Genomic DNA, 288358 nt, shown 5'->3' with positions numbered 1-288358 from the left:
GCTGATTTGCTTTTCAAAAATGTTTTTAAAAATATATCATATTTAAAAGGAATATTTAAGATTAATCACTTTTGTGGAAATGTTGATCTTTTTTTCCCCAAGATTCTTTGACGAAGAGTAAAAACCAAAAAGAACTGTATTTATTTGAACTAAAACTATTTTGTAACATTAGTGTCTAAATGTCTTTACTGTGACTTTGGATCTATTTAATTCCCCTTTGCTGAATGGTGTTTTAAAAGCTTATTGACCCCAAAGTTTTGAATGGTAGTGTATTACAATTGTCAAATGGATAGATTTTAAATTACAACATTTCTTGTCATGACTTTTAATTACTCTTTTCTAGTTCATTTTAAATGAATGTGCAGTGTAAAACTATATAAGCCGTGTTATTATATTATATTATATATACTAATGCATACCTGAAATATTTTTATTTAATATAAAATAATTAAACAAATAAGAATTATAAAAATATAATATATAATATCGCAAACTCAAAAAAAAAAAAAAAAATGTTCTAAAAGGGGGTTGATGCCACAGAAAATAAGAACCTTCCTCAAACAACCTTCCATTGAACAGTTCATCTTATTGTGAAGAACATTTTTACTAGCTTAAAGAAGTGTTTTCCACTTTAAAGAATCTTTTGTGGATTGGAAATTTCCATTGATGTTAAAGGATCTTAATGGAACCATAAATGCCAACAAAGAACCTTTTTAAAGTTCCAAATGCTAAAGTGCTGTTATTTATAATGTTCCACCCAACCAAGAATATTTAATTGTGTTTAGTAGCCTACTGAAATGTAACTCCAACTTTTGAAACAACCAGAGAACCTAAAACACACATTTTCATCATCTACTAACAAATGTGTTGGGCTTCTAACATCAGTTTTTTAGCAGTGTGTGAGAGCCAGAGCTCCAGAGGACTTTCCAACCCATGTGTTCCTCTGTAGCTCCTCCAGTCCATTAACACAGCTTCAGAGGAATTCCTCACTTCATCTGACAGAATACATGCGGAATGTACACAGGGGTCAAAGGGCACCGGGCTGGAGGAGCCCATACAGGGGCACACAGACCTTATTCAAACAAGCCCCGAGGGTCGGGGGGAGGAGTGCTGGACGTTACTTTAAAGATAACCTATAATTAAAGCATCCACCTACATCCGCCCTTCATCAGTCCTGCTCAGTAACTCTACACCCGTTTTATGAAGTGCTCCACTTACATGTACTTCTGAACCATTAGAAGCAAACAAATAAAGCTTGAGCTCTTATTATGGGACAACTGACCTTCCTTTCCTTTAATGTAACACTTGCCTGTTTATAAGTGAATAAGTGTGTGTCAATAACATCTGCTCTTTCCATTCAACACACTCCACATCAAGTTAATTTCGTACTGTGGCTCAGCCATTTTTTTTCTTCCCATAGATTGCATGTGACAATCCACAGCGTCCCAGTGGGATCCTGCACAGTCATCCATCCAGACGGCAGGGCCTTTGGGTGATCTGGCCAATGTGTGAACAGGGCTGGACCCTAGAAATACCACAGCCGCAGTGTCTCTCTACCGACCTCAACGACCCCCAATAACCCCCCTCACCACAACCCTGATGCCCAAAATCCAGCAGATTAACCCTACAATTTCTCATAGTTTTGATGTATGAATTTCTAAGGCTTCTAGATGATCAGCATTAGCAAAACTTTGCTGATAAACCTGTTTTACACAATCTACATGCATTCTGCTGTCTGATCGATATTTGTTTTTTAGCAACAAAAATAAAATTATAAAGTAAATGTATAACTTTTAATATTATTAGTAGTATTTGGAGATGAACATTTACTGGACTGAAGCAGCTCAGGTGGATTATGATTAGGCTGATAACGTGGTACATCATCTGTAAATCAATCAGGCTTTTGAGGAATGAGGTTTGTTCATATCTCAATCATCATTGTATTGCATTGAATGTTTTGCCCCCACAATAAAAAAAAATAATAAATCTTTGATTAAAATAAATACATAAAAACGAATTTAATCTTAATAAGACATAATATTTGGAGATACAGTGTAAACTGATATTAATATGCATTATATGTCTAATTCTGTTATACCTTTTAAAAAATTTTTTTTAAATGACATTGCAAGCTATCAGAACTTTATCATGCTTTAGTCATAACCAAACAAATGCGCCAAATTGGCAGCGTCATTATCGGGATGCCATGCAGTCATCTTTAGATAATAAACTTTTTGCAGTTCGATTCTTCTAAAAAAAAAAAAAAAAAAGTCAATCATATTAAAAGCCCAGTTATATTTGTGTTGAACCAAAGTCTGTATTTAGAGACAAGTTCTTCCCAGAAGTCTTCCCAGAGCAGTACTAGCAGAGTGTTGAGAGGCTGTGTTCGCAGTCTCAACACGTGCACGAGCGGCCATTTCCACGCGCCTCTGCCACGGGAAGTGACGTCACAACCTCAAATGAAGAGTTCATTATGGAGTTCATTACCTAGAAGGATATTCTAGAAGGAATTTATTCCATATTAATGCACGAATTATACGGTTTATAATCTTAACACAAACGTATTGGTTATATAGTTTCCATATTTACTTTTGGTTTAAGCGTTATAGTATTATTTTATTATACTTATTCTAATCATATCAATCCTATTAAATAAAAATGAATGTTCATAGAGTCATAAAGTAGAGGCAGGCACGCAGTTGTAGTGTGAGTGAGCTGCAGTGAGGTTACAGCGACACCTTCTGGTCACAAAGTGAACGACATAAGAGATTTATCAGAAGTGTGGTGACTTCCACTAGAAGAGCAGTAACGTCTAAAACATAATATTCAACTCATTAGTCACCCTTAAAAAACTATGTAATTAGCTAGAACAAACACCTTTAACGTATCGACCAGCTTGTATTCAACCAGAAACCGGGTTACAAGATTTCCCAACGGGATTCAACCACACAATAAACAACAGTCTTAATGCACATGAATAAAATAAGAAACAAATCGTTAATTTCAAAATTAATATCGGAAACATGGAACCCGCAAATATAAGCAACTATTGATGATAATAACAATCATTAATAATAATAATGATAGTAGCATAAACATGAGTAACAATAATATATAACACACTGCAACAATAATAATCTGTCTTAAATCTTTTGAGGTATAATCAACTTCGTCCATGCCACATTAAACGGTCTTAAAAAAAAATGTAATTTCATATAACTTACAGAAACAAGTTAAACTTGCTCAACTGCTTCTGTGTAAATGCAGAAATGCTTACTGATCATATCATTTTTTACAGTGTAGCATACAGCACCAATAATAATAAAGGAAATGAGACCACTGGAGCGTACAGTTAGAGTCATGTTTATTTACAGCAGAATCCTGACAGAGAACAAAGGGGAGGTTAAGAGAGCTGAAATGTTTTCAGTACAGCTCATTTGGATCCACATTTCACTACACTTTAATTTATTTATTTCAAATCTTTTCTTTTTTTTTTTTTATCATTTTTTATACAGAATCCTTTTGGCTGTTAATGTTGATAGCCCTCTGTAGGCAGGGAGGACGATGGAGGAGAAAAAAAACATTGAAGAACAAAACGAAAATCCACAGCATTAGGGGGAAAGTGGAGAAAAAAATACAAATAATGAAAAAAACAAAACAAAGCACTCTTTCATAAAAAAACAAACAAAAAAACAAAATCAGCATTTGAGCTTACTTTCAATGCAGTCATCATGATCGTCATTTATATTGTTCTTTTTTTGTTATGTCTGTAAGGGTGGCAGAGGGACAGTGAGGTGGTTTTGGGGTAAAACGATGTCCATGATGCTCAGGTTAACCGTGTCCCACTGCCAAGCGAACGTTCATACTGAATATTCAGACAACGCGAGGTCCAGGCCGGCCGCGGGGGTCACAGCGGTCCGGCCTCGTTGCCTACTCTCCGTTTTATAACCTCTCTTGTGCGACCCTTCGTCCTCGACCCCGTGTCAGCGTCTCAGTTTCAGAGTGTCGCACTAGCGCAGTGCCCTGCAAACGCAGCTTTGAAGAACGACACGCTGTACAATTGACATGCAAGGCCAGACGACTAACAGATTAAAAAACAGGTAACAACAGGTAAAAAAAAAGAAAAGAAAAAAGAAAAAGCAAACCTCAACAGATTGAGGCAGCAAAATGCATTATTTTCTACACACACACACACACACACACACACACACACTCAATTCCAGTTTCATCATTTCAGAGCCAACTGGGTTGAAGGAATGACTTTAAGAAAAAAAAATGCTAATGCTTGAAATACTAGCGGAAAATTCATATTTTTGTTTAAATAACTGAACTTAGTACAATCCTTACCCACTTCCCTGTTAACACGACAGAGCTCATCTTCAGCAGTCCGTCCAGAGCCTGTGGAGGCAACGCCACACATTCACACAACCTTGTCTTCATTGGCCGAGCTGAACGGCCCATTGAGAGTTTTACGGAAGGGGCAAAAGAGTGACCTATGCAGACCAATTCATGAGGGCAAAAGGAAAGAGATTAAAAACACTTCCCCATCTGTGCGTTTTGAGATCGGAAAGTAACGAAATGAAAACCGGTTCCTATTTAAATGCATCTTCGCTCTTGTTCGCACACGATCTCACGCACACTTGCACCTCGACATGATAACCCCTAATACATGTGTACACATATATACATAGAGCTGAACGCCCCACAATTTATAATGCATCATCTCTGTATATGCCAAGAATAAAATCTTTCTAAATAAAATACATGTTTCTGCGAAGGAAGGGTTGTTAGAAAGGGAAACAGGCGAGCGGGAGGAAGGGAGGGAGGGATGTGGGTTGGGTTTTATCAGAAAGAGGAAGAGAGAAGGAGGGAAGGAAGAAAGGGGGAAGACCACGCTGTCCTCTACTGTGTGCTGGTCCCTTATAGGGTCATCCCAAGCTGTGGCAGAATCCACGTTCCTCATCCACAGTTCGTTTAGAGCAGGAAATAATAAAGAAATCTCAGTCTGTAAATCCATAAGGGTGCCAAACGGTACAAATGGAAACACACTTGGAGCTCAAAGGGGCTCCGGTTCACGTCCAGACAGCGAGCGATCCGGTAACATGTGGCTGAGTCCGGTGGAACAGGAAAGGGAAGATGGGATAGAAGGAAGAGAGAGATAGAGAGGGAAAGGTGGCGTGATAAAAGTGGAATGGAGTTGGGAAAGAAAAGAGGTAGAGGAAGAAACACATGTATGATTGGAGATGTGAGGAGCGCATGAATCCATCTGGCAGTGAAGTCTGCGTACAGCCGTTCATCCACTGGCTAGATGACAACGGGAATGAGGGACGATGAGAAGACGAGTGCGGTTCCTCTCTTCTGACCTCTCTCTCTCTCTCTCTCTCCGGTGGGTGGGTGGGTGTGTTGGCGGGTGCTTGTGCTGGTCAGAGCAGCATCATACCTCCAGGAAGCGGGAGCTGCTGGCCTTGGTGTGGAAGGGCTCGGACCACATGCGCCGTAGGTCGCCCTGTGGAGCACCAGACACAGACACTATAACCACCAACTCATACCAAGAGCAAAAGATGCTCAATCAGTTTTTCATTTAAAAAAAAAAAAAAAAATTGTACTTAGTTTTTTTTTCTAATTACTTTGTCACAGCGGTTTATTCATTTGCATACTTTAAGTGTTATTTACATGTTATGTGCATAAAAATAAATTATGGACCTATTTAAAATTGCAATAGGTCAATATACACACATATATATATATATAAAACTTAAACTTAAAGGTACAGCCACTAGAGGGCGCATTATCAAAACCATAACAATCGCGTGGTTTGATGACGCTGAGGAGGAGCGTGGAATGATGGGATTTGTTGTCTTCTACCCAACCGCTGACGGCCATCATTAAGAACGGAAAGATAAATCATGGATCAACGATTTGCTTGAGTAGACTACATACACAGTCAATGCAAAGACGCGATCAGACTATGAATCAGACACGTCCTTGCGTGGGTCTAGAGACGCGATGCCCCGCGTTTGGCGTGTATGCACCATAATACTAATCTTGTTGATCACTATAATAGCATATGTTTTCTGTAGAGATACGGTTTTTGGATATTTTCCTGCAAATATCTTACAAATTGTACCTTTAATATAGGCTACTACAATTATTATTATTTTTTTTTTTAAGGTCAGTACCCGTATTTTTCTGACTATAAGTCACACCGAAGTAAAAGTACCAAAATACTTCATGACAAGATAAAAAAAAACAAGTCACACTGGACTATAAGTTGCATTTATTTAGAACCAAGAACAAAGAGAAAACATTACGTCTACAGCCGCCAGAGGGCGCTCTGTTTTCAGTGTAGCTACAGGAGCATTGAGCAGCATAGAGCGCCCTCTCGCGGCTGTAGACGGTAATGTTTTCTCTTGGTTCATTTCTCTTGGTTCACGTCAAATTAATTTAGATAAATAAGTAGCAGGACCAGCCAAACTATGAAAAAAAAAGTGACTTAAATTCCAGAAAATACGTGAATTATTTTTGATGACCTCATGATTCACACAAATAACAATTATCATTCAAGTACAAATAGAATAAAAATCTACCAACATTAATAATAAGTTTAATCAGATATTTTAGTTCATCTCCCTTGTAAATATCTAGTATATACTAAGTTAATGTATATTATTATAAGTGAATAAAAACAAATTCCCATTTACTTTATCTGCTCTTACTATATCAGCTCTGAAGGTTTTTGATATGATAAATAAAGTGCATAGTTTAATTATATTGTCTGTGTGAATAGACTAATGCATGTGATAAAACATAATGACCCAGTGCCCATCATTCCTGCACTCATTTGACACATTAGCCGTGCATTAAAGTTGACATATATCAGAGCTCACAAATATGAGAGACAGTCACAGATTATTACAGTAAATGTCAGTGTGTCTGCAGCCGCATTACAGGAAGTTACAGATAAAGGTGACATTTCACTCGGCACACTTTCATCTGTCACATCAGAGGTTTGACAGCTAGTCTTATCGTACAGTTTAGAGACGAGCGGATAAGAGAGGGTTTAGTCACTTTTTTACTGGGTTTGAAATGGTGTTAATTTCGTTGAGAATTTTCTTTGGTCATAATTTTCATCACTGCCAATGAGTCTATAATAAAAGAAAAACTCGATCTGACAATAATCTTTTGACATTTTCGCCCATGAATAAAAGCCGGACGTAAATGTTAGGGAGGTGCGATATGGGAAGAGATCCAGTCATGATGATTTGTTGGGAGGTTAGAGACACACATTTAAACCTACTGATCTATACTGCATCCATGCATTTGGTTTTAAAGGGACAGTAGCTGCGGTTGTCTGTTCCGCTAATATTAATCAAACAAACAAAAGAGAAAACCACTTCCTGCTCTTGACTGAATCACTTTAGTAACCCTTATAAGGATTCATCTAATATGTCTGCTTGAAAGAATGAAGAATGTTGTAAGCTATTTGTTATAATTATAACCACTGGGTATTTCCATGTTCTTGTTTCTTTATAATACGTGGTTTTATTTTTTTTTTAAGACATGGTATGTGACACAGCAGTTAAATCGGTGTCTATATTGCACGTTTAAACCTTAATATAATTCGTATTAATAGGTTAATAGATGTTACATTCAGGAAAATAAAATGAGTTTGGACACTTTAGAGAGATGCTTAACAAATGCATTACACTGTAACTAAACCCATTAGATATTAGTCGACTAAACCTACTGTAATTAAAACAATTCAGATGACTAAAACATGACTTAATCTAAAGGGCATTTTCATCAAAAGACTATGAGTAAAACTAAATAAAAATTAGCAGTAAACATCAACACCGGTTTGAACAACCATGGATATCGCTGTTTAGAGTTGTAAATGATTCAGCACAAACCTGTGTGGCTATGCATGCATCATTTATGATTACATCTGTTCAATCCATGAAGGTCACACCCATCAACATGCGTGATCGCACATGCACGCACGCACGCATTTAGTAAACCATTTGTGCTTCGAGACACATGTCCAAAATGATTTAATAAACTATTTGACTTTGCATGATTATAAATATTTGGCCAGTGTCATGAAGTAAACCTGCAAGGGTGCATTTAGCTACTGTAACAGCATTTCAACATCAACAAACGTTTAAAACCATTCCACAACTGATCGTCTCGATGGAAAAGAGAGGCTTGTTGCCATTACGCCGGCACTACACCGAACTGATCAGATTATGTCACATCACATGCAGAACAAAACATCTGCCACAGTGAAAAGAGACTGGAGTACAACTGATGCTTCCATTAAAGAAATGCTACGTACCCGCAGAGATGCACAGGTGTGTGTGCTAGCACATAAATAATGTAGCGCCACGGTACGGATCCGACACACACCTCGCTCAGATAACCGAGAAATGACCTGATGCACACTTCTGCTTCGTTTCTGAGCAAGTGAGGAAATGGCTAATTCTACGAAATTAAGCTGACACCGTTTTGACGTTCCTAGAAATGAGGCACTAGCATCCCTGTGGAGAGTCTGCTGTTGGTGCAAACAAACACACCTTCAGGTAGGCCATGGTGAGCAGAGGCAGCAGGGTGAAGGGCACCAGGTACAGGAGGGCAGGCTGGGCCGCGCGGTGGATACGAGACGCCACGGTTGCAGTCAACAGACCTGAGACGAGAGGAGAGAGAACCATCACACAGCGCAGGAGCAGAGTGTTCAGTCTGTAGCACCAGTCAATAACAGTGGAACAAGTGCAGGCAGATTACTGAATGAACCAGTCTTTTTGGTGAATCAAACACATACAAGGACTGACAGAACGATGGACAGACGGACCTACAAATAGACAACAATATGATAGATGGACAGATGGAACAACAGACAGCTCAAGAGATGGATAAAAGAAAGAAGAGGTGGACAGACAGAATGATAGATAGACTAAAGTCTAAAGTATACTTCAGTTTTTGTACGTGCAAGCTAGCGTGGGTTGTGACATTGTTTACAATAGTGATTGTTTAAGCGATTTGACTATCTAGAATACTGCAAAAAACAAAAACACACCCAGAGAGCGCATGAGTATACTCACTACATGATGTACGTTAGACTACCGCACGTGCACGTTTAGAGTTCAGCTTTCACTCTGTGTGGTTTAGTCTTTTAAAACACATTTAGATTTCCCTCAAATTTCAAGGGAGCAAAAATGAGCCCATATGACTTTTACATAATCTGATAGGGTTAATATCACGTGAAGAGTACAGTTTTTCTTCATATATCAGCATGATCGCAAATGTGATAGATTTGATAAAACAGTCTAATAAACAAGTTAATATTAATTGCAAAAAATAAATAAAAAAAAAGGGTTTCAAAACAAGCCAAAGCAGAAAAATGTTGCGTCTCTAAGCAGCACACTGCATTAAACAGTCTGTGCAAATGCATCTAAATGCCACTTCAGATTTAGGTTCTGTGTCACCTCTGCATTGCAAACAGAATTTTTGTTGATTTCATAACCTTAGTGTCCTACTATTTGAATTTATTGATTACATAAAAAAAAACTTGGCCTCATAAAGGGAAACACTGTTTCATCTGTCGTTCAGTCTACACTGTAACACTGTAGACTGAACGACAGATGAAATGACAAACAGACCAACTGATCCGGTTTGCGATACGCACCAACAAAGTAACCGATGAGGGTGCAGTGGAAGTAGGAAACCCGCTGCATGCGGCCGGACATGTTGACAGAACCGGGTACTTCTCCGTTGGCCTGTTTCTTATAGTTGTCGTATCGGAGCACGAAGCACAGCAGCAGGCCCGGCATCACGATATCACCGATGCCCAGCATTGAGAAGTGGCTGCCGCTGGAGCTCGGGAACACCAGCTTTCCTGGCAGAGAGAGGCGGGGGACGTCCCGTCCCATGCCGGGTCCCAGGTGCAGCTTGCGTGAGAGCACGTCGAGGGGGTTGTCGGCGGGCTGCGTGGCCACCTTCACCATCACGTTGCTGTTGAAGATGTAGGCGGAGAAGAAGACCTACAGGAGACGAGGGAGATGAGTCAGAGGACAGAGCAGCTTGCCCTGCTGTTTTAAGACGCTGAGAGAGAGCGATGTCAGGCTTGTGTAAGCGTGTTTGGAGTGATTCGAGACACTGACGAAAAGGTCTCGACAGTCAGCACTGGGGTGGGATAGGGAACACATTTCAGAGTGTGTGGTTTAAATCTGGACTTGCCACCGCAGGGTCACAGGTTTGCATTCAAATGGCACTTAACTCTAGATTGCTCCAGGTGCATTTGTCTATATAATAAAGCATCTGTTAAACGAGTGCTCACAAGAGAATAGGGAAACAGCCTTTACAAGAATACTTCTGAAACAATTTAATGAGCTGCAATTACACGCTTTATGGCACCAGCAGGGTGGAGAGGTACCTCAGATACACGCCGATCTACATCGGGCATGATCGCTTTAATTATTCACATGTGAGAGTGACTAAAAAACATGGAAGAATGCGAAAATAAAAAGCAGGATGTTTTCCCAAACAAGTCGAGGAAGAACTTGTTGCTAAGCAAAGATTTCAATTCCTAGAAAGCACCACTTTGAAAACAATTTAGACCATGATTTAGGGCTGCACCATTATTCGAAATCAAACCACAATATGGCTTGAAGGATTGAAATTTTAAACTTGTAATGCAAAATTATCATATATATATCTTTTTTTACAGTAAAACATTGCAAATAGCAATTTTTTACAATGAAAATATTAATATTTTACTACTATTCTTACTACTACTACTACTAATAATAATTGTATTGTTTCATTGGAATCCAGTTAGTTCCAAATAAATAAATAAAAAAAATGGTAAAAAGCTTGTGTAACGTGTAATATTTACCGGCTCTCCCAGAAAAACAAAAAAATCTTTTAGGAATAATAATAATAATTGTATTTAAAATTAGCCATAAAAAAAATAAATAAATAAATAAATAAATAAATAAATAAATATATATATATATATATATATATATATATATATATATATATATATATATATATATATATATAAATGTATATATATTTTTTTTTACTTTTTTTTTTTTTTTTAATGAAATTCTACTAAAAAGAGAATATGTAAGCCCAAATTATGTTTACGAAACTAATAAGCATTTAAAGTCACCATGAAACTGAAGTAGAGACAGATCTTTTCTTCTGTATTGTGACACACATCAGAGTGAAAAAGGTCATTAAATAAGAAAAAGCAAGCATGCATTCAATTAAAAGAAAAAGGCAGGGTTTATACAAACTATATAAAGTACGTCATCAGAGACAAGCCTGGCGTTTTCTCAGTAGATTGAGTAATGATATTTGAAATAGAAATTACGAGCTCAAAACCTAAGCTCAAAAAAAGAAAGAAAAGAAATGCACGGTAAGATCAATACCATGCATTTAGAATATAGCTAGATCTGTCGGGCAAACTTTCAGTAAAAGCCTTCAGATCAATGGGTTTTTAAGGCATTCAAACTTGTGTAAACCACTTGTAGTGTATTTAGTGTCTGGTTACTGTGACATTAAATCACGCATGACGTGATACAAGGACTTCCTATCCATCCCTAGGAACCAGTTTGACTTGCTGCATTAATTGCTTACCCAGAACACATCATAGATGAGGAGGCCTGACAGCAGCAGGCACGACACCTTGAGACTGGGCAGCCGCACGAATGCAATCATGGCCACACAGAGCCCCATGGCAAGAGCTGCAGGAGACAAAAACATATGATTGACACCACAACACTCCATTCAAGGCATTACGAGTGGATGTGTTTACATCCTCTTCTACACGCAAACAGTAACAGCATGCTGACGCACCGTCCATGAGCAGCCAGTGGCCCGTCAGCACCCAGATGAGAACCAGCATGACAGAGAGAGAAAATGACAGCAGCTCCGCCAACGTGAAGCGGCCACAGCAGCCGAACGAGATCCTGGAGACAAGAGACACGCTAGCAAACACACACCACTCTACTTCACACCCCAGCATCTGATCTCTCACACTGCTGTCCATTAATACACAAGAGGAACGGTTCACCCAAAACAAACAGAACAGATTCTAGATTACACTGTGAGATCGAGGGAAGCCACGAAGCAAATCCCTGTGAACAAACAGGACTTCAAAAGCAAATTTCATCTTTTAATCAACGAACATCTTTTAAGTGCAAATTAACAGGGTTGAGCGATAAAGCGAAGTAAATATAATTTTATATACACTAGTGTCCACATATCTGAAACCACAAAGATTTCTTTTATATCTGGAAATAAAAAGTTTCATATCTAAAATTTGGATGTAAATGTATGATTCAGAAACAAACAAACAAATATTTCAGATTTGCGCGGTTCCCATGTCACTATTCAAACTAAAAAACTAATTTTACACATTGATTGTGCAGTATTTTATTATTATTTTAAGAAATGTATTTTATCATTATTATTTTAACAAAATAGAGTACATTAAGTTAGTTGGGAATGGGAAAACATCCACACAATGAGAAAATGAAAAGAAAATTAATAAAAGTCTCAATGTTTTCTCAAAACGACAAACAAATAAAAATCTCATTATTTATCTCCATAAATCTATTAATAAAAAGTTTGCATCAGCTGTTTATCATTAGAAATCATATACACATGCTACTGAGGGTGTCAATGAACTTTTCCTGAGTGAATGTCAGATGAGATTTATATCTGAATAATTTGAATCCCAATGAGACACGGGCTGTTGACATGAACGGAGGTAACTGCAGTGAAGCCGAGTTAGCAAACACTTCATACTTGTTCTGTGGGGAGCAGGGTTTGGTCAGATACTGGCACATCGGCAGCAAGAGGAATGCAAACGCGATGGTGGCTAGAACTGTGGAGACAGGATAAAACGAACACAAAGAATTACGTAAACATCACTTGTGCACATGACACGGTGCAGAATATGAACTAGGTCAGTGTGTGAGAACAGGGTGTTTTACCTGCAGTGCATATGGTGAACACCACCTGAACCGAGTCGAAGAAGAAAAACATGACGAGCAGAGACACGGAGGCTCCGATGGGCAAAAACAGCGCCTGTGTGGAGTCTATGGTCTGAATACCTGTGCAAACGCATGAGACGATTCAGCTTCTCTTCAGAAGAGCACACTAACACACGGTCAGCATTACACATAAGGCACTTCACCTGTTTCTATTGTGAAATATGAAGAGGAAGCAATTACAGCTGTTTTTAATAGTTTAGTTGAGCACTCACTGTTGTTAGAGTTGGTATTGTTGAAGGAGCCGGTGTTGGTGGGGTTTCCATCTTTATCCTTCTCCTGGTTCTCACAGTCCATGTTTAATGACCTGTGTGGACAGACACCGTTTACCCACAAACCTCTATTACTCTGCCCCCGGGAGTGAACCAACAGTAGAGCTGCAGGAGTTTTCTGCTCAGTATCATTTTTGACAAGTCACAGAAAGCATGTTTACATTTGAAGCGAATAAAACATTGTGATGGATAAAATAGTCTTTTTTTTAATATATGTTGTACTATTCTAGCTACAACTATCTTTCAAAGCCCATGAACAGGAGTTCAAATTTGGAAATGCAAATGCTTCACTAGCCAAACAATAGACTACAAAATTCATAAAAAATATGATATTACAAATTACACTTCTCTACTTCAAAAGATAAAACTAAATGAAAACTGTTTTTTGTTTTAATCTTATGCTCACCAAAATACAGTATATATATATATATATATATATATATATATATATATATATATATATATATATATATATATATATATATATATATTAGTGCTGTCAAAATTAGCGCGTTAACGCATTCGATTAATTTAAAATATTTAACGCGTTAAAAAAAAATAACGCAATTAACGCGGTTGCAGTTTTTTTTATTTCCAGTTGTGGCCTATGTGTGTTCAACGTGCAAAGAAATATGGATAAGACCAAGGAAGGACTTTTAGACGGAAAGTTTCAGTATAAAACTCTGCCGGATTACTCTTCAGTCTGCCACAAGAAACATTTTCATTTAGTCTGCCACAAGAAACAGCAACATTAAAATAACGAAATAATTGTGTAGCGGAGTATTTTTTGTACACAGTGCCGCGAACTGTCAATCACTCCTGTGCGCGTGCATCACTGTCCTCCTCAGCTGCAGCAACTTGCGCTCTCTCTCTTCATCAAGCTATAAAACAAAAAGGGGACAAAAAGATCATATTATCTTTGTGCATAGGCTATAGATTAATTAGATAAATGAATATCTAAATTTGTGCCTTGCCGTCTACGGTATTTTTTTAGAACTTAGAAAAAAGATGCTGCAGCCAATGAACAGCCAGCGGGGGCTGCAGGACGACTCGACCTCCACAGACAGTTTTTAATGTTTATCAGACAATAAATACTCAAGATTTTGCTTTAGTATAACTCACAACGAGTTTCACACACCTTCTCCGGCCACGTTGAGTTGTTGACACTAACAGTGGGAAAAGCGACACATGCGCTATTCACTTGTATAACTTAAGGGTGAATGGGTAATGTAGTTTCTGCTCTCGGTGGGATGAATTAGGAAGCTTGCATTGTGAAGGGCACTCTGAAAATCGGCAGTGCAGGTAAAAGATTAAAACCTCTATTAAAACAGATGTCCAAATGAGCGTACCGGTACGCTACAAGCACGTTCTGGGCGCTATATTTGGAAGTGGCGGTACTGAGTGCATACCAGCCCACTTAAAGCACTGGCAATGACTCTACTTTGGAATTTTTTTGCAGTCCACTTAGAATTCAACATGGAAATCATTTTTGTTTTTTTATTGCCATTGATTGTTTTGAAATTCAAATGGTACTTACATTTCTGTGTTTTTATTTCTGTAATAAATATGGCTTTCAAGCCAACAGTTAATTTGGAGGATATTGATGGTTTATTGCAGGTATGTTGTTTACATGAGAAAATCTGTGTTACAAGTTAAACAAAAATTCCAATAAACAATCATATTTTGAATTTAAATAGTTTCTTTGTCTTGAGTTTACATTAATTATTAACATTTTACATTTACATATCCAAAAAGTTTCAGTCTTTTAATTGCGATTAATCGCGATTAATCGCGATTAATTTTTAAAAATTGTGCGATTAATTAGTTAATTTTTTTTAATCGATTGACAGCACTAATATATATATATAATGTATTGCATCTTCAGTCACATGATCCTTCAGAAATCATTCTGCTGATCAAAAATCACTTATTAGGGGTAGATGATCCTTACAGACCAGAGCCCATGGTTCGGCACACATAAGGTTCACGGATTAACTCTTAAATTTAACCATCATAGAGTTCAAGTTTATCGTTTGCATGTGTTTTTTGTTTTGTTTTGCCAATTTACCTGTTCAATTTTAAACCATTCAAGCAAAAGAGAACATGCACGCTGTTTTCTTCAGCTGCCGCACACATCCGAATTAAGCACACACACACACACACACACACACACACACACACCCCAAAGCGCACACAGACACACAGAGAGTGAGAGGTGCTATTCACACAGATTGATTCCTCTTTCACTCTCTTTGAATGGAAACAAATACATCAAGTTATATTAAAATGCCCGTTTTGGCAAGTATTCTGGTAAACACAGTTGGTTATGTCTTAAGTGAACCGAAACAGCTGAGAAAGAAAGCGGATGTGTGTCAGTGTATTTGGTCTTAAAGAGACAGCAGCCTTTAAATACCTGCTTCTGTTTGCTATATTTAACCTGTGCAGTTAGTGAGCACTATTGTGTCATTTTACAATTCTTACATTTGTGCACCTGAATACTAGTGTTACTGACTTTCTTAGTAACCGTGTTGTATTCATCCATGCATGTAATTTGTGTACTTGTTCTTGTTTTATTACTGACTTTATTAGTTCAGCTAGTAGTTTTAACTGTGGTACAGAAGCATTAAAAATTAAGCTTTCAGTGATAAATGAAAAACAATTTTTTTTTTGCTGATCCGAAAAATGATCCGATCCATGATTCAAAATCCATAATATGATCCGATCCGAGAGTTTTGTGATCCGTTTCACCACTGCTTATTATCAATGTTGAAAACAGTAGTGCTGTTTTATATTTGTGTGTAAACAGTGAAGTTTTTATCAGGATTCTTGGATGAACAAAGTTAAAAAGGACAGGATTTATTGGAAAATGAAATATTGTCTACCATTATAAATGTCTTTACAGTTAGATTTGATCAATTGAATGCATCCTTGCAGTATTAATTTCTTGAAAAAAAAAAAAACATTATATATATCTATTTTACTGACTCCAAACTTTTGAATGGTAGTGTAAAGTACTTCCTTACAGAGAAGAGAATGTGTCCATTTAAATATATATTTTCATTAAAGATTTTATTTTCAATTTTCATGAATAATATGTAAATTATACAACTAACATCACTCCATGACTGCTATAAATTCATAATCTTGGAAACTAAACATAACTGGTTAGTTTACAATTACTAGCCATTCTTAAGGCCCCAGCCAGCTAGATTACTTGAGATACTTAGTGAAATTATGACGATCAATTCAACAATGCTCAGAACAATAACAATAGCACATGATTTCATGCACGTGATCAACAAACACAAGCTTGTGTGACAGCACTGGTTCCAGATCTGCGGCTAAAGAGAGGAGCGCTCACCTGAAGCTGCCATAAACGATGAGGAGGATGGAGATGAGGAAGGTTGACACCTGGCTGGAGTCCACAAGGGAGTACGCCCTGAAAAGACAAAAGGATGTTTCAATTTATTGTCTCCCACAACAAAATAACAAGCCAGATGTGTCATACAACAGACAAAAAGATCGTCTCCCTGTACGACCTTTCCTGGTTCACACACTTGTGAACTCAAGTTGCCAGTTTTTAAAGTGTGCAGGTGAAACATGAATCAAAGCTCGGTCTGGTCCAGCTGTTAAGGAGACGTTCATGACAAATGTCTGACTTTACTGTATTCTTGCCCTCCCTTAGTGTCTTCTGCCTTTTGTAAATAACAAGCTTTTAGAGAAAGAGGTCAGGCTGCATGCCGAGGACACTCTTAAAATATGATTACAGCAAGCGAGCTGGGTAAATAATGTGTGACTGCAAACAAAAGCGCACTTGATTGTGTGCATGTATTAAGTATGAATGAATAAGGAGAACGAGGACGAGAAAAAGTAGGACGGAGTGCTGACCTTATCCTCAAATGATACGCTTCACTACGGACAACAAATGGTTTGAAGAAAACTCATTAGCAGTCACAAAGAGGCCTAAGCACAGCTCTATACATAATGATCCTGAGACACTGGATGTGCACATGTATACAGGGCTCCAGACTAACATCTGACCTCTAGCACTGAAACAAGTAATACTTATTAATAAAACTAACTAATATTATTTTTTTGCCTTGTCTATTTCATGCCTTGTCTCTTGGAATCGAACATTTGACAGTAGTTGAGTTGACAGAAGCAGTAACTTGAGCTGGGATGTGCATGTAAATGTACTTTTATTAAACAAAAACAGTAACATCTGTTAAAAATGGTAAAAAACTTAAAAAGTTAAATGTAAATATTCTGACTGGCTGAGTTGGTAGTCTGTAAACATTATAGTTTTATAAACCGTAAGTTTATGTTAGGAAAAAACATTTAACACATTAAATTCACAAAAGTGATTTTATAACCATGGAAAACCTCTTAAATGCAAGTAAAAAGTGTTTGTTTCAAACTAATTTTGAGGAATTAAAATGTCAAAATATGGGTGAAATAAATTTCCTATGTCATTATGTAACATATGTATTTACATAAAAACAAAACAACATATATATTCTGACCTGCACTCAATAAAATGCATAAAAGAATAAGGGATCACACTAAATTTTATTCTATTTCTAATGAATAAAAACACACCTAATGTATGGTGAAAACCCCCCAAAATTTCAAGCTCTATTAAACGTTTAGCTAATGTTTTAATGCTTTAACCTCTTTACGGCTTTGACCTGTAAACACATATGCATGAAATCTGCTATAGCTTAATAACAAAAAACACTATTTCTATTCCATTACTCTTTTAATAAATGTCTACATTAAAAATATACTAAAATTCGATATGGTTATCCCCAGATTGCTGAGCTGCCTTTGTGTTTCACTTGCGGCCCATTTACCTTTGAAATGTTTCTCATATGCAACAGATACGGCAGCAGTCATCAGGTACCTCTAAAATAGTCACACTGTCAAGAAAAGTGGCAGTCTAGAGCCGTGCATGTATCCAGACTGCAGAAGGGCTGAAAAGCGAGGTGACGATGACGAGGGGTGTTTGTGTACACCACTCAAAGAGAGCGTGAGGAATGTGTGCAGGCCCTGTGAGGGGCGTCTGACCCCTAAAACCCTATAAAACCGCTCTACTGAGCTCTGACTGCCACAATGTTTCAGAATCACAAGTGCCCACTGGGAAAGAAAACCCACACATGCGGTTATTTAGCAATTTCCATTAAAATTACTTTATTATCTTGAATTCCTGAGCTTTGATAGACTGTTTACATAATTAGTGGTGTTTGCTAAGGCAAGCGAAGAATTGCTTGAAAGAAAGGATCAGACCAGAATCTCAGAGACTTGGGGGTGGCTCTTTTGACTTTGGCCACAACCTAACAACCACCCAGAAACTCCCTAGCAACGTACAGGACCTGCATGACGTCACTCAGAGTTTCTCCTGAAACATGTTTTTATGTTGTATTATTTCAACAAACCTAACTGAGCAGAGACTTTCAAGTAGGGCTGGGCGATTATTTTATTTTATCATGATAAAATATCATATGAGCCGATATCCATACATTTGATATCTTTATTTATTACAAGTTTAAAGGCAGATTTTTGCTTCTAAGGGTAAGTTGTGGAAACCAGACCAATGTTTGTGGTTTTAAACCAAACTTAGACCATGACAAACACTTCACGCTTTTCAATGCTTTACACTTTTCCAGTCATTTTTCATAAACAAAAATAAATGTCTTAGTTTCTTATGTTCTAATGAGTGAAACGGTTTAAAAGCATGAATCAGGTTTGTGTTTTCTCCGTCTCTTAGAAATGCACATTTGACAGTAGCTTGAGTTGATCGTAGTAGTAGAGTTTCTGTTCATCATCACAAACACATCTGTAAAAATGGTAACAGTCTCATTTTTATATGGTGAAATGTATTATGTCTGTTCGAGTTTTATTCAAATTAACCACTGGTCTTCCATAGCAGCAAACATTTTGATTATGATAACCACAGTTAATACCACACATACAGCACCTCGACGAGTGCGCATTTTCACACATTGCCAATTTTCAAAACTGTTGGAGTTTAATGTTATATTAATGACGTCTGAAAGAAAACAATTGTATTACTAGTTTTACATTTATACTACACACACACATATCACACACACACACACACACACACACACACACAAACACAAACACACAAACACACAAAAAGAACTAATTAAAAAAGTGGGTCATTATTGTTGATTATTGCCCATGATATTCCAGTAATGATACTAATGCTGATTAAAAGAAGGCAAGTGTAATTTCTGCCCCCTTATCTTAAATCTGAGGTGTATTTTTGTTAATTTTGGGGTTAATTTTGCCCTCATTAAATTTCCAACCCTGTTATACATACACATGTGTCACAATTTAACATGATGCTGTGCATTTAAATATTTTGGGTTTTTATATTATTTTAAATAATAGTTTTTTTTTTTTTTTTTACCACAAGTCAAAATTTGTATAGTAAATTAATTATGCAGAAAGATTTAGAAATTTTGAGTTATGCCAGAATACTCAATACAAATGACACAACACTCTATTAAGCATAAAAGACATCTCTTAGTGACTGAGAAACACTGGTTTCGTTTTGCTTCAGACAAGCATTCATTTAAATGAATGAACAACATATAACAACTGAAGTCAACCCTCTACAGGGTGTATGTATGTATGTATGTATGTATGCATGCATGCATTTACTTATTTAAATTTATTTTCAGATATATATAAAAAACCTGTGCCATTTTTGCCAACTTTTTTATATATATAAATTTTGAAGAAACAACAAAAAAAAGAGTATTGTTTACATGAGGTACACCAACTGTCTCCTCGCCTTCACACTAGAGTTTACAGTAGAAGCATAAACTCACGCCCCCTGCTCTGCACATACTGTATGTCTCTCTTATGGCTTCAGAAGTTGGACCTATTCGAACTTAAGTGACCTGAGAAGTGGACATCACAGGATATTCTGCCATGATTACAGGTCGAGACAAACAAATATGTTCCATTCAAAGTGCACTGAAGTGTGCAAGAAGTGAATTTAAATTTTATTTATTTACCGAGGTACATGGTGTCACACTTGCCCGTGCGTGAAGACGTTGCGCAGCACAAATCAGTAAATGAATGTTCAGAAGTGAAGTAAATGAAAACAATGGGAACACAGTTCATGCACAGAGCTCACTTCTAATGAGCTGATTATCTGAATCAGGTGTGTTAACAAAGAGAGACATGCAAAATATGCAGAGCTGGGGGAGGCCCGAGTGCTTGCAGATGTCCCTAAAGGGTGTGTCCCGGTAGATTAGGTAACGCTTGATGTGATTTACATGATTACGTGTCTGAATCCCCTCAGGCTTGATTCTTGCACAGCGACATACAAGTGACTCTTGCTTGTACACAAAACAGTAGGTATGCACAACCTTTGGACAATCATGTAAACCACATATATTCAGAGTTTGACTGCTGACAGACATTTCAATGGTGATTTCAGGACACTGCTGTTCTGTTCGGTTAATCTAACAGCTGATCGTTTCAATAGACAGTCCCTGCAAATATACAAGAGAGTGCTGGGAGGCAGAACACAGGCTTGTTGATGCATTTTTTGTAAAAGCTGACTTAATTATACAGTCACTACAGGCCAAAAATGCAAAAGAGATGGAGGTTATATAGTCAGTGAAACCACAAAATACAGTACAACCAAAATGCTATGATTTAAATTATTATTATGATGATTATTATTATATAGTATTGAACAGTTTAAATGTTTATTGTTGTTGTAGTTATTATATACAGTGGCACAAAAATGTGTAAACTTTTTAAATAGGATGATTAGGGTTAATTGTACTTATTTTGTCTGGGAAACAATTATCTTCTGTAGCTTCTGAAAGGCAATATTAAACTAGGGATGCATCGATCCGATACTCTGGATCAGTATCGGCTCCGATACTGGCATTTTTTTGTTCGGATAAAGTATCGGTCAGACAAGACCGATCCAGATCCAATTTTGTGCTTATACTATTAGGTGTTGTTGTTGAGTCCCACAGAAGGCACAAAAACATTATAAAGCACCAAAATGTTTTTGTGGAAATATTTCAAGTGTTCTCAAGCGGTTACAATGTTCAATGTGAGGTGCAGATTAATACTGAAGTCATTAACTTCAGTTCACAAACTCTTCTTTCCACTGCGGCTCTCAGTCATCCTAAATTCAGAAATCAAACTGTGTGTCGTGTTCGGTTACAGTCAAAACGATAAAAATCTCTAAGAGCGCACAGTAACTGAGGTTTAAAACTGTTCAAAGAAAAGGCTCATTAATCAATATCAATATCTCTTCCCTTTGTCCAAGTGATGTTCGGTTCACAAACAAATAGTTCGATTTAATCCGTTTCACTAAGACAAACTGAATCATTTGAACCGGTTCGTATCTCCAGTAAGCAACCCACAAATTACTTAAGTTATTTACTTTTTTTAACATGGCTAACACTCCCTCTGAATCTAAATAAACCAATATCCTGGAGTAATTCATGTACTCAAACAGTACACTGACTGAACTGCTGTGAAGAGAGAACTGAACTGAACAACGGTGTTGTACTAACTTTTCTATGTGGACCCGGAGGACTGTGCAGCTGCGACTCGGTGTTGTTTCAAGCTCATCATTCTCAGCACAGGATATGCAAAAGCGTCTGTGCCGCTCTATATTGGTGCCTTTAGTATTGTAATACTTTTCTATGCGATCAAAGATTATTAAAAGTCTCTCTTGTTCTGTCCTATCTATTACATGTTGCTGCCTTTATTACTGTGCTATACATTTAAAATAAACGTCTTTTACATTTCTATATAAATGTATATACTTGTTGTTTCATGAATGTATTTTACAACAATATAAAGGGCAATGTGTAACATTTGACCAGATTTTAGACTTTTTTTTCTTTTTTTCACTTATTTGTGAATAAAATATTTCAATAGATTTTATAAAATTATTGTGCATCATTGTTCTACAATCTTGAGTATCTTTTGCTTCTGAATTATACACTAACCTAGTTTATGATTAAAACAAAGGAGTGATGATCAGGTCAACACAGAGAAGTATAGAAATTCTATATTGATTTAAAAAACAACTGTGCTGGTATTTCCACCCTTTGTAATAGTTGTGACGGCGTCCATCAGATGTCCTCAGTGTGAAAAGACGGATCTCAAAATCATACAGTCATTGTTGTACAGGACTCGAAAATGCAAAAGAAGCTGGAAATCCAAACAATGTGCAGGACCTGGAGGATCCTTCTGAAGAACAGAGAGCAGCTTAACTGTTCAGGAACAATTTGTGACTCATAAACCAATTTCTACAACTGTGGTTCTCAAAATATTTTTATTCCAAGGCCCCCCGCCTCTCTGAATCAACACTGCAACCTTTTCCATTCACGAAAACCTTTCTAGTATTCTAGTGTTATTACTTCTCAATTCCATGTAATTATTTTTAAACAACAATTAGCAAACATACTTTTCTCTAGGTTCATTTCTTCCGTTAAGTCTTTGGAGGCGAGATGTCCATGGTTAAAAAAATGAACGCAGTGGCGAGCTGCTTTATAGTAGCAAATTAAGTTGCGCTTCTGATGAAATGAGACACTTAGTAGACTGTTTTTAAGCAATATACTGAATAAAGTGCCATGTAAATACACATGATGTGATTTCACGAGAGTACTAATTTGCAAAGCTCATTCAAACATACCCATGTTGCTATGATCAGACATACATGCTGCTACTGTAGCTGACATAGAGGGAGACCGTCGACAGACCAGGATCTCGTCTTCACGACAACATTATCTATACTTCCCGTTGAGCATAAATATAAAGCCTAGGCAAAATAGACTATGTTTGACAGGTGCAATATGCCAGTGTGTCACAGGCCTAAGGTTTTCAAAAGGCATCACACGAGTGTGAACATCACTACAACTAGGAAAAAACGATTGTAATTCAAATGCAGCTCCCGTCTGCATTTAAACAGACTCTTAATTTGCTCTTAATTCCAATCTGAGCAGGTCTAAAAACTGAAACGGTTGATGCTGGAAAAGTGTTATATATTTTTTAATATGAGCAGGCCTACAAACTGGGATTAGTAATGCTGCACTGTAATCATAGTTATTTCTTTATATTTTTCATTATATTTTATTATATGGTATTGGTTTGAGACAGAGTATTTTATTTAGTGGAGAACTTTGCAGTAGTATTTTATTTCTTATTCGTTTTTTTATTTTATATATATTTTATTAAAAAGTATTTTTTTTAAAAGTGTAAACAAATTGTAAAAAAAAAAAAGTGTATAGTAATAAACAACCTGCAGTTTAATGTTTGCATTTCTTTCCCTTACTGTACCGAAAATGAAACGAACCGTGACTTTAAAACCGAGGTATGTACCGAACCGTGATTTTTGCATACCGTTACACCCCTAATATATATATATATTAGAGCTGCAACTAATGATTATTATTTCTGTCGACTAATCTAACGATTATTTTTATTACAATAAATAATTAATCTAATGTTCTTTTTTTAATTAGCTAATGAATCCTTTGGATAACTTTACAAAAAAAATATAAGTACAACTTCTAATATAATATTTCAACCTTTATTCATTTTCAACCAATAAAATAATAAAGAGGCAAAGAAAATGATTTTACTATGGTAAATATGAGTTTATGATAGCGTTTATAATTAAACCACAGTAGCCATAAATTTTAAGTTGTCTGAGACATCATGAAATGTTCTTTAGCATCACAAACCATAAAATGTTGTCAGGGTTCTGCTATGGTTTAGCTTGGTTTCCAGAGATCTGGAGCTGATTCGGGGGTAGCTCGGTGGTTTGTGACTCACGGCACGCTGTCTTTTAAGGGGCCGTTCACATATCACGTCATTTCCAATGCAGGTGCACGATAAGCGCACTCATAACGGAAGCGGCGCGGTCGCGACGCACTCTTTTTTCCAGGCGCGTCCACACAGCATCAAGTTAAAAACATCTCAACTTTTCAGAATGCCGCAAGCACAAGAATATCAGACCTGAACCAGAAAGTTGGTCACCAGATCACACGGTAACCAGTTAAACCGTGACACCGGAGAGCGCCAAGATGTTTTCCTCTGAGGTGCTCGCGCATCGCAGTTGTGCTGCCGTGGTACACCATATTAGTTTTGCAAAGGGAACAAAGGGCCATTTTATTTGTCCTCTTTTTAAAGTATTCCCATACTTTTGGTAACAGTGGTCTCTGTTTTTGTGAAAGAGTGCAACTTTCTCCATTCCCAGTATGCCATTACGCGAGATGTAAACAAACAGTGTGACGCGTCGACGCCTTTCACGCACGTCGACGTATTTTTGTAGTCGACGTAATCGATGACGTCGACGCGTTGTTGCAGCACTAATATATATATAATATATAACAAATTCTTGCTGTTTTCTCAATTTTTGTGGTTTATTTTGTTACTAAGAGCAAAGCGTGCAGCACATATTAACAGTCAAATAAACATAGCTTCTCAGAAACATGCTTCTTCAGTGAGCATCCTTTATAAAACACTCGCTGTACATTGATTATGTCAACAACATGAATATACTGAACTGCGTTCAAGCAGAAATAAGATGTTTTCGAGATCAGTGTGCCAAGAGTTTGTTTGCGCATCAATAATAACAGAAACACGAGCCTAATCACGCACATTTTGTCAGTAAAGCCAGTTCTCTGATTAGTGGTAAATCGCCATCACCTGCTTTCAGATGGAGCAGCATTTAATAGACAGAGCCGTAGTTCACCGAAAAGCTACGCAATATTGCGTTCATTATTGAAGGCGATTCATCTGCGATAATGAACACATTATTGTGTAGCTTGTCAGTGATTTATGGCTCTGTCTATTAAATGGCGCTCCATCTGAAAGCAGGTGATGGTAATTTAACGGTAATCACAGAACCAGATTCACTGATAAATCGCCCAGCCCTATCTTGAAATAATATAATGCACTCTTTGACTGTACTCTACAATAAAGAACACTACTTAGGGCACGCAAGAAATCAGAGACCAAGGCATTTCCCACTATAATTAAAGTATTTCTTTTAAAAGATATTTGCTGCATATTCAACATCAGGCTCCATTTCATCAGATTGTCAGATTTATCTTAGGTTTAAGTTAATTTCAAGTTTATTTTATTTGTATAGCACATTTACAACAGCCACTAGGCTGACCAAAGTACTTTACAGAAGAGAAAATTATAAAAACATACACTTAGCACGTGTGTGAGTGAATTAAGACTGGCAGGAGTGTGGGACGAGCAGGCACTTCCCCCTCTTGATCTCACAACCTCATTTATCTTTCACAGCCACATCGGACCACCAATACCTTAAGATTTACACTCATTTGAATACAATATGTATTAGTTTGGTTACAAACAACACTGAAGGCTAGCACACATATCAAGACAGAGTTTCCCTTGGGGCACCTTTAGCAAATTCATGAAAATGGTGTCATTCATGCTGAAAAAAACGGTCAGCAAAACCGCCAGTAGGACCAATAATCCAATAGGCCATAACAAAAGTGTGGTGGTAAAAACCGCTCTGGCATGCTGCACAACAAAATCCTGTACTGGGCACTCCACACAGCACTGTATATAGGTTTTTGCATTGATTTTGCTTGCTCTTAAATGTGATTCAGTGGTATGGTACTTCCTGAATAGCAAAATCCTATTTTTGCTGAGTGTGGGCCGAATGCATTGCAATATGATAATTTATAACACGGCTGTGTGCTGTAATAAGTACATAAAACCTGACTTTCCAGTCAACAGTTCAATTTATGTGTTATTAGAAATGGACAGCTCAATAAAATACTGATTAGTAAGACCTGAAATGACAGGTTGTTCATCACAATTTTCTTAAATCATAAAACTGTATAAGCTAATGCTTTTTAAAGTCATGTAAGCTCCTGATTCATTCCTTGTCACATTTCAATGGCTTTTTGTGTGTTTTACAGTACACTAACAGCAACTGTAGTCACCCTGGAGGTATGTAGGGTTAAGTGCTTTGCTTGAGGCATTAACCACTCAGCTGTCAGTCCATATATTTCACCATTAGTCTACCACAAGTTAGTCACCTTATGACTTTTGTCAGTTTGTCAGATAAACATTTGAAGAAAGTTTCACAGTGCTTCTCTCTGAACCTTCACACTGCATTAAATGCATGGCTACTGTCATACTACTATTGAAAATTATCTATATAACACATGCTTCAATACTTCATAATTCATGCTTCATACTTCAATAATGTATTTTAAAGTGAGAAAAAAAGCTATTCAGCACAATTAAAAGGTTTCATCCATTGTAATGTGGGTTTTTTATACCAGAATGGAGCCAGAAGCTGAAAATATTGATATCACATATTGCCACCACATAATTTTTGAGGAAGCTTTCTGACCAAACATGCAGACAGAAGTTCAAGTTCACCTGAGAGCTCAAACTGTCCCACTGTTAAAAAATGTATCATTATTTTGTATTATTGCATAACTTATTACATAATCACTTTCTGTTCAAAAGTTTGGGCTAAGTAAGATAATTATTATTTTTTTATTAATGATTTTATTCAGCAAGGAGGAACTAAACTGAATAAAAGTGACCGTAAAGACTAGGGCTGTGACGGTGGCTGATTTTTACCACCGCGGTAGTCATGGACCAACAACTGCCGGTGGCGCGGTGTTGATAAAAAAAAAAAAAACTATAATAATATTATATATAAATGAATGTCAAAAGTTGCTCGTTAACGAAGGCGATATGAATGACTCAGAATGACTGAACAGGAGATGTTTCAGACGCGCGCTCCACTCACTTTATTATCAGGTGCAAGTTAAGCGAGCGCGGACAGTCCTGTGCTCAGAGGCGCCGGTGCGCGCTTCCTTTTTGCGTATCCTTTTATATCAAAATGCGAAATTAAACTATGTGCAAGCAGTGTCGTGGTCAGTTAATTAATGGAATTACCAAAAAAAGGTGATTAAAGCTGACTTAAACTATGCATGCATGTAATATATTTTATATATATTATATACAGGATATTTATAATTATGTATGCACATGTCTATGAAACCAGCCCAGCACTGCCTCACTCATCTAGCACATCCTATTTAACTCGTCAGTTCGTGTTTATTTGAGCACTTCTGTCAGTGAACGCCGCCTGCAAAACACTAAAAAAAATATAAAAAAAATAATGCAGTTAAACAAGAAAGTAGCCTAAATAAGAAAGTTAAATACACCCCGTCTAACGGACGCAATCGACGCAGCGCGAGAAAATACTCTTTATAATCAGTGATGCTATACTGGATGTAGCACAACACAACATGATAAATCCCCGTCCGGTCTGTGAGGTACTGACACAGAGTCCAAATGTCCTGTATAGACGCTAGACAGACTAAACCGGTTGCGTCGCGGTGGTGTTGCGTCCAGTTTACTTTTCCGTCACCAAGCAAGCTCAGTAACTCCTCATCTGCACGCGCTCTCTTTGAAATAGGAATCCGTTGGCATATTTCTTGTTACCATCTTTTATGTATTGCCGTCTCGTTTGTAATTGGCCAGTTAGGAGAAAGCATCACCAAACCTGACCAGCCAGCATTTGCGATCACGAGAACTTGTGCAAACGCTGATGGGTGACATGAAGGCAGATGACTCCAGATCGGTGATGTGGTATTTGCTTTTCCAACAAGATCCATCGCCCAACACTAAATTAATTTGCTGAATGCATACACTGTATTTTCCTGCGCTCAAATCTGCCAATCTAAAGGAAACACTGTGTTTGAGGTAATTTGTTAATTACCATAGGCTTAGAATTTGCAACTATTACAGTTATTACACTTATATATAAAACTTAGTATCATGCTTGCTATAGAGTTAAACCGATACTGATTCTTATCAAAAACCTCCGACATTCTTCTTTAAAAATCCTAATTTTGTACTTCTAATTCATGTCGGTTGTTTTGTTTTGATCTCTCCGCTGCGTTTCTACGTTTTTCATTTCTGAGCAGCACATGCACAAAGCTGACCTCAAACACCATTCCCCCAGAACATGGTTCATTTACAGTGAGCGCAAGCTAGATTCAAGTGATTTATTATGTTTTGAATGTGGATATTTTGAATGTGGAAACAAAAATGCATTAATTCGCTTCAGGAGGCCTTTGTTCACTCCCCTGAGCCATGAGAGACACTTTTTTTAATGGATGTGCTTTTTATTCAACTTCTCATGGAACGATGCAGTGCAACACCAACAGCTTGAAAGATCAAAGTCACTTTAAAATAACTCCAACTGAATTTGTCTGAAAGAAGAAAGTCATACACACTTAGGAAGACTTCAGGGCGAGTAATTTATGGCTTCATTTTCATTTTTGGCTGAACTAACCCTTTAACATTTTATGTAGCGGAAAAAAATTATATATAGCGCATTTCCCTTATAATAATAATGGCAACAAGATTTGATAGTTTAGATACGAAACAAAGCCTCAGCTTTCAAAATCTGGCAATTTTATTACACAATTCAACAAGTTCTGTTATGAAGGTCTTTGTGTTTTGACATTACTGAAAGTCTCATGTAATTGCTTAATAAGCATTTAAACCACAGAAAGATGTCAAAACAGCGGATTTAAAAAAGTCACGTAATGTTGCATTTACCAAGGAAAACCCATTCAATGACCATAGCTTGATATATATATATATATATATATATATATATATATATAAAAAGTAATTCTAGAGAGGAGCACTTGACAAATATATGCAGTATATTACTAAACCTGTTCCTCAATATTTAGCATAAAGCATGTTTAAATAATGTGTTGACTTATGTGCAGTTTGTTTATATAAATCAAATTGAATTGAGACTGTATTTTAATCGAATTGTGATACCTGTGTCAATATCCAACCCTTACTATCAATACTTAAAACACAACCCACTTCGTCACACTCTTTGCTTACGATAAAGACAATAAGGCATTACAAAAAATGTTGAATGAATGTCTTTATGTCTTAGCATTTAACGACAATTTGACTTCCTAAAATTGCTGTTCCTTGTTGTGCTGTGGTGGGTAAATTTGTCAGGCACTTTGGCGGGTGATTAAGAAACCTGATTCATAAAAGCAAAAATGCACATTTGAATTGACACAATTATGTCTTCAAGCCAGACAAAAACAGTCATCAACGTGCACGCCAAGAACATCGGTTCAAGTCTGTGGTTTTTAATGTCTTAATATAACAGCCTTAACATATTTAACAGCCACTGTGGTTGGAGGGCAAAAAAAAAAAAAAAAAAAAAAGATTTGTTCATAACACTGGTTAACATTTAGCCAGTTCTACAACTAGACAAAGTGCAAGAGCAAAAAACTCTGCTTATTCCACAGTTTACTACCGCATTTGCGATTTCCTTTCAAATAAGCACTAAAACATTGTCTACTGCAATGCTGTCACACTTGTGTTCTTTGGAGGTAAACTAGACAGAAGAACTCACGGTTTGGTTATGCAGAAATAACGATTAAAAGGACTAACATATTTTAAAGATCAACCAAATTTCGTGCCCTTTTACATATGCTGAGCTCATGCGTTTTGAATATTATTGACTGAAGTTATACGTATTTATAAGAAAGACGACAACAGCCTATTAAGTACAAAAGAGCTTGCTTAGTTGACATCGTTCGTTAAATGGATTCTTGTCAGACATTTACTAGTTCACATATGGCACATGAGGTCAACAATTAAATACAGATAACTCAGTCTGCTCTGATGATGAGAACACTAGCTACATGGCATGAGGTCACTGCGTTAATATTGGTTGTTGTGTACATGCTTGTCATATATTTGTGTACATTACAGCAGAAGGTGTACAAGTCAGTGTTACAGTTCACTGATGTAGTTGAGTGTACAGTCATGCCATATCACTTCAACTACTTCATTCAAGAGCTGCTAAATACACAAGTGCAGCCAAATCATGAACTTGAGCTCAACAATACCAGTTTCTTCAGAAAAAAACAAAACAATAAAATAAAATAAAAATTGATTCAATACTGTCCGAGATATTAGATATGCAGATGGTTACGGACACGCCAGTCCTACCAACTTCATGGAAAGTCATTTTCATTGTTTTTAGCCTAGGATAACTAGATATATTCTTCAGTTATGAATACAAATAGAACTACAAACAGAAATATCTTCTATCAGTTACAGATAAACAGACTCCACTATTTACCTTATGAACACAATGATCAACTTCCGAACACTGCTTCTGAACTTTACTGAAATATATCGTACATAATTGTAAAATATATAATAGGGCTGCATGATTAATCGAATGTGATCAGGGCTCTAGACTAACATTTGAGAGCAGCGGCACCAGCGTTGTGTGGGGGTATTAAAATAAAGATCATTTAATCATAAAATTACTATTGTTTTGCATTAGTAAGTGCAGTTACTAATAATATTTCATATTCATTTTCTTGTTTACTTTTCTTTTGTTTATACAGATTTCACAGTAAAGCACCAAGTTTGAGTTAAGATGCATACAAAAATTTACGTTTATTAACAACAGTAACAGGTGCAAAATCAACTTTCTATATACAGAAAATGTATATATTCCACTCTTATTAGATGTACCATTATTCTTCTGGCATATGGAACTGACCAAATTCAGCAAATTAAAGACAAGTTTGTGACTTTTTTTCCTTCATACACACAAACAAAAAGTGTAAAATTCTATATTAAAAAAAATCATTTCTTCATGATTTGATATTTTATTAAAGTGATTTTATAATTTCACAATATTGAGAAAAAGTAAAAAAGCCAAATAAGTGCTCCTCTGCTGCTGTCTACAAGTTATAATTGTGATTTGATGTATTTTTAAAATTGTACATAAGTGCTTGCTTTCCACAAAGTATATATTTGTTAATCTCATTAAAAATTTAATTCAAACTGCTTTAAAGTGATGGAAGTAATGCATTCGACTATTTCTACCACAACACCATGGTTACAGTTAGTGTTACCGCTTCTGGTTTCCTGATGTATGTAAGCGCCGTTTATAACAGATTTCTCTGCAGAATTTGAATGCTTCTCTGTAAATCTTGCAGCAACCTTATCATTGTGCATCAAATCCAAATGTTTCTGAACTGGATCTCGCAGCACTGACGTATCTGTGTCCTAACAGAGTCGCGAAATCAGTTTGGCTCCCCAGGAAATCTGTTCTGAGCTCAGACAAAGTTTGTTTGCATCTTGGACCGAGCAGCCCTAATATATAATAATATTATATAAACATATGTGACAAACCATATGTGTGTGTGTGTGTATATATATATACACACACACACAGACACAGTCAACTAAGATTCTCTAAATGTTAAACTGTGTCAGAACAAACATCTCGATAGTGTCAGATAACACTTAAGCAAAACATGGTCAGGTCAAAGTGTCAGAATATTTTTTTTGTATATATATTCATGTTAAATAGTGATAAATATATAAAATAAATAATTGATACTGCATAATTGTAATATTGTGAAAATATATATGTTCATGCTAATATATAATATCTGATTATAATTTATTTATATTTAAATTAAATTTGAACAAATATATGAATGTATTAAATATTAAATTACATCTACAGTATAATTTAATATACACAATTTATTTATTTTTTGGTTTAATTATTTTGTTTTTAAATATTACAGACATTATACACAAGATAAATCATAATAAATTCATTATATTTAGATAACCTCTCAATATAGGCCCAAAACTTGAGGGTCAGCATCAACTTAGTGGGCAAAAACACTTCTCACATCTCTAGACTTATCACTAAAAGCCCCACACAGTTGATGATTGAGGCATATGCTGTCATTCATATAAACCTAGAGTTAAAATATGGAAATCACAGCTCACCATGAGTTGAACATCATGTTTACACACCACAGCCTGCGTCTCAAACCCTAGTGAGCTGCCAACCTAGAGAGCGTTCCATCATCACATCCGCATCATTTTTGGAATCATATGACGCCAGAACCGGTTGTCTATGTAGTCAGCTCCCTGGGCTTTTGAAACACAGCCCGTGTCTTGCATATACACAGCTCTCTTCCTTAAAGACTGGATTAGAGCAGCTAATGAGCTAAAGCATCGCAAGCACGACCCAATCTAAGATTACCTGCTACTAAAACACTGTTTCTGACGAGAAACGACGAAGTAATGATAAAAATCAATTAAAATATATTGATTTAATAATGTTTCAGAATGCACTGGTAGTGTTAGCACGTTGGCGCACGGCATTTCCCTTTGTGTCACTACTGAATCAACCGTATTTCAAACAAACACACATTCACACGACGGGAAATATGCGTTATTAACAGCAGAAGGGTTGTTAATTAATTATTTGTGGGGTAAAATTGATTAAACGAGCGGCTGGTTTGACGGCAGGTTGGGATTAAAACACCAAACCCGCATTTAAGAGAGCTAATGGGCTACATTAGACCCAAAATACGCCTCAAACATTCACCGGAGAGCAATGCTGCCGTGTAAACATCGAAACTGAGGTAAAAGCACACCTTTTAGTCGCTGACACTGGCAATATGTGCGTTAAAGCGCACTGAGTGTCGGTGTTTTGTGTCTGAATGGTAATATTTTCTGCTGGCACTCACCAGGAGTAGCTCTGCTCCGCCATGTCAGTCAGTCAGTCAGGCAGCAGCTGAGGACTCGGGTTCGGCTCAAACGACGAGATTATCTCCTCCACACGCTCAAGGTTTCGCCTTATTCACTGAGTCCCTCCGATAACAACATGGCGATGTGTTTTCCTTCGGCAGCTCGCAGCAGAAATGACAATGATTGTGGCCGTGCTGCTAACCGCGGCTAAGAAACCAAAGCAGTCCGGGGGGGAAAAACCCGAAACGTTTCGCTGTCTTCAGCTGGCTGGCTGCCTTCACAACAGGCCCCGCTTTCAAAGTCCCTCAGATGAGCTCCAAACCCATCTCGGGTGTGCATGCAGAGAGAGATGTGTGTTTAGGTTTGCCCCGCTAGCTGTAATGGAAGCGCACGGATAGCTTTGTTTTCTGTTGCGATCACACGGGAGCGCGCGACTGTCGCCCCAGCCAGAGGAGTGCGCGTTCACGCCGTTGCCCACACATGTATGACTGAAGGGACAGGCTCTGCCATCAGGTGACATGCGGTATTGCAGTATTGACATGCTTCTCATACACTGAACAAATTTATAAACGCTTTTGTTTTTGCCCCCATTTTTCATGAGCTTTATTCAAAGATCTACGACTTTTTCTATGTACACACAAGGCCTATTTCTCTCAAATATTGTTCACAAATCTGTCTAAATCTGTGTTAGTGAGCACTTCTCCTTTGCCGAGATAATCCATCCACCTCACAGGTGTGGTATATCAAGATGCTGATTAAACAGCGTGATTATTGCACAGGTGTGCCTTATGCTGGCCACAATAAAAGGCCGCTCTAAAATGTGCAGTTTTATCACACTGCACAAATGCCACAGATGTCACAAGTTTTGAGGGAAAGTCAAGAGTTAGGAAGGATGGGAGTTGATACAATTTCAATAAAAGTATTACTAGGAAATGGGACAAGACAATCAAGAATTCATGAATTATTATTTAAATATCTAAATAAAACAGGAATAGTAAATAGAATTTAATTTTTTAATTTTTAATTTTTTTTATTTTTTTATTATTATTATTTTTTTCCTTCCAAAGCCAAGTACACTCCACACTCCAGATCAGTAGGTGGCGGAAATGCACCATTTATGTTGGTCTGCCAAACCGCCATTAAACACTAGAAGAAGAAGAAGAAGAAGAAGAAGAAGAAGTTTTGAGGGAGCATGCAGTTGGCATCCTGACTGCAGGAATTTCCACCAGAGTTTTTGCCTGTGAATTAAATGTTAATTTCTCTAACATAAACCGTCTCCAAAGACATTTCAGAGAATTTGGCAGTGCATCTAACCAGCCTCACAACCGCAGACCACGTGTAACCACACCAGTCCAGGACCTCCACGTCCAGCATCTTCACCTCCAAGATCGTCTGAGACCAGCCATCCGGACAGCTACAGCAACAATCGGTTTGCATAACCAAATAATTTCTGCACAAACAATTTCTGTCAGGTACCGTCTCAGGGAAGCTCATCTGCATGCTCGTCTTCCTCATTGGGGTCTCGACTTGACTGCAGTTTGTCATCGTAACAGACCTGAGTGGGCAAATGCTCAAATTTGATGGTGTCTGGCACTCTGGAGAGGTGTTCTCTTCATGGACGAATCCCGGTTTTCACTGTACAGGGGAGATAGCAGACAGTGTGTATGGCGTCGTGTGGGTGAGTGGTTTGCTGATGTCAGCATTGTGGATCGAGTGGCTCATGGTGACGGTGGGGTTATGGTATGGGCAGGTGTATATTATGGACAACGAACACAGGTGCATTTTATTGATGGCATTTTGAATGCACAGAGATACCGTGATTAGATCCTGAGGCCCATTGCTGAGCCATTGATCCACGACCATCACCTCATGTTGCAGCATGATAATGCATGGCCCCATGTGGCAAGGATCTGTACACAGTTCCTGGAAGCTGAAAACATCACAGTTCTTGCATGGCCAGCATATTCACCAGACATGTCACTGTCATGGTTGTTAAACCATGGTCTCGGGTTTTGCAATATGTGGGTGGAGTGAGTGTGTGTTCCCTACATATTGCCTTGTCTTTCATCTTGTGTTTGTCAGATCATTGTTTGTCATTCCCAGTGTTACTTCATGTTTCTCTTGTTCCTGTTTATGTTCTTCTCGTCTTTGGATTGACCTGCCTTCGGAACCCCGTCCACTCCTCTTCACCCCCGGATCTCACCACTCACCTTCACGGTTCTTCCCCCGCAGTTCCTGTGTCACGCTCTCCTGCTGCCAACTCACCATCACGCCATGGATCACCCGTGAGCTATGTCTTTTTTCCTGGAATACTCCCAGACCTTCAAGATTCACCTTACGTCCTGTCTTCGTGTTCATTGTTTGTTTTTGTTATTCAATAAATATTATGACTCGCACTTGCTTCTTCACCTCTTTGATATCATTACAGTCATCCATTGAGCATGTTTGGGATGCTCTGGATTGGCGTATACGACAGCATGTTCCAGTTTCTACCAATTTTCTACACCTGATACTGACTGGTTTTCTGACCTCCCTAGCTTGTCAGTGAACTACGGCTCTGTCTATTAAATGCCACTCCAATTATGAGCAGGTGATGGTGATTTTAGCGGTGATCACGGAAGCAGGTTTACTGATTAGATGCGCATGATCATATCGTTAGATATATCGCCCAGCCCTACATTTCACCCTGGAGCCCAAGACCGGTTTCCCACTGAAGCCAAGCAGGGCTGAGCCTGGTCAGCTGGATGGGAGACCTCCTGTGAAAACTAGGTTGCTGCTGGAAGAGGTGCTAGTGAGGCCAGCAAGGGGTGCTCACCCTGTGGTCTGTGTGGGTCCTAGCGCCCCAGTGTAGTGATGGGGACACTATACTGTCAACAAGCACCGTCCTTCCGATGAGACGTTAAATCGAGGTCCTGACTCTCAGTGGTCTTTAAAAATCCCAGGATGTCTTTAGAAAAGAGGTGTGACCTCGACATCCTGACTAAATTCGCCTATTGGCCTCCGACTATCATGGCCTCAACAATCCCTATATCTGCTGATTGGCTTCATCATGTAGTCGCCTCTCCACCTATTTTTTTTTTTCCAGGGGAAACTGGGGCTTGTTGTCACATTTTTCTTTTTTTTTTCTTCAGTGAACATCCCTCAAGGCAGGTTTGTTTTTGGAAGTCTATTTCTATAAAGACAGTCTTGACTACAACATTATTGCATATTTACACCATTATTGGATACGATATAAAAGAGACAGTTCACTCAACATGTTGTCATCAATGGGGGGCACGTTGTCACAATGGAAAAAACCATTGAACAGCCTACACCCACACCACGTACAGTGAGCATAGAAAATAATCACCCCCTTTAAATGAATCAAATTTGGTTGCTTTGCAGCCTGATATGAAGACGGATATAGTTTTTGTTTTATCCAGCTGTGCCCACTATTCTTTGCCGAACTGCTCAAGTTCAGTTCAATTTGATGGTGATTGTTAGAGGACTGCAGTCTTCAAGTCTTTCCACAGATTTAAAGTGGGGTTCCATTTTTCCTTTTATCCTGACAAATACTACAGTCCCTACTGCAGAGAAACACTCCATAACAGGAAATTACCACCTCCATGCTTTACTGAAGGAATGCTGTTTTTTGGATGCTGAGCTGTATTTGATTTCTGCCAGACATAATATTTAGTGGTGAGACCAAACAACAAAATTTTAGTCTCATCTGCTTCAGAATCTTCAAGGTGTGCTTTGATAGATAATAGTTTGATAAATTCGCGACCCCCCTCCTCCACCTCAGACAGTCTGATCACCTTTCTTTAGCCCCTTTCACACTGCCATTCCGGCAAATACAGGGGTAAAATGTTCCTGTAATTGTTCCCTGGTCGCTAGATTTGGCACTTTCACACTGCCAGTGATGACCCGGTATATGTGCGTGCTTTCACACACAACCCTTGAAGATCCCGTAACGACACGTGACATCAGCGCGTGACGTGTAATGTACGAGTCGACAACGCTTGGCACGTTATACTTTAACTGAAGCAAGCAAACGATCTCTGCGTCAGCGCGGAAAGTGAGGAACTAACTGATCTCTGCTTCGTTACAGTTTGCACATATGTTTTCGTCGCGAATGTTGGTCTTCCTTCAAAACAGCCGGTAAAAGAGTCGCGCGATAACGCGCGTCATCACTTCGATACGGAATTAGATCTGGCTTTTGTTCACACAGCGCTCGTTCCGGATCGATTACCGCAATGTTACTAGGTCCCCGACCCGGGTTCAATTCGGTAATCAATTCCGGGACGTGGTTGCATTCACACAGAAGGCGACCAGGCAATGTTACGGGAATATTGCGGGTCCGACGTGCAGTGTGAAAGGGGCTTTTGTTTTTCACCCCTAAGTATTCACCCCTCATCAACCGTGTGAAGCCATCATTGAGAACCATCAAAGTGTGGCCAACTGGAACAGACTCTTTACTGCTAAGACCTAAGACAGGTTACAATACACGGACTGGAGTATGTTTGCTTCTCAGGCTGCCTGTGGCTCTCACACGGAAATCTTTTGAGAGTGAGGAGTCACGTGCCGATTTGGGTTGATTTGGGCAGGGTCTGAGCCGGTCGGCCTTGATGGTATGACACTATATCGGTTGCCAGGGGCAATGCCTTCAGAACTTCACAGAGGCGCGATTAAACATTTCAGAGCTCTTTAATTTTTGCACATTTATTATGTCGGCAGAACAGAGACTGATCAACGAATACGAGAAAGAAATGAAGAAAGTAAAGCAGTGCAAAAAGAAAGAAAAGGAGAAAGAAAGAGGACCTTACAGGAACAAGCTCACACCAAGCACAAAAACAGCGGTATTTGGGGAAGCTCTCAGGCATCCAAAATATCGACCCATTCGAGCTCCCTGCAGCGGAATGGCACAGAGACCTGGACCATACCTCCATGCACACATATGGACATTGTGAATTATATTGTTTACGATGTAAGTCACCTTGCATTCACACTGTTAATGGCTTTAACCTAACCAGGACATTTACATCTTGCAAGCACACATTTAACTACCCTAAGCTAACCCAGAACTGGTTTGTCCACTTTGCTGCCCCCAACACAAAAACCTGGTACAGTCTGTGTCATTGGGCTAAAATCAAATTATAACTAAACATACATCGCTTTAGCCTACATCAAAACATGCTGGAAACGTTTGTGTACATTGAACATCTTGTTACAATCTAGTGTTTACAGAACAGTCGCAGTTATTTAAGTTACTTTGTCATTCTGGTCAAGAAGTGTCTGCTAAATGCAATGTTTAAAGAGCCACACAGATGGGAAATCAAAAATTACCTGTATTACAGGTTATGATGTAGCTGTCCATCAGTGTAAACAATGTGCAAAGTAATTAAACCAAAAAGTACACGATTTATAAAGTTATTGGCTTATAAAGTAAGGAGTCGACTCTGAATCGCTGAAACGAGTCGTTATAGATTTCAAATCTAAATCTCTATGTGCGTCACTAGGAACACTTTGCATAATAATCTCCGCCTACCGTCTTGAGAGAAACGGAACTCTGACCTGCCCCCCCCCCCCACACAGACGCTCTGTTTGGTGTGAGAGCATCATGTCGAGGAGACAGTGTGTTTTTAATTGTAAAGGCAAGTTTGTTTTATTTTCACTGCCAACGAATGAAGATCAGAGGAACCAATGGCTAAAATTCATTTTTACCACAATACCAGAGCAGTACAACAAATCCTTGTTGTGTTCACAACATTTCACTGATGACTGCTTTTCTAATCTCGGTGAGTACAGCGGGATTTTCAAAGCATTTGGCCATAAAAGAGGGTTCATTACCAACTTTATTTAGACCAACAAGCATCTCCGAATCACAACGCGAAGTATGATTATGAAGTTATGTGTCTGTTTTCTCCCGAGCGTCTTATCAGTATGTGTGCTGTCTGCAGCCTGTCTGCGCTGATCGTCATTTACAAACACGTCATTAAAATGAAGTGTAACTCTGTGAATACTCAACGAAGATACATGAGAAAGATATCTATAGAAAGCTTGACATGTCTACTTTAAAACTAATCAAGTGCTGCCGAAAACACATATTCTGTGATAAAGTAATCCATATGAAAACAACGCAATGTCTGTTTTTCACGTCTCCCTTCACTATATCTAATGTGACCACGCCCCCGCGTTGAACGCGCTATTCAGATTCAAATTGAAGCGCGCGGCTTGAATACACCCACACAGAAGAAAAAGCAGCGAGACTGTTCAAGTTTTTTATTTTACTGTTTGCTTCACGATGAGAGGAATAAGACATAATTCACCCCAAAAAGATGCTAACGCATTGTTTACCGTGAAGTTGTGTGCGGAACAACCAAACAAACCTATGTCAGTTGACCAATCAGAACACAGTATGCTACCGAAAGGTGGGGTTTAAGGAAACTGAATCTTTTGAACAGCTTCGCGCGAACCGTTTGGGGATCTCTGAGAATTTAGGTAATTTTAAAATGATATTTTGACAAAATGACAATGTTTTTTAACCTTGGATGGATTTAAACCTAATGTACAGGACTTATAAACAGTGATAGGAAGCTTAGAATTTTCATCTTACTGGCTCTTTAATTACAACATGCTAAAACGCATGTGAATAAACTAACCTTGGCTAGTACAACACTGTTTTCACCACCTGGAGGCTTGTAGATGGACCCAGCCACAGCAGAAAGCCTTGTAACTTTCCAAAGACTTGTGGCTTTTAAACTCCTGCATTGTGTAGTAACTTACGCCAAAAACAAGATAATTAATTCACAATGTCCATATATGTGCGTGGAGGTAATGTTCCAGGTCTCTGTGCCATTGAGCTGCAGGGAGCCCGTTGTTTTGTGCTTGGTGTAACCTAAAAAAAACTTGTATTCCATTGTTCCTATGTTTTCCATATGTATCGTGTGAGGTACTGGAGCAGTTTTAACGCAGCAGTAACTTCCAGGCATGGTAAAACAGTGCAGAATTGCGGGAACCTCCTCTACTGCCGAGTTAGCAACACATGTAAACAATCATGTTATACCGCCGGGATCCTGCCAACATGGCGGAGAGGGTGATATCGTGGGGAGGGACTCTGTACTATGACGACAACTCCTGACTCTCAGTACCTTCTCTGTACTGGATTACATCAACACCACCATTGACAGTGTTACAACAGAAAAACAAATCACATCGTACCCTAATCAGAAGCCATGGATGAACAAGGAGGGGCGACTCCTGCTGAAAGCCCGCAACACTGGTTTCAGATCAGATGATTCTCAGGCCTACAGAAAATCCAAGGTTAACCTGAGGAGGGGCATCAAAATGGCCAAGTACTGCTACAAGCTAAAGGTAGAGGAACACTTTTTCCAACTCTGATCACTGACGCATGTGGCAGGGCATCCAGGTCATCAGTGAATACAGGCAAAGCAAATCTACTTCCAACGGTCACAGACGTCTCCTTCCTTAATGAGCTAAATGACTCTTTTGCTCACTTCAACAGCGACAGTAAGGAGACAGCCACCAAGATCACACACTCAGCAGACCACCAACCTCTCAAACTCAACTCCACAGATGTCCACATTGCTCTGAGCCGGATCAACGCACGCAAGGCTGCTGGCCCAGATGGCATTCCTGGATGTTTGCTTAGGGCATGTGCAGAGCAGCTTGCAGGGGCCTTTACAGACATTTTAAACCTGCCCCTTACCCAAGCAACTGTGCCAACATTCTTTAAGTCCACATCCATTGTGCCAATTCCGAAACACTCCTCCCCGATGGGCCTAAATGACTACCGCCCCATAGCACTCAAAACCATTGTTATGAAGTGCTTCGAGCGACTGATCCTAGCACAGCTCAAGGACTGCCTCCCACCCACACTGGACCCACATCAATTTGCTTACGGTAGCAATAGGAGCACAGAGGATGCAGTATGCTCAGTGCTGCACTCTGTACTCACACACCTGGACAATCACAACACATATGTATGAATGTTGTTTGTTGACTTCCGCACAGCATTTAACACTGTCATTCCCTCCAAGCCGACCACAAAACTTGAAGACCTGGACATTAACACCTCCCTCTGCAACTGGATTATGGACTTTATGATCAACAGCCCTCAGCATGTTAGGTCAGGCCACACCAGCTCCACCACCATCATACTTAACACCGGTGTACCACAGGGCTGTGTGCTGAGCCCATTCCTCTACTCCCTTTATGCCCACAACTACAAGCCTGTGCATGGTTCCAACTCCATCATTCTATCTATTAATTTTTCTGAAAATTCTCCATCAAGTTTGCAGATGACACCATGGTGATTGGCCTCATCAGAGACAACGATGAGACGGCCTACAGGGAGGAGGTACAGCACCTGTCTGCATGGTGCGCTGACAACAACCTGCTCCTTAACACCAGTAAGACAAAGGAGCTCCTTTTGAACTTCAGGAAGAAGGTAGGAAGCATGCATTACCCCATCCACATTAATGGGATGGTTGTTTAAAATGTCTCCAGCTTTAAGTTCCTGGGAACCACCATCTCAGAGGACCTGTCCTGGACCACAAACACCTCTAGTCTGGTCATGAAGGCTCACCAGCGCTTCTTCTTCCTCAAGACACTGAAGAAGAACCAGCTGTCTTCAGCCATCCTGGTGAACTTTTACCGGTGATTTCTTTTACTGGCGATCAAAAGCATCCTGACCAGTTGTATCACAGTCTTGAATGGCACTGCAGAGGATGATGAAAACTACCCAACGCATCCCAGAGACACCACTTCCTGCTATTGAGGACATCCAGAGAAAACGCTGTCTGGAGTCGAGCTCACAGCACTCTTAGGGACTCCTCTCACCCTGATTATAGACTGTTTAACCTATGTTTATAGTACACCTATCTGTATATCATGCTAATGGTATTTCAAAATCTTTAAATTATGTCCATAGCCTTATGTACATTTGTAACATATTGTAGACACTGTATATCTTTATATCCTGTACTTACTGCTTATTGCACTTCTGGTTAGATGCTAACTGCATTTCATTGCCTTGTACCTTACATGCGCAATGACAATAAAGTTGAATCTAATCTAATCTAATAAACTATAAGCTTTTAATAGCTAATGTTAAATGCAATTTTTGTTATATTTTTAATAGGAAGGTAAATAGCAACCTTAACATTTGTATTGATCTTACAAGAGATGCCACAGATCATTAAGCCGTTTTTTATTTTTATTTTTAGATTAGACATACTTTATTTACCAGTGTACAGGACAGTGTTTTCCACTATGCTGCTAGACTATAGCTAGTACCACATAACAATATTTTGTTTTGTTCCAAATAATTTCTGACATTCATTTGGTTGCAGAATCTCTATTTGAAATATCATGCTTATATATTCATACCTTTTTATACTAAACAGACATTTTGGTTATTTGTTCTGTTGGTCAATAGTAACATGATCACCATTGTAATATATCAGGAACACAATTTCAATCGAATAGCATTATTACCACGGGTCACTGGAAGTTTTTATCTTGAGTTGTTCTAGGTTTAGTTACAGACCACTATTTGTCCCTATGGCAGAGGATATACTAAACAGATGGTACACCAATTACGGCTCTTCTTCCCTGAAAACATTTTGTGCATTGGGTAAATTAGCAGTGAATCAGTCAATAAGTCAATAAGAGGATACAATGACAATCTCCTGCTAATTCCAAAGCCAGAACTACAGGAAAGGGCATACCATTGTTTTTTTTTCCTCTGTCCAGAAGCTCAAGTGAGTGTAAAAGAGCTCAACGGCAGGGTCTTTGTTTGTGAGGTATAAAGAGGAGTTAAATAAATCCCCCTGCGGGGTTTCAGTCTGCGATTACAAAAATCTGCAAGGAGCCGTTGTTCCCAGAGATTATTCCCAACCTGTCTTTGTAACCACAACAGCTGCTAAGAGAGAAGCTGCCCAGAGTCAGTGGACTATTGATTCTTAGTTTTTTTTTCATCTGTAGTCCTGGAAGTATGGCCGTGAACTCCCCCTTCACTTTTTATTTTACCAAGGACTGAAAAACTTAATTTAATACGTTCAGCATATATATATATATATATATATATATATATATATATATATATATATATATATATATATATATATATATATATAAAATGTAATTGTAATTCATGTGTAAGTCTATGGAGTGTAAGTCTATGGAGATTTCTCCAGCCATTCTATCACCCCCTGCTAAAAATCAAACTTCAAACCCTAAGTATTACAGTAAAAATAGTAATAGTCTTGCAAGAGCTATAAAAAGACATTTTAAACCTCTTGTCTCAGATGTTTTTGTTTGGGAAGCATTTTTACAGCCCCTTGAATGTTTGACTGAGTGCAGCAACACAATGTATGACATGACTGTGAAAGTTGAATATTCTTTATTCTTTATTTATCTTAGCTTTTGACATCTTTTGAGACATTTAGTTTAAATTGTTGCATAACCATCAAGTCTACTTCCTCCTCATAGTATTATTTCTAACCACTAGATGGCATGACAGTGAAAGAGAAAACCAAGCTTCACTAACAGTCAGCCAGTGAATGATTAAGAAATGTGACTGAATACAATCTTCATCATTGTCCTAAATATATATACAACTTATCCAGTGCATCATGATTTCAGATGGTTGTGATGTATTGACCCTACAGTAACTACAATCATTTAAAAAAGAATACAAATGTGTGATTTGTGAATATTCCCTTAAGAAACAAAAATATATTGCAGTATATTGGAAAATATCATGTAATATATTAGGCATATATTCTTATATATGGGGTTTAATATTTATTTTTTCCCAATACATTGCAATATATTGAAAGCGGCAATCATTTGTATATTTTGCAATATATTATTTAATATATGTATCATCAATATATTATTAAATGTATTCAAATATACAATATATTAGAAAATATATTTCTATTTCATATATTTTCCTTTCGTAAGGGTTATACAAAATACCAAGCATTACTACTAATATTTCACTGTAAAAAAGAATAATTCACAGTACATCTTGTTAATTTTCAGGTAAACTGTCTAGCTTTTTTGAGCGAAAAATTGCCAAAAAGTGCATCTCATTACAAGGTTCAAAAGAGAGATTCATTTGTGAATCAGGCATCACTCAAATCAGATTTGATGAGGTCTTTTGGGCCTTAAGTTACGTATTTATGATATTAAATTCTAAATATTACATCAATATTATTTTTTATTAATTTTGTTTTCTGCTATGTTTTAGTTAAGTTATGATAATAAAATAATGCATATATTTAGCAACTCAATTTATTGGTTGTTGCACTCAAAAGACAGATGAAGGTGAGTGGGGTTTAAAGGAATAGTTTACCCAATCTGAAAATGTACCCCCCCCCAGTCCATCAATTAAAGGGATACTCCACCCCAAAATGAACCCCCGTGTCGTTCCAAACCCGTAAAAGCTTTGTTCTTCTTCGGAACACAATTTAAGATATTTTCAATGAAAGCCAGGATGCTTGTGACTGTCCCATAGACTGTCAAATAAATAACAGTGTCATGGTCCTGAAAAGTATGAAAAGCATCGTCACTAAGGATGTGTTTTCTTTCTGCTGCACTTTCTGATGTGGGGAGAGACAGAGGCGAGGAATTGTTGAATTCGTTATTTTTAATAAGTTATTTATTCTTTTAATAAGAATAAGTCGTTATTTTTGTTTTCTTCTCATACAAAAAGCATTCTTGTCGCTTCATAACGTTGTGGTTGAACCACTGATGACAGATGGACTATTCTGACGACATATTTAATTTTTTTCTTGACCTTGACAGTTTATTTATTTGACAGTCTATGGGACAGTCACAAGCCTCCCTGTTTTCATCCAAAATATCTTAAATTGTGTTCTGTTATGGGTTTGAAACGGTAAGTGAGTAATGGCAAAATGTTCATTTTGGGGTGGAGTAACCCTTTAATCCCTAGGATAGCAATGTCCACCAAAGGATGTAGAGCTTTTTCACATTTGGTTCCCAAACTCTGGAATAGCCTTCCTGATAATGTTCGGGGTTCAGACACACTCTTTCTGTTTAAATCTAGATTAAAAACACATCTCTTTCACCAAGCATTCGAATAATGCATCTCTTAAATTGTGTTTAGTTGCATCTGATCAAATGCGCATTCTTATTCTTTATCTTGGGTTGAACTAATTAATTTTACTTTGTTGGAACAGCAGCTACTTTAATTATGTCTCTATTTGTTTCTATGTTTTCTAGGATTTACACAAGCTCCAGTGTGGATCCAGGACACCTGAGAAGAGATGATGCTGACCATCAGAAGACCCCAGATGATGCTAACCCTGAAACAACATACAGAACTAACATGTCTTGTATTAATATTTCTGAAAATTCCTGTCGTATTCACATAAACTGACAGTCAACACTGATAAGCTACTTCTCAATATTGCAGAAGCTTCATTTTACTGTAAAGTTGCTTTACAATGATTTGTATTGTAAAAGGCGCTATACAAATGAACTTGAATTGAACTGAATGAATGTCTTTTTTAATGTGGATAACCGCATGTTTGATGTTTTTATCAGCTGTTTGGACTCATTTTTGGGTGAACTATTCCTTTAAGTGGATATAATAACTAGAGAAGTCCTGCATTTATCAACACAAAAAAATTCTGTCGTTTAAAAAAAAAAAACATGCACAGAATAACTGTTCACAATAAGCTCTATAATATGCATTTACAATTTATATATGTTGAATTTTTGTTTGATGCTAGTTTTAAATATCTTTTTTTCTATTGTTTTCTATTGCAAAAATGCTGTGGATACATTGGTACAACTGTGTTGTACAGACAGAGTGAAAGTGAGTTGGTGTTTAAGAAAAAAAGGAGGTTAATGTGTTAACTATGTGGCCTGCTTTCTAGGTCATAAAAGAGAGTGCACGTTTTCATATCATGACTTAAATCATCAATTTCTTTATAAACCGTTAACAATACAATAATGAACCTCATCTGAATCAACAGGCATGACTGGACATCCCATTAGTACATTTGCACCATTTGCTTTCAATTTGGTTTAAGCTTTAAATGAGAAAAAAAAGGAAGAAAAGAAAAAACGTGCTGATGGGAACTGATCACTATTAATTGCTGAAAAAGCAGAATGAGATGGAGGAGATAAGAGGCGGTTGACTATCAGATGAGGTACTTCCTGTGCACAGCTGGGGCACACCTCTGTGCTCATGCACTCTAACAGATTAAAAAAACCTGATTACGGTTCTCATGCACCTGCAAAACTTAGTCGGGTTTATTAAAACACACACACACAAAAAACACAATAAATACATTTATCAAAAAAGCTTGTTACTTCTTTTAAAACACCTGTTTTTAACTCACGAGATAATATGTCTAGCTTTGCTAACTTCACTTCCCTTGAGTATAAAGGTTCTGTCCATGTCAAAAGGGCACGCTGGTTACCCGTCAGGGTGTGAGATATCGCTGTGCAGGCGGTGGAAAGTCTGCATCCCCTGGGTGATCGAAGCTACTCAACACCAGACCCGCAGGTTTTGAGACCAGTGCAAAACAAACACAGCACCTGGCTGCTCCAACAGATGAATATTAAAGGGATGTTCTGGGTTCAATAGAAAGTTAAACTAAATCAGCACTTGTGTTATAATCTTGATTACCACAAAAATGATTTTGATTAAAAATAATAACCCTTGTTACCACCTAAAATGGAAGTTGTTGAAGGAGTGAAAACAACTGAATTTGTTGCTGCCGTAAAGCAATCTGCCCTAGTGATATTTCATTAGTAAATTATTATTTTTTACCCCACACTTAGGTCATGTTAGCATTTGTGTTGTTTGCATCTTTGCGACTATTAAAACAGTGAATATTTAAGTTTACAGTTTGGTTGCATCCAGTTCCTTTAGCAAGTGCCTCCTGCAGCGGTTCATTGAGCTTCCTTTAAAATTTAATTAATAAAATGTATATTAAATAAATAATACTTTTTTAAAGTTTCACTTAAAATTTACATTGCCTGTAACAGCCCAACATGCGCTAAGTGTCACAGTTGAGGGTGCTTTCTCGCCCCTCTTGGCAATCAGTGCTGACTCAAACCCACCTGTTTCTTATTTCCCCCTCTCCCTTATAGGTTTCTGCTTTTCTGTCCTTCATTGTGAGTAAATTTGGTTGGTCTTTGCCAGTGCTCTGTGTATGAGTGGAAGCATCATTTTCTTACCCTCTGTTCACCTTTGCTTCAAGAATTTGTCACTAGCAAGGCTCTTGATCTGCACTCATCAAGTGATTTTTATGGGGTCTTTAAACATAACAGTATCCCATAAATTTGTCCGTATAATAATCAGAAATCCAATGGCAAATGACCCAAACGAAGCAGTTGTTATGCATCATAAGGCCTTTAGGATGACGGTGTCTGGGCGTTGATGAGCTCCTGCGCCAGGGCTCCAGGGTTCTGTGGGATCCGGGTGAGCTGACACTGAATCCACCGTTGATATAAGAGCCTGATCAAAGCCGCCCTGTTTCGCCTGACCGATTTTCACAGGATTACGGATTAGGTAGACAGGAAACAGCGAGAGAGGCATGGAGACTGGCAGAAAGAGAGAGGGGGAAGCTGGAGAATGAGAGAGACAGACAAACAGAGGCCTAGAGACCACTACAATCATGCGGAATCACAAACTGAATGCATAAAAGAAAAATTTTAAAATGGTGTTTGTGAAAGAACAGAGTTGCAAATAACAGGGTTGCAAATTTGGTCTAAATGAAGTTATTACTCAGTAGTTGTTGTCTAGTTCCAGACCAAACATATCTGTTAAACCTATCTGAATTTTTTTTCCCTCTATAATGCCGTTTTTGTAGAATATTTTTCGATTGGCGGTCTTTGCCTGCTATGATCTGATAAGACACACATGAGCCTGAGGTCACGTCTTGCATCTGTGATATCTGTTTCCCCAGAAACCTTTGCAGTTAGGCCCTGTATCCGTCATGCACACAGCACAACCACAGGTTCATTAAGGTTGTGCAGCTGTAAAGTGCTGAAAGCTTGTAACTATTAAACAAGGTGCAAGCAACTGAACACATGGGTCTTGAATAGCTCTAATTAAATAAACTGCTGAACCAATCAGAACTGAACCTTTAGTAATAACCGTGCTAAGACAGCTATTGTGAATTGCATCCCAGCGTGCATGAGCAGATTAGACATGCAGTTTCTATTTATATGTGACTGAAGGAAAGACAGTATATGAAAATATATGATAATGTGGCCCATATGCATAATTAAGCATTGTGAGGTCAGATGAAATGCTTTATTCAAGACACTTACATTATACATAAATTCACAATACATGCGATGCTGTTGCAAAGCATTGTTCAAGTGCCAGACTTTATGGACTGCATGGACAGACAGCATATCCATCACTCCTCTCACAGGAGAGCTGTTTATAGAAATCGACCATCAATTCTCACCCAGAATGTATGGAAGCATGCCCAACATGTATTTGGCGTACTACAAAACATTACAGCTCCCTATTCTTACCCCATAGGTCACTTAAAATCCATTCTTACTAGGGTAATTTAAGAGGCCCTTTGGCACTGTCATTATGGTGGCACAAATATAATTTGTTGATCATGAGATGTTCATGTGCATGCAAAATATCTGACCAGTCCCCACCAAAACCTTATTTACAACATATCCAAAATGTTTCAGTAACTAGGGTTTTAATATCTTGTAACAAGTATGTCTTTATGTGTTTATGCTGCACCTGATAGACTTTGCGTTTTCCAATATCTTGACCTCTTAATACTGACACATTGAAAAATTTTTATATACAAAGAATACATGAAATGCTTTAGAATTTGGCCAGAATTCGGCAAGCAGAGGAGACGGAAAGGTAGGTGCCAGGATGTGACGAGTGGGGCAGGGCCGAGAGCCGTGGGAATGGAGCGAGTCAGCTGGAGTAAGTGATAATGAACGACACCTGTGCCACTCACTGGACCAGAGAGGAACGCCTGGACTTCTCTCCTCTTGCATTGTCGTCACTCCTACTTTTACCCTTACGGAGCTCCTCCGGGGGACTCGAGACCGGTGAGTGGTGCAGGTGTCATGCATTATCACTTACTCCACCTGCCTCGCTCCATTCCCACGGCTCTCGACCGCGCCCCATTCGCCACACAGGAGAACTTCAAAAAAGATGTTTATTTGTACACATTTTTATGCAAATTCATCTCAATTATATATATTTTTTTACATCCTGTGAAACGTAACAGGGAAGCAGCACAATCTAATAGGATCTGGATTCATGTTCATTACTTATCCACTGATGCTCACACATGACCTAAGACCACAGCCATAGTCACCTACAAAAAAGACCTTAAAATAGCACCTTGTAGGTAGAGAACATATGAGAATAGTTGCACGTGCACTTAGCTGTCACTTGTCAGATTGTACAATACACTGTGAGAAAAAGTAAGATCTTCTGTGAAAAACCAAACATGTTTTCACTGGTGTTCAAAGATTCATCTCGAAGGAAGTTAATCAGTTGTCACTTACGATGTCACACTAAGCCTTCTGATTCCTCCTTTCAGCAAAAGAAATCTTTAGACTACTGAAACTTCCCCAAATTGTACAATGCTTAAGCGGAAATGAACTACAGAAGTCAAGGATTGGTTGCACCTTGCTGTTCCCTGCACCTCCCTGAATGTCTAATGCAACAAAAAATGCACAATTTAATGTCTGTGAATTGTTGTTTGGGATGCAAAGCACAAACGTACTGGATGTGGTCCTCGGCTGCCTGGGGTGAGGCAGAACCTTGTAGCCTCAACAGGGGGCGGGAGGTGAGGGGAGCATGCTCCAATCACCTACGAGACACTGCTGGATATTTTATTTGTCAGCACATCTATCCGTACAAGCAGGAGACCAATAGCTGCAGAGGAAGTGTTCCCTCTGTCACAGAAACAGTTGGCACAGAAGCAACATATTACAGCATTATCCAACCCCCTCCTGATACCTTGCCATCATCTCCTCCCTCCCCTTCAACTCCCTCCTTTGCCTCTATCTCTCATTTTTTTATATATATTTTTAATCATTTTCCTGCAAGCTCTTTCAACTATCAATGAAATCACAACCAACCCTGCTGTGGACAGACTCTTGCATCTGGCTGAGTGAATCAGCAGGGCTGCAGAACATCTGCCATATCTTTCAATCACACAGATAAGCCTCCTTATTCTCTATTCATACCCATCATTCTTTGCGATACGGCTTGTATCATTCTTGGCACCCTATTCTGCTTTCTCTTTTTTCCTCAGGATTTAAGCCTATACTAGCTGTTCTCCCTTCTCTTCTTTTCTATCCTCACTGACTCCTCCCTCCGTTGCTCTCATACTCCCTCACTCACTCACGAACACAAGCACACATACATGCGCACACACGCACACACCCTCCTCCCCCATCGCTGCAGTGTCTCTTAACTGCCTTGGAGCTAACAAGAGGGGAAATAGCACACCGACAATTATAAGAGGAGGAGAGAGCACGACACAACGAAAGAGTGCCAGTGAATGAGTGTGTGAGATGAGAGTCTGGCGGATCGGAGGATGTTGGTGATTCAGGACTAAAGGGACGGATCGCGTGCTCCCTCTGCCTCCCAAGCGAATGTTTTTCTGCAGTGTTGCTGGTGAATGGACGGCAAGCGGTAAACGGTAAGGGAGTCTTTTCCTTTTTTTTTCATTCTTCTTTCCACACACCCTTATTGCTGTTGTTACACCCAGGCTAGCTTCTCTGGTAGTGTCCTTGGGTTGTTTTTGGCTTGGGAAGGTGAACATGAGCGTGTTTAGCACCTCGGGTAGCAGAATGGTATTTTCCTCCATCTCGGTGAGGTGATGCTCAGGGATGATGCTAAAGCAGCCCTCCTGAGCCCTGGATTGGCTAATGAGTACATGATTGAGGACTAAACATCTTTGTTATCTTGCCCACGTATTGTACCTAGTGACGTGTCTTGTGCAATGTTAAACAGTTACCTATTATTGAATCTGAAACAGGGCAGCACACTAGGTATTGTGTGTTAATACCACGCTCTGTTGGCTGGTGAATATAGAGAGAGCTGACTAAGGTGCACACCCCATGGAGAGACAGGGCTGCTGTTTCTGCTGGGGGTGTACCGATATTCTCCTTTCGGCCATACTCCTCCTGATTTTTGACTCTGATTGCTCCACATTAACCAACGACGCATTCGCTCCCAATCGATCACGTCACTGTGTGTTCCAGAGCTGAGTTTGTGGTCCCCCTGTAGGCAGGCCCCTTTCTCTCCCTTCCCCAGTAAGTGTCATTTGAAATGTTTTTGCCCCAACTAAAATTCCTAGGATTGTTATTAGGGCAAAGAGGGTGGCTAGCCTGGTGACAGGGTTGGGCGTGCATGTGTGCGAGGGATCCTACACAGGGAGGGGTTAGGTGGTTGGAGTGGGGGTATAATGGTGGAGGGATAGTAGGGGCAGAGGGGCGGAGGTTGATGCAGTACACAGAATGAAAGGAGAGAGAAAGATAACATATATCCTGTGAGAATCCGCCAAAAGCGAAGGAATGGATTCATCGAAAGTCTCAATTGTTTCTTCTAGATGGCAAAGAAATGAAAGGGAAAGCAAATTGCCTCTTTTGAGTAAAAGACTCTGATGTCCTGCACTTATACTTTATCAAATTTCTCACCAGCGTCTCAGACTGTGCTCCGATTTGTCTAAATGCTAGTCAGAAGTTTCCATGTGAACTCAAACATTTCTTGTCACATGCATCTAATACTAAATCATTTGAGATATGCTGTCCACATTGATATTCTTTCCCTTACACTATACTCTGCCTTAACAAGTCACATTTGTGTCTTCTAAAAGGGAAACATTTCAGTGAACAGTTCCTAAAACAACTTATTTTCCTTAGCATTAAAATATTTTATCTAAAGACAATTTCTTTCCACTAAAGGTCCCAAAGGCACCTTACAGATTCCAAAAAAGAACCTTTATTTTTAAGTGTATTTGTGTTTTTCCAAAGTCATTTTAGGAGAAACATCTGAGACAAAGTCGATACTTCAAAGAAACATAGCTGAGAACTCCTGAGCTATAACAGAGTAATAGAATTTTCCTCTGGGGAGGTTTGGCCAACAGTTACGCTAGCAAACTTCCCTGCATTACAGCATAGCGGCACCAGTGTTGCTCCATCGAGTGATAAATACAGTAAAGATGCAGGAAAACACAGGTTATGCAAAGATGAGCAGACACCAGCTCCCCGCCACCCTACATAACCCACAAACAGTCCAAACTGCAGGATGATTGTACAACATCAGCTAAGTATCAGTTCATATTTGTATATCCTGTGTTATCATCTGATATGATGCCCATTATAGAAGGCTTACCCTCATTTTAATATTGCTCCTCATTTGCTTATGAGAACGCGAGGATAATCATGAACGTCAAAACACAGGCATCACTGTCAGTGATATTTAGACTCTATATATAAACGTCAACAACAAAATGATCACAAAGAAAGCTTAGACGATGATGATGGTTAAAAATGAACTTCACAGCTAGGCTTAGTTTTCCATGTAGCTCATTTGAGCCAAAATCATGCCGTAAAAAAAAAAAAATGTCTGAACCACTGAACGTCAGATTGTTATGCATTTGGGTCATGTCTTAAAAATACCTGAGCTTGCTGCTACGATAGCAAAGCATGCATGCATACAGATTTGATGTTAGTTGATATTTTACCTACGAAAGTTGTTAAATTTATTATTTGGTATGTTTCTGTCATTAAATATATTATATTAGTTTGTGGGGTCGTCCTACATGAGTCTGGTGGAGACAAAAAACAATTCTGTCCATGTTTGTAAGAGCACGCCAGAAAAAACGGGATGCATGAAAATAATGGGGAGAAAGAATTTTTAGTCTCAGTTCAACAATGATAGGAACATTCTTGAGACGGAAATGCCAAAATATACACATGCTGCTTTCAGAGTGAATGCTTGAACAATCAAAACTGGGATTTGGCACAACAGCAGGGGTCTGGCAAAACACCTCGCTGGTGACCTTACATGCACTGATAGCCAGCTGTTCATTATTGCTCAGGACAAATCACACATCTGCCAAAGAGGATACAGTTTCTAAAGGGTACCACTTACTGAAACAGTTATTAGTTTTATTCATTATTCCTGGTGTGTTGTACGTGGCTCCTGACTGTTTTTTAGTAAAACGTGTGACATTTTTAAAGGTTTGTGGATTAGTCAGTTCTTTAATAGTGTCGATGATCAATGTGTGGCACATTACAAGCATGCTTCTAAAAACTACACTAATGGCTCAAAATTACACTTCTTTTGTTTTCAAACATAACTTTGCGCTTTACTTTCAGAATTTACCCTCATGTTGTTCTCAAATATGAGTATTTATATAGTTCTTTGAAACAAAAGATTGTTCTGGTCGCTATTTTACATCTGCTTACAATGAAAGGGGACTGAATCATTCAAACTGGGTTTTAGGGTTAACTGACTCATAAGATCTGACTCAATGGAGTCATTCATGATTCAGACATCAGTACTACTTCAAAGATTTCAGATACCAAATCAAATGGACCATCATAATTGCACTTTTCTGGCGCTTTTGACTTTTTGAGGTTTCAGTCACCATTGTAACTTCAGGAAAAAAGTGACTAGTACAATATCTGAAATTGTGTTTTGTGAAAAAAACATCATAAAATGGGTTTGGAATGACATTAAGGTTCAGACTGATCATTGCATTCCCACATGACAAAAAATATTCTCTTGTTTCAGCCGGAGTTTCCCTTTGAGTGATATCATATTGAAAATTGTGCAAGATTTGCCTTCTGACAAAGATTGGCTGGAATTGAAGTATTCGGTGAAGTCAACTGAGAGGGCTTTTCTCAATGAGAGCATGGAAAATCCAACACCCTGACAAGTTTGGGGCCAGGAGGTGACCAGGCCCTTGTTTTATGGAAACACATGTGAGAGAGGCCCTTTGTTGAATTGAAACAAGTCATTAGTTATATCTTCATTTGTAAGAAGCATTTTGGAATTCCTTATGATCTAGATCACATCCAAGTCTTAAGTTGGTTTTGTTAAGGTTTAAATATGTTTTAGATTTCAAGTAAAACCAGCTCAAACTGTCTGGGAGATAAGTTGGTACTGAATGTTGCCCAAAGTGTTGCAATAAGTAGAAAAGGCTTGCAATCATGTTCCTGTGAACTAAACAAACAGGCCATTTTTAAGAAATCAATTCCTATCTAAACAATGGACAATGTCATTCCCATCTGAAGCCCAATATTCTTTATCATACATGATAAACAATGTAATAATGGAGACTGTATTAAATATTTTTACTTAAAAAAAAAAAAATGTTTTCTACACAATATTTGTTTTATTTTCCAAAGAAAATGTGAACTGTGTTTGTGGAAAACTATGTTCTGGTTTTTACTTCCTGTCACAAGTCAAAAGACGAATAGACTTGGGATTTTCACTGACGTCACTTTCCCATTCATGCCAGGTTTATGTCTGCATCACCTTTACATGTTTGCTTACATCGCACCTTTATGGGTGTTCATTTACAAAGCAAAGTGATTTGTCATAAAAGCACTGTTGTCATGTCATTCTGTTAGCAGAAGGAAATGGATCCGACTGTACATTCTGAAGTCAAGATCACATTTCTCCTGATGGATCGACTCAGTGTTGGCTTCTGTGTACAGTTTTTATCAGCAGTTTGTTTCACGTTGTTTTGCATATAACACAGAATGGTTTCATAATACTGTGTAGAGGTGACCAGAAGGAAGTATGTTCGAGAACTGAAATGAATGAAGTGACTAATTTGGCTTTTGAAAAACAATGGTCTGTTGGACTTTATCTGCAGTAGATATACAACATATTCTGCTTTATTCTTATTTATAAAAAAATGAACATACTTAGTGATCACATATTAGTGATTTATTCATTATAGTAACATATAGTTACAAAAATTACTATATTATGAAAATCAAAAGTTGTATCTGTTAATATTATTTAATTAACCTTAGATGGACAATAAACAGTTATATTTTTATTTTATACTAATAATTGTATTTTATACTAACGCTGAAAGGCTAGTAAGTACTGTAACACACATTTTGATAATTGTTAATTAATGCTGTAAACTAATGTTAACTAATGATATCTTATTGTAAAGTGCATGTATTTGAAACAGTGTGACATGCTAAAACTACTTTAATACTTTTTATTAAATAATTATTTTCCATTATTAAACATTTTCAAGACTTTAGGTTTTATGCCCTCATTAAGTGAGAAACTACACATTATTTTTATTTTTATTTTAGTGTTCAACTAGTATGTTAACTGAAAGAAACAATGTGATTAAAAATTAATCTTTTTAAATAAATAAAAATACTTGTGTTAAATACCCATATAATTTAACATATTACAATTATTTATATATAACTTATTATAATTACTATTATTATTATCAATAGATAAAGCATAATTAATTAAAAATACATTATGTAAATATTACTTGTTCCACTATATCACCAAATGGAACTGCAAAAATAATGATTATTTCAAACAGGTTTCCTGAACACTCCCCCTTATACCACTTTTTGGACAAACAGATAGTCCCGCCCCAAAACCAAACAACCATTGGTTGAGCCAGTGTTGGAACATTTGTACTGGTCAATCTTTACACTTTTTAAAGGGAAATCAACATACAAATGCCCTACTTTTAGTCGTCTCTACATATTAAACTGGAATAGGTGAAAGTATTTAAACATCAACAAAATCTACTAGAAAAATGGAAACTCATTTGCAAATGATAGGCATGTTTTTCGTGTTTTGAAACTAAAGGTGAATGAGTTGGATGAGCAATTTGTGGCATTCATTGGTCAAGCTTGGCTGCATGTGACGTCTGGCTCTATCACTCGTAAATGGCGCTTGGCAGGAAGAGGAGTCACATACTTATATCTAGGTAAGCAGGTACAGGAGAGGGACTCAGAGGTGTTTGCATCTTTTTGTGCACACACACCACCAGGGGAAGTGGTTTTAGGAGCTTTAACAGTACCTGGAATAAAAAAAACATCCCATAATACTGTAATGCATCATAATGACATATTCGATTGTAAAATCCAGCATATCAGCTGGCTCATCCGCTATTTATTTAGATGAAGTTGTACACATGCAGCCATTTAATCACATTTTCTGCATACATGAACCTCAACCAACTTCAGTAATGCCATTAAGCTGATTTTAATGTATCAGTCAGAGTTTGATGAGCTGAGAGGTATTTTCATACAGATTATACTGTTAGGGATTATACCATTTAGGAATGGATTGAGAAACTCTGATGGTAAGTGACATCACACTACCTGATAGGAAAGAGATCACAATCCACATGAAAATACTGATATATTAACCGTTTCATAATTTCATTATAAATATATATATATATATATATATATATATATATATATATATATATATATATATAAACTGTCTGGTAGAAGTTTCTGAGAGGCCTGGAAGCAGTTGGGAAGGCTAAGTACAACATGTTAATTGTTTATTGCGAGATGCCACCAACCAGTGCAAGTTAAGAGTGAAAATTCAAGGGCTCATAAATACATGCTACCAGAGCACTGCAGGCACAAACTAGATCTGACAGGTAAGAATGGACTACGCATTCAAGATAACCGTCATCACACACACACACACACGTTTGTTTTTCTGAAAAGTGGGGACATCCCATAGGCGTAATGGTTTTTATACTGTACAAACTGTATATTCTATCGCCCTACACCAACCCCACATTTGTGAATTTTTACTTTCTCAAAAAACTCATTATGTATGGTTTATAAGCGTTTTGAAAAATGGGGACATGGGTTATGTCCTTATAAGTCACCCTCTCCTTGTAATTCCTGTGTCATACCCATGTCATTATACAGAGTTGTGTCCTGATATGTCACACACACACACACACACATATACATATACATGAGCAATATCACACTTGTAGCTGTGTGATATGGCTGTATATCAGCATGGATGTGATTCGGCCGCAGGTAATCACAGCTTGCCGATACACAGCCATATCGCATGGCTACAAGTGTGATATTGCATTTATACAACAGCTTTACAGCACGAGAGTGTAAAAACAAGAAACAACAAAATATCTTCTTTTGTGCAAACTAGGCTACTTTCTTCTGCCACAGATTCAAATCTCAGTTTGACAGTTTAACAGCTGAGCTCTAGATCCGTTACTAATTTAAAAACATCACTTTACAACTCGTAACGAAGGAATGTTGTGTTGCTTTACTGAAAGCTAAATGTATTACTGTATTAAAAGCTCACTGTTTTAAGTCGAGTATATAGAGTTAGGTGGACTGAAATAGTATGGTTACCTGCATCTGATACAGCATTCATTCTTCAGTTCAATATCATTTTCACAATAAGACATTAGTTTCAATGTCTGCTGAAGAAACCCATATCTTTGTCGTACTATCGACCCCATTGGAACTCAATTGAGACGTGAAGCCCGTTTTTTAGCACTTCCGTTTCTGGAAATCTGAAAATTTTCTAGTAGCTGTGTGTGCAAACTGCCATCGTTAATCTTGCAGAGACGGCGAGCTTGAGCGGGGAGTTCTTTGGCGCGAGTGAGCAGGAGTAAGTATTCTGATTAATTATTTTTTATAGTATTTTAAAATGTAACGCCAGTACGCCGTATTAAGTTAATTGCCTACGAGCTTCTCCTCCTGTCTGTACGATAATGAGACAGAGAGTCAAGTGGTTATGACGTAATCGTTAGCCTATTTTTTACAAAAACTGTTTCTACGGGGCCATAATGTAACATAGAAGGTAATGGAGCCCTTTATACATTGTCGTGTATCTTTAGAAATAAATAATGGACAAACGGAGTCTTTAAACGCCTCAGATGTAAAGTTATTCACGGTCAAAGTAATGCCAAAATGAATGGGAGTCAATGGGAATGCTAACGCAAGTGAAGTTCTGCTACAAGATGGCGGCACGCGGCCGACTTCAACTTCCGGTCGACTTCCTTGCCGTCTGGCTACATCTTACAAAGTATTGTTGAAAGTAAAAATAACTTCCTTGTTTACAATCCTGTTTCACTCTCTTTCAATATAAAAGTCTTTACTGCGAACTCACTCATTAAACATCTCGTTGCCATCTACTGGCAGAATAATGTAACTAAAATCAACATCCTTAAACAAACATACTGTTTCCCAATTCCAAAACTGTTATTAAATATTAGTAGCATTTATATAAAATCTTATTCATTGAATAACAATATTTAATAAACGACATCAGCCATCATAAAAGCTGCTAGGCAATTCAGCCAAAAGTACAGAGGCAGCATTCTGATATACTATTTACCTAAAATATAACATGATAAGATTTTGCCTGTCAACCAAAACTATTTTCTCTGAAACAAATAATAGATTCTCAAGACCAAAGAATGCCTGTGATATTCACCCAAAACAAATGATATCTCATGTTTAACCACTATAGAGACATCAGAGCCAGTGGCAAATTCCAGAAGATCATACTCCTCTCAGCCAATCATATTCGAGGACCAGAAAGAACTGTAATAAATATATATATATATATATATATATATATATATATATATATATATATATATATATATATATATATATTTTTTTTTTTTTTATATATATATTCATTTATTTATATGTGTGTGTATGTGTATGTAATTTGAGACAAAGTTGATGCTTAAATGTATTCTAAGTTCATTACTTCTTCATTATAACTTCCCCCATACTATGAAAAAGCACCTCTGAACGATAAAATTTTTCTTCAGTCTTTTTTCTTTTTCTGAGAAACGTCCTAAAGTATTTGTGTGTGAGTCACCGAGCATAGATGAGCTAAGAGGGTCCTCTTTTCTGTTCTCATTATGCACAGAGCGTCATTGTATTCATCTGCATAGCCATTACAGCGGTCATATGACTCAGGGGGAGGTGGAGGGGTGCCACCACCCCATGAGCTCTCCTTCAGTCATATGACCTCTGTAACGGCCATGCAGACGAACACAGTGATGCTCCACAGGAAGCACAGGGCTTGAGGCTGTCCATCCTTGCTAATGTTGTCAAATAATTAGGATACCTGAAGATATTTAAACAGCTATCCTAGCATACTGCTATAGTTATGTTTTGAGCATATGGGATGGTTCCAGGTTCAATAAAAGTTAAAGACCACATGAAATTTCTTTATGTCTTATGTTTTCTTACTGGTGTGGACATATTTCCTATTAAAAAAGGATGTTGTGGTGGGACCTGTCAAACAGCTCATCTCATTGGGCTTGAGTAAAGTCTGAGTGGTGAAAGATGACTAGCCGCTTGCTAGTCGTTGCATGTGGTGTTGGGGGAGGGGCATTTAGATTCTAGAAAGTGCATGAGGAGCAATCAATATGTGTGTGTGTTTTTTTTTCTAAATGTTTTGACCTTGTAAGTTTAGAATTTTTTTATTAAGATGTCTTAAGTTGATCTTCTAGTGACATTTGCCAGACTTCTCCATTCATCTTGCCTGCTTTAATCCAGTCAAAGTGACTTCCATTACGTCACAATTTTAAATCTTAAATCTATATTTCAGTAATCTTGTGTGAAAAAAAGTGTGAATTCTATTTCAAGAATAATTTGTAAATTTTCCCAGGCCAAATCTTGTAATTGTGATCAGCTTGTTAAGTCATGACAAGCATATAATACTGTTTCTGGGTCCAAGCTGCTAAGTGTTTCAAGTGAAAATTTCAGTAGCCATTTATGAGCAGTATTCCTCCTGTATCACACCTTTAAGATTTTTTAAAAGCTACTAAAAACTCACAGCGTAGCTTATGCAACAGTCTCCAGGTTCGTAGCATCCCAGACACCTCATTTTTAACAATTCAGAAAATAATAATTACTGTCTGGCCAACTGAGATTTCAGTACAGAGAAAAAGGTTAGGATCAAGCTTTTTCTGTAATACCATGTATATAAGCCCATTACTGTTGAACCACTGATGTCCCACGGACTATTTAAAAGATGTCCTTACTGTGTTTCTGGGCCTTGAACGTGTCAGTTCCGTTGCTGTCCATGCAGGGTCCGTCAAATATATCTTAATTTGTGTTTCAAAGATCTTAAGGGTTTGGAATGACACAAGTGTGAGTAATTAATAACAGAGTTTTTGGGTGAACTAACCCTTTAACAAACAGTATGGAAATTTTCTGTGAGGGCAAAAAATGTAACACGCAGATTTTTGCAAAGGGTTCCTTAGGTCACGTCATGTTGACCACAGAAAGCTGCTTGGTTTGATAATGACTCCTGTGTGAGCAGTACTTTGACAATGTCAGTTGTCAGCAAAATTTGACTAATGTTACCGCACTTTTAGATCAGTATCACTAGCAGTCATTACTGTCAAAATATTGATGGTTCAACAGCACATGTGGTGTAATATTGTTGTTACAGAAAACAATTTATTTGCAAAAAGAGTGTATGTCCAGTTTTGTGATGATACTTGCCCTCATGGACTGTGTTTACAGTGAAAGTGAAATCACACCCCAGCTAAGTGCAGCAGCTAGTGCTAGCACAGAGATAAACCCACCCCTCACCCCCTTCAGAAATCTGCTGTTCCTCAAAACAGCTCATATCTTATCAGAGCCTGAATTTGAACATTACACACAACTAAAGCAGCACTCATAGACAGATTAGCAACACGTCGCTCTTGAGCTTGATCAGATCTCTTTTGCATTTTTGGGGGGATTATTTGACAGCAGCTGCGGTTCAAAGTTTGTGGACAAATTCAGACTGTTAGGCTAAGAACTTGAAGTCCAACCAATAGTTTGCACACCGTTTCCCCTTCTTCAATCTGGTTTCCCCTAATAGATGGTTTCCCATTAGCAACTCATTTCTCACATGAATATAGAAATATTCTCAGTACACAGAAATGCATTGTCAGGGCAAGCAGGCCATGTGACCGCAAACAACAGTTTTAATAGGGGCCAGGGCATGCCCCTACCTCTCATGGGACCATTTATGATGAAAACAGATCTGCTATACAGTCGCCCACCATCAACGCCGGCCCCAGCCAAATCAAAAGTCCTCTGTTTTGGGGCTGCTGTTGACTGAAACACTGCCACTCATTGTTTCTCCTGATGTTTGCACCGTGGTACAACAAAGACGTGTCCTTGGACAAATGTGATTGTTTGAAGCTCATCATGTGATGCCTTCACTCATTTCCAATGCATACGATCCCTTCATCCAGATGTGATGAAATGCATATGGCTGAAACACTCTGACTTAAAAGTTGGGATAGCTTTGCTTATATATAGACACATAACTAATTAAGACTACAATGAAGCTCAGTGGTTTAATGAGATCCCGTGGCTTCAGTCAGAGATAAGAGGAAAAGCTCTGACCTTGACTAATTTAGTTATTAATCATAATACAGAACAGTCTCATCCTGATAACCTGCTGCTGTGTCTCCACATTCATCCTCATAAAGCTTTGTCTCACTTCTTCACCTCAAGCTCTTTGCCAGTCCTCACAACCTCTCATAATTCAAATCTTCTAAGCGCTATTACTTACATAAAAAGGCCTCTATCTCTTTGTCTCCCTGATTCAGTACTCGGACTGGACGTGATTCAAGACTAAGCACTTGTCCCTTGGTAGGCCTAGAATCCTGTCGTAGCAAAAACGAAGGAAATTAAGCGCAAGTACATGATTGAAAGTGCATAAAGGAACATGATAATAGGTTGTACTGGTAACGCACCAGTGCTGGTCTTGAAGGCATAGTTCATTCTAAAATCATAATTCTGCTCTCATTTACTCACCTTCATGACATTCCAAACCTAAATGTTTTTTTATTGTTCATAGAGCACAAAAGGAGAAATGTAGCAGATTGTTCATGCTGCTCTTTTACATACAATAAAAGTGAATGGGGACCAAGAACTGTCACGGTCATAAAATGACAAAAAAAGCATGATAAAAGTTGTTATTGACTGGTAATCTTCTCAGATCTCATATATTCACATATTTTATTGAATCAAGATGTATTACAGCAAATTTGACATCAATAATGGGAAGTATTCGAAATGCACAGAAGGTTGGGAATTTGATTCCTTGGCTTATTCCCTCTTTTTTTTTAATCACATTCTAACAAAATTAAAACAAGGCAATGAATTGGTACAAGGCCATGATTTACTTAAAATGTTGCAACAAATGCATATTTTGTGGAAAAAACACAAAAAAAACAGGGCAAATTAATAAAACATGGCCACAAATTAATTAGTTGTGGAACCAATTTGGAAAGAGGGGAACAAATGAATAAAAATGTATTAAGTCATAGAACCGATTTAATAAAAATAAGGGAACAACTGAATAAAAAGTGGCCAGGAATTAAAATTTTAATGAAATTATTTAATAAAAGGAAGGGGAACAAATTAATAAAACATGGCCACAAATGAAAACTGTAAGTCGTGGAAACAATTGAATAAAAAACTAGTAAAAATGTATAAAACCTGGCCATGAATTACTAGTTGTGGGATCTAATTCTTTCAGCCACATTTTTTTTATTTTTATTTTATTTTTTGTCATATTACAGGGCTCTGCAGATTTGTGAACCATTTCAGAGAAAAATATTTTGAGTGACTACTGAGTTACATTTTTATCTTTTCCCCACACAAATCCTATGTTCTGAATTTAAATTATTTTATTTGTCATTTTCACTGCATGGAAAAAAAGATGCATTTAGCCTAACATCTCCTTTTGTGGTATACCAAAGAAAACCACAACATAACAGTGAGTACATGATGACAGATTGTTCATTTTTGGATGAACTATTACTTCAGCAAATGTAAACAATGCTATTTGGGCCATGCCGGATGTCTTGCATAATGCAAGCCTTTAAATGCAGCATGCTGGATATCTAGTCTGCGACCTACATCTTACTTGTTTCTGTTGTAGGCAGGTTCCTGTACACCACCAATGAGTCAAAACCCCAGAAAGACTAAGACACTGATTCTTGTCTGAGCTGGAACACAGTACGTTAGCTGTCCTGTCCATAATCTCAGCCCGTCTAGTGGCAGCTGTCAGTACCAGAGACATGACCCTGTCACAGGGGGACTCTGAACCATGTTTGACATCGTGGATGAGCATGGTTTGCCATTTGATGTTATGAGATTAAATGAAAACCTTCCCCTGTTCGTAATCTGTGTCTCAAATCTCAGAGAATATTCTCAGAAAAACCCAAAGACTTAAATCTCGCTTCCATCTGACGTTGTTTCAGGTTTTGTCATTTCAATTATGCTAAATCTTGCTACCTGGTTTATCCTTCTTTGGTCATTGATAGCTCTGTGGAAACATGTTTCAGAATCTTTCAAACCAGTGATTATTAGCATATGGGAAACTGACGAAGAAGAACTGGCTGACTAAACAAGACTGACATGATTACTTTCCAGAAAAACTGTGAGTATTTGAATGTTAAACCGTCTTGTGTGGTGGACTTGAGCAGGCAAATTTCCCTTTCTACTTTTAGTTTTTCTATAGCCTGATTCAAATTCCTGTAACTTTTGATGTTTAGAAGGTTTCTGGGTTAATGGAACAGCATTTACTTATGCAAGCAAGACTTTTTTTTTTTGTTGGTTCATAGCATATTGTTTTTTAAAGTTCGTTTTTAACAGGCCTATATCAAAATGTCAACTAAACTAAACATAGTGATTGCAACACAAATAATACAAAATGCCCACTCTTATTTTTAATATTAAAACTAATTAAAATATTATTTTCTATGAAAGATAAATAAATAAATCTTTCTAAAAAAAACCCTTCTCTTCACATTGCTAGTTAGTAAATCTTACAAATAAAATCATAAAAAAAATGTAATCAGTAAAAAAAAAAACAAGTGTGTGCAGGTATCAATGTTCAAGATGATTGGTTCCTTAAACAGCTCACCCTTGCATCATCATATCAAGACATTTTAAGTGAATTTGACTGAAAAATGACTGAAGTGGTGTTTCCTCAGTGGGTGAGTAGTGTACTTTGTGATTAGTCCATCTATTTCCATCAGTTTGTCCCATTCAGGCTGATTAGCTGGCCAGTTTCAAGCATGATAGGGGTAATTAGCCAAACACAGCAACCGTTTTTATTATCATTATTATTTTTTTTTTTTCAGGCACTTGCCTCCTCTGTCAAAATGTCTGACTGGTAAAAAGTACACCTAAGTCATTTGTATTAGAGTGGTTGTAACAATACATACTGATTTAATAACCATGACAGTGTTAATCGGTCAGTTTACAATGCTAACCACGTGATAAAATAACAGAGTTTCACAATTGCATTAATGGCCTGGAAACAATTTGATCTGCATTGTTCTTTGTTTTATTGATTTCTTTTTTATGTATTTAAAGTTTTAAATTTTTTTTCTGACAATAATGCAGTGTTGAATGTGTTGCATCAGAATACTTAGCTTTATCTGTTGCTACAACAGTGGCTGACAAGTCATGCTGGGTGTGTGTGCTGCTTCTGGGGCATTAGCGCTCTTCAGGGGTTTAGTGTTCTCCCTGTACAGAAAGTTCATATTGTGACATTCATTTGTTCATGATGAGTCGCCCCTGACGTTGAAATCTGGCCCCATTCTATGATATCCCTGTTGGAAAATCCCATTTTAGATGCTAGGTGTGTTTGGAAACATGGTATTTGAGTTCTGGCTGGTCATTAGCTGGTGCATGCTAGTCATTAGCTACAGTGCTAATATGTTCTCCCACCACTACTTACCTGTGAAAATGTTTTAGCTAGCTATTTAAATAATATCTGGTTTAATGGCACACACATTTGCAGGTAACTCTGTCACCCCCTTGAGTTTGGAGCCGGGTTGCCAAGTCTTCTGTTTTCCTGTGGAATTGGGCTACTTTTATACTGCGGGTTGTTTTTTTAGTCCACAGGTTGAAGCTATACGTCCGGTCCCCTGGAACGCAATTTTGACTGAGGTGACTGAGGTCCTGTCCACTCGAACATTGTTATTCTCAAAATGGCAGCTTTTTATACGTGGTTTGGCCATTCGTCCACATGCAAACGCTACGCCAGATTACTGAAACCGAACATTTTGAAAACTCCCGCCAGGGTGAAGATTATCAAATAATCAGATTTCAGTGTTATTCATACTCAGAGCCTACTGGAAACATTTTCAGGCTTCTGATTGGCCAACATGGTTTTACGGATGAGATTATATCGCCACCTGTTGGCTTGGCATGTTATTGACAGTGCTTCATAGCAGGCGTTTGCTTTTCATATTGACAGGGATTGTTTTTTAAAAAATATCCTTTTTAATATCCGTGTACGTGTGGACATGGCCTTAGGCGATTGGGCTAGTTTTAGATACCAATTTGGTTGGTTTGTTACGCAAACCTGGCAACCCTGGTATGGAGATTTGTTTATGCAAGAATGAACATCAACATGAGTCATTTTACTGAGGAAGAAACAGAGGGATATGTTGTTATGCAATTTATTAATTGTGAAACTGAGAAATTTCCTTTTACATTTCATCAGAATGAATGCACTTTTGCATGTAAGCACAATTCAAGTGAATGTCAACTCATATTTTACCTTAACATTTATTATTTATCATGCACATTCTACTCAATTTCTCAACTCAATTTCTACATTGAGGTAAAATCTTAAGAAGCTTCTTTTTAAAGGCAATTCCTAATATTAATTCCAATAAACTCAAATGATGTTCATGCTGTTCTGCTCAAACATCACCTGGAAATGAGTTTGCATTTTTAGCACATCCGGTTCCATCATGCTGAAGTCAATGGGGTTTTTTCTGAATGGGGTTTTTGGGTAAATACCTGAAATAAGGTCTGTGATTAACACAAAATCAAGATATTTTCATGTTTTATTCTGCAACATAAAATACACCAGTTATACCTCCTTGTGAAGCTTTTGAACATTACAGGTTATACTGAACAGGAAAGCTAATCTACCTATAGTTGCTTTCACACTCCCATTGTTTTTATAATGGCACTTTTGCAAACTATTGTAAATCAAACTTTTTACGTTTTTAAATAGAGACTGAAAAAGTTGTCAGCAGCTTAACACTAGTGACTGTGAAGTCATGTGACTGTAGTGCCAGTCTTTTATAGCCTACGTTTAGCCTTTTACTTTTGGCAATGTATATTTAGGCTTAATTGATCTAAAGAAGCAGAAATCGTGATCACGATTAAAATAAATGCAGCCCTAGATATGAGTATGTTTCTGCCCAATTTGCACTTCATTTCATCCCATCACATAAGAGAAATAATTGAAATAAAAGGAGATTATATGTGATTTATGTCTCCTTAAAAGCTTTTCTTATTCTGTCCGTGCTCATTTGTGCTCTCTGTCAAGTGGACTCCAGGCGGTCTGCGGTGGAATTCACAAGAACAATTAAATGGCTGATTTGAGTCATGCATCTTCCATCAAATCTCTGACGTCATGCAATGCAACTCTTAGAGCCGCAGCTCTCCGCTGGCCAAATTGAAACCCTGTGTGTTCAATCCAATGATGAGCAATGAAAGAAGCAAAGAATTAACAGTACAACAGGAAATTCGCCCTAACGGCACTTGAAACTGATTGCAACGGTGGTTTGAAAATTCCCCTCTGATGCACATCTCCTTTAACAATGATTGCATTGCTCTTATGACGGGGGGTTGAAACCAAGAGGATAAAATTAAGGAAAATTTTATCTGATTCTACATTGTTCGGTCAATTATTTGATTGTTCACTATTGTTAGTGTGATCAAAGACTGCGTCTGTTCTGTTTAGTGTATTGTCTCAGCTGCCCACTGACACAGTAACCCAGGACTCTTCCTGTCGCTGCTCAATAGACAAAAACACAACCGTCCCGATGCACCATTTGAAAACTAGCTTAGCGCAGAGTGGATTAATAGCTTCAGAGTTTATTTGATACTAATGTTTTAGCGTTTAGTACTTGTATATTTGACACAACACATCTCAGCAGTTGTTTGCCCTATAGGAATGCCTGTCCAGTTTGTGAATTCAGTTTGCAGTACTGTGGCTTCCTATTCTGGGATATATACAGATATATACAGATAATAATACAGAGAGATGAGATGAGATGTGATAAGATTTATGAGTCTGTTTCATTGAGCTGGGATACTGTATGGTTTCTGTATAATGGTTCTGCACTCTAATCAATTAGTGTCTGTAACTGGGGCATGAGTCACTGTTGGGGGAAATATAGCGGTGTGATTTATAGACAGCAACCCTCCCTCAAAAGTGTGCCAGAATACAGAGGAACGGAAGGACGGTGGGCAAAGGGGGGGACAGTGACTGACGTCAAGCTATTCTCAACACAGGAATGAACTCGCTGGGTCATTTACTGTATATAAGGGAAGAAAATAGTCGTAGGTTAGTGACATTTGTGTGCACATATGTATATTTGATCAAGGGAGTTGATTGCGTGCAATTTTCCAAATTATATATATATATATATATATCCATCCGTCCAGAGAAAAAAAATATATATTTTTGCATGTTGGAAAATTATGTTGAAAAATCATGTTCCCTCCTAAATTCTCATGATTTTAATGTGAAACAAAATAAAATTATTTGATAACATTGATTATGAATATTTGTATATAGTATACAGTATATACATATCGTCTTTCTTACACGTCTTTGTATATGTGTATAATACATGTGTACATTTTTTTTTATTTGTTATTACTACTACTACTACTACTACTACTAATTATTATTAATATTATGCATTTTGCATTACAGTTATTGTTATATAATGTAATGTCATATGAATATGAAAAGAAATGAAAATCATTCTACCTAGACATAAAGATTTTTGTTCATTAAAAGTAGCATGGATTAAAAATCAGTAGATTAGATCAATTTGATTATTAAACATGATTTATAATGTATGTTACAGTGTATAGTAAATGTGTATCACCATTGAAACAGGATATTCAGTAATAAAAATATATAGTTTACTCTGCATTAAAAAATGCATTAATTACTATTTGACTGTTGGTTAACATTACCAATAGGACCATACATTTGAACTGAGCAAAAACATAGATCCCAAGAGGCTCTTTGAAATCTGTGCATCATGATACAATAACCTTAGTATGCTTTCAATAAAAAATTTTTTTTAATTTTTTTTTTTTAAACACAGGTTCCCCGCTCTGTGAAATGTATGTGATATTTGTCAAACAAATATGATTGGGCCAGGAGTGTATCCCAGAGAGTTACAACTGGCAGGCAGCCTTACATAACACAAACATTCATCAATAACACAGAGATGCCATTGCATGTTATATAACTATCTGTTTATTGCATAAAGCTGGACTTGTTCTGGGGAAAGTAGAGTAGAGTAAAGTAGTCTGTAGTGGCCAGGGTCACATGGGTGACCAACTCATTAAAAATACACCCTCCGTGTTCCTCAGAATGTATTCATCTGACAGGTACAATGAATTGCATTTGTTTCAGACATTTATTTTTACTTCCAATTTATTTCAGTCTCTGCAGTGGAACGGTCGCTATCATCAAAGACCGTGTCTTAGCTAGCTGAGTTTGAGTCAACATTTGACATTTTTCACAATTCAGTGAATTCCAAATTGATATAACCAATTGCAAGGTTATAGCTCACAATTATATCTTTCAGAATGTCTAGATAGAAAAATGTCATAATTGTGAGATAAACTCAAAACTGCAAGAAAAACTCAGAATTGTGGGGAAAATGTCATGAGATCTAAACTCAGAATTTCGAGAAAAAATAAAAAACAACTCAAAATTGTGAGATGTAGGCCCAGAATTTCAAGATATAAACTGAAATATGAGAAAAATGTCAATTTCTGTGTAAAATTATAGAGGTAAAATGGGCTGGAAACTAGTTTTGTGTAAACATTCTCCTATTCTATATCATAAAACGTACAAATCAAACATTCTGCACAAGAGTGTGACATTAAGCATTCCTCCCATGTGCAGCTTTTTGGAAAATCATTATAATTACAGGTGCATTAAAATCAAGAAATATGTGGGTCGACAGCAGCTAATCTCTGGAGGCGTAAGGGAGCCGTTGGGGTCCGATTACCTCAGCGCTCATGAGAAAACATGAGTCTGGCTTTACCGTGAGACCCCTGTCGTTCTCCATGCACTCACACATTCGTTCATGGCCTTAGGACACATTTCGGATAAACCTTGCCAATGCTTTTCTGATGAACTCAACAAAGTGTTTCTTTTTGTTCTGATACTTAGTCAATCGACAGTGTTAGTTTAGACACCAAGGCATGGGTTGTGTTACGAAAGCGGAAATGGTAAAGCGAGACTTGGTCTAGCACATCCTGTATTTCTATAACCATTCCAACTGTGATCCTAGTCTCTGACAGAGGTGAAATGTTGCAGAATAATCACCTATCATAAATACACTCCAATTGCCAGATTCGCTCTAAAGTAATTATATAAATGGTATTAGCTCTAAAAGCATCACCACTTGACTGATGTAATGCTGAACTGGAAGAAATGCAGAAATGAGAGCAAGCATACTTTTTGTATATTTATGCCACTTTCCACAAACAGGGTACAAAGTAGGTGCCTTTTTCATTTTTCATAACTAATTATTGCATGAGCTGTTTTATTTTCTATTTATTTTACATTTAGCTACACATTTATTTAAAACTCACAATTAAATTTTACTGTCTGATGGACAAATAAACATTTATTTGAACTTTAGCTTCAAGTTTACTAAAACTTAACATTTTGATTTTACTGTGAGATAGAGAATTAAGAATCAAATAACTAAATATCTGAATAGTGAGGGTTTTCTAATAAAGTGCAGATATAATGTGCAAGCAATGGCTCCACCCGAACAGAAACAGATTTTTTTTTCTTTCTGCTTAAAATTTACTTTTAATTTTACCCATGTTTATTAATTTTTGTAATAATTATTTGTGATCAGACATTAATTGGTGGACCCTCTGCAGTGCCGCTGCGGACCCTTTCTTTATGGGACCCATAAATCTCTGAGTTGGGAGTATTTACTTTATAAAAAAAATTTAATAGTTAAAAAAAAAAAAAAAAAAAGTGCAGTTATTGTCTCGTTTTTTGTCTTGTCATGCTTACAAAAAAGGCCTTGGACAAAAAAAAAAAAAAAATTACAATTAAAAAGTGTGTTGTATTTAGAGTGTACACAGACACTGCTCCACTATGCTAGCACAGCAGCTAGCTGAACATGGACGAGTTTGAACAGTAAAATCCTCCATATACCTTCTTTTGTGTGCGTCGTACTTTGCTGTGTCTTTTCCCCATCAAATCCTGCCATACATTTGTGCAGTAATCTTTCTAAGAGCAGGATTGTGTCTGTGGACAGATCTTGGAGATGTATTCTCTCTCTGTGTGACCGGTCTAGGAATGTAATCTCTCCGCCGAAACTAGGCCATGGCGTGATTTCACATTTGTTAGCACACGGCCTGTCAAAAAGAGCATCCATTTATTACGTTGCCCCCCAGGCTCTTGTGTTCTAACAGATCACCTTAAGAGCTCATCTACTGCCTTTCCAAGGACATATTTCATGACAAAAAATTTTTAGGGCTCACATCATATTGAGGGATCCTTTATTCATATATTGTTTGGGATGCTTTCAATAATGAATGTCATAATGCATTCAAATGCCGTCAGACTGAAGAACAAGCTGTTATGCGAGGATATAAAAATTACTGGTAGGGTTTTTTGCTATGGTTAACTGTGAGCTATCCTGTTGCTAGGGTGTTCTGTGTGGTTTTCAGGGTATTGCTATGGTGTTGCTAGGGTGTTTTAATGGGGAGTTTCTATAGAGTTGTTTTGTGGGTGCTTTGGTGGTTCTTTGATGTTGCTATGAAGTTCCCAAAGTATTCTGAGTGGTTCTTAGGCCATTGCCATGTTGTTGCTAGGCTGCTCTATGTGGTTCTTTGGGTGTTGCTAGGGTGTTATGAGTAATTGCTACGGGGTTGTTATGCAATTGCTAAAAGGGATGTTCTGATTGGTTCTTCAGTTGTTGATGAAGTGTCCTGAGTGCTTTTTACGATGTTGCTATGTTGTTGCTAGGGTGCTCTGCGTAGTTCTTAGGGTGTTGCTATGGTGAGAACTACTAAGAACTACTGTTTTGAGTAGTTGCTATGGTGTCACTATGCAGTTGCTAAATGGGATGTGTGGTTCTTAGGGTGTTGCTATGGTGTTTTGAGTGGTTTCTATGGTGTCGCTACTCAGTTCCTAAATGGGTGTTGTTATTGGTTCTTTAGTTGTTGCATGAGTGTTCTGAGTGGTTGGTGTGGTGTTTCCATGCAATTTATGGTGTTCTGGGCTATTCTTACAGTCTTGCTATCCAGGTTGCTGGATAGTTTCTATGGGATTGTTCTGCTGTTGTTAAGGTGCTCTGAGTGGTTCTCAGGGAGTTGATATGTGATTGTGAAGGTACTCTGTGAGGTACCGTCTCTTGAGTGTTTGAGTAGTTGTTAGGCTCTTTCTGAGTGATTGTTACTATGCAGTTACTAAGGTGGTCTGAGTGGTTGCTCTGCTGTTGCTAGGGTGTTCTGGGTTGTTGCTATACCTATGCTTTATTATTCAGGCAAATATAAACGTGCTCAGTAAGATTCTCCTCACATTGTTGCTTCATCATGACAGTAGATGACTTTATGTGGTAAAAGATGGTTTGTTTTAGTTGTTTACTAGTTGCTGAAGTTGAATTACTGTCCATTATTTTGGCCCTTTCACAACAGACCGATGCATACAATCAAGCTTGCATGGCTAGATGCATTTGTGTTCACATAACTTGGATAAGAGTTTGTTGCAAATCTTTTGAAGAATTCATTTTTTTTCTTTCTGTTCTTTTTCTTTTCTTTTTTTATCTTTGCAGTGGGGCCAGTAACTACACTGACCCAACTGAGTCAGCAGAAAATGTTCTTATAGAACGTTTTTCTAAAGAGGTTTGTTGCATTTGTTACATTGGAATGAGTTGGAGAGAGGCACCTGCTTGTCTGAGCCAGTTATTTTCCACCATGACAGTAAATAAACCGTCCACCTGCTATCAGTTAGCTCAGTGGTTGTGGCTCAGGGAAAGGGAGAGTAGAATGGGTGGTACCTTTTGCTTCAGGGAAGGACATTCATCTCACATATGTTTCCATTTCACACCCTACCTGCCTCTGCTTGTGTGTGTGCAGATGTGTCTGTTTGAGAACAAATGTGTGTGTGCGTGTGTGTGTGTGTGTGTGTGTGTGTGTGTTGGATCACCTCCTTGGCAAACCTGAATCTATGGTTTGAGAGAGATGTCGGTGACTTGGGAGAACATGATGGGACAGGCTTACTATGAAGAAGGTTAGATTTTTTTTTATACAAACCATGACCTAAGGCATGTGTGTGTGTGTCTGTGTGTGCGTGTTTGAGAAAGCAGAAGTGTGAAGCAGAAGTATATTGTAGAGCTAACAGAGACTGGCTGTGCTAATGACCATGTCTGTTCATGTTTTGCCCGAGTTTACTCTGCTTATATTTTTCTGGTGGGCACAAGAAAGCAATTGGTGTGATCTTTCATGGGTTTGTGAGAAGTATACACATGTACATTTGTTTATTCTGCATGTGTAGTTCAAGTGTTTTTGTTGAAAAGATTTCTGTTGTGTGCAATAGAATACTAAATCTAAGCCAACACTAAATCAACCGATTTACTTTCATAATGCTGCCAAAAAAGGTTGGTCTTAATATGTTTTTCTCACATCACCAAGGCCAGTGTAGTCAGTAGCCTAATAGCTTTTTACAGTAGGCATTGTTTTAGGGGTTCATCTGTAGGAAATATAGCTTTTTTTATATTATAGATTTGAAAAGAAGCGTTATCTTTGGGTTTCATTTAGGAGCTCTTGATGGCAATCTTGACCTTCAGCCTACAAGCCCAGGTCAAAATGCTTCCTCAAAAGTGGGTGCCAGCAGTGTTTTATTCCCATCTGACTCCATCCTGGTAGAAAACACTCAACTTCACAATCCAATCAATTACATTAAAACTCAAGTTCTACTCTAAGTCCTAGTTTTTTTCTCATTGCATATTCTGTTTCAGAAATATGTCAAATTACAGATGTAAAACTGGGCTGTATTATGTATTATGTTGACTTTAAAGTTAAGAACTGTGAAGTGATTAATAGTTAATTTTGTGGGAGCATCGTCCAGTCCAGACGGTTTAAGATCTCTCAGACAGAAACTTTCTTAGAATTCTCAATTTTATTTTCCCTCCCGTTTCATGATTTTGAATGTCTTTTTTTTCTTTACCTGCAGGAACATGGGCCTTTAGCTGCCTCACTGGCTTATGCAAGCAAGACAGTCTAGTACACAGGCACCAAACGAGAACCAAGGTCTGACATTCCATCGGATGGAAAGTGCCTGAAGAAAATTAAAGGAGAGAGGAATTGAGAACAGATGAATCAGTCACAGAAATACAGGGAAGCACACTGGACGCCATGAGGGAGGAGAGTGAAGGAATTTTACGGTTTCGACTTTCTCTTGATGAACACTGACAAGTCCACTTAAAGCCTGCCGTGCTCAGGGGAGAGAGTCCCCTGTTATAATTCCCAAGTCCTTGGGATCTTGAAGGCAAACACACCCTTATGCCAGGGCCTGAGTGGGTCTTCCACAATGTCATGGTCGCATTGAATGCCAAAACATCAACCCTTGAAAGAAAATACTGTAGACTTGGACAATGCATGTTGTCTAACACCATTCTGAAACTGGTTTCCGGCAAAAGCTTCCTCTAGTATCAGCTCATCTGTATCACCATATCTTTTTACATTGCATACATTTACCGTCCACTCTCCCACTTCCTGGGTTTGCCAGCTCAAGTCCAGGTGCAGTTGACCATGGGGTGCCGGCAGAGTTCAGAGGAGAAGGAGGCCGCCCGGCGCTCACGTCGCATAGATCGACACCTCCGCTCAGAAAGCCAGCGGCAGCGGCGTGAAATCAAACTCCTGCTGCTCGGCACAAGCAACTCTGGCAAGAGCACCATCGTGAAGCAGATGAAGATCATCCATAGTGGAGGCTTCAACCTGGAGGCCTGCAAGGAATACAAGCCCCTCATCCTCTACAACGCCATTGACTCGCTCACCCGCATCATTCGCGCCCTTGCCACCTTGAAGATCGACTTCCACAACCCCGATCGGGCTTACGATGCAGTGCAACTCTTTGCCCTCACCGGGCCTGCCGAGAGCAAGGGTGAGATCACACCAGAGCTCCTGGGGGTGATGAAGCGCTTGTGGGGCGATCCAGGGGTCCAGGAGTGCTTCTGCCGCTCTAATGAATACCACCTAGAGGATAATACAGCCTATTATCTAAACGACCTGGACCGCATTTCTGCGCCAGAGTACATCCCAACCGTTGAGGACATTCTGCGCTCACGTGACATGACCACTGGCATTGTTGAGAATAAATTCACCTTCAAGGAGCTCACCTTCAAAATGGTGGACGTTGGCGGCCAACGTTCAGAAAGGAAGAAGTGGATCCACTGTTTTGAGGGTGTGACTGCCATTATATTCTGTGTGGAGCTCAGTGGCTATGACCTCAAGCTTTATGAAGACAACCAGACGGTAAGGAGAGTCCAATTTTGTATTCGGGGCTTTAGTGCAGACAGATAATGCAAGCAGCGACACATGAACCCAATGTTATCTGCACTAGGCTATGCACATCTCTAGAGTAAATTCTTCCCGTCTGTGGCACTGACAAACAAACTGCTTTTATCATCTTGCTTCCACATTTCCTGCAGTACACACACTTCCAGTTACATTCAAGCTGTTCAAAGACCTAAATGACCCGGCTAAATGACCAGCATAGCTTGTTGTGTTTTAAACTCTGACTAAATTAACCATCAAGAATACATTGGTCACCTTAATTCATCAGAAAAATAATGTTGGGCGACCAGCCAAGGGTAGGTGGTTTACCAGCTTAACTTTGAGCAGTGCTACGTTGCCTTAGTATGACATAACGCTTCCTAACTACCATAGTATAATGCATGGTTGAAGAAATTAACTAACTAGCCATCGCTGTTATCAAAAACTGTAATAACTTTGTTGCACATCCATAATTCCAAACATGCTAACAAGAACCGATGCTTCTTACCACAGGTTAAGAGCTGTACTGTTGTTCTAGCCACATAACTTTGCAGTGCTGATAGCCTCGTGGGCAGCATGCAGATATATTGTTTGATTTCCGCCTCGAGGTCCTTTGCCGATCCCATTCCCTTTTCTCTGCCCTGTGCTTCCCTTTCTGGTCTATACTGTCATATCCAATAAAGTCATAAAGAGTCTGAAAATATACATTTCAATGCTGTTTTTGCGAATGTTCATTGGAATTATTGTTCCAGGAAAAACTCAAAGTCTTTGAGCTATGTTTGTAATGACGGAACTTGTGACGATAATTGGCTAACGACACACTTGGGAAATGCACCCCAGACTGGGAGACCACGGTAAACTAGCTAAGACCAGCAAATTAGCTAAGGCGTTTTTTTAAAGAAGAGTGGGCAACTATTAAAATTCATGCCAGCATAAGCTGGTCTTCCAGCAGGCTTCCCATCAAATGATATTTACAGAGTAAACCCGATTATATTTTCCTTCAATGTTAATTACAGGTGTGCTTGTTTTAAGACTTGGAATTAACTTTTATAAATGTCTGTCTAACCGCATACATTCTCTCTCCATGTGGTAGAACGAATTGCTTATCAATGAGTTCATAGACTGCACACCTGTGTGTGCTATGCTAAACCTTTTCCCTCGACTCTAACAATAAGAACCTCCAAGTATTGCATTAGCCTGGAACATCAATTCATGTTGGGAAGTTAAAAATAAAAGTGTCTTGGGGGGAGGGGAGGTGCGATGTACAAGAGTGATAATTGAGTTCATAGTGTAAGGTGTCAGGGTGTCCCCGCGAGAATGATCAGATTTAGCGCTGGGGAAAATCTCTGATGTGATGGGGATCACAGAAAGTTTAGCATGTTTTCTGCTAGAAAGTTTGAAAGAAAAAAGAAGTAACAAGTCAATGAGGAAGTGAGGAAACTGAAGGAAGGAGTTAATGCTTCGCTATGGGAGTGGTTCAAAGAAAATATATTGAAGGGGGAAGGGTGAACCTCCTCCAACAGTTTTTGCGGATTTGCGGTTTTATCTGGTTGAAAACAATTGCAGCAGTCAGAGATAGGCGGAGGTCATCTTCAAATATAATTTATTAGCCTCAGTCTCACATGTCTATATGGTTTGTTGATTTTTTTCGTGATAGAAATGAAAATGGATTGTATTTTCTTTACACAAGTTCCTGGTTTTACAGTATTGAAAATGATTCATCGATTAGCTTTAGGGTTAGCATATCTTGAGTATACTGTTACAGAGATATTTTATACGGAAGTAAAATAGCTTGCTAACATCATTTAATGTTGATTTTAAAAGATACATTGAATAAATATGATCCATCAGGTTTCTTCCATTGTTCGTAAGAAATATTTTTTTGTTTTGTTTTGTCTTCCTTGACCATCCAGTTAAGGCTCGTGGAAAATCTGGGCTAGACTGGGCCTCGCAAGTTTTGTAAACATACTCTAACAGCTAGATGAGTGTGTGTTTGAGCTCCAGGGTCTGGGGTGAGCCTCTGAATTAGATTACTCAATAAGCATTTATCTCTGAACTGGCCCACATGTGTTGTCACTTGCGTGCTGCCAATCTGCTCTGGTTCTGCCAGTACGGAGAAGAATTTCTAAAATGACACATTCACTCACTCGCATTCGTCGGATAAGGCACAGGGGATCAGCACAGTCACCAAATGAATAGAAGAGAAATAGAGTGACGGTGCTCTGAGGTATGTAGTTAATAGCAGGAAATCTTGGTGACTTGTGTGTTAAATATAGACAATGTTGACTAAGAAGACAGGGACGAGCAAATGACACTAAAAGCTTTCGTGCTGCAGTAATGTGTCTAGACAACCACAACTGTACATAGGATTTTTGAACACTTATATAGGAAAACAGGACTATATTAAAATGTCTGATTAAATGAACAGCTGTTTTCGCAGCATATTAAACCATTATACAGCTACAGGCAGAAGTGCCATGTTCACTCAGAAAGATTTTTGAGCCGAGTGGATTTTGAATGGAACAAATAAATGAGTCACACAATTGCTGAATAGTCATAAAATAAGGTCAACTAGTTAATCTAGATTTTTTTTCATTGTATTTTAAGAAAACACTTTTAATTTTAGGCTTTAATTAGTATGCTAACAGTGTTTTGTGTCATAGCGGTTAGACAATTTGCATAGCAAAACCCTCTGGGTTTTTGTGTTTTGTTTTTTAAATTCATCCCCTTTAAAAGACCTCTCCTACAGCAATAAACGTTGCTCAAAGAAGGGTGTCTTTGGCTGTTTGTTGCATCCCAAGGTTTTTGAGTATCCTCTTGCATTTGATATCAATTACATTAAAAAAAATGAAATTAATACTTGATAAGAATTAATAATTAACAGTAAATACATTGATAAGGTTACAAATGATATCTGTTTCAAATACACACTGTTCCTATGAACTTCAAAAAATCCTGAAACAAAAAACTGTTTCCACAAATATATTAAGCCACACAATTATTTTTTACATTGAGACTTAAAACAAACAAACAAACAAAACAAAAAAGTAAATTAAATGGCATGTATTAACTAAAAATATATATTAATCTGGTCTCACTAAAGTCTCTCTCTCTCTCTCTCTCTCTCTCTCTCTCTCTCTCTTTCTCTCTCTCTCTCTTTTAGTTTTAACTCAACCAATGTGCTATTCTTGCTAACACAGAAAAGAAAATGTGTTGATTTTTTTTTGCACACTAATGTTTTATAGTTACACAATTTTTGTCAAGAGAGTTATTTCTGTGCTATTTTTGAACTAGTCTCATGTAGCCAGACCTTCAGATTGACGGCTGAAGGTGTTGATCAAGGCCCGCCCATGAGGCCGTTTGACAGACATGTCAAACAACCAATCACGTTTCGTTTTGGTCATCGCAACGTTTAAATGTCCCCACAATTAAAAAACTCTCGGACGTATTTTAAAGATTCTATGCCGTGAACTTTAAATATCTCGCATACTTTTCACAAGCGCTCGTCATTACAGTAAACAAAGGCTTTCTTTTTTCATGAGGGAGTTTGGCGTTGCGACATCTTTGTTTCCAGGCGGAACGTTAAAGAACACAACAAACATGTCGCGCTGAAATCCAGCAAAGGCGACTTTATTCAACCAATCCGACAACGACTTCGAAACTCCTGAAGTGTCTCCATATTTGTATACCATATGCATCAGATGTTTAACCAACGGTTCATGAGCGTGACTTCTGAGGCTGAGAGTATTTTTAAACCGACCATGTATGCAGTAAAAACACAGCAAACTCACATATTGTTTATACAGAATTTATTCAACCTGCTAAGAAGTCAAAGTTAAAAAGTAAACAATCTAAATATAGTAATTTAAACATTAAAAATTGTTGCTTAAGTTAAAAGTTCTTTGAGTAAATGATTAATCAAGTTTGTTTAAAATAAATAAATAAATAAATGAAGTATTTGGCAGATTCTTAAACACAAATCATTTTTATTTACGTTTTTTCATCAGCATACAATGATGGGATGAAGCCTCTCGTTTATCTCTTGTCACGTCAATAACTGACACAATCGCTTCAGGGGAATCCTCCATTGAAATCCACAAGAGTGGAAATAAAGACACCTTTGTTATTTATACACATAATGAGTATAGCAAGCTAATGTTGGTTAGAAAGCAAAAAAAAAAATACTTTAAGCGTCAGAGATGACGTAAATGTCTTTGAGCATTTTACAAAATTTGTGGCATCATGAGTTCTGTTCATTATCAGCGAGAGAGAAATTGGGTGAACAGCATGAATGATTAATTAAAAGAGATTCCACTCACAATAAATCTAACAAGAGAAACCATAAAGCTAAAATTAGCTGACTTGGGCGTGGCTCACACCGCCATCGTGAGGCAGTTTTCTGTGTATGTGTATAATGCTCCTCAACCGTCCACAAATGATCACAAAATACTTTTTGAAAGTTTCTAATACCAAATACGAAAATTGTTCTTACCTCTATGCATGGAAGTTTTTATCTGATGAAGCTCCCTTCCGACTGTTTGGGACATCTGGAAAATCGATTGTCCAGAGAAGAAGAGGTGAACTGAGATCTGCATCCTGAGATCATCCATGTGTGGGGTTGCTTTTCAACCGATGGAGTGGGCTCTCTCATAATTCTGTCCAAAAACACTGCCATGAATAAAGAAGGGTATTAAAATATATATATATATATATATATATATATATATATATATATATGATATGCTTATCACTGTTTTTCAGTATACCATAGAAATGTGGAAGAAATAATCTACAAATACTGAAGCAGCAAATATTGCAAAATACAAAATGTATGTCACTGCCAAAACTTATGGCCATGACTGTCCAGCTACAGGCAGAAGTGCCAACTCACTCAGAAAGAGTTTTGAGATAAGTGGATTTTTCATGGAACAAATAAATGAGTCACAATTGCTGAATATTCATAAAGTAAGGTCAACTAGTTAATCTAGATTTTTAAATGTATTTTATGAAAATAATTACCAATTTAGGCTATAATTAGCATGCTGACATTGTTGCAAAACCCTCTGGGTTTTTTTGTGTTTTGTTTTTTAAATTAATCCCCTTTAAAAGACCTCTCCTACAGCAATAAACGGTGCTCACAGAAGGGTGTCTTTGGCTGTTTGTTGCATCTCAAGGTTTTTAAATATCCTCTTGCATTTGGTACCAATTACATTTAAAAAAATGAAATTAATACTTAATAAGAATTAATAATTAACAGTAAAGACTTTTATAAGGTTACAAAAGATATCTGTTTCAAATACACACTGTTCGGTAACACTTTAGAATAGTGTTTCTTACTAAGTGCATAACTAATAAGAACCAACAGGTGATTATTCATTAACACTTAACTCACTACTGTTAACTACTAAGGAAGATGTGTTAACTAATCAGTATATAATATAATTTTATGATTGTGTTAAGTTACAGTTATTTAATCAATAACTAATATATTCTGTCATACCTCCTGAAGAATTACTATTTATTTATTAGTTAAAGTTCAAGAAAAATAGCTATGAAATAACTACTACTGCCAATTGTATGCAAATAGTCACTATAATAATCAGGCTGTGGCCCACAAATCAAGTACTTGAGTATAAGTACAGATACCCCAATAAAATATTACCTAATATTAAAATTACAAGTAGACCTATTAGTTTTCAAAATTACTTGAGTAAAAGGACAAGTACAAAGTACTACTACAGTGGCAACTTTGTTACAGCCCACTGATTATCCTATAATGGAAATTAAAAAAGCATTTTGTTTGCTTCTAAATGTTTAACTTTTGATTATAAAATGTTTGATAAATTAGTTTAAATGTGGGAAGTATACATGTTAAAATGGAATAAAATATGCTGTATTAAATGTTCTCGTCTGAAATAAAAGGCGCCACTGATATAGAAGAGCGAAAGCAGCATGCGTTCAGCTCATATTCTCCAAAATGGCGCTACAGTGATGAGGAGAGAAACAGAGGAGACAATTTGTTGTATCAAGTTGTTATTTTAGTTTTCTTCTTGTACAATAAGTATTCTCATTTTCTTTATAATGTTGTGGTTGAGCCACTGTTGACAGATGTCATCAGACTAATCTGACGATGTCTTTCATTCTTTTCTGGACCTTGACAGTTTATTTATTTGACAGTCTATGGGACAGTCACAGGCCTCCCGGGTTTCATCCAAAATATCTTAAATTGTGTTCTGAAGATGAAAAAAAGCTTTTACGAGTTTGGAACGACATGGGGGTAAGTGATTAATGACAATTTTCATTTTGGGGTGGAGTAACCCTTTAAGCCACACAATTGTTTTTCAGATTAAGACTTAAAAAAAATAATTATATATATATATATATATATATATATATATATATATATATATATATATATATATATATATATATATATATATATATATGTCATGTATTAACTAAAATCATATATTAATCTGGTCTCATTGCTCACTAAGTCTCTCTCTCTCTCTCCCCTTCTCTCTCTCTATATATATTTAATTTAATTTAATTTAATATACTCTTAAAAAGGTTGTGTTGAAAATATCACAACCAATGTTGTTTCTTAACACACCTCTGTGTCTAGTTAAGGACAACACACTTTGTGTTTCTTTTAACTCAACCAATGTGTTATTCCTGCTAACACAGAAAGTGTGTTGAATTTTTTTACACACTGCTTTAAAGTTACACAATTTTTTGTCAAGAGTGTTTTTTGTGTGTTATTTTTAATCAGACCTTGTATGTAATAAAAACACAGCAAACTCACATATTGTTTAGAGAATAAACAGAATTTATTCAACCTGCTGAAAAGTCAAATTTAAAAACTAAACAATCAAAATATAGTAATTTAAAAGTTCAGTGATTAATCAAGTTTGTACTTTTATTTATGTATTTTTTAATGTAGTATTTGGCAGAATCTTAAATACAAATCATTTTTATTTACATTTTTTCATCAGCATACAATGATGGGATGAAGCCTCTCGTTTATCTCCTGTCACGTCAATAACTGACACAATCGCTTCAGGGGAATCCTCCATTGAAATCCACAAGAGTGGAAATAAAGACACCTTTGTTATTTATACACATAATGAGTATAGCAAGCTAATGTTGGTTAGAAAGCAAAAAAGAAAAAAAAAAAAAAAGAAAAAAAACATACTCGTCAGAGATGATGTAAATGTCTTATTGTATAAATGGCATATTGAGTTCTGTTCATTTTCAGCAAGAGAGAAATTGGGTGAACAGCATGAATGATTAATTAAAAGAGATTCCACTCACAATAAATCTAACAAGAGAAACCATAAAGCTAAAACTAGCTGACTTGGGTGTGGCTCACACCGGCATTCGTGAGGCAGTTTTCTGTGTATGTGTAAAATGCCCCTCAACCGTCCACAAATGATCACAAAATACTTTTTGAAAGTTTCTAATACCAAATACGAAAATTTTTCTTACCTCTACAAAGAATCCCTTGATGATGAAGAGTCTAAGCTTGAGGAAACTTGCTCTTGAGAAGAATAATGGTGAATAAATGTGTGTGTGATAATTAACTGATAATTAACACATATCATGGTGGACACAGCTGAAAAAAAAAATACAGAATCACAATTGGAAAAAAGGATCACCCCCCTCCTAAAAATGATTTGTAAACTCAGTCAGGTGTAGCTAATCACCTTCTCAATGGCCCACAAATCCATTTGACTTTCAACTGTGGTCAGCTGTGCTCATTTGGATTAGCTCAGTATGAAAAGAGCTTTTCTGGAGCATTTCAGCCCTTGGTAGTGCAACTGAAGCAAACAATCAACTATGGGTGGCAGGGCACTGTCAGAAGATCTCAGGGATAAAGTTGTGGAGATGGATACAAAAACATTCAAAGGCTTTATCAATGCCTAGAAGCACAGTGAAGTCTATCCCTGGATCAGGACTTTGCTCCAAACTGATGAAAGAGCCGGAGGAAACTGCTCAGAGAGGCGACCAAGAGTCCTACAGCAACTCTGAAGCAGTTGCAGGAATTTATGACAAAGAGTGGCTATATATTAAGTTATATAATGATAATAATAATAATTAAAAAACAATAGATACATGATGTTTCTGGAAACACATTTGTAAGGCTTTTCAAGTTTTTCTAGAACACAGTAAACACTCGGTACCTTCTCCAGATAATGAATTATCTGTGTATCTATGCATTTCCAGCTGTCGAGAGCTTTGTAAAATACAGTTTGATTCAGGCTTAAGTGGAATGATAATTCATATAGGGTGGTTCACCAGAAATCTAGGAAACATTTCAGTTACAGCATTAAAAGCATGGCTACACTTTAGCTTGGAGACCAGTTCTAACTATTAACTATGACTTTTGACAAAATAACCCCGTAATTTGCTGTTTATGAATAGTTAGTAAGGAAGATTTTAAAGGGGGAGTGAAATGCTATTTCATGCATACTGAGTTTTTTACACTGTTAAAGAGTTGGATTCCCATGCTAAACATGGACAAAGTTTCAAAAATTAAGTTGTACGTTTGAAGGAGTATTTTTGGAACAGAAATACTCCTTCAAACGTACAACTTAATTTTTCCGGTTTGTCACAAGTTTCAGAAAGTTTTTTTCGAGTATGGCTCTGTGTGACGTTAGATGGAGCTGAATTTCCTTATATGGGTCCTGAGGGCACTTCTGCCTGAAGAGCACGCGCTCCCGTATAGCAGAGCACTGAGAGCACAACAGACATTCACTGATCAGAGCGAGAGCGTCGCGAAATGTCACAAAAGAAGTGTGTTTTTGGTTGCCAGGGCAAGACAACCCTGCACAGATTACCAAAAAAAACAGCATTAAGGGACCAGTGGATGGAGTTTATTTTTACAGAGCATCAACGGAGTTGTGCAAGTGTTTTTGTTTGTTCCCTGCATTTTGAAGATGCTTGTTTTAAAAACAAGGCCCAGTTTGACGCCGGATTTGCGTATCGTTTATTTCTTAAGGATGATGCAATCCCAACGAAAAAGGGTCACGATCGTGTTTTGGAACCGCAGGCGGTGAGTAAAACTGCTTCAAATATCTCTGTGTTGTTAACTTAGCTATCGGCGTGTAAGCACATCAGGTAAACAACATGCAATGTTGTCATCAAACTGCACTTTCCACATGTACAGCTTAAAAAAAAAAAAAGACGACAAAGTGGAACTTAGTCATTTTCCAAAACCGCTAAGCAAATATATACAGTTTCAGTACAAACCACATAGAGACGTCGTTGCTGAGGCTGCTCTTGTTAAATTTCAGCCTCTGGATCTGATTCTGGATCATAAATATACGTCTGAATCTGACTGTTAGCCATGGTTTGTTTTGGTTGTTTTTTTTCCTCAGCTTCCAAACGCTCTCAACGCAAAAGCCTACTGGCGCTCGTGATTCTTTAGCTCCGCCCACACGCCACGCCTCCAGCCGGTCGTGTTTTTCCGGGAAAAATCGGTACAGACTATCTTTCTCTTATGAATATAATAAAACTAAAGACTTTTTGGAGTTATGAAGGATGCAGTACTACTCTATAGGTACTCAAGATTAACAGGATATTGAGTGAAAACTAGCATTTCACCCCCCCTTTAAGCTTAGGAACAAGGAAGGATTAAGGGATCTAAAATATGGTCATGCAGAAAAAGGCATTAATATGTGCTATATAAGTATGAATAAACAGCCAATATATTAGTAATATGCATGCTAATAAGCAGCTAGTTCATAGTCAGAAAAGGTCCCTAAACAAAATTGTTACCAGTCCCACCAATAATGATTTTCACCATGCTACCACTTCTTTTTTTCTTTTAGCTAATTAAAGCAATTTAACAATTTGTCCTATTATCTGTAGTCCCACAGTCCCTTATTAAGAGAAAGCGTATTCCTGCACATCTGGTGCAAAAGCTTTCCAGTAATTCATCGCCTCAGCTGTAACTTTTTGGTTGCAATGCGCAGTCATCTAATTCTGTTGGGGACTTCAAGCAACAGTTGTCAGTTTCCTGGCATGGCGTGTTTTATCTTCTTTTCCCCCTTCAACATCCCTTTCCAGGTTCCTTTTTTTGACCCAACCCTCCCTAAAAAAAAAGGTTTCCATGGCAACTGTTGCCAAGCAACAGAGCAGTCAAACGCTTCTAATCCTGGGCTGTTGACAATGAGCTGTGACTGGGAGGAGGGGGTTTGGGTGGTGGGGGGGGGGGGGGGGGGGGTGTTGGAGGGTTACATGGTGCTCGGCAACTGGAGAGAGGATAGAAGTGTGAGAACGATAGCGGAAGGAACTGCATTGCACAATAGTCCGTTGAAGCAACAGAACACTGGTGCCAGTTGGCTGGGAGGAGTTGGAGAGAGACTCAAGAAATGGGTTATCATGGGAGGGATGCTTGGGCAACATGGAAGGATATATTTGGCTTTGAGGAAGTTTACTGATGGAGGACTTCTGCAGTCTCCCACTTTATGACTGACATCAGCCACTGAAGCACATTAGTTGATTTCCTTCTCTGATTTCTGACCAGACAGCACTGAAAATTAAAAGTAACGCAATCATTTATTCACACTCTTGTCGTTCCAAATCTGTATGAGTGACTTTTTTCTTCTGAACACAAAAGATGTTATGAAATAAGTCTCAGTGTTTTTTGTCCATATAATGAAAAACAAAGCATTGTCTAGTTCCCAGTGTTCTTCAAAATATCTACTAAGTAAGTTTATACTTTGTATTAAGACAAATTTTTGTAGATGTGTAGATCACAAGTGGGCAGCACTAAATACAGGTGTAAATAGGGCCTGAAATATTTGTCTGCTTTCAACCACTTTCAGAGTCGAAAACTGCTCGGTATAATTTATTACATGTAATCTGTATTACATAATCAGATTCCAAAAACTAAGTACTTGTAATTAGAATATATCACATAAAATACTTGTAATCAGACTACAGTAACTTTTTATTGAAGACATGATTACAAATTGTTCACACACTAGCAATAAATTATACATAATAAGCAATAAACTTGACATAATGTAATGTTTAATGAATGGAAAATATTTTCTTCGTCTTTTTGTCAATATGGTTCATTTAAATCAATTGGATAAACAAATTAAGTCAAAAGTAATCAAATGTGTAAACAGATTGTTACTAACTACAATTTTTGTAATGTAATTTGTAATCAGCAATGGACTACAGTTTGTAAATATTCTGCACGGCACTATCGAAAACTTGTTCGACTGGATTGCTTTGGTAGTGTCAACACTTCTGCGGTTGAATGTGTTCAAACAACCAGACATTATTCTTTAACATTACAGGATATGTTGTTGAAGTACGCTAACCAGATGGGATTAAACATATATGTAAAAAGCACAATATTCTCTTACCATTCCTGATTTTAACACAAACGCACAGCATTCAGTGTAGTTTTTCAGCTATCAGAGCAGAAATGAAAGCTCATGCTCTCTGCATTGTTTTCTGTTGTCTCCTTTCACGTTCATATGTAAATTACACAAACTTATTTCGCTAATATTAGATCGATAAATCCTAAAAAGCCCATTAACATACATGACTATATCTGCCTTTAAAGTGTTTGGGAAAGTGGTTTTAAGAGAGCAAAAGAGATGGATTAAAACACCAGGTTTAAACGTGACCTGATCGACTAAAACACATTTTAATACCAGCTTTAAATTTTGAAAAAAGATACCTGACACCCCAGCAACTGTGTAACAACAAAACCCTAGCAACTGCATATTGTAGCAACATGCTAACAACCGCATTTATATCACATTAGCAACCGCTAGCAATATCTGGGCACCCACAATACAAACAAGTACCTCTCTCATTTTGTTCTGAAAAAGAAAAAAATGTAATTCTATATTTGTATTTTGATACATCGTACTGCATTAATCTGCAGCCGTTTCCAGTAATGTTAAAGGATGACAAGTAAGCTAGACAGTCACTGACTCATTACTGATGAACATGGATGTCAGGGAATAAAAATCCATAGCAACCCGGGCAGCTTAGCCTCTCTGCATTCAGTGAAGCTTTGAAGCTAACCATATTAGCCACATTAGCTGAACTGACTCACATCAAAGCAATTGTGAACATTTACAGTTGTCAACCAGATTGTGAGAGTATTGAGACAAACTATAGCTTGAGAGTCAGCTCTGTGCTTCCTGCAACTTTTATTCATATGTTATGAAAACGTTAACAAGGGTTGCCAGGCCTGTTTTGCAAAACCAGCCCAATGGCCAATCAAAAATATCACAAAGCCTCGAAGTATACCACTCCCATACCAAAAACGCGCAATTTACAGTCACTGTCACAGTATGTGTTATACATAGTTTCATCCTGATCAATATCAGCGATATTGTATTAATCATGCAGTCTATTAAAGGGGTCATATGATAGATTTCATGTTTACCTTTGTCTTTGGAGTATTAGAAGTTGTTCGTGCATACAGAAGATCCGTAAAGTCGCAAAGATTAAAGTATCAAACCCAAAGAGATATTCTTTATGAAAATCAGCCTTGCCTTCCTAATGCCTTGTTTAAACATGCCCCCACATCTCTACGTCACTGTGTGGGAAGATTTGCATAACCACCCAAGTGCCACTCACCAATATTTCATTTCCAAACTGTTGTAAAAACAACCAAAGTAATAAAACATTGATAGGTTCTCGTTCATCTGTTTCGGATAAAACTGAATGCGTGTTTAGCTCCACTCACTGGGCATTTCCCTAAGAACAAAAAAATGCTAAACATGCCACAAGCAACGTATTATCATTTCGCAGTAATATTGTGCCAGCAACGTTTTTCTTATAAGCCCTGGTTGCAGTTTCAATAATAATTTAACGAAAAGAAGTGAAAACTAGGTGTATTTCTAAGTTCTAATACAGATAATCTTCGTATAATCTCTTATCTTCAACAAAGGTAATGTGAGGAGAGGGGAATAAAGAAAATGAGAGACAAATGTGAGACAAAGCATGGCAGTTATGAGCAGGTAAGGTGTAAATATACTTTATAGCTCTCTCTTATTGCTGCTGGGGCTATTAAAAGACTAGACAAGAGTCATTTTCTCTCAGCTTCAATGAAATGGATTTTCTAGAGCGAGACGTCTCAATCCAATAGTTCTTATTTACAGGAAACAAAGCATTAATACACTGTTGAACGTCCTTATTAATATTTAAGCGTAATGAAGGCTTGTGTCTGGAGTGCGCAGGGAGAAGCCGGGCGTCACGCTGTGCGTTGTGTCTCAGTGTGGCATCCTCTGCCTCTGGCTTCCTGCCTCCTTTTCTCTTTTTTCCCTCTCTTTCTCTCTCTCTTCTGCTTCTCTCTACCACACTTAGCTCTGGCGAAGGCTGTAGTTGGAAACACCCTGAGCTTCAACAAAGCACTTCCACCCTGTCTCCTGGGCTGCCCAATTGCTTAATGGACACTTTAAGATCTGCAGAGACGTTTGGCTGATGGTGTGACCTGATTTCAGAAAGCCCAATTCAAGGCCATTGGAAGACCTCTCTGTAGGAATATGAGTACACACTTGGGCCTCGGCGAAAATTGCAGCTGGCTAGCTGTTATGAATAAATGTTTGTGTGTGTTTATGTGAGAGTTTTTTTTTTTTTTATAATCAAATTTGTGTGTGTCATTTTTCAAAGATTACATTTGAATGTCATGGAGGTTTACTCATACTATTAGATATATCTGCCCATTTAGGTCACTTCCTGCACTTCCTGTGTGACCAAAACAACCTATAAAATTACACAACATTCTTTCTTGGTCTTAGAACGACATTCCAGTCAAAGAGAAGTCTTAAACATATTCGGTTCAATGCTAAAATTCACAGGGCCTCATGAGGGCGCAAGGAAGAACGTGAAAAATTTGAAAGAAAGAAATTAAACATTTGACGAAATGTATTTTGTAGAACTGTCAGTGTTCCCTTATGAAACAAAAATATATTGCAGTATATTGGAAAATGTATCACGATTTTACAAAAATTACTGTTAATGTTTCAACACCTCTAAAAAAAAAATTTCAATACCATTTTTTTTCAGTGTACAGTATACATTTGTATTTACACATAAAAATATGTAGTCATTATTTAGTTTTTTAGAAAGAAGTCCATAACGAGGCAGTTTAAAAACCACTTTAAACCTCAAATCTAAAAACGACCCCTCATATCTATCTGGTGGATGGGAACGTTGCTCCAGGACCAGCAGGAATAACCTTGGGGCTAAAGGAGGAGACTAACATTCTGGAAGAGCCTCAGTGACGAGGTCTATATTTTTCTTAATCACAGCGACTCTTCCTTCATCGTTTTCACATACTCCACTGATTTTATTAATGTCTCTGTGAAACCCACTCTCACTCTGGTAGATGATCTTGTGATTTGCTTAAAGCACGATGATGTTTTGTGTAACCTTTCAAACAGCGGCCCAGTCTTCATATCAGATTCCTCCCTCAGTCACAAGCTGCTCGTCCCAACCACGTGCATGAAGCCACTGCAGCTCACGCTGTGGGAGGGGAGCACACACAACACTATATACTGAATAATCGATAACTATCTAAATCGATTTTAAAATAAAGTATATATGTGATAAATTGACTTTGATGTGCCTTCTTTAATTGTGGTCTTATAGTCTAACCTATGCAGCTAAAATACATTATACAGTAAATTATGTTTAGTAAACACTGTAACCATTGAAATATTTGCAGAAAGCACATTTTCTGAGATTAAAATGCATTACTTGGATGAATGATGGTATCGTAAAAGACTCAGCTGATGTCGCCAGGGAAATTGTTCTGCGCATTTCACGGGTGTTATTTACATCCTGTCCTCGGCCTTTGTTTTATGGGCATTACGCTGGCAAACACAGCAAGGTAATTGAACATGGGCAGGTGACTAATTGAATTAGATAGGGACTCAGCAGAGCTGGAGAAATAGAGGTTAATAACCTCGCTTGGCCATATGATGCTTGCTAAAACTGACATGATCCTGTGAGCTGCTTTTGCTCGTTGTTTCTCCTGCAGGGATTTTGTTGTGTTTGGCTTTTAATCTTATTTTTGGATTTTTTTTTTTAAGTTTGGAAGGTTATTATGCGTTTTATTATTTACAGAAAAGGGACAATTATTTTCAGCGGTTCCTGTTATGGCCTGATTTAACTAAACTGATGATTGGAACCATACTTAACCAAAAAACCCTGAGTATGCAATAGTAAATGGCGAGTTTGTAGGAGTTAAAGCACATTGTCTGTCCCCAGCTGGTAGTGATTTGCTGTCCTCACACTGGGTCATCTCTATTGACATTCAGCCCATCGTCTAGATCTAGAGTGTCTCTTGGAGCTAAACATGTTACCCTGTTTGCTCTCTTCAAGGTTAAAGGCCGCTCACTGATTTTATCGGCTCCAGAGGTTTTCCACTCGAGGGAGCCTGGTCCTTTGTTAGCGCTTCAGCTAACCATTTCTTGTCTTTGGTTTCCTCACAGAGCCGTATGGCGGAGAGCCTGCGTCTGTTCGATTCCATCTGCAACAACAACTGGTTCACAAATACCTCGCTCATCCTCTTCCTCAACAAGAAGGACCTGCTGGCCGAGAAGATCAAGCGTATTCCGCTGACCGTCTGCTTCGCTGACTACAAGGGGCAGAACACCTACGAGGAGGCGGCCGTGTACGTGCAAAGGCAGTTTGAGGACCTCAACCGCAACAAGGAGACCAAGGAAATCTACTCGCACTTCACTTGCGCCACTGACACCAGCAACATCCAGTTTGTGTTTGACGCGGTGACGGACGTGATCATCCAAAACAATCTCAAGTACATCGGGCTGTGCTAGGACGAGGGGACGGGGAGAGGGGCGCCAGGCACGGCTGTCGATTGATCTGAGTGCCCTCGAAAACGCTTGTCGAAACTCAGATGAGGCCCAGAGGAAAGGGCTACATGCTGCCATCCTGCTAGATTTATCAATGTCAAAAACATAAAGGTCAAAGAGGATTTTACAAGGTTGGTATTAATGTGTTTGCACTGAACATATGTAGACAACACACACACACCATCCTAACGTTTGTTCACACACAACGGACTTCAGGATCAGCCGTCAAGCACATGTTTGACATGGAAACACTGGAAACAGATCTCACTGCTCCTCTCTTCTCTGACAGACAGCAGGAATTCCTACCCCAAAATGTGCTCATCTGTTCATGTCATTTCAAACCTGTATGACTGTCTTTCTTCTGTGGAACACAAAAGGAGATGTTTAGCAGAATGTTCATGCGTCTCTTTTGCATACAATGACAGTGAAGAAACACCATAAAAGTAACAATATTTACGTTGTGCTCTTATTATTAAGGAATACATTTTAAAGCCTCATGCACATATTCCAATTTGGTGCATCACAGTTGGTGAAGATACACTCACACACTACAGTTCAAATTATAATCAAGTTCTTTACAACACATTACAACGGGTCTACTTCTTTAAAGTGTGAACGAAAATGAAACAATGATTTAAAATGTATAATATTTTTTACTTTTTTTTTAAATGTATTAAAAAAATTTGTTTGACACAAATCACTTTAATATCAAATCACTTTAATATCACATAATATTTTTTACTTTTTTTTTTAAATGTATTAAAAATTTTAGTTTGACACAAATCACTTTTTAAAAGTGTGCTTCATTGTGTTAAGAAATATAGTCATGAAAGTGTACTCTCTTAAAAGGGATAGTTCACTTTCAGATGCTGTCCGCCATTGATTTCCATAGTATGGGGGGAAAACTATGGGAACCATCAACTGAAGGTGAACTATCCCTTTAAGTACAAATAGTTTTATTTAATTTCATTTATATTACCTGCAAGTACATAAAAAAAAGTATAATTTTAAGAATTAAAGTACACTACAAGTGCACATTCAACACAATTACAGTTACAAGGGAAGAAAAGAATGAGTCTTTGGGTCTGTCCCAATACATACACTTGCGGTCTTGACCACTTGAGATTAGGTGCACATCACAGGAAGTAACTGCACAAGAATACAGGTCGCAAAAATGCCAAAACTCAGTGGCCTCGATGCACATTAAATACACACTTTTTAAAAAACACTTCAGAGCAGTATTTGAGGCTAAGCATTTCCCATCATTCATTATGTTCAAGAAATCACAAAAGTGAGGAAAACCTCACAAAAACGTTAAAAAAGAAAAACTTTCCAGTGCAAGTTAATTAAATATAACATGTAATTTGGTAGAAAAACTGTTTTTTTTTAATCACTTAATTTTAAGGCACTACAACGTATAAACTGTGTCATCTGTTACATATGAAATAATGAACAGTTAATTTTAAATGTGCAAAGTATAAAAAATGTGTAACTAAACTCTGTAAACTAAACTTGTATTTTAACGACACTATGTTGTAATTGTGTCAAAAGTTGTGCACATGCTTGTGATCTTGACCACTTGGGTCAAATTCAGGAAATATACAAATAGACAAGAGGTCAAGTGCAAAGACTGCAAGTATGGGTACTGGGACTTTTATGTCATTTGAAGAAATGTTGAGTGTTTCCTCTAATAGTTCAAATCAACAATTGTTGTCAAATTTTTGGTCATCCACCAAAGAAAGATTGTAATTCTGATTGCTTAGAAAAGCAAGAGCACACTGTCTCTCAACAATACTATTAAGTCTAATTAAGTCATAAGTATTCTATTAAGTCCTAAAACCATATCCACAATTATTGCATTGCAATTGGTTATGATATACAAGTCAAACCTGTCATGGAAATCTTGATGTGCCATATTTGAGGATGGTTAAACACGAATGAGACTTGAGCTGCAGTGGAGACGATTATCTGTGAATCTGTGAACGACTTAAATCGAATTGTCGTCCTCACACACAATCTATTGTATGACTGTATTTTGGAATGTAGATTATATGGATTGCTTAACAGCCCTTGGTCGCCATGCATTGTCTTTGAGTGGAAAGGAGCAGCATGAACATTCTGCTAAACATCTCTTTTTACGTTCCACAGAAGAAATAACATCATACACATTTGAAGTGACACGAGGGTGACTAGATGATAAAATGCAATTTAGGTGGACTGTTCCTTTAAGCTTTGTCTTTGATTTGCCTGATTTGAGTAATGCTGCTTTCGGAGATGATATAGAGAGTTTATATGAAAATATAAATGTATATGAAAGGTTAAAAGTATCTCGAGAGAAAGAAAAACAACAACAAAAAATTACAATGTCATTTGGTTTCGCACCAGACGTGAAAACTGCCGCAGTCTGAATATGAAGTCAAATGGCTTTTTTTTACTCACATTCACACTGTACTTTATTTTTGGCTGTCTGACCCCTAGCAATCAATCTGTTTTCTTGTTTCTTTTTATTCTGTTTTCCTTTTGCCTAAAATAGGATGTAATCCAGAGTTTTTAGAGAAAACGTCCTTCTTTCCATGAGAGTGTTACACTGACGTGAACATTAAGTGTTTCATAACGTTCATTCCAGATTCAGAGAAAAATAAACAGTGCCAATATCAATGTAAATAAAAACAAGGTCCGTCTATCATGTTACGTTTTCGGTTTTAATGGACAAAGAGAGAGAGAGAGAGAAAAAAAAAATATATATATACAGTAACATTAAATCTGCATGAATTTGTTACTTTGAGTTTTTGATAAATTATAGTTTGATTTGCTTTCTTATATTTTTATTTTTACTAACATGCTCCAAAAATATATTTAAAAGTCAAACACTGTGTCCGATTGTACAGTTGTTTCCTGCAAGGTATTTATTGAAAAGAGTTTTATGTGAAGAGAGTCATTTTACGTCCAGCGCAACAACCTAAACTCTGCACGAAAACATTAAAAGAGGATTCACTCAAATTTGGTCTGAATCTGAAAAAAGAGAGATATAAAATCTATACAAGAGCAGAATCTTTCTATTCTGGTGTCATTTTGAGTGGACATTGTCTGCTGTATGTGTAAATACTATGTGAGGTCCATTTTGTGAGACAATAAAAAAATAAAATAAAATAAAAAAGGAAATCACTTTTTAAGATGCAGAGCTGATTGACAGACTAAAGAGGTCCATCCCGCTCCAATCCTCCTCCTGTTCAGTTATGATGATGTACAACAAACCCAAATAAGGGCTTAAGGATTGAGGAAAACAAATACTAAAGTATAACAGAACAATAATAGTGAATAAAAAGAATTATGCAAATGTGGTTTGTGCTGCAGGTTTGTTTCTTGTGTTGGGGTGAGTGAGGCTTCATTACCTCTTGGTCATCAACATTACCCATAATTGCTTGTGTTTGACACTTTTCCCACATATACAGGCATATTTATTCAAATATAACATTTTCTACAATGCAATCCAACAATAATGCATAAAAAGAACATTTTATATTTATTCAGATGTTTAAATAGGCATTAACAACCACAAATATCGTCACCCAAAAAAATACAAATAATTTAAGGAACTAAAGGAATAGTTCATCTGCCAAACACCACAAGATGTCACAAGATGAGTTTGTTCCTTCATTGGAACCTGTGCAGTGAATGGGTGCCACCAGAATGAGAGTTAAAAACAGATGAGAAAAATATTGCAAAAATCTCATATTTTCACAAAAGTCCTAAACTTTTTAAGCGGTTGCATCTGGCTAAAATACACTGTCTCTATCCATATTTTTGCTTTCTCCAGTGAAGAACTCATCTCATCTGAATCAGGAGAGAAGTATGCACAATTCAAGCATCCTTCACTTGCAAAAACAGCCCCAAACATTTCTAAACAAACATGTCAGTAGATTTTGATGTGAGAGGACAACAGGGGATAGACTTTTTTTGAACCGGAGGATGTGTTATTGTGGATTATGGACAGAATTTATGTTTAAAGTTAAAACACCTTACATTTGTTTCTTACAAATATATAGTTTTCCACTCCACAAGATTTTAACTGATGGACTGGAGTGCTGTGGATTATTGTGATGTTTTTATCAGCTGTTTGGACTCTCCTTTAAGGCTTTTTGCACAGTGACATTTTCATGAGACTTAAAACACCTTCCAGAATTTTCACAACTCTTATGCAAAAAAAGATCATGTAGTATTTTTACTATAACATCATAAAACAAGCCATATTACTTTATAATGACATTTAGAATAATGAGAAGCAAAAAAAAAAAAAAAGACAAAAAAAAAAATATAAATAAATCTAATGTTCTGGATAAGATACAGTGATGGGAACTGGGGCCAATATTTTATTGTAAAATTGTAATGTAAATAATGTCATAATGCAAAAGCATTAATGCCTCTTAAATAAGGCTTCACTTTCTAATTTGTTTTCTTTTGATTTGTGTTTAAAATGCATTACCCTATGAATAGTTGAATACTGTTGGTTGAACACCATTTAAGGAATTATTTGGTGGTAATGTACAGTAATAGTAATAACTGATGTGATTCATAAATCCAAACTTATTTGCCTGTTCTCTACAGTAACATCATTATTTATATATTTCTTTTTAACATGGTATAGGTGCAGTGTCTGCAGTTGAAAATATATCCTTGTATTATTTGCTTCCAGCATTGAGCGCTAATGCAAGACGTCATAAATATGGTCACTGAAACACATTCCAATATATGCATGTTTTAAAGCTTTATTAGCCACATTAAATGTTAACAGCAGTAACTTGGGACAGCTAAGGTCACTGTAGTGAGGGGCCATTGTCTCCATGATAAATCATTGCATGCATGTATTGAGTGCTGTCACTCTAATTCAATGGCACATGCCACAGGCTGATGCATTGCATGTAATCCATGAGGAAATTGTCTCTTCCTGCCTAATTGTCCCTGGATATCAGATTCTAGGAAATGTCTTCTCAGTCTGTCTTAGTCCACTCCAGCAACAGCAGAAGCTCAACGCTGCTTTCATTTATGGTGCATTGCATCACAACAATCAACATGCTAATTAAATGTGCAATTAAATGATTCTTCAACTGATTTATGTCTGCAGAGCGTTTGTAGTGAAGAGAACTGAGAGAGTGAAAGATGGACGGAAGAGAAGATGAAGGGAGAAATGAGGCTGGATGAATCTCGCATAATGGATCAGTTAGTGGCCAAACCCGGATGACCCTTTATTTGTTGTCAGTGCTTGCACAGCCTATTGTTTATCACGCCACTAATTCTAGAGTACCAGGACAAAACATCCTACAGAACTGATGAAATAACGGTTTGTGTACCAAGGAAGCATTTTGAATTAATCTGAAAATTAAAAAGGAATTTTTACATTTTTTTTTCAGCTGTGCCCACTCCACATTTTAGGCAAGATGAGTCCAAAACTAAACAAAAAGTGCAATTTCCGAAAAACAAACAAAATAAAAAATAAATTATTTCCTTAATAAAGTAAAAGAGTTTTAAGATTTATTGTAAATTCATATAAACCTCAGCCGGTTCAGTTGATCGCGACAGGACAGGTGCGAATGTTCCTTTAAAAGATATACATTTATATTTCTTATATGTCTTCAGCACATGCTTTGCTGGGAACCAAACACAAATCGTATTTCTCTCACCATTATGGGTGTTAATGAGGAATGTGGGATGTTTTTGCTCTTGTGAGACTGGAGTTTACTGAGTGGGCCTGTAAAGCTGATGGAAATTAATAAAAGGAGGGTACAGTACATGACTTGGGTGTAATCACACGTTTGGCAGGGGGAAAATTATACGTCTGTCACTAAAAAGACAGTTTTTGTCTCAAAGAGACTAAAGTATGTAGTGGTTTATGCCACAGCTGTGACCACTGTGACTAGAGACTATTGAACGAGTTTATTTGTTCTGAATAAATAAAAAACATACAGAAATAAACAGATGAATGTTACAGGAGGGCGAGCGGTGGAGGACCTTGTGACTGTCATGAGCAGCAGGGAAGGACACACCGCAGAGACAGACGAGGAAGCCACTCAGTTTAATCTCTTTCTTCAGGATGGTACACAGTGGTTTTAAGCTTTGGAGTCCTGACAACAAATTGGATTCAGAGTCCAAATCATTCACAAGGACAAATGTGATGTGTCACTCTGATATAAGATGGTCAGGTGAACCCCAGTAAGGTCACATTTTACATTTTACAAAGCTCACACTACATTATGCATGAAGAAAAGGCCTATGTTAGGACTTTTTTTTGTTTTGTGTTCTGACCTTATTGCAATGAAAGTTAAACACATTTCCCTTATTCTCATTACTGTAATACATCTGGATGTGATTTCTGTAAATCCTTTTTAATGATTTTTCCCATTACCGGGAAAGTTGCAATGATTAGATTCCCATTACTGGAATACAGTGTTTCTTCATCTAAAAAAAAAAATAATAATAATAATAATAATAAAGCATAGACATACAAATATACTTAGATAATTATTTTAAGAAAAGTATTTATATATACACACAAAAATCAGTTGGTTTAAAAATTATTCTTATTTTAAAATGTGAAAACCATCTCTGAAGCACCACACATGAGGAGCACAATCTAACATGCTTGGCATGACACAGCACTCTCGCTTCCCAAAAACCTGGAGGTGATGTGCTGCCACCCTGCGGTCATTCAGGCTGATGCACCACCGCTAGATCAAATACATACTACACTGCCTGACTGTCCCGAATTACTAAAAACAACATGCTGTCTGAATTTAAATAAAATACATATTTAGGATTTTAGGATTGAATCGTTATTGCAGTGATAAATATGTTCTGTAAAATATTTATATATTTAATGTGAAAGTAGTGTTTTAATTTTAAAAGTATTTTATTTTTTTCTTTATTTGTTTTTAATTATAATTAAAAAAAATATATTTTTATGATTTAGCCTACTTAATTAACTTTTCATCAGCTCACAAACCTCCTGTTATTCCTTCACAAACCCCAGTTTGGGAAACCCTGACAATCAATTAATGTTGTTCATTATAAAGAATCGAATATATTTTCTTTCTCTGTATTTCTATATCAACTGGGTACAAAACTCCTATTGTGTGGTGAATAAATTAGGTCAAAAGCAATCTAAAAGTAATCAAAAAGTAGTCTATTTGCATTACGTAACATGTATAATTTAATAGATTACGTTACAGTTTGCGGCATGTAATTTGTAATCATTAGAAGGTTTGTTTTTGTCGTTCTCAGTGTCTATCCTTTCAAATATCACAGCAGAGATATGACTTTAACACGTAGTACTTCACCTGGACACACAAATATTACACAGCATGCATTTAACACCTGACACACCCACAGTCACACACTCAAACTGACTTAAAAAAAAAAAAATTTAAATGTATTTTTCCAAGGTGTAATTACTCCCATAATTTTTTTTTTAATGTCAAAATACGTTTGACATAACTTCAGTGTTTCAGGATTTATGATGAAAACGTATGCAGGCCACTGATCTACGTATATATATTCTATTATTATTGATGTAAACCTGTAAGATGGTTTAGATCCTACCTGTCCGATCGCTACCATTTTGTTTACTTAAATGGGAAGTCATCTCATTTATCATCAGTAAAATATGGAGTACCACAAGGATCCGTTCTAGGTCCCCTTCTATTTTCAATATACATGTTGCCCCTTGGTAGTATTATTAGAAAATACAGAATTAGCTTCAACTGTTATGCTGATGATACTCAGCTATATATCTCAATGAGACCAGATGAAACTTCTCAATTATCTAAGCTAACAGAGTTTGTTAAAAATGTAAAAGATTGGATGACCAATAATTTTCTCCAATTAAATTCGGATAAGACAGAGATACTAATTATTGGACCAAAAAACACTACACAGAATCTTGTAGATTACAGTCTGCAACTAGATGGATGTACTGTTACTTCCTCTACAGTCAGAAATCTGGGTGTCATATTAGACAGCAATTTGCCTTTTGAAAATCATATTTCCAATGTTACAAAAACTGCATTCTTCCATCTTAGAAACATTACCAAGTTACGAAACATGTTATCTGTTTCTGATGCAGAAAAGCTAGTTCATGCATTCATGACCTCTAGACTGGACTATTGTAATGCACTTCTAGGTGGTTGTCCTGCTTCGTCAATAAACAAGCTACAGGTAGTCCAAAATGCAGCAGCTAGAGTCCTTACCAGGTCAAGAAAATATGATCATATTACCCCAATTTTACAGTCTCTGCACTGACTACCTATTAAGTTCTGTATCAGTTACAAATTATCATTGCTTACCTATAAGGCCATAAATGGTTTAGCTCCTGCATACAACAAGCCTTATACCACGCTACAATCCATCACGCTCCCTAAGGTCACAAAACGCTGGACTTTTGGTAGTTCCTAGGATAGCAAAGTCCACCAAAGGAGGTAGAGGTTTTTGACATTTGGCTCCCAAACTCTGGAATAGCCTTCCTGATAATGTTCGGGGTTCAGACACACTCTCTCTGTATCTAGATTAAAAACGCATCTCTTTCGCCAAGCATTCAAATAATGTATCTTAAACTGTGAGTGTAGTTGTATCTGATCAAATGTGCATTCATATTCTTTAGCTTGGGTTAAAATAATTAATTCTACTTTGTTGGAACAGCTGCTATGCTAATGATGTCTCTATTTTGTTTCTATGTTTTGCCACGGGATTTACTTCCTGTGGTAACTAGGATTTACACAAGCTCCAGTCTGGTTCCAGAACACCTGAGAAGAGATGATGCTGACCCTGAATCAACAAACAGAACTAACAAATATTGCTACAAGTGTGACTGAATCATATATTAATTATTAATAATATTAATAATGTTCATCATCTAGCTGACTACGACTTGTATAAATATATAATAAATTTTTCTACAAATCCTGTCATACGTGCACAAACTGACAGTCACCACTTATAAGCTATAACTAAATATTGTAGAAACATAATTTTCTGTAAAGTTGCTTTGTAACGATTTGTATTGTAAAAAGCGCTATACAAATAAACTTGAATTGAATTGAATCAGTGATGCACGCGCCCATAACAACAGCCATGAAAGGTCGCGCGGTGTATCTCTTGCACCACGTGATCGCGGGTTCTGGCACAGCACAATGTTGTGTTTCCATGCGATTCCTCTTGAGTTTATAGAGGAATTAACCTCTAATATTTTAACCTTCAGTATTTTCTCCAGTCTTCTGCATGAAGTAAATGACTATACCTATAGAAAACTAGCATGTCTAAATAAATATTATATCCAGCAAAGCCACAAGGAAGTTATTACGGCTCTGCTGTATATATTACTATGTTTAGTATACACTTATAGTATGCTATACAAAGAAGTTCAGGTTGATGTTAATGTACAGAGTAAACAGATTATCTGGTAGTGTCTTTCACAGGCCAGTTTGTATTTCAGCCCTCCTGTCAGCAGAGACAGGATCATATCATTCCCAAGGTACACTCTCTAACATCACATCATGTTAATTATTTACAGGTACTGTAATGGAATAGATCATTCTGTATTTGAAAAGGTATGATTCATATGGTAAGTAGTACTACAGGAAATTCAGCAAGCACTCTGTAAACTTTAGTGAGCACATCAGATTAGAGTATTGAGAATGTGTGACATCCATAGAGGAGCCTCAGTGCAGCTAATTCTGCTCAAATGAAAAGGCTTCCCACAGCTTCTTCCTGTACTCGTTTTCTCAGTTAGTTGGGTCATATTCAGGGCAAATGCACCCTATTTACTTTCTGGCCTTATTGTGAATGATTCCAAAATGGAAACGGAGCAGACAGTTTCAACAACTAGACAAAACTACCATTCTTATTCTCTTTATAGGCAAAAGTAACTTGTATTTGATTCTGTTTATGGTAAGAAGAGTTGATCACCTTTATTAGTTCAGTTTTATTGTCCTGTAGTGTTATAATCCAGAAGCTTGCCTACATGAAGGATGATTGGAATACAAAAGCCACGATGGTTCGCCAAGACTGGTTAGCACGTCAGCAAACAAATAACCAATTGTATTTCAGGACAGAATAAATATTTAATCTAGTAGAAAACAAAGTGTTTTTGGTTGACGTAACAAACCTTTGAATGTAGTCTCTGAGAGGGACCACCTTATCAGAACACAGATAAATAAGGGACTGACATCAAATATGATTTCAATCATTTGTATTATACTGTAGAATTAATGTCAGTATTTTGCTACATACATTTGTTTGTATTTATATATAAATAATAAATATACACAGTACACACACAAATATATTATGTGTACAAAAACTTTTATTTTGGACGCCATGAATTGCTTGACAGCACTGTAATTGAGGTGGAGGCTTGGTGGAGGGTTATTCCAGACTGCGCTAGGTGGCGCTGTGGAGCGTTATATGTCTATTATCACAAACCCGAAGAAGACTATCCCTTTTTCCGTAAACAGCAGAAATGTTGCATTATTTCTGACAGATACAAATTAAGATATGCGTTGTCGGTGTGTAAATAAATATTGACCTTCTATTTCATAAACCTGCGTCTTACATTTAGAAGACGTTTTTTTGCAGAGCGTTCTCTGGGATCAGAAGACATGAGTCACGCGACTTGTAAACACCCAGGAGGATGACAGACAGACTGTCATGAGTTTGACTGGGTCTCTTCGTCTTCAATCACTTTACGTGTCATTTAAAACCTTTGTTCCTGCATATCAAGCCGACTTGAAGGATGCAGAAATGAAGATGTTGATATTCTGCAGACTTCTTCAGCACTAGATATTTGTAAATGTGACTGTGCCTTATCAAGACGACAATGACTGTTACCATGAAGGCAAACAGGTCCTACAAACTTGTGGTGCACAAGAAGGGCTTTGGAGGGAGCGGTGAGAATGTTCTCGATGTTTACAAACTGAATTCGGTTAAGTTTATGACACTGGCTCATTTAACATCGCATCTCTTAACACTCACTCTTTCTCCACAGAGGATGAGCTGATGATGAATCCTAAAGTCTTTCCTCACGTTAAACTGGGGGATATTGTTGAGATTGCACATCCAAATGATGAGTACAGGTGAGAGGACCTTTCTTTCTTTCTTTCTTTCTTTCTTACTTTTCTTTTTAAACGCCATACCAGCTTCTGAGGCTATATTCATGGTGAGAATAAAGTGCAATCAATCAAAGGAAGACTAGAAAAGATGTTTAAAATGTATTTCTTCTAGAAATCTAAGAACCATGTTCGGATTTCCTTGATTAAAAACTTTTTCAAAAGTATCAGAGAGGAGATTTCTGCTAATACATATATATATGTATGAAGAGTTTGGCTTCAAAACGTAATGAATCCATTTTGATTAATTTGAGTTAAAAAAAAATTCTTTACCAAGAATGTGGCAAGATGATGAAATTTAATCCAGGTTTTGATTTTCAAAGATTTATTTTAAAATTATATATTTTTTCTCAAAATGCAATAAATCCACAAGTTTTTTTTTTATCAAAATGCAACAAATCCATTGAATCAATATGAAAGTTATTTTTCATTTCGAAACTGATGAAAATACACAACATAGTAAATTGCTTCACATTTGACAGCCTCTAAACCTGGTCTATACTACTCTTAAATACAGCCTCTGGACTAAAAATACGTTCCATTAGTAATCACACCCAAAATGTATTCAACAGGTCATCTTGTTAATGCTTTAAATTAATTACAGCAATAAAATTAAATGTAATCATTAACAAGAACATGAACAACAATATCACAGTAGAGCACAGAAATTCCAAAATGCCATTTTCCTTACATTCAACTTCCAAAAGTGCATTAATCTTTGCCATGTTACATTCATTTAGTTGACTAGTGCTATGTGCTGTATTCACAAAAACATAAATGGCATTAATAAAAACGCAATATCACGTTCATAATCGAATGCAATTCATCTAATGAAGGCGATATAGCATAGCTTGTCAGTGATATGGCTCTGTGTATTAAATACATCTGCATAATTTCTATCTGAAACCACATAATGGAGTTTTATCAGTACTATTAATCACAGAACTGGCTGATGAGATGGGCATGGCAATCACGTGAGATTTATCGTGGAGCCCTTGTTTGTTGATCACAAAGTATAAAGTAGATGAGGAAAACTAGGATGCCGGGTGTATTCAAAGCATCGCCATTGCTGCATAGAGTGTGTGGAATGGTGCGCTGTGATTAGTTGAGGAGAAATACCACATTCTGCAAAAAAGGGAGACTGGCGTTTGTCACGGTTTGGAAAAAAACGGAGAAAGCATGACCTAATAACTCTACGAATATCGATACAATAAAGATTTTTTAATCTGATATATTATACTATACATTATTGTATATTGCCTGGCATATTGGTAGCACTCTATTTTACATACTATGTACTTTTTTATAGCAATAATAATAACTGGGTAATAATTAGATACTATCCCTGAACCTACCCTAAACCTAACCTTAATCCATGTAGTTACCTTGTACTACCCAATACTTTATTGGATAAGTCCACTGTAAGCAAAAACAAAGTGTAACTGGTATATTTTTGTATGCACTGATAATATCTGTGTGTCTACAATGTCTTTGTCCTCAGTCCTCTGCTGCTGCAGGTCAAGAGTTTGAAAGAAGACCTGCAGAAAGGTGAGTTTTAAATTAGCGCTTCATTTTCTGTACTAGTAACTATTAATCGGCTATATCTCAGTGTTCATTTTCTCTTCTTCCGTTAACAGAAACTATCAGTGTAGATCAGACAGTGGCTCAGGCCTTCAAGCTTCGCGCCTACCAGGACGTCATCATCAATATTGTGGACCCAAAGGTATTTTATATGGAAATATTGTCCTTCTATTTTATATACACACTATATTCACAACATAGCACAGCCTCTCATACCTTGTTACCTCAATTCTCCATTGAAATTTAACAGGACGTGACTTTGGATCTGGTGGAGCTCACCTTTAAAGATCAGTATATTGGACGAGGAGACATGTGGAGACTGAAGAAGAGCTTAGTGAGTAGATTAGATTCAAATCAGCATGGGATGTTTATTTTCGATGCCTTGCGGTGATCTTTATGTGTCCGTGATGTTCTTTCAGGTGAGCACATGTGCGTATGTGACACAGAAAGTAGAGCTTGCTGGAATCAGGTAACAACATCCATTATTACAGGCCGTCTGGAATACTTGATTCTGATTGGTCAGTTTCAGTATTTTACAGCCATATTTTTTGAAAGAAATTAATACTTTTATTCAGCAAGGATGACAGTTAAGACATTAAAAATGTTTAAATGTTTAAAATATAGTAAATGCTGTTCTATCAATTTCTACAGAAATATGAAGCAGCACGACTGTTTTCAACACTTATAATAAGAAATGTTTGTTGAGCAGTAAATCAGCATATCAGAATGATTTCTGAAGATCATGTGACACTGAAGACTGGAGTAATGATGCCTGAAATTCAGCTTTGCATCACAGGAATAAATTACATTTTAAAAACAGCTTTTACTGTACTTTAAAACTTTTAACTTTTAACTGGTAACTTTTCCTTCTAAACCTGAACCCAAACTTTTCAACAGTAGTGTATGTCTAACCAAAAGAATCATTTTATTATGGTTTCAGAGCCCAGGCCAGTGAATTGTGGGTAAAAGGAGAGAAGGTCACTTGTGGCTACATTAGTGAAGATACAAGGGTGAGAATGTCTCTTTGGAAATTCAGTTTGTTTTACTATCCATCTCTTTCTATATATATTTTTATTTCCGCATGTTTTCTCCATCCAGGTGGTGTTCCGGTCCACCTCTGCAATGGTTTATATATTCATTCAGATGAGCTGTGAGATGTGGGACTTTGATATTTATGGTAATTATGATTACCATTTATGGTAATTAAGAGTGAATCTGTTATTTCAGGTGATTTAAGCTACTGACTGATCACCATTCACAGGTGATCTTTACTTTGAGAAAGCTGTTAATGGTTTCCTCTCGGATCTGTTTGCCAAATGGAAAGTGAGTGTTAAGTTTAGTAACATTATCTGCACGGTATAGCTGAATATGAACATGTTCTTTGGCATTATGGGATTGTTTTTTTGTTCAAACGTAGCCTCTTTTCTAGGAGAAGAATTGCAGCCATGAGGTTACAGTGGTGCTGTTCTCTCGTACCTTCTACTCTGCCAAATCACTGGGTAAATGTTTCAGATTTAAAACTGGCTTGGGTCGTACGATTTGAATAATAATAATTATTATTATTATGTGTGTTTCTTCATGCAGAAGAGTTCCCAGAGATCCAAAGAGTGTCAGTTCGACAAGACCATGAGGGACGCTATTATGAGGATTTCTACAGGTCCAGAAGTTCACTAAGCATTAAGAATGGCAGCTTTGTACTGGTTCAAGCAGCAGTCCTTATTTTCCTTCTCTTGCAGGGTGGTGGACCAGAATGAAAGGCGTGATGAGTGGATGTCTCTACTTATCACTATTAAAAAGCTCTTCATACAGTATCCTGTGCTGGTCCGTCTTAAAGGAGCTGGTGCGTATGCAGTTCTGTACACACACACACACACTCTTCTGTAAGATATCTATGATAAGATTGTTTTAAAAAAGAAGGCTGCATTTTTTTGAAAAAAAGTAATATTGTAAAATATTATTACAATTAAAGAGGACCTTACACAGTTTCTGCTAATCTCATGCTAATCTAGAGTATACAGTAGTGTTGCATCCTTCATATCTCTTTGATAAGCCTTTAGTTTTATCAGATTACAGCTGTACCGCTTCTCTCTGAAAAGAGTCGAGCTCCTGGAGGCGTGTCGTGGGCGGAGCTAAAGAGTCACGAGCACACGCTGGTTTTGCTTAGCGATCGTCTCGACAAAAATAAAATAGCAATAAAACTTTACTGTCTTAAATTAACTGTGGCTAACGAGTTAATGAATGAAGCACATTGATGGGCTGCTCTTGCTCTCGCTGCTGTGTGTACGCGCTCTTACATTTAGCTGCCGCTTTTATCCAAAGCGACTTACAATTGCTACACATATCAGAGGTCACACGCCTCTGGAGCAACTAGGGGTTAAGTGTCTTGCTCAGGGACACGCTGGTGTCTCACAGTGGATTCGAACCCTGGTCTCTCACACAAAAGGCATGTGTCTTATCCACTGCGCCAACACCACCACGCTCTTCATGATGTCATACAGGGCCATTCTCAACAAAAAAACTTTCCATAACTAATACAAACCCTGAAGGAGTTTAGTTTAGTTGTACACACACATATACATATATAAACTTGTTTATTTTATTTTATTTTTATGTTTTAATTATGAATGTGTATTTCATATTTAGTTTTTATATGTTCATACTTCATATTGCAGTGTTTTGAAAACAGAATATTGTTTAGAAAATGTCATTTATTATTATAATTTTTTTATTGTTTTTTTGAAAATGCCATTATTGCAAGTGTGAGAGTCTTAGATTGACATACACATTTTGTTAATGTCTCAATATTGCAGATGAATTCCTGTGCGGGAGCAATTCCACGGCTGCTCAGGGGAATTATCTGGAAGCTATCAACTTGTCTTTCAATGGTTTGTATTTGTGTATTTGGTCTATAGTCCCACAGCACTATAGTAGAGCTGTTTGTGCTGATATCAGTGTCCTGTCTTGTCTCTTTCAGTCTTTGATAAGCACTACATCAACCGTAACTTTGACCGTACGGGTCAGATGTCAGTGGTCATTACTCCAGGAGTGGGTGTGTTCGAGGTGGACCGCTTGCTCATGATCCTCACCAAACAGCGAATGATTGACAACGGTCAGTGAGCGTGCTGTACATTCACTGTTTGTATTGTGACACAGAGCGGTGGATGCTAATGGTCTTTTCCTGACAGGCATCGGTGTAGATCTGGTATGCATGGGAGAGCAGCCCCTCCACGCTGTTCCACTCTTCAAGGTTGGGAAAGACCATATTACGTTTGGCATTTGAGCATGAAATAAGATCTGAATGTTTTAATACTACTAAATGGGGTTATTGTTTTTTTTTTTATATCATTTTATTAGTTACATAACCGTACAGTGCACGGAGACTCTAGAATTGGTGATGACTACAACCTGCCACACTGGATCAACCACAGGTGAGATTTGAGGGATATTGCTACCGACTGCCCGGTGGTTGCTAGGGTGTACTAACTACCCAATACACCCTAGCAACCACCGAGCAGTTGGTAGCAAGTTAGAAGAGCCCACCCTTAACTCTCAATCTTATAGGGTTGGGTTTGTCCTTTTACATTTAAAAGGGCTATATAAATAAAATAGATCCACAATAGCGGTAGTTCACTTTAGAATAATTTCTGATATATATCCTAAATCTAGATAAGCGTTGTGTTGTGTCATCTGTTTTACTATAGAGAAATAAACTACTTTTGTATGGTAAAATATACCTCTCAGGGCAATAATAATAATAATACCATTTATTTAAACTTTATTATTTTTATTATTATTACTATGATTATTTTAACATATAATTTGATTCATACTGTGTACAAGTTATTTGTGCAGCACCTTGTTTCAATTAAAAGGTAGCTCACTCTGTGGCGTTTACTTGTAAGCAAGTTATGTTTACATTTTTGAAGTATAAAAAACATGTGTTATTCATTTCCTTCCCAATTACTGGTATGAAATTAATATTGTAATAATATTTTTGGCCATATCAGCTAGCCCTGAAAAACACACACAGAAACCAAACACATGTATAGGTTAATGTAGGTGAGCTCACTTTATCAAATCTGAATCTACAGCTTTTACACATCAAAGAGCCAGAACTCATGCAGCTGTTTTACACCACGGATCAAGCTGGCTGGAAAAAAGGTTAAAAATATTACACTTTAACAGACAGCACCTTGTGAATTTGTAACATTTTTATTATGAGAACAACTTGATGTTTGCAAAACTACTAATGAAGTTGCTCTCACTCTGATGTCTTTTCATTTTAAGGCTCATGCTGAGAAAGCTAAAAGCAACAAAGAACATTGTAAGTAGGTCACTAGGAGGTTTTTTGTTTTAGTTCAAGTTTATATAAGGGTTTGCTGTGAACTGACTTGAGCTGGATTTCTCTTTCTCAGCCCTTGGTGCACCAAAAAATGTTGAGAACAGCCTCCCTCTCCAGGTGGACTATGATGCATATGACGCTCAGGTCTTCAGGCTTCCTGGACCTTCCAGATCCCAGAGGTCCACCAACTTCAGGTACATTAAACAAATCCAAATGCTGTAAAATCTTTCGTTTTTTTGGGTGAACCATTACTTCAATTATGACTGTAGAATTAGAAATCTGCGTGTGGATGGGAAGACACTAGATCAGATTAGTGATGCACCAAAATTAACCAAAAATATTTGGTGGGCCAAAATTATTGAAGGAAATGGTGACTTTAATTATTGTGTGTTTTGATAAAATGCATTTTGACAGTATGGCAGGGTCCATTCCATATGGAAACCAGGACTGGGTTGACAATATTGATTTGAATAGATATTTATTTAGTTTTTAGTTTACATGTGAACAAAACGTCATGAAAAATGATTTGTAGCATCCCTCTGATCCAATAGTCGCAATAAGCTCTGTACTCTACTTTTGATATGAAACAAAGTCTCAATTTTCAAAATCCTGTGAATTTTATAATGAAATTCAAACAATAAATACAGTTTTAGCACTCTATTGTAGCGTGACAGGACTATGTAGCGCCTCAGTTAAAGTGACACATGAATAAACATCAGAAGGTATGTTGAATCTATGAGACTATGGCAAGTGTGAGTATAGATGAACTTATATATCTTGTTTAATTAATAGTGGGAGGAGTCACCATCAGCTGAGCGTCAGCTGATGACTGGCTGTCTCGCCGTGGTCTGCCTCCATTCAGTCGCTCAAACTACATTTAGCCTCTGATCATGTGTGTCAGGTCGAGTCGGGAGAGGGAATCAACCAGCAGGAAAAGTTGGGGCTCGACGGATGTTGGTGGAGGTGTAGTGGGCATCTCTCCCCCTCCCAGGCCTACAGGACTTGAAGAACAGAGGAGCCTGCCATCAGATGACAGTCTGAGCCATGTCTCCAACATCCTGCTCATCCCGCGTCCAGCTCAGGGCCAGTACGAGGTCAGCAGCTCCCTGGGGTACACCAGCTGCACAAGAGGTACAGAACCCATCAGAGTGCACCTGTGTGTTGATGTAGACTGAAACATCTGGTTGATGTTTGCTGCTGCTCGTCGCTCTCACTGTTGCAGAATTGCTAGAAAAGATGGTAGATTCCCAGAGGGACTCCAGTGCCCCGGGCCGCTTCACAGTGGGAAGCGCTGAGTCCACTCTGCACATACGGCCGGGCGGTTACACACCCCAGAGGGCTCTCATCAACCCGTTCGCCCCCTCACGCATGCCAATGAAACTCACCTCCAACCGCCGCCGCTGGATGCACACATTTCCTGTGGGTAAGTGATACACATGAAATGCTTGCTTCTGATCCGTCAGTCTGCATCCTGTGGTCAGATATTCAGCATATGGACAGTGCTGGGTAGTAACCGATTACATGTAATCTGAATTGTGTAATCATATTCCAAAAGATTATATTACATGTTGTGTGGATGTTCAAGGTCCTTCTGGAGAGGCAATCCAAATCCACCATCAGACGCGACAGAACATGGCAGAGCTGCAGGTTAGTGAGCAGAGAGACCCGGCTCGTACCTCTGCCGAGCTGCTAGAACTGGCCTATCACGAAGCTACGGGAAGGTCAGTCACATACACATGAGTAAGAGGTTCTTTGGAATGGGAAAATGGACCACTGTGATAAAGTTAGAGACTAATGATGGTGTAAATGTGTGTTTTAGCAAGCGGACAGTATCCCGTCATGCAGGAGAGAATGGACTGTATATCACTGGAGTTCCTGATAATGTCTCTGGAAGCCCAGCAAGTAGCAACAGCACTGGTGCCTTATTTTCTTCTATTTAACCTACTGTTATACAGTGGCCCTGAAAAAAGATATTTAGACTGTTTATGAATAACTCTTAATAGCTGATTCTTTTTAGTGAATCAGAAATATATAGTAAGTTGTAGTCTGATTCCCAAATATAATTTCCCAAATCAAGAACTAACAAGTCCCAAACAAATGACTCTTGTGACCTTGTTTTCTTGAATCAAAACCCATGCAGTGTGATTGATGTAGTCTGATTCCTGAATAAATGACTCTTATGAGTTGGTTCTTTGTAGCAAATGAAAGAAACAAAATGCCGCTGGTAGAGACTGATCCCCAAACAGATCACTTTTATGAGTCGTTTCTTTGTGGCACAATGTGACCAGTGTAGTCCAAGACCCAAACAAATGACTCTTGTGACCTGGTTCTTTGTTGTGAATCAAAAAACCTGCAGCATGACTGGTATAGTCTCATTCTGGAGTAAATGAACTTAAATGAGTTGGTTCTTTGTAGCAAATCAAAGACATACAACACAACTTGTGTAGTCTAAGTCCCAAACAAATGATGTCCTTGTCCCAAACAAATGATGTTTTTTTTTTTTTTTTTTTTTTTTTTTTTGCATCATTCAGAAAACATGCAGCGAATCAATCTGGTCCATTTACCTTTTTGAAAGGGGTCAAATTATGCTCTTTTACAAAGTCTTGGTTTGGTTTTGGGGGTGTACTAGAACAGGCTCTCATACTAGGTTGTTCGGAAAAACATTATTTTTCACATATTTTATGAAAAAAACACCTCTCCCGCCAGTCTGGCATGAACAGCTCAAATAGGTCTTGTATCAACTGAAGGCCCACCTTCTGAAATATGAAATGTGCTGTAATTGGTTAGCTGGGACAGTGTGTGTGATGACTGGTTAACTGGGCCAGTGTGTGTTATGTTTAGTTAGCTGGGTCAGTCTGTGCTATGCTTGGTTAACTGGGCCAGTCTGTGTTATGATTGGTTAGCTGGGTCAGTCTGTGCTATGATTGGTTAGCTGGGCCAGTGTGTGTGTTATGATTGGTTAGCTGGGTCAGTCTGTGCTATGATAGGTTAGCTGGGCCAGTCTGTGTTATGATTGGTTAACTGGGTCAGTCTGTGCTATGATTGGTTAGCTGGGCCAGTCTGTGTTATGATTGGTTAGCTGGGTCAGTCTGTGCTATGATTGTTTAACTGGGCCAGTCTGTATTATGTTTGGTTAGCTGGGTCACTCTGTGCTATGATTGGTTAGCTGGGCCAGTGTGTGTGTTATGATTGGTTAGCTGGGTCAGTCTGTGTTATGATTGGTTAGCTGGGCCAGTCTGTGTTATGACTGGTTAGCTGGGTCAGTCTGTGTTGTGATTGGTTAGCTGGACTACTGTGTGATGCGATTGGTTAGCTGGACCATTGTGTGTTATGATTGCTTAGCTGTGTCAGTCTGTGCTATCTGGACCAGTGTGCGTTATGATTGGTAAGCTGGGTCACTCTGTGTTATGTTTGGTTAGCTAGGTCACTCTGTGCTATGATTGGTTAGCTGGGTCAGTCTGTGTTGTGATTGGTTACCTGGGTCAGTCTGTGCTGTGATTGGTTAGCTGGGCAGTCTGTACTGGGATTGGTTACCTGGGTCAGTCTGTGCTGTGATTGGTTAGCTGGGCAGTCTGTGCTGTGATTGGTTAGCTGGGCCAGTCTGTGCTGTGATTGGTTAGCTGAGTCAGTCTGTACTACGCTTGGTTAACTGGGCCAGTCTGTGCTGTGATTGGTTAGCTGGGGCAGTGTTGTGATGACTGGTTAACTGGGCCAGTGTGTGTTATGTTTGGTTAGCTGGGTCAGTCTGTGCTATGCTTGGTTAACTGGGCCAGTCTGTGTTATGATTGGTTAGCTGGGTCAGTCTGTGCTATGATTGTTTAACTGGGCCAGTCTGTATTGTGTTTGGTTAGCTGGGTCACTCTGTGCTATGATTGGTTAGCTGGGCCAGTGTGTGTGTTATGATTGGTTAGCTGGGTCAGTCTGTGTTATGATTGGTTAGCTGGGCCAGTCTGTGTTATGATTGGTTAGCTGGGTCAGTCTGTGTTGTGATTGGTTAGCTGGACCACTGTGTGATGCGATTGGTTAGCTGGACCATTGTGTGTTATGATTGCTTAGCTGGGTCAGTCTGTGCTATGATTGGTTAGCTGGACCAGTGTGTGTTATGAATGCTTAGCTGGGTCAGTCTGTGCTATGATTGGTTAGCTGGACCAGTGTGTGTGTTATGATTGGTAAGCTGGGTCACTCTGTGCTATGATTGGTTAGCTGGGCCAGTGTGTGTTATGTTTGGTTAGCCAGGTCACTCTGTGCTATGATTGGTTAGCTGGGTCAGTCTGTGTTGTGATTGGTTAGCTGGACCACTGTGTGCTGTGATTGGTTAGCTGGGCAGTCTGTGCTGTGATTGGTTAGCTGGGCAGTCTGTGCTGGGATTGGTTACCTGGGTCAGTCTGTGCTGTGATTGGTTAGCTGGGCAGTCTGTGCTGTGATTGGTTAGCTGGGTCAGTCTGTGCTGTGATTGGTTAGCTGGGTAGTCTGTGCTATGATTGGTTACCTGGGCCAGTCTGTGCTGTGATTGGTTAGCTGGGACAGTGTTGTGATGACTGGTTAACTGGGCCAGTGTGTGTTATGTTTGGTTAGCTGGGTCAGTCTGTGCTATGCTTGGTTAACTGGGCCAGTCTGTGTTATGATTGGTTAGCTGGGTCAGTCTGTGCTATGATTGGTTAGCTGGGCCAGTGTGTGTGTTATGATTGGTTAGCTGGGTCAGTCTCAGCTATGATAGGTTAAATGGGCCAATCTGTGTTATGATTGGTTAACTGGGTCAGTCTGTGCTATGATTGGTTAGCTGGGCCAGTCTGTGTTATGATTGGTTAGCTGGGTCAGTCTGTGCTATGCTTGGTTAACTGGGCCAGTCTGTATTATGTTTGGTTAGCTGGGTCACTCTGTGCTATGATTGGTTAGCTGGGCCAGTGTGTGTGTTATGATTGGTTAGCTGGGTCAGTCTCAGCTATGATAGGTTAAATGGGCCAATCTGTGTTATGATTGGTTAACTGGGTCAGTCTGTGCTATGCTTGGTTAACTGGGCCAGTCTGTGTTATGATTGGTTAGCTGGGTCAGTCTGTGCTATGATTGGTTAGCTGGGCCAGTGTGTGTGTTATGATTGGTTAGCTGGGTCAGTCTCAGCTATGATAGGTTAAATGGGCCAATCTGTGTTATGATTGGTTAACTGGGTCAGTCTGTGCTATGATTGGTTAGCTGGGCCAGTCTGTGTTATGATTGGTTAGCTGGGTCAGTCTGTGCTATGCTTGGTTAACTGGGCCAGTCTGTATTATGTTTGGTTAGCTGGGTCACTCTGTGCTATGATTGGTTAGCTGGGCCAGTGTGTGTGTTATGATTGGTTAGCTGGGTCAGTCTCAGCTATGATAGGTTAAATGGGCCAATCTGTGTTATGATTGGTTAACTGGGTCAGTCTGTGCTATGCTTGGTTAACTGGGCCAGTCTGTGTTATGATTGGTTAGCTGGGTCAGTCTGTGCTATGATTGGTTAGCTGGGCCAGTGTGTGTGTTATGATTGGTTAGCTGGGTCAGTCTCAGCTATGATAGGTTAAATGGGCCAATCTGTGTTATGATTGGTTAACTGGGTCAGTCTGTGCTATGATTGGTTAGCTGGGCCAATCTGTGTTATGATTGGTTAGCTGGGTCAGTCTGTGCTATGCTTGGTTAACTGGGCCAGTCTGTATTATGTTTGGTTAGCTGGGTCACTCTGTGCTATGATTGGTTAGCTGGGCCAGTGTGTGTGTTATGATTGGTTAGCTGGGTCAGTCTCAGCTATGATAGGTTAAATGGGCCAATCTGTGTTATGATTGGTTAACTGGGTCAGTCTGTGCTATGCTTGGTTAACTGGGCCAGTCTGTGTTATGATTGGTTAGCTGGGTCAGTCTGTGCTATGATTGGTTAGCTGGGCCAGTGTGTGTGTTATGATTGGTTAGCTGGGTCAGTCTCAGCTATAATAGGTTAAATGGGCCAATCTGTGTTATGATTGGTTAACTGGGTCAGTCTGTGCTATGATTGGTTAGCTGGGCCAGTCTGTGTTATGATTGGTTAGCTGGGTCAGTCTGTGCTATGCTTGGTTAACTGGGCCAGTCTGTGTTATGATTGGTTAGCTGGGTCAGTCTGTGCTATGATTGGTTAGCTGGGCCAGTGTGTGTGTTATGATTGGTTAGCTGGGTCAGTCTCAGCTATGATAGGTTAAATGGGCCAATCTGTGTTATGATTGGTTAACTGGGTCAGTCTGTGCTATGATTGGTTAGCTGGGCCAGTCTGTGTTATGATTGGTTAGCTGGGTCAGTCTGTGCTATGATTGTTTAACTGGGCCAGTCTGTATTATGTTTGGTTAGCTGGGTCACTCTGTGCTATGATTGGTTAGCTGGGCCAGTGTGTGTGTTGTGATTGGTTAGCTGGGTCAGTCTGTGTTATGATTGGTTAGCTGGGCCAGTCTGTGTTATGATTGGTTAGCTGGGTCAGTCTGTGTTGTGATTGGTTAGCTGGACCACTGTGTGATGCGATTGGTTAGCTGGACCATTGTGTGTTATGATTGCTTAGCTGGGTCAGTCTGTGCTATGATTGGTTAGCTGGACCAGTGTGTGTTATGATTGGTAAGCTGGGTCACTCTGTGCTATGATTGGTTAGCTGGGCCAGTGTGTGTTATGTTTGGTTAGCTAGGTCACTCTGTGCTATGATTGGTTAGCTGGGTCAGTCTGTGTTGTGATTGGTTAGCTGGACCACTGTGTGCTGTGATTGGTTAGCTGGGACAGTGTGTGTGATGACTGGTTAACTGGGCCAGTCTGCGTTATGTTTGGTTAGCTGGGTCAGTCTGTGCTATGCTTGGTTAACTGGGCCAGTGTGTGTGTGTTATGATTGGTTAGCTGGGTCAGTCTGTGCTATGATTGGTTAGCTGGGCCAGTCTGTTTTATGATTGGTTAGCTGGGTCAGTCTGTGCTATGATTGGTAAGCTGGGCCAGTCTGTGTTATGATTGGTTAGCTGGGTCAGTCTGTGCTATGATTGTTTAACTGGGCCAGTCTGTGTTATGTTTGGTTAGCTAGGTCACTCTCTGCTATGATTGGTTAGCTGGGCCAGTGTGTGTGTTATGATTGGTTAGCTGGGTCAGTCTTTGCTATGATTGGTTAGCTGGGCCAGTCTGTGTTATGATTGGTTAGCTGGGTCACTCTGTGCTATGATTGGTTAGCTGGGTCAGTCTGTGTTGTGATTGGTTAGCTGGACCACTGTGTGCTGTGATTGGTTAGCTGGGACAGTGTGTGTGATGACTGGTTAACTGGGCCAGTCTGCGTTATGTTTGGTTAGCTGGGTCAGTCTGTGCTATGCTTGGTTAACTGGGCCAGTGTGTGTGTTATGATTGGTTAGCTGGGTCAGTCTGTGTTATGATTGGTTAGCTGGGCCAGTCTGTTTTATTATTGGTTAGCTGGGTCAGTCTGTGCTATGATTGGTAAGCTGGGCCAGTCTGTGTTATGATTGGTTAGCTGGGTCAGTCTGTGCTGTGATTGTTTAACTGGGCCAGTCTGTGTTATGTTTGGTTAGCTAGGTCACTCTCTGCTATGATTGGTTAGCTGGGCCAGTGTATGTGTTATGATTGGTTAGCTGGGTCAGTCTTTGCTATGATTGGTTAGCTGGGCCAGTCTGTGTTATGATTGGTTAGCTGGGTCAGTCTGTGTTATGATTGGTTAGCTGGACCACTGTGTGATGCGATTGGTTAGCTGGACCAGTGTGTGTTATGTTTGCTTAGCTGGGTCAGTCTGTGCTATGATTGGTTAGCTGGACCAGTGTGTGTTATGATTGGTTAGCTGGGTCACTCTGTGCTATGATTGGTTAGCTGGGCCAGTGTGTGATGCGATTGGTTAGCTGGACCAGTGTGTGTTGTGATTGACAGCACTTGGCGCCTGGTCAGAAAATGTAATGCCCCTTACCATAGGGGCATGGTAAGGGGCTGCTGCGAGTTTCAGTGTATATTGAATTTCAGTGTATCATCAAAATCAAATTAATTTGAGCGTGATTTAAACCTGGATGGTTGTAACCACTCTAAGTTCGTCTGCCTTTGGAAAGCTAGTGTGTCTCCCACATAGTGATAACACTCATTTTCTTCTCTAGTTCAGCTCAACCAGGTCTCGTCCAATTCGTCTGTATCTGTGATATCACAAATTCCAGAAAATATGCGTTGTAGTCCAAAAGTGTAGTTCGTTGTAGTTTTTAAAAAGTGATTTCTGTTAAATAAAATATCTCCTTTTGAACAGGACTTTGAGCTTTGTAACTTTGCAGATCTTTTTGATGCTCAAACAGCAACATTACAGACTAATTAAAGTTGAAAATGTGAAAAAGCATCATAGGACCCATTTTATTTCTATTATTACATTGTCTGGTCATCAAATGACTGTTCTTTATGAAACCAGACTTTGAGTTCACATTCTTGTTACTGCTCTTGCTTTTACAGGAACACCAGTGAACCGTAGTTCCTTTGAGGATTACTCTAGTCCAGATCCGAGTGAGTTCTTCCCCATCATTGAAGATACTCACTCAAAAACATTTCCAGTATCCATTCACTTTCACATAAAAATTTAAATATATACCCTCAGACATTTGTTAGAGGCAATTACTTAAATACAAACATATTTCAAAGGGAAGGGGGTTTGGGCAGGAAATCTGGAATCTATTGTTGAATGATTTAAGGTATTTAAGTCTTTCCTCATATCTTTTGATTTTAGCACTTTTGGGTTAGGAACCTCAAATTAGGTGTGTCCACAAGTGAATTACTGTCCTTTATCTTTGTTAAAGGTTGTTTGGGTATCTTGAGCCAGTGCAGTAGATCATACACTGTGTGCACAATTATTAAGCAAGTTGTATTTGAGGATTAATTTCGTTATTGTACCACTACAGTGCTCTTGGTCAATCCAAAATGTTAACAAACCCTCAAACCTGAACATTTAAGTAGTAAAAGTGAAGTTTTGGCATTCTTAAGAGAATATCTACATGTACACCATTATTAGGAAACTATTAGTGTGCAGAATTATGCAACTAAATTAAAAACAAAGATTTTCCCATCTCACTTGTTTATTTTCAAATGAACATTTCTGAAATTTCAAAAAGAAAACCTCAATGACCAATATAGCCACTCTTCTTTTCGATAACAGTCACAAGCCTTCGATTCACGGAGTCAGTTTCTTGATCTGATCTGAATCAACTTTATGTGCAGCCGCAACCACAGCCTCCCAGACACTGTTCAGATAGGTGTACTGTTTACCTTCACTGTAAAATCCCTGCTTAAGAAGGGCCCAAAAGTTCTCAATAGGGTTTAAGTCAGGAGAAGAAGGCAGCCATGTCATTAGTTTTTCATGGCCTTTACTGGCCAGCCACGCAGTGGAGTACTTTGATGTATGTGATGGAGCGTTGTCTTGCATAAATAAAGTCTTTTTGAAACAAGCAGACTTTTTCCTGTACCACTGCTTGAAGAAAGTGTCTTCTAAAAATTGGCAGTAGGTCTGGGAGTTGATTTTGAGTCAATTTTCAACCCGAAAAGGTCCAACTAACTCATCTTTAATAATACCTGCCCATATCAGCACCTCACCTCCACCTTGCTGGCGTCTGAGTCGAAGTGGAGCTCTGTGTCCGTTACTGACCCAACCACGGGCCCATCCATCTGGTCCGTCAAGAGTCACTCATCTCATCAGTCCACAAAACCTTTGAAAAATCTGTCTTCAGATATTTCTTGGCCCATTCTTGACGTTTCAACTTATGTGTCTTGTTCAGAGGTGGCCGGGTTTCAGCCTTTCTTACCTTAGCCATGTCTCTGAGAACTAAACACCTCGTACTACTTGACACTCCATGTAGTATGCAGTTGTGGAATATGGCAGCACTGGAGGATAATGGGTTCCTGGTAGTTTCATGTTTGATTCTTCTCAAATCTTTGGCGGTTAATTTGCGTCTTTTCTTCTTTACACGTTTCTTGTGACCCTGTTGACTTTTTGCTACAAAACATTTGGTGTTTCTGTGATCATGCCCCAATATCTTAGATATTTCAAGAGTGCTGCAAAGTGAAAGACTTTTTACAATTTTTGACTTTACATAGTCCGTTAAATCTCTTTTTTGGCCCATTTTTCCAGAGGAGAAGAATCTGCCTAATAATTATGCACACCTTGATATAGGGTGTTGATCTCCTTAGGCCACACCCTACCTCGTTACACAAGTACACATCACCTGATATGCATTAAATACAATAAGCATTCAAGTATATACAGCTTAGACTTGGAAATTATGGATAAAATTATGATATGGTCAAAATAATCACTTGCCTAAAAATTGTGCACACAGTGTATAAATGGAGTTGATTGGCTGTGTTTATGGTTGAAAGTTTGATGAACGAAAAAGGTGGTCCACAACCTCTGAGGGAATTCACTATTCAGTTGCGCCAGTTGAGCATTTGTTATTACCTGAATCTTGTTCACACCCCACCCGCAGTTTAACAGAATTTAATATTTGTTTATTAGGGTGTAACTAGTGTAGGCTAAGCTAGCAGGCTAATTGGCTACTGATATTCACAAATAAGAATTTAACATTTGTTCCTTTAGTATTTCTTGGGTGTAGGCTAAGCTAACACATTAATTGGCTGGTCATATTCACAAAAAAAAAAAAAAAAAAGAATTGAGTATTTGTCCTGTTAGAGTACTACTTAGAAGCTAGCACGTTAATCTGCTAGTGATATTCACAAATCAAAATTTAATATTTATTCCATTAGAGTATAAAGGGTGTAGGTTAAATTAGCACACTAACCGGCTTGTGATTTTTCAAAAATAAGAATGAAACGCTTGTTTGAATAGGGTGTAGGCTATAAGCTAGCATGCTGATTAGCTATTGATATTCACAAATAAGATGCATCTAGCATATATAGCTGACAGGAAAACAGTGGTAATAACTGAATCAGGTGCTAAAGCTTAAACTAAATATTTCCAGCAATGTGCGCAATTCATTTAGTGAATTCCACCTCAGATTTTTATGGGATTTCTGGCTTTCTCTCTGTACCATCTTTCCCCAGGGATTTCACTATTTCCAAAGTTCCCCTTTCTCTCTAATCAAGTATCAAACTTCAAGTCCCTCCCACTCATAAGCTTTGCAATCCTCAATAAAATCACCAATCGCGAGAATGTTAAATCACACTGCCGCACTCAGATTCTCACGCATGCCTTGCCTGAATGCTAAGAGTACTGGTCGTCTTTTCTGTGTTCTGTGTTGTACAGATGGCCTTTCACACGTATTACTCATCAGTGATGTCATGATGCTCACAGTGCCTTTAGTGCATGTTAATATTGCACGTAGTGTTTACTGTAATTTCAGTTCAATTACAACAATGATGGTAACACACTCCTTTTTCTTTTCCCACATTCTCTTTCTCCTTGTTCTGCGTGTTGGTATGTGTCTGTCTGCCTGAAACTGTTCACCTTCTGCTCTTCTGCCTCTTTCTCTCTCAATCTGTCTGCTAATTTTCAACCGGGCCTGACGTGTGAATGCGTATGAATGTAATCTGTTGCGTCCATGTGGTACGTTTGTCATGCGCTATGGGGTGCTGTGTGTGTGTGATGGGGGTGCCCCTGAAGTCCTGCTGCTGTCTGCCCCTCCGACAGTGCCTAGTTTTTGCTGCACGGTCGGGGTGGACTGGAAGTCCCTTACCACTCCCGCCTGTCTCCCCCTCACGACCGATTACTTTCCCGACCGCCAAACCCTGCAGAATGACTACACGGAGGGCTGCTATGACCTGCTGCCACACACGGACCTGGAGAGGTACAAAGACTTTAGGGATTGGGTGGTATAGGTCAAAAAATGTCTTTTTTATATTTGTTGTACTATGTGTATGCACTAAATACACTGCCTGGCCAAGAAAAACTCACTGTTTGGATTTAAGTAAGCAAATACTGAAGTCTTGGATCATTATTGCAATGATTAATATGTTTCTGCCATGATTGTTGGCAACAATACTTTCAACCCTAACTGATATAGTGCATAGCTTTTTATTTCTTAAACAACCATGTTGGAAGACATACTCATGTAGATATTCCAGGATCGATTTTATAGGGTGCTTTGACTCGAGATCTACAAAAGATATAGAAGGTATCTTTTTTTACATCTCAATATATACCAGATCTCGGCCAAAAATTTATGCAACTCTTGATAGAAATAAATGTTTTGGTGATGTTGCATGACATTGACAAAATGGTACAACAATGGAAGCACAATGTTATCATTATGTTATCCTAAGATATTAAGTATTTACTTATTTAAATCAATCAGTGACAATTTTGGCCAGGAAGTGTATATATCGGCTATCGGATATCGGCTGATGTAGAGTAAAACAGTTGGCTTCTAGGAGTAAAAATGTCATTAATTTTCTCCATAGGAGAATTGATTTTAACTGTAGCTTTAAACCTTTAATACGGACCTACTGTGAGCTATGAGGTTGTAAATGGTATATGCTTTTGTTAAAGCCATCAGCCCCCATTATTTCATCTTTTTAAATAATCATATTTGTTACTGTTTGTAACTGTTAATCATGATTCCACAAATAAATCTCCACCAATCCAAGAACTGAAACAAGAAAATTGTGCCAAAAGAGCACTTTAGCACCTGCATACTACCATGAAGCACTGAGAAAGAGTCTGGCTAGAAAAATGCTAAATTCTCTCAGCTATTCTCAGACTTTTATGTATATTGAAGATCTAAGTCCGAAATTAATACCCTCCATCATTTGTAGGCGTGACGATGAGTCTCCAGTGATGATGGCCCATCAGGTGTTTGAAGAGTTCATCTGTCAGCGTCTGATGCAAGGCTACCAGATCATTGTACATCCTAACAGGAAGCCACAGCCGGCTATAGCCCCACCCCTCAGCAGCAGCCCCCTTTATTCCCGAGGTACATCCCCTACTGGACGCCCCACAGCTCTGCAAACTAGTTTGGATTTTTTTTTAAAAACAGACTTCTTGTTATAAATCAGACTCCGTTGTAATGTAGGTGAGAGATTTAAAGGTGTGTTTTTCAGCGCTGGTGTCTCGACGTAAACCAGAGGAGGAGGAGAGTGTTTACTGGCTCAGTATGGGAAGAACCTTTCATAAAGTCTGCCTTAAAGATAAGATCATTACTGTCACCCGCTATCTCCCAAAGTCAGTTTATCTTTTTTAGTCATTCAGTTTCAAGGTAATGTCATTTGTTCTTCTAGAAATGCCCAAAAGTGTGTTTTGTGTGTCTTTAGGTATCCCTACGAATCCACACAGATTCAGTACAGCTACAATCTGTGCCCTCCACATGCAGACGCCCACTTCCTTCCATTTTGGGTGGAGTTCAGCCACGAGCGGCTGGAGGAGTACAAGTGGAACTACCTGGACCAGTACATCTGCTCTGCCGGCTCAGAGGACTTCAGGCAAGTGGCTTTACTAGCACCACGGCTCAAAATCTACATAGGCAGATGCCCATAAGAAACCAATCCTCTCTCTTCCGCAGTCTTATTGACTCTCTGAAGTTCTGGCGGACGCGCTTCTTGCTGCTGCCAGCGGGCGGAGCCAGGCGCGTGGCGGACGGTGAGGGTCACTGGGACGTGTATGGGGAGGGAATAGGGGCAGGACGAGATAGCCTCTCTGGCACTGGGGACTGGTCTCTTTTGGATGGATTTATCCGCTTTTTGGAAGGCCTGAACAGGATTCGTCGGCGTCACCGATCTGATCGAATTATCCGAGTGAGTGCACAGCTACAAGATAAGCACAAATTAGTCATTAAAGAGATAAAACCACCCATCATGGTAATACAATAACAATTGATCTGTTATTTACAGAAAGGAGCCACCATTAAAGGCCTGATGGTGACAGGATCCCTTTCACCCTGCAACCCAGAACCTATAGCACCCCCCGTGGGCAAAAAGTGCACCTCTGCCCTCTCTGCACTTCTGGAGCTGGATCAGACACAGAAGTGAGTTGTGCAGGCAAATTTCGGGACACCAAACAAAATAAAATGCAGCAGTGCAATGTGAAACGATTTTGTGTGCCAGAAACAATGAGATTTTGACTTTTCTCTAGTGCCGCATATGGTTTTATAAAATGCCAGAGATTCCAGGCTTTTTTCTAATGCTGGTGAGATGTCTTTGATCTGCAGGAGTTTAGAAGAGCAGCAGCTTGCTGCTCAGCATGGTGGGAAATCATGTGGTCCTCTCAGTGATGCTGCCAGCGTTGCCCTAACAACCACCTATGTTGACAGCCCCCGTAAGGTGAGAGCCTGAGGCAGACTGCCGAACGGACTGCGCTTTCGTCCAGTTCCTGGCTTCCTGCGTGTCTCTTTGTGCTTTTTGAGTGGGAAACCGAGCTTTTATATTTGTACAATGTGTATTTCTTGCCGGCTTATTGATTTATTTTTGTCAAATTTTCACTTTTGTCTGCTTGGTTTAAGGACTGATCACAGTATTTGAAACAGAATTAAAAGTTGGTATTAAAGGTGCACTAAGCGAGGTGCAAACACACCCACACCCCAACAGGACCTCGCCCCTATTTTGATAACTCCCCCTCATAGGCATACACCACCTTGCCTGATTATAATCTTTTTTAAATATTTTGTTCCTCTGAAATGTTCTTTTTCGTCTCGCTATCTATAATCGATCTGCTGATATCCGTCATGTGTTTTCACTCGGCGCTCTCTTCTCCCTATCTTTACTAGAAACGCCCCTTAGTGCTGATTGGATGCGAATGTGTTTTGGGACTAGGTCTGACGCTGTGGTCAAAAGCTTTTATAAAAAAAAATCGCTTAGTGCACATTTAAATGCAATTATTTAAAAATGCCACAATAATGTAATATTGGGGAGTTAATGTGTGATTAGTTGCATATAGTGTCATTAATGAAATTCAAAAAAATTTAAGCAAATGACGGCACTATTTTTCATTCAGATTATTTTTTTAAATCTTCCTTTTGTCTCAGTCAGTATTAAATCATGGTTATTGTTTGCAGAGGGTTTCTGTTTTCTTGCTTCTTCCTTGCCTCTTTTAATATTTGCCTCTTCCTCTTCCATCACGGCCTTGCTCTTGCTCTGTTCTCTGGGGGCCATTTTCTCTCTTTCTGGTGTTTTTCTCCTCTAACATGCTGACAGGACGCTGCCTTCATTTTGGACTTTATTCGTAGTCCACGTTCCTCCTACACCTGTCACTCTCAGGTCAGTCAATGCCCTCTCTCTGCTCTGTGAGAGCCGTCTGTATCTCTTAATGCACGTACAGTGTGTGCATACAAACCATGTGTGCATGCCTGCATACTTGTCGAACCTCTCACTGGCATTAAAATGTGAAGGTTGTTCCTATTCTGTGTTTTTGTAGTCAGAGTGGTAATGAAGAGTCATTCCTGTTTGTCTGTGTACCCTTATTCAATATAACAAAATGTGAAAGCAATATTAGATTCACTTCATTAAACATCTTAACCACTATGAGTTCTGCTGTATTGTTAGACTGCATCACTCCTGTTGGCCAGTGAAAGAATGCATGTGCACTTTTCATTCAATCTCACTGCACATCCTGAGCTCATTATTGGAGTACTGCTTATCTCACATAGCCAGATTTTTACCTAGCGGCATACAGTAACTGTTCCACATTGCAGCTAATTCTGGCCAGGAGCAGATGGGAAGAGGCCATCTGACCAACAAGTAAAGCCAGTCTTCACATTTTGCTTTTTGATATTTAGTGGCCAGTATATCTGACAATTATGATACCAAAGTAATGGACAAGTTTGCAATAAATTGACAAATCATTTAAATAATATCAAAGTGGTTTACGAAAGGAGATTATGAAGACAACATCAAAGAAATTGGTAGAAATTTTGTGTAGACAAGTACCAGATATTAACTATGTAAGATGCATTCCTGCTAGTCAGATGGCATGAATATATCTTTATATTTTGCACCCTTGTCAGTCCTGTGTAGAGCTGTTTTTAGACGTGTTTGCATGATGATTTATATCTTCAAATGTAAGAGCTCTTGTGCATGAAGGTGTAAAGGAGCACTGCATATCTAATGTTATATCTGACATATCCCCACTGGGTTCCTCAGCTGCCAGCTGAACAGGTTCCAGCCAATCACATTGAGGGTGGGTTGTCAGACAAAGGAGGAAACCAACCAGGAGAGAGAACATCAGCTACATCCCAAGCCACAGGAGACCCAACTCTAGGCACTGGAGGAGAAACTGGGTAAGAGAATGCCTTAATTTATTCCAACTTTCAGAGCATGGCTTCGTACATTTAAATCAGGAAGTTCCACTTTCATAAAGGTCCAGTGGATTAAGCCTTTCCTCATCTTCCACACTAATGGAGATTCTGGAAGCCATTAAGCATCCCACGTGAGAGTCTTTTAATCCTTAATTATTTATTAGTGTTCTGTTATGTCACCCATGTCTGATATAAATTGACTTCCTGTGCTTGCAGCACTGGAGTGCAGCTTTTGCCAGAGCAGAGGGGCCTGCCTCCCAACTGCTTTGTCAGTGCTGAGGTTGTACATTGGCTGGTCAGCACCGTGGAGAATGTTGCCACACAAGGCATTGCAGTAGAAATCATGCAGGTAAAATTGAGAACATTGCAGAAGTCACAGTGGCTTGTGTTTGTATTTTAAATCTTGAATCTCTCCATGACACTCCTATAGAAAATGCTGGATGAAGGTCTGATAATGCATGCCTCCGGTGATGCCATGCGGACGTTTGTTTATGGGTTCTACCTCTACCGGATTGTCGACAAGGAATATGAAAAGGGTAAGAACTGAATTGACTGTCAAGATTACTTGTCTAGGGGTTGCCAAGTTTCTGCAGAGTAGGTTGCTGATAACTTTTCATGCTGTATGTATCCAGCTGTATCAAGGGACATTCACACTCACAGTGATTTGCAAAGCAACTGGACTTCATTTTCAATGAGAAGTTGCAATATCTGGTGTGCACAAGACCAGCCACTTCATACAGTTGGATACTGCAGAGAATGATCACCTACTAGAAACCAGCAGCACAGTGATACTATAACCTCCAGTGATTTGAACTGATGTCAGTGTTAAGGTTGCAGATCCTGTGAGCATATCCTTGCAGATCCTGAATCCCATTGTTATCCTGACTGTGTCTTGGTGCTTCATGAAAACAGAGCTCTATTCCCTGCAGCTTCTACGACTCAGCTGCCCCCAGCGGGAGCCAGTGTATGGTCAGCTGCAGCTTTGGAGGACTTAGCCCTGTTTCAGAGGAAGTGGTTCGAGGTGGCCTTTGTTATGGAGGAACGTCGGCCTTGTGACCTACCTGCCTTCCTCCTCCCGTGGTTGCCCAGCCGGCCAGCCTCGTATGCAAGTAGGCATAGCTCCTTCAGCCGCAGCTTCGGTGGACGCAGCCAAACTGCTGCACTGCTAGGTACACACAGCCGGCTCTGACGCCAGAGCAGCCATGCTCCGGACCTTAAAGCAGTATGCCACACTCCCTCCCCCGAAAGTTCTGGAAGGCTAGTTGAGTGAATGAGTCATACAAAGTCAAATCATTTCTTTGCAAATTACTAAAACATTCCGATACCATCTATGCCATCTACTAGTCAACCTAACACCAATTGGAAACTTTCACAACTCAACTAACATATAAAGATCAACAACATCACTGAATGACTGTATGCAACACTAAATTCTTCTTAGAAAACATCAAGCTAAGGTTTTGATCCAACCACTTCCGTCAAGTGCAAGATGCAAGTCTAATCATCTGACTTTGTGTGACTCTTCTCCATTCCGGGACTGCATGCTGTTATAAAAAAGTAGTCCGTCTTTAGTTCACCCTGTTCATTCCCACAATGCCCAAATCATGTTGATTACATCATGATTCTCTTTCTAACTGATCTAGACAGTGTTTGCAATTCTGCCATAAGCCATTAATTGGTTTTGACGGTACTTACACTCTCCAAATAACATGATTACATGTATTCTACCCAGTCAGGGCACAAATTGCTTTGCAAGCTGTTCCAATCAGAGCATGGACTGATGCCCCAATACACCAATCAAAGCGCTGTGTTGGGTGGGCTATAATGATGTCTTGTACACCAGTAGTGCATGCTGTGGTGAAGTATTGGCTGTGGTCCAGTAGTGCTGTGGTATGGGTTCTTCCTGCTCTCCTCCATCTGTCATGTTGTCCCGCTAGATGTATGATGTTCCTGCATTGTTCTCAAACTTGAGAAAAGCTTTTCCTCAATGCCATTGCCTTTCTGACTTTACTGCACTCAGCTTTCAGTGTTTTCCTGCCATAGAAGCTTCATACATCATATCTGCCTTTAATACACTGCATGATGGAAAATTGCTCTAGATCTTAGAATAATTAGTTTAATTCATTCTCAATGTTCGTATCAGATGTCATTGAACACTAACTGCCATAAACTCTCTTATCGCAATTACTCTCCATTGACCCATTAAAGGTTTCCCAATTCTCATTTCATTCTTTTGGCAATTTCTACTCTTCCTCGCTCTGTTTTTGCCCCTCCTCTCTCAGCTGCCACGGTTCCAGAGCAGAAAACAGTCACCTTGGACGTTGATGTGAACAATCGCAGTGATCGGACTGAATGGTGCAGTTGCTATTACCATGGAAACTTCTCCCTCAGCGCTGCCTTTGAAATCAAGCTGCACTGGATGGCTGTTACTGCAGCCGTACTCTTTGAAATGGTAAGCGTAGGATGAGTATAGTTTAAAAAAATCCTGAATAATTGAGGACTATCCAGCAAAGTCAACCAGAAACATGTAGTTAACTACTATCAACTAAGGGTGCAAACATAACATCTAAGGTTGAGGCATAGTCCTGTAGCACTGGACTCTTCTTTTTCAGGTGCAAGGGTGGCACAGAAAGGCGGCATCTTGTGGGTTCCTGCTTGTACCTGTGTTGGAGGTTCCCTTTGCTTTGTCATCGTACCTGTATGGCGACCCACTGCGTGCTCAGTTGTTTATCCCCCTAAACATCCAGTGCCTGCTAAAGGAGGGCTGTGATAGCCTGTTTGAGGGTGAGGACAAAGTAACAGATTGAATGGTGTGATGGTTGTTGAAGTCTGAAAATCCCCAAATTTAGTGAATAGATGGCTCTGTTTGGTGTTTGCTCGTTGCTAAGCTAACACTGTGATATCCTAGATACTTAGTGAACAAATATTAGTTAAATAGTCTGTTTTGGTATCTAATGACCTTTTAATATATTTATGATCACCATTTCTCTCCTTCATGTTAGGTAAAAGTATGATATCCTCCATAACGACACTGCTTTACTTGTTTAGGGTTTGAGCCAGAGACATACTGGGACAGAATGCAGTTGTTTCAGGAGGCCATACTCTTCAGGTAAAGAGAGCATAAAATATTATATTTCTCAAACTTAGGGGTTACCGATTTGAACACACTTGAGTGCATCTAATTTATTTCTAGTATCTATTTATCTAGGTGTAATGGTCTTGTGTTTGTCCTCATAAAAATTAATTCATTTTTTCATTTAAGATTTGGCTTTGTTCAAGACAAATTCTCAGCATCAGCTTTTAACTTTCCATCAGAGAACAAACCTCAATACATCCATGTAACAGGTACAAGCTTTTATCAATGATATAAACTATACTAGCACTGCTTTTTTTTTACTTTTGTATATCTCTTTGTCTTGGTCTATTGCGATCACTCGGGAATGTTCATCCCTTTATCCAGGTACAGTTTTTCTTCAGCTGCCTTACTCAAAAAGGAAATACTCCGGTGGACAGCGGCGAAGGCGTAACTCCGCGAACTCCTCCAGTCAGAATCTGTTTGGTTCTGAGGAGCGAGTGGGCTACAATTGGGCCTACAACACCATGCTGACCAAAGCCTGGAGGACTGGCGTGCTGGGGGACGAGAAACTGGCTGACCGCCTGCTGCGAGATTTCACAGACTTTTGTGCCAACAAGGATAATCGACTGGTGACCTACTGGGAAAGCTGTGTTGAGAAAATGAACGCAAGTGCCCCTTAAGAAAAGACAGTGGAGGAAAGGCAATAGATACTGTGTCAGAGAACACGGAGACTGTCAATTGATATTTCACAGAGATACTGTAAGATGTTGAAACATTGTGTACATGTTAGGTATAGTTCCCTTCACATTAAACTAATGGGATCAGTTGCAGTTGCTTTCAAATGAGGATCTTTTTCAGCTGACTGATCCGAGATTGTATTGATTCTGATTCGGTTCTGTAAAACTAAAGGTGGGCGGAGTTTGCAAAAGTTATTTTAATATCAGGTCTTACATTTAAAAAATAATAATAATAAAAAAAAAACTTTGTCCCATCGATGTACATTTGCATGAGACTGGACCTATGGTTATATTTGGATAAAAGGTTTTGAATATCCTGAGAATTAATAGCAAAAGTGTTGAGATCGGTTATACTCTAAGACAATCAGTTTTTTGGGACATAAATTGTATTCTTCAGCAAAATAATAGATCTATTAGATACAATTTTATTTACAATATCCCCAAGGTCAGGTTGATCCTATTAAGCCCGAGTGTTATAATGCAGTAACTGCATTTCATCAGCAGTAGCACTGCAGGAACATCATCCGGAGCCATGAATAAAAACTTGACCTTTGTTCACACTTAAAAGAGTCAAGTCCAGGCATTTTGTCTGTAAAATTATTATTAAGCAGGAATTTCCATGCATCCCATCATCCTTTAATCATCAGTCTTTAGACAGACAGAAGCATGGCTTCATTTGAATGCGGAAGAGTTGCTTGTCGCGCGCACGCGCGCTGTGCCACTGCATTGAACAATGCAGCAAACCTCACTGCGCAGCTGCACGGCTGCAGGGCATGCGGCTATTTTTAGAAAATGACGTCATCCTGAAATAGTGCGAGTGCGCGCAACCCCCCTCCATCTCCCCCACCACCCTGTTCGCTAGGATTGACAGGACGCTTGCAGCAGCACCCGGAAAGACGAAAGAAACAAAAAATAGAATCGGGCGAAACTTGGAGGATATAGAGGGCTGGGAGGGGAAAGAAAGCGTTACGTAAAAAACATATACACATAGAGTAAAATAAAATCTGCACCTTCAACCTTTGGCTCGCCGTCCAACGCTCACGTGCGCGACTGCTCCAGATTCTGCTCGCGCACTGTGTGCTGACCGGAGCGCGTTCGCTCTCTCACAACCGAGAGTGCTCTGCTGAGAACCGACCGAGCCCGGTGCGAACCGACAGCCTTTGACCAGAGAGCATGGCTGATAGGGAACAACTGATCCAAAGAGCCCGTCTGTCGGAGCAGGCGGAGCGCTACGATGATATGGCCTCCGCGATGAAGCTGGTGGGTCATTATTATTAATATACACGCAATATAGATGCATTCATGTTGTTGTTGTTTTTTTCTGCTAGATTAATTATTTCAGTAATGCTCAAATAATGGTGCATTTCTAGTTTATGTAACTGAGGAATCTCTTGCCTTTGTCAATAGCAGGATCTCTTTGTTATATATAAAATATGCTGTTAAAGGGACAGTTGACCATTCATGGGAATCCTATAGTAATTTATCCAACTTCATGTCGCTACAAACCAGTATAGCTTACTTGCTTCCCTGAAACACGAAGGGAGATATTGAGCAGAATGTCAGCCAGACTCCATTCACTTTCATTGTATGGAAAACAGATGCAGTGAAAGTGAATGGATGCCGTCGGTCGCTAATAGATTGCTCAACCTATCGTTTTGTTTTCTGTAAAGAAAACCAAAAAAAAGTCACACGGGTGTAAAACGACATGCTGGTCAGGAAAATAATGAAACGATTTGTAATTCTCGAGAAGTATTTCCTTTAAACATTGGAAAACAATTAATGTGCATTTAAATAATTAGGATATATATCATAATAAGTAATCAATAGGTAAAAACGGGACGGATGTCGCGAGATAAGGTTAATAAACAGTAGGTTTCGGGTCGGTATTGTGAATAATCCTTACAGTGGATGAACACGGGCGCTATGACCCTCATCCACAACCGTTGTGCATCCCTGAATCTGAGAAAAAAGGATTAAAAAAAGCAATAGAGCTGCGTTTGAAATGATCAACGCTGTTATAGTCAAATAAAATGACAGATTCCTCATCAGCTGATGTTTAATTGTAAACATGTGGAATAAAGTACAATATGTGACCCAGCTGTGCAGCATCAGCTGTCTGCTTTGACATCGGAGCACAAAGGATGAAAGTCTGTCAGTCATCCTGGGTCAAATAGGACACCGCTGATTTCTACAGTAGTTTTTATCCTTTTTTTTTAATTAATGCAAGCAACATCACCCTAAATCACCCATTTGATTTGATTAGATTTAGTCGTTACTATGTCACTTTGACTGTTTGACATTGACATTTTCAGTGAAGTGGAAAATCTGGACATATCAAGGAATTTTAAAATGGTGGCTTTGACTAAAAATTGAGAGTAAAATCTCTTGTCTTAATAACATTCCTTATCCACTTATCATAAATGACATTATATCAATGTGACATGATATAATCATAACTGTTCAGGTTTCCCATTTCCTAAATGTGCAATATATCAGAGGTTCTATTAATATCAGTGAATATTAACCTTTATCATTATTATTATTGCATAGCCTAAATCTGCCAGTTTTGGCTGCAAATATCATCAACTTGTTTAAATTGCATTTATTGACCCATCATTGACCTGGTCTTCTGCACCATCAGGTCACAGAGCTGAACGAGCCGTTGTCCAATGAAGACCGCAACCTGCTCTCTGTGGCCTACAAGAACGTGGTTGGGGCCCGGCGGTCATCTTGGCGCGTCGTGTCCAGCATAGAGCAGAAGACGGCGGCGGATGGCAACGAGAAGAAGCTGGAGCTGGTGCGTGTCTACCGGGAGACCATCGAGAAGGAGCTGGAGTCGGTGTGCCAAGACGTTCTCACCCTGCTGGACCAGTACCTCATCAAAAACTGTGACGAAACCCAGGTGGAGAGCAAGGTCTTCTATCTGAAGATGAAGGGCGACTACTTCCGGTACCTGGCCGAGGTGGCCACAGGCGAAAAGAAGGCCTCTGCTGTCGAATCCTCCGAAGGCGCCTACAAAGAGGCTTTCGATATTAGCAAGAGCATGCCGGCCACCCATCCCATCCGCCTCGGCCTGGCACTCAACTTCTCCGTCTTCTACTACGAGATCCAAAACGCGCCCGAGCAGGCCTGCCAGCTTGCCAAGGAAGCCTTCGACGACGCCATCGGCCACCTGGACAATCTGAACGAGGACTCCTATAAGGACTCCACGCTCATCATGCAGCTCCTGCGGGACAACCTCACCCTGTGGACCAGCGACCAGCAGGACAGCGAAGCGGGAGACGCCAATAACTGAGAGATCGGCCTCTTCTAGCTGTCGTAGCACCCATCTTATTTCTCTCTGTCTGCTCCTTGTTTCACACTCTCTCTTTCTTCTGCATCCCATCTTTCCTGTCTCTTTGAGACACCTCAGTGCTCTTTTTTTGGTTCCTCAGGGCAGCTCTTCAGACCCTCACCTCTTTTTATCCCTTTTCCACCAACAGGAAGCCGTTAACCGAACAGGAACCGCTCCACCGAAGAAAAGGCAGTTCTGAGATGGAAAAATGGCGTTGATCTCTAAAACCTACTTGATTCGAACCTGGATAATGCCTCTTCTATTATTATATATAAAGCATTAAGTAGACAAATATTGTCATTTTATTCCTTATGCATCACTTGTGATGTGCTTTGTACGTCAAAATGCATTGCATAATTCATAAGCAAAAATAAACCGAAATGAATTATTTACAAATATCATACATGAAAATGGACTACTACCATGCAGTAAATTTGATCGCAAAAACACAATGATTCAAATTACTTTGCATGTGCAGATTTTTTCTTAAAAGTTCATAAAAAATGAAATGATTTTGAAATATACTCACAAATTGAATGCTAGTTACATATTAATTGTGACACGAACTGAAATTAATTTGGATGTTTAAATCTATTCTGAACATTCATAGCATATTAAATTTTATTGATATTTCTCTCGATGGCACTGATTCGAATGTTTTACGAGATGCATCATTGTTCAGCCCTCAAGCCAGTTTGGTGAAAAAGGGGTATTTATCCTCCTCTCATTTTCTGTTTTCCAGTCGATTCCTCTCTTCCTGTCCTTAACCTCTTTTTCTGTATACAGATCTCTCCTTTCTTTCCACAACAAGTTGCTGATAGCCTGCTGGTGTCCATGTGAGATTTATTTAGTGTGTACTTGTAAGGACTCGATCTTCGTAGAAACTCTGTAACACTTATTACAGGATGAGATCTTGAGTATGTGGCACAGTGTAGTGCTAATGTCACACCTTATTGTGTTCTTCTTCTTCTTCTTCTTCACTCGTCTTTGATCTGTACCTCCATCACTGCGTAGATGTGTTTGTCTGTCGTTCCCCTAAGCTCGCTAGCCTTGTGAATTGTCTATATCTGCTGATGTCACTACAGTACGGTGTCATCCAAAATGTGGGCGGCACTCTGTTGTGAGACACAGTGATCAAAGCCTTGAGTAGGATTACATATGCAAGGTTGTGTAAGAATGACATTAAAGACATTGCTTATCATGGGAACACGCAAATTGCAGTCTGTTTCTGGCACTTTATTGTGGTTGCACACATTTATTATTAAATGCAACTTTACACTATTTTATACAATTATACGCACATAACTTATAAATGTTTTTTTTAATCTGCTTTCACAACACATGCATGATGGTTTGTAATAATTTTTTGTTTTGACGAAGTGATCATTCATATATTTATATCATATACTGCTCGTTCCTCACTGAGGGTTTTGCTTTGAATTTAAGGGGTCATGCTTTTTTTCTTTTTTTTCTTTTTTCTTTATTTAACTCTCTGGGGTCTGAGCTGAGGTCATTTTGGGGCCCTTGAGATGTTTTGACATGCTCTGCCATTTGTGCTTATTTCAGCTACTTATACTATTGGCCAACACATTTTTATTTATTTTTTATTCAGCACAAACTGCTAAAATAATATGTGAGCTAGATGGATGTCCATGTTTGCAATTTTTTTAGAAAATAAATAAATTATATATATATATATATTATGAGTGGTTAGTAAGTTTTGGAAAGAAAAAATGTAGCTGAAATAAGGTCATAAACTCGTACTGAATAGTTCTGAATAAGACTTGAGTAATCTTGTCTAGTCTTGTGGTCTAGAATATTTACTTCAAAATGATGTGAAATTCATTCTGCTTACTCTTTCACAGGAAACAATATATTCATTATATTTTTTAGACATGTTTTGTGACAATGGCCATGAATATTTAGTGATTGACACCTGAGAGACAAAGGGCCCAAAAAACAAAACAGCAACTAAAAACGTCTGGGAGCATATTAATATCGGTATATGTATATATTTATATATAGTATGATTAAGTAGTCGTAGATCCACGCATGCTTTGTATTATCGTGAAAAGCACATTTTATATCAAAGAAACTAATTATTGGTTAGCACGTTAAACATCTAAAGAAATATATTTACAAAGTATATTTGCCAACGTATTAAGTATTAATAATAAATGGTCTAAACATTCTTAGACTCGTAGCATTCACTATGCACTCATATTAGTTTTATATCATATTGTTTTATATTATATAGAGCAGGAGTAGGTAAATAAGTTTGGCAGCGGGCCAATTCACCAATAGATGGCGAGCCAGAACATAATCGGATGAGAAATAAATAAAAGTATTGATGAAAAATGCAACTGCAATTGTTTGTGACAGACGATTACAGTGTGTTTTTTAACTGGTAGTGTGCTGTTCCTCTGTTAAATCCTGGAGGAGGACAGTCATTAACAAAAAGCCACATTTGTGTCCGGCAGAGTATCGCTCTAGAAGACATTGAAACTTTTGAGTTTAAAAAAGAACTTTAAAGTGCACATATGGACTTCTAGCTATCAAAAAGGTTCAAAGTTGAATTTAAAGGTTCTAAAATGATCCACTGGTTATTTGGCAGTTATTTTTAGAACCTTTGTTGAGGTAGAAGACTAGACTGAGTTCAGTTAGAACACTATCTGATTGTTACATTAGTAAATTATTAATTCACATACTCATTAATGAATTTACTCTTATTCCGTTACTATTTGTGATGTCAGATGCAGTTCAGTTTGACAAAAATGAGTTGATGTGTTTCGTCCTTATCATGACCGCCTCACATATCTCTAAATTGCACAATAATCTTTAGTGCACCACGTTGTTGTCAATTTTTAGAACACAAATTAAAAATCCCCAAAAATCTAAGTTCAGTTTTATATTCATAAATGAACAAGAAGCCATTCTGTGTTACATTGAGAGGGTTTAAAATTCTTGCCCTTAAAAATATACTTTGTTCTATGCTATCTTCATATTTTACAGCTGTACATATTTTACATTTTCCCCATACCACATTCAACCTTCAAATCTCAGAGACCACCAGTAGTTCAGCTCAGAAGAGGATAAGAGACAAAAGTGAATTATTTTAAATGAGTCTGGTTGGCAAAACACCTTTTAGACATGATCAGGTTGGCCACATGAGGAACACCATTATGTCATTCTGTAACACTCCTTCAAATGTGAAGCATATCTATTCAGTTCAATAAAATAACAACAACAACAAAAAACTACATTTTGGATTTTTATTCAACTAAAGTGGGCATGCTGTGATCAGATTTTGGCCAAAAAAATACACAACATGGGAGTGGAAGGGAATGGGAGTCATTCTTCCGGGATTGGGGTGGGATGGGATTGAGACGGGAAGTTTGAAAATCCACTTCCGTGTCACCCTCTAGTTTCCTCCACCACTGTTAAAAACAGCGCGGGCAGGTTATTCCTGACGGGATGTAATTTGGTAACACAAACGTAGTGATCATCGTGTTATATAATCTTTAAGACAGATGTTGGTATTGTTCACTGACCAGGTACTGATCCATTTATGATGGCTACTGACTAAAGGGTTGTTCACACCAAGGACGAGAACTAAAATGTAATCAACACTTACACCATTTTTATTTTTGTTTTAGTTTTAGTTTTAGTTAAAGGGGGGGGGGGGGGGGGTAAAATGCTATTTCATGCGTACTGAGTGTTTTACACTGTTAAAGAGTTGGATTCCCATGCAAAACATGGACAAAGTTTCAAAAATTAAGTTGAACGTTTGAAGGAGTATTTTTTTTTCAAAAAATACTCCTTCCGATTTGTCACAAGTTTCGGAAATTTTTTTCGAGTATGGGTCTGTGTGACATTAGATGGAGCGGAATTTCCTTATATGGGTCCTGAGGGCACGTCTGCCGGAAGAGCGCGCGCTCCAGTATAGCAGAGCACTGAGAGCACAGACATTCACTGATCAGAGCGAGAGCGTCGCGAAATGTCACAAAAGGAGTGTGTTTTTGGTTGCCAGGGCAAGACAACCCTGCACAGATTAACCTCCCCCCCCCCCCCCAAAAAAAAAACAGCATTAAGGGACCAGTGGATGGAGTTTATTTTAACAGAGCATCAACAGAGTTGTGCAAGTGTTTTTGTTTGTTCCCTGAATTTCGAAGATGCTTGTTTTACAAACAAGGCCCAGTTTGACGCCGGATTTTCATATCGTTTATTCTTAAGGATAATGCAGTCCCAACGAAAAAGGGTCACGATCCTGTGTTGGAACCGCAGGCGGTGAGTAAAACTGCTTCAAATATCTCTGTGTTGTTAACTTAGCTATCGGCGCGTAAGCACATCAAGTAAACAACATGCGATGTTGTCATCAAACTGCACTTTCCACATGTACAGCTTAAAAAAAAAGACGATATAAAGTGGAACTTAGTCATTTTCCAAAACCGCTAAGCAAATATATACAGTTTCAGTACATACCACATAGAGACGTCGTTGCTGAGGCTGCTCTTGTTAAATTTCAGCTTCTGGATCTGATTCTGGACCATAAATATACGCTGAATCTGACTGTTAGCCATGGTTTGTTTTGGATGATGGTTTTTTTTCCTCACGGTAATGTCACAGCTTCCACACGCTCTCAACGCAAAAGCTTACTGGCGCTCGTGATTCTTCAGCTCCGCCCACTCGTCACGCCTCCAGCCGGTCGTGTTTTTCCGGGAAAAAACGGTACAGACAATCATTCTCTTATAAATATAATAAAACTAAAAACTTTTTGGATTTATAAAGAATGCAGTACTACTCTATAGGTACTCAAGATTAACAGGAGATTGAGTGAAAAAGAGCATTTCACCCCCCCTTTAACTATAATAACCCTGCTTTGAACATTCTGAAACAAGTACTGTAGTAACATTAAAAAAATAATAGTAATTAAAAAAAGACGATTGTCCAACTAAAATGTTCCAGAAAAAAGTTCCATGAACAATGTTTTTGTTTTAACATTTTAAGATAATTAAAGAGTGGATAACTTTTAACAAATGTTCTAATACCGTTACCAGAGGAATGTTTGTTCATAACTTTGAGAGAAATACCAGAACATTTGAGAACATTCCCTGATAGCTGGGTTGTGACTACATTCTCATAACATTCCCACACACACACACAAATTTACAAATCTCTTCTGTGTCCACTTTAGGACCTCAGACTGCACTTGAGTTTCTTCTTGTGTTTCTCAGGATGAACAGTGTGCTTCTTGTTTTAGTCGAGCGTGTTTAAGCTTAAACAGACATGCTTTTAGTTAGACCCCAGATTAGTCCCACTGAATAAGATAAGATACGCAAACAGCCGAAGAGAAGCAGATATAGACTTGGTTAAGTTACTGCAACCTATTAGCAAGACTCCAAGTTTATCTTATCAGTTTGGTAACTGAGTGATTTAGGTAGGTCACATTAGCAAAAAAAAAAAGTGTATTCATGCCACATTGTAATGGGAAATTCTTTCTGTGATCAGAAAAAAGTATTTTGAAGAGAATTCCATGTTTAGTGAAGAAAAAAAGTAGAAATATGCTAGCTACATGCTAAAACATGTTAACAGTGTGCTAAAGCATGCTAGCAACTCGTGAAAACCATATAGAAACATATGCCTCATTATTGGCTGTTCTTTATGGTTTGCTGTATGTAAGCCGTACAAACAACAAGAAGATTTAGGCATTAGCTAGCACAAGTTACCATAGTTTGTAAACCTGTCACATGCAGGTAATCATTACTCTTCAGTGTCACATGACCCTTCAGAAATCATTCTAATGTGCTGATTTGCTGCTCAGTTATTATTAATTATTACTGATACTGATGTTATTAGTGATTCTTATTTTCAAGGTCGAAAACTTTGTTGTGGAAACCATTTTTTTTTTCATAAGAATTCGGTATTCTTTGTTGAATAGAAAGTGAAAAGGACAACATTTATTTGAAACAGAAGTCTTTTGTAACATTATACATGTCTTTTGCTGTCGCTTTTGAACAAATAAATGCTTCCTTGCTGAATAAACATGAATTTCTTTAAGAAAATCGTTTGAATGGCCATGTATCATGGTTTCCGCAAAAATATTAAGCAGCAAACAGCTTTCAACAGTCATAATAATAAATGTTTCTTGAGCAGCAAATCTGCATATCAGAATGATTTCTGAAGGATCATGTGACACTGAAGACTGGAGTAATGATGCTGAAAATTCAGCTTTGCTTCACAGGAATAAATTACATTTTAATATATGTTAAAATAGAAAACGTATGAAAATGTATGCAATACAGACGTATTTTACAACCCCAAACTTGTAAAACAGAACAGCACTGAGGAGAGGATTGATCTGGAAGAAGATGACTGGACTGAAGATCAGGATTCAGACTCATTGCAAACAGAAGGTACATCTGCACGATCCACCAAATACTCCATCAGTTAGCACTCACCATTTGTGTGTGTAGCATCACAGGGCTCAGTGAACGAACTGTGAGTGTGCAGTGTGATGCTGAGACTAGGTTACTAGGTTAGGGCCATAATTAGCTGATTAGATTGTAGTTCTAGAAAAACCAAAGCATGTTGATTCAGGCACAGGCCTTACTTGTGTAAATTATAGTACACATAATGAACTATAAAAACATACATACTTTCAAAAACAATTACAACTTTCCTCTTGTCTCTAAACCTTGTAGAGGTGCATGAGGATCCAATCTTTTGGAAGAAGGCCTACAAATATTTCTGTGGTTTTGATCAAGCCAATGCACCTTAACTGACTAAAGAACAGAGAGGTTGAAGATTTAAAGATGAAGCTCACGGACACCACTGAGAAACCTCTATGGAGAAACGTGGTTAATGTTAATGCTACTTTCCTGCTCGCCGTCTGCGTGTTCTTCCATGGTTTCTTTGGTTAAAGATCACATCAGTATCAACTAACTCTGTTAAGGATAAAAGAGCTGCATTGTGTGGACAGAAACAACAAGCTATATGTAAGTAATCTGATTGTAAGAGATTACAAAGGTTCCTCTTGAAACACTCAATGCGTCCTTATAATATCCTCAACAAAAACTTCCTTACAGTTGCCGACTGGTTTTAATTTGATAGCAGAAGAATAGACTTTGGACTTTCATTTTAAACCTAAGACCAAAACTGATAGTCAAATATTTCTTAGCTGCTACAGTATCTAATTTAAAACAAGCATTAATGTTTTTGCTGTACATTTGACAATGTTTACCACAAGTTCTTCCTTTATACCTTTGACATATTAGAGAATAATAGTTTCAACTAATAATATGAAGTTCTAGCCTGCTTTCCTGTAATATCTTCTTGTAATGCATCATGGTATATATCTTGTACTCTGTAATATATTTATTTAATCATTTATGTCTTTATTGTAATAAAAAATAATTAATTTTAGTATTTGTGTTTATTAAGATGCACACTTGTAGAAACCAGAGGCATGTTCAAAACTACCATAACGACCTCTGGAAAACAATTATAATCCCAGATTAAAATCATGTGCGCAAACCCTCTCAAAGGCAAGAGTGCAGGAGGAAGGTTAATATTTAATTTAACTGGAAGATTCTATTGATATGTCTGAAACCAAAGTCCAGGACCACTGGTTTCCTACAACAACTCAAGACACAATGAGTGATCTATTAGTGAGATTCAGGTGTGAATTTCCCAGAAAAAGATAAAGGAAGTATTTAAATGGGAGATGTTTTCATATTTTAGAAAAAATAAAATGGTAGAATGGAATTTTCACAATTTCAATAAATCTGAACATGTGGTTACAACTTAGAATTTATATATATATATATATATATATATATATATATATATCTGTCTAGTAGTGCATGGAGGTTGGTAATCGGCGTATTTCGGCTCGGCTGTCAACATGATGCACCAGGAATCATGATTTGTTTGATCATGCCACTTTCTTCCAGGCATCCATGGTCCAATCTCAATGATATTGGGCCCATTTCATGTGTTGTTGGTGATGACATGCTGTTTGCATGTGGACCTGACTGTGTGGTTGCCTACGCAGGCCTACACCCAGAAGGCTGTAATGTACTGTGTGCTGTGACACATTGCCCTGGTCACCACTGATGTAACTTCCGATGATTTGTCACAATGTGGCCCTGCAGTCAGCGATGGTTTGCCGTTTGGCCATCTGTGCACCACTCTTTTCGCCAGGTGTAAGATAGGACCCATATACTTTAAAACTGCATTTTGAAAGGTTACCACATCAGTGACAGCTTTCTGTAGACTGCCTTTTCTTCTGGAGTCCAATTTCCTGGAATGATCTATTCAATCAGTTGTTAAAATCAGTCAAGGATAGGTAATAGCCTGCAACACGATGTAAACAACAACTATGAGGGGTTAGCATGCAGCCTTTTCAAGTAATCAGATTAATAGCGTTAAATCAATTTTCCTGACAAATGAAAACTAGCATTTGTAATTATTCAAGCTGCATCCTGTTAATGATGCTAGAGGTATGGTAAATAAAGTTTCCCACACATCTCATGTAAAAATATCACAAATATTATTCCTATACACTTCCTGCATATGAAATAGGTTGTGAAGGGTGTGTGTGTGTAAAGCTGAACGGCCTCCAGAAGCACTGGACTGCATGACTATGTGACGGGCTGCAGAGGGAGCAAGATTAGCTTGAGCTGCTACACACACCGCTGCCAGAAACAGCTTGTATCAGAGGATGTTTTTATTCGATGAAACCATACACGTGTCCTTAAACTACACACTTCAGCGTGTAACTCATCAGATATGAATGAAACCTCAATGCTTGTGGCTTTTTAGCATTTACAAGTTTCTCCTTGTTGACGCTAAAAAAGAAAAGGGAAAAAAAATCCCATAGATTTAAGTCATATTTAGAGACCAAAATGTTATGGATCCAGAACACCCTAGCAATCGTTTTAGACATACATATGGCATATTAAATTCAAATTCTTGTTGTTTTTCATTGCGTTTACACGAACACACAATTTCCCTCTCAGTGCTGTGGATTACGTGTAGGACAGCACAAGGACATGTGTAAAGCTAAAACTGATGAAAATCTCAGTCTGTTATATAACACAATCCCCACGTCCCAGCATGCCCCATGCTATTCCTGCTCCACACAGATAAATAATGCACTACCGTAGACCTTCTATCCTCTTTGGAAATATTACACCTGTTTTTGCACACCATTTTTACAAGGTAATTGTCATCCTTTCAACATCATCATTTTTATTGTTTGTTTTTGTATTGCATCTCTCAACGTCACATGGTTGTTTACAATGTTTCCACCATGGGCTCAAAACGTGAGAATGATCCAGAAAGAATACAATGACAAACCACACTTGCATGTGTGCACTGTTTGAGACAGAGAGTCGGAGTAAAACAAAGAGATGGATGGAGACTGAGAGAAAGAGAGCATGCAAAGGGAGGGGTGATGAGTTGGGGGCTCTGATTGGCTGGATTTTTTTCCTGGTGAAAACGTGATCCAGCCTGCAGAGACACTGCAGCAGAGAGAGAGAGAGAGAGAGAGAGAGACTGTGAGAAGGAAGAGTTGAGATACAGAAACAGAGGCAGAACATGCATTTGTGAGTCAGAGAGTGTGTGTGCCTGTGTGTATGAGTGTTTGCTCTCAGACAGAGAGAAAGCGAGAGAGAGAGAGAGAAAGACAAATGGCCTCATTGAAAGATATTGCAGAGAAATAGCAAACAAGTGAGAATTCCAGTAAGAAGAGGACGGACAGAGTGTGTGAAGCGGATGCAGAGATCCAAGAATCCTCCTACACAACTGACTGGGTGAATGAATGAATGAATGAGTGAACAACCAGAACCAACACTGGACCTGAAGAAGACAAGAAGAACGGCACTTGGTGACGTCCTCCATCTTCTCTTCCTCTACCGTTCCATCCATCCTTCTTGGAGACAGGCAGGGAAGTCTTTCCTCCATCCTCTCACATGCAACAGGAGCATCTGCTGAGACAGCAGCAGAATCACAGGAACTTTGTGTCCCCATGTGAGAAGGACTTAAATTAATCCCACATCTGACCACTGCATTGTCCATGAGGATTGTAACCACATCATCACTCATCCAAATCCAGAGACTCGCCACTGAATACAAACTAGAGACAACTAAAAACAGGTAAGGATGACTAAAAGGATGTATTTAGGGTTTTCTGGTCATTATGCTTGTATGAGTTTACCTTTGCATGTGCATCTCATCTCAAATGTATATTAAATGTTAATGCAAAATGAGCATGCTTTTCCTTAATATAATTCCCTTAAAATTTTCCTTTACCCAATCCGACAATAAAATCAGTAACTATATAAATGTATTAAATAAATCTAGTCAATTTAATACAAGTATATAATCTATTTATAATGATAGGATTATGTTAGCAGTAATTAATTATTATCAGCAATTCAAGGTTTATATATAAAGATTGATGTTATATATATATATAATGTGTGTGTGTGTGTAATAACTGAAATACTTTTATTTTTAGATATTATATATATATCGAAAATATATATTATTATATTTACAATTATTATTTAGTTTTTATATTATTATAGTGTGTTTTGTAATATGTATATATAAAAATATTTTAATAAAATAAGTTGTATTTAATGGATATAATATACATTTATTAGCATGTGGGTCATATTTCTGCATTTCTGGGTCCCACATCCTCACGCGGGCTCGGACTTCTGTTCTTGTGTGGCTGTGCTGACCATGTTGTGGATTTGGTCAGGTTGCAATTCATGATTGCATGTGCGCACAAACAAAAATTCCATCAATGACTTACATTATCCAAGTGGGCATCTGATCACATGGACTACTACACATCGACACACATACTAACCCACATGCATGGTCAGAGAAGACAGAGAAGGACCTGTGCTTCAGACCGTGTGTGTGTGTGTGTGTGTGTTGCATGCACAGGCGCTGCAGTCAGTGTGTTGCGTATGCTCCTCTGGTTGCATAACCGCAGCTGCTGGCGCACCCCTCCCACGACACTGCACTAGAAACTGCTAACACAGATGCACACACTCCCAGAATACTAATAAGTGTCGAAAACCTGAACCAAACACCCAGGAGTCCCTGTTTGCTTCCTGTACTGTAGATTCAGCCTCCTGTCACAGTGAAGATTCCTCAATCAATACTGTCTGTCAATATCTCAAAGGAGGAAAGCAGATGAATCTGTTTCCGTGCACCTGAGGTCACGCCAACATCAGCCCGAAATCATGACTTTGTACTGGTAAATGTTACTTGTTATTGGTGTCACCTGACTGGGGTGAATGGATCCTTCAAAACCCTCTTAAAATCACATACTAGAAGATTCTTGTTTGATATCAGGATTTATACATCAGAATTATGATAGAAAGTCTATTGTCAGTCCTTTAAGAACTGGTGTTCCTATTTTACAACCGAATTTCCTCAGAATTCCAGTGTTCCAGCAGAATATTACTTTTTAGGACTAGGCGAATTCTGATAGAAATTCCATTGGCACTCCATTAGGATTTGGATGGAAGCTGAAATTGCTATAAGAGGTTCTGGTGGTATTCCTATTAAAAACTGAAATTTCTGTTTTCAAATGTATTTCTCAAGAAACTGTTTCAGACTTTCCAGTCCTATATTACATTCTCCTATTTTCATCCCATTAAGATCGCTTCTAAAATACAATAGAAATCCTAGCATTCCTTTAGAATAGAAAATAGCATTAATGACAGGAATTAGCATTCCTTTACAATGTTTTGACAAGGGCTTTTTTGGGGTCATTGATTATTTTGCATAGCTGTGTAGATAAATCCATGCTGTGGTGTTAAAATAAGTTGAATTCAATGATTAGCCAATGTTTTGTGATAATTAAGATTCATTTAATAGCTTGTTTATGCTAGTGCTAACCTTTCAAAGCTAATCGTTTGTGTGTTGGTTTCTCTCGGTTGGCCAGTTTCTAACATTGTTAACAATGATCTTTGTGACATATCCTGTGAAAAGGTGATCTGTGTCAACAGAGGCTAAGGGAACAAACCGTCTCTCTCGTGAATGAACTGTGGGTAAAATGGCTGACACCTGCTCTGAATGACAGCCACTGAATTATTAAACACTGCCTTCTCCTTGCTAACACTAGCATGACAGCAGCTCGACACACACACACACACACACAACAGCCATTTCTAACAGCCAAGATGTAAAACCTCAATCATACTTATCACACAGTGCAAGACAATGATATCCATCCATATTTTCATCTTCCAGGACCATCTGTTGATTGAATAGATCACATTGTTGGATTTGTTTCACCTGCATTTTATGTTTGTTCGGGTTTGATGATAATGAGACAGCAAGTTACTGATTAGCGCTTTTAAAAAACAGATTCAGAGAAAATCATGATGTTAATGTTTTTAAAATCATAATATTTTTATGCCTTACAGTCAAATTGAGCAGATTACAGCTGGGTGATGGTATTGTTTACATTTTGCAACAATATAAGCAATAGTTATATATTGCTATATTTGCAATAGTTCGCTTTATGTGAGTATACTGTATGTATGTGGATAATATTTAATGTATAAATAAACATATTTTTTTTTATAAAAGGTTTGAAATATTTAATTATTTTAAAGCATTTTAAAATCTAAATGAAATAGTGTTTTATTAAAACACTTCAGTTGTAGCAATAGATCTTTTCTTCTGTGTTATAATGCACACATGATTATATAGAAAAATGTAGGGTGGAGACATGTATCTATCTATCTGTCAGCTGTTGAACGAATCTCAATGTTGCATTTGTTTCACCTGCATTTTATATTTGTTCTGCATTGTACAATTTTACAATTTTCATTTTATGTTTGTGGATAATATTTCATGTATAAAAAAAAAAACATTTAAAAAAGTATCAAAATTTTGAAAAACATTTCAAAATCTTTTAAAAATATCTTTCTCTAAACATATTTCGTTTATTGAAAAATATACATGTATAAATGGGTTTGTATTCTAGATGGTATCAAGAGTTGATTTTACAGACACTGACAAACACGAATGAGAGAGAGACAGAGACAGGCAGTGGGGAGAGATGTGCTTGTGGAATGTGTTGGGTGGTACCTGTGTGTATTTTTGTTGTGTGTGTGTGTGTGTGTGTGTATCTGTGGGAGTGAGTGGGATATGAGGACAGGAATGTTCTAGATATTTTGATGACTGTGCGTCTGTTTGCTTTCTGTTTTACATCACATTCTGAACACACAAGAGATCAAGACAAAACAACAGACACTAATTAGAAGTACAAAACGCATCGATTCGCTACAGAAGGCCTTTGTTCACCCCCCTAAATGAACCTGTATACATGGCTTACTGATTTATACGTATCTTGACAATGTGATAAGGTTCTGAATGAACTCAAAAATGTTGTTGACTCAATGCATTCAGTGACTAAGCCTATCAATGTGCTTTCTTTTGAACACATATACTGTATTTATTGACTTTAGAAGAAGAAAGATATATATGGAGTAATATAATGAACATTACTGAGCAATATTAACTCCACAATAATAATATGTGTAATAGCAATGAGATTCCACTCATCTACTGTGTGACACCGCAGGAATACAAATGAAGTGATAAACACAAAGTCACAGAAGATGTTTATGTGTAAATATAATTTGATATAATGATATGTATCAAAAATAGTATAATCATATATCAAAACTATGCTGTCACAGCCACATTACTTTTTGTTTGATGCTATTGTTTTAAGTTATTCAATTACTGAATAATCAAACAAAAAATTTAACTCTCTAAATATTAATTAACTCTCTACATATATATATACTCAGTATTTCCCCCCATTCAGTTCTCCTTTTAAAGAAATAGATCACCTGAAAAAGGACAGTTTTCTGAAAATTGACTCCCCCTCAGGCCATCCAAGATGTAGATGAGTTTGGTTCTTCATGGGATAGATTTGGATAAATTTAGCATTAGGTGACTTGCTCATCAATGGATCCTCTACAGTGAATGGGTGCCGTCAGAATGAGAGTCCAAACAGCTGAAAAAACTTAAATAAATCATCACAATAATGTACAATGTCCATCACCTGTTGACCCCTCAAATTAAAATCTCCCAATCCCCTAAAATCCCCATTCATTTATAAAATGTTTTTGGACTGTTGACATGTTGCACCTGTGCATATTTCACTCTTTATTCAGACGAGACGACTTTTTCACTGTAAAGAATACTCATGTTTTAGCCAGAAGAATTGGTTTAAAGTTAAAAACACCTTAATGATGAACTTGTTCCTTACTTACTAAGCTTTTCATTGCACAAGATGTTTACTGTTGGACTGGAGTGGTGTGGACTTGTGGATTATTGTGATGTTTTTTTCAGCTGTTTGGACTCTCAATCTGACGGCACCCATTCACTGCAGAGGATCCATTGGTGAGCAAGTGAGGCAATGCTAAATTTCTCCAAATTTATTCTGATAAATCTGATGATCTTGGATGGCCTGAGGACGAGATAATTTCCAGCAAATTGTAATTTTTGGATCATAGAGATCATAGAGTTAATTTCAGTAATCTCATCCACTCTGCCTCTCTTGATCATGTTTTGTGCTGACAGGGTCTAACACACTCATGATTTCATTAAGTGCAACAGTGGCGTGCAGAGCAGCAGACAGTTGGCCTGCTTTAATATGTTATCTGCTGTCTGTCTCTCTCATGAGACTCTTACATAACCAAGGAGCTTGTCCTATCAAATATGAAATCATGTGTGCGATGAGAGGCAGAACCGTGCTTTACTCCTGATAAACAAACAAAAAATCAATAGCAGTTAATCGATTCACTGGACTAAAGTACATACTGTAAATACTGAAGAGCTCTAGACTAACGTTGCTGGGATCTTGATCGTCCAGTTGGGATTTATTTTGAGATAATGGCTGTTATTTATATATGGTTAAAGATCTCTAAACAGTAATGTCTGAAGTCACCTCACTGTTTCCAACACCCATGCACCAGCTGACTATGCTGATGTCAGAAAGCTTATTTGCACCTTTGTGTGTGTGTGAACCAGTAAGAGCGCATGGATATTTTGGGCTCTGCCTCACAGCTCGAATGACTGTGACTGACAGTTACTGGCTGAGTTTGAGTTTGGAGCCACATCCTGTGTTCACATCCTAATGAAATCATTGTAAACAACTAAACCAATGAGCGAGATGAGAAATAGAATACACAGAGGTCATGATGACTAGTTATTAGGTCTGATTGGTCACAACAACATCAAGGAGTTGGTTCAAAACAAGCGTGTTTTTGTGCGCTCGCCTGTGCATGTTCCAGAGTGTGGGTGGGTGGGTGTGAGTGGAGGTCCACGGCTGTCGGTGGGGGAGGAGGAAAGAAGGACACAGATAGCGGAGTGATGCCATAAATAGACAATCTATCTTACGGTGCATTCACATCATGTGTGAATTACCACGACTGTGCTTAATTCCTCTAGTAAATTAATAAAAATACATGATTTAGGTGTGTTGTGTAAATATATAGACCGATATACAGTATCTGCATAGCCAGCATTGTCCTTTGACCTGTAATGTAATCATAACCGTGAAAATTATTTACTTGTGTATAGTATAATTTTACCACTTAATTATTTGTGTAGGCTACTTGTCACTCAGCTTGCAACATAGAACTGCGATTATCTTTCAGTGTGTAAAATCGGACAGCTTCCCATCTCCTGTGGCATTATGGGATAGAAATGTGTTGATTGGTTGGTTGCACCCTTCAGAATCTCAGCAGAAAATACACATATTTGCACACAAGGCATGCTCAAAATATATATTTTTATGTTGCTAATCTGAAAGCCACGTGTTTGAAATGAACGAACATGGGTAGGTAAATAATGACAACATTTTGTATTCATAAAAAAGAAAAAAAAAAGAAAAATCTTAATCTCACTTATAACAACAACACTGATCCAAATGTGACATTATTATTGATGACAGAAAAATACATAATATTAATTAATCTGTTATCTTACACAATATTTGAGAACAAGCAGAGCATTTTGTCACGTTTACACAGCAATATGTTTGTCAGTTCTGTATTTGTATGAGTACACTCTTAAAAATAAAGCTGTTTCGCGATGCCATAGAAGAACCTTTTAGTTTAAATGGTTTTATAAAGAACTTCACAAAGAGTTTATTTGTAGTGGAAGGTTCTTTATTCTTTCATTTCATTTAATTAGGAAAGGTTAAAAGGTAACATTGAGATACAATTTAAACGGGCCTGACTTTTCCAGCAGGTTCCTGTTCTGCAGAACATAAAACATAAAACACAATTTATAATACAAGTTCAAAAACACTTATACAAAACATTAGCACAGGCTAAACAAATATAAACAAATAAAAACAATACAAACAGAAATAGGACAATAAATAAACGATCAGTGAGTACAAGTGTTACTGTTTAGAAGAAACAGTTTGAATGCCTTTTAGAAACATGTGATCGATGGTATTTTTCTTATGTGATGTGGATTATCATTCCAAATTTTGGTATATAATTGTAAAAAAAGGATTTCTGACCATAGTTGTTTTTATATGGAGGAACTAGTATAAGTCCCTGTGAAACTGAGGCGTACTGGTCTTATATTGTTTGACGGATGAAGTGCAGCAAGTGTTGCCGAAGTGACATTTTGAATTTGAAAAATAAAATTTAATAGTGTGACTATTTATATAGTGCTGAAAAGTCAGAGCGTTTGAACAGGTAAGTGCAATGCAATGATGGGACCATTTTGGAAGATTACAGTGGATCTTAAGAGCTCGATTATATAATCGTGCTATTGGTTCAGTAATTTCCGTAGTGGTAAGAGACCAGACTGGAAGACAATAAAACATTGTTGAAAACACAATTGCATGTAGATAAGTTTCAGAAACAGAAAAAGAAAGATATGATCTAATCTTGTTATACACAAAGTTACTGATTCAGTTTTTTTTTTGTTAAATTAGAAATATGATCGCACATGGATTCAACATTGCTGGGAGTATTGCTATAGGTCTATAATTTGAAACAAGAGTAGGATCATCAGATTAAAAAGTTTGAATAATTTGTGCTCTTTTCCAATCTTGAATCCAAAATTGAAAGCCTGATGCAATGATTAATTAAATACTGAAAAAGAGGTATAAGGCTATCAGCACGAGTCTATAAAGTATTTAAACCATAAATATCACAGGCATGACAATCTTTTAATGAGCGCAATATTCTTATTACCACATTCTGTGAGATCTCAGGAAATTGAAAACTGATCAGGTGTTAGAGAAAGAACAGGTGAGAAGGAAGAAGCTGCAAAATTGGTTGCCAGTTCTTTAACAGATGATACAAAATAATCATTTAAAGCACTTGCAATCTTTTCCGAATTTGAGATAAGAGTACCCTGTACGGAAATTTGAATATTGACATTCTTTTTCTTCTCATGTGATGACTTTAAGGGTCTGTCATAACGTCTTTGGGTTAGTAGCGGATAGAGAAATCTGTTGTTGGAAATAGACCGCCTTAGCCGTACGCATGTTCAGCAGTACATTTATTTCTAATTTGTATGAAGTTATTTCAAATTATAATAAGCTAAGAAAGAAACGGTTCTTTAAAGAACTTTTGACTGAATGGCTCTTTGTGGAACCAGAAATGGTTCTTCTATAGCATCGCAGTGAAAAACCCTTTGAAACACCTTTATTTTTTATTGTAATACGGTTAAGTTCACACACAATTTGCTCTTTATGTGTTGGTCACTATCATTGCTTTTTATATAATCTCACAGCAGGCTTTCTTTAATTTCTGAGTTTCCAATGTGCAATTACAAGTCCAAAGACTGTTTTTTACCAATGAAAATCTTTCCTCTTCGACTCTGCATGTAAGCGAGCAGAGCACTGTGATGCGACACAGCTAGATGCTCCTGTGATAATCATTTAAGTGCTGTCACGCACTTGCACTGTAAGCAGCTTTGTTAATTATAATGGAAGCATTCTATTTTATTGCATAAGATCACAAGCACCGTGTTGAGTAAAAGGACACATGTGCTCTCCCTCCTTTTTCTGCTGCATGTAGGTCAGCTTCCTCTCTCTGCTTCTCTCTCTCCTTCCCTCTCATTTTTCTCTCTCTAGTACATTCTCCTTCATCACATCTCACGCAGCATGCAGAGAACTATTACAGATATGTCAGTGTGCTCACCACTGTTAATAAAGCACACAAACGTACATACACCATTCCTAACCGCAACGTTTTTTTTTTCTTCTTTTTTCTCAGATGGTTCAGTCTCAAAACTGTCACACAATTTCATATGTCCATCTAACCAAAAATGGAACTTCTTACTTAAATGGAACTTGTCCTGGATTCTGGTCCTGGATGCTGACTGGTCAATATACTGTAGCATACACAAAACTTAATTAGTGCCTTTAATATTATGCTAAAATACTCTTCATAACCTTTGATAAGCCTAACCCACTTTTTACCTTTCAATAAATTTATGCTAAACAAAATCAAGTTATTTCCTATATTTTTTCGGTTGCACTTTATTTTACAGTACGTGTACGAACATGTACTTATACTGTACTTACAGTGTATTTATCTAAGAAAGTTCTGGTAACACAAGGTAACTACATGGGGTAGGGTTAGGTTTAGGGGTAGGTTCAGGGTTAGTACCTATTTATTACATAGTTATTGTAATTACTATAATAAGTACATAGTATGTACATGAGAAACAGGACTGTAAAATAAAGTGCTATCATTTTTTCTTATTGAATGCACGGTTTCACTTTATGAAATATGTCACATTATGGAAGTAAAATGGGTTGCAAACAGTTATTCACTACTGACTTCGTAAGCACTGGCAGCCATTTTAGAGCTGTGGACTTCTGCTGTGTTGTGTTGTGTTGTAATGCATGTATAGGTTGATAGCAGAAGGACAGATTGTACTGTGGTCAGGTCCTCAGCCTCTTCTCCCACAGTGCCCATGCCCCACAGGGCCGCAGATGGCAGCTGGCAGATAGAGCAAGAGAGTTTTTTCAGACTGGAAAAGATGCTGCAGGGTTCCAGGTTTCTGCTGTGAATCGACATGTTGCGCAGATCACAGTCTTTTGCACAAAACCAGCTCTAAAATTTTCTTCATCAGGATTTCCCCACTGCTGTGTTTTTAGCTTTAGGTGACAGGACACTTTTTAGACACTGTTCCCAAGAGTGCAAACAAATGGCCTGAAAAAGGCTGAGCTGTGTCTTTGCATTAGCATCACCTGAACTGTTTTATTCTTTTTTTCTCCTTCAGGAACAGAAACGACACTACCTATGAGTTTGCATATCTGCGCCACTTTGGGAAAAGTGCTGGAAGCAAGTAAGGTCTGGCGAGACTCCTGAGACACTCTTGGACCTGTCACGACACCAAAGAGTGGATGCACAATCTGTCAAGCTCAACTGCCGAACTCTTAAGGAATTCTGTTCTTTTAAGGACTGGGAGAACACCTTCCAGATCTTTCCAATGCCACGTGAGCACCTCCCCGAGAATCTTATCAGAACAAAGGTCAGGGAGGTGTAAGCATAGCCAATCACAAGGAGAAGCAAGAACAGGGCAAGGCCATACCACAACGGGGACCTGAAACAGGAAGAAGGTTGTGACACTGAGATGGATGTAGTTTCTGTTATATTGGTTGCATCAGTTCCTTTCTGAAACTCACTAAGCAAACTATGAGACAGTCTACGTACTTTTAGCTAACAACCGTATTAAGCTAAACAGTATTTCTTAGTAAGATACTAAGATTCTCTTCAAGGTACTCTGTATTTAGGTCGTTATTGTATTTATGTCCTAATAAATGTGCTGTAACAGTGCAAACACTGAAACAATTGCCAACATATCTTCTAATATTGAGTGCGACACACTTCGTAGTGTTCAGCCATTCATTTGTAAGTAAGTGTTCTGTTACATCAAATTAACAACTCTCAGTTGTGCAATATCAGTAAACAGGGTGTAAGTGGTTGCCTCAAGACTTTGTTAACCACTAGAACCACAAACTGCAAGTTCTCGTTACCTCCGAAGCAAGACACAGTTCTCTATTGTCCGTCAAGGCTTTTTTTATACCGTGCACTGGCTGGAAGTCTTTGCCCATCTCTACCACATAAAGACTCAGGGTGACGCAGCCTGTGAGCAACGAGGGACTTTGAGACAGCAATGGACAAACCCATCCGTCCTCATGTCCCCTGCAATGGCTGAGTGTCCTCCCCCCGTGCACTGAAGACATCCTCTGCGGGACCGTACTCTACACCCAGTTCCTCTAGCCAAGAACACCAAGCCTAAGAGTGAATGTCCTGCCTGCGGCGCCAACCTGTGACAATCCCCATGGACACTGTCAAGATCATCCAGTCGGAAAAGTTCCCTCGAGAGTGTCCGGTCCCAGTGACCCAGCCTCGCTATGCCCCACCTCCCCGTGTGGCCTGGGATGGAGGAGGCGAGGGGGAGGTGATCATCAACCAGGCATGTGGCGACCTACACATGGAGGTCAACGGCAACACCGTGGTCCCACCCAGACCCTTAGTGTCTCCTCCTGCCCCCATCCTCCGCCGTGAAGCAAGTTATCTTGCCCAGCGCAAGGCCAGCACATCTGACATCTGCTACCACCAGTTCCACTACAAGATGGACAACGTCATCATCAACCAGTACGTGCTCCGCTCTTCCTCCACCTCTTCCTCCTCATCCTCCACCTCCTCAGGCCCGGTGATGCCATGCGAACCGCTGGACTGCCCCACATGTGGACACACCTATAACTTTGCCGGCAAGCGCCCACGCATCCTGTCCTGTTTGCACTCCGTGTGTGAGGAGTGCCTGCAGATCTTGTATGAGTCCTGTCCCAAGTACAAGTTCATCTCCTGCCCCACTTGCCGCCGCGAGACCGTACTCTTTACCGACTATGGGCTAGCCGCGCTGGCCATCAACACCAGCATCCTCAGCCGGCTGCCGTCCGATCCGGCGGGGACCGTGCAGTGGGCCAGTGACGGTGACCGCAGCTGCTATCAGACGGTGCGACAGTACTGTGAGTCGGCTTGCACTTGCCACATAGCCAACCCTCTTTCCTCCTGTGGCATTATGTAGAACGGATAGGACGGATGACCTGCACAACTCTATTCCACCATCTGAAAAACCTTAAGCAACACACATTCATCTCCTCCGAAGGGTCACTGATGTATCTGTATGTTTAATAGTACAGGATGCTATGTGAACTTGAAGTGAAAAGAACACTTCTGTGCAAAGACAGAGATATGAAATATCAGAGTAAATGTATTTTTAATGTATGAACTGGTTTCCCTATAGCCCTCGATCTCTTGTTTGGATGTGTTCGTCATTGACATCTCTTTACATGGGAATGCCAAGGGAAGTCTATCTCCCCCATCCTGGGTAAAATGAAGACCAATAAAGAATTTAAAAATCAAACTGTTTGTTTGGTCTAAACTTAAACTTAATGTTAGGTGCTGTAAGTGGCCAGGCTATTTTGCTAATATCCTCTAGACTCAGTCATTGATTTAGGCCACACCCATTCCTACACCCACTTTAGACATACCAGCCCAAATATAAGTAAAAAAATATATAAATTTGAAGGTTCATAATATATATACTTTTTGTAAATGCATTGTTGACCTGATGGATATTTATTTTACATTACAGATACTTACATATATTCAACAAGACAGAGCTGAATGTAGACAATTTACCCTGTTCAAAAGTGTACATCTTCATGGTTAATCAAGCATCAATTACTGTTTGTAGCCTTTTCTGATAGTTGTGAATAAATTTATATCCTACATACTATAGAAAAAGTCAGTTATTATTTTGTACTGTGGTGTAGAGTATATTAAAATCTCTTTCTCTCTTTAAAAAAAGAAAAACATCAGATACTCCTACGGGAATTGTCAACTTTTATGAGTTTGTAATCTTGCAAGTGAAGTGGTGTATTGTATATTTTATTATATTAAACAATTGTTATAAAATCACCCTAGTATTACAAATTAACTAATTCTAGCAGCAAAGCTTTACAGACTGAGATCATGATAAATGAGAAAATACCTATAATACAATGAATGGATCTAGCGATGAAAACTAAACATTGGAAGCAATGTATTTATTATAAACAATAGTATTTACATAAACAAAGTGGACTCACAGTTCCAAACAACAAGTATCCATTAAGTACATGAAGACTTTTAGTACTACCCAGTACTTAATTTAAGTGCAGTCTTAAATACTTGAATAAAACAAGCTATATATATATATATATATATATATATATATATATATATATATATATATATATATATATATATATATATATATATATATATACATAAAAGTGCCATAATCCTCAGGTAAATGGGAGATGTGAATCACCATCACTGGGCATCAATGTTAGAGACGTGTAGTCATGCTTCTACTCCTACTGAAAAAGCTTGGCATTCTTGTTTTCTTCTTAGGCTGTAAGCTTTTAATAAAGGTACAGTACATATATTAAGATACACTTGTTAAATAAATGAACATTAATAAATGTTACAATGATACATAATCATTCAAAATGTTGGCGATGGCAAATTTACCTTTTGCTTTCTCTGTCAGACTGTTGTGTCTCCTGTCTTCTAAATGATGCAAATTTCAGCTTTTGGATCTTACTCAGCTTTTTTGGCTCATTTCCTGGTAACTGGTTGAACATACAGAGGAACAGTCATATTATAACTCATGCTAATTAGACTAATATTACTCTTAAAGGGATAGTTCATACAAAAATGAAATTCAGTCATTTACTCATCCTTATGTTGTTCCAAAACAAGACTTATTATTATGGAACTCAAAAGAAAACGTGTAGTAGAATGTTGAAAAGTGGATGAGGAGGCTCCAAAAAGTGCTATAAAAGCATCATAAAAGAACATGAACGTATGACTTTATAAGTCTTCTGATTAGTGAGAAACAGGCTGAAACAAAAGACTTTATTCACTAAAAATCTCATCAGCTGTAGTTAAAATGCACTTTCATTGTATGAAAAGCAGCTTGGACAGTCTGTCATAATAATTAACTCAACAGAATAAAAAAACATGCATATTTAGAAAAATGTGAGGGTGAGTAAATGATGAATTTTTGGCCCACTCATTATTTACTTACAGGATCTTTACCATCAGGTTCCTCAACTAAGACATCTACAATAGGTTTGTCTCGAAAAAACCTTGTTCTCCCTGTAGGGTAGACATCTATTTTTAACAGACATCCACCAAACCAATGTTTCATTTTTAGCAAAATTTTGAACTTGCACTGAGTTCATCTGTCAGAAAGACTCACTGTGCCGGCCGACGGCTGCCTGAGTGTCAGATACTGATCTTCGACGAAATCCCATGTGTTCTTTTAGGTGAGTTGATTCGCTGGATGGATCTTCATGACCCAGAATCTGTAAACTTTGGCTGGCTGGATAGCTTATTTCCTCCTCATGAAAGCTTCTAAGCTGGAAACATTTAATTAGTGAGTTAATGTGCTTGAAATATGAGGTTTCAGTTTACTGGAAACAATAAGACGTCATTTTGACACACGACACCTCTTTCGGCAAACTGACATTAACTTGGCAGCAAAACAGAACTGGAAAGTCTTGATTATAAGACCTAACAAAAGCAAGCTTTGTGTGAAGTATCAGTGTCTCTAACCTCTTTTTCAGCATGCTGACTCTTCAGGATCTCCACCTCTTTCTGCAGGCTGTAGTTTTGCTGCTGTAGCGTTGCAATGTTCTCCATCATCCTGCACACCTGCTCCAGGTACAGCAACCCTGGAGACAGCTTGTCCAGCCTGCAATGATCACTCTCCACAAGCTGCTGGGACAGAGATATCAAGACCTGTATTCATTAAGATTTCCAGTAAAACTTTTGGTATCTATTTTGGTGGGGTATAAAAAGCTGATAAATTTGTACTGTATAAAATGCAAAACATGTTCTAGATTAAGAATTCTCTGTTCTTAGCAGAACAGAACACCGGCCCGCGGCATAGGCGGTATAGGCAAATGCCAAGGGCACCACTAATCCATAGGGGCGCCAGAATGAGTTTTTTTTTTTTTTTTTTTTTTTTTACATTTTTTTTTTAAATAATAGGCTACTATTTAAAAACCATTAATTCGAAATACTACCAAATAAAGCAAAAAAAAAAAAAAAGTCTCTTCAATCTTCCCCCGCCCGTCGAGTACTTGAAGTGCGTCAGAAACAGAGCGCGCGCACGACCAGTTGTTGGTAATTTGTTGTGTAGCGTGCCCGACGCCGCATCCAATGTAGACAGCACTGCTTTTGTTAACACACAGCTCGTAGAAACGGGCTTGGCAGCTCGCGCCAGTTGTAGACACGGTGAAAGTTTCCTGATTGTGACGGAAGGCCGAATTTACATGACACATTATAAATGAGCATAGTCTGCGAAAGATACAGTGCCAAAAAGAAGAGAAGAGGATAAAGACAGAGGTAAAGAGATGTAGTGAAAGAACAATTTATTGCATAGGAGTAAGATACTATAATTTCATGGCAGTTATTTTTACCTTAAACTTAATGTTAGCAGTTGTTCTGAGTTCTGAGTCCCCAGACTGTGATTTTGTACAATCATGTCAGTAAGACGCATTTTTTATTATCACTTTTTTATTAATGTTTTACTCTACAGTTGTGCAGTTTTGGGGGGATACAGTACAGGCCAAAAGTTTGGAAACATTACTATTTTTAATGTTTTTGAAAGAAGTTTCTTCTGCTCATCAAGCCTGCATTTATTTGATCAAAAATACAGAAAAAATTTAATATTGTGATATATTATTACAATTTAAAATAATTTGTTTTCAATTTATTATAGCTACTTTAAATTATCATTTATTTCTGTGATGCAAAGCTGAATTTTCAGCATCATTACTCCATTCTTCAGTGTCACATGTGACATCCAGTCTATCACATGATCCTTTAGAAATCATTCTAATATGATGATTTATTATGAGTGTTGGAAACAGTTCTGCTGTAATGTGTGTGTGTGTGTGTGTGTGTGTGTGTGTGTATGTATGTGTGTATGTATGTGTGTGTATGTATATATATATATATATATATATATATATATTAGGGGTGTAACGATACGCGTATTCGTATTGAACCGTTCGGTACGACGCTTTCGGTTCGGTACGCGGTACGCATTATGTATACCGAACGGTTCGTTGGAGTAATTAATTATATTTGAAAAAAAAAAAAAGAGAGAGAGAGAGAAATATAATGATATGCGTTCAACAAGGTAGCCCAATAACCCAAACAACGTAACAGGCAACGCCCCTGACACTCCCGAAGAAGAAAAAAACACCATCTTATATGTTTATGTTAGGCTACTCAGCAGGCGCTCGCTCACTCAGTACGCGCTGAAGGCTCGTTGCAAAATAGCCAATGCGTTTAACAGACTAGAAATGAGAAGATCCTCCAATAACCAACATGTCTGGTGTTTGGGTGCACTTTGGATTCCCTTTAAGCTATAATGGTGATGGCAAGAGAGTGGTGGATAAAAAAACAACGGTATGTCGCATCTGCAACATGACAGGGTACACCAGCGGGAATACAAAAAAAAAAAAAAAACACCAGCGGGAATATCTGGGATATATGCGTCAGTACTATCTGGGAAAAGACGAAAAAAAGGAGAAACATGCACGCAGCAAACTATCCCTGCAGCATTTAGACACTATAGCTTACAGGGAATCCAACCCAAACACCAGACCTGTTGGTTATTTTAGGATCTTATATTTCTGGTCTGTTAAATGCATTCGACATTTTGCAACGAGCCTTCAGCGCGTGCTGAGTGAGCGAGCGCCTTAGGGGCCGTTCACATATCGTGCCTAAAAACGCATGGAAAACGCTAAGCGCGTCTTTCTCCTCCTTTCCAAAGCGCTTGGGCAGAAGCGCTCATGAGGCGTCTGTCTTTGCTAAGCAACAATGACGTGCTCTCTCCATGAGACGCGGAAATTTCAGCGAAGGATAAATGGATTTGCAGCTCTAAAAATCGCTTGCAGTAGCTCTGCTACTAAATTTATTTCAAAATTGCAATCCATATACAACTATGATCAGCTGATCCTTCATCTTGGCTGAGCTCTCAACGTTGTTACGGGAAAGGATGAAGCTGATTGGTTGGTTCTTGTCACATGACCCGCGGTGCGCTTGCGGCATTCTGAAAAGTTGAGATGTTTTTACATTTTGCTGTATCTAAAACGTATCGAACCGAACCGAACCGAACCGTGACATCAGTGTATCGTATCGAACCGAACCGTGAATTTTGTGAACCGTTACACCCCTAATATATATATATATATATATATATATGCGCTAAATCATGAACACAATGACAGGGTGAAATGGGCTGTGATGCATGGGGCGCCAGGTAAAATCTTGCCTAGGGCAGCAAATTGGTAAGGGCCGGCCCTGGTTCTTAGTACTAAATAGTTTAAATATTATAATTATGAATATCTATTGTGAGCTGCTTTTGAACTTTGCAGTTTGAACAACCGAGGTCCCTTAAAGGAAGTGAATGCACATAAAAAAATTATTTTCATTTTTAATTACTTAAATCACCAAACAGATTGACAAAAATAATGACTGACTGTTTTTAACCAGTTTTTTCTGAACACTCCCCCTTTCAGCTATTGGTTGAAGCTGTCCCGCCCCACAGCTTATATTTTGCTGCTCAGAGTCATTTTTTGATAGCAGTGTTGCATTTTTACAAGGAAATCTGGAAACTGACAAATAGCTTAATAAAATGATTTGTAATGATACAATATAAATACAATATATATATATATATATATATATATATATATATATATATATATATATATATATATATATATACAAAAATGTATTTGTCCTGAGAAACCAGTTTAACATTTCAGCTAATAGCTATATTAATACAGTTTATCCTTATCTGAATATATGTCAGTGTTTTTTATTTTTTGTATTTTTTATAATTTAATAAAAAAAATAATAATAAAATAAATAAATAAATAAGCACTTAGGCCTAAATGTGAGATTTCTGCACTTAAAAAGAAAAAAGTTATAATTTGCATCTATTTGATTTCATTTAAACATTTTAAAAATGCATTTATTCAAATCAACATAAATCTGTTTACTATGAAAACAAATAAACATGGTTATAATATGGCTAGCTGTAAAACAAGCAATAACCAGTTAGATAAATTGTGTGCGATTGAAACAAATTAGATTTATTAGATTTATATAAACCTGCTTATAGTGTATTTAAAACACACATTACAGTACATGCACTTACGGTGTACAGTATACTTAAAGTACTGGGTAGTATAAGGTAACTATATGGGTTAAGATTAGGTTTAGGGGTAGGCTCAGGGTTAGTAGTTATTACCCAGTTATTGTAATTGCTATAATAAGCCGTATGTACATGCAGAACAGGACTGTAAAGTTGCTACCACTCACTTTATTAGTATGATTACAGAAATCAGTTTCTTACCTTTTTCATTTATGTATGACTGACAAATATGCATCACAATAAGTTCATTAATGTTAAAACTGTGTAATCTAAATGGGTGGACATTTTATAAGCATTTCAAATACATCAATCTTAAATTCAAGCTTAAGTTTAAACATAAAATCTAATTGACAACAAGCCCCTTAAGTCTTCTCTATTTCAAAAATTCTAACAACTAGACTAATAACATGACATTTATCACCCAGTTTCTTTCAAAATTATAGAAAAAAAAAGTCATTTGTTATTTATTTGAAGGAAATGATAGTTTTTTAATAAAGTTTTCTTTCCCCATGTTCCCGCTGATAACGTTGAGACATGTTCGGCACAGATCTATCATCGCTGGCATTCATTCTCAGCACCCACACATTGCTGTCAGCGTCCTGGCACCATTCCAGTCATTCCTCTCTCACCTGAACCGGCCGGATCACAGTCTTAGGGCGAGTGTTCAGCATCTCACGACACAGGTCCAGACCTGAGTCCTTTAAAAGGATGTCTAGACTGTGCATCGTGTGTCTTCAAGAGAATGTTTCACATGTTTCACTGGGGTTAAATATGTAAAGAGTAACCTGCTCATTATGTACCTGACCTGGTCATAAAAGGTTATGCAGCTTAACTGCTTGTCATTTCTTAACCATGAAGATTCACATGATGCAGGTCAAAGTGCATTCAGCTGTGCCTTTGACCATGGCCATGTCATCTATTTTTTACTAGTTAAATTGCTATGCATTTTTTTAAATAATTATGTAATAAAGAAAATCATATTACCATAGATTATGATAAATAATTCATTAATTTCTATTTTAAACCGAAGTTAAAGAAAGCAACCATGATATTTAAAGCTTTTTTGAATCTTACTTGTCATTTATTTTTCACAAGACATAAAAAAGTAGAGTTGGTGATGAATACAGAAAGTCAGCTATATGCATATGACAAAAATATGCACAAATAAGTCATTTTGGCATGCGAGGAGCACGTGTGTGACATGACAAATGAGCACTATATATATGTCATGTAAGTGCATCTGAAACAATGCACAATGAGGAAACAAAGCACATGTTCACAGACGGAAGAGCATGATTACATTAATGATAAAAGAGAGTTATTTTATGCAATATAAAGAGATCATCTAACCCTAGCAGTGTTCCCTAGTATAACAAAGCAGTTTGTATGAAAAGTAAATGCAAGCAATAAAAAAATAGCTAAAATTTTGCATTTGCTATTTGCAAATGTGTAAAATGTATATACATGTTATTAGGAAAAAAAGAAGCATCAACAAAACAACTGAAATAAATAGAATTAGCAAAGTAACAGAGAAAAACAGACCAAACAAATCATACAAATAAAACTAATTCAACTAAACCCTTTACACATCTCAAGCAACATCATAAGCTAAAGAGAGGTCTTCAGCCTAGATCGAATGTGTATAAAGCTCACCTCCAGCTGGATGTCTCCTGGTTGGCCATGTTGGTCTGACTTTAGGCATTTTCTGTACAGCTCCGCTTTCTTGGAATCTGGAGGTTGTGAATGAGTTCTCCTTGGAAGTGCAAGCCGATGACGTGGCCTGGAGCAGTTTGAGTGGAAGCTGGATGGAAATGAGGCAGTGTTAGAGCGATACCGTGGCCCACCGGTCCCCCTTTCAATCTGCTGCAGGGGTCCTCTCCATGAGCCTGAATCTGTCCGTCTCAAGACTTGCTCCACCTCCAGATGTGCCGTTTTTAGAGCCACCGAGCTGAGATCAACACTTGAGGATGAGGAAGAGCACATCGAAGGAGACTGGGATGAAGGTCGAACCTCATTCTCTGTAGAGCCAAAAACTGGCTGTGATTCTTCAGATGTCAAAGCACTAAACTGGTGAGAATGACAAGGACTAGTTGTACTAACCGTCTCAAATCCGGAGTCCTCAGATTCTGATTTTACATTGGATAGTGGGACAGAGTCCCTAGAAAGGGAATCGAATCCATCCACACCAGGTCCAGGCTGTAAGTATAAATCCTGGTTGCCTTTGGTCACCCAACTCTCCAGAAGATTCCCAAAACTCCTATATAGGTTCATTGATAACGAATTTCTCTCGTCAGGTATAGTCTGTTTCTTTCAGTAGTCAATCAGAGCACATGAAACTCTTCTCAGAACCTTGACTTTCTCACAACTGACTAGAAACTTGCAGCTCGGTTTGTCACATTGAACTAAAAGCACCTTTCTAGAGCCGCCCACATTCCGACTCCCATGTTTCTCAATCACCCTCTAACAACTGCTCCACTTCCGGTGCCGTTCCTAAAATCCTGAGCTCATGTTTTGCTTGCTGGATCTGTCAAGACTTGTTGTGAGGGTGATGAAACTTTCGCAAAGCCCTGAAACAAAGTAACAGAAACTGCTGGTATGTTTCCTGAAAAAGGTGGCAAATAAGGTATTAATTCATTGAAAAAATAAAAGTTTATCCAACACGGCTGTATAACCACCAGCCCTGTGTTGTCCGATATGGTAAAATCGACCACCCCAATGTTTTTAATTATTGATTTTGCTCTGCTGCACTTTTCTACACATCACACCACTTTCTTTTTTGTTAGGATGGTCTTCCTTAGCACTCTCAATCATGTCAAAATGACTGAGATAGTCAAGTTTTAATTGTAAATGAGAGCAAGTAGAAAAACATGTTTTTTTTTTTACGATAGAAATTCTAAACAACAAATAGTATTATGCAGTAATGAAAACTGCTTGACTTTATATATATATATATATATATATATATATATATATATATATATTAGGGGTGTAACGGTTCACAAAATTCACGGTTCGGTTCGGTTCGGTTCGATACGTTTTAGATACAGCAAAATGTAAAAACATCTCAACTTTTCAGAATGCCGCAAGCGCACCGCGGGTCATGTGACAAGAACCAACCAATCAGCTTCATCCTTTCCCGTAACAACGTTGAGAGCTCAGCCAAGATGAAGGAACAGCTGATCATAGTTGTATATGGATTGCAATTTTGAAATAAATTTAGTAGCAGAGCTACTGCAAGTGATTTTTAGAGCTGCAAATCCATTTATCCTTCGCTGAAATTTCCGCGTCTCATGGAGAGAGCACGTCATTGTTGCTTAGCAAAGACAGACGCCTCATGAGCGCTTCTGCACGAGCGCTTTGGAAAGGAGGAGAAAGACGCGCTTAGCGTTTTCCATGCGTTTTTAGGCACGATATGTGAACGGCCCCTAAGGCGCTCGCTCACTCAGCACGCGCTGAAGGCTCGTTGCAAAATGTCGAATGCATTTAACAGACCAGAAATATAAGATCCTAAAATAACCAACAGGTCTGGTGTTTGGGTTGGATTCCCTGTAAGCTATAGTGTCTAAATGCTGCAGGGATAGTTTGCTGCGTGCATGTTTCTCCTTTTTTTCGTCTTTTCCCAGATAGTACTGACGCATATATCCCAGATATTCCCGCTGGTGTTTTTTTTTTTTTTTTTTGTATTCCCGCTGGTGTACCCTGTCATGTTGCAGATGCGACATACCGTTGTTTTTTATCCACCACTCTCTTGCCATCACCATTATAGCTTAAAGGGAATCCAAAGTGCACCCAAACACCAGACCTGTTGTTTATTGGAGGATCTTCTCATTTCTAGTCTGTTAAACGCATTGGCTATTTTGCAACGAGCCTTCAGCGCGTACTGAGTGAGCGAGCGCCTGCGAGTAGCCTAACATAAACATATAAGATGGTGTTTTTTTCTTCTTCGGGAGTGTCAGGGGCGTTGCCTGTTACGTTGTTTGGGTTATTGGGCTACCTTGTTGAACGCATATCATTATATTTCTCTCTCTCTTTTTTTTTTTTTTTCAAATATAATTAATTACTCCAACGAACCGTTCGGTATACATAATGCGTACCGCGTACCGAACCGAAAGCGTCGTACCGAACGGTTCAATACGAATACGCGTATCGTTACACCCCTAATATATATATATATATATATATATATATATATATATATATATATATATATATAAATGTTGCCATTTTGGGCTCAAAAATATAAATCTTTTAAGTGATTCATTATTAAATGTGATGAGGCAAAAATCGATAATGGAGCAACTTTTGACATATTAAAAAAAGGGGTTTTGGTCCACCCCATGGCTAAGAAATGGTAATACACTTGATCCAGCATAATTCGAAGGACCTTTTCAAATCCCTATGCATACATGCATGAGAGAAATGAAAAGTGATCCATTTGTAACAACTTAATGTATGTGTTGTTTACTTGGCAACTGTCAATACTGGTTGACTACAGAACCAACTCAAGCTTGAGGAAATGGTACTTCAGAGTCATTTTTTCACATATATAAGGCACAATTTAAACCTGAAACTAGGACCATAGAGTGTTATTCAGTTCAATCAATTTATGTTTATCTGCTAGTATGAGCCGTGCAGACAAAAGACATTGCTGTGCATAACTTAGCATTTCTCTCTGTGCAGGAAAAATTAATATATGAAACATCAGAGAACAAAATGCAAACCACAAATTAAACTGTTAATTAAACAATAATCATAATACACACAAAGTAAACACCCAGGAAGATAAAGTTTTTATATTTAGTTTAGTGTGTTTCAATTTATGGTATTATGACTATAAAATCTGTGTTATTAAGTTTATTATATTATTGCATTATGATATTATTTATTGCACATAATCGAATTTTGCATTTAAGTACATATAAGTTCGGTGGCAGAAACTAGATGTAATTTGAAATTACTGTGTAGTACTTTATGTAAACATTCCCGTGGAGCATGTTGAAAATTATTAATGATTAACTTGATGGAACATTTTGAGGATGAGTCTGTTTAATATCTCGTTGGTTGTCAGTGAATATGCTAGATTTTGTACTCTTGGGTCATATAAATTATTTTATGTACAGATAATAATGAACCTGTTGCATTTTTAGAGCTATAGCCTATATATATTTTTTGAAGGTATCTGGGTGCATTTCTCCTACTACCCACAAGATGCTGCACCATCACAACATTAAAATGACTGTAACATTATCTTTACCAGGTCAAACGGTACTCGCTAAATGCGGCGAACCCATGCAGGTCACCCATCCACGTCACCTCAACCAATACTGGCTTATAGAACAACTGCCAACGGTTTAATGGACTTAAAGTAGAAAATAAATGTATTTTCTCTTGGTTTATGAATGAATGGTTTATGACTTTATTGAGTCCCTCTTGAGGATGATGACACGCCATTACGCTGCGGGTTTGAAAATATGGAGCGGCTTCCACCCAAATTTAGTAAAGTGCTGGTGACACCTGACCCGCATCTCAGGGCGAGTTCTCAATTATTTCCCTGCATTATTATTAAATTATCTGTTTTTTTATTTTGTGTTTTGTGATCTGTATGTTAAAGTTTGAATTTATTATTATTATTAATGAAGACTGACTCGTGCTAAAAAGAAGACTTGGAACAGAACATGAAGATAATGAGAATGTTTTCAAATTAAGGAGATCTCTGACAAAGGAAAGATGATGGTAGAAAGCCTTTTAGAAAGGCTACAGGAATAGTTCACCTTTATGTCGGTCCAAACTCCTATGACTTCTCTTTTTGTGGAACTCAAAAGGAGATGTTTTGATGATGTTTCTGGTTGCTCCTTTCCATTAAATTTACAATGGGAACTGTTTATGAGCCTCAAAAGGGACACAATAGCGTTATAAAAGTGGTCCTTATGGCTGATTATATTCCAAAGGTACTATCAGCCAAATCTTCTAAAGACATTAAAGGAGCAAATGATATACTAGAAATGTTCCTTTCCATTAAGCTGTTAAATGATATTTTACGGATCACAAATCATTTAGACTGGTTTTGTTAATTGGATAAAGTATTTTGATTAAATGATTGGTTCACCCAAAATATTACATGAAGGAACTGTTCAGCGTTTATATGTAGTAAATATCTTTTATCCCATTCAATAAAAAAACAAAAAAACAAGTGGCCTGTCACTCAAACCTCCAGTACATCCATTACACTCAGGCAGAAAACAATGAAAAACTGGATCACTCCATCAACCTTGTAGTCATTTTGTAATATGATATGTAATATAATATAAAATGATATGTGTAAGGTTAGGGACAGGTTTTGTGATATGGTTAAGTTTAAGGATTGGGCTAGAATTATAGTTATATTATTATTATAGTTATTTTATAGTACAATTATAGATAAAACTACAGAAATTAAGATGTTATTACATGCAGTTTTTTATATAAGTACATTGTACTGTAAAAAAAAAGTGCAATGTACAAAATAAATACATTATATCAAATGATTAATTTACTGGAAATGTTATTGCATAGTAGTTAAAGACACTTAATATAAAGTGGATGCATAAATTGATGAATTTGAATTATTTGATTAAAATAGTTTGTTCCACAAATGCATTGAGCTAAGTGCTGAACATGTATCACCACAAATACTAATAAAATAGATTTAATCTGATTGATGATACATTACATATATAAATTAGACAAATACAAAAAAAAAAATGCATAAAGATTTTTGTAGTTTTTAAGTTTATTGTATTCATCACTAATCAATGCACATTTGCATCTTTGTACAAAACATGATAAAGAAGGATGTCATATCAAAGCATTTTGGTTGCCATTTCAAACATTCACTGATAAAAAAACCAAAATCAAAAAAGGAACATACAAAACACGTGAAATGGTCACACAATTAAAAGCCCATGAAAACTGCTTGTTTGAAGCACTTCTTGAATAATCCCTAGGCCTCTTTTATGTGGATGGATTAATGTTAAAATGAATGCCCTAAATAAAAATAAAAAACTTTTTTTATGTCCCCTGGTGTTAATACATGAGAGCCATATGGGTGATTTATTGTTAAGTGTTTCTGTGTACATACCTAGGTGTTGTTAATACAACATTAAGAAACCACTCAAGTTTTATACTCAGCCACTAATCACAGCTAAAACCAGCTTCACAGCTTCACTTCACAACCTCACTTACTCCTATTTGAAATATTTTAAGCCCCTGTAAGAATATCTGTCCTTTATTATTTAAATATTACCATTGCCAAAAGGTGAAACCAATCTTGACGGTAAGTAATCACAAGTGAATATACTGTACATATAAAACAGAATAAGGAACTTTAGGGACTCTGAGCCTCCTCTAAAATGGTTCGATATGTCTGAGGTGTGCTGTCAGCCACCGGCGTGTCAGTGTGGGGGAAAAGAACCGATCTGGTCTTAACTGGAATTCGCAGGAAGCGTCCAGAGGTGACAAGGTCTCCATAGCCGCGAGCATGAGAGAAGGCATAACCAGATCGGCGTGTACTGATTCGTCGTCGAGGGAATTTGCGAGGAGGTGTCGGAGGCACAGCTTTGGCCTGTCTGACCTTATGACGCACCTGTAGAGCAGAATATGCAAATATGCAGTATATTGAAAGGAAAGAATACATAAGGCTTAACCCTGTAGTCATTTTGAGTATGAATGACTCCTGCTCATGAGATTGTGACACCACTGATTGTGGATTCCAGAAATAACTTTGACATCGCGCTTCACTGTTGCCACTACATCCCACAGCTCTGACTCATTCAACACATGCGTTCTACTCAATGAAGGAGGAAGATCTCACATTGTCATCCTGGCGAGAGAGTTTAAATGCAGTTTTGGAGCAGAACTACTATAAATAATAAACATCTAGTACAAGATGCCTGCAATGCTAGTCAAACTCCATCATGCAATGTTCTTCAGGAAAAAAAAACGATGAAATCTCATGACTCTTGGGTTCATATGTTGCAGCGTTTTAGTGGAGACCAGCTCATTCAAGTCTAAGTCAAGACCAAGACCAGAGTGTCGTGTCAGAGTCAAGCATGAATCAAAAGGAGTCCAGGACATGACCAAGATCCACGAAAATATGGTATTGAATTCTGTCTGAAATACTACAACACTGATATATTGCATTTTGAATCAATTGAGGTGACAACCGAACTTGAACCCACCTTGTCGTTGATAGTGGGCTTGAGTTGGATGAAGAGGAACCGTTTAGCCACAACAGGTAGTACGCACAGTATGGTGGTCAGGAACATGGTCAGCCACATGTTCGGCTGGTTCAGGGAGTTTCTTGCAGTGCCTGAGAAAGATTGAGTCATTTGGAGCAGTTTAAAACACAAACAGCAGGATGAGTAGATGTGGTTGTGATGGACAGACACTCACCGATGAAAGGAAAAGAGGACGTGAAGATCAAGTACATGCCGTTGCTGTACATGGTGAAGGTGACGGCAAAATACATCGACAGACTGCCCCACAGGAAGAACTGATTCACTGCTGTCCAATAGTATGTGTCCAGACCCAGCTTAAATACACAGAAACATTTGTATTGTATGCGTGAGAGCATGTAATCTGCCATTTAAAATATTGGGGTCATTAATATTATTTTTATTCTGTTATTCAGCAAGGACACATTGAATAGATTAAAAGTAACAATTATAATGTTGCAAAAGATATGTATTTAAAATAAATGCTTTTTCTTTGAACTTTCAATTAATCAAAACTCTTGTTTTTTTGAGTATTTGATGTAAATGTGGTAATTCTCAATGACTTTTGTGGATTTTGTTTGTGCATGTTTTTGTGTGTGAGTGTATGCTATTGAATGAGAGTTTACCTGCACGCTAACGGCAATGAGCAGGCAGGTCTGCGCTAGCAGGGCAAAGGATTGATAATCTGCGATGTCTTTGCCGTCATCTCTGACGGTGTCACACATGGCTGCCCAAGGGACGAAGAAGAGGATGAGTGAGCTGTAGCAGCTGTGCAGCAGGATCCTCGCGAAGGCCATCTTACTGAAATACTGGTTCAGCTGACCCGGAGCGTACAGCTGGGGATACTGGAAACTCCAGCGGTCATTTACATCCTGCACATGCACACATGTTCATGAATGAACTTAGCTGAATGATGCTGAATGTTGCATGCTAATCCAGGGGTGTGGTATAGTGATATATGACATACTTGATCAAAGAGACTGAGGCCAATAACAGGTAAAGCGGTATATATCAGGTTGTAGAGCGTAATGAACCACTCATCATAAACAGTCTATGGAGAGAGCAGAAAACATGCTAAAACATTCTGAAAGTTAATGGAAATTTTATAGTCCACATTTTACCTCAATTTGTTTTGCTAATCATACAATTTTAATTGAAAAACAATTCATTTAAATTGGGATTAATTCTTGAAAAAACAATATATAAAAAATACATAAATATTGCACACAGAAAAAAATGGTGTAGAAACAAGACAAAAACAACAAATCCCATTATAAACCAGGCACTTTTTGCATCCAGTGGGGAATACAAGTTACGGCTTCTTTCTTTGTGTGAACATTTCGGCAGTGTTATGAAAATCTTCCCACATAGTGATGTAGACATGTGGGGGCATGTTAGAACTACCTGTTTTAGGAGGGCATGGCAGAGTCTTAACTTTGATTTGGGTTTGAGACTTTAGTCTTTGCAACTTTACAGATCTTCTTTATGCACCAAGAGCTTGTAACACTCCAAAGAGAAAGATTTTTTTTTTTAGCATCATATGACCATTTTAAGAAAATGTCTAAATATGTGCATTTCACTTAGACTGTACTGTATAATAATTTCATGATATCAAATATAGTACACAATTTCTGAATTGAAATAAATTTAACTCTCTAATCAAATAAAAAAAAAGAAGGGAGGGGGTGGTATAATGGTAGGTTGAGAGTACATTCATTTTTATTTTCAAAATGACCAAACGTCATCTGATTAACCCACCTGGTCCACCACTAAACTATAAAGCATGTTCATGTGATGTGATTGATTTTTTTTTAATCCATCTCACCTGTGCAGAGAAGCCGCAGAAGAAGCCGTACCAGAAGTGGACAAAGGTGAAGGTGAAGTTCTTGTAAAAAAAGTAGCGCAGAAACGTACACATGCGCAGATAGGACCAGCGGCCGTGGACCAACAGAAGGCGCTGGAGGTAACGGAACTGAGCGAAGGAGAAGTCACTGGAGAGAACCGCCTGCATGCCCTCCTGCCCACTAATGCCAACGCCGATGTGTGCAGCTATAGAGGTCATGAGGAGTAGAAAGATATATTTTTAAACAGACAACTTTTTATTTTAAAGTTCCCAGATTAACGCCAACTCTTGATTTCTTAAGAATGCATATAATAATGCTCTCTGTCCTTCTGAGAAACACTCACTTTTGATCATGCTGACGTCATTGGCTCCATCTCCAATAGCTAGAGTCACAGCTTTCTTGTGCTTCTTGACAAGTTCCACCACTTGAGCCTTCTGGAGAGGGGTGACCCTGCAACAGATGACCGTTTGGCACATACATGCGGTCCTCAACAGCTCCAACTGCATGTCCTTCTGCAGAGCAAATGCCTGAGCACAGAGTATTGGTAGATACAAGGATTAAAACCATTTTCTATGAATTAACTGTGTATTATTGAAGATGATAAATGGATCAGATTGTTAGATTTCTCTTACCAGACTGTGGCCATTAATTACCAGTCCGTACTCTCCATTGACCTTCTCGTCTTCCACCACCTGAGATTTTTTACCCAGGAATCTGCTCTTCTCAATGGGTGGCTCATCCCCTGATTCTGGTGACATCTTTTTCCTGGCATTCCTGAACATAGAGAACGGATGTATTAATTGTGATCCATTTGAAAGGATTTAGGAGAGACAGATGAAACTCACACAAGCTCCTCTCGCACTTCCTCTGCTGTGTTGCTGGCCACTATGAAGATCTCCTTCATTTCCTCTCGCAGCATATTACAAGAATAACCAATGTTCTCAGCCGTCTCTGTGGGACATCGCAATGGTATTCATGAACAGTAGTGAAAATATCAATTAGACCCGCACCAAACCAGCATAAACCAACAGGTTGGGCTCTTTTGAGAAGGCTTAGCAGCCATTAAAAGCTCGATTTGTGGCAAGTAAGTGAGTGAACTTACCCTGTTTATCTCCAGTCAACACCCAGATTTTGATGTCAGCTTTGGCGAGCTGCTCAATGGTCTGAGGCACGCCGTCCTGAAGTTTATCCTCAACTGCTGAAGCACCAAGGAGCTGAATGCACACATAAACAAACTTTGCATAAGAATAGATACTTAGAAATAAGAGAAATCCTGGTTGCACTTTATTTTACAGTACGTGCACTTACATGTACTTATAGTGTACTTACAGTGTAGTTATCTAAGAAAGTTCTGGTAATACAAGGTAACTACATGGGGTAGGGTTAGGTTTAGGGGTAGGTTTAGGGTTAGTACATAGTTATTACATAGTTATTGTAATTACTATAATAAGTACATAGTATGTACATGAGGAACAGGACTGTAGTACACCAGTTCCGGAAAAGTTGGGACATTTTTTCACTTTGTACTTTTGTCAGTTTAATAGAAGTTAAAGAGAATTAACAAATTGCAGATTCTTGATTTTACAGCATTTTACGAAAAGGCCCAACTTTTCTAGAATTAGGGTTGTACGTTGAAAGAGGAACATCTAGAGAAGCAAACACTCTTGTGGGAGCTTCAGCATTCTGTGTGATGGCGACTTTACCAGCAAATCTTTCTCGATCTCTTCATAAATTGCATCCAGTTTTGCCTCACGGTCCTCCATCGAGGTGCTGGCCTCATGGTGGCGCTCTTTCCATTCCTCAAACTTGTCTTCATCTAAGTCTTTATAAGCCAAAGCCAGAGTCCTCAGACCCTCTCCAGCATATTCCTGGGTTCGTGTTAGTCAGACATGAGTAACACGCACACTCACACAGTGTTATGGGAACACACATGTAACTCACATTAAGGTGTTCTGTGGTGACCTCCATGAGTTTGGAAGACAGTGGATGCAGCCTCTCGAAAATAATTGTGTCAGCTCCCTTACAGTACAGAGTCAGCTTGCCCTCTGGATTACGAACTGAAGAAACACACATCTACTTAACTTTGTATTGTTATATTTCTGAATGTGTCTGAAGGGTAACACATGCATGCTCTCACCAATAACAGACATCCTCTTGCGGACGTTGTTGAAGTCCAGCACCGCCAGTAGCTCATAGGTGGTGGGAGCTCCCATCTCCACCAGACTGATGGTCTCTGGGGTACGAGAACGAAACACAAAGCCGAAATTCCTTGCCGCAGTGACCAGAGCCCCCTCGTCTGGAGACTGAGCCTGGTAAAATAGCTCTCCTGTGGAGAAACAAAAACATATTGAAGAAAGACATATGGCTAATTACTGAATTTTCACTAATGCAGCATAAATAAATAAATTTTGATCAGTGGTGTAATATATTCTGAATACTTCATTCCGGTGACTGTATGCAGACTGATTTGGTTGAATCAATGTAAACTGTATAGAGTATAAAGATGTTGAGGATCCACTGTGAATAACTGTGTTGTAGAGCATGCACTCACCTTCAGTTTTTTCCTCAGGCATAACAGTGTGGCAGAGCGCCAGCAGACGGAAGAAGTTCTGGACCTCTGGAGAGCCCGACTTCACCGCATCCACCAGCTTGTGGTCATGGAAACAGAACTTTGGGTCGGCAAGAGAGTTCCAGGAGAAATCGACCTTCTCTGTCTTCTAGAAATGAGGAAGAACATAAAAACATGTTTTTAATTCATAAGGGAGACTAGAATCACACTTTGTTTCTACTTCAGTAAATATTTGTGAGAAATACTGAATATTGGGGGAAGAAAACCAACATTACTACTGTTAAAGTTCAACAAACAGAACCAATTCTAGAGAAAATATGCATCTGTGTAATACAGTTTTTGACTAACCTCAGTGACTTCAACCCTCTGCCCGGCAAAATCCACAACCTCCCCTGAGGAGCATCAAAACAGCTCAATTCAACACTTTAGTTGAAATGGTTGAATGTGAGACCACTCTTTGAGCTCTTACCGTATGATTTTCCATTGATGGAGCACCTGTTAAAGGTCATGATGTTCTGGGTTAAAGTTCCCGTCTTATCAGAGAAGATATATTTGATCTGACCCAGCTCTTCGTTGAGCGTGGTCGTCCTGGCCTGGGCTGGTGTGTCACTCTTGACGTGGTACATTTTACGGTCCCAGTCAATAAAATAGCTGTTCCCCAGACGAAGGATCTCAACACTATCGAGAGAGCAAAAACGATCGTTTTATACCATTTTCTTTTATTACAAATCATTATATTATTATGCTGAATTAATATAAGCATATTTTGAGAATGTTGGTAACCAAACCGTTTTGGAACCTAAGCTGTTACCAACACTCTTCTTCGAAAGTCATTCAGGTTTGGAATGATATGATGGTGAGTAAATAATGCCAGGATTTTTATTGTGGGGTGAACTAAGTCCAGGTGTATAAGTTCTGACCTGACATAGAGAGAGATGGGAACTACGGTGTTGAGGATGATGACGTAGGACCAGAAGGTGAGAAATGCTGAGAGAGATGCATTCGCCCCATCAGCCCTGGGGAGGAAGGTAATGAAGGAATTCCCCTCTATGTATTCCCAAATGCCATTCCCAATGGACAAGATGGTGCACATGAAGGCCAGAAAACCAAAAATCTAACAAACAAATGCGTAGGATGTGAAATTAACCATTTTGTCGCTCAAACGTTTTAATGGACATGCTGTAATGACACACATCTACTTACAAACATCACCAGGAAGTTCATGAGATGATCGATGCTGGTTCTCTTGAAGATGGATTTGCCCGAGTTCTGCATGAGCTTCGTGTCAGGACCTAACCGGATTTGGAGAATTTAAATATTTAACATTTAATTATACGTAGACTTCATACACCCATTTTTAGTTTATGGTTTTGCACCTCCAAACACCACCAGGCCAAAGCACCACTCTGTGTTTCTGAGGGTACATCCTCGGAGCAGAATCCTCTCGTTATCCAGCGCAAACATCTCTCCTCTCACCGTCAGAGTTCCTGTGAACTTATCCAGACGGTTGTTTGGAGGCTCACAGCGCACCTCACCTGAGATACACAATATTGATATAGCAGGGATGCTTTGTACAATGCACTCTTAGTAATACCCTAGCAACTTCTCTGAACACCTTAGAAACCACTTAGGAATGCCCTGGCAACCTGATACAGTGCAGATTCTTTGCAGGTCCATTATGTGCATCAGTCGCTCACCATTGAATGCTGCTAGTTTCTGGATGTCATTGCCAAGGTCTCCTGTGAGTGTCAGAGCCTGCTTCACCTTCAGGTTGGTCTCCCTGTGACAGACGAGGAAAGAGAGGCAGACGATGGCTCTGGTACACAATAACAACAGATGAACAGGTTGACGTTTACATCCACATGTTCAGCTACTAACCCGTCCAGCTCAGCCGTCTCAATATAGATGAGGTTGAGAGGTTCACTGCTGGAGAGTAACAAGAGATCAGCCTAGAGCAAAGGAACGAAAAAGAGAGAAGTTCGTTTCTAAGACATAATGACTTCCTGTTAAATAACAGTAAGAATTCAGGTCTTGATATTTTTTTTATTTAGTAGTTTTTTTTTTTTTGTTTTTTTTATAAAAAAGTCGTCCCTTTTTGCAGAATTTCCCTTCCGCCAAACATAAACTTTTACAGAACAGACTTTTGGTAAGTCTGGTGAGCAAAACTGTCATTTAACTGTAAATCTTTCAAAGCAACATTTCTAATTTTTCTTATATATATATATATATTGCAAGTTTTTTATTTAATATTTGTTATTATATTTCAGCTTTAATTAACAAAACAGTTTAATACTTTTGGTTTTAGTGAATTTCTTTTAGATTTAGGTGTTTTTTTAGGGTTGCACAGTGGAGTAGAATGTAATAATATCAATACAACAGACTCACTGTGACAAACTCATTGTTTTCCAGCTTCACAATGTCCCCCACTTGAACATTCATCCATCTTTCACTCTTCAACCTGTTTGAGATCATGACCTTTTATTTAGCAAAAAACCATTTTGGAAAATGCATCTGGTAAAAAATGCAAAATAAAAATTTGAAATGTAAAGTAGCAGCATACAGAGTCGGACACTTACTCTCCATCAATGAGCACTTCTACTTTTCTGTTGTTCACATGTTTGTCATTCTTGTGTCTGGTCTGTGTTGTAAGATGAACATGGGAACACAAGGCAACAGACAGACCATGAACAGAATGAACAGTCAAACATGTTATTGTCTGTATTGGACATAGACAGGAAGTGGACTCACGATGTCATCAGAGAGATCTTTGGCTAGAGTTATAGACAGCACCAGCAGCAGTGGGACTACAGTGGTGAACCAGCTCAGAGACGAGATCTGAGGAATCAGCTGCGAAACACAAACACAGTGAAGCCTGTTACAACTTTTATTACTCTAGAAAATTGTGCATATGATTTGTCATTTCAAAGCAACATTTAAATCGCTGTAAGAATGTGATATCGATTTAAGATACCTGTAAGAGGAGAAGAAAGACAAAGTAAGCATTGGCCAGTCTTTGAAACTGCTCGAACAGATTGAGAGGGAGGAAGGTGAACACGTTGTACTTGGAGGTCTTGATGGCATTGTTCTGTAAGGACAACATCGAGGGAAGGAAAAAAGAAAAAGAAAACTCACAATATCTCCAAAAGAAAAATTGACTTAAAAATATATCAGTATTTTCCTACTCACAGCATACTTAAATGACAGGTTGAATTCCCTGTCGTTAGCTCGCAAATGCCTCTCCTCTGAGGAAATCAAATATAAAAGCATCACATAAATAAACACCATTAGGGGAAAAAAAAAATACAGACTATAAAACTGAAATAAATTCAAAATTGAAAAACAAGAAAACAAACTGGAACACTATTTAAGCAGGCGTCAAACTGTGTTGAGTGTGCTTAGTCACAGTATGTTACCTTCTACTTTCTTTTTCTTGGTGTTAATTCTACACGCAGACAGCAGGGAGCCCATGTTTCTCTGATCACATCATCACACTGATAAAGAGAAACCAACCGTGAAAAACACATTGTAAGAAACACACACACACACACATATATATATATAGAGAGAGAGAGAGAGAGAGAGAGAGAGATCAGCTAGATAATACATAAATGAGACAAACTGCATGTTGGATAGAGTCTGATTATTATGCATTATGATATTTTTTCTGTTAGTATAGCTGTGGTTAATGATAAACTGGCAGAAAGTTCAGTGTATTTTACAGCTCTGGTCTTATCAGCCCAGGTTATTGATGACAGGAGCATGTATTTACACATATACTGTAGGCCTTCTCCATACACATGAAACTGTGCTTCCTGATCTCACAGATTATTCACCTGACGGCCATTTTCAGAGCCGTCAGCGTTTGTTCATATAACACCGAGACATTCAGCTTCATCTTAAATGAGGATAAATAATCATTGCAATTGCAGTTAGAGGCCAGATGATTATATTTTTGTCTACATGTCAAAAAAAACACACGAAAAATAAATACATAAAAAAATACTTTATCTAAAAAGGTTATTTTGTATCTAAAATGAGTTCTTTCCCTATTAGAAATTAGTGAAAAGTCTTGTATATGTCCGCTCATAACACTGAACATTAGACCACACTCACATCTCACTCTTTATCTAATCTAATATTATCATTACCCATCCATAAAACAACCAGGATTGCTCAAAAGTCAACACATCGCCAACGCCCATTAAAAGAACCACCATAACGTATATAATATGAAACATTGAACCTGAAATCATTTATTTCCATGCAACATAACTTTAACATAACATCCTTTCAAATGTAAGTTCTTGGAAGACTGTCAATTTTTTGAATGCATGATATGATCAATTATTTGATATGATCAATATAATTTAAGATATGTTAATAAATCAAGAGAATTAAGATAAAATAATTTCCCTTATATTTTGAAATATAATAACCCCCATAATGATACAATGATTCTACTGTAAGCTCAAAAAGGCTTTTCTAGAAATCATGGAAATTTCTATGACCACAGTGTTACATTTGAAATACTGTTACAAAATAATGAAATAATGCTAGATACATGAAATAACAGAATAGCATAAAACACATATCTAATAACAAAACTTATGTTAATACAAGAAAATAAATCTGATGTGCCACGCAAAGAGCTTTGGGAATGCTGATTTATACATTAATAATAATGATAAAATAATATTTACTTGCATGTAAATATATATAAAAAAGACTATTTCAAAAACATTCCTTCATAGATTTTATTTCATTGCAAAAGAACTTGTGTTTAACCAACCAACAGGTTTTTATCATAGCAGTTTTTTTACATTATGTTCCTGTTCATCTTTGTTTAATAGCTGTAACATCTCTAGCTGTAATAATCTATCGGTGTGACTCGTGTGCCACATTGACAAGGACAGTTCAATGACCAGAACTAATGTTGGCAGTAAATGGCGGTCTAGTGACCAGTTTCCCCTTAACAGGAGGAAAACACTCAATCCTTCACTATCTATATTCAAGAGTTAACAAAAAAGATCACAACACCATTAAACACGCTCCTTAAAACTCTGACCGTCACCTTATCACTTCACTTTTATCAAATGCTCAAATACACCCCGCTCTCTGTTTATACTGATACAGGTATGTTACGTGCTATTTGTCACATACTCAACTTATAATGTTCAGTATTTTTTTTAAACCAAATACTTTATCACAGGTGCAAGTGCCTCTAGCTAATGTTAATATGTAACTTACTTTGAGAGTGAAAAAACTTGGAAAACTGGAGCGGAAAACTTCAGAAGACTAACATTCCCCTTTTAGGCTTATATTAAATAAAAAGAGTGCATCAGCTGAAAGAGTCACACGTCTGCCATCCAGGATCCCTCGAGAATCAGCAGTGTTTCAGACTGAACCACCACCCAATAAACATGCGTGGAAAAGGACATGCAGAACGTCACTACAGGTCCCATAATGCAACTGCAAACGAGGCCCCTTCCGTAGAGTACAGGTGAAAGTTACGGGTGTAACCTGATGGCAGGAAGAGGTTTCCAGGGCTGGGTGGAGCCCGAGGCTGCAGTTGTGGCCTAAGGACAGGGTTAGTGATTGGACAACAGTGCAAGCTTGAAGGAAACAGAGAGATTTTACAGTAAAGCATGTTCAGAGACAGACAGAAAGCAAACAGTGGGTGATCTTTGGACTCTGTGGGCTGGGAGAGGGAAGCTGGTAAAACGGTTGGATGAGGGAATGACATGGGCTAGTCACAAGAACCATTGTGGGTAATCCAAAAAATATTTTATTCAAATCTTTTTGTTTGTTTGTTTTTACTTCATGTGAAGACCATTTAAAAAATCTAAAGAATGTTTTTCCAATATAAAGAGATTTTTGTGGAATGGAACGGTTCCCTGGATGTTAAAGGTCAAAGACTTCATTTTTAAGAGTGCAGCTCAAATTCGGACAGATACTGTATACCCGGAGGAAAATAATTGTATTGCTCAAGAGGTTGCTTGTTCATAGCTCAGTAGACAATTCTCCTATGCAAATCTAATTGATATTACATATAGATATTACACAGATCTCTTAGTGCAAGCTATCAAAACACTACAAAACTAGGGTGTACCGTGTCACACCTCACGTCAACAATGTTGCATGTCAGATTAAAACTAAAATTTCCCACATGGGAATTTCCCAAATTTTTCAGTTAATAATGTTTAAAATAAAATTTAAATAAATAATCATCCACAAAATAACATCAAACCAGCTTAAAACATTAGTTTAAGAGACTTTATGTATAAATTCATTTGTTGGAGTGCGCACACAAACATTTTAACAACATTTTTCCTTTTCAGTGACTGTGTACAATACCAATATAACTTCAAAAAATGTGAGTAAACTCAGTAAAACTGAGTAAAGTCCATACATGCCAGTGTTCATTGTCAGTACGGTTCCAAAAGTACAAAAAAAAAAAAAGGGAGAACTTACACAGGTTGGAACAACGAATGTGTATATAACAAAGAGTGACAATTCCCTCCTAAAATAAAGTCCAAACACTGCTGGCCTGATTAACAGTAACCGTTTATAAAGTGACAGAGTTGGTGAGATATGTGAAATAAATAACGGGTTCGACAGTCACAATAATGATTGGCAATATCAACATACATTAACATATTGGCAGCGTTTTGTGAAAAATACGATATTTTTACATTGAAATCTGAATTGACAAGGTGAGGCTTTTGCACAGGCAACAAATGATGGGACGAATGATAGTGTTACTGTCTTTTTCCTCTTTGTTTTTGCAGTTGTTTCTGGAGAAACAAGCACAACACAGTATAAAAATTATTCAAAAGGGAGAATTAAAGAAAATAAATCAAACCATTCAAAACGCAAAAATGGAGTAACAACAAGACATCACAGAAATAAAAAGAATAATTTTACTTAAAAGAAAAAAAAATTTAAATAGAAAATATCGGAACAAATAATATAAGGCCTCTCTGAAAATAATAATAATAAAAATAAAACATCTACTCATCGTTAATTGATCAGTTATCATATTTGAGCTTGATCTGATATTTGTTAACTTTTGTATTTTCTCTCCTCAGCTGATGCTGAATTTTTAGCCCCTTTTCTCTACATAAAGTATTGAAAAATATTACATGACACCCCATTAAAGCATTTAAACATTTTAGCTTCAATACTGTGCAGCATTGTCTTCAGGTGTGGGTGATGAAGCAGGTGTAAATATGAACGAGATTATTGCTGCCACCTGCTGGTCACAGATGATGGCTGAAATATGTTCGCTTTTGAAATGAATGGTGACCAAAAGAGGCAGAAGATCAGTGGGCTGAGGTGCAACAGGTCATCCATCATCTGAGCGGTCACAAAGCCTGTAAGAAAGGCACACTCTCGGCTGACGGACCTGTCGAGTGTGAGCGGACTTGGAAATGGTGTGAAATCTATATGATAATCTCTCTACAAACAATTCACATTCACAGCATCAAAAAATAAGGCAATAAACACATGGCAAAAGGGGTGTTTCTGTTTGAGAAAAAGTGCATGAATCTGTGTATTCTACAAATGATGCTTCCAAAATAATGAGCCAGCACACTCACAGCACCACCTACTGGTCGGAGGTCAAACAACCTCAAGTCAGGGATTGACACCATTTTTTTTCTTGCAAACATGTTTGTAAGAGATAGACATGAGTAGTATTACTTTTAGCGATTTTAAATTTAACAAAACATTGAAAATGGAAGCAATTCCTAAACAAAAATTCAGGGTCATAGCTCAACCCCCCAATTTACTTATTTATTTTATATGAATTATTTGATTATATTATTTAATTATGTTTTTTTTAAATCATAATACTCATTGTATTTGCATATTAAATGCATATTTATTGCATGACTTTTTTTCTTTTTTTTTATCTGTTATAAAAAAAAATCACCATTGCAATATTAATCGTAAAACGATTAATAAATAAATATGAGAGTTTCAGCGGGAAATTAACTTAATAGTCAAGAAAATTATTCTAAATGTACAAGTCAGGCTTCATTATAAATTCAAATTTGTATTTCTTACTTTAAAATTATATTTAATATTTATTTAATTCTATATCTAATTTTTGAGTGAATGTTTCCATGAGATTAAAGAGATTAAAATATCCAATGGACGATAAACTCATAATTAGACTAAATTTGGGCATAATACAACTCCGTACTGCATGTCTACCCTTCAAGGTCTCGTTTCATTCACGTCAAATCAAACATGGTGTCTACTTCAACGAATCCTTTGCTAGTTTATTAGTAGCTGAATGTGTGAGTGGGTTTTTTAGATCAATATTTGGAAACAAATATTGTGTTCAGTCTGTTTATGTGGAAGACTCCCACTGATCCACTGCTAAACTAACAGTGCTCTTAAGAAAACTTGTCACATGGCCTCTCTTATGCTGCTGAAAGCCTTTCTCTGTGGGTGTCATCGGCAGCAAGAACATGGGTGTGGACAGGTGACAGTGCTGATGTCCGTCCAACACTTAAGAGTCTCAGATTGTCTTCTGCTGTGAAGGAATGTCCTCACCTCCCCTCCTCGGCCGATCGGCTCTCAGATTTCAGTTTCACAAACTCTCTGGCCACCTCGTCCCCCGAGCGCTGGGAGAGGATGCGCATGACGGTGAGGCCCGTGTCATCGATGTGTATCCGTGGGCCCAGTGGACACCAGCAGGCGCAGCTGGCCCTTGGCGCCACATCACACAACTGTATGACGGCGACACCGATCACATGGTCTGCACGGCCGAAGCAGTAGTCCTTCACACACACCTGAAGCTCATAACACTCCGGCCCATCCTCGTTCCCAAGAATACTGCAAACACACAGAAACAGAGGCTGTATAAGCACTAGTAGGGCTGTGCAAAAAATCGAATGCGATTTTCATGCACATCTCATCAGTAAAGACGCTCCTGTAATTAGAAGTATATCTCCCAGCACGTGCGTTCAGATCATGGTTGCCAGGTTTTCACAACAAATCCTGCCCAGTTGCTTCTCAAAACTAGTCCAAAACTAGCCCAATCGCGTTTCCAGGAGGTTCCCCGCTAAAAAAATTGCTTTCCGGGGTTAAAATTTAAGTTTTATGGCATGGTTGCCTTGGTAAAGTTTGCATTTTAGGGGCTAAATATCACGTTATTTCTATTGGGGTCGCTTCCACCCGCGGACATGAAAAACAACCACAGACTTGGAAACACTGGTTGGCATTTACTACACCGAGCCGTAATTCACTGACAATCTACACAAAATCGATTTTAAAACCGGTGGCGATTCTTTGTCGATTTTGAAAGCTATTTTGTGTTAGTTGTCAGTAGACTACGGCTCTGTGTAGTAACTGCCGCTCCACCTGAACCAGTGTTGCCAAGTCTGCGGTTGTTTTTCATGTCCGCGGTTCGAAGCAACCCCAATACCAATAACATGATATTTAGCCCCTAAAATGCGAATTTTACCAAGACAACCATGCCAAAAAACAAAACGTATATTTTAACCCCGGGAACCATTTTTTTTTTATCTGGGAACCTCCTGGAATCGTGATTAGTTTTGGACTGGTTTTGAGAAGCAACAGGGCAGGATTTGTTGTGAAGACCTGGCAACCCTGATCTGAACACACGTGCTGGAGATTATACTTCCAATTAAAGGAACGTTTTTACTGATGAGATGTGCATGAAAATCGCATTCGATTTTTTGCACAGCCCTAAGCACTAGTAGTAGTAATTTTCCTGTTGCTCTTTAAAAATCTTAAATGCAGAGATGCAGTATTAATGCATATTCAAATTCAAACACATCTCCATCATCGATCTATATATCCATCTGGACATAAAAATGTATTTTATAAGATACAGTACAAGATACAGAAACTTACTGAAATGTCTCATGTAATCACTGTGGAAAACGAGTAAAGCTTGTAAACGATGCCACTTAGCAATACATTTACCTCCGAATAACCATTTGGCGTCCATAAACTAATCAGTCAGCTAAGAAAAATAACTAAAGAATAGCATATCGCAAAATTTATGCACTATATTGCATCTTCATATTTTTACTTAACCCGTTGAAATAAGAAAGAATGCAAGGAGCTAAAAGTAAAATTCAACACTTCCTTTATAATTGCATGTTACTAATGAAGAAAACCAGACTGGATGTGTACAAAACATAACATTTATAGGATAATTAAAAAAAATTGTTAAAGAGAGAGACATCTGTTTTGATCCTTCACACATCATTGTTTAATCTACTGTTATTCATGAATCTGATTAGTCGTGAATGACTAGGTTTTGCACTCACAAATGGAAGGTCTCGTTGAATTTGGGCGCCCAGCTGTTGTTCTTTGATTTGGTGGTGAACTTGCGCTTCTTGTCGCTGAGATGAGGGCCGATCATGGTGACCTCCACAAACGGTCGGAACATCCCAGACGTCTGCCACTTCAGATCATTAGCAGCCACAACTAGAAACAAAGAAATGTGATTCAGCCATCAGAAAACACGACCGCGGGACAGTTAAAGCTCGCTTAAACATGGTAAAAATGAAATTAGACTTACCTTTAACTGTGACTTTATGCTCTCCTGTGCCTGGGTGAGTGAAGATATCGATCTGTATGGATACTTCCCCTACTGGTTTATCAACCCCTGAGCCTACACACACACACACACACACACATTTATCTAAATGGTGACAGTCCATAGACTAGACTCTGAGATACAGTAGTTATAAATACTATAACCTAACCTTAACCTTCACACAGAAAACGTGCTGGAGTTTTACAAAAAAAACAAATGGGGACGTACTTATGGGGACGTACTTAAATGTCCCCTAAAAGAGGACAGGTTTAGCTGACTTTTGGGTACAAATCGGTCTCTAAAATATGGTACACATATTTACATGTAGCACACGCACATACAGAGAGTAAAACACAGGCCTTGCATGCATGGTGGAGATTTTAAGAAAAAATAAGCATGTACCAGCTAGTCCCTTTTCCAAATTTATAGAAAAGGGAAGTGATAACTGATGTTATGCATGGCCTAAATTACAGTGGGAGCTAAATGGGTGAAGAAATTTGCTTTTTAATACATGTTAGGTCTATAGAATACTGCAAATATTTATTTTTCGTGGAAAACTGACATATAGAGGAGTCATTCTGCCCTTATGGGCATGTCCAAATTTTCATCCAATCAAATGCACTCTAGAATGAAAATTATCCCACAAAAAACAAAACAAAAAAAACACCAAAGTAGCAAATCAGGGCTCACCGCCATAGACTACTGACTATTTAAAAGAAGTTGAGTCCCAACTTCCTGGAAATGCATCAATGCAGGGGGAAAAGAATATAATTAATCCCGTTTCATAGTGCCTTAGGCTTTCTTAAAATACAATTTCTTGATTTTAATATAGCACGTATACAAATATAGCATGGAGATTGTGAGATTCACCACACTGGAGCACAAATAAACCCAAAACACATTTAAGAACGGATCTGGAGAAGGGGACGGTGTTATTTATTTGTGAGAGGGTTTCTGGGTCTCGGCTGGATTTTCTCACTAGGTGTTATCCTCATACCCTTCCCATAATGCACTTGAGGCAGAGACAGAAGCAGAATAACATTGAAAGAGATAAAGTTCAAAAGCAACACATTACAAAACAAGACAGAACAGTAACACCAACAGAAGAGAACCATGGACAGTAGACACATACATTTAGCAGTAAGAAAGAAAGCGTAGCGAACAACGTAAGGAGTAAATAATGATTTCCTTAATGTTGATGTTATCAATTTTGCCCTATGTATAAAACATTGTGGATGTGCCACTGGATGTGTGTGTTCACCTTGAGCATGCTGAGTGGTGACAAACATCTTGATGAGCGTGTCGGTGGTCTGGGTATAGAGGGACAGCGCGTGTCTCAGCGAGGACAGCTCAGGACTCTTCTCGAGGAAGGCCTTCTTCAAACCATTTCCTCCAGCGTGGAAGTATTGCTGCAGAGGACAGCGAATAATCAGCTTTTCAAACAACGTGGATATTTATTGCTGCTTTTAAAGGAAATATCATTTATACCTTAATGGTTTCGAGGGCCACGTCCATGACTGCACACTGCTTGGGCGTCAAGCTTTTAGTGTCACCAGAAATGTGATCCTGCAGAGCCAAAATAACATTAAAAACCCATCAAAATGACCTCGAACACAAATCAAAATCAATGGGTCTGGACACTGGAGCATCTGAACAATGAACAGATGTCAATGTCTTTTAAATATAAGCGATGATGTGTTAATGTTTTTAGATTCCTGACACCAGCACCCCATGGAAAATAGTTTCCACTTGAGATTAAAAAGCAAAAAAAAAAAAAAACTGGCTATTCTAAAGAGATTTTTTAAATAAGAATTAATGAATAAGGTTGCATGTGATGTAAACTCACGTTATTGCATCTAAAATCACAATTTTTAAGAAGAAAAGTCACAGTTAAAAGTTGTGAAAGTAACAGTTTTTTTTTTTCCCCATTACAATAAACAATTGTTTCATGATCCGACTCCTTTTAACAGTGGAATGGTGTGCAGTGCAGCAATGTCAGAGATTTACAGAAAAAGTTTGACGGGATTTTCTGTTTGTAACCCAAGCACACAATATTAAGCATGTTTGAATGGGTTGAGGTTACAGAAACGTCCAAAGCATTTATGTTGAGTCTCTGTATTCTCTTGCTGAGTTTTGAGCTGGTTTAAAAGAGATCGTAGTCTGGATTAAACAAGCCTTGAGCAGTACCTTGAACTTGGAGAGCGGACCCAGCTCTTTAGCCGCTGAAAAGAACAGTCCCTGCAAAGAAGAGATAAAAGCGTTACAGCATCTGAGGGGGCGAATAAACCTTTACATGTAAAAAGAGATTTTACATGTTAACGCATAAACATTAGATGATTGATTACACCATATGTTCAAAGACTTGAAAGGTGTTCAAGTCAAAAAAAAAAAAAGACCAGGGAGTCTCTGGCTTTTAAAATGAAGCCTTTTTTTTTTTTAATGAGAAGCTACGGATCTAGTCATACAGGTCTTACAAAGGTGTCATTGCCCTGAGGAAGGATGATGGTCTTCTCGAGACTGTTCATCACAATCCTCCACAGCTCCTTCAGCACTCTCTTCAGCACAGTTTTCTCACACACCGAGGCAAACAGCATCAGACTGCTCGCAAACACACACACACACACACACACACAGATCAGGACAGGCTTCAGGTACAGTAACGATGATTTCTGTACAGGTGAGGAGAGTTTTGCTCACTTTGCATCCAGGAAGTCCATCAGTGGCCACAGCATGTTATCAGAGTCGACCTCCGCCTGATTGCGTGTGTTGGCGTTCACGGGACCCTTGATCTGGTACAGCAGGCTGGCCATCTGACGCATGCAGTCATCAATGCGGCTCTGGAAACTACAATCAGAGTTCAGCGTGAAGGAGGAACATGCTAGACTGACGTAAGAGCGGTTGTGCAAAAGTGGGAAATGAATGTCATTTTTTCCCCTTTTAGATTAATTTGAGATATTCTAATCTTCTTTACTCAACAGAGAGATCTTGAGATAAGGTGCAAGTCAGACTAAAAACTACATTTATTTTAAGGGCACCAATACATAATACAATTTTTTTTTTTTTACTGTATTGAGAATATCCACTGTGAATAATGCAAATGACAATTAAAATGCATATAATGTTTTCATTAAGCAGATGCTCCCAATTATCATTAATATTATGCAAAAAATAATAATAATTAAGTTGTAAAGTATTTTCTGTACACATCACAAATATTGAAATATTGTAAACTGTAAATACCTCCCAGTATTTTTGTGCTCCCTTTATTTACTCTGAATATATCAAATTAATATTAATGTAATATATTTTGTATAAATTAAAGAGCACAATTATTATTTTGTTTTACTGTATCAGAAATGAATAATTATGGCGAATTTATGCTTTACAATGCAGTTAAAAAATTTTTTTTTACATTTTTAATTTTTTTTAATTTTTTTAAGTCTGGACACTTTGGAGAAAAGAGGAAATGTGCATAATAAAATAAAAATCTAAATGTTCCTAAATAAGGCAGTTTAATTTCCTTCATGCTAAATATAATTTTGTTTTGGTTTTAGAAACTGTACATTTTTCTGTGATTAACCCATATGCATATGATCTATAAGCACTGACGTGTTTCCAAAGGTGCTGCTCAGCTCGTCCAAGACGTTGTTGAGCTTGACCTGGAGATCGTTCAGGAGGTCACTGGCCTCTGTGTCCAGCTGTAGAACGACAAACAGCTCCGATTAGATCAGCGGCCCTCCACTATCACATTAATGCAACAAAAATAATTTCACCCGGTGCACAAACACCAACTTCATAACACCAATGTGATGGTATAACATTTCAGAGAGGGTGAAAAATACCCTGGTTTATAGGGATTGGGCTAAAGAGTCTGTAGAATTTATATTTAAATTCAGGAGCAAACGAATCACTTTCTGACTCAAGGACTCAATACACACCTTGTCCTCCGAGATGTCTCTGATCTACAGGCGGAATTGAGGAAAAATCATCTATCAAAATCTGTCTGCGTGTGTCAAACACTGATATAGAGGTACAGTAAAACAGTTACACACTAGGCTGATGATTAAAAGAGTGAATATTAAAAAGAAAAGATGATATTTTTATAAGACACTTTCGATGAAAAGGGTACAGAATAAACAATCAAATAGATTCAAATTTTAGTTCTTTCATCTAGTGAGAAATTTTTATTTTGCATTAGTTATATATTGCATTGGTTAAATATTGGCTAAACATTGCAAATCAATTCAGGAAATTTACACAAAAAAGTTTTTCAGTTAACTATATCTTTATTGTGATATATTGATAACATATCACAATGTTATATGATAACATACATATGTAACATATTGATTTCTTTACTGACACGTTTGATTAATTTAATGCATCTTTGCTGAATAAAGGAATTAATGTCTGCAAAAAAATTAATAAAAATAAATAAATAAATAAAAATATTAGTGACCCCGAATTTTTGTAGGGTAGTGTCCATTACATAAAAGCTACTATACAGTTTAACCCTGACTATTAAATATTTGACTTTATTGATTTGAAATTCAGTCTACATTGAGGTTGGGGGTTACAGATTTGTGGAGGGTATGAAGTGACGTTTTCTCTCAAATGTAATCAATTCCCCTATAAAATACAGACATGTGTCTCACACACAGTTCAGACACGGCTGATCACTGGGACTGAAATGGGGCGCTTGAGCGATTGTTGGATTAAAAGGACAATAAAGGATGAAACTATGATTCCAACACAGATGATCCCAATAAGAAACCTCCTGTAACCCGTCCTCCTCATCCTCAGTCTCTTCCAGCTGGGGACAGAAGCCAGATCACACAGTCACACTGAAGCTAATGTGTGCCACCATGATGTTCCCTACAGTGCTGCCTTCCTAACCAGTGAACTGTGGAGATATGTGACCAGCAGATGCCACTCTAGAGTAATCCTGAGTTACACCTGATTCTGCTTTTATCTTTGTTTTGTTTTTTAGATTGACATACATACTGAAGCAAATGGGACAAGCTCCTTTAGAACCACCTACTAAGCCCTACAGTCACTCTAAAGAAAGTCACCGCTGTCATCTATTGCTATCTATCATTATCTATCATTAAACCCTGATTAATGTAGTAATATAATTACAGTACAAGTATAATAAGTATGATTGCATAAGATATTAAAACTTCAGAAAACTGCATAGAAATATATGAGAAAATTAAATATGAGATTAGTACAGGCTTGATGTTTTCTTATTTTCTTTTTACTGGAAAACAGGTGAAATATATTTTATTTTATAATTAAATTAATGAATAATTAAATTTAGTAATAAAAAATTTAAGCACAAATCTGACAAATATGAGTGAGATATTTAAAATCTTTGGTTTTTCAGTCGGGTAGGAAAAAAATTCAATTCACTAGTTTTTCCACTATTTCCGCCTTATATTTTACACTTTTAATGAACTTTTTTTCATTATATCTCATGCAGTTCTTACTTGTCTTGTTTTAAGGGCATTTAAAAAACACTTTCATGTAAAAAAAAAAAAAAAAAAAAAAAAAAAATATATATATATATATATATAAAACACTTTCATGTAAAAAAAAAATAATAATAATTATTATATATATATATATATATATATATATATATATACATACACACACACACATACATATTCAGTACATATACGGAATTGTTAAGTTTTTGGACATAAATTCTAAAGAAAAAAAAGGGAATCATCCAACAAGTTTTAAAAGACAAGTTTTAGTCAACCGAGCAATCGAGTTGACTAAATCAACTCAATCAATCAAGAAATTGAGGCATTACTGGGATATATGAGACCTGCTGTCCAACAACAATAATGATAAAATATATAAAGAGGGTAATAAACACATCAGCAATGTGGAAGTCTGATGCCATTCACTAACCAGACTGGCACACAACTAACGCCACAACTCTCTCACACACACACACACACACACACACACACACACACACACACACACACACACACACACACACACTCTATTATCCTTCCCAAATGAATATAACCAAACAAGTTCAACATCACCTGATCCACCAGGATTGTAATCAAGTAAATCAGGGTTCTGATCAACACAATTTTAATATACCGTACTGTACAACACAAGGGGCTACCCTACTTTCAGAACTACTTTTTAACATTTTAATTCTATGTAAATAGTTTCACTAAATTGGGTGAAACATCTTTCACATTTTCCTCGATAACCTCATCACTCGCAGAAGAAAGTGTAATAACATGTCTCTCTAAAAGCAACAGCATCCATGCGGTTCCTTTAGGAACACAAATCATTTATAGAAATGTGTATTTTGGAACGTACAAATCTCATCCTTCTCCTCCTCATCAAACTTTATTTAAAAAAATTTTTTTTAATTATATTCTTTCAATATTTCTAGAGTCAGAGAAAAACCAAACCCCTTAGGTTGACAGTTATTCACTGGCTACAAAATAGCTAAAACAGTAATGAATGCAGTACAAGCTAAGTATAATGAAACTGTCAAAGTAAAAAATAACATCTGCCAAACTAGCCCACTCAGTTATTTATATCAGTCCTAAATACACCTGCAGGCAGAACGCTGACTGTATAAATGACAAGACAACAACGCTGCATCAAGCCCATCTGGACTCATCAGGGAAAGAGTTCTCTTAATATGCTGAGAGCGAATACAGGCCCCTGATGTCCTCTAATGTCCCAGACATATGAAGAGAGGACAAATTAATTTGCTTGGGGGAGGTCACCTTCCCTGCTGCTCTCCTACCTGTTTGGCACCCATAGACTCAAACATCTTCTCAAGCTGGACACGCAACTGCTGGACATTATTCATCAAGACGCACGGCTGAGGACAAAGAGAAAGACACGAGAGATTAGTTAGAAAATATGAGAAAAAACCCGTCAATATGTGCTTTAAATACAAGCCATCAGAGGCACACTTGACATTTTAATATCATTAGGGATGTGGGTAAAATAAGAATAATAAATTAAATGTATATAATTAAATAAATATAGATTTAATATACAGTGTTTTTTTCCATTTTTTATTATACAATTACTAATATAATGTAATCAAAATATATATACACACAAAAACACATCTATCTACAAACACTTATATTAAAATGTCTTATGTGTTATTAATAATATACTATTGACTACACCTACACATATACATATATCCTATATCTTATATTAATATACTGTATTGTGTATAGTGTGTGGGTGTGCGTGTGTAATATATATATATATATATATACACACACACACATATACACACAGTATATACACACACAGACACACACACACACACACACTAAATTAATATTTTTTACATTAAATACATGAAAAAAAGTTAACTCTAATGGCTGTTTTTTGATAGTTCAAATGAAATAGATTACAAACTAACAGAAACATCAATGTTAACTACCAGAAGAACAACTTACAACTTTCTCTTTATCACAATAGGACGGGAAGCTCTTCTTCAAAATGGCACTGTACTGTAGCAGAACTTTGTCAATGGTCTGTGAAGACAAAGAAATAAGAACTGAGCTTAACTGTTTTCAAACGTAAAAATATCTTTGTAATAGCATTACCAAACAAACAAATAAAAAAGCCGGTTAACATTTGAGGAAATCTAGCAGAAACTCTCAGAATCTCATTCTTTAAGACGAATTCTCTCAGAAATCTCAGATAAGTCTAGAAACAAGATAACACTGACTGCTGACATTTGTTCTGACGTGAATCTATTTGTAATCGGTTTAGGAGGAATGCTGGTGCACCTTTGAGAACCGGCGGCTGTAGAGGGCCATGATTTTGGGGTCGGGACACTCCAGTTTCTTGATGATCTCAAAGCTCTGGTTGAGCTGGGTGAAGACGTCCACCACTGAACAGGAGAAGAGAGCATGCTCTGACGTCTGCTGGAACTGTAGCGGAGAGACAAACACATCTTTTAACTTCGTGTCAGATCACCTTTATTTATATAGCAAGATTATAAGACAATTTGCATGACCTATCCGTCACTAAAAATGAAAATATGCAGAAAATGTACTCATGCTCAGGCCACCCAAGATGTACATGAATGTGTGTCTTCATGTGAACAGATTTGGAGAAATGTAGCATTACATCACTTGCTCACCAATGGATTCACTTCAGTGAATGGGTGCCGTCAGAATGAGGGTCTGAAAAGCTGATAAAAACAACACAGTAATCCACATTAATGGACTCCAGTCCATTAATGAATGACTTGTGAAGGGAAAAGCTGCATGTTTGTAAAAACTAATGACTTCTCTTCTGGTCAAAATTCTGAAAATTGAAAATTCTCTTCAGTGTTCCTGTACAGTAGCTCAACTGGTAGAGCATTGCGTTAGCAAGCAAGCTAGCGCAAGGTTGGGGGTTCGATTCCCCGGGAACACATGATATGTTAAAATTGATAGCCTGAATGCACTGTAAGTCGCTTTGGATAAAAGCTTCTGCTAAATGCATAAATTTAATTTTAAAATATGAACCGGTAACCTATAATAACTCTTCCTCCAGTGAAAAAGTCCACCCCTATTGTCTTCGCACATCAAAACACATATTGGGGGGGATGTTTTTCAAGTGTTTTCACTTGTAAATGGTGCTTAATCTGTGCATATTTCTCCCCTGATTCAGACAATTTACTTTTTCACTGGAAAAATGCAATATTATGAATAGAGCACTTTTATTTTAGCCAGAAGCAACATTTTGTAGTTAAAAATGTCTTGATGAAGGATTAGTTTATTACAAACATGTAGCTTTTCTCTTCATTAGATGTTAACTAATGGACCGGAGTGGTGTGGATTATTGTGGTGTTTTTATCAGCTGTTTGGACTCTCATTCTGACGGCACCCATTCACTGCACAGGATCCACTGGTGAACAAGTAATTTAATGCAAAGTTTCTTCAAATCGGTTCAGATTATGAAATATATTATTTTCCATGTTGGATGGACAGAGGGTGAGTGAACTGTCTGAAAAAGTTCATTGTTTTTACAGTTAATTATTCCTTTAACAAGCAGAAATAAATTTTTTTTTCCTGAATATAATTGCTCTTGGAAAACTTGAAGATGGCAAAATTATTAAACTGTTAAACAATTTTGAAAGGCAAAATGACCAGTTTGTGTGCACAGGAGCATCATAGAGGGCAAAAACACTTTTGTAATGAGAATGTGTAAAAGATAGCTGGCTATTAAAAGGGAATTGCACTGAAAAACCTCTTACTCCATCTTTTTTATCTCTCTCCAGCGCTCCATGCATGAACTCCATGGACACTTCCTGGTTCTCATCCAGCCACTGCAGCACAAACTGCTGGAACCACCTGGAAAACGAAAGACATAATGTGAACAAATATCAAAAGTGCTTTGACTTCTGTGTTTGGTAGTTGAGATGTTGAAGAGCTCACTCACGTGGGGTATTCGGACACATCTCCCTTGAAGGCTGGCAGATCCTTCACGTATTCATTATACAGCCATTTAACCTTGAAGTGCAGGTTCATGTAGTCTGCACTTTTACACAGCCGGTGCTTTTCATGTTCTGTGGAACAAGAATATGTGAATGTAAACAAGATTTGGTGGCTAAACAAAAAAAAAGGTCATATCGTCTCCAATATACTAAATCAACGGACCAAACTGTTACTGACCTTCCATGGCATACTTCATATCCTGAGAGAACTGATTCCACATGACCTCTGCACTCAGTTTCCCAACATTCAGTTCCTGAGGAAACCTGTGGAGAAACAGGAACAGACAGACACGTGATGGCAGGAAAACAGAGATGGATAGGGTATGTTTACAGTCCGGTTTGTGTGTACACTCACTGGTTTAAGACAGGGGTGTAGGAGTTACGGTCCTCCTCAATGATGGACACTATAAGAGTAATGAGTTTGGGCCAGAAGTCTAAGTTTTTAATGCTCGGGCCCTGATCTTCTGGGGTGCACTCATCCTTATGCTGCAAAATAAATAAATACATAAAAGACATGGATCATTTGCTTGATTCACAGTTAATAAATTCATTATAATTAATAATTTAATTATTATTATATAATTCAATAAAAATGTTCATTCAGACATTCTGAATTGGCATTTTAAATTATTAAAAATATGCATTTAACAGGTAACGTGACATTTTCAATAAACAAAACAGTGTTGTTATTGTTAACTAAAACCATTAAAAACTTGAATTTGAAATGGAAATAAGACTGAAATAAAACACAATATAACTATTAGATAAAATCTTAAACCTAAAAAAATAAAACAAAGAAAATGAGAAATGGTATCTATCTGAAGTACTAATACCACCGACAACAAAAAAAGGCTTTAAAAAAGGCGTAATAAAAACATTAATGAAGACTACAAACATTTTTAAATAAGTGACACGAACATGAGAAAATTACTAAAATTTAAATGAAAACTGAAAATGAAGCTCATTCAAAATATTACTAAATGCTATAACAGTGTATTACAATAGTAATAAGTAAAAGTAACAAATAGATTGTAATACATTTAATTATAATAGTATAAGTATTAATTCGTTGTTGATCTGCCATGAAAAGTGTGAACAAGTGGAAAAAAAACGCAAAACCTTTAGACATTTTCTTAACTTGAATGGCATGTTTTAAGAACACGGTTTAATTCGTGAGATGCTACAAAAAATGCTGAGACGCGAGAACAGTGAAACACATTCATTTAGGGAGTTAACATAGAACATTGATGGAAAAGTAGTGCAGTGGAAAGTTAAAAACACATTCTGTGTGAACTGCCCCTTTAAACGATGTGTTTAAGCATCCTCAACAGCCCAGCAGAGCAACGCCAGCTCAACCAATGGCATCAGTCTGGAGATGAGGTGAAGCTTCAGCTTTAAATCAGGCGAGAAAGCAAAGCATTACAGTCATAGGTGGTAGATGAACGATTGTCTAACCGTGTCTCCGATCTGAGGATACTGGCGACTGTACAGCTCCTGGCAGTTGTTGAAGATGTAGTCATACGTGGAGTTGAGGCAAGCTTTGACACAGTCTCTCACAACCTGACTGGCTCTCGGGGGACTCTGCAGTTCCTGGACCTGTCCAGAGTCAGACAGTAGACAGTATAAATGAAGGACAAAATGAGCTCTGATTGAAAAACCGTCTCGGTTTCTTTTTTCCTTCTTTACCTTCATTCTGAAAAAAGTGATGCTGGTCAGGAGGTCCACCGTAGATTTGAGGTCCTGTAAACGTTCCTTACTGCTTGCAGTGAAGTTGTTCTTATAAAGAGAAGAGACAGAAACTGATAATTCACCAATGTATAATCTAAAAACTGTAAATGACAAAAGCTGTTTAAACCGCCAACACTCACTCGATACATTGAGAGGTCAATGCGCAGGGAATTGTGCAGCTGATCCAAGAGCTTGACAAACCTTTCTTTCTGCAAGACGAGAAAAATTAAGCAAGATTTTCAGCCATCCAGGAAACCGACATTAAATATTTAGCTATGTGAAACTGTCAAATATTTAAGCTTTTATATAAAACAAAATATATTTGTATGTGTTCTTTACAATCTGTGTATTGTGTGATAGTCGAACATACCCCAAAGTTGGATGCAGCAAATCTGTCGCTAGCGGAGACGTTGGTGGATGCAGTTGTGTGGGCGTAGTAGGCGTTGATGTTGGCCAGCAGGGTGCTCATCACAGCCGGGACCCCGGGACACATATACTTAGACGAGAGACATGCAAAGTGCCTGTACAAACAAAGAGAGTGAAGAACACATCTACTATACATCCACTGGGTCTCATTCATGAAACACGAGCAGAACTCATTTTTGTGCAAATCGTTCATAAAGCCGTTCTGACGTAAACTTTCGAATTCGTGAAAGTTAGTTTTGACAAGATATGTACACCTGCTCCCTACCATATGTAAATGGTGCGTAAAATGTTCTGTGCTCTTTTTGGCAAACTGATGACACTGAATCTTGATGCACTGCCATAATAATTACAAATTCATTTGCACTTGCCCTCTTTTTGAATTTGTAATATTTTATTATTTTTAATTAATTAATTATTATGATTTTTTTTTTTTTTTTTTTTGCTACAGCTGAGTTGATAATTGTAGAAGGCAGCACCCGTCACTGTCACTATTTTCCCAGCCGTAAAAGAGGAGGGGCAGGACAAATACCTGAACATCCTACTTGTACAACGACTGCCTACAATGATGGAGAAGTCATAAGAAGAGCGCCTGACATTTTTTTTCAGCTGGCTAAAAACACTTTGGTGGTCACACAATACTGAATATTTATTGATAGGCATATGGCCTAGTATTTTTTGCGTTTATGAAATATACTGGAGCAAACCCTGAGAAAGTAGACCAGAATATTCCACTGCGTTCCTGGACGTGCAATTTGCATAGCTGTCCATTTGTTCAGTACAGCTCAGGTCAATTGACTCATAACATGTGCATAAGCTCACAACCTCCTGACTGTCTCAAGACGTGGATTAAACTGCTTGAATCATATGGATTAATTTTACAATGCTTTTATGACCTTTTGGGACTTTCTACATTTTAGTTACCTGGACTTTCAATGGGGGGGGAGACACCTTTCAGGTTTTGTCAAAAGCATCTTAATTTGTGTTTTGAGGAATTCTTAAGGGTTTTGGAACGACACCAAACTCTGTTTGTACATTTTCCATCATTACTGGATGATCTGGTTGAATTAATATAACATTAAGGCTCACCAATGGATCCTCTGCAGTGAATGGGTGCCGTCAGAATGAGAGTTCAAACAGCTGATAAAAGCACCACACAAAATAATCCACAATAATCCACACAACTTCAGTAAATGTATTGTTACTGTGTGTTTGTAAGAAACAAGTCAATTATTAAAAAGTTATTAACTTCAAACTGTCGCTTCTGGCCGAAATCCATAATCCATAATAATGCTTCCTCTGGAGAAAAAGTCCATCCCCTGTTGTTTTCTCACACAATGCACCAACATATTTATTTACAGCTGTTTTTGACTGTTTTCATTTGTGATCTGTGCCTAGTTCTCTCCTGATACAGATGAGATGACTTCACTGAAGCAAGCAATATGAGTTATTTTAGCCAGTGACAATGGTTTGGCGATAAAAACACCTTATGTTGAGTTAGTTTCTTGCAAACATTTAACTTCACAAGACATTAACTGATGAACTAGGTGGTTGAGTATGAGTGGTGTGGATTACTTCTGAATTATCATTATGTTTTCATCAGCTGCTTGAACTCTCATTCTGACGGCACCCATTCACTGCAGAGGATCCACTGGTGAACAAGTGAAGTAATGCTAAATTTCCCCAAATATGTTCTGATGAACAAACAAACTCCTGTATATCTTGGATGGCCAAATGTATCTGATGTTTAAAGATCTTGTGTTTTAATAAGAAAGAAAACAAATAGTAAGAATACATCAAAGAATAACCGATGGATGAGGGGGCAGAATCAAGAAACATGAAGACAACTGACGTATGGAGGGTGGACTAATACATACGTCATGGCCTGGTAGATGGATTCGATCCCGTAACGCATTGCAAATTCATCCACTATCTCTTGTGGCACATCATCAAAGTGAACCCTCCAGGCATCATCACCACGGGCTTCTGGGATTTTCACCACACCCTGACCGAGGACGTCTGTGATGTGATGAAAGAGGTTCTACAAGAAACAACAGAGACTTAATATTAGTGACTAAAAGACTAACATCAACTGCTTGATCATGAGAGATCTGTAGATGGTAAATGCATGTCAGGCAGATGCTGTGCTCTACCTCATGTAGACAGGTGTACTGGACGTGGTAGGGGGCCACTTTCTCTTCACCTTTAATTTCCACACTGATATGAAGACGGATGGCACCAGAAACAGCAGACTTATCCGTTCTTTTCTCTGTGCGGTGAGATATGAATGAATAATTACAGATGTGCAGAGATATTTAACCCATTGGAACAGTGCAGAAACATTACCCTATAATCTTTAAATAAATGAATCAAATCAAAAGAATATGTTTGCTACAAAGATGCTTTAGTTTATGCACTTGAGCTTGATTTTATAAAACTGCACTAAGAACCACTTAGATCAGCGTGAACATTTCTCAAAATTTTTATTCCACGGAAGAAAGAACGGTGAGGGCGAGTATATCTTAACAGAATATTTTTTGGGGTGATCTGTCCCTACAACAAGTATAAATACACTTTTCTGAATATCTACATTATTGCAGAGAGATCACTAAAGCCTAAAAGACTAAAAAACAAAAAGAAAGACATAAGATCATACAAAACGCCAGTCGAGGGCTTACCGAGGTTGTACCAGACGTCCATTTCTCCACTCAGTGTGCGAACCTCAATGATGGTTTGGCCCAGGAAATCGTCAGATTCCCTCTTCAAACGCTGCTTCACTCGCGACTTTATGTCGTCATCTTCATCCCAAACACGGACTTTGATGCGATCAGAGGAGTTGTGGCATTCACTGGAAGACAACACAGATCTTCACATTATGTATTAAAGACCAGAAACTATGTGCATCTCATTTTGAAGGTTGCACCCTCCAGAGGATGCATTTGTCAGCCACATACATCTTCAAGTAGGTCTTAAAAGTCATAGTTAATAGTTAATTACTAGTGAAAACTAACCACCAAACTAAATTGTGACCTATTTTTTTCTTCTTACTTTAGAATGTTATGGTTAATGCAATGACTTGACTACATAACTTCTGCATAGATTTCCAGTCTGGAGGAGTCAATGCTAGTTTCCAGTCTGCAGATGCCAAATCACAGCCTCAACATCCATCCAAAGGATTTCCTTCATGTTTTACAGCACATACAGTTTTCATTCATCTTGCATCTTCTAGCAATGTGACACGTTTCTGTGTATTTGGAATTGGAAAGTTTATGATGCCCAGTTTTTACTGTAACTATCTACAAAAACGCCAAATGATGCCTAGTGTTCAAAAAGTTGCGTAATATGTTCCAGTCTTAAGATACGACTAGATTGAATAATACTGAAAACAGGCCAGTGGTTCAACCACAGCCTGTTCACTCAGACAAGTTTATTCCACTACTGAAAAGAGACTGGATCAAAAACTGTGTGACACACATTCTGAGTAAGACAAAGGAACAAAGAGTGACACTTCAGTCAAAGAGATGGTCTCTGATTGGTCGAATTCTACTTACAAATGAAACTTTTCCTCCCAGACCGGATTGAGGTTGCCATAGATCGTCTTGGTCCTCTTTTTGGTTTTACCGACCTGGACGGTCACGTAGGGGTCACTGGAGCCAGTCTTATCTTTAGCCTGCAGTCCTTGAGCACACACAACTATAAGAGACAGATTAGAAGATGGGAAGTCATTGAGGTACAGAGGATAATTAGCATTGTGCATCATTTTAGAATGACTTTTAAATGGCTGAATTTAACTCGAGTGAAAATGGAAGGATATTTCCAGACAAATGGCAATATAAGTGATACGTTTTTGAACCTGTGATGGTGATCTTGGCTGACCACTTGGACGTTCCATCCAGGACGCTCTGCTTGATGGTCTTCATCTGCTGAGCATGGATGGCCTTGCTGACCACAAATACATCTCGGATGACCTCAAAGATCTCAGGCTTGTTCCTCTCACGGATCTTCATGCGATCCTTCATGGCCATGATGATGTTCTGAGTGCGGTCCTCTGCACCATGTTTGGAGCTCTTTTCGGCCGCGCCTGAATGAGAAAGTTAACGATGGTTAACGGCATTTTGATGTGTGCAGATAAGATTAAGACTGTAAATAAAATGCATAAAAAATTTGAAGAAAACAACTAAAACACTATAATATCTAAAAAAATATATATGTAAATTAAAAGTATGATAAAAATTGTAATTCATTAAATAAATTACTAATGTAATTGTTTCAATTACTTTATAATGGAATTGTACAATTAAAGCAATTAAAGCAATATTAGCAAAAACTCCTCTGTACCAAAACACCCAAAAAAAAAACTAAAATATGGCAAGCTCATAAATCCAATAAACACCCCTTCTTATAAAATCTACGTGTGTGATGATTATTTTACGGTGAGGATCACCTCTGAAATCATTTACTTAATTTTGGCTAATGGAATTGTCAACAAGGGAGATTTCACCGAAGGAAGTCCATTTGGACTGTTGTGTTCAACAGAGCAGAGATCAAATATAGAAAGGAATGTAAAAAAAGTGAGCTTCTGTCCTACCAAAACAAAGGAGAGACTTTCAGTGAAAGCACCAGTAACCCAGGCTGTGCCTGAGACCCCACAAATGTGGTCTTCTCGGTCAGTAGATGAAGGTAGGAAGCGGTCAAGCAAGTCTTTTGGTTCAGACATAGCACACGTGCTCTTACTTACGCTGCAGGCAGTCTGCATTCAGCAGCTCCTGACACTTCTCGTGACATTTGACCCCACACTCCGTGCAGCGCATGCCCTGCCGAGCGATGCCCCAGAGAAGCCCCTCACACTCGTAACAGTAGGTGGGCGTTGTGGCTGTCCACACCTCAAAGTTGTGCGGCGTTGTACAAGAAATGGGGTAGATTAAAGCTTGTAGCGTTTTCTTATACACATGGTTCTTCTGCAGAGGTGAAAAAGTTGGGGGATAAAAGTGAACACACATTTATTTACAGTAGAAAATATTTATTTCATATGGTCAGAAACAGGAAGTTCAACTAACCAGTTCCTCATCTTTTATGGAGGAGCGTGAGGCCATCGCAGATGCAATGCCAGCCTTCCTGGCTTGGACCAGAGACTATCATACAAAGAACAGATGTTAGTGCATAAAAGTACATAAAATCACATAGAAACAGAGGTCAGAAACCAAGTGGAATCCAGATGTCAAAAATCTAAGCAAGAGAGCAACAACCCAGAACTTCAAAACTAGAGGTGGTGACTACGGGAGTCCCAGAAATCAAAGAGGAAACCAATGTATGTGCAGTAAAGGAACAAGGGGTTAATGAAGAAACCAAACCATTACTGGGAAGCATCTAAAACACCCTTCTTTAAAGCAGCCTTTTGAAAGTGATGGCCCAAACATGTTGATGCATGTCGGAGGAAAAGTAAACTAAAAAAAAAGTAAACCAATGAAAAGAACCATTTTTTTGCCAGCTTGCTCGTACAATATATCAATTATGATTGAAATGGTTTGCAAATACATTCATTGAGTATAAAATAAATGTTTTATTGTAATATCAGAATCATATTCCATATCATGATATAGTGTTAATGATATTAGCAGAAGTAAAGTTTGAAAGAAACTACTGGTTTTCATATATATTTTAACAATTACAATATATTTGTAACATCGTACTTTTACATTGCATTGTTTTCTAGCTGTGTATTTGCAAACTATTACATTAATACTGATCCTGTGGATGCAGTGTCATCTTGATATACTCAAAAAAAAGAAGGTTCAGTCATATGGTTTTATTCTGGAAACTTACCATAGCCTGACCATGCGGAGTGAATGCGTTCAAAAGAGTTGTAGCGGTTTAATTTTACGTTTTTCATGGGGAGGAGAGAGATCAGAGAGTTGATTTTACTTCACTTCATATCTGTTTGAACTTAACGTTATTAAGGTTGTCATTTATCGCTTATGAAACTTAAAAATGCTCATATTCTGACATTTTTGTCTGAATCAGATTTGGCTACTTAATATTGTCTTTATTTAATGTTATAGACTGAACAAGTAATATTTCAGCAAGATTTGGAGAAATGCTGTTCCTTTTGGAGAACAAGACCATGTTGAGATTTATTACAGAAATATATATGGCTTTTCTTTTGTATATGGATTTTGATTTAAGGTGAGGCCACATGGAAAGAGTACTTACCACATCGCTAACCAGAGGAATAGCTTTTTTCTTGCGCAGGTCTGGCATACTGTCAATTCCAAATATTCCACTCCCGTTTCTGTGGATATTAACACTTTGTAAAAGAGTTTTTCCATGCTTAATAATTAATACACAGGCAATGAGCATGTTAATATAATGTTACTGACTTATAAATAATTCTGTATTTGCATAAATACTTCCATAACAAAAAAAAGAGAAAACATAAAACACCGCATTAATAATGCAACTCCTCTTAATACCAACTATCAATAATCATCTATTAATAATGGTTAAAGAGAAACTTACCCAGCTTTAATCCATGCATTTCTTGAATTATCTCCATTTTCTTTGCCCTGTGGCATCAAGAACACAGTTCAGATCAATCAATGTGTGCAAGGGAAGTAATAAAACTTGAGCAAAACCTAAGCTAAATGTAGAGGACACATGATTGGTTCAGTTTCACCAAAAGGTCTGGGAAAGCACACCAAAACAAGACCAAAATGACTTTATATTGCAGATGAAACCTCGCTGATTGAACTGCTTAAAAATGTGATCCAAATGACTGCCATGCAACTCATGAGATCAAAACAAAATCGATGAAAGGAGAAAATAGAAATCAACTTTTGAAGCACACACATTCTTGTAATGCACAGTAAAAATTGCCAGCTAATTGGGGTTAAACCACTAAGTTTATCAACTATCAGGATAATTATATGAAGACACCCCTCAAAAAAAAAAAACACTTATCACTTGATAACAGAAATGATTTAAACCCTGACAAACATTCAGCAAACTGTCCCCATGTTTTCCATCTGAGGTGAACCATTTTTTCTTTTTTGACAAAATGGCATGAGCCTTCTTCCTCAGATAAATGGAACTATGGAATAGCTGGAGGTCCCATGAGCATGCAGTGTGTTTCAACTGCTTTCAAAAGCAATCATGTAGCAAGACGAAGAACAGCATTTTAAAAAAATCATTAACAATTTCAAAAGATGGGAAATAACATGAAAGTAAGCAAAACCAAACAGAACCCATGTAATTATTAAAAGACAAAACATTGAGTGTTAAAGTCAGAAGTCTTCTGTATTTGCTACAGCTAACTCAAGTAGCAGGCAGCCTCGTACATTGATTACAGGGTCCAAAAAATAATGCATTGAAATAAACTTTGGATGAAAGACAAAGAAAAACTGGCGTTAATGAAAAAAAGAAATGAAATAACGACTGAGAATTGACCAAAACATAATCACGACCTGATCATCTTCCCTACTTTCTTCTGTAAGACAGAGCAGGATAATATTGAAAAAAGAAAAGAACAACTGATAAACCGTATTAAATGAGCAAAGATTCATAGAAGTAGGAAAAAATCAGCTTACATTCATAACTAACCAAAAACAAAAGACAATGTTAGTTTTTTTTTGTACCTTCTTTAAACTCCTCTTCAGAGAAAGTGTTCTTTGAGGCATTGGCAGTCCTGTATAATCTCTGGCGATGTCTCTTCTCTTTGAGCACACATTGAATATTGGCAAGGCACTTTTAGTGGTGAAGGTCTTCAAGGGCAGGTCTATTGTCAAGACTATGCTCCGCCTGTTTTCCATTAACATCTGTCTCTAGTGTTCCTGAATTGGTGCCCTCTGGACTTATTTCCATATTACCTAAACCAAATGCCATTTGTTGAGCAAAAGAATCAACAATCCCTGAACTTAGATCCACATGTTTTGGGCTAAACTCTTTAATACACTGCAGACTGGAAAGTTTCTGATCTGTTAGAGGTTCCTCTACAGTAATTCCTTTAATTCCTTCATCGTGAAAAGAGGCTTTGATGCCTTTTTGAGGAGACACACTGAGATCTAAAGTTGCACCATCAGAGGGTACAACAGTCTCTACATTTGAATCACCAGATGTGGTGCTATCTTTCTCAAAGTCATTGGATTTACAGGTAGTTGGGTTTACTTGGGATTTAGGACACTGTGGTTTAGGTGCATCAAGCTCTGTCAAGGCTCCCCTTAGAGCAGAATGGAAAGTCAGCATGGCTTTACTTATCTTTACAACATCATATCCTAGATTAGGTGGCGGTGACTCTTCAGTGTCTGGATTTTCAGAGTAATCTGGGTCATACTGATCCTCAGACACATCTGGGCAAACCCCTTCAGGCCAGTCTTTCTCTGAATCCATATAACAGAGGCAATGATCGCAAGAGGAGTGTCGATTTCTGCAACCATCATCATAGTCTGTCATTCCAACAGTTGAACAACTAAGGCTTCGGGATGGCCCACTACACGATTCATCAGCATATGCGTCCATGGTGTGGTATCCAGAACTACGGGAGTACATACAATTTGATGTCCAGTCACAGCCAATGTAACAGACAGTTTGATTCTTAGGATGCCTCCAATCTACAACACTGGATGAACGAGATGGGGAGTCATAATGGTTTCTAAACAGTAGGGATAGGTGTTCAGAGTTGCTACACGATGAATGACTGGTTTCGCCACCGTTATACCTGTACCATGTATCTGGGCGTCCAACAGTTTCCAATTCGTCTGCGCTGTTCTGGCAGGAGCAGTAATCCTCCTTACTGCATCCAGTGTCTCCACTAACTTGGTTCTCCTTGGTACATATCGGTAATCTGTTTCCACATCCCATCCTGACATTTACAGTCTGGCTGTTAGAGGTCTACCTTCATTCTTCACCACTTTTCTATGCTTTATTAATGGGCTATTACTTGTACTTGGCATTCTCCCTACCTGGGTTTCTTTGATGATCCACACGGATTCCCTACAGCACCAACTGAATACACGGTGTCCAGAAAACAGCTCAATTAATCACATAAGATGTAAAAGTCATGTTTAATCAAATCATTTGATCATATGTAAATTCTAAATAATTTTTTTTGTTGAAGCAGTCTTTTGATGATTTGGGTCTAAACATTGCCAATGTTTGTAACATTGTATGTATATATACATATACATTGACTGTATTAATTTATCAGTCTCAAGTCTCAAACAGCAATCACTATAATGGAGCCTAAATGAAGAGTGCAGTATATGAGACCACTTAATTAGGAAATCGGAATAAATTACTCACCTTTTATAATATATTATAATACTTTAACTGACTTATGCAAAAGTATGGAAATTTTATCCTGGCCATTTATTGTTACCTTTATGTTAATAAATAATATATCATTAAAAAAGTTATAATAAACATAACACGAATAATTACTGAACATACACTGTAAATCTACAGGTTGTGTTTACATATTTATCATACTGTATTCCACTACTTTGATAATTAGGCAAAAGCAATAGAACTAGTCACATACTTTACTTTGTAAACTTTAAAAGTCCCCAATTTTAACTAGTCATTAGATACTCTTCAAGACACATGCCATCTCTAACTCCCTGCCTCTCAATGCGTAATTACTCCCTGAGACTTTATCAGCGATATCAGACAGCAACACTTCAGAGCCTGACCTTGGCCCTTGCAGATTAAAGCTGTGAGGTCTAGGCTGAGAATCCAGCATGCCTTGCTGATACGGAGCCATAGTGGAATACAACCACTTTCACTGCACTGATGAATTTACTATCTCCAACCAACAAACAACCAAATGATGTCCACAAAGTTTTTTAAAAAGACGTACATTTCACAAGTTTACATTTTAAATGGTGAAACTTAACCAATCCAAAACAGATGTTAAATAATGAGCTGGGCTGGGTTGTGTAATTTAGACTTACCTACTGAAAAGCAATAAAGGTAAGCTCAAATTCAAGTGACAATTTTGATTGATAAGATGCTGGTAACTGGTGCAGGTTCACGGGGAAAAGATGCGGTGGTGTTTGATTTGAAGTGTGATACTAGAACAATTGAAGAAGGAATAGACAAAGAGATGGAGGGTATGAGCTCCCTACTATACCTCCTTAAGTTGAGCTCTCACTTTGTTGATTGCTTTAAACCAGCGCAATCTGGATGGAGAGAATGGCAACGGCGTTCCATCATCCCTGAAGCTACAAAAATAAAACACTCTATGAAAATGAATTCATGCTATTGAATTTTTATTCTACCAAATGTACACTGGAAAAATCACTGTAAGCCAGTACAATATATGTACCCTTTGAGAGTTTTTTCAGGCACTTTGTCCACTTGAGAAACCACTTCCTTTTTTATAGTGCTGCTTATACCCCTTCCGTTGTCTTGGGAGGATTTCAATCCCTCATGTTTCCCCCAGGAAGTATGTCCATTGGTAGGCTGAGGCCCATTTCTGGATGGTTGATAGCTATTACAGTGGTAGGTATGGTAGGACTCCTCTAACTCTGAACACGCAGCACTCTCCTGACCAGTCTCACTGAGCTGAGAACTAGCTTGGCTGAGGTTCCCTGAGGATCCAAAACGACTGGAGTCCACAGGACTAGTGTTGTTGAAATGAAAAGAAACAAAGAAAGATTGCCACAAGTGAGTCAAAGTAACTGATTTTTTTTTTAAAAACAACATCCATTTAGCAAGTCTCCAATTAATAAACCGTAAATGCTACATAAACCTAAGGGAAATACAAAGTTACAAGGAGCCAAAGTTACTGTACAAAAATCACATAGCACTAAGAAGTAAATCACACATTGGAAAAGTCACCATTTTCGTAAACTAAAGCTAAAACTAAAGTCTGTTAACGTGTTTACACGCCCATTAATATTCTTATTCAGTATACTGAGATCTACTGATAAAAATAAGGGCCCTATTTTAACGATCTAAACGCAAAGTGTAAAGCGCACGGCGCAGGTGCACTCAGGGCGTATCCAAATCCACTTTGGCTATTTTAACAACGCAAAAACGGTTGGCGCGCCTTGGTGCATGGTCTAAACGGGTTGTCCCTATTCTCTTAATGAGTGATGGGTGTTTTTTGGGTGTAACATGCAATAAACCAATAAGAGTCTTATCTTCCATTCCCTTTAAGAGCCAGTTTCGCTTGTGCCATGACGTTTTTGCTATTTACACGGCGGAATTTGCCAAGCGCAAAGACAGAACGTGTTTCCGAGCTGCTTGTGTGCGAGCAAATATATATATATATATATATATATCCCTGTGGTTAATAAGCAGTGTGTACGTGCATTGTGGAACCGCCTATACTAACACGCTCTTTAAATAACAAAGAAAAAAAAACATTGTGCAAGACTTTAGACCAGGTTTGGTCTATTTTCAGCTCCTTAAAATAGCAATGCGCCAGATCACACCTCTTTTTTAGACCAGCTCGCCTATGGGCGCACAAATGAGCTCAAATGCATTTGATAATTAAACGACATGGCGCTGGACGGGAAAATGCGAACAGCACCGGACTGAAACTAGCAAACACATTTGCTCTGTGCCTTGCATCGCATTGCGCTGGGTGTATTATAGGGTGTATTATAAGTCTCTAAATTTAGAATTTGAATATTTCAGACAGCATACTTTAGTGTTACATTTATTTTAAAATAATTTCAACAATCACCACAAAATCCTTGTGGTAAAGTGGTCTTCAACAGGTTTGTATGAGCACTGTTAGAAGCCCTACTCTCATTATAATTTCATTGCTGTGACCTGAATTATTTTTAATAGAATCATGGCTGTGCATGTAAACTTAGTGCAAAATAAATGGTTATAAAACCATTTAATATGCTACTACTAGCCTTTTTTGGAATCAAAAGTTCCTTCTTTTCCTGCTGTAATCCTGAAGAGTCATCTCTAGAAGGTGGTGTCTGGATATGGATTTCCAGTTCTTTTTGAAGTTGAGGGTCAGGAGTGATAAACTGAGAATTTTTTTTTTTTTGGACTTGAGAATTTGCAACAGTTTCTTGTTTAACATCCACAGGGTGTGTGATTTCAGAATTTTCTTCTAACATAAAATTTCCATAATCCATTTCAGTAGTTGTACTATCCTCGATGTGAACTTTATTCTTCTGAGCTTTAGGCTGCGTTGTAACAATTTGAGGTCTTTGTTGCTTAGGAGGTTCTTGTGTTTCTTTCTGCCATGGAAAATCCAATTTTGTTCCAAACAAAGATGTTGACGTTTCTTCTTTTGACCTCTCCTCTTGAAACAGACCCGCTGAAAATGCTTTAAGTCCAGAAAAAACCTTGCCACTTTCTGTGTTTGGAATTGAGGGTGGTGAAGAAAAGAAAGATCCAACAGACTTTCCAGCAGTTGCAGCTCCAGCCATGAAAGCAAACTTGGGTGCTGATAAACTCGGCATGCCAAATATGGACTGAGAAGTTTCTGTTGATGGAGGATGTTGAGCTACTTTTGAGCTACTCTCTATTGCAGATATTGATTTGTTTGTATCCTTTGCTTCAGGTTTAGCATGCATTTCTTTCATGGGTTTCTACTTAATTTTTTAAATCTTTGTCACCAGACAATGCAACATCCCCAGAAAATGACAGTAAATCATTATGTGCATTCTGATCTTGGACGGACTGAAGAGACTGAGGAGCAGTGGCGTAGCGTCTGGGCATGCAGGGCATACCGCACGTGCAAATGGGCCCGGGCCAATAGGGGGCCCGCCCCAGCTTTTAATACAAATTTTTTTTTTCAATTAAATTTTAATTTGTGGCCGTAATAAATATGTTTTTTATGCATATCATGTGTAGTAATGTCTTATTTCTCTGTAATGTCTAATTTCTCCGTCATTTCTTGTTTGCGTTTATAATTTTAGTTTGCACTCCACGGCTGCCGTAGACTACCGTACTGCCGTACTATGCCATCATTTATTTACATGACGCATCGTCACGCCAAAAAAAAAAGAAAAAGAAAACACAATGTGAGAGGTTCCTATAGCGGCTATCTACCTGAACATTAAGGATGGACAATATAAACATAAAAGTGGGGCCTTAAAGAGAAAAGAGAAGGTGGAGAAGTTAATCACGACACAAAAATGATATGACTTGCTACACCACTGCTGAGGAGTACAGGTAACAGATGGTTATGCGTTACAGGTGTTATGTTAGCTGCTTTGAGATAAAAAGTTCATTTTTATAGATTCCGTGGGTAAGCTACTTGGAAGGCCAAAGAATGTGTTTCTTTCTGGGGTTGAGTGTGTTTGTGAGAAGAGACCTCCTGATGAATTTGTTGCTGAACTGGCACCAGTAAAGAGTTTATTGTTTTTGTACTCCGCTTTGAGTTTGAATCAATATCCTTTGATAAAGCATCTCCATGCAAACTAGAATTAATTTACAGTAACTGGCACACACCCTTCAGCAGCTATTGTCTCAACAATGTGATCTGAACTTTTGTCAGCAATATCAGCAGAGACTTGAGCCATGGAGGCTGCTGGGTTTTTTTTTTCTTTTCTTTTTTTTCTTTTTCCTTTTTGATCAGCTGAGGGAATAAAATGCTTGGAATCATCATTCTTGGGTCCTGATTTCATTTACTCCATGAAGCCCAAATCTGACAGGCTAAAACCCACAATCTCCGATTTATTATCCTCAGTAATGTCCACTCGAGAGAATAATGACCTTGAAGCAGTTGTATTTTTGGTTGATTCTGAATCAGAATTACTTCTGCCAACAACTGAGAATAGAAAAGAGGATTTTTTCTTAATGGATTGATAAGACTGCTCCTCAGGCTGTACTCTCTTTCTACACTCCTCTTCAGAAACCTCATCTATATGCTTTACTTATACTCCGATAGATGAATGTCGCCTCTGTTGAGGCTGATAGCAGCTGTAGACACATGTGGTAGGTGAATTTGTGGTTGCACCAAATTAAATCAAGAGAACTAGCTTGGCAAATCAAGTGGTGCGGTCAGAAGTTCATCTTCACTTTGGCCTTGCCCTTGAACCCAAGTAGCTCATCATCATTGTAGAGAGGAATCTTAAAACCACAAACTTTAACCATCTCTTTATACAGTCAGGCATTATGATAGAAGTCCCCTGTATTTCCCCACTCTTGTTCTGGAATGCATACATAGACATATTGCCCAGACATGTCTGTCAGTAGAGCGTAAATGTACTCATAATCAGTGTAGACAAAATATCCACAATCTCCATCTGCTGGCCACCACATCCCTTGGTCCAAAAGTGAAAGCCATTGCTGATACCACTCTGACTGCTCAAGGTGCACATGTTCCTCCATATCAGTGTTGCTTGTTGAAGAGTAGTTCCAATGATTAGGGGACATAGCTACATTAACATAGCTTTAATTATTCCCAGGTTGACCGCAAATTTCTGATGTGCCTTGATACTGTATATATACTGTCCATTAGCTGAGTAAGACAGATGGGGAGGTGTTTCCTCATAATATCCCTCATGATATGAAATACTGTTTAGACTGCAACAACTATCTGCACTAAATGCGTGCCACTTTCCTAATTTAGCATTATTCTCCATGCTCAAATTCAATTACGCCTTCAAACTCTTGGCTACTAATCACATCCAAACTGTTATGGCTATTCCACAATCGCCGTCGCATAGAACTCACATCTATGTAACATCTATGTTTATATTATCCAGACCATTAGAAGATTTGCGGATTTGATCACTAGCTATATTTCCATGTCCGTCAGGATAGCAGCCCAATGACTGATCATTCAGCTGTTGCCAAAAAACAGATTCTTGGATCCATGAGCATTCATCATTGGGACTAAGTGCCAATGAATATGAAGAATATGCAATGAATATTCAGATACAATATGTAAGGATGGATAACTCTGCCTTAAATATTCCTGTGATATTAATGCTTGAGATGGGTGACCAAGAGGGAAGCTACTAAGATTCCCAGTGCTATATAAAGTGTTTCTTATCTGGCTTGAGAGCAAAGCGTTTTGTGTGCTATATAAAAGAGGTAAATTACCAGTGCTATTACATGTGTATGCAGCACGATTCTGTTGTGATCTTGCATAACTTGCTGGTGTCCTCAAATCAAGGCTTGTGTCACAGATGCTAGGGACATTATTTGGGTCACACACTTTGTGTCTCAGTTAGAGATGTTCAGATACCCTTTTTTCTCTTCCCAATACCGATTCCGATACCTGGGCTCAGTGTATCGGCCGATACCGAGTACTGATCCGATACCTGGGTGTGTATCTGTATATACAGCTGTATATACTAGCCCTGTGTAAATTGCTAGAATTATTTTTTTGGTGTGCTTCAGATGCATTTCTTAATAAAACATGAACAAATACATGGTGAACTACTGTATTTATTAGTGTTTTTATTATCTGACATGAATTTGACAGTAATATTATTTATTTTCTTAAGCGAAAAAGAACTTCAAATGCAGCCAAAAATCTATCACACAAAAGGTATTTTAGTTTTACAATATAACTATATAAAAAACTGCAACAAATAGTCGCCGTTTTACGGTCTGGTTGGTCCAGTCTGAAATACTGCTAAACAGCGGACATACTGCTAACCACTGATCTATAATATAGAAGCGGCTTCACTGTCTGTTGGCAGTTTAGAAAGCGATGAGTGATCCAGTCATATATAGATCAGTGCTGCTAACGTGTTTTCATTTCTTCTTCGCTGCTCTAAACAAGGGTTGCTTGTAGCAACACAGCACAACTTCTTGTGTTTGCAATTTATTCTGAGCAGCGAAGAAGAACCGTTCAGCGTTTAGGCAAAGCTAGCGGTCACAACTAGGTCTTGTTTAAGAAAATGGTTTCGGATGGGTATATGGATTCATGTACTCGCCGATGCCAGAATTTGTTGTTGTGATACTAGTATCGGAATCGGAACAACTCTAGTCTCAGTAGTCCTATACAACTGACTTTCAAATGTGATCCTTCCATAACCACATTATATGGTTTGGCAGCGGTAATCGTTGTTGTATTCTTGGTTAATATACCAGATAAACAATCTTGTTGAGTAGCTTGCTTTTGGTTTTGTAGTACATGTTAATTCCGAGAACGTATTTGAGGTAGCTGTCTATATAATTGAACTTGATGAATGGAAATCTCTCTTGGTATGAGTTGTTCCTCATGTTTCTGTTTAAATGAATTCTGACTGTTTGGTGATACATCTTCAAATGAGAATGTGAATTTATTGAAAAAGACCAGACAAAATTTCTGACTGAGAGGATGTATCTGGTATTGCCATAGGAGGATTTTGTTTTGTAACAACTGGCTGTTCCTTGTTTTCCTTTGTAACAGGTGGTGTATTCAGTTCCTGTGACTCAATGGAGGTTGTTTTAAAAAAGGCAGAGAAGAAACCGCCTGACTGGGGTTTTGGTGCAAATGAATTATTTTTAGATGGATGGCTTTGTCCCATCACAATTGTTTTTGATAAGAACTGAGTGGACTGATTAGATGCCTGTATTTGTTTTGTTGACTGAGATACAGAAACATCAGAGGAGGCAAACTTGAAATGGCCAGACAGAAAACCTTGTTGTTGAGAAGGTTCTTGATGGGATATACTTTGTCTAGGGCCATCTATTATACCTTTTTGATGTTGGTCTGATTGCTGATTTTGGACTCTGGGACTGCTGAAGAAGATTGCAACTCTGTCCCTCAGCATTATGCTGCACAGTATCTTGACTGGAACTAGCATTTGATGATTTTTGTTGTTCCTGGGAGATCTTGTCTGAAATCTTGTCAGTAGAGGAAAACCTGAAAAGGCCAGATAAAAGAATTTCCTGTTGAGGTGGTGCACTTGCAAATGTTAAAGGTTGCTGAAATTCTTTTTGTTGAGGGGGTTTATGAGTCGATTATTTTCTTTGGAGGAAACATTTAACCGCCCGAGAAATTAGGATTAGGTACACTTTGTTGGGAATGAGGTTGGGTTTGTTGATTTATTATTTGAGCAGACTGACTCCTTTGTTGTGACTGATTGAGTTGAGCACCTGTGGTCATATCACCTGTAGAAGCAAATTCCAGGAATCCTGAAGGCGTTTCTCAATGTCAAGGATACTTCCTTGGCAGGACTGGTCCTTCCAAGTCACTTCCTTCAGAGGCTAGGCGAGACTCCTCTTTAGCATTCGGAGAACACGTAAATGGAACAGGCTAGCAAGTGCATGTAATTGCGTCATTACGTCAGTGAAAAGGTCCATTTGAATAACGCTGTGGATGGTATCATTAAATTACTTTGGACAACTTAACTAGTTATTTATAAAAGAAATGCCGATGACGCAACCAAGTTAACAATTGTTAAATGACAGGTCCGGTTCAGTTAACCATTTGTATTTGTATAATTTACATTATCAATATGGTAGTAATTTGTACTGGCATTTAAACGTTAAACTTTACTTATATTTACTACAGTTATAACAAATGTTTGGTAATGTAAATAAAAACCGTTAACACTCAGACGAAGAGTGTGATAGATACACATATGCATCCTTTCCTGTGTATGGCATATTTTTCAAATGAAGGACTCAGTCCTTGGTTGAAATTCCGAGGATCCTCGACATTGGAACAGTCTTTCGACGGATGTCGATGACGTAGCATCCTCGAAATACTGGCTTCCGAGGATCCTTCCTTGACATTGAGAAACACCCTGAGAGTAAGCCTCCTTGTTGTGGTTGATTAGTAGATGCACCTGATGTATCAGAAGAAGCTGATTTAAACAAACCAGAGAACAGGCCTTGATGTTCATGCCGAGATACTTTTTGCTCCGTAACAGGAGGGACTTCATTTGAATCTGGATGATGGTGTCTAAATTGTATTTGTTCTTCAGCAGAAGATGGATTCTGATGTTGCATCCTATGTAAATTCTGATTTGACCTTAAAGGAAACGGAGAGCTCTGAATATAAGGCCTTTGGGTATGTGGAGTAACAGGCTGCACTTCTTCAGTTGATGCCATCTTAAAGATACTAGAAAACCTGTTCGTCTCTGTGTTCCCCTTAGCAGTTACTTCAGGTTCTTCATGATTCCTTACGATTGTTGATTTTGCACTGTTGGAACTGAAGATGGAAATACACCTGTAATATTGTTTTGGGCAGGAAGAGTTTGATCGGTCTTAATTGAGTTTTGTGGCAAAATTTTTAATGCACTTGACCTCACTATATGCAAACTTAATCCAGATAAAAGCCTCCCTTCTGCCTTTGGAGGTTGTGGGACAGATACATTGTCAGAGGAGACAAAAGGTTGTTTTATAAGGGAGCATTGGTCTGAAAGTTGTTCTTCCCTAATATCTTTTGCTGATCTGGAATGATCTTCCGGCTACATTTTCCCCGCATCAAAATTCTTTTGAGAATAATTTTTGTCTGTTCCTCTCACAACACTTTCTCCAGTGGAAATGTTCCCCTTTGCCAAAAAATGCACAACAAATGGTTAACTACAGGGTCATGGCAAGCCTTTCCTCAATCCATGCCTGTTCTTCTCTATCAAGGACCTCAACCCAGGGTACTTTTACCCTGTAGTCTGTATTTAACCTCCCAATCCTCCACACCCATGCCTGAATCTACTGGGACAATCCTATCTCTTCCCCTATGATAAGGAATTCTGGCAGAGATTAAAAAGGATGGTAGAGGATAAAAAGGAGGGGGAAAGAAAGAGAAAAAACGTATTTCAACATAGGAGAAAAAACAAGCCCGCACATGATAATAGTGATACACTAAAGTTAGAGATTAAACGAAATAAATAGTGAATTAGCAGAAATATGAGGTGGAAATGACAGTCCCTATCGCACCATTAAATGCCTTTCACCTCATTAATAAATAGATTTTATTACATAAAATAATAATAATAATAATAATCATAATAATAATTGTTCATACATCTGGTAAGAAAATACATAAATTACACACAAATGTCATTTTATCTGTAACTTAATAAATTACAAGTATTACAATCTTTGTATTTTTAAAACGGATCTGTTGCAAAAAAAAGAGTTATCTGGATTAGCTCTGTACTGGACCATACAAGAGTCTCTGATTAACCACAATCTCAGAATACCACATTTCAGTTTCTTTCTCTTACACACTTCACAAGTCTAAAAGACTTGAAATCCATCCACAAATTGCAAGTTTAAAGTTCAGCATAACAAACAAGGATGATCTGCTATTGCACCAGCTGAGTTATGGAAATTACCATCCAAAAACCATTATATTCTGTGCTAAACTGGTGTAGCTGTACACAAAGATGTATAATACTGTATGGATGTACACTGTACTTATAGGAACTGAATGTACCTGCTTGCATGATGATCCCTATAGTCAAATTCAAAGCTGTGCAAAGAGTCAGCACAGGAATCCATTGCCTTCTGAAAGCGTGGCCCCATGGGATACTGATGAAGTGAAGAATTGGGCTGGGCTGTAGTGTGATAGCATGGAGGTAAACTACTGCTCGTCTCACTCCTGTAGTCGCTGTCTCTATCATCCACCGCACTGTCCAGGTCATCCAAAGCTAGACAGAAAACTTTACAGGTGAGAAATACATAAAATGCCAATCTGTCTTGGTTTATATATATGTAATATGCTAATATAAATGAAAGATTACTTGAAAAATGTAAAGGCCAAATCTCTTTGATCATCTAAGATGGTAAGTGAAATCAAATGTGTCTCATTGCAACAAAGTAGCCACATAATATAAACAAGTACAAAGATGTAAGTTCAGGATGCATCCAATCTTAACAAAACATCCAAATATTCATGTCAATTCCTAGAAGAAAAAGTGTGCAATGCATAACTATGTTTTTACAGGATGTCAGCCCATCCAAAATAGTTGCCTGGTGATGTTAAAAATCAAGAGTGAAAGATGATGTGCAAAAACAAAATCATTTCAATTTCAACATGTATTTTCTTGTGCTTGATACGAGTGTGAGATGTTTGAGTGAACATTTGTGAACATATACGCTGTGTACCGATTGCATGTCAACATTTATGCTACTCAAAGAGCAGCATGTAAAGTTAAAGGGGTGGAGAGCACAGTGAAGCATCAGGTGTGATGCTGAGGCTCCATCTAGTGTGAGATGTCGTCACTCACAGCATTGAGAGGCAGCACAGGGCACAGGGCGTCCCGCTACTTCCTCCTGTAAGGGGAACTAACAGAAGGAGATGAAGAGAGGAGGGTTAAGGGTCACAAAAAAGTATTGATAATAATGAATTACTGTTAAGGCAATTAACAACCTCAGTTCTTGAACATGCAGATTCCAATAAATAAATTAACCATTAAATAGCATGCAAATCCTCAGCAAAACTCACTTCAAACAGATACAATATGATGTATATCATGAGACTGGTTAATTTAAGGACTACCTTCATTAGGCTTGATTTTGTGAAATTACTGGACATGGAGAAACTGGTGTGACTGCTGTACAGGATAGTTGATATAAAATATTTGTGGTATAATTTGTTACACTCCAACACAACGTGCATATATATATATATATATATATATATATATATATATATATATATATATATATATATATATATATATATATATATATATGAGTGTGTGTGTGTGTGTGTGCGTGCGTGTGTGTGTTGTAGACACAGCCATTTGTCACGTCACAGGACCATTTAAATTGATTTAGTAAAGGTCTAGCCAAAGACACATTTCTTATACACTCTTTAAATATTTAAAATCTGAATGATGATTATAATACTAGGTCCTAGACAACTATCCACATGTGTATTGCATTAAACCGTCATTACTTAAAAATGCACAGCAAATATAAATGCTCAGAACACACACATGCTGATCGCATACCAAAGCTGTGATATTAATTATTAAACAACAAAGAGGGAAGCAGGAAAAAAAAGAAAAGGAAAGAAAAAAAACATTAAAACCTTGACTGACTTTATAATTCAGAGTCTACAACAAATCCACCTAACATCATTTAATATAAGAATTTATAAGTGTCAAAAATAATGGTGGTTGAGATGAAAATTATATTAACAGATTGCAAAATAGATTCAAATAATACTATTATTTTATTATTTTATTTTTACAAAAATATCTTAAAATATATTATTTAAATAAAATGTTATAATATTAACTATTATATATATATTTTTTTTTTATTTTTTATTTTTTTTTACAAAAAGCAGAACGATAATTAGTTTGTGTTAAACTAGTGTTACAATTACACAAACTCACAGTTATGATCTTGATATGAAACTGATATTAATTTAAAATCACAGGCATCAACTTTTAAGACAAAAGAAACATAATAGACAAAAAAACAATTATTCTCAAATGATTCTAGTGTTTATAGTTTTGCTCATATTACTCCACAGAAAATTATATAATGCGGAGCAATGCTAAATAAAGCAATATTGTGATTCTGGTAAATACGGTCCACACACTTCCTTTTTAAATGCAAATTACAATGGCAGCTGTAGCCAAACGCAATGTAAATGCATTCAGAAAATTGTCATGCAACCTCTTCTCATATAATTATATGCAATGACAGTCAAGAGTGGACTGGTACAGTGTTTGGTATCTAAGTCCCCATGCACTGAAATATTGAAAGGCACGCTGTTGTTTAGCTGCACATGCACAGGTCTTACCTCATCATGAATGCCCATAGTATTGATGCGTTCCAGTTTGCCGGTCCAGTATCGAGCCTCATCCTCTGGGATTTCTGCACAAGTGGCAGACGGTCATGAGTGTTGCAGTCCAAGACATAAACCTCATGCAGACCATTTACATGTGCCAAGATGTTTTGATTATGTATTCAGACCTTTTAAATGTATAATGAGCTACTTAGCCGAGGGACTTCAAAAATAGTCTGCCAGTTAAAAAAACAGAGCGCTACATGACACTTCACTTTAAAAGCAAGTATAGGAACAAAGGGATGTTTGCTGTCAGACTGAAGCTCTATTTCTCGCAGTACTTAAGTTTAGTTCAAACCGAAAATACTTGTTATTTGGCAAACAAACTATGTTTGCCTTACCTGTGCATTGATAAAAATCCACTTTGCACAAACAGTTTAACAAAAATCTATACAGGTAGGAAAAAAACACTTTTAATTATACAACTAAAATCCTTTTCATTGTTTAGTCTGCAAAGCAAAACAACATGTTTTCAAACCAAGGCACATTCATAGGTAATTTGAAACCAGACTAGGAAATGGGTTTCATTATTTGAATCTTATTTGATCTAAAGCACATTCATATGAAGTTTGATCTTAAAATCTTTTGAAGTTAAATCTGGACCCTTTCACATTTTATAGTCATTGCCTTGACAGCTGTAAGATTAAAAAAGTACTTATTTTTTGAAGTAACGAAAAATACAACAACAAAATTTACTGTTGTAAATAATCACAATTATTTAAAATTATTTAGTCTTTCTACTTAAAAATTCAATTTAGATTTCATTGCTGCTTGCCATTTCTTTAAAACAATTTTCACTCAGGAATTTCTAGTAAATTTCACAAATAGTTTTACAGTGTGATATATATATATATATATATATATTGATCACTGACTACCTTGTCTGAATAATTGGATCTAATTACGTTGCAAAATAGCAGGCTCTCAGTGCTAAAGACCAAATTTGAAAACAAACTGGAATTGGGTGCAATGTTAAGGAAGCCTCAGATACTGTGTGCAGCGTCCTTTGAAGGCACATGGGACACTTCACATGAGGAGAGAAGCTTCAAAGTGCTGGGATAAAACAGTCTGGCTTGTGAATGGGATCAATGGCAGGTATCCAGGCCAAATGGTTCAACCTTTCACATCCCAACAACCTGCAGCGTGTGCAGGTTGTCTTTATTTACAGCCCATAGCTCCACTTACAATGGATACACAGCTGGCAAATGTCATTATTTTGGTTAAGAGAAGCAAATCAAAGGGATAATTCAACCAGCTCAAATCTCCTTTTATGTCTCTGTAACATAGATCCTAGTAACTCTGGGTTACAGAGAAAAGGCCCTTTTTTTAGGAAACTGTGCCATAAATTTCTAAAAAGTTAGTTTGTTTTTACTTCTTTCATTTGAAAAAATACCCACTTTTCATTATTATAACAGTACATGCTGAATAAAGCAGTTTTGCAGAGACAGTCTGAAAACTGTTTTATTAAAAAGCAAGCAGCTGCTTGAAGGAGATTCACTCAACCCTGATGACATTCAACAAATCAATGGAAACCAAAAGCACCAGAGAGGCAGATGGGATTGATCTCAAGAAGCTGCATATCCAAACAACAGATCAGCAATGTGTTGCTTCAGTCTTCAGTGCCACATGATCCTTCAGAAATCATTCTATTTTAACTGAGTTGCTGCTAAATTATCTTTTTTTTATCATCAATGTTGTGCTGTTTTTACCAGTGCAGACACTCAGTAAAACCAAAGAGTGCTATGGGACACAAAAAATCAGATATGAACATTTGTCAAACACCGTAAAATCAGATTCCAACTGGATACATATATTTTCAGATTTGGACTGACAGTCTGAACAATGCTTTTGTGACCCAAAACTTTTGATCAGTTGTGTAAATGGTGACAAACAAGATGAAAGGATGTACTTTTTTAAATAATAAAAAATACAATTTAAAGAGTCAATCTCACCGAAGGGCAGTTCAAAGCGAGTGTCCAGTAAGACTTTATGTGGTGTTGGGTTTTTAGTCCCATAAATCTCATCTGCCTTCATCAGAACTTCAGAGTCCAGAAATATCCATTTGCCAGGGCCCTCCTGTTCAGAAGAAAGGATATTCATTACAGCATAAACATATGACAGAGAGGGATCTTTAGAACAGCTTGATACTTGATGACCAAGTTGAAATGAAACATTATTTTATCAGGCAATGATGAAAGGTTCTGTGAGATGTGCAGGACTTCCTGACCTCCTCTGAATGGCAGATGGTTTTGAGTGGGATACAGGCTGTCCCTAACATGGTGTCCCAGATGAGACCTTTGTTCCACATCTCTACAACAAGGCCCAGGTCCAGCCGGCTGATCTCACTGAAGGTCACAAACACAACAGAAAGATGCTTCAATAGAGTAATATTTTAATTTATTTTTCTTTTTTTTTTCTTTTTTGTTAGCAGTGATTGTAACTGTTGTTCATATTTACTTTTTCATATTTTTTAGTAATTAAAAAAAAGGAAGTATTTCATTTTTAGAAATTAATCAAAAGTGACTAGAGACATCTATAATTTTACAAAAGCACAACTGTTTTCAACATTGATAAGAAATGTTTCTCGGCATATTAGAATGATTTCTGAAGGATCATGTGACACTGAAGACTAGTGTAATGATGAAAATAAAGCTTTGATCACAGGAATAAATAACATTTTAATATATAATAAACTGTAACAATATTTTACAATGTTACTGTTTTACTGTATTTTTGATCAAATAAAGACATTATTTCCAAAACTCTTTTGAATGGTAGTGTAGACAAACTTAACAATGAGTTGACCGATAACCTTCCATAACCTTGCCCAGCTTCTTCAGTGTATTAAGAGCCTGATCTCCATATCTTTACAGACCGTGGACCACTTCACAACACCACCAAGTGAAACAGGTCTAATTAGCTTCACCGTCTCTGTTTTTTTTAAGATCCCAGGTGCAGTGTAGGATTATTCAGACGTACAGATTAAGAAAAGCATTATACAGTTGACTCAAACATACAGTAAATAGCATAATAAACTAGATTTTTAATCTTTCATGGAAATTTTATTTATAAAAGTTGCCTCCATGATTTTAAGTTTTGCTAGTTAGTTAGTAATCCTTGTGACACCATTGGGGATTTCAATATGAGATTCAGTGTAAGAAATACTTTTTCTTTGCATTTTATCCTACAGCAGGTGCTGTATAAATCTTATCACTTAGAAAATAAATATCACACTCTCTACAAACGCACAAAACATTTGTATGCAAGTTTGACAAAACTGTTTAAGAAGCTTAGAAAAACACTTACTGCAAATATTCAAAATTATATTAATTGATATTTAACAAATAGTTTATCTGTACATCAGCTATGTGTAACAAGTCATTAATTAGTTCAAATCAGTGATCACTACACAAATGCTGAAGTCTGATCCAATAACAACGGCTTCACACAATCTGCTAACAGGATGCAAGGCTTTTTGTACAACTGAATGAGACTAACATGGCTTTTATCTAGGGCTCTGCTTGTTATAAATAGAGAAGACCAAAGCACACACGAGCGTGGCACCTAAAGAGGAGCATTTGGAAATCCATTCATTATTCATTTAGCCTTTCAATTGTCTCCATAGAGCGGTGAGGATGAGATGGCTCTAGACCCCCAAAGAGCACCTTGTCTGCTTATCTGAAATTTCTCTTTTTTTGCACTTGTTCATTTTCCAGAACACGACAAGCAACGGTGGGCCGAGTAATTATTAATTGATAAGTTGCTATAGAGACAGACAGAGCTTGCTGACGCCACTTATGCATGCAAAAAAAATGCAAGTTCGGAGAGACGTGATGTCTCAATCTATCCTGCAGGGTTCTACAGAGGTTCTGACAGAACAGCTGAACTCATTAAACATCTGAATGATACAATAATTTTGCCCTTTGATCAAACAAACAAATGAGGAGCTAAATAAACAGCCGTAAACTCATCTGCAACAGGTTATATCTTCAAAATTATATAAGCTAGTCAAACAGGATCAGAGAGAGTGCAAACAGACAAAAGTGTGCAGGTTCCTGCAGCTTAACCTTAATGTACTGAATTTGTTCAATGGAAATATAGACAACATTTTGCCAACTATTTTGTAAGGCAACACTGCTCCATTACATAATGTTTAACCAATCTTGAGTTAATGTGCAATCAAATGCATTGAAGAACTAATAATAATGCTTTTATTTGATGTAAGGGTTAATTTAAATCTTTTCACATTATGGACATGAACGGCACTTCAAATCATGGCTTGTTTGCTAGATAAAAAGTGATATGACTTGCATTTTTCACCTGATAGATGATAAACCAGCCCCCAAAAATACCCTAAAAAAGAACATTATATGAAAGAAGTTAAAAACTGTTCTCTTCCTTTGACATTAGCATTCAGTTAGTAAGCAAACAGTTTTGCCTACTAATTTAGCATAGAGCTAAATGTTAAAGAAAAAGCTTGTTTAGCTAGCACAAGATAAAGATAATATATTGTTATAATTTAATAAGAATTAATCAAAACACATTCTTCAAACAACACTATTTCAATGTAAATAATTTGTAAAAACATTATCACATTCTTTTACATTCAATTCAAGGCTACAATTAATCATCCACGTTAAAGACTTTGTGATGTTTCCCAAAGACCTGATGAATTATGAAGAGTAGTAAAACCATTACTAATTTATATAGAGCTTTTGTGTTTTTCTATAGAAGCAGATGCTTCTATAGAAGCTATAATCAGTGTGTTTTCTACATCATTATTTAAAAAATAAAATAATAATAATAGACAAATTTCTGGTGAAGAACTACACTACCCATAAGTCTTAAAAAAAAATTCAATGGCCTATAGTCACCATTTTTCACTGTTGTTGACTGATTGACATCATTCCCAATGGCTCATCAATTTTATGGAAGTTGTTCATTCAGTCATAAAAATTTCAACATGTGTATAGATATAATTGAGCAAGAAAACATTTCTAATATGAAAACAAAAAATGTGTCAATTTGGTTGAGTACTACGGTGGCCGAGAGAGCTCAACACACTGCAAATGAAAAAAAAAAACATGGAAATGAAAAAAACAACAACAACAAATTAAGAAAATATCTTCATTGGTTTGTCAACACATGCGCTACAAATACTCACAACCAAATACAGAAACACACAACACAACTAAATACAGAAACATGATGTATTCATTGTGAGTATTTACAGTTTGTTTCTGTATTTATATGTGTTGTGTGTTTTTGCAGCGTGTTTCTGCATTTGGTTGTATTGTGAGTATTTGCAGTGTGTTTCTGTATTTAGTTGTGTTGTGAGTATTTGCAGCGTGTTTCTGTATTTGGTTGTGTTGTGAGTTTTTGCAGTGTGTTTCTGTATTTAGTTGTGTTGTGAGTTTTTGCAGTGTGTTTCTGTATTTGGTTGTCTTGTGAGTATTTGCAGTGTGTTTCCGTATTTGGTTGTGTTGTGAGTATTTTCTGTATTTGGTTGTGTTGTGATTATTTGTAGTGTGTTTCTGTATTTGGTTGTGTTGTGAGTATTTACAGTTTGTTTCTGTATTTAGTTGTGTTGTGTGTTTTTGCAGTGTGTTTCTGTATTTGGTTGTATTGTGAGTATTTGCAGTGTGTTTCCGTATTTGGTTGTGTTGTGAGTATTTTCTGTATTTAGTTATGTTGTGATTATTTGTAGTGTGTTTCTGTATTCGGTTGTGTTGTGAGTATTTGTAGTGTGTTTCTGTATTTGGTTGTGTTGTGGGTATTTGCAGTGTGTTTCTGTATTCGGTTGTGTTGTGAGTATTTACAGTTTGTTTCTGTATTTAGTTGTGTTGTGTGTTTTTGCAGCGTGTTTCTGTATTTGGTTGTATTGTGAGTATTTGCAGCGTGTTTCTGTATTTGGTTGTGTTGTGAGTTTTTGCAGTGTGTTTCTGTATTTAGTTGTGTTGTGAGTTTTTGCAGTGTGTTTCTGTATTTGGTTGTCTTGTGAGTATTTACAGTTTGTTTCTGTATTTGGTTGTATTGTGAGTATTTGCAGTGTGTTTCCGTATTTGGTTGTGTTGTGAGTATTTTCTGTATTTGGTTGTGTTGTGATTATTTGTAGTGTGTTTCTGTATTCGGTTGTGTTGTGGGTATTTGCAGTGTGTTTCTGTATTCGGTTGTCTTGTGAGTATTTGCAGTGTGTTTCCGTATTTGGTTGTGTTGTGAGTATTTTCTGTATTTGGTTGTGTTGTGATTATTTGTAGTGTGTTTCTGTATTCGGTTGTGTTGTGAGTATTTACAGTTTGTTTCTGTATTTAGTTGTGTTGTGATTATTTGTAGTGTGTTTCTGTATTTGGTTGTGTTGTGAGTATTTACAGTTTGTTTCTGTATTTAGTTGTGTTGTGTGTTTTTGCAGTGTGTTTCCGTATTTGGTTGTGTTGTGAGTATTTTCTGTATTTAGTTGTGTTGTGTGTTTTTGCAGTGTGTTTCTGTATTTGGTTGTGTTGTGAGTATTTTCTGTATTTAGTTGTGTTGTGTGTTTTTGCAGTGTGTTTCCGTATTTGGTTGTGTTGTGAGTATTTTCTGTATTTAGTTGTGTTGTGTGTTTTTGCAGTGTGTTTCTGTATTTCCAGTGTGTTTCTGTATTTGGTTGTATTTTGAGCATTTGCAGTGTGTTTCTATATTTGGTTGTGTTGTGAGTATTTGCAGCAAGTTTCTGTATCTGGTTGTGAGTATTTGCAGCACGCGTTTTGTCAAACTGATGTTTTTCTTAAGTTGCTGGTGCTTTTTCTATTTGCATGCATTTTCTTAAGTTGCAGCAAGTTGAGCTCTCTCGGCCATCGTAGAGTACCACTAATCTACAGTAATGAATTAACTAATATCTAGAATTATTGTAAAACAAGTACAAATGTATATAATGTTTAAATAGCCCAAGAAAATTCAAGATTACATACAGAGAAGTCCAACAAGTGTGAAACAACAGTAGAGATAAGCTGAGAAACTACAGACAGCCACATCCCATTGACTATACAAATAAAGACACAGATCCAGCACTTGAACAGAAACCATGGATGTAATGTGAGGATAGGGTGGAACCTAAAATAACAGATAATCTCTGAGAGAAAACAAACGAGTGACAAAGAACACAGAGCCAGTTTCATTTCCTGGAGCGAAGCCACCTGTTCTCTGGGTGACAGCCATAAAGCCAATATCAGTATTTTCTGGACTACATTTTTTTTTAAATGTTTTTGTTTATACGCTACTTTTTGTTATTAAATGCATTTATATCAAATACCGAAATCAACAAACCCAAGGCCGAATGTACACGGTAATGGAATATTCACTGAAACTATTTTTTTTTACATGCAACTTAGGTCACTTTCAAACATGGTTATAAATCTGATCATCTGACCTACACTTGTATCCGTATCCTATTCCCCCTTTTTTCTTCAGAATATTTCCTCATTGTTATAGAACAAACATGTAAGGTCTCCTCTGAGGTCATAGCTGGGAAACCCCAACATGTTAATCATGAAAGAAAGTATCTGAGCACTTCACTGTTAAGAAACAAACCGGATCTAGATGTGGAACATAACATACTAAAAGCCTGATTGTCAGGGTTGTTATCTTGGTGGCTGAGAGACACTCACTAGTTTGCCAACAAATCTTTACAGCAGTGATTTTGTGTGGTGCTGCTGTGACTTATGAATGATTAGTGGCAAGACATCCATACCCTCTGCATATGACATGCCTACCTTCTAGTAACTTCCCAGGACATTAGCAATAACAGATTGCTGTCTGGGAAGTGGTGTTACAGTGGTGAGTTGTGATAGACAAACTTACAACATGAAGTCCTGCTCCCAGCACGGCTGATCTCCCCTCACAGTGATGGTGGTACTCTTCACATTTTGCACTTTCAGCGTCACATAGGCATTGAATTTATCTAGAAATAAAGCAGAAAATACCTTGTTTAAATACAATATATATATATATATATATATATATATATATATATATATATATATATATATATATATATATATATATATATATATATAAATAAAGCAGAATGTATTTGCACATGCTGGTTGGTCAAGTTTGTCTGGGGATCCCAGAGCCTATGTGGCAGGACTGTGACTATAAATAATAATGCTAGCAATAATGCTGTAGTGCTGAGTGAGAGTAAAGATTAGTGTGATTCCCCTCACCCCAGAGCCCTGACCTCCGTAATCTCACATGAGATCCTCAACAGAGGGACAAAGCATCAGAGAAGTTACCATTAGATGAAAATGTATCACTATTGTCTATACAGATTCTAAACATAATTTATATCAGTCTTGTTAAAATGCAGTTTCATATAATTTGGGTAGTTTGGGGTTATCATTAATACAATCCCTCATAATGTTTGCTTTTCTTCATGTTGGTTGCACCACATGATTTAGGCAGACAAAAGTTTAGCAAATACTAATAATTAAGTTCTACAATACATTCTTTTTTCTAACAAATAATAATCAAAGATTATGCCAAACTGCAACGGTTTACCTTTCAAGAGTCTCATTCTTTTAAGAAGTTTTTTTTTTTTTATTATTGATATCAAGACAGTTGCACGGCCCTGACATTTTTGACTCTATGCTCCCCTCTCCAAAAAATAAAAAATAAAAAATCTATATATTTTAGATCAGAAATGAAAAACACACTCATTACAGAAAAGGTGCATTCAAGTTACTGTACAGTATATACAAATTTCATTTTAATGCATCCCAAAAATAAATGAGCTGGAATATTTTCAAGTCAAATTTATAAGGAGGGGCCTTCATAAGCATGCATACAAACATGTATGCAAACACACATACTCACTAAAGTCGACAGCAGAAGGATTACTGAGACATGTGACATAACCAACACTATTCATTTCCTGGGGGCCGGCCAAAACATGCCCGATGATACAAACCAGTGGTCTTGTGCTAACAAACATATAAACATTCAGAGAGCTGACACTGTTACTGACACACAGGCCACGATAAAGATCCAGAGCAAGAGAAACATTACATCATGATGACATCAGCTATATTGACTTAATGAGTTTGTCTGGAAAAGGGCGAAAATAATGAACAATTTCCTTGTTGAAGTCCATAAAATTTTCTAAAAACAAGAAAGCCAGGAAACATGTCTTAACGTATTACTTTATTTAAGCACTGCTGCATCCCTAGTGCAAAAGATGAAGGGCCATCAGCTGTTAAAACAGGTTTGATAAACTTTGGTGCTTCACTGCGCAGCGTTCGTTTCCTTGTTTCAACAGGTTTCCAGAGAAACAAAGAGAATCAGGCCTCTCCACAACAAGAAAAAAAAAAAAAAAAAATCACACAAGCTAGTTCAAATAAGACACAGGGGGCAAAAATACCATCCAATTCATTCAAAGATATCAGAAAAAGGCAAGAGTGAGCAGAAAGGATGGGCAATACCACTTATTTCATTTTAGATACAATACCAATATTTTTAATGGCCAGTATCGTCAATATTGATACCATATGATACTTTTAAAATATGTAGTACAATGAGTAACAATACCAACTTAACTTTATATTTGAAACACATTTTTACATTCAATATGCCTTAATTGCAACTTATTAGGTTATATTTTTGTTAACACATGGTTAAAATATGTTTGTTAATCTACAAATTCTATAGTTAAACTATGGTTACTTTGGGAAAACTATGGTTCATTGTCATAAGGGACTGCCAGTAATAGGCTGTTGCATGCATAAAATTCAACCTTTTTGTAGGAGTGTGTATGATTTATATTAACAATACAGAACAGGACAAGAGCAGTATGATTTTTTTAAACATTTACATTTAAATAAATGTACTGCACAAACTAGGGTACAGTTTCAAAATGTTTATTGTGAAATAACTTTTATTTCTTCTGAATTGTTAAGCGCTGCCATTCCTAAAAACATCAATGCTTTCTTATTACAGGCCACACTTAGGAAACAGGGCTCTATTTAAATGCACTGTCAGAAGTGAGTGAACGCTCTCTGTAATTGATTGATTCTACATTTGCGTGTGTTCAGATGAGCAGGAAAATCCCTCCCACACAAGTATTTGCTCCAATTGAATGCATATTGTACGCATTATTTTTTTTTGTTAAATAAAAACACTGGTAAATAAAAATATCTTAGTGTCGGGCAAGTTACTTTCAAAAAGTAATTACTATTAATAATTACATCATCAATATTGTTTTTAAATTACTTTACTAATTACGACTGAAAAGTAACTTAGTTACTTAATAAGTAACTTAATTAGGCTACATCTTAAAATCCCTATATACCTTAATATCAATTAACCTCTTTATTCTTTCAATTTGAGTCAAACATAATAGTTCAGCCTTTTAGCTTTAAAACAACTGTAATACTTACAACTTTTTTATAAAAACCTTCTTTGGTAAACAAATAGAAATACCCTGAATAACAACATATCTGAATAACAAAAAAAGCTTAAGAAAAGTTAAACAATATATTTCAGTTTGGCAAGATGTTCAGGAAGAGCCCAACTAGTAAAATCCATACAGGTTTATAACGCACATAGATTACTTGTGTTTTATTGTGATGTTTTTATCAGCTGATTGGACATTCATTCTGACGGCACCCATTCACTGCAGAGGATCCATTGGTGAGCAAGTGATGGAATGATGAATTTCTTCAAATCCGTTCCCATGAAGAAACAAATTCATTGTGGATGGCCTGTGAGTGGGTGAGTACATTTTAAGCAAATTTTCATTTTTGGGTGAACTAACCCTTGAAGAAAGCAAAAACCATCAGCCTGAATTTTTCTGAATACATTTGCACAATTTGAAAGTTAAAAAATGGAAATGTAAAGAATTTTTTTTTAGAGTGATGTTGTTCAAGTAAAACATTTCACAAAAATATATCTGTTAGGTAAAAAAAAAAAAAAGATATGACTGATATGGCTGTTCTACATTATGTATCTGAGGACTTTCTGGTAGTTTTGGGGCCACTCTATATAGCACAACACCACAAACACCAAAAATGAGCCAAATTAAAAACAAACGATCAAGCCATTAACTGCCACTGAGATCCATTCTGCACTGTGGCTCTAGCCAGGTGGAGGTTGGGGTTTACAGGAACTAATCAATCAAGTAATGAACGCCTACAGAGACAAAACGATGACGTTATGCATCACACCTGGGTGGATTAGCAGAGAGCCACTTCACATTCAGACTGCAATTACAGATTCAGCATGTCTCCTGTTTGTCCATTATGTCAGGTAGCGTAGGAGAGAGGGATGTGGTGAAAATCTACAGGCGAAAAACGTGTCAGGTGAATGAAACTTTAAACTAAGTTTAATCCTATTAGTCTCACGTTGCAGGGCTTTTGACTATTAGGATAAAGTCTAGTCCAGATTTAAGGATTGACCCTGAGGACTGTTTAGTTTTTATGTGCCTTTTATTGTCAGGCTTATTTTTGGGGGAAAAAACACATACAACACCAGTATTCTTCAACCAGCTGTATGGAAGTCAAAGAAGTAATCTGCAGAAAAGTGTGTAGACTGCTAAAAATGTCTGTACGTTCAAAAGTACCATGGTTCTCTAGTTTACTTGTTTACTAAGTGAACAAACAACTCTCTTAATATCCTACTTTAAGCAAAACTTCAAAGTTTTAAACTTTAAGTTTCATGGGAACATGAAGGTTTTACGGTTTCTTGACGACTGCACCTCATGTCATCATTCATTATTAACTCGAGTTGAGTTTTCCGTTAAATTAGTCAAAGGTAGCGTATAATTGAGAGCTGACATTTCCGTTTCAGATCCCTGATGAATCTTGTATGAGGTATGGGATGGATTTGCAGTTTGTATACGCAGGTTCACGTGATGGATTCTTGCGTGTGCGCAGTACCTGCAGTTATGCATGTCTTGAGGTTTTTTTTATTCCACAGACATAGTACAACTAACAGTGTATGGGTCATTTATAGTGCCACTATCCACTATCATATACGTCTTAATACATAAGAGTCCATAAATGTCATCACGTTTGATCAATTTAATCTTTAAAGGAAAAAACAAAAAAACCTAACCCCAAGTTTTTAAATGGTGGTATAACCCAACATTTTTAAAGGCAAAAATCTGGTTGTTTTTATTTATTGCAGTATTTGGTTCGAGTGGATGTAAGCGTAGCATATGCTCCAGTGAGAAGTGAGGAACGCGACAGTGCAGAGGAGGGAGCAAAACAAAACCACCGGCCACAAATCAGAGATACAAGATGAGGATCTGTAAAGAAAAATGTTGGAGGATTTTGATATAGGCCAAAAGGAGACTGGTTTTCAGCTGGAATGCTACTCGCTCGGGAACGCGAGTATGACAGTTAGCAGAAGCTAGAGATTATGGTTTATAAAGTTTTAAATATGAATATTATTCTTACACAAACACATTGATTCACTTCAGAAGGTCTTTATTAACCCCCCAGAGCTGTGTGGGACACTTTTTATGATGGATGGGTGCACTTTATTTTGTTTCAAAATCTCAAGCCCCATTCACTGCCATTATAAAGCTTGGTAGAGCCAGGACATTTTTATATATAACTCTGATTGTCATCATACACACATGATGACTTGAAGGTGAGTAAATCATGGTATAATTTACATTTTTGGGTCAACTATTCCTTCGATTAGGGCTGTGCAAAAAAATTGAATAAAATTTTCATGCGCATCTCATCAGTAAAGGCAATCCTGTAATTAGTATCAGATCAGGCTCCCCGATAAAAACTGCGTCCCAGGGTTAAAATACACATTTTTTGGCAGAGTTGCCTTGGTAAAATTCTCATTTTAAGGGCTAAATATCACGTTATCGGGATGGGGGTTGCTTCGACCCGCGGACATAAAAAACAACCGCGGACTTGGCAAAACTACACAGAGCTGTAGTTCACGGACAAGCTACACAAAATCACTTTCAAAATTGGCAATGAATCGCCTGCAATTTTGAAATCAATTTTGTGTAGCTTGTCAGTGAACTACGGCTCTGTGTAGTAAAGTCCAGCCAATGTTGCCAAGTCTGCAGTTGTTTTTCATGTCCACGGGTCGAAGCGTCCACAATCCCAATAACGTGATATTTAGCCCCTAAAATGCTAATTTTACCAAGGAAACCCACCAAAAAATTTTTATTTTATGGCCCGGAACTAAACACGATTGGGCTAGTTTTAAGAAACAATTGGGCAGGTTTTGTTTTGAAAACCTGGCAACCCTGATCTGAATGCACGTGCGATTAATACTGCATCTATGGAGAGAAAAGTCAACAGTCATTTTCTCATGATACAGGTTTTATATAATTTGTGTTAAAAAAATTACTGCGTTTGTCTCATCTAATTTGCATACATTTTGTGCGATACATCTTAAAAGTATATTTCTATGCCTACTCCGTTCTCCTAAATAATACGAGAACATTAAACTTCATGGATAATAATTCTCACAGAATTATTGATAAATTAATTCCGTGTTTCCTTAATATACATGATTCATTGGTGCATATAAACTTTTTTTAAATGCAACTTGTTACACACTGAAACCACTTCCCTTTTTGGGCAGTTATAAATCCCTCTTACTTTTGTTTGAACATTAATAAAACTTTTACTGAAAGTTATGTGCAATATGCACAAATTCTAACATATTCTAAATATGACAGACATGCGTTTCAAAGTCTTACAATGCAAGTTCCATTTGCGGTTACACATCTTTAAAAAGCACTAATACATGACCCAAAAATTTTGCAATGCAATCCAGAGATTTCCATTTAATATAGGTCACAGCCTGGCTCTGGTCGAACACTCTTAGTGGTTTTAGAGAGGCTAAAGTAAACACACCAGCACTGGAACACAAAAGAGCCACCTGTCACACAGACAGAGGCTGACAGCCATATTCTCAAACAACTGTTTACTGTCTGATACAACAGAGCCAGTGACACAGTATTACAGTCTGACATGTGCCGAGCTGTGTGTTTGTTTAAGTGATGGCGCAGGGTGACTGGGACATCCAGGATCAGGTGTGATCAAGTTAAGAGTGATCAAGAGTCCCACCGGCCACCGGTGTCTCATTCAGATAAACCAGCGCTTTCTGGTTGAGAATTCATATTTGAAAATTCTGATTTCATAACTCGCAGTTGCGTGATAAGTTAGAATATCAAGATACGCTAGAAATTCTAAGAAAAGAAGTCAATACAATTATCTTTTTTATTTAGGGGTGGAAACAAGCCTCCATATGGTGTGGGGTGGATCATTTTCACTTTGTGTTACCCCATTCATTTATGATACAAACATTGCTCCAGGCACAAAACACTACAGTACATTTGCATATACTAGGTTTACAGCTTCAAACCTCCCTTAAACTCTAGCCAACACCCATCTCATGCAAATAACCACGCGTTAAGGCATCCTGTGATGTCCCATTACAATCCACGAGCGATTGCAGAGCAGTTTTGTTCCTATAGATTATGATTTTCAGGATAACTCCATACACACAAGTCACCTTTCTTTCCAGGGACCCAGTAGTTGGGCTTATGGGATTGATGTGAAGGCCACCAGCGTGGGGATTGATCTTGCACACTAACTCACAAGCTACAAGCTCTGGGACTCAGACATGTTCCTGTGGCTCAGTGCTCGAGCATTACATTACCAGCGTAAACGGTTGTGAGTTCGATTCCCAGGGAATACATGTTAGGTAAAAAAATGTATAGCCTGAATGCACTGTAAGTCACTTTGGATAAAAGTGTCTGATAAATGCATAAATGTAAATGTAAGATGAATGACATGAGGGTAGAATTATGAAGTGAACCTCTAAACTTTCTATGGGGAATCAAGGATGTCATGTAGATGAAATCTGATGGGAAAAAACTGTGTTGTATTAGTGTAAATAGTACAAAAACAAAACTCAGAATTGCACCCTGTCCAAGAATCACAAAACCAAGATGATTTACATAGGATTTCCATGGCCCAGAGAAAAGCAAATATTGTTTTTACATCATTCTGAATTGCATTAAGAAAAACAGAAAAACATGTTGCTTACCAGGAGGTCCTTGGAGTTTGGCTTTCTTAACTGAAAAAAGAAAAGAAAAAATGGTCAGCACAACAAAATATTTACATTGTTGTTTAATGCTAAGAGCTACATATTGTACATTGGCTCAAGTCTAGGTTAAAAAAAAAAAATTTAATTAAATTAAAATTACAGTCCATCCAAAACTGAAAATGCTGTCATTGTTTACTCATCTCCTGTTGTTCAACTATATAATTTAACCCTCCAGAGAAAATAATTATTTATCTTTATTTTACAACTATAGTGCATTCTGTGTGTTGACTTAACCAGTATATCCATGCAAAAAATAATAAATTTAGTTTAATTAAAAAACACCACCCCCTAAACTGTGATTTCACTCCATGTGTTCCTCTATAGGAAGACAATGTTCACATCTTGATTTGATACATGATTTCTAATGTTATCTAATACAGTCTTTCTCAACTGGTGGGTCACAAGACCGTTCTGAGTGGGTCAGGGAGTGTACAGTCAAACAAACAACTTTAACAACATTTCTGTTTCTTGAAGGACATGCATGAAAGCTGTTGTTTAAGTAAAGAGTGCTTGAGAAAAACATGCTGCCCCGATTCAGTATCTGTGGTCAGATGAAATGTTGCCAGGCTTAAATGTCAGTGTCCTTATTCTATAGTTATTTTCGTAACTTGTTATGAAATAAAGTCTCTCACCTCATAAAAACGAACTATCCTGTCCTGTCAGAAGTTACACTGTGCTTGTTGCACACACTCACGCTCACACTGTGTGTCACTTCACTAAAGCATAAAGGAAACTAGGAGCATGCAATGTGTGAAATAAAAGTAAAATACCAATAAATCACAAAGCTGGTACTTTGTGCGTTAGCTGGGAAGGATTTGCATGAAGGTATAATATTAATTCTATTCAGGAGTAGTTGTGAATACTGTGTATTATCCATGTCTTAACTGTTGTTTCCATAATCCAAAAATACCATGTTATTTTCACTTTGCGTTATTTTGTATATGTTTAAATGACTATTAACAAAAAGTAGTTATATAAAAAAAAAAAATGCTATTTAATACCCTTACCTTATAGGCTGTTAATTTATAAGTATCCTTACAGCTTATGTGTATGTTAACAAAGGGGGACAGTACATGGCGGTGTTGTTCATTTTTCCAAAATAAATTGGCTTTTTAACATAAAACATAAAATGAAATGGTAATTATAAGAAAATCTGAAATGGTCAATGTTTTTGAGTAAAAGCTTATTGTAAACAAATCAACAAACAAACAAACAAAAACAAATTTTTCAAAAGAATGGGTTCACAAATTATAAGCAAGCATATTGGAAATCAGAAAAGTTTTCCAGCAAAAGATTGTTGTAAAACAAAACAATAAAAGGAACAAAACAAAAACAGAAAAACTTTTTAAAAGAATGGGCTGAAAAATAGAAGCATATCTGAAATTATCAATGTTTTCCAGCAAAAGTTAGCTTTTGTGGTAAAAAAAAAAAAAAAAAAAAAAAATGCACACAAAACAAAAACAGACAAATAAATAAAAGCCAAAACAAGAACAAAAGTAAAATCTTTAAAAAGAACAGAATGAAAATTTTACGCATATGTGAAATTATCTGAAGTTTGCTTTTGTTGCACTACAAAACAAATAAAAAAATAAAAACAGGAACTGGAAAAAATATACACATAAAAGCGCGACTGCTGTGACTGTTAACGTACGATGCTGCGGACGTTTTATCTTTATTATTGGGCGCACCAGAAAACACGTCAGCAGCGTTGTACGTCAACAGCGCCGTGAACGCGCTCACAACAGACACGGAAGAGAAGACAATGCTGTATAAAGTCGTCATTTTTGTTATTTTTGGACCAAAATGTATTTTCAATGCTTCAGCAAATTCTAACTGACCCTCTGATGTCACATGGACTACTTTGATGATGTTTTTCTTACCTTTCTGGACATGGACAGTATACCGTACACACAGTTTCAATGGAGGGACTGAGAGCTCTCGGACTAAATCTAAAATATCTTAACCTGTGTTCCGAAGATGAACGGAGGTCTCACGGGTTTGGAACGACATGAGGGTGAGTCATTAATGACCTAATGAACTAACCCTTTAATACTATTTATCACATCGTATTTGTGGAAACGCTGGGAGGGCAAGTAAAAATCACCATTGGAAAAAGCCTTTACTTGAGCCCCTCAAAACAACAATTTTGAACAATACTCTCGTCTCGGTTTAAGACCCTGCCCATGGCCATACAATAACTACAGTATTATGGGATTGAGCTGTGATTTAGGGCAGATTACTTCTGATAGTTGCTTGAGCCCCGTGCACTGGCCGTGGCTGGATGAATACACCAGATTGATGCTGGGATTGGACGGCAGGCTGTGAGACACATTACAGTGGTTTACTAATGCATACGACTGTAACCTCTCACTATATCTGACAAGACATAGCGCACGCAGGAACACTAGCTTCGTGAGACATAATGATGTTGAGATCAGGACTGAGAGACAAACGTTAACCACACAATGAGAAAAACGAGTGCAACAAATGTGTTTCCCAGAAAGCAACACTGACAATCCCCGAGGAAGTCTGTGTGATGAATGTGTGGTTGTTTTCCATATTTCCAACTGACCGGAAACAGGTGTTAGGTTTCTTTAAGGCCTTGGGGTATGGGTCGCTGTTTTACTCGCTGACTCTCATTACTGTGGGGTGTTAATAACTGAAACCAATGCACTCGTTCAGTTTCCAGTCTTTCTGAGATGCTGTGTTTAGATAGAGGGCTGCTGGACAGTAGATAAAAAAGTTTGTCAAGACAAACTTTAAGTTGGCTTGAGAAAGCCTGGCCAGAAAGTTTAAAAAGTTTAAAATTACATTTTAAGTTAAGTTAAAAAGTTTGTTAATTGCTATGCAGTTGCAAGGGTACCCGTAGTGGTTGTTAAGGTGTTGCCGTGCGGTTGCTAGGAAACCCATAGTGGTTGAAATGGTGTTGCAATGTGGTTGCTAGGGTGTTGCTATGTTGTTGCTAGGGTCCCCCGGAGTGGTTGCTAAGGAGTTGCTAGGGTACCCGGAGTGGTTGCTAAGGTGTTGCTATGCGGTTGCTAGGGTATCTGGGACGGTTGCTAGGGTGTTGCTATGTGGTTGCTAGGGTACACAGAGTGGTTGCTAAGGTGTTGCTATGCGGTTGCTAGGGTACCCAGAGTGGTTGCTAAGGTGTTGCTATGTGGTTGCTAGGGTACCCGGGGTGGTTGCTAGGGTGTTGCTATGCGGTTGCTAGGGTACCCCGGCGTGGTTGGTAGGGTGTTGCTACTTGTGTGTATGCCTAAATTATATACTTGTCAACTTCTCTCCTTAGAAAAAAACAAATAAACAAAATATAAACCAGCCTAAGCTTAGCTGATTTCGGTTTCTCAGCCTGGCCATCTGAAACTGTCCAAAACCCCCAAAAAGAAACCAACCAAGACTAGAAGACCAGACCGCTTGGGCTAGTTTAAAATATTTTGTTTTATTTGTTTGTTTTTTGTTCAGAAGGGTAAGTAATGATCAGGACAACCTCTTTCTTTCCATGATTCCCTGAATCGTTTCTCCTTCCAGCATTACAAAATTGTTAAAATGCACAAAAATTGTAAGATTTAAATGTAAAACGATAACAAAACTGACCTAACAACTGGGGGTATACGAGTCTTTTAATAACAATATACAAATGTAAATACACACACACACACACACACACACACACAAGTAATCCAGTGCAATATTATACTGTAATATGCTGATTGCGTGATCAGTTATTATTGGTCCTCAAATATTATTAATAATGGTTATCATTAAAAATTTACTGGCATTTATTTGGAATAAATATATAGTAGCATTATACGTTTCTTTATGGTCACTTTTGATCAGTTTAATGTATCCTTGATGAATAAAACTATTAATGTAATTTTTATTGTATTGTACTTACACCACAATTTTCAATGGATGTCTAAACACAACAATATCAAGCAGCCAAAACAGTTTTCAACATTGAGAATATGAAATGTTTCTTGAGAACCAAAAGGACTACATTAGAATTATTTCTGAATCATCATTGAAAACAATAAATAAATCACTTTTTAAAATATATTCAAATAGAAAACATTTTAAATCGTTTCAATATTTCACAATATTACATTTTTACTGTATTTTTTATGAAATAAATGTAGCCTTTGTAGGGAATCTTTCAAAAACATTTATATACACACACAAACATACACACACACACAATATAATAGATAGATCATCAATAACCAAATGGATTCTCTGCTTTCGATAAATGATTCAAACCCACTAACTTCACCTTTATTCCCACATCAGGGCATCACAATGAGTTTGCAAGTGAATGCGGTAGACACTTGAAACCCAGTCATGCATGCATGCTTCATAAATACACACATCCATCAACACACGACACGCCTGTTCAATAACTCTTTTATCTCTTTAATTAAACAGATCAGCAGATGTCTGCAGACGTGCATCAATTCAATTACTCTGCAAAGCCACAACAGACGTGTCTCAAGATCGGACTAAACTGGACACACTCACAAACGTAAGACCGTGTGACCCCACAGGGCCGTTCTTTGTGTCTGTCTTACGTGGGTGCGTGGAGGAGACCGCTCATTTGTGTGTGTAATGACATCACCATGGAGATGGGCCTTTTGTCTGAACAGCAGTAAATAAAGAAACAAACCCATGATCCTGATGAAAGAGGCGGACGGTGAGTCAGGAAGGCCAGAATGCTTCTTATGTTAGTGTAAACACAGTTAATACATGACGGAGGATGATATTGGGTGATGTCTACATTATTTGAGAACATTATTTGGTGCATTTGATGTAATTAAATCTGTTATGTGGTTTAAGGTAAACATATTATTTTCCACATACAGTACATTAATGTTTCTCCTGTGAGGTGTGCTCTGATTGGCCAATTATCCAGTGCATTGTGATTGGATGAATAGCTCTTTCTTTGAGTGAACATTTGGGCAGTGTTATGCAAATCTTCCCACACAGTGATGTAGACATGTGGGGGCGTGTTTAAATGAGGTGTTTTTTGGAGGACGTGGAGAAGTCTTAACTTTTAGAAAGAATTCATCTTTGGGTTTGAGACTTAAGTCTTTGCAACTTTAGGAATCTTATCTATTCACGAACAGCTTGTAACACTCCAAAGAGAAAGGAAAACTTGAAATCATACGACCCCTTTAAGGCTTTTTGAGTATAATGACAGTATAGGCTACTTGTGTGAATGAATACAAAAATTGTAAATTAAATACATATACAAAAAATACAAAAAGTTACCATATAACTATATAGGCTAATCTGTTAAATACATTTTATATTAATACATATAAAATGTCACACCAAAATTTTTATTGTCATAATAAAAAATAAAAAAACACTATATTCTTGCGATAATACCTCAATAATACATTTTGTAATAAAAGTACATTTATTATGTTATAGTATGTTTAGTATCTTAACATTAAAACACTTATATATTGATTCGGAATATCATTCAAATGTTTAAGGTAAAAACAAATGAATACTTTTAATCATTCAAATGTTTTTTTTTTAAAGAAATAAATACTTTTACTCGGAATTGTATTCATCAAGTGGCAGTAAAGAGATTTATAATGTCATAAAAGATTTAGATTTTAAATAAACAGTTTTTTTTTTTACTTTCTATTCCTGAAAGAAATCTTGAAAAAAAAAAGTATCGCTGTTATAATAAGTAGCCTAATAAAGCAGCACAACTGTTTTATAATGGATAATTATAATAAATGTTTTTTTTAGCAGCAGTTATGATGGAATAATTCAGTTTTGCATCACAGTAATAAATTACATATTAATTTATTATATTCAAATAGAAAAAAATTCACATATCTGTTTTAAATCAAATGAATGTAACTTTAATAACCAAAGAGATTTCTGCATAATACTTTTCTTTCATGATAACTTCTATTATCTTTTATTATTTTCTATTATCTAATGCCAGCAGCTCTCGTGTTTGCAGCTGTATACGTCAGCATGTTTCTCTGGACACGTTGTAAATGCTGTCTGTGCCTCCAAATACTCAAATCCTCCTGTTTCAGTTCAATTGAAGGAAGGACGATGAGGAAACTCCATTGCAATCGAAAACATGCAGACTTCTAAAAGGCTTCAAACCACCAACAAAGCCAATCTTCAACTGCAAGCACATTTTGTGCGAGAGAAAGGTGTAGTTTGTGAAATCTGAGGATACTACAAGTGTGATGAGAAAAGAGCTGTGCCCTTTTAAACCTTAAACCAAAGAAATAAGAGCTCTTGTGAGACACGCTGAGGAGTTTAATCACAGTCCGGTTCCTGCACAAACATTTCCTTTGTCTCTCTGAATAATTTACTTGTTTGGAGGTCCTCAGTGAATGTGTTTCTTAAGCAAGTGTTTGTATCTGTGCAAACCTGCTCGTCTTTACTGACTCTTTCTGCTTTACTTGCAAGACCTCAAATAAGTGACTGTATATCAACACAAGATCCTGAGGAAAGGAGCTCTTGGGTTGTGAAAGGCGTGTATGCTTTCCCAAGTCTGCTGCAAGTAAATCAGTGGCACCTAAATCAAACAAATGCCAAACTTCATCCTTAAAACTCTGCCACATAAGATTTAGTCCCATTTTTTTAAAAGACTTGTTCAGTTGGTTTCATGCATCTTTTTTGTCAAACAGCCCAGGCCCTGTTTAAATGATATTATCCTGCACTTCTTCATAGATGAGGATGAGCAGTCAGTGTACGGACCCTGTCCCACCCCCACATACACCCACCCAGCCTTCAAGCTATATTGTGTGGACATTAAGCAGAGACACTTTCACCAAAGACTGCAATCAGCGTAGCAAGCACCGTCACCGGAGCAGATTGAGCATTGATCAGAAAGAGAGGAGATGTTGATCTGCAACTGGCCGGTGACCAAAGATAAAAGGAGTATGAGAGCACATGACACAACGCTTTTGATCGGATTTCCTTCAAGAGGATCTGATGAGCCAACCTTATTTAAAAACTACAGCATGTTAACAGCAAAATTAAATCACAAAATATAGAATTTTAAATATTCAAATATTCAAATAAATGAACTTTGAGATTTTATGTTTTCAAGTGATATATAACTTCTCATGATTTCTAAAATGTGATATAGAAAAAGGCAACGAGGAAGTCTTTTTTTTAAACAAAGTTCAAAGCTCCTTTTGTAATGTAGATTTTTGAGGGTGCACTCTTGTCATAAATTGATCTATTACTTTTCCTACATAATTTTTAACAAAAAATATTGGTATAATATATATTTGGGAGTCTTAGACCTTTCCAACGATATATAGTTTGTCAAGATTAGATTAAATTTGATTGTAATGTAGTATAGTCAACGTAGGCGTCCCGTATACGGGACGGGGTTACATTTAACAGGTTAAATACTTATTAAATCATTTCATAGGGAATCTACAGAATTAAACGTTAAAAGACATAAGGAAAATAATAACTTGCATAGATGCATAACTCAATATTTGAAATCTTAGAATTTGTATATACAAAAATGTGTGTACCTTTTTACCTAATACACACACACACACACACATTAGAAAACTAATATCATATTAGATACATTAAAATATTACACATTATATAATTTTGCATAAAAAGATACAGATTTCCATTCATATCCGTAATATTTTTAAACCAAATGTCACTCCAAGTTTCAGCTATACATCTTTGGAATAAATCTAATTTATCCTTTATTTCCCTTATTTGCTATTAATAATGTTTCTGAATAATGCAAATACAATTTATATATATATATATATATATATATATATATATATATATATATATATATAAAAATCTATGTAATATTAAGAAATATTACTTGTATTTTTTTTTTATAATAATAGAAAAAGTCTTGTTTGAACTTCAAAGCTGTATTAACGCCAAACAGCTGCTTCTTCCCTCGCGCTATATCATCCCTACAGCAAAATCTCAAATTACATATTTCAGCCTGTTTGATTTGGACAGTATCTTAACAGCACTTAACCTTTATATCATTCTATGAAAACAGCAAACAGAGAAAGTAAGTTACATAAAGAGAGGATTATAGTTTACAAAAACCGCTCTCGCCTCTGAACTTTTCAAGAAACAGTGCAGCTGCTGATTGCATGCAGACAGGTGCAAACACACGCATTGAGTCAGAAAACATTTAAAACAGCACGCACCTCTCACGCACAGGAGAGACATGGCAACCCAAGTTTTCCCTCTTGATCAAATCCTGTCACTATAATCTAAGTTCTCCGCTGTCTGGTGACATTTCAAACATGTCACAGGTTAGTTCCTCGTCATGAGCACACTTGTGAGGCACGGATGATCGACGGAGTAACATAACTCTCTCCCACAGGTGGCGCGCACTGATCCAGATCACCACGACCAACCTGAACCTGTACTGAAGAAGAGGCGGGGCTTGTCAGAATTTCCCCTGCCCAGAGGGCGGGCTTTGGTGGACGGTTGACCAATGGGTGAGCTAATGGTTGTAGTTTATGACTACAACAGGTGTGACGCGGACCTGTTAACACAAGTTGAGAAAACTTGGATAAATATTTTGGCATTCAATTATATTTTGGTGTAAGATACAGAAATATATCAATGAAAATATTCATTATTAAAGACCTCTCTCAGTTTTATGGGAGAATGTACTTTTGGCGTCACAATATTCTAAAAGATGAAAAGTTATTTTATTTAAGCAATTATATTTTGACCAAATTTCACATGCATAAATTATATATAGCATATATATATATATATATATATATATATATATATATATATATATATACATATATATATATATAGCCCACTTTATGGTTTTGTTGACTGAAGTGAGGCTGTGCATAGACAGTATTAGAGATTTTGGATGAAAAATCTTTATAGTCTAAAAGTCTAAAAGTGTGTTTTTATTTGACTTATTTGATATTTTTAGACCTGATTGTACCCTTTTTTCTGATTTTACATTATTACCGCCAAGCACTTTTTATTTATAATTTTTTTACCCTTTTTGGTGTGTTCTTTTCTATTTTATTTTTGTAAATATAAGTGTACAAATGTACAATTATGTTTTCTGTTTTTTCTGATGTTTCCTATGTGGAACAAAAACGGGATATTTGGAAGAATGTGCACGCTACTCTTTTCCATACAATGTCATAAAAAAAGATAATCATAAAAAAGGTCCATATGATTTGTTTTTCTTTCTTCCAAGTCCTTGTGTAGTCTGTCTGGCTTAGCCTAAATCTTGTCATGGTCATCATTTGCTTTCACTGAATAGAAGGTAACAGTATGGAAATCTTACTATATTTCTGTTGTTTTTCATTTCTGTTATTTGGCATCCTATTGAGCTAAATAAAAAAATAATAAATAAAACTGCATTCACCTGTGAGTCTGGTGTCAAACCAATAAAATACATGAATTTATGAAAGAAAGAAGTCACATTTTTATTTACATTTTTGATTGTTGTATTTATAATGCATTATTCTAGCAAATCTCCATTGTGTATGGAGAGTATTGTGACTGATACTTTTATTTTAATATAATTTCTACACTATTATATAATTATATAGTGTACTATTATTTTATTTATACATACATATTTCAAATTAGGTTTTATTTTTATATTTTCAGCTTTCAAGTTCATCGTTTTTAAGTTTTAGTAATTTTGTGCTTTAGTCATTTTTATTATTTGTTTTTAAATATATATAAAAATTTAGCTTTATTTATCAGTGTTAGTTTTAGTAGTACAATTTGTTTTAATATCACAATTTTTTGTCAAATCTTTATATTTTATTTTATCTTCATTTCAATTATGAAAACGAATTGTAATAGATTTGGTTTTAGTTAATAACAACACTGCACATTCATCACACCAAACTATAATTTCTAATCTCTTATGAAAAAAATATATAATATAATATAATTTATATATTTACATTTATATATATTTATTTATTTACTTGATGCAGTACTACAGGATTTATGAAAGTCTAGTACTTGTTATATGTGTTATAATTTTTTCTAACAATGCTATAATTATATTCGCAATATTTCACGCTCATCTTTCAGTATCAGGAAGTTGATGTATTCACGGAACCAAACAATTAAAGCATTTGTTTCCGTCGCAGACTCGGAGGTTTGTCATTGGTGCACGCCGGGGATGTTGTAACTTGATTACTGCAGGTGTAAGAGGGTCACGTTTGTACTGTAAGCGCGAGAGGAATTAATTCATTTGTTTCATTCATCTTTATCATCTGGTTTCACTCGGACTGGCCATGCTCAGGACGGTGGTGTGTCGGGCGGGGAGCGGCCTTTTAAAGGTAACCCATGTGCAGCTCTGAAGACTACAGCGCTGTTTGATGGGTGAATGCGGTCACACATTTAATTATTAAAGTTCACCTCAAAATCAAAGGAATAAAAATTATGTTGCTCACACGTTTCCTTTAAAGATAATTTTATTAATTAATAATCAAATAATTTGTTTTGTTTTGTTTGAGGTCAGAGCTTTTATTTTATTTTTGTCGTCGTTTCAGAGACAGTGGAATTTATCTTGATTGACAGAACAACAAATTCAGTTCAAGTAGTACGTGTTTCTGGTACAACTATCAGAAACTAATACTTTAGTACTTTAGTACATTAATGACAAACCTGAAATCAAAATTGACCCAAAATGTAAAAAAGTCTTATTGTGAATTTTGGCTGATGTCACCAGGGTTATTTTTACGATGAAAAGTAAAATCACGTAATTATTATTATTTTACTTTTATTACTTGAAAATAAATCAACATTAACTGAAAACAATAGAATTTAAATTTAATTATATTCAAATTTAAGTAAAAAAACAAACAAACAAAAGTTATTTGCCAAAGCAAGATTTCTCTTTTTTATTTAGATTGTTGAAGTAACGTTACTAAAACAAAACCAAATCTATTATAAATAAACACTAATACTTAATTTAAAAAAAATCAATAAAAAAGTAGGTGTATTTTATAAATAAAAAAATAATAAATTTACATTTGTTCAATTATATGTATTTTTGTATAATGCGTAATGGTTATATTTGTTTAAACACACATTTTTATTACTCTTATTAATTGCTACATTTATTCTGAAATAAATATAATACAAATAATTGTTACACAAAATATTATAGAAATTAGTATAGGAATTATTATTTATATTATACTTTATTATAAGTGTATATATCTGTCTCTTCTGTGTACAGCATTCCCGGCAGACCGTGCCTGTGTTGTGGGGGAGCCGAGCTCAGCAGCGATGGGCTTCCAGTCTCCCCGTGAACACCGTGGTTCTGTTCGTGCCCCAGCAGGAAGCTTGGGTAGTGGAGAGGATGGGTCGTTTCCACCGAATCCTGGAACCTGTGAGTTACCCTTACCAATATCTTCAATGTATCTGAATGGTTTCCAGGTATCAAAATAACTTTTTGTTTCCTGCAGGGTCTAAACTTCTTAATTCCGATCTTGGACAGAGTTAAATATGTGCAAAGCCTCAAAGAGATCGTGATAGATGTGCCAGAGCAGTCAGCAGTTTCCCTCGGTAAGTCACAGCCAACGCCATCTTTCTCCACTCCTACTTTTATGATTTTTTTTTTAAATGAATCAAATCATGTTGTTTTGCTTTTAGACAATGTGACATTGCAGATAGATGGAGTTTTATATCTCAGGATACTCGACCCGTTTAAGGTAAGCACTTTTCTGCTTTCTGCCAGTCTTTCTTGAGGCTTGTCCTCTCACAGTGTGCTTCTGTTCTCCTCTGAAGGCCAGTTATGGAGTGGAGGACCCAGAATATGCCGTCACCCAGCTGGCACAGACCACCATGAGATCAGAGCTGGGAAAACTGACCCTGGACAAAGTGTTCAGAGTATGAATGCCAAACAATCTCTTTGTGATTTACACTATCATATCCACCGTTCATTTGTGTGCTAAAGATTCCTTTTTGTCGTTTGACAGGAAAGAGAGTCCCTGAATGCCAATATGGTCCACTCAATAAACCAGGCATCAGACGAATGGGGGATTCGATGTCTTCGATACGAGATCAAAGACATTCACGTTCCTCCGCGGGTGAAAGAGTCTATGCAAATGCAGGTATGACCATTACTCTTCAACTTACTCTTACAGACCAAAAAGACTAAAGGATCAACTCTGTCATATGAATGATGTATAACATGAATCACGGTCAGGTGGAGGCCGAGAGGAAGAAGAGAGCCACTGTTCTGGAGTCAGAGGGGACGAGGGAGGCGGCCATCAATGTGGCCGAGGGGCGCAAACAAGCTCAGATTCTGGCGTCTGAGGGACAGAAGGCTGAACAGATCAACAGAGCCGCTGGTGGGTTCTCTACTGAACATCTGGGGTTTCCATTAATGTTGGAGAATAAAATGTTGAATATGAAATCAGAATTGTACCAAAACTGTCATGTACACAATTCATGCAACTGCATTTTTTTTTTTTTTTTTTTTTTTGGCTGATGTCACCAGAGTTATTATTGTTAATGTAAAATAAAACCATACCGTAACATTTTCATTACTTAGAATAAAATAAATATTAACTGTCATTTATAAAGTCATATTATTGATGCAATTAAAAAGTACAAATAAAACTTATTTCAGCTAGTTTTCAAGACAACATTTCTCATTTTTATTTAATATAAGCTGAAGTACTAAATTAACTAAAACGTAAAGCTATATAGGTATAAAAACTTAAAAAAATGATAAAACGCAACAAAATGACAAACTTCAGCTAAAATTGTCTTGATTAAATAAATTATAAAAACACTTATTTTACGTTGAATTATTTTTAATAATGAATATAAATCTAATAATAATAAATCCAATAAACAACACAATTCTTGTGTTTCTGTTGATATTGGTTGTTAAAATGATTTATAATAAAATTATAATAATAAATAATAGCAAAGAAGTAATTCAATTTGCTATAAATTATAGTACTTTTAATTACATTTAAATTTAAATTAGATTAAATTTATGCATTTAGCAGACGCTTTTATCCAAAGTAACTTACTTACTTATTCAGGCTATCAATTTTTACCTATCATGTGTTCCCGGGGAATCGAACCCCCAACCCCAATGCTCTACCACTCGAGCTACAGGAACACAATATTAATTTAATATTAATGATATTTAAATCAAATGGTTCAAATTTTATTTTCCCCCGTACAGGTGAAGCTAATGCTGTTTTGGCTAAAGCGGAGGCAAAGGCTAAAGCGATCCGGCTGCTCTCCGAGGCGCTCACTCGACAGGTAGATCTGATTTACCTCATGAACAACCTTCTTATGAACCCATATCACACTTCTACATCACCACACTATCTATCTGGTGTATAAACTGATATTATATTACACCAGAGACAAACATGGTAAGTTCAAGCTGTGATATATTGTCAAGGCATCGTTTGACCTTTCATAACTCTATCTACAGAATGGAAACGCTGCAGCATCTTTAACTGTGGCAGAACAATACGTCTCTGCTTTCTCCAACCTGGCCAAGGAGTCCAACACCATCTTACTGCCCTCCAACACAGGAGACATCAGCAGCATGGTCACTCAGGTGTGGCTTTATTCATACAGATTTATAGCATGTGATATTGCTTAATAATGACAACCATGTCCCAAGTTGGCATGTTCACCTCATTGTTCTCTTCTGTCTGAAGGCCATGGCGATTTATGGGAGTTTATCGAAGACACCGAGCACAACAGACAGCGTGACCCCTGAGACTAAAGAGCTGACTCTGGAAGCAAACACTGTGTCTGAAACTGAAACTAATTATGATTTGAGTCTCATTCTTGGATAAAAGACAGAAACCACAAAGATTCTGGTTGTAGAGGACTGAAGCAGGAAAACTGAAACGATAAAATCACTGAAGCACTATGCCGTCCTGGAGTAACTACACAAGAAAGATTTTGTGTTGGTTTTGTTCTGTTATAATAAACTTGGAAAATAGTTTTTTTTTTCTTATAATCACTGACCCAGTGCTTGTATGAAAGGTCATTTAAATGGTTCTGCAATGCATATTTCCAATAATGAAATTATTTAACATGTTAATAATACTCATGCAGTCCAAATGAATCGCCAATCAAATTGTGAACTGCAGAAAGTAAATGCTGCGTCGCTGTAAACAGCTTTTTTCTCAAATAGATGTATTCTGAGAGAGTTAAGGTGGGGTCACATTCATGAAACTTTGGAGAATAGTGTAGTGATGTATAAAGCAGACTCACAGAGAACTCCCTTTCCAACCAAGAAGATTTATATTGGTCAGCACAGCAATTTTTATTCAATCAAACTTCAGTTTTTCTTGATATGACTGGATTCTGGTCAGTTCACTTAACAATAGTAAATGTGACCATGCCTGTCCATACAATAGAAGATAGATATTTTATAACACAAGTGTAAAGATATTTTCTGCATTTAGAAGAGCATTACAGCAAACTTTCCAAAAGAGTGCTGTTTATAATTCAGGGTTATTCTTTTATATTATTTAAACTATAAAATCATGTAAAGTCAGCCAGTGATAATCGCAAAAATAAACTATAAAATTGTGAATCAACACTAATTAATGCTGTAGTTGGCTGAACTTGTTTTGAACCTGAATGTTACATAAATTTCATCTAGCCTGGATGAAATATAAAGTTATGTAGTATATTAAATTAAATAAAAACCTTTGCAAGGACCATGTCATATAGACAAACAGTTTTAAGAAAGGTATGAAAAACTGAATTGTGGGATTTTTTAAAAATAAAATATATATACAACAAATATACATGAAGCACACCCAGAATAAATAAAACCGATGAAAAAAATCTATTTTGTGTAAATATTTTGTGTACACATGGGTTATTTGTTTTGATATTTGACACAATTCATCATTAGACATTGTTTTAATGAATGTTAGAATCTGCTTGGAACAAAATTATAAACGCAACACTTTTGTTTTTGCCCCATTTTTCATGAGCTGAAATCAAAGATCTAAGACTTTTTCTATGTGCACAAAAGGCCTATTTGTCTCCAATTTTGTTCACAAATCTGTCTAAATCTGTGTTCGTGAGCACTTCTCCTTTGCCGAGATAATCCATCCACCTCACAGGTGTGGCATATCAAGATGCTGATTAGACACCATGATTATTGCACAGGTGTGCCTTAGGCTGGCCACAATAACAGGCCACTCTGTGTGCAGTTGTGTGTATATATATATATATATATATATATATATATATATATATATATATATATATATATATATATATTTATTTATATTTATATATTTATATGATACACCTCACAGAGTTTACTCGACAGGGTACCTTTCCAGAGTTACCCTGGTCCCAGAGCTTCTTGTCCCCAGAACCCCTGAATCTGCTGTTTCCACAGCTGTGTGTCATGGCAGCTGCAGTTTCAAAGCATCCCAGAGGTTCCTGATGACTGTGTCACACAGATGCCTGCCACAAAGGATTCTAGCCATGAACTTCCAGCCAAAGGCACCCCAGTGATCCCCGAGCTGCTTCAGTCTCAGAGCTCCTCTCTCAACCGCCCTGTTCCGAGGTTTCTGATAAAGCTGGAAAAACCCATGTGCCACATTAAATAAACACTGCGTTTGTGAAAATACACAAAAATGTGTTTTAATAGGAAAACATTGAGAGATATTAACTATCATTAACTTACCCTCTAGAGATGTTAAGCCTCTCCTTTTACCATTTTATATTTAGTACTTTGAATGGTATGAATAATAAACTAACCAGGGTGCATTTCCCAAAAGTATCATTAGCTAACTATGGTCACAATCTCTATTGAACTCTAGGTAACGACAGAAATTGTGACAATATTTTCTTTTGAGAAACGCAGCCCAGATAAGTAACATCTCTGGAATAGCCTTCCTGATAATGTTCAGGGTTCAGACACACTCTCTGTCTAAATCTAGATTAAAAACACATCTCTTTCGCCAAGCATTTGAATGCATTTCATAATTTGTGACTGCAGTTGTGTCTGATCAAATGCGCATTTTTATTCTTTAGCTTGGGTTAAACAGCAGCTACGCTAATGATGTCTCAGTTTGTTTCTCTGTTTTTTCAGATTTACACAAGCTCCAGTCTGGACCCAGAACACCTGAGAAGGGATGATGCTGACCCTCAGAGGACCCCAGATGATGCTAACCCTGAAACAACACACAGAACTAACACATTTTGCTACAAATTGCTGCTAATAGCGTTCATCGTCTTGTTGATTATGTCTTATATTAATTTTTCTGAAAATTCCTGTCATATGCACATAAACAGACAGTCACCACTGATGAGCTACTTCTCAATATTGTAGAAACATAATTTTCTGTAAAGTTGCTTTGCTTTGATTTGTAACGTATTAGCGCTATACAAATAAACTTTAATTTAATCTCAAGCTACAGCTACAGTGCGTGGCCCTCTATTTACTATTCAAAGCCTATATGGGGAGCTCAATAAATAGACGGGTAAGCAAGACAGAATTATTCATTTTTATACACAAAGACATTTAAAGGTTTTAGCATTTATTGTAATTGTAAACAGGTTGTGATCTTTAGTCAATAACAATCTCATTCTTTAGCCCTGTCAATATTAATACAGCATCTGACAAGTTTTTAACCAGCATCCATTTGTTCTTATAAAAGCACTCTTCATTCATTTCTTTACACTAAGTGCTATATCAGAGCACTCCTGCATTCAGTGTCTCATCACAAGCAGTTAAGTGGACAAGTGAATGATTCTTCTGCACAATCTGACTTTGCTGCAGCCTGGAATTGAACTACTGGTTTCGTCTGGTCAGAGGAGAACTGCCCCCCCCCCCCCCCCCCCCCCCGACTGAGCCTGGTTTCTCCCAAGGTTTTTTTTCTCCATTCTGTCACCGATGGAGTTTCAGTTCCTTGCCGCCGTTGCCTCTGGATTGCTTAGTTGGGGTCACATCATCTACAGCAATATCGTTGACTTGATTGCAAATAAATGCACAGACACTATTTAAACTGTATTTTGTTTAAAGCGCTATATAAATAAAGGTGACTTGACATTATATCCACAATCTATCACATAAACGGTCACTATTATTGTGAACTTTTGCAGCGCATCTTTAAGGGCTGCTCCTCTTAAAATGTACCTAAAAGATACAAGAGTGAATCTCTTGAAACCTGTCTAGAACATGACAAAGTCATAACACAAAACGTTGGAAAAAATTAACCATTATCATCAATGGTTGTGTTTGTTGTACAGTCTTCAATTTACAGAATTTTTAATTTAAGTGATTTAATTACAATATTTCGGTTTTAATATGGAAACAAACAATATTCAGATGTTAATGAGAATGGAAAACGTGTTTAATTGTGATTTTACAATGCAGTTCTTGACTATGCAGTTCTTTTTTTTTTTTGTCATTTAAGTACTTCAGATGCAACATTTGTATTTTTTGTTTTGTCTAATATTTTTATTTTATTTTATTTCAGCTTTATTTCAATTAACGAAAACTATTTAGTAATTAATCGTTTTTCAAGGCTGGAATGCACTGCGGGACTTTTTGCCCTGATTTACAGTCTGGAGAAGTTGCCGAAAGTCAGAGCCAGTCTGCGAGAGAACCTCATCTAGTGTATGATGGTCACACACAGATTATTTTAGCTAGACTGAATCCATCCAATCGGAACATATCAATTTTTTAATTTTTTTGAGCCGATTTTAGAATCAACTGTTTTCAGTTGTCACGAATCTCCTAGCAACAAGGTGCTTCTGACGGAGTTTATATATATATATATATATATATATATATATATATATATATATATATATAAATACAGCACTGGTCTACCTTTCATTAATACAGTCTCTCATCTCCGTATGAGATTGTATTACTTATGAACCCAAAGTAGCACTGCTGCTCTGTCAGAGTTCACCTCTGAGTCTGGTGTGCAGGTCCTCTTGGTTGATTTTGGCCGTCTGCTCGTACCAGCGGTGGTGGGCGAGCAGGGCCAGATTACGGGCAGAAATGGCACTCATCTCCATGGCACTGGCCGCCCACTCCACGGCGTTGAGGTAGTAGAGGTGATCGTGGAGGATGAAGGGAGGCGTCCTGCGGTGCGGCGGGTTGTAGGAGGGGTACGCCAGCCAGCGCTTCTCCGACACCGAGTCCCAGGAAAGGAAGATTTGCCGCAGATGCTTCTGAGAGAGTGGCTGTGAGGAGAAGATCTTCCATACTTTGCGTTGACTGGCAGGGCTGGGCGAGTGACCCTTGGGAATCTTCACCGGGTTCAGAGAGCTCAGGCTGTGGATCTCAGAGGCTTTGTTGTCTAATGTGAGGACGTCAGAAACATAGAAGTCTTCCGGCTTCTCTGTGGTGCCCAGATACGACACATTGAGCAGACCGTGGACCAGCGTGGCCACCGTTTGATGGTAGCGGCCAGAGAAGTGGGATGGGATGGGAGGAGAAAAGCCTGAGAAGTTGATGTCAGACACGTCCTGGTGGAGAGGTGTGGCAACTACAACTATGTCGTACGTGGAGTGGGCGGCACCAGACTCACCGACGTAGTTCACTTCATAGAAATTCACAGCCGAATCTGAAAGGGCAACAAAAAAAATTCTACATATGACAAGAAACCAAATTACTGGCCCCAAACTTGGGAACGTTTGTTGATAGCAGTGGTGGATGAAGTACACAAATCAAGTACTTGAGTAAAAGTACAGATACGTATAATATCATATTACACTACATATTACACTACTTCACTATTTGAAATGTAGTGAAGTAAAAGTTACTCAGAATACTTGAAAAATGTACTTAAGTACAGTAACTAAGTAAAGCTTCTCCGTTACTGACCACCACTGGTTGGTAGTTTACATAATATATGAAAGGATTGACTATAATGTTGAAGGTGGACTGTACCAGTTTTGGATGGTCTCATCTTCATGGAGATGGTAGTCACACGAGCTGGAACAAGTTCTGCTTTGCTGTGGGACAGAAGCCCCGAACAAACCATCTTATTACCTCCATCCACGGCCCACAATCCTGAGTCAGCTCCTGCTAGTGCAACAGCACCTTCAAACAGAATACACCATATTCACACACTTTTGTATCTAATAAATCAGTGCTACACAACAGGTTTTGGTGGAGGAGCAGATTTTACATTAAACAGCAAGCTGCAAGGCAAACCACATCAAATCTGTGGTCCAAAACTAACTATAAAAACGCAAGTTAAATAGTTAGTGCACGATCTCTACGGCAGTTGAGGAACAGTGACAAATAATACTGTACACAATAGGGCTGCACGATTATGACAAAAATCATAAGTGTTGATTATTCCCTTGAAACTGTAATTTCGATTATTAATAACGATTCCCACAATTTGCACTGAATGATGTTTATACCGTTGTTTGATGCAACTGCATGCCGTATTTTGAAAATAAACAAGCTGAAAACACTATAAATTAAAAACTTTGTGTTTTTTTTACAGTATTAAGCCTCAAATGTCAACTAGCTATACATGGGATTGGTTTCTTCTTTAAATGATAAAAAAAAGTTAAAATATGAATGGTATTATAATTTGATACTAAAACTAAAATTAAAACATACAATTAGGAAGTGGGAAAAAACTTGTTTAAAATCTATGGGCCATGTTTAAAAAAAATTATACATGCTGGTTTCATATCATTTTGGAAAAAACATCTACAAGAAAAGCATACTAATGATTCTTAAATTTCATGTGGTGTAACCATTAAGTAACAACATATTTTTCTTACATTGGAAATCCAATCATTATTTTCGAAAAAAGGGTTTTAAACACTGATCTATATATATTACAGATCAGTGGTTTTAAATAGTTTTTTGTTGTTGTTGTTTTTCAAATTTAAAAAGAATTATTTATAAATATCATGAGAAGTCGCACCACATAACATCTTACAAACTGAACTAATCTTGCTCAAATTATCGGATATATTAACACACTTACTGACCTTGACAGACAGTAATTATATGATTGCCCTCTATGTTTTGCACAATAGTTTCACCAGATGATTTAGATTTCACACATACATTAAAAAAATTATTTTAAATATGTTGATACGTTTCAGTATTTTTTTCCTCAAAGAAATAATAATAATAATAAAAAAGCCAAAATACTATTTTTTTTTTTTTTTTTTTACCTCACATGGATGATTTTTAATAATGACTGCATGGGTATATATACAGTGGGGCTCGAAAGTTTGGGCACCCTTTGCAGAATCTGTGAAAATGCGAGTAATTTTAAAAAAATAAGAGAGATCATACTAAATGAATGTTATTTTTTATTTAGTGCTGTCCTGAGTAAGATATTGTACATAAAAAATATTAACATTTAGTCCACAAGACAAAAATAAATGCTGAAATTATTAAAATAACCCCACTCAAAAGTTTGGGAACCCTTGGTTCTTAATACTGTGTTCTGTTACCTGATGATCCTCGACTGTCTTTCTGTTTTGTGATGGTTGTGCATGAGTCCCTTGTTTGTTCTGAACAGTTAAACTGAGCAGCGTTCTTCAGAAAAATCTTTAAGGTCCTGCAGATTCTTCAGTTTTCCAGCATCTTTGCATATTTGAACCCTTTCCAGCAGGGACTTTATGATTTTGAGATGCATCTTTTCAGACTGAGGACATTTGAGGGACTCAAACACAACTATTTTTAAGATTCAAACATTCACTGATGCTCCAGAAGGAAACAAGATGTATTAAGAGCTGGGGGGTGAAAACTTTCGGAATTTGAAGATCAAGGTAAATTGTACTTAATTTGTGTACCGGGAAACATACAAGTATCTTCTGTTGCTAACGAAGGGCAGAACTAAATAGAAAAAAATTATATTTCAACAAAATAAGACAAATTTGGCCATCTTCATCGTGTTCAAAAGTTTTCACCCCCCAGCTCTTAATGCATCTTGTTTCCTTCTGGATTTTTTTTTGTCTTGTGGACTAAATGTTAATATCTTTTATGTACAATATCTTACTCAGGACAGTACTAAATAAAATATAACATGCATTTAGTATGATCTCTCTTATTTTTTGAAAATTACTCGCATTTTCACAGATTCTGCAAAGGGTGCCCAAACTTTCGAGCCCCACTGTATATATATATATATATATATATATATATATTATTTTTAAGTCATTATATGTATAAATTGCCTTTTTAATATATTTTTAAATAAGTTATTAGATTCAGAACCACAAAAAAAATCGTGTGAATTCACTGACCATTCAGTTTTAATGCTGAAAGGTCCAAACACCCCAACATGGGCATACCTGCAAATCCACTGATTCGGACACTTTGTCCGTAGTTGACCCTTGTGACGGGTGCTACGACATCATTGAGAAAGACCTGAGAGAAGCCCTCAGCCAGCATGGCCTCCTCCAGCGTCTGATTGACCAGAGTCAGGAAACCGTCTCCACCCATAGCATGAAGCAGTTTCTCCACGCTGGAGAACGAGTAGCCATACTGCTGGTACTGATATATCCTAGACAGGACAGATATAGACAACGGAAGGACTTTAATATCAACTGAAAGCTCAAGTGGTAGAGCACTGCGTTAGCAGCGCAAGGTTGTGGGTTCGATTCCCAGGGAGCACAGGTTATGTAAAAGTGTCTGCTAAATGCATAAATAAAAAAGGAAAACACAACAGACGAACCTCATAAACTTGTCCAGTATGCCCTCCACCCACATATGCATTCGAATGGAGTTGAAGCCGTATCTCCACAGCATGCGTATGAAGTTCACTATGAACCAGTCGCTCTCTTCAAAGGTCAACTCCTTCCCGTCAAATATCGCCAGTTTAGAAGACACATCAGCACGAGGAGAAAGACCTGATTAAAGAATATGACATATGCAAGGTTAAAGGGGAAGTGAAGCAGTCAGTGACTTCAAATTCAATAAAAAAAAAAAACATAATTCATGTAACCGTTTTAAAGAAAAAAGGATATTTTGCTATAGCTTTTGATGCAATTCCAGAGTGTTTGACATCACAAGGACAATAAGGAGAGCTGGCGAGAGAAGTGGATACTGACCGAGTTTGTCCAGAAAGTGCTTCATGTGCAGGTTGAGGGGGTGAATAACAGATCCTCCTGTCTCATACTCATATCCACCAATGTTTTCAGTGGCCAGACGCCCTCCCACAGTCCCAGCCTCAAACACATCGATCTTCACTGCTGGTCCAAACTCTTGTCTTAAGAAAAACGCTGCTGCCGTGCCTCCAATACCACCGCCAATTATTGCTGAAGAAGAAACACACATTTAGCCCATCAGATCCCACCAAACATGTCAATGAACATACATAATTAAGTATCTGATACGAGAATTTCTAAGGCCTTTAAATGATCAAGATGAGCAAAACTTTGCTGAAAATCCTGTTGCACACAATCTACTACATGCTTTTTTTGCCAGTTAAAGGCCTTTTAATTAATATCATTCTAAAATACTCCCAACTTCAGATTGTGCTAAATTTTTGCTGGGAAATATTTTAAAAAGTGCATAAAGTTTGTGTGAGAATAACTGTTATATTGTTAGTTATACTTCAAAATAAACACTTATTGGACTGAAGCCACTTAGGTTTTTAATGATGTTAAAATGCAAGTATCATAAAAGCCTGATGCATCAAATATATTATACTCAACATATGCAAACCTTTTTCTTTTCTTTTTTATTTCGTGCAATGTTTCGATAAGCTGTTTTATTTAATAAAAATTATGTTTTTCTTTGTATTACTTCATGTGTCAGGTTTTACAGGGATAAAATGCTTATCTCTCTCTCTCTCTCTCTCTATATATATATATATACTCTTAACACTTACACAATAAGTGATAATGATTTGAACTTCACCATACCAATTTTCTTTGGTGCCTCTCTGACTTCGGGTGCAGAAGCAAAACCTCTGCGTCCAACCTGACAAAGCCCCAGGAAGAGGAGAGTCTTCACCGACAAGTGTCTCAGAGCCATTCTAGGGATTCAGTGTTTCACAGTATTAACATCTGAAAAACAAATGGTCAGAAAATAGGTAAATTATGAGCTCAGATTTTCATATATCTAACGTAGTTTGGAAGAAGGTGGCTGTTCACTGTCTAACAGAAAGATCAGATTCTGTATTACAAGACATTTACATTTAATCATTTAGCAGACGCTTTTATCCAAAGCAACTTACAGATGAGAACAATAGAAGCAGTCAGGTCAACAAGAGAACAACAACAGTATACAAGTGCCATAACAAGTCTCAGATAGTCTAGTACAGAACACGTAGCCAGGATTTATTTTTTTTTTTTTAAGTATGATAAACAAAAAAAGAAAAGGTAATTATTTTCAGTATATATATATATATATATATATATATATATATATATATATATATATATTTCAGTACACAAGACGAATCATTCAGCTTGCTACCTGATTCACATTATATTATCAGGTCTATAACACATTTTAGAAATGAGAAAAACAATGAAGATATTTCTATGGATGTGAAATACGACTCATCACTGCAAAATGTCTTTTTCCTAAAAAAAAAACTGGTTTAAAAAACATCAACGAATCAGCAATTCTTTTTACGTTATGACTAAACCAGCTCTATTCTGGCTTCCCTATTTCATGTGTTCCTCCAGTTCTGTAAGATTTCCATCAGTGAGGATATTTTCCATTCTGATATTTCTGACAAATAAGAGTTAGATTATGTCTTAAACTTTATTTGCATGATGGGTAAATATCATATCCATAAAGGTAGATGCCTTAAATTTAAACCCAGCTGCAAAACATGTCCTTCTGATTTACATGTGTTATTGTCATCACTTCAAAAAATCTCCTCTTAATAAAAATCTCTCAAGACATCACGTTTTTAAGTAAATTGTTTTCTCTCTCTCTCTCTTCTGTATTCCCTTTATGTTCCATGTTCTGTATTATTTGTTTCTTTTGTACTGAATTATATTTCTGCAATAAAAAAACGTATAAACATTTTCACGGCCTTTTTGTGTTTATTCTGTTTCTCGTTGTTGTTGTTATTTTTTACTGTCTGTATTTGGTTTTGAGTATTGATAAACAAGCTTTTTGACATGAACGACTGATATGGACGACGATATGCTCGTTTTATAAACTGTTTATTACCAGAAATTGCGAGTTTTTACATAACAAATTAATTAACCACAATTGATTTTGTGATTCCTGAGGTTTCGATAACTAATTAAAAAAAAATAATAATAATTACATTACCTTACTATACGCAGCTGTAAAAACGAGTATCTCACCGCTTTGAAGGTCGGGATGAGAAGTTACAATTTTTGTGCAAAAACAATAAAGTGCATAAACCAGGTGCGTGAAATCAAGCGGGCGAAGTCCTTCCGCACGGAACCGGAAATAGGACGCAGTCCACTGCGGAAGTGGCGTGTTACTGGTAGCATGCTTTAGGTGTAGTAAGAGGTGACCTTACTGAAGAATTATTGTATCTTAGGACTTAGGCTTTAATTTCAAGCTGATGCATTTTAACGTTTTAGGAATGATTTACAGGCCTTGTTAGTAAAACGCGTCGGTTTGGGTTCATGGCTTTATAGAGTCGCTGTCTGATTGAAGATTAAAGAGTTCTAGAGAGATCAGGAATGGCAGAAGCGCAGCAGGCTCGCGTGCAGAAGACCGTGGAGGAGATGGTGCAGAGTCTGGAGAAAGATCACATCCGCAAGATGCAGGTAACCTTAACAAACATTCAGCATTTTCCTCCTAAAGCCAAGAGTAACTGATCTAGATACTCTCCAGTACTACATATCTGTTATGTTTAACATTAATTCACAAGTCTTTTATCAGTTTAAAAATAAACTTTTTGAATTATATAAATAATTTTATTCAGCTACGATGAATTAAATAGGTCAAAGGTGGCATTAAAAACTTAGACTGTTTTGGATAAACGCTGTTCTTTTGAAATTTCTGATCATCAAACAATCCTGGAATAAATGTGACCTTGCTTCCACGAAAATCAGACATTTATACTAATAAATGTTTCTTGAACAGCAAATTAATCTGCATATCAGAATGATTTCTGAAGGATCGTGTGACACTGAAGACTGGAGTAATGATGCTGAAAATAAAGCTTTAAATCAAAGGAAAACAATTTATCAGAATAGAAAACTTTTTTTAAATTGTAATAATATTTCAATATTACTGTTACATCAAACCAGCTCCGTCTTGGTGACCATAAGACACTTCTTTCAAAAATAAAAAATCTTACAGACCCCAAACTTTAATCCTAGTCTATAATTGTTTCAATCACCAATAATGTAATAATTTTACTTAATTTATTTACATTTATTTTTAAATATTATTTTGTTAAATGGAGTCTCTTTTTATATGGAATCATAAAACTGCATGTTACTCTAATATTTCTAGAAGAATTATGAAAAAAGTTTTATAAGATTTTGGCATAGTGTAAACAGTTGTATGTATATTGCTGTCAATGTTTTTCATGACAGATCAACTTCTGAAAATGTGCATTAATCAGTGTTTTCTTTTTCTCTATTGATTTACTACCTTGGCTAAAGATGGCTGTAATGTCCAAAATACAGTGTATGACCACTTTATGAATCAAAAGTTGACTAAGTGATGGCTGATAACACTCTTCACTCTCTCAGGGGCGCATGTTCCGCTGCAGCGCAGAGTGTTGTGAGAGTCCCGGACACTCCATGAACCAGGTGCACCAGTGTATAGACCGCTGCCACGCACCGCTGGCTAAAGCTCAAGGACTGGTCACCAGTGAACTCGAGCAGTTCCAGGTGAGTCCACTTTTCAGACCACTTACCTTTTAGCTGAAATAGTGATTTGAAAGAACCATTTATTCACCTACAGGATCGTCTCACGAGGTGTACAATGAACTGTAGTGACAAGGCCAAGGACCTGTTTGACTCCGGGGCGAAGGAGCCTGCTGTGCGGGCGCTGATGGACAGCTGTGTGAGCAGCTGTGTGGACGAACACCTGAACCTGCTGCCCAGCATGACTCGCAGACTGAAGGACAGCTTGAACTCAATACCTCAGTGAAGATCTGACGAGGCTGTAGGAAATGCTTCTTTACTAGATGGAAGAATTTGATCTGTTCTGTCTTCTCCTTGTGACTTGGTAAATGGTCCTGTGCTGAATTCTGTGTCCATATTGTTTGTGGTTTTTGTACAGACAATAAATAATGTGATCAAACCAACTTGCAGCCTGTTGAATGACAAAGGGAGATATTATGCAATATAGCAACATATTAGAGTCATCTCATGAAAACTGTGAAGAAATAGTCAGGACACATTTCACCTATATATATATATATCTATGCCAATCACATGGCAGCATCTCAATGCATTTAGGCATCTAGATGTGGTGAAGACGACTTGCCGAAGTTCAAACCGAATCAGAACGGGAAAGAAAGGGGATTTAAGTGACTTTGAATGTGGAATAGTTGTTAGTGTCAGACGGGCTGGTCTGAATATTTCAAAAACTGCTGATCTACTGGGATTTTCATGCACAAACATCTCTAGGGTTTACAGAGAATGGTAAGAAAAAAGAGAAGATATCCAGTGAGCGGCAGCTGTGTGGATGAAAATGCCATGTTGATGTCAGAGGAAAATGGGCAGACTGGTTAGAGATGATAGAAAGGCAACAGCAACTCAAATATACACTCGTTACGACCAAGGTATGCAGAGTATCATCTTTGAACACACAACACAAATCGAACCCTGAAGCAGATGGGCTACAGCAACACAAGACTGGAAAAAACGCTTCCTGGTCTGATGAGTCTTGATTTCTGCTGTGACATTCAGGTGGTAGAGTCAGAATTGGGTGTAAAGAACATGAAAGCATGGATCCATCCTGCCTTGTCTCAACATTTCAGGCTGCTGGTGGTGTAATGGTGTGGGGGATGTTTTCTCGGCACACTTAGTACCAACTGAGCATTGTTTAAATACCACAGCCTTTTATAATTTTATTATTGTTTCTGATCACATCCATCCCTTTACTCTACAGTGTACCTATCTTCTGATGGAGGATAATGCACCATGTCACAAAGCTCAAATAATCCCAGGTTGGTTTCTTGAACATGACAATGAGTTCACTTTACTCAAATAGCCTCCACAGTCACCAGATTTCAATCTAATAGAGCAGCTTTGGGATGTGGAAGAATGGGAGATTTGCATCATGGATGTGTAGCCGACAAATCTGCAACAACTGTGTGATGCTATCATGCCAATATGGACCAAAATTTATGAGGAATGTTTCCAACACTTAGTTGAATCTATGCCACCAAGAATTGAGGCAGTTCTGAAGGCAAAAGGGGTCCAACCCGATACTAGCAAGGTGTACCTAATAACATGGCCAGTGAGAGAGAGAGAGAGTGTGTGTGTGTGTGTGTGTGCATGAAGTTTTTAGGACCATTCTGACTATTATTTAATATTGTGACGTTTATTATAATCTAAAAATATTGTCATATGTTAAATATTGTCTACATTGGTTCTTTCTATGTATTATAACTGAAACATAGTGCTGTCAAATCTATTCATTGTGATTAATCGCAACCTAAAAAGTTTCTGAACATATTCTCAATTAGATTTTTTTTTTTGTGTGTGTGTATTTTTGTAAATCCTATTCAAACCAGTTTTATTACTGCCCTGAGAGGTTTTATTTTTTCACACTGCAGATTCAAAAAATGAATACAATTTCTTCTGTCGGTGCTGTTTTAATGAATATTTCAATCATATGACACTTGTGGTCCAATAATATTCACATATAACCAAAACCACATTGTGTCTAAATATTGAAAATCGTATTACTTCATTTGACACCTGTGAAAAGCACTTAAAATGCCCTTCTGATAAGCCAACACATGCCTGTTAACCCTTCACTGTTCCTACATCAGCATGCATTGACGAATAATGACGTATGAAATTAGCACCAATTTCAACAATCACAGCACAAAACTGATATTCAGTCTTTTTCTTTTGTAAAAAAAAAAAAAAAAGTAATGGCTGATAAAATGAATAACCAGCCAAACAAGTTTAAATATAAGACAACTACAAACAGAATCAAATGAAATCCATGACCAAGAACGATTACTCTTAGCTCTGATGCTGATATAACTAATTATTTAAAAGGCAACTGACTATTTACAAATAAAGCATACAAATAAAATGAATGTAATAATATACATGAAGCCAACAAACTGGAACTTGAGAAGGCAGCTGGAATGGTGGTGATGGAGGTTTTATGGTGTGTGGCGTCACGAAACACTGTTCTCCGTCTCCAGTGTGTCACCTCTCCTCTCACTGGACGGAGAAGTGTAGAGGAAGTTACAGCACACATACAGAGGAAAAGACAAGAGCCGGCTGTCCAGATTCATCACCACGTATTCCTGCGTACATATAACACAATGAAGTTGTTCAGTCAAGCCAAGCCTTATTAAAGTAACTGGAAATAAACTGGTTTTATATTTAGCATTACGACAGAACACCTGGTCCTTTTCAAGAGTAACAAGCTGGTAACCAGTTGACCGGCTGCAAACCACTCTTCCACTGTTATCAAATGAAGCAAGACGCAATCTGAAAAAAGGAAAGAAAAGTTTTCCACCTTATTAAATACTAAATTAAATCATAATGACTATATTAAATATATATATATATATAAAAAAGGAAAACAGTTTTTTCATGCATTGGTCAAATTGTCTTCTTTCAGGCTAGCAGAAGGAAAACATACAAAATACACATTTGTTTATATTATTACATTTTTAACAACGGAAGGTTTTAATTACAATACATATATTTTAAGACCGTTTATATATCCTGCAGTTTTTTTTTTTTCTAAAGTTCATTCTGTATATCATTTGTCTAGTTTTATAGAAAATTATAGTTTTCTAGAAATTATAGACAAATATTTAACTATAGATTTTTTTCCCCACTAAAAATATGGTGGAAAACGATCTTTTACTGGCTGTTGACTGGACTTTCTGATTTTATAAAAATCCCAGCTGCTGAGATCTTTCAATTTTAATAAGTAATAAAAAATAATAATTTTGAACCTGGCTTCATCCAGTGTTCAGATTTCAGTTCTGGAAATGTATGCAATTTAGTGCATTTTAATTAGAGAAGGCTTATTTTGCATATTTAAACATAACGGTTCAACTATAGTAACAGTTCAAGTATGATGATATCTGTTAATTAAATATTTTAATTATAAAGTAATTAAAAATACATAATATGTATTAATTTTTACAATCATATACAAAAAATCTTTTATGAATTAATAATATATTTTGTACTTAAATATTTTCATTACCTAGAAACATAAATGTTCGTACATATATATACAAGAAAATCTTATTATTATGGTTTATGGTTTAGATAGACTGTATGACATATAAAATAAAATATAATATAATATAACATATCAAGTAATCGGCGGTGTAGCGGCTCACCGGTACGCTAGGTGGCGTCGTGGCTGTAAGCTGACAGCGCCTCCACATGGCTGACTGAGGGTGTTTCTCTTAAAGATGATGAACCGATTCGTATAGGTCACCAGCAGGTCAAAGCCATAGTTGAACCCTGTCCATCGCCAACAGTACTGTAGAGACAACAAAAACATATAGAGATTCCAGTCTAAACCAAACATGCAGCAAAAGATACAACATATTTAATAGCAAGAGTCAAACTCACATCGCCATCTTTAGTCAGTTTTCGGCCACAGCGCATGCTGTTCAGCTCAGACTCCTCTTTATTGGCTTCTTCTGGTCTGTAACAATCATATTCACTTATTTGCAATTCAAACCACATTTAATGTTTAGCAGTGACGACGTTTGGGCCGTTTGCTCACCTGTTATCATTATCATGTTCTGTTCTCAGCATAGCAAACCACTGCTGTTTGTACACGGCGCTCAGCCACTCTGATAAAGACACAAGAGGAAGTCAATAGACCATTTGAGGACATACTGCACACAAAACCAGCAAAACTGGTCTCAGAATCCTTTAATCTGACTAGCTTCATGTCATTTCTGGGAGGAAACTGTCACCAGGAGGAAGGATGTTGTCTCGTTCCAGCATGCGGGCGGAGGCCAGGTCATTGATGATGTACTGCAGACGGATGTGTCTGAAAACAGGGACGAAGGGCATCCCGTCATCTGTGTTCAGGAACGGCTCCTCTTCTCCAGCCTCTGTGGGTGAGTGTGGCAGTCAGGGGGAAGGTTATATAAATGCACATATGTATTTCTATGCAGGGAACGTACCACTTCTTCTCTTACACAGCCAGGTGTCTGCATCGAGCAGAAGTTGTTTGATCGGCCCGTCCCAGGATGGATTAAGCTTCAAGAACATCCACTGGAAAAAGAGTCAAAAACATACAGCAGTGATAGTTTTAGTGCACCACTGAACACCAGCTCTAACCCTGTGAAGCAGGACGGACCAGATAAAAGACCCTCAACTATTAGAATGTAATTCACATTTTAAGCAACTTTATACTGTCTTTGCATCATGTTTGATACACCAGGTACTTATAGTAACTAACTGGTCACAACAAAACTGTATTTGTCATCGTATTTATAATGTTTGAAACACTTCTGAAACAATTTGAAACACTTCTGTTCATTTCTTTTTCTTGTTTTTGTTCATAAAGGAACCTTTAAATTTACATTAATATTTCAAAACTATTTCAATGCCAACAAAAAACATCAGGTTACAGATAAAATAAAAAGTACGTTAATACAGTAGGGTATGAGTTACATAACATTATTATTAATAAAAAAGGTTAGTAAACACTGTTACAGTTATACATTATATAATAACACACAGACAAACATATATATAAAATATATATATATAATATATATATATATATATATATATAAAAATATAAAATCTATATAAAATAATCTAATAATTTTAATGCCAAAATAACATACAAAATCAGTTCCTACTGTGTGTGTGCATATATGTTGTCAAATGATTAACTGCTATTAAAAACAATCCAAAATAAGTTTTTGTTTACATAATATTTGTGTGTACACCATGTATATTTATTATATATATATATATATATATAAATACAAACACATGCATGTATACATTTAATTAAAAAATGTTGTGTGAAAAATATGTTGTGTTTATATATTAAATATATTTATGTATAATGTAAAATATAAATATATAAATGTATATACATGTAAATATTTTTATTGTTATTGTGTGTGTGTGTTTATATATACATAATAAATATACACAGTACACACATATATTATGTAAACAAAAACATATATACACAAACACACACACACACACACACACACACATGTATAGTTCAAAGTTAAAATTTTATAGTAATAATAATACATAATTTTAAATAATTTCATTTTATTTAACATTTTCACTGAGGTGGGCATAAAACAAATGCATTACAAAGAAATACATATATTTCAAATGCATGCTGTATGATATACTTTTCTATAATGTATGAACTATTATTAAATATTATTAAATATATTATTATTAATTCCACTAAATATTCACTTTAAAATATAACGAACAATTATAGAAGTTAATCTTGTTCTTTTATCAAAATAAAGGAAATAAAATAAACATTTAATGTATTCAATGAATGGATATTTTATAGAACAAAATAGTAATAATAATAACAACAGTTGCCAAAACAGATAATGTACTATAATATCATGAAATGCTATGATGATACATGACGTCATCTACCTTTTTCAGTGCCGTGTAGACGTCCATTTCCACTTGCATTACGAACAGATCAGAGGACTGAATGAGCTTTTCCATAATCTCCGCCCTACACACACACACATATATTAAAACAGAGCAAACATAAGCAGTAAAACCTTCAGATGAGGTCAGACACAGATGCACACAGTAAGACTGTACCCGAGCTCCTTCATTAGGTCCACGTTCTGATGTGTCATCAGGTTACTGAGGAGCCACTCTAAACACCTGCAAAGCACAGAGAACATGCAACACATTCAGTATGTCACACGTGTGTTAGAGAATAACCAGAAAGGAAAGCAGACAAGACTACGGACTTCTTCATGACGGAGTCCAAGCCGTACATGGTGGCCGCGTTATAATAGCTGCACACGGTCTTCACATTCACGTTCTCCTTCATGGTCTCCCCACACTGCTGGATCAGTCCATCCTGGGAAAGACAAACGGCAATTTAAGCATCATACTAGAAAGACAACCTGCAAAAGTGATCGCGGGGTTAATATTATTAATTAAAAACAACTCGATTTTTATATTTTCATCAAAAATCATTTCTGTAGCATTATACATTACTTTGCTGTCACACCTGAAATAACACCTAGAAATTAAACCGTTATTATAATCAACAGGTAGTGAGGGCAAAATATTCTACATTTATAATGTGCAACCCGCTAGTAATGATTTGAACTATGACTATCAAAAGTAAACCTTGCAATTTGTAGCCGGTAAGATCATTTTATGAAGCTAACAAGATGAATTAACAACCAATGTTTTGGTTTGCAATCCATAAAATGAATGCACATGGTCATAAAAAGGCCCGAAAAAGGGGAAAGGATTAATGAAATAGCATTATAGAGTAATTGTACGTCTTTATGGAATCAGATGGTAATGAACCCCAAACATATTTACCAACTGAAGCATAAAAGCAGCAGCGAGAACATGAACAACTCGACTGGGTTTGATCAACACGTCATCCCTGTAGAGTGAGCCCAAAACCACCTGCAGGGCTACAGAAGAAGATAAAAACACGGTCGGGATATGACCGTTTGGTGTTCACAATGCAGAAACAACAACTACTTGTTGGTTCATTGCATCAAGAAGGTGTTAAAAACATATTTTCATAATCCTCACCCTCCGTGTCAATATTTGGGTCTGGAATCTCAAGCTCAATAACCATCATGTTCGACTCCTTCCAGGATCCAGTGAACGTGCTGGAGAAATAGCCGGACTGTAAAATGAGAGGGAAACACTTTAAAAAGAACGTTTTCTGTCTTAGTACTCTGTTATTAGGAGAACTGAACAGCTGGACCGACCTGACTCAGGTATATTTTATGCAGGTTCCACTCCTGCCCCAGGGCGCGGATCTGGATGTCACTCTTTTCTCCATTCAGAAACAGTGTCTGGTAGATGTACTTTGAGGTGCTTTTCAACTTCTTCCTGTTCACAGGAAGAATGCAGACAAACCCCCCCGAAAACATCAGACGCATTTAATAAACACAATGCTATTAATGTGACAATGCAGGCATCCGGTGACACATTTATGACTAAAGTTTAAAAGTAAGGTTTTCTTTTTTCTTTTTTAAGAATACTTTTACTCAGCAAGGATGCATTAAATACATCAGAAGTGATACTAAGGATATTTAGAAGATCTATTCAAGGAAAATAATAATTCAAAGATACAAATGTTTAGCAGCACAATATATATATATTATTTTGTCTAAAGTATTGTGAGATCAGTAGTGCGTATCAAACGGAGTCGTGGCATCCTCACCTGCGTGGCGTGTCCAGCTGACTGTCCTCTTCCTCGGGCTCACTGTCACACTCAGAGTGTGAGCTGTGTTTCCTCTTCCTGCACTCACAGCTGTGTGTGTTTCCAGCACACTGCCTCTCCACAGCCTCCTCTGGGCCCCGGGGGGACGACTGGAAGTGGCTCCCGAGCGAACCCATAATTATTCAGCCTACAAAAACACACACACTGCCCGTGTCACCAAACTGATTAACAGCACTGACGTGGCCTGGGTGCCTCCTGCAGAAAGTCTAAAAACAGACCAACTTAAACACTATGAAGTAAAGTCAGGTGTGAGTCTCATTTTCCAGAGCTTAGTTTGCATTATCTAAAGTGAATTTGCCTAAATTAATGTTACTGCACATTCCAGTGGTTCTAATGAAGAAGCTTCAGGCTGATGGTTTAGTACAGAATCAGATGTTATGTTGTGAAGTGACTGGCTTACAAGCATATACTGATGTCGAGGTGGCAGTATCACCGGTATACTGTCTTGACATCATGAACTTATTATCTCTGCATACGCTGTCATTTTTTTGATACTCAACACTAGTAAACAATCTTGTCTCTTGTAAACACTCACTCCAAGCTGCTGCTGTCTCTTAAAATACTGGACACACTGTGGAATCTGCTCATCAAGCGCTGTGTAAATGCATCATTAGGCGTGTAACGAACGGATATATTAGATTGTAATGACCGCACATTAAAATCGGCTGTAAATTGTATAACAAATAAATCTGCAGTTTGAAACAAAAGCAGATTGGTAAATACCAAACTGTCTCTCCTCCACGCCGCGGCCGGCTGTGATGTTCGCCGGGTGCCGCTGCCACCTAGAGTCGCGGAGAGGCATCATCCAAAAAAAAAAAATAACAGTTTCTTTTGTGTGTGTGTTGCTTAATGTCTATCAGATATTTGTAAATTCTTATTACTATTTCACAAAAAAAAAAAAAAAAAAACTCTTCAATCCCGTGGACATGGTTACCCAAATTTATTAAGTAAATAATTAATCGATCATTAGGGAACGTTCTGTCTATGCTCTGTCTACATTCTGCACCCCCCCCCCCCCCCCCCAACAAACAAACAAACAAATAAAACAAAAATAAACGAGAACCAAATACTAACAGGGGACGTCCAGTGTTTGAAAAGTTTACTGCATAACATAAATGGTTTTGGTCTTCAGCTGAGATATTATCATTCACTCTAAAATAGAAATGAAAAAATGTTGCAACCCAAATCAAATCACAGCCAGTCGTTGACGTGCTCATGTTTGACCTCTAGAGGCGCTGCTCGTTTCTGCGCTCCTTCGCTGGTCAATGTGAAGCAGCCAATCAGCGTTCAGATGTCCTCGCCGTGCGCGTGCCATCTTCGGAGAGCCGACCTTCCAGGACGCTGTGCGTCTGTTTGACACGTAACTCGCTCTCACGCGCAGAAGTCTACAGATGAATCGGTTGTAAAGGTATTTCGCTCGGTAAGGCTGACAAACATTTTGTAACGTTTAGCGCAGACTGGTTTCATAACCTGCAACATGGAGCCGGGAGCGAGTGACGCGTCAGCAGGTAAATACTGTATTACTACAGTAAAAGTGGCATAAAGAGATGCATAAAAGACTACCGAACGACGATGCATACTTGGACATTAGGTTTAATATGCATCTGATTATTTAAGGTTTACACATCGTTTGATTAATTAAGCGTATTAAAAGATAAATGTAAATGGATGTTATCTGATTCATTTACGCTGAGTAGAGAATAATTCACGTATTGTTCTATGAAATGTAACTTATAAGAAAGAGGCGCTTATTTATATATCACAATTCATTCAGTTAAGAAAATGTTAACATAAAAGATTAAAGCTGTAAAATGAATGTGGATATTTGATCTAAAAGAACATAAGAAATAGTTTAGAATGATTTGAGTTTGTATTGAAATCTCTGTCACTGAAAGTTTTGGTAAACTTGAGCAGAAACTCTACAGATGAGATGCTCTTGTTTTTTTTTTTTTCTCTCAGGGTAAAATATACTGGAGAGGTATACTAAGTTTCCTTTTGCTCTTAGTTTAATCTCATTGCTGTCTAGGAGAAGCAACGGAGACATTAATGAGATTTCATTTGTCTCTTCCACAGGTGCTCCATACGTGGAACCATCCAAAGGGAAGAAAAAGAGCAGTAAGGAGAACAAACAGGAAACCCTGGCCCCATCGGAGCACACCAGCACTATGAAGCGTCTCTTTGGCTTCGAGAAGGAAGACATCTCCTCATGGCATCGGCTGGTGTGTCTCCTCAATCGCCCCACTGACCCGGCCTCATTGGGCATTTTCCGTTTCTTATTCGGTGAGTGCTCATACATGGCTTATGAGATTTTACAGCATCCATAATTCTGAATAGTGGTTCAGGTGTTAGTGTGTGATGTGTTTTCTCAGGAATGCTGATGGCGCTGGACATCACCCAAGAGCGAGGCCTGAGTCATCTGGACTACAAGTATTTAGATGGGGCACCGGTGTGCCGCTTCCCCCTCTTCAACTTCCTGAAGCCCCTTCCCATGGACTGGATGTTCTTTGTGTATTTTGTGATGTTCCTTGGTGAGCTCCTCGAAAAAGTCTATATGAAATACAACAGTAGCTATGTCTCCGTCCAAAGACGGACTGGAATATTGCATAAATCATTTACCAATAAAGCACCGTTTCCATCCAACGAGTCAAAAATCGTCACGTCCTAAAAAACTGGTATTAAATATCTCTAAGAAAACTAGCAGAAGCCACTGAATATAATAATTTTCATATGAAATAAATGACTTGCGCTTCAGAGAGAGCAGACGTAACACTATAAATTTGGTCATTGCTTTTAGAGGTGCATGCCTTCTGTTTGGGAACGTAGTCTTGTAAGACAGTAATTATACAGAAATACTTTGATGGCAGACTTTCTTCAGGCATTTCAGAACCACCAAAACAAGTGGAAAGTCACATGAATTTTTCAATGCACATGGTGGAATTTATTTGGTAAATGTGTTTCCATCGTAGTTCGTGAATTTTCTTCTTATCGGATAAAAAGTGTATCCTATTCATATGTTTTGTATGCGCATCTTGGCGTTTCCATCCATAGTTTTTTTATGAAATAATGCAAAATGTGCATAAAAATAGGTGGAGGGAAACAGCTAGTGATTATCCATTTATTCCTATATGGCCTTGTTTCTGGAAGTATGTTTGATAATCATATTCACTGTATACATTTCTAAAAATGTAAAGTTTTTAACTTTCAACCAAAAAGCATCCAGCTCTGAGATTAATCACAAGACTGATATCCACTTGTGTGTGTTTTGCAGGTGCTGTTGGTATCATGCTCGGCTGTTTTTATCGCCTTGCCTGTCTGATGTTTATATCCACTTACTGGTACATTTTCTTCCTGGACAAAACGACCTGGAACAATCACTCTTATCTGTACGGACTCATCGGCTTCCAGCTCACGCTCATGGATGCCAACAGATACTGGTAAAGTTAGAGTATTAGGACACTCACACTTAAAAATATGCATTACACAACAAAACATCCAACCAGAAGGCATTTATTTAACAACAAAATAGCACAAGTGCACTTCACAGGAAGAACGTTGTCTTAATGCAGGTCAATAGATGGACTCCGAAACCCCAGGAAGAGGAACGCCCAGGTACCGCTGTGGAACTACACTATGCTGAGAACTCAGGTGAATCTCGAGTTAGCCAGAAATATCAACTCTGTGTTGTAGATTATCTACACTGAAAAAATGATGAATAGATATACTGAATGTGCATTGCCTTTGACAGATTTTCATAGTGTACTTTATCGCTGGAGTCAAGAAATTGGATGCTGATTGGGTGGAAGGATACTCAATGAAGTACTTGGCGCACCATTGGTTATTTGAACCTTTCAGGTGAGTACATTAGCCACCAACAATATCTGCCCTTGTATAACAAGTTGTGTTTCTGGATCAGCATCATGTTTGCTGTTATTTCTTCTTGGCTGTGTTTCAGACTGATCTTGCCGGTTGAATTGATCAGTCTGATGGTGGTCCACGGTGGAGGTCTGGTCTTAGACCTCACAGCTGGCTATCTGCTCTTCTTCGATGCCACACGTCCTTTCGCCTTCTTCTTCGTCAGCTATTTCCACTGCATGAATTCCCAGCTCTTTAGCATTGGTAAAAATGCCCCCGAAAACTAGTTCACCCAAAAGATTTGTGATTTCGAAGACTTCATTATATTTATTTTTATCCTCAGGAATGTTTTCTTACACCATGTTGGCCACTAGCCCTCTCTTCTGCTACCCTGACTGGCCCAGACGCTTTTTCGGCCGTTTCCCTGAGTTCCTCCAGCCCATACTGCCCTTCATCTCTCCTGCCCCAATTCCCAGCTCCTCCTGTGTCTACCCAAATCCACCCAGTGGGTCTAGAGAACAACAAGGGGCTCACGCTGCTTCCAAACCCACCACTCCGAGCTTCAAGCACAAGTTCAGAGCCATCTTTACCATCCTTTACATCATGGAGCAGTTCTTCTTGCCGTACTCTCACTTCATCACGCAGGTGTGTGTGCAGTTTGATCTAGAAGCTTCAGTCGATCAGAGGATACAGCGCTTTCACAATCAAAGTAAATACAGATAGTGAGCCAAATCAAATATCTGCACAAAAACCTTTGGAAGAGGAATCAAAGGCTTTACTGGGAAGAGATTATAGACTATGCCTAGAGATTTGAACAAATTTATAAGTCTAAGAAATAAATTCATCCTGCACTGTTTGTACTAAAGGCATGAATGATACTTCTGATTGTTTTATTGGTAATTACGCAACATTTCAGATTTACACAATTTAATCTCTTGGCTATACAGGGCTATAATAACTGGACAAATGGACTCTATGGGTACTCCTGGGACATGATGGTTCACGCTCGCTCACATCAGCATGTCAAGATCACTTACAGAGACGGCGTTACGGGGGATGTTGGATATCTGAACCCTGGAGTGAGTCAGTTGTATAGGAATGTTCCAGGTTAAATAAAGGTTAAGCTCTGTTGATAATCATTTGGACACATACTTAAGTTTATGGAAGTTTTTTTTGTGTATATACATTTTTCATTAACTTGCAATAGAAGTATATGGAGAGAGAAAAAAGTTATTCTGAATGAACTTTTCGTGATTATTAATTATTGTGTGCTACAGATAACTTCAATAGAATTGAAAGGGTTACTTTACCCCAAAATGAAAATGTTGTGATTAATCACTTACCCCAATGTCGTTTGTTTGTCTTCAGAACACAATTTAAGATATTTTGGATGAAAACCGATAGGCTTGTGACTGTCCCATAGATTGCCAAGTAAAATACACTGTCAAAGTCCAGAAGAGTATAAAAGACGTCATCAGAATAGTCCATCTGCCATCAGTGGCTCAACTGTTATGTTAAGAAGCGACGAAAATACTGTTTGTACGAGAAGAAAACAAAAATAACGACTTTATTCAACAATTCGTCTGCATCAACGTAGCACCTTTTTGGAGAATATGAGCTGAACGCAGGCAGCTTGCGCTCTTTTGTGTCAGCCGCACTGCACAAGGATACATTTTCTATGTGGATTTAAGCTTTGATTTGTACTAAAACAGCGCATCAGTGCATCACGGCTGACACAAAAGAGCGCAAGCTGCCTGCGTTCAGCTCATATTCTCCAAAAAGGTGCTACGTTGATGCAGACGAATTGTTGAATAAAGTCGTTATTTTTGTTTTCTTCTCGTACAAACCGTATTCTCGTCACTCGTAACATTACAGTTGAGCCACTGATGGCAGATGGACTATTCTGGTGACGTCTTTTATACTTTTCTGGACTTTGACAGTGTAATTTACTTGGCAGTCAATGGGACAGTCACAAGCCTCCCGGTTTTCATCCAAAATATCTTAAATTGTGTTCTGAAGAAGAACAAAGCTTTTACGGGTTTTGAACGACATTGGGGTAAGTGATTAATGACAAAATGTTCTTTTTGGGGTGGAGTAACCCTTTAACTTGTTTTTGGCCCACAATATTTCTTATTTTAGCACTACACCAACTGGAAGTAATTGAAATGCTGTCACAACATTATAATGCTTTTTCATATATATATACTTATCTTCTTATTTCAACATGCAGGTTTTCACTCAGAGCCGGAGATGGAAAGACCATGGAGACATGTTGAAGCAATACGCTACTTGCCTCAGTGAAAATCTGCCACAGTTCAATATCTCAGACCCGGAGATCTACTTTGACATTTGGGTGTCCATTAACGACCGCTTCCAGCAGAGGTTAATAATGCGTACCCTGTGTTCAGCTGACACTGCTAGATGATGCGAAACGATAGTCCAAGGCTTCTGATATCAAAGTTGGCTCTCTTTGTGTCCTGTAGGATATTTGACCCACGTGTTGATATCGTAAAAGCCGATTGGTCGCCGTTCCAGCCCAATCCATGGCTAATGCCGCTGCTCGTTGACCTCTCACCGTGGAGGACTAAATTTGAGGAGATTGAAGGGTCTTTAGACAACCAGACTGAGGTGGTCTTCATCGCTGATTTCCCAGGTATATGTCTGTGTGTTTTACTACAATATCTTTGCGTATTTAACCACACAGATGCTCGGTTACTACTGCTGTTGTTGCATTCACAGGCCTTTATCTTGAAAACTTTGTGAGTGAGGATCTCGGGAACACCAGCGTTCAAGTCCTGGAGGGTCTGGTGGATGTTGAAATAGTGGACGAGAAGAAGAACTACAGTTTACAACCTGGAGAAAAGATGCAGGTACAATTCTTCGTTCCTCTTAAATGAACTCCGGTTCATTCTACTGGAACATTTTCAATTCTTGCTATTATTATTGTTTTTGTCTGTTCATTTGATGTGCTAAATGTGATTGTGTATTAAGATTCCAGCTGGTGAGTACCATAAGGTGTACACGGTGTCTGAAGGGCCGTCGTGTTACATGTACATCTACGTAAATACTACTGAGGCAGAGCTTCAGAAGAACTTCACAAAGCTTTCTGAACTTCAGGAGAAAGTGCGCAATGGAACAGGTAAGGCACTTTCCATGATGTGTCAGAGTTTTGATCAGTTTAAAGAAAAATAGTTCCCATGCTTTTTGTTTTGTAAGCTAATTTTCAATTGCCCAAATTAATTAACATTACCTAATGTTCAAATGTTTGGAGTTTGTTTTTGAAAACAGTCGTGCTACTTCATAATTTGGTGTAAAGAAACCATGATACATTTTCTATTCTGTATTTATGGTGAATAATAAGTTAAAAAAACAGCTTCTACTTTAAATATTGTAAAAATAAATTTGTAACCATTATGTCTTTAGCTGATTCTTTTTAATCAGTTTAATGTATCCTTCTTTAATAAAATAACCCAAACTTGTATTTCCACTTTGATTCGCACCATTGCAAACTGCATTCACACCAACAATGTGAATTCAAATTTAATTCAGATTAAGGCAGTGTAAAACGTATGCCACAAAACAAATGGCAACAACATCTTTATTTAAAACATGAACACAACTTTACTTTTAAATAACAGTACTTGTCTATTTCAAACTCTCCCTGGCCTTCATAGTAACACGTCCCTGAACATCAGTGCTAGTAAAAGAAGCGAAGTTATTATTTTTTATGTAGCTCCCCTGAAGAAACGGATGTAACCACTTGTTTCTGTTTGTAGAAACCGAGCCTCTGCCTCCTGAGCTGCAGCCACTCATCACCGGTCTCGACGACCAGGACTCGGACAACAGCGTGATCGACCCTGTCGTGCGACTCTTCCTGAAGCGACAGAAGCGCATGCAGGAGGTGAAGAAGAGACGAGAAGCTTCTATGATCGAAAGATTCCAGAGATTTGCCTCGAAGAAATACTACTCGATTAGACGAGGGTATGTTAAGGCATTAACTCATATATTATATGCCTACAGTCACGTGACGGTTGTGAATAGTGTTATTTTGGTTTATCTTTTCAGGTTCCTGATGACAGCCATTGCTTTGCGTAACCTGGCTGTGGGTTTGCCACCGCTAGAGCAACTGACAAGAGAAGTGGCCTTCGCCAACATGAAGGAGCCAGAGACCGAGACCAGTCAGGATGAGCGTCTTAAAGATGAGGTGGGCCACGGAGAGCTGTGAGAAAACACACTTACTGAGCTGCTGGTGATCCTGCAGCTAATCAACAAATGCTTTAGTAGGTCAGTATTTTTGGAGCATTCCACAATTGTGAAAAAAAAAGTTTGTTTACACTGTTTTTTTATTATTTACTGAAACCCAAAAATCTGCCGCCTTTTACACACCCTTGTTTTGTTCTAAACCCATGACTGTTAGATTTTTATACAGTAGTCGTAAAGATTATTTTATGGTACCATTTTCTGTTTGTTTGTGTTTGAGTTTGCAAATTATCTATTTTTTTTTTTACTTCCATTGTATGGAAAAGAGCAGTGGGAACATTCTTCAAAATATCTTCTTTTGAGTTCCACCAATATACAGTTTATACAGGTTTGGAACAACATGAAAGTAAAATGGGGGTTTATATTTACGGTTTAGAATTTTCGGTCGAACTATCCCTTTAAATATGGAAGCTTCTTTCTCCCACAGAATAGAAATATTAAAGTAATTGCGACTTTCTCACAATTATGACTTGTTTTTCCTCCTCCTTAGAATTCTGCATGTGTATCAGGTCAGGGGTCCAAATATTCAGGAGAAGAAAAAATGGCTCGTAAATGGCTCACGAAAAAAATAGTGAGAGAACATGTTACAATTACATTTTGTATATTTTTATTCTGTGGCAGAAATAAGTTGCAATTTTTTGCTCCCTGGTTACTGAATTTCAATTAACGACACTAAAATTTGACTTGCTTCTTTTTTTCTTTTTGGAGTAGAGTCTAGTATTTGCTGGTTTAAAAGCTATTGATTTTACTGTAATTTTTCAAGTATTAAATCTTATTAAACTATTTTCAAATCCTCTTTCAATTGGATAAATCTTGTCTATTAAATGTGCCAAACATGCACAGGTTCTGAATGGTCTTTAATGCATAAGTTTCATTATGCAAAATGCTGCATTACTGAATGCCGGGTTTTCTGCAAAAAAACCTTCTCACAGCTTTTATATGCACACTATGAATTTGAGATTAAGAATGCAAGAAAGATGTCCAGATGGGATTTGTCTGTATGTGTAAGTTTTTGAATAAACAGTGCAACACTACCCTAATGTGTCATTATAACATGATTGAAAGATGCCAAAGTATTTAACTAATGAATGAATTAGATGTTTTATTGCTTTCAGGTTTAAAATGATATACATTTACAACTGACCTTTTCACCCTTGTTAAAGTGCATGAGAATCCAAAGTGTTAACAATAACACACACATGATGGAATGACACACTGTCCATATACAGAATTAAGACCTCTAAATGAAAAAAACAACAAATCTAGAACTGGTACATAACAAATCCTGTTTCAGTTTCACTATCAGCTTTATATCATCTAAACAGGTTAAACTTCTCAAACTGCATTATCTTCTCTACTACTTCCAACAGTAGTGAGAAACTGTTACAATAGTGTTCATGAACTCTTACTACTCTGTGAAGTTAATCACTAGAAATATTAGACTAATATTAGTCCAGATTAAACTGCATTTTCAAAGAAGATAATCCACTGAAAATGGTTTACTTAGCTGCAGGTTAGCAGCGGGGAACGCCAAGTGTTTTACTTTTATCAAACGGCTTTTCTCACAGTTTTGGACAGTAACATGATGCAAGACAGACTGGCTTTACACTGGTTTGATTCATTCAGTACTTCCCTTTTCGCTATTTAAACTGGTAATCAATAATTGCCACATCAAAAACAATGAAAATATCGTTCATAAAATAATTCATAACATAATAAAAAGGATCAGTTCAAGACTTACCGTATTTTTCGGACTATAAGTCGCACCTGAGTACAAGTTGCATCAGTCCAAAAATACGTCATGATGAGGAAAAATACATATAAGTCACATTTACCAAGAGAATACATTACCATCTACAGCCATGAGAGGGCGCTCTGTGTTTTCAGTGTGGACTACAGGAGCACTGAGCAGCATAGAGCGCCCTCTCGTGGCTGGAGACGGTAATGTTTTCTCTTGGTTCATGTCAAATTAATTTTGATAAATATGTCGCACCCGACTAAGTCGCAGGACCAGCCAAACTATGAAAAAAGTGCGACTTATAGTCCGGAAAATACGGTATTTCACAAGTCACCTCACTTGGAGTAACGCACAGTCATTGGATCAAACATCATCTGATCTCACATATGACACGAGCACAGATGTGCAAATATATGCAAAGGTACTTAAACGAAACCTTGGTATGAATGTTTACTTTGTGTCAAAATAAAATCTCAATTCCTGCAAACACGGGACACAGAAACAAACGAGTGCTGATGCCGAACTACGCTCTTAAGGCTGATAAGATGGAGTCTGTTAAACTGGTGCTGCGTGATTTAGTGTTAGTAATACGAATCCCTTTTTATCTGTGAACTGAATGTGACGTCGTCCGTAGTGCTGAGATCTACCTCGGCTGGAAGTCTGGGTAAAATATTCCACGAATCACACCTTCAATAACCATATTTGAGAATGTATCTGCAAACAATCGAGAAACAGTCATTAAATGTATTTGTAAAACTATACACAGGCATATGCAGTGTTTTTGCAGGGTTTTGTTCTTGCAGCATATTTTCGAATATGCATATTAATTCCTCTCTACCTTAGACAAAAGGAAAGAAAGTAAGCTGAAGGACAGACCCGTACCGTTGGTGCTAGGCAGCAGATAGGGATCCCTCAGGAAGAGAAGAGCTGGTTGATGTGTCAGTTTACTGCAGGGTTTGGAGAGGAAAGGTCAGAGAGAGAACGGTGACTCACAAACGAGTTGGGTTTGTGATGACGGTGATAAAACACAAAGCTGACTGGGAAATGTTTCACGCGGGTGGTGTCAGTTCCCAGCTAGCGCAATAACTTCTCAAAAGCACTTTAAGAAGAGCACTTGATATCAAAATGTCTCTGAAATTGATTGTTTTTTTACAGAAAAACCTCTTTCTTTCACTAGTATATAGTAGCCAACATACCTTGATTCCTCTGATTCAGTTTCAAATGATCTAAACAGAAGAAAGACACACATACATGTACACTGTACAATGATCTTTTTTGAATTGCTATACTAAAATGTCTTTGTTTGTACAAAAGTCTGCTTTCTAAGGGCTTTACTTCAGACACAATTACACACTATAAAGCCTTACCCGCAACTCTCCGTTTTTGGCAGTGACGGGAAATGGCGGATATTGAGGAAATCCAAGAATATCTTTGGAAGAACCTCATTTTCCATGAGTATAGTCTACACACACACACACACACAAAGAAAAGAAAATGGTTATTCCAGAAAACAGTAAAGGGCTGTTTTTCGTCGTGTCGTTTCATTTGTGAAGCATCAGAACCTGGAGGTAGAGCTCGAGTCCATGTCTCCTCTGATCAAGAACCTTGGGCACCCAGTTCCTCACATGCTTCGAAGGGATTTCTGGAGGTTTGATGATCTTTTTAAGCTATGAAGAATAAATGACAGGGAAAACCATGTTATAAACTGGCCAGAAGGTGTCTCTAGAGCTCGCACACGGGGCAGTCACGTTCTTCACGTGGAATTTCTGCATTTACCAAAAACTCAATTGCGTAAATGTCCAATTCATCTGAAACCTGACGTCAAATATCCTCTTTCTTCAATGTACACTGTCATATAGTAGCAGCACACATTAAATAGTCAACTACATTATTCTTTCTGAGCACATACAGTGAATATAAAGGACAGAAACTAGTACAGTTGTGCTGAAAACATGCAGATTTTTTTCAAAGGAACTATTTGACAAACGGTGCTTTTTCACAAGTACATGCTGTTGCACACATTCCAGAATTCCTCTGTGAAATATAAACAGCAATTATGTATATATATATATATAAAAATAAGCACTCCTTTGGAAAGACCCCGGAGCCACTGTAAGAAAACTATTAGTTAATGCGTTTAATGTCTTTGGTTTTATGAATGAACAAACACCTATACAGCATATAATTTAGTATATATTATAAAATGTAGGGTAATGTTAATTTATAAATACATTAAAATATTAAATATAGAAATAATATAGATAAATATTAAATACAGAAATGAAAACTGAAGTACTGGCAGATCTTTTCTTCCATATTGTGATATGTTTTGTATATCTAATAAGATCAATGAAGTCCGTTTTAAAATCTTTAATAAAATGCATCCTGTTAGTTATTCCATTTCTACATATTCAGACATGCTGTTTCTGCAAAGTATTAGAAGAAAACACCTGACAATTTATTATTTTATTGTAAATAATGTGAATTAAGTTCTTTAATCACATTAATCAGACTTTAAATCTTCACGATAGTTTATTTAAAGATGTGACTACATTTCGATTCAATGCTTTTCTTCTGTGCATTTTGTTTCAAAGTGTTTTTCTGTAATTCTTTCAGATCTGAGATATGATTGTGATTTCCCTGTTCATTTATGTGACTATGTTCTGCGAATAATAATAAAAATGCACATATAATACTTTATATGTATTAAATATATAAAAATGTGTGTTGTCAGTTTTTTTATTTTATTTATTTAATGGATGAATCATTCAACGCAAGATAAATAAAATGCATACAGAAAATAGATGGGGTGAATTAGCATTTCATGCAAACTACAAAATACTGTTGCTCATTGTTAATGAGGAATTAAATAAAGTCAATGTTAAAAATGTATTGCATTTAGCAGACGTTTTTATCCAAGGCGACTTATAGAGCTATAACAAGATGAATAAATGCTTTCAGTATGGTTCATAAAACATCTGTGCTTGAGCCCTAGATACTCACACTAGATTTATCGGCAAATATATTATACCATAACCACTGCATGCTTACCATTTTATGCAGAGCGTAAAATTCACTGTATCGTTTCTCGACAGTGTGCTGTCTACCACACATGAGCACCTCGATCTTAAAAACCTGGGGAGAAAGAGTGCGTTTTCATTATTATTTACATATAATGCAGTGAACAGGGTGACTCGAGTGTATCACAGTGAATTCATTTAAATACAGTCTATATCAATGCCTAGGCATCATTTTGGGCGGCACAGACGGGTCTGGAGAGGGACAATCCCGTTCAGACGCACCCGACGTGCTCTAAAGTAGTCCGTTTACTAGGTTTTGGGACACTGCCAAAACGTCTACGACTTAAAATAGACATTAATCGTCATTGACCTGTGAATCGCAATGTTTGCTGTCGTATATTTTAATGGAAGCGTGTTTACGCCGCTGGTTCGATCTGAAAACAGATTTAACTCACCGTGTAACCCTTCTCCGCGTTACTGCCCTCCGACCGAAAAGACGGGATTGACACTTCTACGGGATGCATGATCCGACGAGATGTATCCGTTATTTATGTGGCACGACAGGTCGAATAACTGTGCGAGATTTTTGGTGGGTCCTTCGCCGTGATTTTAATGGTTGTCAAGTTCACTGAGCGCCTGACTGACATGAAAAGAATTGAAAATATTCCACGCGCTTCTTCTCCATCGCCTGCAGGCGGTTCAGCGGTGAGTGCGCGGGTGCAATGCTGCCACCTGTCGTTCAGACCCGGGAAAACATCCGCAGCCCGGCGCCCCACAAATCAACATTTGGGTAGTTGAGAGTTAAGTGGTCACTATTTCAATTATTTCACTGTCTTTTTTTGCATTTTTACTGAACTGTCCCATAAATTTGTAATTTTGTGTGACAGCAAAAAATTAAGAAAGAAAAAAAATATATACAAATAGCATGAGAGAGATTTATCTTTATTATTAAACACTTATTTTCATAAAGTGTTACTTATTCAATATGAACAAACTTGCAGAAAATTATACCATCTTAAGACGAGTGATGATTTTATCCCCTGCTGAAATACTTAACTGTTCTTTAAAATATTTTGAGATAAAATAAATAAATAAATAAGTTTATTAAGATAAATACATTTCTTTCCATCTAATTTTATTCCTATTTTTATAACACTTAATAACAGTACAGTTTTTTTGCAAAACCATCAGGAAATATTTGAATTAATGTAATTATTGCATTTAAGAACACTGAAAATGTCAAGGAGTTAAACGCATCTTATTTAATTATTTAAAATTCTTCTTAAAGAGCGCTTGACCTTGTGTGACCTCTTTGTCCAGTGTTTTGTGTAGTGTGACAGAACAGGTGTCACACCAAAGGATGTTTCAGCCTTTTGTGTCACTTTATGACCTTGCTGTACAGTTAGCAAGACACATTTGCATAATTTCATTTGCATAATGTATTTTAACATACAGTTTTTAATTAAAAAAATATAATTTTGTGGTGTCACACCAAAGGGCAACAAAACGTTACACTTTTATAATGGTAAAATACTCAAACAATTCCGTTTTTGAGACAAAAAAAATATTAAGTGGGGCTAATTTTTTGTCATCTATTGAACCATTCTTGAGACAGTCACACTATAGGACAATTTTGAGATTTGTCTAAAAATGAAAAAACATCTAATAACAAAACAGTTTATAACAACAGGTCCATGTAGTACAAAGAAATGTACTTTATTTTAAATTACGACAATACAAATTATATTCATTTTTATCTTGTGTGACAGTGAAAATGCTATGCCACGTCAACAACATTTGCTGAAATTGAAGCATGAATTATGGTGTTAATTCCATAATGTGAGAGTGGCGAGACAAAGTAATTTAATGAGGATGAGTGTAAAGTATTTATTCAAGTCATTTTCATTTCATATATAAAACGTGTTGCAGTAATATGAGCATCTGTGTATAAATATCTACTAGAATACACAACTAAAGCATCGCTCTAGCACACTAAAGCATGTTTAAGGTAAAAACCCCAGTGTGGATCAATATCTGAAGCTTTAATGGTTATAATTTATCAGTCTGAAAGAATGACACCGAATGATTTGGGAATGTGTGGTGTCTATGCAAACTGTTCATCCGAATTTCTACAAAAGGAATCCAGCAACAATATGACCCTGGACTCTTTGTTTTCTCTTTTCATTTTTGCTTAGTAATTTCATAGCAAAAAAAAAAAAAAAAAAATGAATAATGCAATTGACTGTAAAACTGGATTTATGCCTCAGGTTTTTATATTATTCTGTGGCACAGTAAACATTAAAATGCCCTGCTGATTGTTGGCTCTCACAAACAGGGAAGTGGCCCTTGATCGGCGTCCGTTCATCTGTTCACTTTGTCGCAGGTTTTTTTTTTTATCATCAAAAACTTCATTTCTGATTATCTTTCCCTATTCCTTAGGATCCTTTAGCAGATTCTTAATACCTGAAATAAACAAATCATATTAATGTCTTTGGTTTAACTAGTCAATTGAAATATACAGTATACAATATCAAATAAATGAAGTGCACTCACTGTGAAATATGACATCCCGAAACATAAACATGGTTTCCGGTGTAACGTACATCACAGCGCACGATATTGTTACTGTAGTCCGACTCTGGCACCTGGTAACTGGGATTGATACTAACCTAAACCAGGAAAAGAAAAACAGGCTCGAAGTCAGGAATATGATACTGGATATTTCTTGAAAGCAGTGACTCTTGATTGAGGCAGGAAACCTTGAGGATGTAGTTTCCAGGTTTCACATCAGTAATGTCTATCCACTGGCAGTCGATGTCTGCATTATAAGTGTCGTAACACCCTGGACTCAGGCCCTGGAAATACAACAACAGTTTACTTTCAGCACAAGCACATGTAAAATGGTTACAGTACCTTGAAGTACAATGTAAAAACCAAGGATCATGGTATTTTTTTAAGTACTGTGGTATTACCATATTATACAATCATGGTACTGCCATGGTAAGTATAGGGTTAAACATGTTTCATTAGGTTCATTTGTTCTTGCAATATATGTGAATCATAGTATTGACAGTCGATTGCTTATAATAGATACGTTGGCTGTGTCCTAAAAGCTAGTGAGCTGCCTACATAGGCAGCATTTTAATGTATCAGGTGTGTTCACAGTGTAATTACACATTGGCATTTATTCTTGATCCCATGTTGGTCCCAGAATGCACTGTGAATTAAGCTAAGATCAGGAGAAATATGAATATATCTACATATCAGTATTGAAAAGTATATTTAGATCTTAAGCAAAATTGTACACTTGAACATATTTCTAATGTTTATTTGAGTAGTGCCGTTAGCTTAGCAACATGCTAACTTCAAAATCTTCAAAATCCATTGTGATGAGTCTTTAGTGAGTTATTCACAAGAAGTGCTATTGTTATAATGTACACAGATCCAAATGGGCTATATGTGAGCTTTCAGTTCAATTTAATGTATTTCTTATGTTTACTGTAGCATGTCTACTATAGTTGCTAAGCAACATGCTAATCTTAAAGACTTTTGAAATCCATTGTGTCATATGATGGGATTTTAAATTTTCCTTTATTTTTACAAGCCCTTGTTGCATAAAGAAGATCTGTGAAGTTTCAAAAACTAAAGTCTTAAATCCAAAGAGATATTCTTTATCAAAGTTTAGACTCTGCCACGCCCATTAAACTTGCTCATTCAGACACACCCCCACATGTCTACATCACTATGTGGAAATATTTGCATAATGCTGCCCAAATGTTCATGCAAAGAAAGGAGGCTAAAGTTAGTGTTGAAGCAGTCATGTCAGGGAGATTTTATTTGGCCTTCTGAAAGTAGATGCATTTAGGAATCTTTAAGATTACTTACAACAGAACAGCAACACATTTTATGCACGACCATTTCATGAACCTAGGAGAGGAGGTCATTCTGACTTTGCTACAAACAATCTGGCGCTTCTGAATCAGCTACTGTAGGTTTGCTACTAACTGTTCAAATGTGGAGTTTTGCGCACGTGTGTATGTGCGGGCGCGTGCTTTTGTGTTTATGTATGTGTGTGTGTGAGAGAGAGATTATTAACTGTCTTTACATTTATTTTAAAAGATGAAGCTCACGATTATGGAAAGGGGCGTTACATTTCCAATGAGTGCTTGGGGTGTTCGGCCAATCACAATGCACTGGGTCAGTTGGCCAATCAGAGCAGACTGCTCTTGTCAGAAGGATGGACTTTGTAGAAAATGACCCGGTTGAGAGAGACGGGGCATAGAGGAACTACAATAATGTACAGTATTTGAAAAATAATGTGTTTTTTGAACATTAAAGCATTTCAACATATTCTGTTACCCCAAATACACAAAACAATGATCTTTAAAAAAGCATCATATCAACCCTTTCATTTATGTAAATGAATGTATTACTTATGCAAAGTACCGGTATTGTTTTTCATGAGCAGCACTATTTTTATAACATACAATGTTCCAAACAGGTATGTAGTTTTGGAGTCATAGAAATAAATACACAAATAATAAATGAGAGTGACCTGAGTGTGGGAGGTGCAGGCGAATCGTCGGTAGTAGCCGTAGTCACAGGACGTGTCCTCCAGACAGAAACTGGCCTTGTGTCCCTCTGCTACTCTTCTCTGAGAACTGGCGTCCAGCAGGTCATAATGACTGAACTCATCCATGCTGTGGTAGTGCCTGGAAACAGCGAAGTAAATCAGGTTATCATCATGCATCACTTTCAACGGGTGCTTTTCAGGTTTTGCCTGCCTCTGGGAATATCATTGCTAGCTGGGTTAGTTAATAGGATTTAGAATGCCTGCCATTCATTTTTTGTGCTTTAATCCAATTAATGAATTTCCTAAACACTGGGACATATATCAGATCTTCAAGAAGAAAAGAATGTCGTGCGGAGCCTTTCCAAAAGAACTCCACAGCTAATGTGTGAGCTGGAATTTACACCACGCAAACCTCTGCTTATTTCACCTCAAATAGTCTCAATGGAGCCAGTGAAATTGTGAAAGAGACAGTTTAACCAAAACATGTAATTCTCTTATAATTCACTTCACTTTTTTCATGTTCCTACCACAAAAGAGACCATTTAAGACAGTTTTTCATGCACCCCCCCCCCCCCCCCCCCCAATTACAATAAATGGGGACTTTCTAGCTTCAAATATAGCAAAACCACCATTAAAGCTTTTCATTTGAGAATCACTGTTACTGAGTTATTGCGTTAAATCAGATCAGTCTGACTTGTGAGGAAATCATTCATATTTGTAAATAAATCTTTCAAGATGGTTTCTGTGAACTGGAGTATTTAGACCAGATTTGAGAACTGAATCAAAGATTCAATGAATCCTCAAAATCCAACTCAAAAGACCGATTCATTCACAAATCAGACATTGCTACACTCAAGAGACTAGCAATATTTCTTGCTGACTTCTTTTATAATGTTTTGCATCAGTCTCTATTCATTGCAATGATTTGGAAAAAATGACCAGTACATTCTTTAAAATTTCTCCTTTTACGTTCTACAGAATAAAGAAAGCCATTTAGGTTTGGAATGAGTAAATGACTCCACAAAGTCATTTCTGGGTGAAATATTCCTTAAAACAAAGTGGAAAAACTCCAGCATAGCCACAAATCACTTCATGAAATCCTATTGGATGGTTCAGTAGCACCCAGCTTTAAAAAAATAAATAAATAAATATGTGCAGTATAAAAAATAAATCACAAACAGAAGACATTCTTATTATGGCACATCAAATAAATGCAGGTCAGCACGCAGACCTTACGCCTCATTTATGCATAAGACCTGAAGTCATTGTATACACTGGAGCTTGTCCAAATGTAAGCTGTAGTTGATGGTGAGGCACGGCTTACTTCAGGACAAAACTATGCAGTGAGCCATTACTCAGTCGACTGAATTATAAGCAGCAATAGTGGGCCTCTGCAAAGTGTTTTCATTTAGACAAGACCACAGAACCCTTTTTTTCTGTTAAAAACAGCACCACCAGCACCAGATTCAGATATCAGTCAGATACAACACTCAAGTCATGATAAAGCTTCACAATCTTGCTTTTGCCTAAGGAATTCAGTTCATTGCATCATATCTGCTCCCTTTAGAGTTCTTAACAGTGGTCTGTGATGCATTACTAAACATGCAGCATCAGAAAACGATGCAAATGCCTGGACCTGTCAGATTCGGACTTACTGGTGGCAGCTGTGCCATTCCCAGGTGTAGCGCGGCCTGCTGGGAAGAAAGTCGGAGGTTCCTTGGTTCTTGACTCGCTGCGGGAATCTCAGCAGCATACGCGTGTCGTAGTCTCTCACGCTGGATCTGTATGCGCTGCTGCTCGACAAAAACAGCCTTAATGGTTACAAAATATCAGACATTTCTCAAATTGTCCTCCTAACAGCTTCAAAAAGTGTATTTGTGGCCTGTGGCCACACATTTCCAAAGTAACTGGTCTGGACTATTCTTGTGTGCCCCAGTAATGTGTTTCACAGTCATGCATGTGATTAATCTTTATGTGAAATCTCTTTGCAGAGTTCCTCACTTCCCATCATGGCAAGACTTTTCGTTTAATTCCTTCCCCTCTCACAGAGCTGGTTTGAGTTATAGGATGTTCCTACCACATGGGATTTAGGTTCTCATGACTCATCTGTTACACTTGGAGGAGTGCAAGAGTGCCAACTCTCCTTGTCTGGTTGCAACACTGCACCAAAAATCTTGATTACGTTCTTCTGTTTTATATCAACAACAATACCTCGCCAAGCAGTTTTCCTCAGCGGCACATCTGAGATTGTACATTGAAACTCTCTGCACGTACGCAGACGCTTGGATGTTGTATGGGTCTCCAACAAGATCAGGCAAACCTAAGAAACACTGAAATGTTTTATTAAACGATACAAGAAAATGCACAGGATTCAAAGTAAAATTCAAGAAAGTTATTTAAAAAGATCTTAACCTGACCACCTGCAAAGTGGCCAAACCCCTTTGAAAAACCATCAGTCCACCCCTGACCAGCAAAATACCTTAATCTTTTTTTTTCCCCTGCAAGAATGCCATTATTGTAAACTAACAGGTTCAGTTTATGCAATTAAAATACAATAGAAGGATCCAATGGAGTCCTATTTTTTTTCTTTGGAATTAATAGTTTGTGGTGCAGTTTTCTTTTAATCTCATGGTGGACAGATTATGTATTTTGCGAGTGGATGTGAAGCAAATAATGTTAACCCATATTATGCAAAGTAATTATCAAATACTACATTATTAATAGTCTTTTTTATTTACGAAGTTGCTAAATCCACAAAAATTATAAAGTTTGAGTATGCATGATGAAAAAAAGTCAGACAGACAGAGTCAGACAGACAGACTTGATTCGATCCTTACCATGCTGGAAGTATCTTGTGCCATATCCCGGGCGCGGGGCAGGACGGGGTCGCTCGTACGTATCATAATAGTTATAAAACGGGTTGTCCGGGTCAGTAGACTTGTATGGGTTGTAAGGATCATCTCCAACCATCATTGCATCGTCCAGCGCGGGTCTGTCGGTGCCGTTGACTGATGTTTGCAGCTGGTCTGTCTGATTCCTTCTCTCGTGTGATCCTCTGGCGCGCGCTCCATCTCCACCTGATAACCAGCTCAAGGCACCACCGCGCGCGCCGATACCTGACTGCACACGCGCGGACCCGCGGCTCTGGGAGGGTCGTAATGAAGCAGCAGCAGCTGAGCCGTCGGCTCCCGTGGCTGCTTCATCATCGCGGACGATGGCTATCGGCCTGGCTTGCGTCTGCTCTTTGTTCCCGTCTCGTTTTAACGGGGGCTGATATTCCGAGCCTTGACTTAATATACTAAAGAGTTTGCCGTTGTGCTGCCATTGTAAGGTTTGTCTGAGAGCTGCCGCTCCGCTGTTGCCCTGACGCTGAGAATGACCAGTTTGTACAATGCAACTTAATAAACACACATGCGCAAATGCGTAAATTAAGGTGTCAATTAAACTCGTACCCATTTTTTTATGTTAAATTAACTTCTCCAGTTCTTCTTCTTAACGACGTTCCAGTAGCCTGATTTGGGGTGAAAGAAAAAAAGCTAAGATGTGCTCTTTCATAAAGCTTGTTTGAAAATAATCAATTAAGTTAAATCAAGTGAGACTTAGGCTACATAACGGAAATGTGAGATCTCAGTGCGACCTCCTATTGCTCTGCGCTTGGACTAACTGATGAGCAAGTGCAAGAGGGAGGAGGAGCTGACTTTTTACAGTTTCTTGTTATAGGCTACAAGCTCCGTGTAACGGAAAAGCCCCGTTCTTATGAAACTGTAAAACGTGAGATTGAACATGTTCAAGAAGACCGAAATATGTAAAGAATTTGTAAAAAAAAAAAACTCTGAAGCTGCTGTCATCGTAACAGACTTTACATCAGTGCAGAAATATTTGTTGACATTTCCCTCAGTATAATGCATTCCCATACACACACAATTAATATTAAAGAAAAAATATTCGATATAATAAAAAGAGAAAAATTATAGTTTAAAATGCATGTGCCATGTATTGTTTTAAACAGCATTTAAATTTTCGTGTAACCATGAAAACGGATTTATTGCTCATTGAATGCATGTTTGAATATATTTCTTTTTAATAAAAAATATTTTGCAGTATATTTAAATAACTAAAAAGAAACCAAACTTACATTTATTTATTTATTTTTTGTATACATTTTCTTTTAAGAATACAAAACCTTTTATAATTTTATAAACCGATATAGTAGCCTATTAAAAACAGTTGTACATCATTAAGTTTTCTTCAAAACATTTTTTTAAAAATATATGTTTGAGGAAGATAGATGTGGTTTTTGGATCAGCATTTTTCATTTCTTTTCTGTTCTGCGGTGACGACTTAAACCTTTAAGAGGCAAAAAAAAAAAAAAAGAAACACCTCTTGGCAAAATGTCTCCATGTATCAATGTTCTAGAGAGAGGCCTGCAAAGTATGCAAAACAGATTTACACTACATTGTCTGTTCAGGAAGTTGCTGCTCATAAAAATAAATCCCCTTTTATTTTCTCCCTATAACTTTCACTAAATCCTTTATGACTTTTTTCTAGCCCTTTTTTGAAAGCAAAGTCATGTGTGGGGCCTTCAGAGCTTTACGAGGTGCTACATTAAACATCACATGTGCTTAAGTTTCAATATAGGAGCTCTTACTGGAAACTGTTCTACGTTCATCACATGATGCACTGTTTATAACATTCAATCATAAACTCACCTTGGCCACCCAGACCTTAACATAGATGCCTCTTTCAACTCTTTCCCTTAACTGTAGTATGCACTCTCATCTGACCCAACTACTGCCTTGTGCTTTCCCATATCCTATGGTTTCCAATGAAAGCATAATTGCTAGTTAGAACAACTTAATCAGTGGTCTCCAAATTCTGTGTATATCTTCTTAAACCACTCGTGCCCAGTGACAGACCGCTAGGACCAACAATGCACGACGAAAGAGAAGTTCCCAAAGTCTTTTTTCACTCTCTTTTCAGCGGACCAACAGAAAATATCCTTTAAATTTAGGGCTTCACTGAAAGTGTGTCATAAATTACACAGATGATATTTCATTGTGGCCTTCACTCTGAAGCCATAGACTATATATTATCTTAGTCAATGTAAAATGCATCTCTTTTAGATTTCATAGGCTATTCAACATGCACGTGTGCAATTAACTTTCATCATGCAAACTGTTTTGCAGACACTAGAGGGCACATTTTAACTTAACAATACGGGATTCTTCAGATCAGACATACTAAAAATTAGCAGCAGATATTTTGTACAGTCAGTTGTCAGTTCTGTGAATTTTTAGAACAATTTGCCCTTGTTTTGACTTCAAAATTAAAATAATCCAAATGATGAGAAAAAATCTGCTTTTAAAGAAATAGTCCACCCCAAAATGAAAATTTGCTTAAAATACAGCCTCAGGCCATTTAAGGCCCTGTCCAAACTAACATGGTTATTCTCAAAACCGTAGCTTTTTCTACTCCGTTTGGCTGTTCATCCACAATGCTTCACAGCATGCATTTGCATCTTCATATGGACAGAGATCTTTTTTTTTTCCTTTTTCAAAACAGAAGAAGGAAAAACCCTAACCCTAACCTAACCCTAACCCTAACCCTAAGTTTATAAAACTACCCGTGTATGTTTGGACATGGCTTAAGATGTAGATGAGTCCTTATCCATAATACTGCTTTCTCCAGAGAAAAAAAAGTCTAGTCTAAATCAGGAGAGAAAGATGCACAGTCAAAACAGTTCTAAACTAAAATGTTGGTGGATTTTGATGTGAGAGAAAATCTGATCCGATACTTCTATAATACATAAAAAAAAGAATAAAGAAGAGCGAAAAAACAGATCCAGGATGTTCAATAAATTACATTTTGAAATATATTCAAATAGAAAACAGCTACTTTAAATAGGCAAAAGTAATTACAAATGTTATTGTTTTGCTGTTCTTTGGATCAAATAAATGCAGGCTTGGTGAACATTTACATTTACATTTAATCATTTAGCAGATGCTTTTATCCAAAGCGACTTACAAATCAGAACAATAGAAGCAGTCAGGTCAACAAGAGAACAACAACAGTATACAAGTGCCATAACAAGTTTCAGTTAGTCTAGTACAGAACACATAGCCATGATTTTTTTTTTTTTTTGAAGAATATGATAGACAAGAAAAGAAAAGGTAAGTGCTAGTATAAGTTGGTTAAGTGGACAGAAGAGACTTCTTTAAAAAAGCATTAACAAGCTTACTGTTCAAAAAACTTCTGTCTGGTAGTATAGGCAACTTTATTTTTTCTCTAATTACTAGCTTAGAAATCTATAACTGCTGGACAATAACAAATAATAATGATTTGTTTATATACTACCAACACTGTTTATCACATAACAAGGCAGAATAGTTTCTATTCTGTAATAAATGCTATGTCAGTTAGCACTGCATTGTTCATATACTTTATTTATCACTTGCTGGAGATGACTTGAAAAACCATATATTGTCGTAATCATATATTAATGTCTTCATGTTTCCAAAGGTTTCTGTGAAAATAACTGTTTCCATACAGCGGTAGCTGGACGCTTTTGCCCATATTAGGAATTTCCTGGTATGACTTTCTGCACGAGAGCTCCCTCCTGCTCTTGAAAACCTCTATACGAACACAGTTGACCAACAAAGCGCAGGTGAAGAATTTCCGTGATGATAAAAGTGTGTGGGTGTTGGGTGACACGTCCCCCGCATAATCTACGCCCCTGATTTGTGCTATCTCAGCTGTGATGTCCTGCGCCTTCGCGGGGTCATGGGGCAGCTGCTTCTGTGTTCTGCTTTGCCGGCATTTACCCAATAGTGTCTCTGCAACAAAGTGATGTCATGCCACACGTGTTGTTGTTTCTGTGTGGAGTCAAAAGGGTCTAACTCTGTGCCACCGCATAACTATAGATGTGTTAAAAAATAACAAGAGTATATATATCTGAGTCCTGATTGGGAGGTAACGTCCGATTCCGATCAAGTCTGAAACCACGTGATCGGGCTGCTTTAAATGCTAATGAGCTCTGCTGACCCCGCCCCTCTCCTCCATGGGGTGACGAGCATACTGTAAAGTTCAGCCATGAAACTGACTAACTAGCACATTATTATAAAAAGGTAATTTGCAAAGATTCATAAAAACCCCATATACTCACTTCTTCTGTAGATGAAGATGGATCACGAATGATTCGTGTGAACATAGATGCATTTTGGCAGATTGTGGATCGGCGCATTACCTTCAAAAACAAAAGTAACGACTGCTTTATTCATTATTATTTCCAACAACACAACACCTTAATTGCTTAAGTCGGAGACATTCTTGTCTTCCCCTGCACACAATGGCCGACTGATGACAGC

General features: G+C 37.5%; 15 protein-coding genes across 23 annotated transcripts; 7 read left to right on the top strand and 8 right to left on the bottom strand.

Moving 5' to 3' along the window:
• Nucleotides 1–3347: 3347 nt before the first annotated feature.
• On the bottom strand, nucleotides 3348–33450 carry sppl3 (signal peptide peptidase 3). The gene is made up of 10 exons (XM_026219487.1): nucleotides 32989–33450; nucleotides 16695–16772; nucleotides 13277–13368; nucleotides 13005–13124; nucleotides 12817–12895; nucleotides 11863–11975; nucleotides 11644–11750; nucleotides 9683–10037; nucleotides 8574–8683; nucleotides 3348–5506 (listed from the first exon to the last, which is right to left on the bottom strand). The coding sequence occupies exons 1-10, from the start codon at nucleotides 33009–33011 to the stop codon at nucleotides 5435–5437; spliced, it is 1149 nt and encodes a 382-aa protein (XP_026075272.1). The 5' UTR covers nucleotides 33012–33450; the 3' UTR covers nucleotides 3348–5434.
• A 16805-nt stretch (nucleotides 33451–50255) lies between these two features.
• LOC113054141 (guanine nucleotide binding protein (G protein), alpha z polypeptide) lies at nucleotides 50256–93839 on the top strand. The gene is made up of 3 exons (XM_026219490.1): nucleotides 50256–50685; nucleotides 73317–74617; nucleotides 90118–93839. The coding sequence occupies exons 2-3, from the start codon at nucleotides 73895–73897 to the stop codon at nucleotides 90460–90462; spliced, it is 1068 nt and encodes a 355-aa protein (XP_026075275.1). The 5' UTR covers nucleotides 50256–50685; nucleotides 73317–73894; the 3' UTR covers nucleotides 90463–93839.
• Nucleotides 93840–100951: 7112 nt separating this feature from the next.
• LOC113054112 (GATOR complex protein DEPDC5-like) lies at nucleotides 100952–128175 on the top strand. 4 transcript variants are annotated; one of them, XM_026219434.1, is made up of 42 exons: nucleotides 100952–101432; nucleotides 101531–101618; nucleotides 103153–103199; nucleotides 103289–103374; nucleotides 103483–103566; nucleotides 103652–103701; nucleotides 104173–104242; nucleotides 104331–104409; nucleotides 104494–104555; nucleotides 104662–104731; nucleotides 104817–104889; nucleotides 104969–105072; nucleotides 106043–106117; nucleotides 106207–106341; nucleotides 106418–106479; nucleotides 106587–106660; nucleotides 107324–107393; nucleotides 107520–107556; nucleotides 107648–107768; nucleotides 108476–108705; nucleotides 108797–108997; nucleotides 109160–109295; nucleotides 109394–109491; nucleotides 116012–116062; nucleotides 119166–119349; nucleotides 120317–120474; nucleotides 120602–120722; nucleotides 120812–120979; nucleotides 121060–121291; nucleotides 121388–121521; nucleotides 121705–121816; nucleotides 122687–122749; nucleotides 123632–123768; nucleotides 123849–123917; nucleotides 124003–124135; nucleotides 124217–124322; nucleotides 124716–124955; nucleotides 126069–126238; nucleotides 126399–126570; nucleotides 126835–126895; nucleotides 127049–127131; nucleotides 127247–128175. In XM_026219434.1, exons 1-42 carry the CDS (start codon nucleotides 101363–101365, stop codon nucleotides 127540–127542), a joined length of 4812 nt encoding a protein of 1603 aa, XP_026075219.1. In that variant the 5' UTR covers nucleotides 100952–101362; the 3' UTR covers nucleotides 127543–128175. The 4 variants fall into 4 exon arrangements, with proteins under 4 accessions (XP_026075219.1, XP_026075220.1, XP_026075221.1 ...); XM_026219435.1 differs by having other exon boundaries at nucleotides 101363–101432; nucleotides 119193–119349; XM_026219436.1 differs by having other exon boundaries at nucleotides 101363–101432; nucleotides 124716–124895.
• Nucleotides 128176–128373: 198 nt separating this feature from the next.
• On the top strand, nucleotides 128374–132148 carry LOC113054153 (14-3-3 protein gamma-like). 2 transcript variants are annotated; one of them, XM_026219502.1, is made up of 3 exons: nucleotides 128376–128859; nucleotides 130241–130926; nucleotides 131082–132148. In XM_026219502.1, exons 1-2 carry the CDS (start codon nucleotides 128773–128775, stop codon nucleotides 130892–130894), a joined length of 741 nt encoding a protein of 246 aa, XP_026075287.1. In that variant the 5' UTR covers nucleotides 128376–128772; the 3' UTR covers nucleotides 130895–130926; nucleotides 131082–132148. The 2 variants fall into 2 exon arrangements, with proteins under 2 accessions (XP_026075286.1, XP_026075287.1); XM_026219501.1 differs by having other exon boundaries at nucleotides 128374–128859; nucleotides 130241–132148.
• Nucleotides 132149–140482: 8334 nt separating this feature from the next.
• Nucleotides 140483–152398, top strand: LOC113054147 (RING finger protein 208-like). The gene is made up of 2 exons (XM_026219494.1): nucleotides 140483–141091; nucleotides 150248–152398. Exon 2 carries the CDS (start codon nucleotides 151277–151279, stop codon nucleotides 152060–152062), a length of 786 nt encoding a protein of 261 aa, XP_026075279.1. The 5' UTR covers nucleotides 140483–141091; nucleotides 150248–151276; the 3' UTR covers nucleotides 152063–152398.
• Nucleotides 152399–153308: 910 nt separating this feature from the next.
• LOC113054137 (uncharacterized) lies at nucleotides 153309–160655 on the bottom strand. 2 transcript variants are annotated; one of them, XM_026219484.1, is made up of 6 exons: nucleotides 159920–160655; nucleotides 154645–154809; nucleotides 154289–154448; nucleotides 154115–154185; nucleotides 153556–153656; nucleotides 153309–153443 (listed from the first exon to the last, which is right to left on the bottom strand). In XM_026219484.1, exons 1-6 carry the CDS (start codon nucleotides 160535–160537, stop codon nucleotides 153371–153373), a joined length of 1188 nt encoding a protein of 395 aa, XP_026075269.1. In that variant the 5' UTR covers nucleotides 160538–160655; the 3' UTR covers nucleotides 153309–153370. The 2 variants fall into 2 exon arrangements, with proteins under 2 accessions (XP_026075269.1, XP_026075271.1); XM_026219486.1 differs by having other exon boundaries at nucleotides 154645–154806.
• Nucleotides 160656–165011: 4356 nt separating this feature from the next.
• Nucleotides 165012–176277, bottom strand: LOC113054158 (phospholipid-transporting ATPase ID-like). Its single transcript, XM_026219508.1, has 28 exons — nucleotides 176179–176277; nucleotides 174345–174422; nucleotides 174118–174173; nucleotides 173903–174016; nucleotides 173680–173778; nucleotides 173508–173569; nucleotides 173317–173389; nucleotides 172810–172880; nucleotides 172629–172711; nucleotides 172308–172466; nucleotides 172135–172223; nucleotides 171852–172045; nucleotides 171401–171609; nucleotides 171280–171323; nucleotides 170914–171079; nucleotides 170500–170688; nucleotides 170304–170419; nucleotides 170066–170230; nucleotides 169465–169576; nucleotides 169208–169313; nucleotides 168995–169136; nucleotides 168706–168889; nucleotides 168344–168567; nucleotides 167486–167569; nucleotides 167145–167390; nucleotides 166697–166835; nucleotides 166483–166613; nucleotides 165012–165887 (listed from the first exon to the last, which is right to left on the bottom strand). The coding sequence occupies exons 2-28, from the start codon at nucleotides 174397–174399 to the stop codon at nucleotides 165630–165632; spliced, it is 3570 nt and encodes a 1189-aa protein (XP_026075293.1). The 5' UTR covers nucleotides 174400–174422; nucleotides 176179–176277; the 3' UTR covers nucleotides 165012–165629.
• A 2643-nt stretch (nucleotides 176278–178920) lies between these two features.
• LOC113054113 (protein unc-13 homolog B) lies at nucleotides 178921–238358 on the bottom strand. Its single transcript, XM_026219438.1, has 40 exons — nucleotides 238152–238358; nucleotides 229897–229926; nucleotides 222673–222772; nucleotides 217064–217181; nucleotides 216789–216912; nucleotides 214792–214865; nucleotides 213260–213317; nucleotides 212467–212680; nucleotides 203488–203784; nucleotides 203293–203383; nucleotides 199686–199732; nucleotides 199380–199458; nucleotides 198993–198998; nucleotides 198227–198301; nucleotides 197908–198127; nucleotides 197023–197250; nucleotides 196721–196862; nucleotides 195848–196017; nucleotides 195323–195438; nucleotides 195047–195210; nucleotides 193117–193267; nucleotides 192887–192955; nucleotides 192705–192794; nucleotides 192474–192614; nucleotides 191374–191504; nucleotides 191197–191282; nucleotides 190964–191090; nucleotides 190779–190875; nucleotides 189322–189465; nucleotides 188986–189063; nucleotides 188307–188384; nucleotides 185123–185211; nucleotides 184211–184357; nucleotides 183988–184111; nucleotides 183701–183751; nucleotides 183002–183079; nucleotides 182775–182922; nucleotides 181496–181588; nucleotides 181242–181401; nucleotides 178921–179775 (listed from the first exon to the last, which is right to left on the bottom strand). Exons 1-40 carry the CDS (start codon nucleotides 238171–238173, stop codon nucleotides 179490–179492), a joined length of 4743 nt encoding a protein of 1580 aa, XP_026075223.1. The 5' UTR covers nucleotides 238174–238358; the 3' UTR covers nucleotides 178921–179489.
• Nucleotides 238359–240098: 1740 nt separating this feature from the next.
• On the top strand, nucleotides 240099–243971 carry LOC113054139 (stomatin-like protein 2, mitochondrial). The gene is made up of 10 exons (XM_026219488.1): nucleotides 240099–240293; nucleotides 241199–241351; nucleotides 241428–241527; nucleotides 241615–241673; nucleotides 241750–241851; nucleotides 241941–242075; nucleotides 242171–242315; nucleotides 243167–243246; nucleotides 243425–243553; nucleotides 243657–243971. Exons 1-10 carry the CDS (start codon nucleotides 240249–240251, stop codon nucleotides 243795–243797), a joined length of 1089 nt encoding a protein of 362 aa, XP_026075273.1. The 5' UTR covers nucleotides 240099–240248; the 3' UTR covers nucleotides 243798–243971.
• A 2927-nt stretch (nucleotides 243972–246898) lies between these two features.
• LOC113054126 (prenylcysteine oxidase-like) lies at nucleotides 246899–254366 on the bottom strand. Of its 2 annotated transcripts, none has more exons than XM_026219468.1 (8): nucleotides 254219–254366; nucleotides 252847–252990; nucleotides 252031–252237; nucleotides 251655–251829; nucleotides 251272–251483; nucleotides 248888–249040; nucleotides 247823–248561; nucleotides 246899–247705 (listed from the first exon to the last, which is right to left on the bottom strand). In XM_026219468.1, exons 2-7 carry the CDS (start codon nucleotides 252956–252958, stop codon nucleotides 247891–247893), a joined length of 1530 nt encoding a protein of 509 aa, XP_026075253.1. In that variant the 5' UTR covers nucleotides 252959–252990; nucleotides 254219–254366; the 3' UTR covers nucleotides 246899–247705; nucleotides 247823–247890. The 2 variants fall into 2 exon arrangements, with proteins under 2 accessions (XP_026075253.1, XP_026075254.1); XM_026219469.1 differs by having other exon boundaries at nucleotides 254254–254359.
• Nucleotides 254367–254384: 18 nt separating this feature from the next.
• fam136a (family with sequence similarity 136 member A) lies at nucleotides 254385–256184 on the top strand. Its single transcript, XM_026219505.1, has 3 exons — nucleotides 254385–254688; nucleotides 255625–255765; nucleotides 255839–256184. The coding sequence occupies exons 1-3, from the start codon at nucleotides 254602–254604 to the stop codon at nucleotides 256025–256027; spliced, it is 417 nt and encodes a 138-aa protein (XP_026075290.1). The 5' UTR covers nucleotides 254385–254601; the 3' UTR covers nucleotides 256028–256184.
• Nucleotides 256185–257642: 1458 nt separating this feature from the next.
• Nucleotides 257643–264173, bottom strand: LOC113054129 (germ cell-less protein-like 1). 2 transcript variants are annotated; one of them, XM_026219471.1, is made up of 15 exons: nucleotides 264087–264173; nucleotides 263492–263678; nucleotides 263034–263157; nucleotides 262852–262948; nucleotides 262630–262727; nucleotides 262041–262153; nucleotides 261886–261951; nucleotides 261709–261793; nucleotides 260238–260328; nucleotides 260025–260165; nucleotides 259829–259898; nucleotides 259672–259747; nucleotides 259434–259579; nucleotides 258474–258561; nucleotides 257643–258374 (listed from the first exon to the last, which is right to left on the bottom strand). In XM_026219471.1, exons 2-15 carry the CDS (start codon nucleotides 263665–263667, stop codon nucleotides 258243–258245), a joined length of 1503 nt encoding a protein of 500 aa, XP_026075256.1. In that variant the 5' UTR covers nucleotides 263668–263678; nucleotides 264087–264173; the 3' UTR covers nucleotides 257643–258242. The 2 variants fall into 2 exon arrangements, with proteins under 2 accessions (XP_026075256.1, XP_026075258.1); XM_026219473.1 differs by lacking the exon at nucleotides 264087–264173 and having other exon boundaries at nucleotides 263492–263740.
• A 666-nt stretch (nucleotides 264174–264839) lies between these two features.
• On the top strand, nucleotides 264840–272171 carry ggcx (gamma-glutamyl carboxylase). The gene is made up of 15 exons (XM_026219457.1): nucleotides 264840–265059; nucleotides 265625–265831; nucleotides 265921–266079; nucleotides 266820–266985; nucleotides 267118–267196; nucleotides 267297–267403; nucleotides 267504–267667; nucleotides 267747–268048; nucleotides 268351–268482; nucleotides 269634–269785; nucleotides 269887–270056; nucleotides 270143–270273; nucleotides 270395–270542; nucleotides 271180–271384; nucleotides 271469–272171. The coding sequence occupies exons 1-15, from the start codon at nucleotides 265029–265031 to the stop codon at nucleotides 271626–271628; spliced, it is 2313 nt and encodes a 770-aa protein (XP_026075242.1). The 5' UTR covers nucleotides 264840–265028; the 3' UTR covers nucleotides 271629–272171.
• A 574-nt stretch (nucleotides 272172–272745) lies between these two features.
• Nucleotides 272746–277160, bottom strand: LOC113054154 (sorting nexin-24-like). Of its 2 annotated transcripts, XM_026219503.1 has the most exons (7): nucleotides 276877–277150; nucleotides 276453–276536; nucleotides 274964–275068; nucleotides 274769–274863; nucleotides 274598–274627; nucleotides 274284–274348; nucleotides 272746–274115 (listed from the first exon to the last, which is right to left on the bottom strand). In XM_026219503.1, the coding sequence occupies exons 1-7, from the start codon at nucleotides 276943–276945 to the stop codon at nucleotides 274045–274047; spliced, it is 519 nt and encodes a 172-aa protein (XP_026075288.1). In that variant the 5' UTR covers nucleotides 276946–277150; the 3' UTR covers nucleotides 272746–274044. The 2 variants fall into 2 exon arrangements, with proteins under 2 accessions (XP_026075288.1, XP_026075289.1); XM_026219504.1 differs by lacking the exons at nucleotides 272746–274115; nucleotides 274284–274348 and adding an exon at nucleotides 274355–274506 and having other exon boundaries at nucleotides 274554–274627; nucleotides 276877–277160.
• Nucleotides 277161–278114: 954 nt separating this feature from the next.
• On the bottom strand, nucleotides 278115–284665 carry LOC113054132 (protein-lysine 6-oxidase-like). Its single transcript, XM_026219480.1, has 7 exons — nucleotides 283832–284665; nucleotides 283206–283314; nucleotides 282650–282787; nucleotides 280977–281133; nucleotides 279181–279276; nucleotides 278975–279090; nucleotides 278115–278884 (listed from the first exon to the last, which is right to left on the bottom strand). The coding sequence occupies exons 1-7, from the start codon at nucleotides 284448–284450 to the stop codon at nucleotides 278878–278880; spliced, it is 1242 nt and encodes a 413-aa protein (XP_026075265.1). The 5' UTR covers nucleotides 284451–284665; the 3' UTR covers nucleotides 278115–278877.
• Nucleotides 284666–288358: the final 3693 nt, after the last annotated feature.

This window comes from Carassius auratus, chromosome 35 (assembly GCF_003368295.1).
Source record: "Carassius auratus strain Wakin chromosome 35, ASM336829v1, whole genome shotgun sequence".
Taxonomy (NCBI): Eukaryota; Metazoa; Chordata; class Actinopteri; order Cypriniformes; family Cyprinidae; genus Carassius; species Carassius auratus.
The sequence above is the reverse complement of the archived record's forward strand: the minus strand, read 5'-3'. Positions and strand labels throughout refer to the sequence as shown.

Bases quoted from the DNA above. Each gene is read 5' to 3' on its own strand.
- fam136a (XM_026219505.1), top strand. From the start codon at position 254,602: ATGGCAGAAGCGCAGCAGGCTCGCGTGCAGAAGACCGTGGAGGAGATG. The intron at 254,689-255,624 runs GTAACCTTAACA...TCACTCTCTCAG, and splicing joins ATCACATCCGCAAGATGCAG to GGGCGCATGTTCCGCTGCAG. The intron at 255,766-255,838 runs GTGAGTCCACTT...ATTCACCTACAG, and splicing joins GTGAACTCGAGCAGTTCCAG to GATCGTCTCACGAGGTGTAC.
- LOC113054158 (XM_026219508.1), bottom strand. From the start codon at position 174,399: ATGGGCTCCCTGCTGTCTGCGTGTAGAATTAACACCAAGAAAAAGAAA. The intron at 173,570-173,679 runs GTGAGTCCACTT...CTTACAACACAG, and splicing joins AAGATCTCTCTGATGACATC to ACCAGACACAAGAATGACAA. The intron at 172,712-172,809 runs GTTAGTAGCTGA...CGTCTGTCACAG, and splicing joins GAGACGGCTGAGCTGGACGG to GGAGACCAACCTGAAGGTGA.
- sppl3 (XM_026219487.1), bottom strand. From the start codon at position 33,011: ATGGCGGAGCAGAGCTACTCCTG. The intron at 13,369-16,694 runs GTGAGCGCTCCT...CTGTCCACACAG, and splicing joins ATCGTTTATGGCAGCTTCAG to GTCATTAAACATGGACTGTG. The intron at 5,507-8,573 runs GTGTGTTTGTTT...GGTGCTCCACAG, and splicing joins TCACCATGGCCTACCTGAAG to GGCGACCTACGGCGCATGTG.
- LOC113054139 (XM_026219488.1), top strand. From the start codon at position 240,249: ATGCTCAGGACGGTGGTGTGTCGGGCGGGGAGCGGCCTTTTAAAG. The intron at 240,294-241,198 runs GTAACCCATGTG...TTCTGTGTACAG, and splicing joins CGGGGAGCGGCCTTTTAAAG to CATTCCCGGCAGACCGTGCC. The intron at 242,316-243,166 runs GTGGGTTCTCTA...TCCCCCGTACAG, and splicing joins ACAGATCAACAGAGCCGCTG to GTGAAGCTAATGCTGTTTTG.
- LOC113054147 (XM_026219494.1), top strand. From the start codon at position 151,277: ATGTCCTGCCTGCGGCGCCAACCTGTGACAATCCCCATGGACACTGTC.
- LOC113054126 (XM_026219468.1), bottom strand. From the start codon at position 252,958: ATGGCTCTGAGACACTTGTCGGTGAAGACTCTCCTCTTCCTGGGGCTT. The intron at 252,238-252,846 runs GTATGGTGAAGT...TTTCTTCTTCAG, and splicing joins AGAGGCACCAAAGAAAATTG to CAATAATTGGCGGTGGTATT. The intron at 251,484-251,654 runs GTTCGTCTGTTG...TGTCCTGTCTAG, and splicing joins ATACTGGACAAGTTTATGAG to GATATATCAGTACCAGCAGT.
- LOC113054132 (XM_026219480.1), bottom strand. From the start codon at position 284,450: ATGGGTACGAGTTTAATTGACACCTTAATTTACGCATTTGCGCATGTG. The intron at 283,315-283,831 runs GTAAGGATCGAA...AGTGTTTCTTAG, and splicing joins CACAAGATACTTCCAGCATG to GTTTGCCTGATCTTGTTGGA. The intron at 282,788-283,205 runs GTATTGTTGTTG...TTTGTCGAGCAG, and splicing joins GAGGAAAACTGCTTGGCGAG to CAGCGCATACAGATCCAGCG.
- LOC113054112 (XM_026219434.1), top strand. From the start codon at position 101,363: ATGACTGTTACCATGAAGGCAAACAGGTCCTACAAACTTGTGGTGCAC. The intron at 106,118-106,206 runs GTTTGTATTTGT...TGTCTCTTTCAG, and splicing joins TATCAACTTGTCTTTCAATG to TCTTTGATAAGCACTACATC. The intron at 109,296-109,393 runs GTCAGTCACATA...TGTGTGTTTTAG, and splicing joins TATCACGAAGCTACGGGAAG to CAAGCGGACAGTATCCCGTC.
- LOC113054153 (XM_026219501.1), top strand. From the start codon at position 128,773: ATGGCTGATAGGGAACAACTGATCCAAAGAGCCCGTCTGTCGGAGCAG. The intron at 128,860-130,240 runs GTGGGTCATTAT...CTGCACCATCAG, and splicing joins TGGCCTCCGCGATGAAGCTG to GTCACAGAGCTGAACGAGCC.
- ggcx (XM_026219457.1), top strand. From the start codon at position 265,029: ATGGAGCCGGGAGCGAGTGACGCGTCAGCAG. The intron at 267,197-267,296 runs GTGAATCTCGAG...TGCCTTTGACAG, and splicing joins ACACTATGCTGAGAACTCAG to ATTTTCATAGTGTACTTTAT. The intron at 269,786-269,886 runs GTTAATAATGCG...TGTGTCCTGTAG, and splicing joins AACGACCGCTTCCAGCAGAG to GATATTTGACCCACGTGTTG.
- LOC113054154 (XM_026219503.1), bottom strand. From the start codon at position 276,945: ATGCATCCCGTAGAAGTGTCAATCCCGTCTTTTCGGTCGGAGGGCAGT. The intron at 274,864-274,963 runs GTTCTGATGCTT...GTGTGTGTGTAG, and splicing joins GACTCGAGCTCTACCTCCAG to ACTATACTCATGGAAAATGA. The intron at 274,628-274,768 runs GTAAGGCTTTAT...TCTTCTGTTTAG, and splicing joins CCAAAAACGGAGAGTTGCGG to ATCATTTGAAACTGAATCAG.
- LOC113054129 (XM_026219471.1), bottom strand. From the start codon at position 263,667: ATGGGTTCGCTCGGGAGCCACTTCCAGTCGTCCCCCCGGGGCCCAGAG. The intron at 262,949-263,033 runs GTCGGTCCAGCT...CTCATTTTACAG, and splicing joins ATAAAATATACCTGAGTCAG to TCCGGCTATTTCTCCAGCAC. The intron at 262,728-262,851 runs GTGAGGATTATG...CTTCTTCTGTAG, and splicing joins CCCAAATATTGACACGGAGG to CCCTGCAGGTGGTTTTGGGC.
- LOC113054137 (XM_026219484.1), bottom strand. From the start codon at position 160,537: ATGAACCTATATAGGAGTTTTGGGAATCTTCTGGAGAGTTGGGTGACC. The intron at 154,449-154,644 runs GTTAGAGACACT...AAATGTTTCCAG, and splicing joins GTCAGCATGCTGAAAAAGAG to CTTAGAAGCTTTCATGAGGA. The intron at 153,444-153,555 runs GTAAATTTGCCA...CTTTATTAAAAG, and splicing joins TCTGACAGAGAAAGCAAAAG to CTTACAGCCTAAGAAGAAAA.
- LOC113054141 (XM_026219490.1), top strand. From the start codon at position 73,895: ATGGGGTGCCGGCAGAGTTCAGAGGAGAAGGAGGCCGCCCGGCGCTCA. The intron at 74,618-90,117 runs GTAAGGAGAGTC...GTTTCCTCACAG, and splicing joins TTTATGAAGACAACCAGACG to AGCCGTATGGCGGAGAGCCT.
- LOC113054113 (XM_026219438.1), bottom strand. From the start codon at position 238,173: ATGTCTCTCCTGTGCGTGAGAG. The intron at 191,505-192,473 runs GTTAGACAATCG...TTTATTTTGCAG, and splicing joins ATCCTCAGATCGGAGACACG to CATAAGGATGAGTGCACCCC. The intron at 190,876-190,963 runs GTGAGTGAGCTC...TTCGTTTTCCAG, and splicing joins GATGTGTCCGAATACCCCAC to GTGGTTCCAGCAGTTTGTGC.